Source organism: Aedes albopictus, chromosome 1 (assembly GCF_035046485.1).
Source record: "Aedes albopictus strain Foshan chromosome 1, AalbF5, whole genome shotgun sequence".
In the NCBI taxonomy this organism is placed as follows: domain Eukaryota; kingdom Metazoa; phylum Arthropoda; class Insecta; order Diptera; family Culicidae; genus Aedes; species Aedes albopictus.
This window is the reverse complement of record NC_085136.1, coordinates 173,699,070-173,987,427: the sequence shown is the minus strand read 5'-3', so window position 1 is coordinate 173,987,427 and position 288,358 is coordinate 173,699,070. Positions and strand designations below refer to the sequence as shown.

The 288,358-nt window shown below is 40.3% G+C and overlaps 2 protein-coding genes, 4 long non-coding RNA genes and 1 pseudogene across 7 annotated transcripts; 5 read left to right on the top strand and 2 right to left on the bottom strand.

The window, feature by feature from the left end:
• Positions 1–69,788: 69,788 nt before the first annotated feature.
• Positions 69,789–230,244, bottom strand: LOC109397226 (male determiner protein Nix). Of its 2 annotated transcripts, XM_062851411.1 has the most exons (3): positions 229,494–230,244; positions 152,049–152,114; positions 69,789–70,001 (listed from the first exon to the last, which is right to left on the bottom strand). In XM_062851411.1, the coding sequence occupies exons 1-3, from the start codon at positions 230,165–230,167 to the stop codon at positions 69,818–69,820; spliced, it is 924 nt and encodes a 307-aa protein (XP_062707395.1). In that variant the 5' UTR covers positions 230,168–230,244; the 3' UTR covers positions 69,789–69,817. The 2 variants fall into 2 exon arrangements, with proteins under 2 accessions (XP_062707395.1, XP_019525102.1); XM_019669557.3 differs by lacking the exons at positions 69,789–70,001; positions 152,049–152,114 and adding an exon at positions 228,601–229,386 and having other exon boundaries at positions 229,494–230,241.
• On the top strand, positions 130,216–212,212 carry LOC134288221 (uncharacterized). Its single transcript, XR_009997828.1, has 2 exons — positions 130,216–130,329; positions 202,226–212,212. It is a non-coding gene; the product is annotated as an uncharacterized LOC134288221 (long non-coding RNA).
• Positions 230,245–230,962: 718 nt separating the features above from the next.
• Positions 230,963–232,003, top strand: LOC109397219 (uncharacterized). Its single transcript, XR_002126992.3, has 3 exons — positions 230,963–231,530; positions 231,600–231,681; positions 231,754–232,003. It is a non-coding gene; the product is annotated as an uncharacterized LOC109397219 (long non-coding RNA).
• A 23,085-nt stretch (positions 232,004–255,088) lies between these two features.
• LOC134286145 (uncharacterized) lies at positions 255,089–256,255 on the top strand. Its single transcript, XR_009996851.1, has 3 exons — positions 255,089–255,898; positions 255,956–256,040; positions 256,104–256,255. It is a non-coding gene; the product is annotated as an uncharacterized LOC134286145 (long non-coding RNA).
• A 6,763-nt stretch (positions 256,256–263,018) lies between these two features.
• On the bottom strand, positions 263,019–265,222 carry LOC109405681 (uncharacterized). Its single transcript, XM_062856477.1, has 3 exons — positions 265,162–265,222; positions 264,981–265,105; positions 263,019–264,746 (listed from the first exon to the last, which is right to left on the bottom strand). The coding sequence occupies exons 1-3, from the start codon at positions 265,220–265,222 to the stop codon at positions 264,423–264,425; spliced, it is 510 nt and encodes a 169-aa protein (XP_062712461.1). The 3' UTR covers positions 263,019–264,422.
• Positions 265,223–276,948: 11,726 nt separating this feature from the next.
• Positions 276,949–277,726, top strand: LOC134286136 (uncharacterized). Its single transcript, XR_009996850.1, has 2 exons — positions 276,949–277,468; positions 277,535–277,726. It is a non-coding gene; the product is annotated as an uncharacterized LOC134286136 (long non-coding RNA).
• A 6,877-nt stretch (positions 277,727–284,603) lies between these two features.
• Positions 284,604–286,873, top strand: LOC109397209 (histone H2B-like; annotated as a pseudogene).
• Positions 286,874–288,358: the final 1,485 nt, after the last annotated feature.

The following is a 288,358-nucleotide window of genomic DNA, read 5'->3' as shown; positions in this document are numbered from 1 at the left end:
GTTCAGAGATTCATGTCGAGCGAACGTTACTTATTGGATTTTTCGCGTTTTCATCTCGCATGCTCCTATTGTACCCTAATGATGTGTTGCTCAACAATGGCCCTCTGTTAACTTCAATTTCTGTTCAATTTTTCTTATCGCTCGCTTGCGTATCTATCCACCGTATTCTTTCATTACTTTCCTTACTCCCTCTTACTTCGAGTAGTATTAATATCACCGAAAAAAGCCAATTAAAATTAATTATGATAAAGTCATGCGGTGATTAAACCTAGTAAATATAGAATCCAATTGGCAAAAACTAATAAAACTTCGGTTCGCATTAAAGATCATTAGGGTACAATAGGAGCATGCGAGATGAAAACGCGAAAAATCCAATAAGTAACGTTCGCTCGACATGAATCTCTGAACAAGTACCACCGATCGATAGAACCGAAAATACCGCCGAGCAACATTTAACAGATCACAACCACGATCTTTTTGCCAGTCTAGGGATAGTAGTATTCATCTAACTACTATTACCTAGCCGTTCAACTCGAGAACGCATGGCAAGAAGATCGTCGTTGTGATTGTGTTGCTCAACAATGGCCCTCTGTTAATTTCAATTTCTGTTCAATTTCTCTTATCGCTCGCTTGCGTATCTATCCACCATATTCTTTCATTACTTTCCTTACTCCCTCTTACTTCGAGTAGTATTAATATCACCGAAAAAAGCCAATTAAAATTAATTATGATATAACAATGATTTGTGTTCTACGTGTCTAGTTTTAACCCTTGGAGATCCAGGCTCTCACGTATGATCCCCAACACGCCGGCCGCCGTTGAAACGTTTGTTTGAAAGATCTCCGACAAACGACTTTGCTTCCTCTTGACGTGATGGACCGGTTGGCATTTAATGGAATGGAAAACAAAGGCTCTCCCACAAGGATGTGACCGGGAGTAAGGCTGGTCAGATCTTGCGGGTAGAGAGTGGCGACAGAGGGCGGGAGTTTAGCATACTTTCGATTTGGGCCACTCAACGTATCGTTTTGAATTCCGGGGTCTCCCAAAGACAATCCACCTCGATCGGCCTCAACGGGTTCCAAAGTTCACATCGGCTGACCGGAATTCCTCCTATAGCTCCTTTCGGCGAAGCATTCCCCGGTGGAACCTCTCCAAACTCACTCCGTTTTACGCGTAATACCGATTCACGTACCTCCTGTACGAATCCACCTGAGCCGACATCACTGCAAGCCTCTCCCATCATCGGTTGCTTTGGAATGGTCCCGGTTGACGGCCTCGACACCGCTGCTGCCTTCGGAGTTCCTTGTGGACAAGCAAGGGAACGTCTGTCATCGGAAAAACTGATCAACTCCACTTCCTCCGGCGAAAAGGAAACATTCGGCGGACAGAAAGTTTCTGCCTTGCCAAAATCATCCTCATGAACGTTAGCGCCAGTACTCGATGGCTTCGCTGGATTGACTCCACGAGCCGTAGCTCGTGATGCTTCTGGTCGATTTGCTGACAAACGCATCACAGGAACCTCATCTGCCGCCACTCGGAGGTCTATATTGTAGTACTTCCGAACCATCCGGTTGATCACATCCAGCAACTCCTGTTGATTCCGTCGTTGAGCATCGATCTCCGGCACATAACGTCGCACTCTTTTATGGTAATGCACAAGTCTCGAAAAGCACTTCAAATCATCTGTTTCTAACAGAGTTTCAATTTCTTTCAGCTTAATTGGAACAACCGTGAACTCCCCAGTCAACGAGTACTCAGTGTTCAAAACTGCGTGCCCGTCTTCGGGTTGACGTAAGGCCAGTCGTAAGGACCGGTAACGAGTTTCCATCGGCCCTTCTACAAGGTATCCCCGAATGGACAACTCGTACTCCACTTCATCATCCTCCAAATCTTTCGCATAGATGCGGTATGTTTCCATCGTAGTTATAAGAAACTTATTTAAGGAAAAAAATAGTATAATAGTAGACAGTAAAGTAGAAAAGTTCTAACGAATTCAAATAATTTCAAATTCCAATTATCGTGATTCTCGTACCAAACTTATTCGTATTTACAATTTATGGATGTAACCATTTTTACGACTCATCAATAGTTACAAATAGCCACTTTATGGGATCCAGAGCATCCGATAAAATGATCAAATTATTGAAATTGTGTTATTTTTTTAGCAGTCTCACGGATAGATGAGCAGCATTGATTTCATCCTTGAATTTTTAAAACGAATCAATTTGAAAAGAATCAGGACATTGTTATTTTTTATTGAACTACCCATGCTTACGGATATTCTGAATCTTGGTTTGGTCCTCAACAAGTACAGTGGTCACTGGTTTATGAGTCGAATCATCCGATAAGTACGAAGTGGTTTTTAAAATGTTTTGTGAATGTTCCACCTGCTGTTATATAAGCCACAGTGATCACTAATAAATCAGACGGATCATTGATTTCTTTCTTAGATTACTAAAACAAATGTGTTTGGAAAACATAGTGGACTCTGACACAATTTTCATCTATGAACTATTTTTACGGATGTTCCGGATAACCCGAAGATCCAACCAGTGGTCACTCTGATTCACGAAATTCTCACAAAAGCGATTTTATTCTTGGATTATGGAAACACAAAGTCGCGACGCTTTAGACCAATTTTCATGAATTGACTACTTCTACGGTTGTTTCAGATACAACAAGGGTCCAATGGTTACCTGCCTCACAAAGCAATCACAATAATAATGAAAGGACTTTCATTTAAAAAAAAACGTTACGGAGGGGAGAGGGGTCGAAAAGTGTTTTCAAAACCGTCAAAAACCGTGACACTCTAACACATTTTCTTATGAAATGACCACTTTTACGAATGTTCCGGATAAACCGAAGGTTTATTCAGTGGTCACTCCGATTTATAAATCAGTTGCAACATTGCTTTCAACTTTAAATTGCTGAAACAAATAAGTTCGATAAAAAAACGCGACGATTCAGCACAATTTTCATGAATCGCCCACTTTTCCGGATGTATCGGATACCCCAAAGGCCCATCCAGTACCCACTCTTAGATTGCTGGAACACATGAGTAAGGAAAAAAACTGCGACAATCTAGCACAATTTTTATGAGTTGACCACTTTTACGGATGTTCCAGATAACCCGAAGGTCCATTCATTGGCCACTCCTTATTTTGAAACAGTCATAATATTGTGCTGTTACGGTTTGGCTTCGCAGTCTTAAGGGGAATGGAAAATACTAGTTTTTGATTATTCCCGACGTTTCGGTCCGTTTGGGACCTTTTTCAAGGGTTCTAAAAGTTTAATACAAAGTTACAATAAGTTATAATACATTTAACATTTAACATTTAGAAGAGACATTTATCAATCTTTAAGGTTTTCTGGTCAAAAATAGTTTTGCTAAACTCGAAAAGTCATACGTTCGTTTTGGTCTGGATCGGGAGATTAAGGGTTAAAATTCATTGCGTTAAGTTCATCATTCCACATTTTACTCACTTAGTTTTGGCCCGATCGAGTATGGACCATCGTCATGTGGACAAACTGTTTTTTCTCCAGCGGTCTGGAATTCCGGTTCTATCTTCGCGATCTTCCACCATTACTGTTCGTATGCTCTTTCTTTTTCATGTGTTATACAATATTAATTTCGTCTTATTTTAGTGTGTGTGTGTGTGTGTGTGTGTGTGTGTGTGTGTGTGTGTGTGTGTGTGTGTGTGTGTGTGTGTGTGTGTGTGTGTGTGTGTGTGTGTGTTTTTTTTTTTTTTCCTCCCAACCTCCCGAGCAGAGAAAACCGATTGGAAAAACTCTGCTACACCTTGTCGCCTCGATCCCCCTGGTACCACTGATGCGACTGCTTCAGGGGGGGCAATGCGCTCATGCGCTCTTCTTCTTCTGTGCTCATGCACATTTTGTCGCTTCTAAATTTGTTATTCTAATCTTTTTAGTGTTCGTACCTAACCTATCGCCATTCAGCGACACAGTTGGTACAAACATACACCAAATTTGTTATTCTAATGCCGTCCGTGTGCCATTCAGCACTCCGGCTTTTCGCGCACGACTCGGATAGTCCCCGACGGTGGATCTACCCTATCCGACGAAGAGTTCCCCGACACTGGAACTTCTTCCGTTACCGATACTTCCCAGGCTGGTGCCAAGGTCGGTTCTGAGATTCCGGTTGGAGACTGGCTTCCGGTTCACAGGCGCCCTGACGACCAAGCACCGGTGCTTTTTCGCGGTCTACTCGGTCTAGTCCCCGGCGGTGGACGGACCTAGCCTACTCCGACAGAGAAAGACCCCGACGGTGGAAGTTCTCTCGACACCGATGTTTTCAACCCGACCAGTAAGGTGCCGAAGTCGGCCCGGCGATTCCGGTTGGTGGTAGACTTCCGGTTCACCGGCGCCCCGACGACCTATAACCGGTACTACGCAACGAACGACTCGGTCAAGTCCCCGGCGGTGGATCAAGCCTACTCCGATCGCGACCCAATACTCTTTGATCTTCGCGCCATCTCCGCTGGAGAGCTGACATGATCCGCGTGACCGCTCTGTTCACCGCATTCCATACGGTTTCGTCCTGACACATTCTCTCTACTACGTTGTTGGGACTCAGATTTCCAGCAGCGCTCGCTAGCATGTCACCACGTACTTCTTCAAATCGCGGACAGTCGAATATCACGTGCTCCGGTGTCTCCTCGTTGTTTGGGCATGTCGGACAGAATGGGGACTCTGCATGGCCGAATCGATACAAATACTGTCTGAAGCATCCATGACCTGACAAGAACTGTGTTAGGTAGAAGTTCACATCTCCGTGTTTTCTGGACATCCATACCGACACATCTGGGATAAGCCGGTAGGTCCATCTACCCTTCTCCGCGTCATTCCACTCTTGCTGCCACTTAGCCAACGAGTCCGCTCTGATTATCTTCCTCACGTTTGCAGTGCCTCTTCTCCGGTAACACTCTACATCCTCTGCCAGGGTGATGTGTATGGGAACCATCCCGGCGATAATGCAGACTGCTTCCGACGATATCGTCCTGTACGCGCTCGCCACACGAATAGCCATGAGCCGGAACGTGCTCGAAAGTTTTGTTCGATTCCGCTTCAGTTTCAGCGCTGTAGCCCAGGCCGGAACTCCGTATCTAAGTATCGAAGAGGATACTCCCGCCAGAAGACGTCTGCTGCTGCTGCTCGGTCCACCGATGTTCGGCATAATCCTGGATACAGCATTAACAACTTTCGCTGCCTTCTCACAGGCATAGTCGACGTGGCAATTGAAATTCAATCGGTCGTCCACCATCACGCCCAGGTGTTTTAACGCACGCTTTGACGGGATAACCTGTCCGCCGACGTTGATTTCGGCCCGTTGAACTGCTTTACAGCTGCTGACTAGCACTACCTCTGTCTTATGGTGAGCCAACCGCAGCTTTACTTCACTCATCCAGGCCTCGATGGAACCGATCGTCTCCGCCGTCAGCATCTCTACTTCTTCCAGGGTCTCACCGGTTATCGAAAGGACGACGTCATCCGCGAAACCGACGATCTCGACTCCTCCGGGTAGTTCAAGTCTTAACACTCCGTCATACATAATATTCCACAACGTTGGGCCGAGTATGGAGCCCTGTGGCACACCCGCCGTGACTCTAACCGATCTCTGACCCTGGTTTGTCTCGTAGACCAAGACTCGATTCTGGAAGTAGCTTTTCAGAACCTTGCACAGATAGTCAGGGACCTTCATGTTGTGTAGTGCAGTGGCGATGGCTTCCCAGCTGGCGCTATTGAATGCGTTCTTCACGTCTATAGCTACCACGGCGCAATAACGATTACCTCTCCTCTTCTGCTTTGAGGCTTTCTCCGCATTCGCAATGACTGTCCGGATTGCATCCACAGTCGACTTCCCTTTCCGAAACCCGAACTGCCTATTAGACAGTCCGCTCTCGCTTTCCGTACACTTTATCAGCCTGTTCAGGATGATTTTCTCCAGGAGTTTGCCAAGCGTATCCAGCAGGCATATCGGTCGATACGATGCTGGGTCTCCTGGCGGCTTGCCAGGCTTTGGCAGCAACACCAGCTTCTGGATCTTCCAAATGTCTGGGAAGTAGCTATCCACCAGACATTTCTGTATCGTTATCCTGAACATGTCCGGAAACGCTTCGATCGCCGCTTTCAATGCCATGTTGGGGATACCATCTGGACCAGGGGCTTTCTTCACTTTTAGTCCTTTGGCTATTGTAAGGAGTTCCTCGTTAGACACCCGGTTTGCGCCGGCAGCTACTTCCACCCCGTCGACGTACGGCGTAGGTGGCCATGTGGTTAAACCGTGATTCGGAAAGAGGCCGTTCACAATTACCTCCAGCTTTTCAGGGCACATTTCAGCTGGTGTAGCTGGGCCCTTGATCTTCGCCATCACGACGCGATAAGCTTGTCCCCAGGGATTGGCGTCTGCTTCTCTGCATAGCTCCTTGAAGCAATTGGCCTTGCTCAGAGCAATCTCCCGCTTGAAAGCGGTCCTGGCCTCGCGGAAAATCACCTTGCGTTCCTCTCTGCTCGCTTCGGATCTTGCTCTTTGAAATCGTCTTCTAGCTTTAAGGCAGGCAGCACGTAGGGTGCTGAGCGTTTCATTCCACCAGTAAGCTGGACGCCGGCGGTTATTCGGTTCGAGTTTCCTGGGCATAGTAATATCACATGCCCTCGCTACTGCTTCCGTTAGTTCCACAGCGGTCATAGCGGGAGTGTCGCTGTCTGTCCGAAGTGCCTCGACAAAAAGCTCCTTGTCGAACTGCTTCGTTTTCCACTTCCTTTCGCAGGTCCTCCGGGTGCTCGGTAGAGCGGAGATCCGCCGACCGACGCTGTAGTGGATGGACTGATGGTCACTGTGCGTGTATTCTTCGCTTACTCTCCAGTTCATGTTGTTCATCAGCGACGGGCTGCAGAACGTCACATCAATAGTGGATTCTCGTCCGTCCTTACGGAATGTACTCACAGAGCCTTCATTGCACACTTTAACATTCAGCTTCGCTAAGGCTTCCAGCAGACAGTAACCCCTTGCGTTGGTCAGCCTACTTCCCCACTCCACCGCCCAGGCGTTGAAGTCCCCGCCGATAACAACCGGCGCACGTCCTATCAACTTATCAGTTAGTAGATCCAACATCCGATTGTATTGCTCAGGGGTCCACCTTGGGGGCGCATAGCAGCTGCACACAAAGACACCGTTGATCTTGGCGATAACAAAACCTTCATGATCGTTATCCACTACTTCTTGAATGGGAAACCCGCCTGTAACTTGGATTGCCGCTATCCTTGCTTTATCCGCCACCCAGTTACCGTTATTGATAGGAACTCGGTACGGCTCTGCAATTATTGCGACGTCGCACTTGGTCTCCGTTGTCGACTGCCACAACAGTTGCTGTGCTGCATCGCAATGATTGAGATTCACTTGCGTTATCTCCATCATTGTCATTGTTGACCTGCCTTCGCCTTCTTGTACATCGGGCATTTGAAGTGTGTGTGTGTGTGTGTGTATGTGTGTGTGTGTGTGTGTGTGTGTGTGTGTGTGTGTGTGTGTGTGTGTGTGTGTGTGTGTGTGTGTGTGTGTGTGTGTGTGTGTGTGTGTGTGTGTGTGTGTGTGTGTGTTTCGTCTATCTGATTAAGTGTGGGTTTGACCGAAGTAAGTCTCTCTTATAATCTAGTTTGTTTTGATTATCTCATTCTATAAATGCTCTCATTTTTTAATAGGTGTAGTAGTCCTGCGTAAGCTACGTGGAGGTTGTCAGTGTCTGTGCGATTGTTTACAGTTTTGTCAGTGTTGTATATGTGGCAACTTTCCAAGATGGGAAGGTTGTTTGTTTTGAAAGTCCTATCTATTATTTTTGGATCGTCTAGTTTGAAGTTATGGTCCATAGTCGCCGCATGATTGACTAACGCAGTCTTTTCTTTTACCCAGCTGATCTCTGCATCTGTGTTTGTGTATCCCTTTTCTCTAAGTGTGTTTAGTTTTTTGATGTTTGATTTGTGTCCACCCGGATAAAAACTGACCATAGGGTGTTTGGTGAAAATCATTCCTGCACCATACAGTGTACCAGCTACAATAAAGTGTATTGTTATGAAATGGTTCGCTATACTATACATTTACTTTGGATTTTCATGTAACAATATATCATACTGTTTTTCTTACGTTTGAACCATTCACTTTTCCGAAACATTATTTTTCCGTGAATTTTGAATTATTTATTCAGTTTAAGATTTTCCCGTGCTTTGTTTTGTTGATGTTTGTTACGTTTTTGATGCAAAGGAAAGGAAAGAGAAAAAAGTGAATAAGTTGAAACATCAATTTAAAGTCAATAACAAGTTTAAATCAGTATGGTAAACCAGATGTCCTGAGAACTGCAGGTCCAAGCAGATGCAGGTCAGAATACCGTAAATCAGTGGATGAGTTCAACACTATTCTTTCGGTATTGGCATTTAGGGGAGTTTCCTCCTCTTCTCTCAAGTGAACTTGCGAGAACCACAAACGAATCAAATGCGATTGACAAACTTTAACTTTGACGTGGAGCCATCTTTAACATATGAACTGGACCAGTCTTGTAAACATTCGACACTACCTTCATTTCGATGCCGCAGTCGAGTGTCAGCTTGCTCTGTTACATTCATGCGCTACCGTTATCTCATACACACAACACGAGCGGTAGGACGAAGATCAATAAACATAGAAAAGGGCCAAATCAATGTCGTCTGACACGATGACATTTGTCTAATTCTAGCTTTTCGCATGGATTTCAGCCAATTCCGATTATGAATTACCATTCGTTTATTCTTGTTTGTTGAATTGAATACAACACACATATGGCCATCACAGCACTCATTGTGGAAGAAGACAGGAATAACAAAAGCCGAACCGTCTCCCGAAGACGCAATCGTGGTCAAGTGCATTCGTTTAACATTTTTTGTTTCGTACGGTAGTTTGATTGCTTGTGTTGCGAATGTCGGAGACAAAGGCAGCCGAATATCGACGAAAAGGTGTAAATGACTGTGATCTCTAATAAGACTGGACTGAACACTGAAATTACTTCTAATATAGGTTCGTCTGCGGGTTCGCTTTTTAACCTAACTTATATTTGAATCGAACTTGACAGTTTCCTCATGAGTTGTTATGTATTTCAAACTTTAGTCAAACTGGTGCCTCAATATTGCAATAACGGTTAAGCACGCTGTAATGATACTTATGTACCTCGTCACCCTCTTCATGCAACTACATTAGTGGTCTAATAACACTTAGCGCGCTCGGCATAGTTCCATCATGACGGTCAAAGTGTTGCCACAAATAATGCTTAGTTTGCAAAACCCAGTTATCTGGCTAGTGGGGCATGGGAGCCTAAGCTTCAACTGTAAATGCAATCAGAGACTACTTAGACGTGGGCGATCCTATATATGAAGGGTTATCGAAAACGCTCTGGAGAATTTCCAAAGCACATTCTAATAAATCTAGTAAGCCTAAGGTGCCATTAACAGGAGGAAAATGACAAGATAATATAACAATATATGGTTTATGTAATGTAAAAGAATACAACATTACAAAAGAGAACCATTCCAAAACCATTTGATTAAATGTATAACCAGTAGTGAAATTACAATTTAAAACAATTTATTTACGGTACATTTTATTGTTTTAAACCATTCATGTACCATACAATGTACGGTATATTTAAACCCACGTATCAGTATTTTGAACAATTCATTAACAATAAAATGTATGGTTTTGCAAAAAAATATATATGGAGAAAAATATTTTTTTATATTGTTACGATACTTAACAACCTGTATAATATATTGTAAAAATCTTATTTACAATTCACGGTATGGTGTCTACATTACATCTTATTGTTTCTGTATTTTTTTTATTTTTACAGTAGTGTCTATTGCAAAAATATGGTTCTAAATCAGTGATCCTCAGGCCCATTTTTTCAACTGCTCGTATTGCAACACCTGGATCGATTTGTGAATCATTCAATGCGTTATTCTTGATGATTTCGGGAGTAGAACCACTTCCATAAGAAACATTGCAAAGAATTCTACGGCAACATAGAGAACTAGACATCAAAAGCGGCCCGCGGGCCGCACTTTGGTGACTACGGTTCTAAATAGTAGTGTTACAATACAACGTTCGGTTTTTCTACTGTATTTTTATTCGGACAGATATTCGTAGTTTTAGCTTCATGCTCGTCATTCCGATATAACATGCCTCACAGTCGGCGCAATCAATTTTGTAAATAACATTGTTTTGTTCTGTGTTTGATGTTTTGACTTTGACTGGAGGTAATAGAAAGCCAATAGTTTTGTGTTGTTTGTAGGCTATTTTTATTCCCGGGTAGTCCCTCCTCAGTGTTTTCGTTATTTGTTGTGTTAGCCCTTCGATGTTGGTGAGAGAGTAGAATTTTGTGTGTGTTTATTGTGTTCTACTCACGTCCATAGCTATATCGTTCTCTATCGCTCGGTGTTTTGCGCGGTTGGTAATTTTGTTTATGAGGCATGTTGGATAGTCGTTCGCTTTCAGCTTTTGGTGTATGGTTGTTTTGATGCTCTGTATGTCTAAGTTGGTCGAGAAAAGCATTACCCTCCTTGCAAAATTTTCTGCTACGTTGATTTTTTGGTGCATAGGGTGTCCTGAATCGCGATGGGGAACTCCCTCTCTCCAATCATCGCAGATCTGGTTATACTGGACGAAGCCACATCAAAATCCAACCACACCATTCCATATATCAGAAAATACGTAGACGATCTGTTTCTAGTTCTTCGGCCCGAACAAGTACAGAGTGTGTTAAACACATTCAACGAGGTGAACCCGAACATCCAATTCACCACAGAAAAAGAAGAGGAAAGTCGTCTGCCGTTCCTCGACATGACACTCGTACGACAACAAGACCAAACAGTGAAGACTGAATGGTATAGCAAAAGCATCGCATCTGGACGCTTCCTGAACTACTATTCAGGACACCCTATGCACCAAAAAATCAACGTAGCAGAAAATTTTGCAAGGAGGGTAATGCTATTCTCGACCAACTTAGACATTCAGAGCATCAAAACAATGCTCTTATTACGTAGTGTAGAGGTCCACTGATTCTCTGTAAAATAATATATGAAAAACGCATTGAAAAGATCAATGTTGAACTTTTAAACTAGAATTTTTCAAAAAAAATTATAGCGAAAACTTTTTATCTCGACAAACTATTCCGAAAACGCATTGGAGCGCCCTTCCGACTATGCTCCTCCATCATTACCTCCATCAGCTGGCAGCACCGGCAGCATAAGTAGCGTGAAAGAAATGTCAGATTGGATCAAAACAAACCACACTAACCGAGAGAGAAAATCTCACGCATGAATATACGTGAACATCCTGCAGCTTCTCGTCAAAATTAAAGAAATGAATTCTTTTACAATATCGACGGTAGTCAAAACGTGTCTAAAATTGCGCACACAAGTCCATGTATGCGGATTTATGAACATATTGATTAACCACTTCTCGAGCTTCGATCTGCATCTTCTGACGGTAATCCACATGCATAAGATGCCCTTCAATACGAGCACTCAATCAAATGCACAACCACGTGCATAATGTCTGGATTTTTTTTTTCATTTACCGACGATACTTTAATCTCGTACGGATCTTCACACTCCGTTGTCACTGTTCGTGTGTGGCTTTTTCCATTTTTCCCCGGCGGAACTCCAATCGCTCCGGATCCTCACACAAGTCCATGTGTGCCTTTTTTCATTTTCCCCCGGCGGAGCTCCAATCGCGCCGGTTCCTCACACAAATCCATGTGTGACTTTTCCATTCTCCCCCGGCGGAACTCTAATCGCGCCGGATCCTCACACAAGTCCATGTGTGACTTTTCCATTCTCCCCCGGCGGAACTCTAATCGCGCCGGATCCTCACACAAGTCCATGTGTGGCTCTTTTCACTTCCCCCAGCGGAAGTCTAATCGCGCCAGATCATCACACAAGTCCATGTGTAACTTTTTCTATTTTCCCCCGGCGGAATTCCAATCGTGCCGAATCCTCACACAAGTCCTTGTGTGATTTTTTTCCTTTTTCTCCCGGCGGAACTCCAATCGCGCCGCATCCTAACACAAGTCCATGTGTGACTTTTCCATTCTCCCCCGGCGGAACTCTAATCGCGCCGGATCCTCACACAAGTCCATGTGTGGATTTTTCCATTTTCCCCCGGCGGAACTCCAATCGCGCCGGATTCTCACACAAGTCTATGTGTGACTTTTTCCATTTTCCCCCGGCGGAACTCCAATCGCACCGGATCCTCACACAAGTCCATGTGTGGCTTTTTTCATTTTCCCCCGGCGGAACTCTAATCGCGCCGGTTAAAATTCTCCTCCTCATCCCTTCACCCACCGTTCGGTGGCGCCAACCGATTACGATCCCAAAGAAACGTCAAAATTCGAAACGGTTATTTGTGCCCGCCGCCGCCATTACCGCTCACGGATAAGTGGATTGGTATATTTTAAAATATTTAATTTACTAACTAAACCGCGTCGTATTAGTGAAGTTGGACTTCCTGTATCATATAATGATCTAAATCTACTATTTCTATTAATGAACTCAAAGTCTATCAAACCATTACGTCCATCTGCTACATTTGCTAAGTCATTCTTCATAACAGCAGTCACTTTTCTTGAAGTTTGTGTTGCAGCATGGGTCTTCTTTTCGTGTTGACATGGTCCTACGCCTATCGAATCACGTTTCCTCCAGCAATTAACAGCAATATGTCCAAAACGATTACAGCAGTAACATTTCACTGTCCTTGACTCCGAGTGCAATCTAGGGTTGTTTCCAAACATACGAAAAGCGGCTACGATTTCTCCAACTGTTTTGAAATTCATTAAGGGGGCTTGATTTTTACAAATGGGATCTGGAATTCCTTCAACGATGTAGTCCACTAGCTCGGTTTCTGGCATCCTCAATTGGCTTCTTTAACGGTGTTGAGATAATTCGATATTCTGAATCTGCATGTCAAACTGTGCCGAAATCCAAATTTTCATGAATTTTGGAGCCCGGGAACCTATTTAAAAATCAATTTGAAGTTTGTATGGGAGCGATTTGTCGAATCACCCCTCGTCGGATTTTGTACTGGGCGGAGCTGTCAAATAGTTGCCCAGCTGTCAAAAGGTGATTTCAAAAAATTGCTTTGAAATTGATTTTAGGTACCAAAACAGGGTTCTAAAAATCTGAAAAAAATCATAATGGCTCAGAAAAAGGTGCTCTTTCGGTTAAAATAATAAAATCAATATATTTTTGAAAATTTAAAAACCCAATTTTCCTGCAAGAACTCTTTTGGCTTGACAGTACTCCGTAAAAGTTTCAAATTTTGCACACTAAATCTTTTTCTCCAAATTCTTTCGAATTTCAAAAGTATCTACAGGACACCCGAAAAATTCTGCCAGGCCTTTGATGATTCACAGTATTCTTGCAGCAGAAAATCCGCTTGAGAGTGTAACCAGGGTTTTGCTTTCCCTTTCAAGTTCCGAATCACCACCAGTTTCATGATAAAATTGTCGATTCTGAGAGCTTGTTTTGAATTTTCTAATACAGCTACAAAATGGTTAACATCTTCTTCAGTTTCTCCAGAGAACGTTGGCAACAACGATGAGATTTCTTCTGGTTCCAATTGGCGGTTTTGTTGTACAGCAGAACATATGTTGACGTCCAAGGATTCACGATTCGTCGACAAAACTTCTTGCTCCTCAGCAAACACCCCACAAATGAAGTTTCTCTGTCCGTATCCAATGCAATTCGACATCGATTCGGAAATTTGTTCTACAACAGAGACTGCAGCATTCATTGCGCTTGAAGCGACGATACCTGCAACACTCCAGGAAAAACTTTTCGACGACTTCTCCTCTTAATGATTGCGAAACGAAATTTCTCCTTTATGGCTTGGATTTTCAAACTGCAACAGTCCGAGGATTTGTTTGCTCGCAAAGTGGCTTGTAGGTATATCCCACTTCTGAACTGTAGTGGAACAACGTCTTTCTGGTTCAGTGGTTTATTATACAATCTGAGCATCCCTAATGTCAAACTACTCCTTGTCCTAAGTCAGCCTACTATGACCTACTACAGCAACCGAGCGAGGTCGGCCACAATAGGACCCCGCGACCTCTGGTCTACGATTTTGTCTGAGCCAACCGCCCAGTCAGCTTCCAGCACCACCGAGTTAAAACCTTCCAGCACCACCAAGCATGCCTCGCCGCACCACTGAATAAGGATACCACCACGCATTCCTGCAAGAATCATCAACCTCTCTCTCCTTCCAGCCTACACCACCATGAGCCCCACCAGCAGCAGATCGGCCGCAACGATACCCCTTCCCCCTCTTGAAACAATGTAAGTCTCAATAAATACATGATGATTTAGTGGCTACATCGGTCTCTTTCTACTCATACTATAAGGGAGTAGAGATCAAAGTGGATAATGAAATAATAGATATGATAGTATTCGCTAGGTAGCGAACGAGTGTAAAAATTTTATAGAAGGTGAAATTAGGCAAGTAGGCCATGTATTGAACGAATACATCGAATGCATGAAACTTCTGCCGTACGTCCTGTGCTTTTAAACAGATCGGCTTGGTTGGTAGTTAATACCACCTTACCAAGACTGGCAAAAGTTTCAGGCACCCGACTGCCTATGTATTATTCTGTTTTTCATTACAAATTCTATCGATCGGTAGCTTTTTTCGGAATTCGCACTCCATTCATAGGGGTATGCCTATATCGCGGCGTGTTCTTCATATTAGATTTTTCGATCTTATTGGATAGAACACTTTTTCTTTTTAAGCCAAACTTTTTATATCATATTCTGATTTATCGACCGTATTCTATTAGTAACTTGATGATTTAGTGGCTATATCGATCTCTTTCCGAAAGGGCCCATATAGCCGAGGCGGTAAACGCACGGGTATTCAGCATGACCATGCTGAGGGTGACGGGTTCGATTCCCGGTCGGTCCAGGATCTTTTCGTAAAGGAAATTACCTTGACTTCCTTGGGCATAGAGTATCATCGTGCCTGCCACACGATATACACATGTATAATGGTCATTGGCAGAGGAAGCTCTCAGTTAAAAACTGTGGAAGTGCTCATAGAACACTAAGCTGAGAAGCAGGCTTTGTCCCAGTGAGGACGTTACGCCTAGAAGAGAGAGATCGATCTCTTTCTACTCATAGTATAAGGGAGTAGAGATCAAAGTGGATAATGAAATGATAGATATGACATTTCGCACAAGTGTGCAAATTTTATAGAAGGTGAAATTAGGCAAGTAGGCCATGTATTGAACGAATACATCGAATGCGTGAAACTTCTGCCGTACGACCTGTGTTGGCGTACGCGGATTAGTCATTTCACACGCGAAGTAGGTGGATTAAACACCCGATCCATAGTTATCCAGCGTTACGTTGACCAGACAAATTGTATGAAGCGGATCACCACCAAGTATTGGATCACCCTACTCTGGTACGAGAACCTTATCCTGGGATCACGGCGCACATCTCGTGATTCACTACGGACCATCCAGCCATGCTTTCGACCGTCGATCCCGAACCCATCCCTTCACCCGAAGCGCCACCGTCTCGGCGCTCGCTCACGCTAGCATCGTTTTGACGCCGACCACGTGCTCCGGCAGGTATATCACGTCTCCTCTCCCTCTACCTCCCCACAATGGGCCCCAACGAAGAAGAAAAAAGTTATGTTTGTATTAACTAACCCACACACCCTAGATACCAATATATAAGAGTAAATCAACTTGGTTCCTTGATTCCCAAAAGCAGTTCATGTTCGTGGCAGCGTAGCATAAAAAGATCATAAACATAAAAAGAGACCAGGTAGCTCAAACAAATACGTCTATGTTGTTTGGAAATATACTCACCAGTATTGCAATTGAAGACAATTCATCAAGCTTAATGCGTCGGCTGCCTATCGAGCAATTGTCGTTGAACTCTTCCGCGAAAAGAGGTGGTGGTGTTGCTGTGGAACTCAAATTGCTCATAATAACCGTTGAATACAGCAGACATAAATAGAATGGGATCGTGTATTCCGTAATCGACCGACCGAGCCTCAAGGTGAAGGAAGTTTCTGGCACGAACGCTTTCTGGAGCGTAAAAGCCTAGTTGGCCAAGAATTTCAGGGCTGTCGATTTCGCCGGTCAATGTTTTTGCCACGAACATAGTCTGTGCAATAGTACGCCGTTATTCGGCATCCTGTGTTGGACACACCTGTCTGTCTATCTGTCTGTCTGTCTGTAAGGTGCCGGCCAGAGTGGACGCGTCACGCGGCGCGGCGCGGTGCGATGCGGCATTTGACAGGTCGCGCGTCGACGCGCGGCAGAACTCCGTTCATTAGAATACAGGTAAAACAATCACAACATGCCAGAGTGCGCGCGGAACGATGCGAAGCGGAAAGCGTTTAGCCGCGCGACGCACGACAAAACAGTGCATGCACTGTTTTTGATGCGGAAGTCACGCGGTTCGCGCGGAGAATTTTGTATTTTTGTGTGGATCTCGTCCGTTTTTACCAAATCATGGCGCTAATTTTACGAAAATGTTTTTCAAATGCATTCAAATGTGAATGCAAAAAATATTAACATGAATAATACCACATGTTTATTATCCGGTGACGTCTCGTAACCTCACTTTTCACCTATATTGCGAATCAAAATCAGTAATTCTTTCAAATTTATGACTTAAGACTTAACGGAAATAATCAAAATCTCTTTTACGTCATTCTACACCCATTACAAGCAGAGCTTTCACATTACCTCTACCTATGTTTCATGCACAAAAAGGGTTGGCATCCTCTCGTTTATTTTACTATCTCGAAGTATTCTACTAGGACTGTAAGCTTAAAAATAGTTTCAAAATAAAAATATATTAATTTTGAGTTAACAAACTTGTTGCATTGCCTTGCTGATTAAAAATAAACTAAGGGGTGCCATTTTTTTACGTATACAACCCTGTGGCAGCTCTGACTACAAGCTCACTTGTTCATAAAATTTCAAAATTTGTACCTGTAGGATGGGTAGATTAAAGGTTAGGGAACCACCATTGTCCCAAATGTATACCTCTTCTGAATCATCCGAAATAAATAAATAGCATTTGAAGGTGCATTTTGATAAATGGTTCACTTTAATTTTAGGTTGAGCACAATAATCACATATCTCTTGGACATTTTTCATCAGATAACTCTTAAAAACTGTTGAAATGTTATGGCTTTTAAACCGATAGAGAGGAGACAGCTCGCTTTGATTGTGTGCTACTTGTTGTCAAGACGAACCTATCACAAACTGTCTCTGCAACCCGAGTTGGGAATTATACATTGATGGTGTGAAGTGATCCAATACATATCCAAAAAATCTTATCAAAACTTCTCACCGTTTGCTGTAATTCGAAAGATAAAATAATTATGGTCAGTTTAATATATTAGTTAATAAAATAGTTATGGTCAGTATTCATGTGCAAAGGTGAGGGAAATTATGAAAACTTTTCAGTTTACTTTACGAACAGACGCGTTGCACCGCGTTCACTCTGGCTATCAAGCCGCGTTGGAAACCGCGTCAAAAACGCGCCGCACCGCGTCGCGCCGCGTGACGCGTCCACTCTGACCGCAGCCTAACTCGCGTTGGTGTGTGCCGCGCATTTCGGTAGCGCTACGGCAGCGAAGAAATTCCTTGGTTCAGACAAAAAGTGACAATCAGTCGCGATTTTTTTGCGTGCTTTTTTATTAACTTCGAACTACGCTTATCTTTTACACCACGATAGTTGAGGAAAAGACCTTGTTGAGTAATCTTGTATTTTAGGACGTCTTCAAATTAAAACAGAAACTGAAATTGGTTTATGTATGAAACATTGTTTATTTATTGCGATTCTTTTGGAAAGTATTTCTTTTATTAGGTTTATTATCACTCCAACGTAAGGCTTTGCCCTTTTAATGTTACATTAAAATATGATTATTTTAATATAAATCCTAAGTACTGCTTACATTAAAAATGTTATTATAAAAACGATTTAGGCTCATCTCGAGAATGTGTGATCGATTGAATTGCTTTGTAATTTAGAGGTTTGTTCACAACACTTTTTTACAAAAATAACTGTCTGTACATAGTATAAAAAGCTGTGATTAGAAGGAGTCCATGAAGAACCCACTCTTTCACTCCCCTATCGAAATTTGACAGGTGCTGATTCTGTTTTCTCCAATTTTCTTAGGGACCAAAAGAGAACGATTTTCGCCGTGAGGTGATCTATTGTAAATTTACAACAACTCCCTCCCCCGTTCATACGGGGAATTCCTGTATGTAATACATTACAGTAGACGTTCGCTCGGTGCAAACGGTTTAACTGCAATGCTTTTTAACTGCAAGTCCGCTAAGTGCAACAATTTTGCAGTTATCGCACAGCTATCTGTCAAAAACGAAACGTCAACAGAGTTGCGATGTTTTTCAGATACACTACAGCTGCATTGCAATGTTTTTGAGTGCATTTTGGCTTCGTCCAACAGCAATTGACAACTGTTTGACGGCTGTCATTCGTTGCAGTTAGCGAATTTCATTCGTTAACTGAAACGTAAACATGTTGCACTTATCGAACGTCTACTGTACTTGTCACTGTTAAACAACCTCCCTCTCCCGCTAAGCGTGACGTATTTTATGAATGGTTACAAATGTTTCAGTAAATTTTGTTATGAAAATTATGTGCTTGGAAAGTTTTAAGATTTAGCCTTCAAACGTCATCACCACAGCCCCAAAATCGCTAGCATATCGACGCGCCACCATTTTCTGCTTTGCTTTTTTAATCTTATCTTATCTAGGTATATATCCATACAGCCATTCCAAAGAAAAACGATATGGTGCAACTGCGATTGCCATGAAAATTGGTACACTCAGAAATAAAAGTATACACGGAATTACTATTATTTATGCATTTTGTATCCGCATCTCTCTCACTCTCTTTCTGTTTTCATGCTATCTGGTGCTTCGCCTGGGTTGATGAAACACTTCTCTTCAACCCAGGCTAAACGGCAGATAGCATGAAAACAGAAAGAGAGTGAGAGAGATGTGGATACAAAATGCATAAATAATAGTAATTCCGTGTATACTTTTATTTCTGAGTGTAGGTTTATAGTTCTTCGAAAATAATTAGACCCGATTTTTTTTAATTTGTCATTAGGGTGACTAACTTTTAGATAGGGTGGTCCTAAAAATAAAGGTTTTAAAAACCAACAATTTTCAAAAAATCTTAACTTTTGAACCAGTCAACCGATTTTAAGCTTCTTTTTTTGAAAGCTATTGAATCGTTGTTTTTTGAAAAAAATACGTTGAATGAGCCAAATTGTGTTTTTGTGCAAACAATATGCACAAATATTAGTTTTTTTTTTGCACGTTTTCATGGTGTTGGGACCATAAAGGTACCCTGGTTTAATATATTGATCAGAAAATTCAGGAAATTTGGCGTAAAATGTGAAAAAGTTAGAGATGTATAGTTTTTAGTTTTTAAGATAGTATTTTTTGAATATCAAGTGTCATATAGTTTCAATTAGGATTCAATTCAATAGCTTTCAAAAAAAAAGATTAAAATCGTTTGACTGGTTCAAAAGTTATGATCTTTTAAAAAATTTTGTTTATTTTTAAACCTTGATTTTTAGTATAGATAGTAGAGTAAACATAGGTCCGTGATGATGAATCCGTTGTATCCAAACAAACTGTCAAAATCTGTATCCAAATGAGCATGACGTCATGATTCCAACAACACCAATGGAGCGCATAACGTCATATTCAACCGTCGCACTCTTGAAAAATACTATTCACACGCTTGAAACAGTTCACTCAGCCGCGGCCGCGGATCTATGTTTACTCTACTATCTATAATTTTTAGGACCACCCACGGGTTTTGTTAAACTACATACCCGCCAAGTTTCACGATAATCGGAGATTTTCATTGCACGAGCTGGGAAAGAACCAAAATCATGGCCGTTGTATATCATATCATCATCATATTTGTGTCTAGGTTGTCCCAAAATTGCACATGGTCGAAAAGCTTGGGGGCTCACCCTGGAAATGATAGCTAAGGGTGTTAGAAACAAACTTTTGTATAACGGCAACTTTCAGAAATAACGTTTAGAGGTCGCCCAGGCGAGATTTTGAAAAATGGCCATTTTTCGTTATAATCGTAATTCGTAATAATCGGAATTCATACAAATATTTTTTACCGTACAAAAATTGGCAAAACACACTATTTTTATATTTTTTACAGCTTGATATGGATCCAAACTACTTGGGAAAAATAATCAATGACATGTTTTGCCGGTAACTTTTTGGTACACGGAGACAAATTTCGTTCGTTTGAAACAAAAATAAAATATTTAAAACTAAAATATTATTTTTAAAACAAACTCAATTACATATTGATTTCTACAATACCCATTGAAGAGCCCCCCGTTCCGCCGTCGAGAACATAAACAAAACTCTCAAGTTCCAGCTGCACCACCAAACAAGTTTTCCTCTTGCAAAAAAGGCAAGTTTCACCAAAAGTTTCCACGAAATCCCATTGATTTCTGGAGCGTATGTTATCTACATCACGCTAACTCACACCGACACAGCGGCTGTGTTGGTCGCTCTCAAATCGACCCTGTTTACATGCCGCACATTTAGTGTGTTGCATGGGTCGTACTCATTCATGTGTTCGGGTGCATGAAGCCTTCCCATGTGCGGTAAACACACATTTTTGGAACGGCTGGAATATGGAATCCGATTCCATGTTTGTTTTTATTTTGGGACAATTTAAAAATTCATGTCATTTTCATGATTTTCAGAGGTTTTTTCGATCGAGCAGCTGAAGCAGTTGGAAATGCGTCAAAAACATTTCCATTTCCATCTGCTTTCCAGCTCTTCGATGGAAAAAATTCCGAAAATCCACCTCATGTTTACATGTGCCAAACTGTTTGGCCGCGGCTCGGGAGACGTTTAACTGTTCCGTTTCAACCGAGCCGCACAAAAATGAGTATGAGGCCGGGAACACATGGAATGTGTGTGGCGCGCACACATTTTAAACACATTCGGTCATTTGTGCATGTGTTGCAGCGCTCTGTGCGTTGCCAGCACAGCCGATGAGCGAGAAAAAAATAGCGTGATGATGTTGGTATTGAAAGTGCCACGCGGGAAGTGGATTTTCCTAGGGAAGGGAATAATTTTGTAAATTTAATTGGAAAACAAATATTTCCGTAGGGGCGACCTGCCACAAAAAACAATTTTTTTTACATTTGTTTCTAACATAACCAGTCAGAAGATACATGTTTGTTTCAAAAATGGATTGAATTTGCTTCAAATGTCACGTTCGATTTGCTCCAAACAGTTTTATTTTTGTTGCCAGAACAAATTGACAATTTATTTGAGTTTACCTGAAATATTTTTGATTTTACCATGCTTTTTTCTGCGTGTACTGAAGTTTTGAATTTACTAAGATTTGTCATTTTTGGTATACTGTGCCTTTTACCCATCATAAAAAGTATCTGAACCAAATGCTAATTTAAAACAATTTCCATAAAAAGATCGGAAATTCTATGTGGAAAAACTTTGCCGAAGACAGCATTGCGTTTTTTCATCCGTTTTAAAGTTGTTCACGTTTACTATTTGGTGAAATTGGGATTTTCAGGCACAGTATGACACATAAAAAAATGCGACATTTCATTTTTTACGGTATTTGATGATTTTTAATGAAATAATCCGAATGAATTGAACTTTTTTGGATTAGGATACAATAATAAGGTCATTGTCATACAGGATCTCTAAAATTTTTGTCAAAATATCCATTGGTTACATATATGGGATACCTTATAATTGTTAACAATTAAAAGACAATTACACCCGCTTCGACCTTGCGGCCTCTACAGACTGAACATTACAAACATTCGACAACGGACAACACATATAACACCCAGTGGCCCAGTGGAGAATTTTCCGTTCGACGAAAAGTTTTCCCCGACTAGAGCGGGAATCGAACCCACACTCCGAGGCTCACAAGACACCTAAACGACTGACGCCGCTAGCCGCTCGGCTACGAAGCCCACAAATTTCTAAATTAAATCAAGGTTTCCTCTAATTTTCAGAGAAAAATGAATTAGGATAAAAACTTTAAAACACATGGAAACCATGAAGAAATATGCCCATGTTTGAAAAATATTTTAAAAATAATTTCAAATGTTTAGAAACAAAAATTAAAAAAGGTGCTACATATTAAAAACCGTATTTAAGATAAACTAATAAAAAACTTAACAATATTTGAACATTTTTCAAAACCATTTTTTGTCGATGAAGGCATATAAACCTTTATGATAGGTACAAATACTAAGTACTTAAAAACAATTTCATGTTTAAAACATAATAAAAATTATCTAAAAATTATCATTTGTCAAATAATCCAATTTTCAGAAAATGTCTCTTAATTTATAAGTTAATTTTTTTCCTTCTTATCCGACGAACGAACGAACTCCTGAAGACCTTTTCCAGCCATAAAACTACTATTTTGAAAATAAAATTTGATTGAATGTGTTTGAAAGCAAATGTAGGAAAATTATATCCTTAAAAAACGGCCTCTGGCGCGTGGACGATTTCGATATCCATATGTTCAACGTTATATTTCAAAAGGTATGTGCATGAAATCAGTCTATGTTCCTTTGCCATTATCAGATTAGTGGCTCTACTATACTATCCAATAGATACATGCAAGGGAAGTAGAGGAACGATTACTTTGAAAACTGTCGCATTTTGTCATACTGTATTTAAAAAATATAACAAAAGAACTGACCAAAAACACATACAAAGTAAAAAATCACGTTTGCTCAACAAGTTTTTGTTTTGATTGTGTTTAGGAATTGTGGCGGCATCATTTATTGAATTTTTGTTTCCTTTGACTAATCCATTTTCTTTGATACAAAAAGGTACCTACTAGCGACAAACTTTATCATTAGGTACCATTTTGAGATGCCTCAGTAGGCCATGGCAATTTTAACGGTTATGTACTGACAACGGTTTATTCGAGCATAATACACAATCAAACGCACGGCACATTTTGTATACCATCTAGAAGGTGATACATTCCGCAAAACATGCCGATTTTGTTTTTCAATGATGTTGTTCAAATCGTTGAAAGACATGAATAAAACGTTCTAGTAGTCCCTAACACTTTGATCAACATATAGGACGATAAAAATGACGTCACTTGTTTATATCCAAAACTGTTGTTTACCAATAATAGCCTACCTTGTCTTATTGTATGCAGTGTATGTGTTATGGTAATCCAATTGTTCTAACCTTGGATAACAATACGTTAACTCATTGGTTCATCTCATCACACCCGTTTCAATTTGCCTCGGTATATCTTATTTTCGGTGTTGATAAGATAGTTCAAGTCAGTAAATGTCAAAAAAGACATGCTCTGTTTTTTTAGAATGTCTTGAATTGGAATAAATATTGGTATTCTTACGTAAGATATTCGTAATCGCGATTTGAATTTGGTATGGATCAACGTATTCGCCTTTATTCACTTTGCCACTGTTTCCTGGGATGTTTCACGGGTCCAGTACTCATACGTCTTCGTGTAGAAAAATAATTGAAAATATCGATAGGAAAGTAAGATAAACGCAAAAATATAGCTCAACATTTTGTGGAGAATATCTTTAAAAAAATCAATAGGCAGTAGGAAGCTTGTCAAGAGAGCTAGCTTTTTTTTTAATCTTTGCTAGTTAATTTCTATAAGGGATAAAATAACAACAAATAAAAATCAATTAATGATGTTACCATAATTCCATAACACAATCAAGACAAAAACTTGTTGAGCATGCATGATTTTTTACTTTGTATGTGTTTTTGGGAAGTTCTTATGTGACATTTTTTAAGAAAAAAAATACCCAAAAATTCAAATTTCACCAAATAGTAAATTGTGAATAACTTTAAAACGGATAAAAAAAACGCCATGCTGTCTTCGGCAAAGTTTTCTTTCTATAGAATTTTCTGTCTTTTTATGGAAATTGTGTTAAATTAGCATTAGGTTCAGATACTTTTTATGATGGGTAAAATGCACAGTAGGGTAATGCGCCAATTGTTTAACGATAAGTACTGGCATTTTTGTTTTCGTTTATTTTTCAGTGCATAATTCCACTTCACTTGAAAAATATCCAGTGAACGTCTAGATCCACTCCTTCCTTATACTTCCCATTGAATTTAAATTCCCTTAAATTCCATTTTCTAAGAGAAAATAGAATATTTGTATGGGAAGTCTGTTACCCAAATGTTGAACGCTAGCTTAAGCTAGCTCATCCTAATGTTGGACGATTCTCGCTAATTGTTGAACGATTCAAGCTTTGTTCGTAATTGATGACGTATAACCCGACATCAACCTATCATTGACCTGTTTTTATGTTGGCTACCAAACCCAACATAGACCCTACAGTTATCCGATGTGGGTCCAACAGTGGTCCAACATTTGATAAAATTTGACCCGACTTTGACCCGACATCCGATAATTTTTCACACTGGCGAAATTTTTCCGGGTTTTTCGTGTTTTGTGGCCAGTAAGTCATTTGAGTGGAAATTTATTCAAATGACAGGGAATCGCTTCTCATTTGGAAAGAGCTCTAGTGGACTGAAATCGTTTTAAACATGACTAGATGTAAAAAATGACTAAAAAGATTTGACTAGAAGCGAAAACGATTGAAGAAAAGAACGCCTTTGAAAGCCTCTGAAACGCTCCTGGATACTCATGGGACCACTCAACCCCCTAGAATACCCCTGCAATGACTCTGAAATCCCTTGCAAACTCGTGGATCGCTCCTAAACCCCTCTGGAACGCCCTGAAATACATCTGAGACCACCTTAACACTCTGAATCCCTCTAAAACACCTCTGAAACGCCCTTGAAACCCATTGAAACCCCCTGGAACCATCCTGAAGCCCTCTGCAACACCCCTGGAATATCCCTGGAACGCCCTTGAAACCCCATGACATGCACAGATTAGGTAAAGTGCAAAAAAAATCTGACAGTCATGCTAACATCGTAGGTTATGTCAGTGTTCAACAATTGGATCGTAGATGCATAATGATAGTGTGATAAGAAAAATATTTTTACAAATGAAATTACAATGAGAATTTGATTTTAAACAATGTTAAACTGTTAAGGACATCCTTCCAGTTCTTGTAACTATGGTGTGACTTTGATATTTGTGGTCGATTTGCCCGCAAAGCTTATTTCGTAAGAGCAAATTCTTAAAATTAATCTTAAGAATTGTGCAGTTTTCGTGTCATCAGCAGTACAAAATTTGCAATCAATATTTTCGACGTAAAATATGTATAATTTTGTAACTTAATTGGATTAATATCGTGACACACGTGTATACGCATCTGCATCATACGTTTACGTTGAGCGAAAATTACTTAAGTTAGATTAATAATAAAATTTTCAGAAACTGTTCAACATTGGTGGTGGTGTTTAACAATTAGCGAATTACCCTGTATCAAAAATTGACAAATTTTAGTAAATTCAAAAATTCAGTATCAAAAAGTTACCTTCAAAACATGTTGTTAATTATTTTTCCCAAGAAGTTTGGATCCATATCAAGCTGTAAAAAATATAAAAATAGTGGGTATTGCCAATTTTTATACGGTAAAAAATATTTGTATGAAATTTATTACAAAAAATTACCATTTTTCAAAAATTTCGCCAGGGTTACTTCTCAACGTCATTTCTGAACGTTGCTGTCATACAAAAGTTTGTTTCTAACACCCTTAGCTATCATTTGTAGGGTGAGCCCCCAAGCTTTTTGACCATGTGCAATTTTGGGACAACCTAATTGTTTTTTTTGTGTATATAATAGCCCTGTTTGTCTGTCCGGTGACTAGCCAGCCAGACGCAGCACGCGGGGAAATTCACACAAAAGTAAAATATTTGACACTTCAATTCTTTTTTATTTACAAAAATCAGATGTTGAAAACAAAACCAGTGAAAACCTTAGACAACCAGACACAGCATTTGATGAAAAAAATCACAGACAACAGACGTTGCAAATTTTTATTATTGTTAATGCAGAAAAGAATCTGTCACTCTTAGACAACAGAATGCATCAGTTGCTGGAAATAACACAGACAGTGTATCAAACAATTGTCCGTACAGCCATTTTTTGTCAAATAATTTATCATTAAACATTTGACTTTTTTATGTGTCAATCAAAAACGCTGACAATTTGACCAACCATGAATCATATATTAAAACTCCATTGGTAAAATTTTGAGTGGGATAGAATAAGTTTTGTGAAAGTTATAGTTATAGAACTTTTAGTGAAACTTATAAGATTTTTGAACACATTTTTAAAACATTGTATCTCAATATGTACTCCATTAATTTTTTTTCAATTTTTTGGTGTTACATTTTGTACTTAAGGCTTTCATATGCAGCTATGTTGTGCATTAACTGAACAATAAATGCAAAGGACCTACTCTTCATATGTAGTTTAGTAGGTCCTGTACAAAAATATTACATTAAGCTTGTTTAAAAAAAGTAGAAAACACTTGGCACTTTTATTGATGAAAATATGGTAAATTTCCAAATGACACTCTGAACATATACATATTTTTCATATTTTTTGTAGTGGATATAAAACCTAAAACGAGGCTGCATATCAAAGCCTTAGGTATCACAAAAAAAATTGACAAAGTTTCATCAAGTACATATTGAGGTATAATGTTTCAAAAATGTGTTCAAAAATCTTATAAGTTTTACTAAAAGTTCTATAATTTTCAGAAAACTTATTTCACAGACAAACAGACGTCTCACTCTACTCACTTCCCATCGTTTCACTTTTTAACGGATTATTCAAATCTCCATCGCCATCTACTCAGTAGGTTTGCGTACCACAGCAAAATTAGCATTGGGCGATTATGTTTGCGTGACGATGATTTTTATCGCATTTTCTTCCAAGTGACACGTCTGTTTGTCTGTGCTTATTCGATCTCGCTCAAAATTTTACCGACTTCAGCGTTTTTGATTGACGTATAAAAAAGTTATAAACATTTAAATGAAAAGTTATGTTGACCAAAAAATTGGTGTACGGACAATTATTTGATACACTGTAGCCCTTTTTGTATGTCCGGTAACTAGCCAACCAGATGCAGCACGCGGGGAAATTCTTACAAAAAAAATTTTTTTGGCACTTCAATTCTTTTTCACTAGCATATGCAGAAAACTATAGATAGTAGAGTAAACATAGATCCGTGATGATGAATCCGTTGTATCCACACAAATTGTCAAAATCTGTATCCAAACGTGCAAGACGTCATGATTCCAACAACACCAATGGAGCGCATGACGTCATATTCAACCGTCGCACTCTTGAAAAATACTATTCACACGCTTGAAACAGTTCACTCAGCGATGTCCGCGGATCTATGTTTACTCTACTATCTATACAAAAAACTAAACCAGTGACAACCTTAGACAATCAGACACAGCATTTGATGAAAAAAAAAAACCAAACACCAAACGTTGAAAATTTTGATTTTTGGTAATGCAAAAAAAAATCTGTCACTCTTAGACAACCGAATGCAGCAGTTGCTGGAAATAACACAGATAGCCCTGTTTGTCTGTCCGGTGACTAGCCAATCAGACGCAGCACGTGGGGAAATTCTCACAAAAAAAATTTGACACTTCAATTCTTTAATACTATCAGGTGCAGAAAACTAAACCAGTGACAATCTTAGGCAAACACACACACAGCAATTGATGAAAAAAAAAATCACAGACAACAGACGTTCAAAATTTTGATTTTTGATCATGCAGAAAAGATTCTGTCACTCTTAGACAACCGAATGCAGCAGTTGCTGGAAATAACACAGCCCTGTTTTTTTTCCTGTTCGGGTGCGCCACTGCGACCGGTATTTAGATCTTTTGTGGCATTACCCGTATCCTTAGTATTTAGTGCATTTCGTACTACTCCATTGTCATTGAGAGGCAATGAAGCATCGATTTCTGTACTGTTCCTGTCCCAGGGGTGGAAGAAATCGATTGCGATAAAACGGTTCTGTTATCATAGAGATTTAAATCCGAGTGATAGAGCGCCCCTAATCAAACACAATCTATTTGAATTCTAAGAAATGCTAAACGGTGGTACACTAAAACCTCTTTTTATGCATGTTATTTTTATGCACATTTAATTTATGCACCTTTTTTTATGCCCTGCATAAAAAGAGGGAAAGCTACGCAGAACCAATATTGTGCATAAGAATATTTAATAATGATGGGAACTATTGCAACGGCGGCCAAGGGGCTGTAAACACCCAGGAGAGCAAAGGAAGGTTACAGCTTCGTTTTTGTGTGTTTCCGAAGGTCTCGTGTGCATTACATGCGGCCCTAGTGGATCTTAAGGGGGTTTCGGAGTCATTTCAGGAAGTCTCAGAGCATTTTAGGCTGGTTTCAGAGGCATTACGGATGCGTTTTTAGGGGTTTTGGTTTGGGAGGATTTTTTGTGGCATTTCAGGATGTTTCAGACCATTTTCAGCGTGATTGAGAGGCGTTACGGTAGCGTTACGGAGGAGTTTTCGGCGTGTTCGGAGCTTCTCAGATGCGTTACATAGGGTTCGAGGGAGTTTAAGGGGGATTTTGGACGCATTTCAAGACGTTTCAGAGCATTTTTGGCGGGATGCAGAGGCGTTACTTAAGCGTTACGAGGAGTTTTAGTAGGGTTCGGAGCCCCTCAGGTGCGTTACATGGGGTCCGAGGGGATTTAAGGGGGATTTTGAAGGCATTTCAGGACGTTTCAGAGCATTTTCTGCGGAATTAAGAAGCGTTTGGAGAAGGTTTCAGGGGGTTTGGAGCCTCTCAGGTGCGTTACAGGGTGTCCGAGGGGGTTTAAGGGGGATTTTGGAGGCATTTCAGGACGTTTCAGAGCTTTTCTGCAGAATTAAGAGGCGTTATGAAAGCGTTACGAAGAAGTTTTCGGGGTGTTCGGAGCATCTCAGGTGCATTACATGGGTCCGAGGAGGTTTAAGGGGGATTTTGGAGGCATTTCAAGACGTTTCAGAGCATTTTCGGCGGGATTCAGAGGCGTTACTTAAGCGTTATGAGGAGTTTTCGTGGGGTTCGGAGCCCCTCAGGTGCATTACCTGAGGTCCGAGGGGGTCTAAGGAGGATTTTGGAGGCATTTCAGGACGTTTAAGAGCCTTTTCGGTGGGATTCAGAGGCGTTACAGAAGCGTTACGGAGGAGTTCTCAGGGTTTTCGAAGCCTCTCAGGTGCGTTACATGGGGTCGCCGGCGGGGTTTAAGGGGGATATTTGAGGCATTTCAGGACGTTTCAGAGCAGACTCTGAAAAACCTTGAAACGCCCCTCAAACCTATTGCAACGCCCTTCAAAGGCTCCTGAGATCCCTTGAATTATCCCTAAAGCTCCATGGAACGCCTCTGAAACCCACTTAATACTATTGAAATACCCCAGAATTCCCCGTAATCCCATGAAAACACCAAAAATCTTGTCAGAACACCCTTAAAAGGCTCCTCAAATACCCCGAAACAACCCCTGAAAACGCCCCTGAAGCCCCTTGGAATCCCTTTTTTGGGCTCTCTGGGATCTTTCGGAACGCCCCTCAAACCTACTGCAACGCCCTTTAAAGGCTCCTGAGATCCCTTGAATTGTCCCTAAAGCCCCATGGAACGCCCCTGAAACCCACTTAATACTATTGAAATACCCCAGAATTCCCCGTAATCCCATGAAAACACCAAAAATCTTGTCAGAACACCCTTAAAAGGCTCCTCAAATACCCCGAAACAACTCCTGAAAACGCCCCTGAAGCCCCTTGGAATCCCTTTTTTGGGCTCTCTGGGATCTTTCTGGAAACCCCCTTAGCCCCACCTCAACTGCCCAGGAGCAAGAGACCTGTTCTCGCGAACTAGATTCTCTAATTGAAGCCCGAACTTAATTGGCTTCTTTAGTGGTGTTGAGATAATTCCATATTCTGAATCTGCATGCCAACCTGAGCCGAAATCCAAAATTTCATCAATTTTGGTGCCCGGGAACCTATTTAAAATTCAATTTGAAGTTTGTATGGGAGCGATTTGTCAAATCACCCCTCGTCACATTTTGTACTGAGCGGAGCTGTCAAGCAGTGGCCCAGCTTTCAAAAGGTGATTTCATAAAATCTGTTTGAAATTGATTTTTGGTACCAAAATAAAGTTCTACAAATCTGAAAAAAATCATAGCGGCTCAGAAAAAGGTGCTCTTTTGTTTAAAAACAAAAAATCATTGATTTTTTTTTAATTTAAGAACCCAATTTATGCATAAATTTCCCTCTTTTTATGCCTTTTTTAATTTATGCACATTTTTTAATTTTTGCAGTCCCAGCTATGTGCATAAAAAGAGGTTCCAGTACTGATATTTATCCATGCAACGGAACTCTAGCCCCATCCATGTCTTGCTTCTAGTTTAGTCCCAGGACAACATAGAAAACCCCAGGATTTTAGGCTAGTTGCAAAATTCTGTCAAATTAGAAAATGTGTTCTGCAAAAATAATGCACGTGAGTCCTTGAATTACCAGAACTTAACAGTCCTTGATAGGTTAGCGCACAATTAGATACGTAAAGCATGTTTGTTTTCCTAACATCAAATGTAGTCTCGGGTGGGCAAAGTCCGATTCTTTAACTATCGGCAAGGCAGAACAAATGCAATTTTAAAAACTATCACCAGGAAAATGGACAAGAATCCTTATTACTATAACATATTACCCCAACTTGACAACCCGGATGTCACTAGGGTTCGGTTTGGTAGATCTTTGACCGTAACGCAACACAAAAATGCGATCTACCTACGTTACGGGTTCCGTTAAAGATCAAGCATATTTTAAACCCCCTCAACCATTCATCCATCAGCACGGGTCGCCTGACACCTTGGATTGGGGTTCCCTGTTTAGTGGACTTTAATCCCCGGAACAGGTGCTTCGTAGTGTTATTGCTAATCCAGAGAAATCATCCAACTTGGCGGAGTAAAGAAGACAAAGAAGACCTGTTCCGCAAACGTTAAACCACTGCACACTTTAAAAATTATGCACACAACCTTGCAACTAAAATAAATTCGCGAAAATTAAAATTATGTTTAATGGCGTTTCAACTGCATTCAAAAGTGCAGAAACTACACCTAATGTAGTTTAAAAATAATTTACATATTGCAGAATTAATTGCAATAACATAAACCAAAAACTAAAAAAAGACATATTTTTTGAATTTTATAGCAACTACCTGAGTGAATGCTTCTTAGCGTGCATCGAGCATTTTGACATTTGTGGTAGGAATGCGGCGGTCGGAACCGCCGCAACCCCGTTGGATTTTTTTCTATTTTACAGCAATATTTTTAGCCAATTGAGACAACCGCTACCGTCCATACACAGCTATCTAGGCTGATCGGGAAAAGAAGTTATTATTCACCGCTAAAAAATATGAACATTAATCGTAATGTAAATCAAAATGTATTGTAATGTCCCGTCATGTAAACTCATTTTCAATTGAAATTTCTAGCGTATGCCACGTAATTGAGCAAATTTTAACCTCATACTCAACATTCAATTCAAATTGCATTGACATTACAGCATGAACTTACTAAAGCATCTTGTTTCGTGTGGAATTGCGACGAACAAGGATAGTTACATGATAAAACCTTCAACTTTACATCAGCAAGCTGCAATGTTGTTTGCTGTCAAATTCAACATGGCTGCGGTGTAAGCAATTGCTCGCCACGGAAGTTGAAGTAATTGCACTTTTCCAATCTATCCGGAATCAATCATGTAAGTTTTTCAATATTATTCTGTTGATAGTGATTAAAATTTTCGTTCTATAAATGCATCTTGCAGCATTACAACGGAATCGATATTGGCAGCAGCGGTGGCGGTGTTGTGACGATATCCGTCGAATTTCGAGAATTTCGGGACGCAGTTTACAATTCTCGGAGGAAATACGGAAGAGGTACCTGGCCTGCACCATTACTAAGAGTCTTGAATAACGAGCGCCCAGCAGATCTGATTCATTAGGCAAGTTATGACGTGATCTTGATGTTCATAAGTGCGGGTTTTTAGTGCTTGACATTTTTTTGGTTTCACTAAGTGTTCAAGTAATAAATTTGTAAATCCCAAATATGTGTATCAATAAACAGGCAAAATGATCATTGAACTTATGTGCATTATTGAAAATTATCAGAAATTGTACTCTGCAGAAACTGCCAGCTATATAAATTACACGACCATGAAATTTACATGATCAAAAAATGCACCCAAAATGATAAATAAAATGTCATGAAAAGATACATGATATGTCACGCTCCAATTATGTGCATGATTTATCATGTAAATGCAAGGAGAATACATTTTACTAAGGTGGCGCAGATAAACATTGCAAACCACTGGTTGTCTCTTCCATTCTTCTGGTGTTCTTATGGAACTGAAATAGTGACGTCACTATTTATGTGTGTACATTAATTTTTCGAACTGTGTTGATGATCAACTTCATACGGACCCGAACAGCCGACAAGCCCTGTTTGTTTGTCCGGTGATTTCACCGAAGTTTTTCAGATGTAAATATAAGCTGCATGGAATTCACCGAATGAAAAAAAAAACTCTGTTCAAAACGTAGAAAAATGTAATGCTTTTCTTATTTAAAATCTACAAGCGTGAATAACACATGAACCGTTTGGGAACTAGATACGAACAATAAAATGGAACATTACAAATGCACAAAACACAAACATGCAGCACATAACATCAATTGTGCCCAGTTATATAAATAGATAACGAGGTCCAATCCCTGGATGACGACGTTTCATTATTGTTCTTGGTCCATCAGTCAATCCTGTAATCGTTTTTCTTCTGGCGGATTGCCTTTAGTTTGCAGCGTTACTTGCTTACATAGCTTATGTTTGGTCTAGGAATTTCTAATCCTAAGGAGCATCCAGATTCGGGCAACAACACAAAACCGTCTACAATTTGATGTCCGTGTTAGGGGATGGTTTGCGTGTTTTGTACTGGATCGCTCCTGAAATGTTTGGAGCGCTACAAATGCACATTAAAAATCAGGGACAGATGTACAATCCTTAGTATAACATACAAAATAAACTGACAAAATGTTCACAACAATTCACAAACGTAACAAACTACTGGATGTATGTGGATATTTTTGGGGCCGGGGAAGGTTCTTAGCTTGCACACTAGGGCAGCGGCGCCATGGTCGCGATTTTTTCCGCAGTCAAGTTTGCAGATTGTGAACAATCCTAGGTACCCATTACGTAATTTATGTTAAGTCCTTTACTGTTAGATGGGTGTAACGCGCTAAACATAATTTACACAAAAGGCAATTTACACGGAAAAAATACATGGTAATAAATAATTATTGGGTACCGGACTGGGCACAGAAAATTAATTGGTTTTCTTTGGTAGGGAATTGTGGGTAAAATGAACAGGGGGGGTAAAATGAACAGGATGATGTTTTACAGCAATAAGCGTATTTCTGCATGTTTTAACGATTGGATACTGTGTGATAGCGTAAATTATTATACTACTGCAGATTTTGAACTTTAAAATTAAATAAAACACTTGATTATAACGAAAAATTCGGAACCCACGTGAAAAATGTGCTCTGATGTAAAATTGAACTTATCTGAATTAAGGTCTATTCGTATATTTTTCGCAGATTATGACATATGTAATGTCATATTCCAATAATGTACTCCCAAAAGACAATATTCAGTTGAAAAAAATAATTAGGTTATGCTTTCAATACAATTTTAGGAACAACTTTAAAACCAGCACGACTTGGGGGTAAAATGAACAGCTGATTCAAACTTTATCCATTTTTTACAAAATTTTGTGCAATCTCGGCATATTGAAATCTAGAATACATATTATGACACAACTAGAGCAAAAAGTTAAGAAAAAAATATTTTACGCTTATAAAATAAGATGTTTACCCTAAAAACCGCTTATTTTAGTGCATTTTTTACAAATAATGATTCCAGCACATTCCAAATTTTATATCAAAAGTTTTAAAAGTGGAGCATATAAAGTTTACATTGAATTTGTTAACCTACACTTGAATATATCGAAATTAAACATTTCAGCTAGTTTTTGAAGACATGTTCATTTTACCCCCATCGATTGTTCATTTTACCCACACTATTTTTTATGACTCTGTTTTCTTGCCTTTTTTGCAATCGAAAATAATGTAAGAAAATTGTATTTTTCATCAATATTTTCTTCCAGAACTCTTAGAATATATTACCATCTACGATGCAACAGGGTAATAAAGAAAGATTTTGTCATATTTCTATTGGAAAAGACGACAAACGCTTAGGGTGTTCATATTACCCCCAATTCCTATTGAGCTTTCCAAGGATTTCCCGACGATCGTGCAAATGTTCAATCTTTGACAGCACAATGTTCACACATCCAACAACAAAGGAAACAGCGCGTAAACAAACCAATTAGTCGAAACACCACCCCAAAATACGCATCCGCTACTGAAAAACTTTAGCGGCGACTTCAACCAATGTATGCTGAAACCGGTGTGCACATTTTGTGGTGGGACAATTTGATTTGCCTGTGCGTCGTATTTGGCGCAAGATCGTCAATACATCGAGGCTTTGAAGTCAGTCTATGCACTAGGGTGCCAATGAAAATCGACTTTTTTGAATTTCAAAAACGGGTAGTGCTCAAAAGTTTCGTCTCCTCAAAAAAAAGACCCCATACAAAATTTCAGCTCAAAAGGACTTCGCTAAGTGTTTGACCAAAGCGGTCAAAGTTTGGCTGTTTTGAAACACGAAAAATATTTCACACGAAAATTTTGAAATCAATTTTTTTTTTGATGCCAAATGCTGTAAAAGTGCATGAAACGTCGAGATCTGGTGTTATGTGATTTTTTTTTAATTACTTTTTGGACTTAAGTTGGGGAAGTGAAATGAATTTGAAATGGAGTATTTGAATTTAGTTGCTGAAATGTTCATGGCAATTGAGTTGTCCAAAAATTGTCTCACAAAACCTAATGCAAGCCTATCCATATACGGGAGAATAAAAGATGTTTACAAAGTTCTTACAAGTAGATTGACACGGAAAATCTGAACACAAACCACTACCACACAGGAATTTGTATTGGTCAATAGTACTGAAACATGTCTTACATCATCGTTGGCAACTGCTAGCATACTATATTTCATATTTCGTTAGGGTGGTTCACTTTTTTGCATTAAGGTGACCCTTTTTGAAGAAAAATTAAGTTTTGAGTGGTTTTGAGTTGGGGGTGAAATGAATTTGGAATGGAGGATTTGAATTTAGTTGCTGAAATATTCATGGCAATAGTACTGGTACATGTCTTATATCATCGTTAGAAACTGCTAGCATACAATCCACTTATCAGCGAGCGGTAATAGTGGCGGCGGGCACAAATAACCGATTTGAATTTTGACGTTTCTTGGGGATCGTAATTGGTTGTTGACAACAAACGGTGGGTAAAGGAGTGAGGAGGAGAATGAAACTATTTTCACTTTCACCCAAGAAACGTCAAAATACAAACCGGTTGGATATGCCCGCCGCCGCCATTACCGCTCGTCGATAAGTGGATATGTCATATTTCGGTAGGCTGGTTCACTTTTTTTGCAATAGGGTGATCCTTCTTGTAAAAAATTAAAAAAAAAATAAGATGGTATTAAAAATCCCATTTATTTTTAATTAGGGTGGTTCTTTGAGATGGAAATTAAGAACAAAAAAAATATTTACAGAAAATTTATCAGTCATATTTTTGTATAGTTTAAAACCATGATAGCATAGCATGATTACTTGCACAAATCTTGGATGGAGTTGCAAAGTTGAATTGAATATTCCATTGATATTGCTGATGTCGCTACTATCTATAATGTCAAAGACCCACTCAACTTCTCACACCTGGCCAAGTCTTTGCAAGCATTTTTATTTTATATCCATTCATCAACTTAGAAAGAGTCCAGAACTGAAGCAGCTTCCAATAGGTGAACGGATGTTGAAAATAGCAAATTTTCAATTTATATGTAGTTATGTACAAAGAATGTAAACAGAAAGATCTCACCCAATTCCATCGTAGCGTAGTCCACTGACTCTGGCGAGGCTGACGAGAGATGCCGGAAGTAGCGTATTCATTGCAGACACCACCTTTTCGCGATACCCGATGCATTTTTTTTCTCTAAATATCCGCAAAAATGGATGGATCGAGACGAAGAACAACGGACAAGAGTCCCGGACACTGCCACCACCCACACTATAACTGTGGCCAGTCACTGTCCAACACGAAGTCCAATCTTTCGACACCGACATACACTTGTTCCCCCGTACACAATGTTCCCGAAAGCCTCCCATAACACGTCTAGATTCTTCGCGGCAATGCCTTATTTTCACTCCTCTTTTCTTTAAGAAACCCCGATTGGAAAGTTGCACAAGGTTTCGTTTTCGTTATTTTGGTTTCTTCTTGTATGTTCCACGGGGAAATCACCGCATGCAGCACACAGGGAAAAATTTCTACTCAGTGGCTGTGTTGGTCTTACTCAGAAATCGAAAATCCTTTTTTTTCTTACTCAGTTTTCGTTAAATGTGATTGCCAATGGGTTGTCCCACTTTTAGCTGAAACTGAGTAAGAAAACAAAGGATTTTTGGATTTCTGAGTAAGGTTAACTCAATCATTGAGTAGAAATTTTTCTTGATGCATATAACTGTTTCTCAATTCCCATTTCCTCCATGGCGTACGACGGGTGGTCTCTCCAAAATATTTTCACAACCTCACAAATTATCACTTTTTTTGAACGCGCTCTCGCCGCGGCCGCACTTGGACCACTCCCGCTGAGGCCCAGTTTGGCACGCCGGGCCCGGAAGGGTAACACCAGCGGCGTCATGGTCGCATTTTTTTCCGCAGTCAAGTTCGCAGATTGTGAACAATCCTCGGTACTCACTTTACGTAATTTATGTTTAGTCCCTTACTGTCAGATCAGTGTAACACGCTAAATAAAATTTATACAAAAGGCAATTTACACGGAAAAAATACACGGTTATGAATATTTATTGGGTACCGGACTGGTCACCGAAAATTTGATCGTTTTCTTTGGTACATCGAGGTCTTGAAATTAGTCTATGGTAACACTGACGATACTTTGGTTATACTTTAGAATATTGTACGTGGATTTGCTAACTGAACACGACGAATCAGAACCGTCGTTTTTGGAATCGCCGTTGGAATCGTCGTTCGATTGCAGAGCGAGACAGCAACCAAACTGACACATCGCTTTGACATATTTAACGTAGGAGCAACACGTGCGTGAGATTCTCTCTCTCGGTTGTTGTGGTTTGTTTTGATTCAATCTTACATTTCTTTTATGCTGCTCATGCTGCCGATGCTGCCTGCTGATGGTGGCAAGGATGGAGCAGCATAGTTTTCGGAAGAATTCGTCGAGATAAAAAGCTTTCGTTATAAAAAATATGAACAAATATAGTTTCAAAGTTCAGCATTAAACTTTTCAATGCGTGTTTCATATATTATTTTACAGATAATCAGTCTAGAGGTCGTTTAACGTAATAAGAGCATTAACATAAAAGTCTATAATTTTACAAGAACGCATTAAATCGCCCCTTGAAATTCAACGGCGATTCCCAACCAGCTCAAGCGAATTCCCTTGGAATTCATCTTCGAAGTAAAATCACAATAGCAAAAGCGGGTTCACACCATTCGGTTTTGTGTCGTCTATTGCAGTACATTGTTATTTGCTCAGATAGTGTCGTCTTAATCAATCGTGTTATTAGTGAATCGTTCTTGTGTATTTTGCAGACTTTGTTATTGTTTTTGTCCCTAACCCCTCAATTGGCTTTTTCATTTGACGTCTTTTTCTTCTTCTTGGCGTAACGTCCTCACTGGGACAAAGCCTGCTTCTCAGCTTAGTGTTCTATGAGCACTTCCACAGTTTTTAACTGAGAGCTTCCTCTGCCAATGACCATTTTGCATGTGTATATCGTGTGGCAGGCACGAAGATACTCTATGCCCAAGGAAGTCAAGAAAATTTCCTTTACGAAAAGATCCTGGACCGACCGGGAATCGAACCCGTCACCCTCAGCATGGTCATGCTGAATACCCGTGCGTTTACCGCCTCGGCTATATGGGCCCTTTTGACGTCTTAAATCAGCTGATTTTGGGGGTCTTTGACAGTTCTCCTATGAAACTGACAATTCAGCGTTTGCGCCTTTGTTCGGTACTTGTAAACAGTGGCATACACGAACCTGTCATCTGAAAAGGCCTATCGTTGCTGAACATCGGAAGCGCCATCAACCAGTGAAGTCGAGAAGCATTGTCATCACCTGTAGTGCACAGTGCATATTTAAAGGCGTTCTAAACTTCCCATCTTCTACCGTAACATTGCGAAGCTTCGGTGCAGATTTATTTTTCGTTGTTCACATCACCATAAACCCATACCATGTTTGCAAGAGATCCTTGAGTTCGGAAGGAGCTATTACCTGTAGCGGAACGTGTGGATCCAGCTTTCATTTCTCCTGTGTCAGCTTGACCAAGTCATACTACACAGCATGGAGGGCTAAAGCAGGCTTTTTTTGGTTTTGCGATTCAAGTCGTTTAAATTTTGAGCCAGCTGTATATGACAGAGAGAGAATTATTTTGAAAGCTTTGCGTGAATTATTAATCCGAACTGATTCCATGGGCACCCGCCTTGGTAATTACGGCGAGAACCTCCGCAAACCCTCTACGGATATCAGTTACCGAAACCATCAAACAATTCAAATCACCAGACATCGTTCCACGAGAAAATCGATCAACTCACATTGGATGACTCATCGAAGAATACCTCATTTTTTGAAGTGTTGGACGAAGTAAACAGTTCTTTGACCAAGATGCCGGAGAAGTTTGTCGTCGGTAATAATAAGCGTGTGCAGATAGTAGATAATCCGTCAAAAATCACCTCCGATTTTGCCCATGTCCTAAGGAACGATGTTTCTACACCGAACTATCACTGGACGTGTGACGAATGTTCGAAACTAATGAAGGTGATACGATTCCGCAATGCCATGTCTTCAGTCGACAATACGATATGTGAACTGACAAAGAATCAGGAAGCTGCTAACGCAGAGCTGAAAAGTGAACTTGCTAAGCATACCGAACAAATGCGCAGCTTTCGAAAAGGATTAATTCAGTCACGCCAATAGAGATAAGTGACATTTCAACACACGAACACTAGCGCAAGTTTTTCCTCACACAAAAGTGCACGCCGATTGAAGGGCTATTCAGATTGCATATGTAAACATTACCCAATTCGAATTGGGTAAAACGGGTAAATAATGATAAAACTAACGTCCGGGGCAAGAGTGCAAATATTTTCCTCGCAGTTTCACAACTCCTCCTCTCCTCTTCTTGGCGTAACGTCCTCACTGGGACAAAGCCTGCTTCTCAGCTTAGTGTTCTATGAGCACTTCCACAGTTATTAACTGAGAGCTTCCTCTGCCAATGACCATTTTGCATGTGTATATCGTGTGGCAGGCACGAAGATACTCTATGCCCAAGGAAGTCAAGGAAATTTCCTTTACGAAAAGATCCTGGACCGACCGGGAATCGAACCCGTCACCCTCAGCATGGTCATGCTGAATACCCGTGCGTTAACCGCCTCGGCTATATGGGCCCTCCAGTTTCACAACTACATCTACAAAAAGGCACGCATGCATTTAAACGTGATTACCTCTATACTGCCAGTTACTGCTCCCTGGCGTACGATGAAACGTCGTCGGATTGATGATAATCATGAAGCCCACCCTGCTAAGCCTCTCATTGGGGAGACAAGATCAACCGATCATACCAGCACAGTTGCAACCATTCCTTTGCCTACTGTTATGTTTTGGATCTATCTCTCACGGTTACATCCTTGTGTAAAACCAAATGCTGTGGAAAAGTTAACCAGAGATTCCTTACAATGCGACACAGCGAAAGCTATTCCATTGATAAAACAGGGAACCAATGTGAATTCTCTGAACTTCATTTCATTCAAAGTAGGCATAGATCCCATATTCCGTAAAGCCGCACTTTATCCTTCGTCGTGGCCGAAGGGTATTCTTTTCCGTGTATTTGAAGATACTCGTGTATGGAAATATTGGATGCCCGATGCATGCACTCCTTCGATCACTGTTACACCGGACCCTGGCGAATCATCCCAGTTTGCCTCTGCTTCGATTGAACCTGTGGAATGCTGACCCCTAGATATTCATTCACCTGGAGGAGCTATGAAACCGCGACGCACCGTAGAAAGCATTTTGGGGTTCTCTTCTCCCACCTCCCGCCTTATGCTGTCATCGTTCTACTGTCCTACTGTCAAATCTGGTGAAGGGGTTCTCTGGCCTGCTGTTCCAGGCAAGTACCTACATTTTCACGAGCAAACACTTCCTGATCGCCTTCCCGCTTCCAGTCCCGTCACTGCCGCTTATGATGCTGAAAATGTATTATCATCTGACAATTGCTCGGCATCCGAGCCAACTCAGCCCACGTCGATTCGACATGTTTCCTGCTCACCACCGGGATGCATGCCTGCCAGTCCTATGGAAGCTCCTGAGCCCCTCGGTACAGTCGAGCCCTTCCTGCCAGCGACCTGCAGACATCCCGGTCCTGTGTCCGTGTGTGGTGACGGGGTCTTCCAACTCGCTGATGCAGGCAAGTACTGTTGCATTATGAACAATACTCTTCCGTCACTGTCGATTGCTTCTAGTCGTAAATCATCTGTTGAAACAAACGATGCGATCTGGATGTATTATCAAATGTATGGGGATCGACTGTGATTGTGGTTATGTTACGGGTATTTTCGGCTTTCAGTCTTCGCGTAATCATAAACGGATTTATGCTCTACACCTGACGTTTCGGCTACATGTATTGAGCCTTTTTCGAAGGATAGATAATCACTCCGTTCAATCGTGAGTTATAATGTGTTGAACATAGTCGCACGTCATCCATTCAGTGGTTGAGTTCGATCGTTGGCGCAATTTTTAAATCTACCGGTTCACTTATATTGGGTTTTGTTTTACCTCCTACACTTGTCGGTCACTTTCGCGCCAATTTCGGATTCTGTCTGTCCGAAATTGGCGCGAAAGTGACCGACAAGTGTAGGAGGTAAAACAAAACCCAATATAAGTGAACCGGTAGATTTAAAAATTGCGCCAACGATCGAACTCAACCACTGAATGGATGACGTGCGACTATGTTCAACACATTATAACTCACGATTGAACGGAGTGATTATCTATCCTTCGAAAAAGGCTCAATACATGTAGCCGAAACGTCAGGTGTAGAGCATAAATCCGTTTATGATTACGCGAAGACTGAAAGCCGAAAATACCCGTAACATGTATTATCAAAACGTCTGTGGTCTAAGGACGAAAATAGACGACCTGCTTCTTGTGACAACCGACTGCAATTTCGACGTAATCATCTTGACGGAGACTGGTTTGAATGATTGCATTACTTCGCAACAGCTCTTCGGCACAGCCTTCAACGTTTACCGCTGTGATCGGAGCCCTGACAACAGCGATAAAACTCGATTTGGAGGAGTTTTAATTGGCATTTCCCAGCAATATGTCAGTAGCGTAGTACATACGGCTAGTGGGCGAAGTTTGGAACAAATTTGCGTGTCGGCATCAATAAAAGGTAGGAAAATCTGTGAAGATTAATTGCAAGGGAATTTGCTTGAGCTGGTTGGGAATCGCCGTTGAATTTCAAGAGGCGATTCAATGCGTTCTTGTAAAATTATAGACATTTATGTTAATGCTCTTATTACGTTAAACGACCTCTAGACTGATTCTCTGTAAATTAATATATGAAACACGCATTGAAAAGTTTAATGCTGAACTTTGAAACTATATTTGTTCATATTTTTTATAACGAAAGCTTTTTATCTCGACGAATTCTTCCGAAAACTATGCTGCTCCATCCTTGCCACCATCAGCTGGCAGCATCGGCAGCATGAGCAGCATAAAGAAATGTCAGATTGAATCAAAACAAACCACACCAACCGAGAGAGAGAATCTCATGCACGTGTTGCTCCTACGTTAAATATGTCAAAGCGATGTGTCAGTTTGGTTGCTGTCTCGCTCTGCAATCGAACGACGATTCCAACGGCGATTCCAAAAACGACGGTTCTGATTCGTCGTGTTCAGTTAGCAAATCCACGTACAATATATGTGGTGGGTTTTTGGTTGGTTGTGTACTCGCTTCGTGACAGTTGAACTAGCTATGTCTTGAATCCTGTCCTTAGCCTGCTTAATGAGCACTAAACTACCACATCTCCTTTTAATTATAATTAAAAGCACCTTTTATATGTGAAATAAAATCTCAGAATGGTTTAGCTTAAGGGACTTTTCTTTGCCATGCCCTCACCGGACCAACCCGAGGTTGTCCGTGAGGGACTTTATTTTGTCATGCCGTCACCAACCAACGCGAGGTTGTCCGTGAGGGACTTTATTTGTCATGCCCTCACCGACCAACGCGAGGTTGTAGCAAAGTGCATAGGTACCAAATGAAAAGCCTACAATAATGCAGTCAAAGTGACAAAGCCTTCGGAACGTACTTGGCTCGCAAGTTTAACCAGCTGTCTCACGAGGGAATCCATCTGCAAAAGTCCACGCAAATGCATACCAAATGAAAAGCCTACAATAATACCAGACGCACTGCGGAAATTGACAATAATTGAAAATCAGGCCAAACATTTCAATAGGTCCTATCTGCATTTGAGAGGCTCTCTTTGTTCACTTTATCTTTCAATTATTGCGATGTTATGGTACACTTTCCAACTATTTTTGCAGTACAAATCAAAAGACGATTGATATGACCATCATTCAATGCAAGGAGACAATCATAATACAAATAAGCAGCTTAGATATTAACGAAAGAGAGGGAAACCAAAGAAAGCCTCTCTTCGGCAGATAGGACCTTTAGACATGTTTGACCTGAAATAACGTCACAAGTTTATGACCAATAGACACACGAGAGTATATCAAAAACTTTCTTTCGGACAATAACACGGACTTAGTCATTTTAAGTGAGATTTGGTTAAAACCCAATGAAATTTATAAATTTGACGGATATAATAGTTATTTATGTAACGAGTTGCAAAAAGTGGATTTTTTCAGCATGAGTCGTACATTTATCCAACGAGGCTTGCCGAGTTGGATAAATACAAAGAGTGCTGAAAAAATCGAGTTTTGCAACGAGTTCCATACAAAATTTTATGCAATGATTTTTTTTATAATGCAACCCATTTGAGTTGCATAATGTTCATAATGCAACTCAAATGAGTTGCATTATGAACCTTATACAACTATTTTTCATTATGCAACTCATTTCAGTTGCATAATGAGCCAGTTCGGAAAAATTGGCCATTATGATACCAAAATGAGTTATATAAAATGTAAATTATGATACTGAATTGCATAAAACTATTAAAAGCAGGTGTTTGGATCAGCTAGAGGGACCACCCTAATTTCACAATGATGAGAAAAAGGTCGAAAAATATGAAGAAACTTTCCCAAAGACATCATGTATCTAAAACTTAAGGTTTGGGCACAAACATTTTTGTCTTCGTAAATGCGCCGCGGCTATGGACCCATTGTGCAGTGCTTTTTAGTTGGGTTTTGCCCCAACCAGTAAACATTCAACTATCGAAACAGCCCATCCATCAAGCCACCAACGAACAAATCGGGACTATATTCGCATCGTGTGACTGGCGCTACTAACACAGCAATAAATACCTCACTGATCCTTTTCGGTATCACACGCGGATTTTTTTCATCGGCCGAATCGACTTACACACGAGGACGAGAAAAAACGTGACAGCGGATCAAAAACACCCAACCGCGCGCACAGCTTACTGCGATCCTTTCCTGTGAGATTAAACAGGCCAGCATAAATTCGTGCAGAGGACCTTGTCACCATGGACTAATTTCAAGACCTCGATGTACCAAAAAAAAAAAACGATCAAATTTCGTGTGTCCAGTCCGAAGTTGTGAAGGGATGGCAATTTATATGGCTGCCACTGTGGAAAGTTTCTGAACTTTCTTAAGCGATTTCTTTTGAACACGAAACTGGGATCTAGGGGCAAGACACTGTGCAAACGAGAGCACCTCTGAGAGATTCTGAGTTACTCTTTTTATCGATAATCGACGAAATATGTTGAAAGACATCCCCAAAACTGCAATTTTCATTCAGCACACGCAACACTTTGCAGTTTGACATTGGTGCCAGATCACACTTTGGCAAAAACGGCAGAAATTCTGAGGAGCTGTGAGGAATTCTGAACAACACCTCGAACACAGATTTGCTCTAGTTAGATCTTTCTTGCCCCTAGACTGGGATTTATTGAATAATTCATGATTTCAACTTTTTGCTTTTCAGGCCTATGAAATGTAGATCAATGAAGATTGTTGTTCGGCACGTTTAATATTGAATTCAAATGGACTGTATAAAGAACTTTGTGCGGAAACTAAATAGGGTATGTGTGCCATCAGTAATCTCATGCTCCCATTTTTATCTTATTCGAAAACAAGCAATTACGGCACCGATTGACTCCGTTCTTTTTATTTTCATGGGTGCTCACTTCTAACAAAAAACACAAAAATAAGAAACAAAACAAACAGCGCTTCAATCCTTTGTTTTTCGTGGGATGAAAACGGGAGCCACATGCTTAATAAGGGAACCAATACCCTATATTTCCACTGCGAGACAAATGTTTGAGGAAGATTTTTCCATGATGTCTGAACAAAAATGGAACATTAACAATGCCAGTAGTCGTCCATGCTTATTAAAAGGTTAAACGTGGTTAAACTCTTTGTTAAACCTTTTTGTTCTAAAATTATGGTAACAATAATTGTCAGTAAATTGTGCAACCCTCCTATCCCCTTACCACTACAGTTATCAATTTTAAACCTATCGGCACCTATTTGTAGAAGAAGCAATTAGTTGGGGTTGGAATACGAGGGTTGGGAAGTTTCTCTACAACTCTCGTCCAATAAATACAGGGAAGTGACTGTAAAGTGATCCAAGCAAAAGACCCTATCAAGCTCTCTAGCGTGCGCAGCTTTTTCTTTTTTCTCACTTACTCTGGTATACAAACACGCGAAAGAAACAGATAATAGAGGGGGCACCTTGCCCCCTCTTTTATCCCGCTCTTTTTTTGCGTTCAACAAAATGAACGAACGAAAAAAAAGAAAAGGCTGCGCACGCAAGTGATCAAGCTATTGAAGGATTTGCACAAAAGTGCACGCGGCCTATCGCTGCCGAAAGGTACAGCCGCGGTTTTCACTCCCTATTTACTTCATCCTTATGGGAAATAACATTGCGGCGTTTCCTACGGTGCGGCTGTTCCTTTCGAAAATAATAGACCGCGTGAACTTTTGTGCAAAGCTCCTTTTTGAAACATTTCAACGGCCGCGCGGTGTTTACGTTTCAAGAAATCTGACAATATAATCATAGTTAAATCTATGCTATAATAGTTTGTTAATCCACGACGTATACCATACCTGGACGTGGATAGAATTTAGCTTTAAGAAAACTTCTTCACGTATTTCTGCTTATCCGCGGGCAATAACATAGCGTAACAAAAATTAACTTTTGGTCTGTCTCTGACAGATTTTGGGCCGCTGAATCCGAATCCGGGGACAGATCTGCACCAACACGTCATAATTTTGAGCTATACCCAAATTCATAGGGCAAAACATGCAATTTTGGGCTTTTTTGACTGCCAGCCATTAAGCATGGAAATATTTTTTAAGCAATCAAAAGGTGAATTAGTAAATTAACCTCTAAATTAACGACTCATGCAAAACAATTTGTTTTACCAAATCAAATTTAATAGATTTAAGCATTTTATTCTTAAGGGTTTGGGACACCGTTGAGTTGTATATTTAGGGATTGTTGATTTTGTTCGGTGATTGCAACACACTAAAAAAAATTTACTGAAAAAACATTACCCAAAATGGTTTATCACCAAATTGTTGAAAAACAGGACCCATCAACACTACAACACCATACACAACATTACAACACCATACACAACTTCGATTTCGCAAACACGGAAATTCTGGAAAGGATCGACAACCAGGCAAGCAGAACCATTGCGGAGGCCTTCCACATTAAGCTACTCGGTGACGACAAAATTGTTAACATGCAGCGTGAGGGGCGGTACTGACCTGGTAGGTACAAGTAACGATTTTCTGTCGAAATTTCTTGAGCGGTACTCAGCTGAAACGGAAAAATCGAAATCCCCGAAGGAATTCCTGTAGGAAACCCCGAAGGAATTCCTGAAGCAATCCCCGAAGGAATTCCTGAAGCAATCCCCGAAGGAATTCCTGGAGGAATCCCCGAAGGAATTCCTGGAGGAATCCCCGAAGGAATTCCTGGAGGAATCCCAGAAGGAATTCTTGGAGGAATCCCCGAAGGAATCTAGGAGGAATCCCCGAAGGAATCTAGGAGGAATCCCCGAAGGAATTCCTGGAGGAATCCCCGAAGGAATTCCTGGAGGAATCCCCGAAGGAATTCCTGGAGGAATCCCCGAAGGAATTCCTGGAGGAATCCCCGAAGGAATTCCTGGAGGAATCCCCGAAGGAATTCCTGGAGGAATCCCCGAAGGAATTCCTGGAGGAATCCCCGAAGGAATTCCTGGAGGAATCCCCGAAGGAATTCCTGGAGGAATCCCCGAAGGAATTCCTGGAGGAATCCCCGAAGGAATTCCTGGAGGAATCCCCGAAGGAATTCCTGGAGGAATCCCCGAAGGAATTCCTGGAGGAATCCCCGAAGGAATTCCTGGAGGAATCCCCGAAGGAATTCATGGAGGAATCCCCGAAGGAATTCCTGGAGGAATCCCCGATGGAATTCCTGGAGGAATCCCCGAAGGAATTCCTGGAGGAATCCCCGAAGGAATTCCTGGAGGAATCCCCGAAGGAATTCCTGGAGGAATCCCCGAAGGAATTCCTGGAGGAATCCCCGAAGGAATTCCTGGAGGAATCCCCGAAGGAATTCTTGGAGGAATCCCGGAAGGAATTCTTGGAGGAATCCCCGAAGGAATTCTTGGAGGAATCCCCGAAGGAATTCTTGGAGGAATCCCCGAAGGAATTCCTGGAGAAATCGCCGAAGGAATTCCTGTAGGAATCCCCGAAGGAATTCCTAGAGGAATCCCCGAAGGAGTTCCTGGAGGAATCCCCGAAGGAATTCTTGGAGGAATCCCCGAAGGAATTCTTGGAGGAATCCCCGAAGGAATTCTTGGAGGAATCCCCGAAGGAATTCCTGGAGAAATCGCCGAAGGAATTCCTGTAGGAATCCCCGAAGGAATTCCTAGAGGAATCCCCGAAGGAGTTCCTGGAGGAATCGCAGAAGGAATTCCTGGAGGAATCCCCGAAGGAATTCCTGGAGGAATCCCCGAAGGAATTCCTGGAGGTTTCCCCGAAGGAATTCCTGGAGGAATCTCCGAAGAAATTCCTGGAGGAATTCCTGGAGGAATCCCCGGAGGAATTCCTGGAGGAATTCCTGGAGGAATCCCCGGAGGAATTCCTGGAGGAATCCCCGGAGGAATCCCCGGAGGAATTCCTGGAGGAATCCCCAAAGGAATTCCTGGAGGAATCCCCGAAGGAATTCTTGGAGGAATCCCCGAAGGAATTCTTGAAGGAATCCCCGAAGGAATTCCTGGAGGAATCCCCGAAGGAATTCCTGGAGGAATCCCCGAAGGAATTCCTGGAGGAATCCCCGAAGGAATTCCTGGAGGAATCCCCGAAGGAATTCCTGGAGGAATCCCCGAAGGAATTCCTGGAGGAATCCCCGAAGGAATTCCTGGAGGAATCCCCGAAGGAATTCCTGGAGGAATCCCCGAAGGAATTCCTGGAGGAATCCCCGAAGGAATTCCTGGAGGAATCCCCGAAGGAATTCCTGGAGGAATCCCCGAAGGAATTCCTGGAGGAATCCCCGAAGGAATTCCTGGAGGAATCCCCGAAGGAATTCCTGGAGGAATCCCCGAAGGAATTCCTGGAGGAATCCCCGAAGGAATTCCTGGAGGAATCCCCGAAGGAATTCCTGGAGGAATCCCCGAAGGAATTCCTGGAGGAATCCCCGAAGGAATTCCTGGAGGAATCCCCGAAGGAATTCTTGGAGGAATCCCCGAAGGAATTCTTGGAGGAATCTCCGAAGGAATTCTTGGAGGAATCCCCGAAGGAATTCCTGGAGGAATCCCCGGAGGAATTCCTGGAGGAATCCCCGGAGGAATTCCTGGAGGAATCCCCGGAGGAATTCCTGGAGGAATCCCCGGAGGAATTCCTGGAGGAATCCCCGGAGGAATTCCTGGAGGAATCCCCGGAGGAATTCCTGGAGGAATCCCCGGAGGAATTCCTGGAGGAATCCCCGGAGGAATTCCTGGAGGAATCCCCGGAGGAATTCCTGGAGGAATCCCCGGAGGAATTCCTGGAGGAATCCCCGGAGGAATTCCTGGAGAAATAGCCGGAGGAATCCCCGAAAGAATTCCTGAAGGAATCCCCAGAGGAATTCCTGAAGGAATCCCCGGAGGAATTCCTGGAGGAATCCCCGGAGGAATTCCTGGAGGAATCCCCGGAGGAATTCCTGGAGGAATCCCCGGAGGAATTCCTGGAGGAATCCCCGGAGGAATTCCTGGAGGAATCCCCGGAGGAATTCCTGGAGGAATCTCCGGAGGAATTCCTGGAGGAATACCCGTAGGAATTCCTGGAGGAATCACCGGAGGAATTCCTGGAGGAATCACCGGAGGAATTCCTGGAGGAATCACCGGAGGAATTCCTGGAGGAATCACAGGAGGAATTCCTGGAGGAATCCCCGGAGGAATTCCTGGAGGAATCCCCGGAGGAATTCCTGGAGGAATCCCCGGAGGTATTCCTGGAGGAATCCCCGGAGGTTTCCTGAAGGAATCCCCGGAGGTATTCCTGAAGGAATCCCCGGCGGAATTCCTGAAGGAATCTCCGGAGGAATTCCTGAAGGAAAACCCGGAGAAATTCCTGAAGGAATCCCCGGAGGAATTTCTGAAGGAATCCCCGGAGGAATTCCTGAAGGAATCCCCGAAGGAATTCCTGAAGGAATCCCCGAAGGAATTCCTGAAGGAATTCCCGAAGGAATTCTTGAAGGAATTCCCGAAGGAATCCCTGAAGGAATCCCCGAAGGAATTCCCGAAGGAATTCCTGGAGGAATCACCGGAGGAATTCCTGGAGGAATCACCGGAGGAATTCCTGGAGGAATCCCCGGAGGAATTCTTGAAGGAATCCCCGGAGGAATTCCTGAAGGAATCCCCGAAGGAATTCCTGAAGGAATCCCCGAAGGAATTCCTGAAGGAATCCCCGAAGGAATTCCTGAAGGAATCCCCGAAGGAATTCCTGAAGGAATCCCCGAAGGAATTCCTGGAGGAATCACCGGAGGAATCACCGGAGGAATTCCTGAAGGAATCCCCGACGGGATTCCTGAAGGAATCACCGGAGGAATTCCTGAAGGAAAACCCGGAGAAATTCCTGAAGGAATCCCCGGAGGAATTGGTGAAGGAATCCACGGAGGAATTTCTAACGGAATCCCCGAAGGAATTCCTGAAGGATTCCCCGAAGGAATTCCTGGAGGAATCCCCGAAGGAATTCCTGGAGGAATCCCCGAAGGAATTCCTGAAGGAATCCCCGAAGGAATTACTGGAGGAATCCCCGAAGGAATTCCTGGAGGAATCCCCGAAGGAATTCCTGGAGGAATCCCCGAAGAAATTCCTGGAGGAATCCCCGAAGAAATTCCTGGAGGAATCCCCGAAGGAATTCCTGGAGGAATCCCCGAAGGAATTCTTGCAGGAATCCCCGAAGGAATTCTTGGAGGAATCCCCGAAGGAATTCCTGGAGGAATCCTTGAAGGAATTCCTGGAGGAATCGCCGAAGGAATTCCTGGAGGAATCGCCGAAGGAATTCCTGGCGGAATCCTCGAAGGAATTCCTGGCGGAATCCCCGAAGGAATTCCTGGAGGTATCCTTGAAGGAATTCCTCTAGGAATCGCCGAAGGAATTCCTAGAGGAATCCCCGGAGGAATTCCTGAAGGAATTCCCGGAGGTATTCCTGAAGGAATCCCCGGCGGAATTCCTGAAGGAATCTCCGGAGGAATTCCTGAAGGAAAACCCGGAGAAATTCCTGAGGAATCCCCGGAGGAATTTCTGAAGGAATCTCTGGAGGAATTTCTGAAGGAATCCCCGAAGGAATTCCTGAAGGAATTCCCGAAGGAATTCCTGAAGGAATTCCCGAAGGAATTTCTGAAGGAATCCCCGAAGGAATTCCTGAAGGAATCCCCGAAGGAATTCCTGAAGGAATCCCCGAAGGAATTCCTGGAGGAATCCCCGAAGGAATTCCTGGAGGAATCCCCGAAGGAATTCCTGGAGGAATCCCCGAAGGAATTCCTGGAGGAATCCCCGAAGGAATTCCTGGAGGAATCCGCGAAGGAATTCCTGAAGGAATCCCCGAAGGAATTCCTGGAGGAATCCCCGAAGGAATTCCTGGAGGAATCCCCGAAGGAATTCCTGGAGGAATCCGCGAAGGAATTCCTGGAGGAATCCGCGAAGAAATTCCTGGAGGAATCCCCGAAGGAATTCCTGGAGGAATCCCCGAAGGAATTCCTGGAGGAATCCCCGAAGGAATTCTTGGAGGAATCCCCGAAGGAATTCCTGGAGGAATCCTTGACGGAATTCCTGGAGGAATCCCCGAAGGAATTCCTGGAGGAATCCTTGAAGGAATTCCTGGAGGAATCGCCGAAGGAATTGCTGGAGGAATCGCCGAAGGAATTCCTGGAGGAATCCCCGAAGGAATTCCTCTAGGAATCGCCGAAGGAATTCCTGGAGGAATCCTTGAAGGAATTCCTGGAGGAATCCTTGAAGGAATTCCTGGAGGAATCCTTGAAGGAATTCCTGGAGGAATCCTTGAAGGAATTCCTGGAGGAATCCTTGAAGGGATTCCTGGAGGAATCCTTGAAGGAATTCCTGGAGGAATCCTTGAAGGAATTCCTGGAGGAATCCCCGAAGGAATCCCTGGAGGAATCGCCGAAGGAGGTTCTGGAGGAATCGCCGAAGGAATTCCTGGAGGAATCCCCGAAGTAATTTCTGGAGGAATCCCCGAAGTAATTCCTGGAGGAATCCCCGAAGGAATTCTTGCCGACCCTGAGTCTTGAAGACGGGGGTTTCATCCTTGCTGGGATTAACACGGCCCTTGCTAAGTTACACCATTAAGCATGGACATATTAGCAATCGACAGGTAAATTGGTCAATTAACATCTAAATTAACGACTCATGCAAAATTCGATTTTACCAAATCGAATTTGATAGTTTTAAGCGATTTATGTTAGGTACGATATCTTCCATACAAGCCACGCTCCAAAAGTTGCATGCAAATTTACTTACTAACATAAAATGCTTAATATATTTAGGGATTGTTTTGTTGATTTTGTTCGGTGATTGCAACACACTAAAATACGATTTATAACGTTTCGGCCTACTGATGTTCAGCCATCATCAGATCTAAAATATATTTTCAAATAGTTACAATCTTAAAATTCATCTTACAATTTTCTTCATCAACTTGCATAAATTGATGTTCTCGCCGGCTTTACTACTAAACCCCCCCTTTCACACATCTATCCATCTTCGTGTTGGTTCGGTCGCGTCACTCGGTTTGGTCTGCTCGTATGTGTTGAGAGTGTTCGTATTTTACCCACTAGACCGTTGTACGCTGAGTCGATCCCTCCACATTCAAGCCTAGTACTCATCTCGCAAGAAATGAGCTCAAGGAAGAAAGGGTATTTTTACCAAAGAAATTTTGACAATCGAGCTTGAGATGAAAATAAGAAGTATAAGAAGAAAATAGTCGACGAAAGTCACGCACCAAAACAAACGTCGTGATGTTTACCAACAATCAACCTAGTGATCGCTTCTTGGCATCAGCTAGTGAAGCAACATCCCCGTAATCTGCTGGCAATTGATCGCGACCAGATGTTTCTTGTGTCCCAGAGGAGGATGTTCCCGGACAACAGTGGTTCCCGCAGGTGGTTTCCGGACAACAATGCACACGATCGGATAGTTTGCTACAAATTTCGGAAGCTAAACCAGAAATATTTTTCAATCCATTGTTGAATTAATCAAGGAGCAGTGTGAAATTTCTTTAAGAGTTCTTCTGGGAAATTCCCGGAATCCTTTCTAGAATTACCTCAACGATTCCACCAAGAGTCCCCTTCAGGATTAATCCTTAGTAAGTTATAATTATTTTGTTCTTTTTAAGAATTTGGCAAGAAATCATGCGATTGTACGTGGATTTCAACAAGAATTCTTTCGAGATGTCTCCAAGAATTCCGCCGGGATTACTCCATTAGAAATTGCTTGAGGATTTCCTTCAGGTATTTCTCCAGGAACTCCCTCCGGGTCGCGCATAACTATCCACATTTGGGCCACTCAATGTCGGAAAGTAGAACTCGGCTGTAGTCTTAGCCAGGCCCATCAGTGAGGCTTTATGCCCCTCGTTATGAGATGGGAAATATTGGGAAAAAGTGACGATTTTTTATCGTATCCCTAGGCTTTGCGAAGGACATCTTCCCAGAGGCTTCATATAGTTTCACAATTCTTATAATCATTCAAAAGAAATACGTTTTTAAGTATTATGCCCCTCAAGAAAAATCAATCCCGTAACGTGGGTAGATCACCTTGAAATGGTGCGTTACGGCGTAAGATCTACAACATCAAGTTTCAATTTTGCTATTTTCCTGCCTGTGGTAGTTTTGGAACTAATCAAGTAGGCTGAGGATGGCATTCAATCCATGACCAGTCCAAATGTCAAGAAGCAAGTACGCAACCCACCACCACAAATGGCTGACGAGGATTGGATCTCGGAGAAGTTGCTCGATTTCAATGAAGAAGAGAAAGAAGAAGAATAAATCGAAGATGCTTTAAACGAATACCCTCAGCCCAGCCCAATGTGGCAAAGTCGTCTGAACGTTTTCGGCTCGAAAGTTCAACAAGCTGGCCATCGAGGACCTACTGCAACAAGATTTACCAAGGGAACCCGTACTACCTTCGAATTGAAGACTTATTGTTGCTTTCGGAAGAGCACATTGGCTATTCCGAACCAATGAATCGGCTGGAAATGAAAGTGAAACGAAGCGATCAAATCTACAGTGCAACGCCTCCTCGAGACGCACGAGGAACAAATAAAGTCCTTCACGGACAACCGGATGGTTGGCCCGGTGAAGGCGCGACAAGTAAAGTCCTTCGCGAAATGAAAGTTAAACGAAGCGATCAAATCTACAGTGCCACTCCTCCTCAAGACGCACGAGGAACAAATAAAGTCCTTCACGGACAACCGGATGGTTGGTCCGGTGAAGGCACGACAATTAAAGTCCTTCACGGACAACCGGATGGTTGGTGCGGTGAAGGCGCGACATGTAAAGTCCTTCACGGACAACCGGATGGTTGGTCCGGTGAAGGCGCGACAAGTAAAGTCCTTCACGGACAACCGGATGGTTGGTCTGGTGGAGGCACGACAAATAAAGTCCTTCACGGACAACCGCTTGGTTGGTCCGGTGAAGGCGCGACAAGTAAACTCTTTCACGGACAACCGGATGGTTGGTCTGGTGGAGGTACGACAAATGAAGTCCTTCACGGACAACCGGATGGTTGGTCTGGTGGAGGTACGACAAATGAAGTCCTTCACGGACAACCGGATGGTTGGTCCGGTGAAGGCACGACAATTAAAGTCCTTCACGGACAACCGGATGGTTGGTGCGGTGAAGGCGCGACATGTAAAGTCCTTCACGGACAACCGGATGGTTGGTCCGGTGAAGGCGCGACAAGTAAAGTCCTTCATGGACAACCGGATGGTTGATCTGGTGGAGGCACGACAAATAAAGTCCTTCACGGACAACCGCTTGGTTGGTCCGGTGAAGGCGCGACAAGTAAAGTCCTTCACGGACAACCTGTTGGTTGGTTCGGTAAGGGCATGGCAGATGAAGTCCCTCAAGAACATTCATGAGCGCACGACAAAATCAAAGTCCATCACGGATTGAGCTAAAACATTTCGGCCATTTAATATGTAGAAAGCTTTTTCAAATATAAAAAAGGAGATGTGGTAGTTTTGGAACTAATCAAATAGGTGAGGATGGCATTCAATCCATGACCAGTCCAACTGTCAAGAAGCAAGTACGCAACCCACCACATTGCCTAAAGTGGGAACATGGGTTGAAACTTGATGTGTTTTGTGATGTTTCTGTTTTTTTAATGTTTTGACTTTTACTGCTAACGATTTCGGTTTTTATTTGTTTATTTACTTTTTCCTTTTCAATCTTGTGACAGACATTGATTGGCTGCCTCAATCTTTTGGCCCCTTCAATATCTTCAGTATTGATACGCAGATGTGTATGTTATTTATATTTTTATTTTTGTATACTAATATACTTTCTTTCAGGAATATCACGGTAAGTTCATTTAACAGATCTGTAAACCATCCATCAATAATGTCAACTGCGCTCTAGATTGTCGAATAGAGCTCCTCATGACAATCCCACTCTACTAACACATATTCCTTTTCCTTAACGTCTATGGAGATATAGTTTGGGTACCCATGTACATGTAAGTACATGTATCTTCAAGTAGACGGTAAACTCAGCCACTTGTCATCCGTACTACCGCACAGTAAAAAAGCGAGCCAACATCTCTGCCCCCATAGGCCTTTTCAGCTGAGAGGTCCGTGTATGCCACTGTTTACAACTGCCGCAGAGAAAATAGGAATACCTTGTCGAACCGTCAAATTGGTATCCTAATGAACAAAACCAATAAAACTTAACGATTGCCGCACCAATAAAACTTAACGATTGCCGCATAAGTTGCACACATTTCAAACACATTTTCACAAAACTTTCCAAATATTATGGATGACAGTGCAAACAACATTGATGCCTTGAATTAATGAAAATTGTTCCATTTTGGAACATCAGTTTGATAATTCCTAACAACAGTATAAAAAGTTTTCAAATGCGGTATTGGCGATAGGCACTACCTTCGATGGGTGGATTAATCTGCTTTGCGGCAGTTGCCAGCATCCGAGCAATGAAATCAAAACAGAAAAAGTGTTGCCGTTCAGGCAGCTGTTCACACTTCGCTTCTCTACCTATTTTCTCTGAACTACCGAACAATAAAGGCGCAAACGCAAAACTGTCATTTTCATAGGAGAACTGTCAAAGGCCCGAAAAATCAGCTGATTTAATGCCGTTTTTCTTTTTGATCCAGTTCTAATCTGGGTTGGAGATCTGGGATGAGATCACAGTTTCAACCCAAACCCGACTTCGGTTCCGCTTGTACTAAAGTTTGCTTGACGTTGTTTGTTTACTAGGTTGTTCCAAAATTGCACATGGTCGAAAAGCTTTGGGGCTCACCCTGCAAATGATAGCTAAGGGTGTTAGAAACAAACTTTTGTATAACGGCAACTTTCAGAAATGACGTTTAGAGGTCGCCCCGGCGAGATTTTTGAAAAATGGCCATTTTTCGTAATAAATTTCATACAAATATTTTTTACCGTACAAAAATTGGTAATACCCACTATTTTTATATTTTTACAGCTTGATATGGATCCAAACTACCTGGGAAAAATAATTAGCGACATGTTTTGCAGGTCACTTATTGATACTGAATTTTTGAATTTACTAAAATTTGTCATTTTTTGATATACTGTGCATTTTACCCATCATAAAAAGTATCTGAATCTAATGCTAATTTAAAATAATTTTCACAAAAAGATAGGAAATTTTATGAGGAAAAACTTTGCCGAAGACGGCGCATTTTTTCTATCCGTTTTAGAGTTATTAACAATTTTCTATTTGATGAAATTTTGGTTTTTAGGTATTTAAAAAAATCACAAAAGAACTGCTCAAAAACACATACAAAGTAAAAAATCACGTATAGTCAACAAGTTTTTGTCTCCATTGTGTTTGTGAATTATAGTGGCATCATTTATTGAATTTTTGTTTCCGTTGACAAATCCATTTTCTTTGATATAGAAAAGTACCTACTAGCGAGAAACTTTATCATTGGGTACCATTTTGAGGTGCCTCAGTAGGCCATGGCATTCTTAACGGTTATGTACTGACAATGGTTTATACGAGCATAATATACAATCAAACGCACTACACATTTTCCATATCATTTAGAAGGTGATACATTCCACAAAACATGCCGTTTTGATTTTCAATGATGTTGTTCAAATCGTCCAAAGACATGAATAAAACGTTCTAGTAGTCCCTATCATTTTGATCAACTTATAGAACGATAAAAATGGCGTCACTTGTTTACGTCCAAAACTGTTTTTTTTACCAATAATAGCCTACCTTGTCTTATTGTATGCCGTGTATGTGTTATGGTAATCAAATTGTTCTAACCTTGGATACATTACATTACGTTAACTCACTGGTTCATCTTATCCCACCCGTTTCAATTTGCCTCGGTGTATCTTATTTTCGGTGTTGATAAGATAGTTCAAGTCAGTAAATGTAAAAAAAGACATGCTCTACTTTTTAGATGTTTAGATGTTTAGAGCACGGGTTCCCAACCGGTGGTCCGCGGCCCCCTGGGAGGCCGTGAAGCCAGTCCAAGGGGGCCGCGATGTTACCAAAAAGATAATGTTAAATTTTCATTCTATTTTGTGCAAATTATACCAATTTTTAATTTTAAGCCACAATTTGAGGAACAAATTTTCAGTATAAAAGGCCTTTAGAAGGAAAAAGTTTTGGCTGCGCCTCTATTTTTCAGCTACGACTCAATTTGAATGTACATGATATCATTGTTTACGAAATCAGGCCAAACATGTCTAAAGGTCTAATCTACAGAAGAGAGGCTCTCTTTGGTTTCTCTCTCATTCGTTAATATCTCAGCTGTTTATTTGAATAATGATTGTCTCCTTGCATAGAACGATGGTCAAAACAATCGTCTTTCGTTTTGGTCTGCAAAAGTAGTTGAAAAGTGTATCATTACATTGTAATGATTGAAAGAGAAAGTGAACAAAGAGAGCCTCTCAAATGCAGATAGGACCTATTGAAATGTTTGGCCTGAAATGTATGTGTCGAATAAAAAAACGTATCATTGAAAATCGAAAATCCATCCCACAGTAAATTTCTGGCCACGTCACTGTACCCAAAAAAACTCGGTTTCGTTCATTTAATTCATATTTGTTTCTAAAAATTTTCATTGGGCCCCAGATGTTTTGAAATTTTTTAGAGGGGGTCGCCACCTCAAAAAGGTTTCGAGTTTAGATGTTCGTAATCGCGATTTGTATTTGGTATGGATCAACGTATTCGCCTTTATTCATTTTGCCACTGTGTCCTGGGCTGTTTCACTGGTCCAGGACTTATACGTCTTCGTGTAGAAAAATAATTGAGAATATCGACAGGAAAGTAAGATAAACGCGAAAATATGGCCCATTAAAAAATCAATAGACAGTACGAAGCTTGTCAAGAGAGCTAGCTTTTTAAGATATCTTTGCTAGTTAATTTCTATATGAAGGGGTTGAATAACAAAAAAAAATCAAATAATGATGTCATTATAATTCCATAACACAATCAAGACAAAAATTTGTTGAGCATACGTGATTTTTTACTTTTATGTGTTTTTGGGAAGTTCTTATGTGACATTTTTAGAAAAAATACACAAAAATTCAAATTTCACCAAATAGTAAATTGTGAATAACTATAAAACGGATAGAAAAAACGCCATGCTGTCTTAGGCAAAGTTTTTCCTCATAAAATTTCCTATCTATTTATGGAAATTGTTTTAAATTAACATTAGATTCAGATACTTTTTGTGATGGGTAAAATGCACAGTATATCAAAAAATGACAAATTTTAGTAAATTCAAAAATTCAGTATCAAGAAGAAACCTGCAAAACATGTCGTTAATTATTTTTCCCAGGTAGTTTGGTGTAAAAAATATAAAAATAGTGGGTATTGCTAATTTTTGTACAATAAAAAATATTTGTATGAAATTTATTACCAAAAATGGCCATTTTTCAAAAATCTCGCCGGGGCGACCTCTAAACGTCATTTCTGAAAGTTGCCGTCATACAAAAGTTTGTTTCTAACACCCTTAGCTATCATTTGCAGGGTGAGCCCCCAAGCTTTTTGGCCATGTGCAATTTTGGGACATGTTGACACAAGTTCAGCGAGCTTGTTTACAAGGTGTTAGAATTTTGAACGAGCGAGGAAAATTGAATTTACGTTTTCCGTCACTCAACCATTATGATACGGAAATATCGATTATATTCAAGTCTACTAACTCAAAACCAATCGTCTAATCCCATCGTCGTTTACTGAAATTGTTTCGAAAAACAGTTTTTCCGGATCTCCGCCAGAGACTAAAGCATTCAGTACACGCTTTGCCAATATGTGCAAATATTTGGCTATTTGACGTATCAGATGTTAGAAGACGTTTGCCGTTTGGCTATTATTTGTCAATGGCCAGTACATGTATGACAAACAATGGGCAAACTCCTATTTGCACATGTTTGCCACACGAGTACTGATCAGAGTTGCAAACATAACCAAATATTTGCTATTTTGACTTACTTGAAAATTGTTCAATTTGTATTGCTGACTGCACCCCAAATTGGACTGACACAATAGTGTGCACACACCTTCAAAGTGTGATTACAGCGCAGGGATACGTCGGATCGAATTGAGGTCTTCGGTGCACTTATTCCTTGTAAATGGAGGAATAAGTGCACCGAAGACGTCGAGACGATCCGAGGCAAATGTGCACTTTTATCACACTTTTTATGAGTACCATAAAAAGTGTGATAGTCCAATTTGAGATGTACTGAGATGCAATACTTGCACATTTGGCAAAGCGTGTACTGAAGGCTTAAGGCCATCAGATAAAATAGGTAGAGAAGCGAAGAGTGTGAAGCCAAAAATACCTTATCGAACCGTCAAACTGGTATCCTATCGAACAAAATCAACAAACCTTGACGATTGTCGCATAATAGTCTATTTTACGAAACGACAACAGTGTTGATATTGTTATTAATACTCACGGGCTTGGGCGCAACCTCCTGTCAAATTTTCATTCATGAAATGAGTGATCAGCTGATCCGAAACGTCTCGTAAAATGGCTCATTAGGGATAGAAATAATAAATAAATAAATAATTAAGGATAGGATTGCAATCATTTAAAACATTTTTTCACCAAAATGTTTAAATATCAAGAATATCACTGTAAATAACATTGACTCCTTAAATTGATGAAAATTGAGATGATTCCCTGTTAATATATAAACATCATAAATCATTTTCTAATGGTGTATACGAGAAAGACACCGCCCTCGATAGGTGGATTAATCTATTTTCCGGCAGTTGCCAACATCCGAGAAAAAAAAACAGAAAAAGTGTTGCCATTCAGTCGGCAGCTCAGTCTTCGCTTCTCTATTGCGAATTTTGTATAGTTTTTCTTTCGTTGCGCAATTTGCGCGCCGGTCAGTTACGCGCAGCTCCACTCCAGTTGCGCGCAGCCAATCAGGAGCAAGGAAGTAGACGACGTCGTTGCGCGCCAAAGCTACTCGCAGCACGTTTCTATTGTCTGCGACCAAAACAAACATCGACGCTCGCCCACCGGCTGATTGTTGTTGTTGATAACTTGCGTAGAAAGGTAAGTTAACTCATTATAGTCCCTTTCGAGATTGTTTTAATGAAATGGAAATAAAACAATATTTACTGGAATTGTTACTGATACGATTGGTTGTGCCATTATTTGTTGCGTTCAGTCTTGTACTGACCGAACGCGGTTGATACCGGTTGGGTATGTTTTAAGTAATGCAAATATGGATACTGCCCATGATAAGAGATTCACCCTTGCGTACAACTGACTGACAGATCGGTAAAAGTGTGAAACTAAAATTTTTCTTGCTAAGCGCAATACCTATTTTCTCTGAAGTCCACGTAAACAAGCTCGCTGAACTGTCCGTGCACGGCTTCGTGACGTCATCTTGCAGTATTCTTTAAGACGTCAAATGCAGTATCCTAAGAGGTCAAATGGAAAGATGCGTGTTTGTAAACAGTAAACTTGTGCATTGTACTATGCTACTTAAATTTAACAGAGGCGAGATGGACCGTTATCGGTCTTAGCCGTGTCTGACAACAGACCCCACAAAGAAAAGAAAATTAACAGCTTGCCAAATAGTAGCGTACATTGGTATCTGTAGTACCGACGAACGTTTGCAATGTTGTAAAAAAATAAACAAAATCTTTCCTGTAGATCCCGCATGAGCAACTGTGTGAACTTCAGTGAAAAATAATCTGAAAACTTGAATCGATAAAAGATTTGAAGTGCCTGAAGCGACTAGACACAATAAGCCATTTTACGAGACGTTTCAGAACAGCTGATCGCAGCAGCGGCGTCAACTGACAGAATTCCACGCACGTTTGTTTTGCTGGAATATCGTGTAATTTTTGAAAAGGTACTTGTTCGATAAATTTGAGATACGAGAAATTTGAGCCAAAATAGGCTCAAAAGCTGTCGTAGAAGCAATATAAAACTCGATAATTAATCAGGTATTTTTTTCGTTGCGATTGACTCGTTAACTTGCGAAAAAAAAATAAATGAAAAATTCTAATTATGGTTTTAGCCAATTTCAAAAACTACGCTTAACTTGCGTGCAGTCATTAACCATCATCAACCGGATGATGATTGAAAACGTAAACATCAGAGCGCGTACTTCTGTCGTTTGACTAGTCTCATAAAATAGACTATGGTAAGTTTTGAATGATTCTTCCATTTTGGTTTCTGTGTTGTATCTCATCATATACAAATTATTTTTCAGCACTCGTCAACTTGATCCCACATGACTGTGTGCGACTGCGAGGTGTTCCGGGAGGAGCGACGAACTCGACCTGTTGCGGGTGGAAATTGTGTGTCGTTTGCGAAGAAAAATCCGCTCCCACCGGGTCCAGGATACGACGTGTCGCAAGTCAGGGAATTTTAGAAGACATCACTGCCCATCCGATCGGAAAAAATATGACCCAAGATGCTCCTCCGTCAATGCAGGGTGCGCTGCTCAGCATGATGCTTGGAGATAAATCGATCGCTTGCGAATAAAAATCCGCTCCCACCGGGCCCAGAATGGGACGTGTCGCAAGTCAGGAACTTTTAACAGACATCACTGTCCATCCGATCGAAAAAAAATATGACCCAAGATGCTCCACCATCAATGCAGGGTGCGCTGCTCAGCATGATGCTTGGAGATAAATCGTGGGATCGTTGATAAATATTTGATGAATAAAAAAACTTCAGTGAATGCATAAACGCTTTTTTAATTTTTAAACGATTTAAATATAGATGACACATATCAAATCTTTAAATACCATGAAAGACCATACATCAATAATAAACCATACAGTGCTCATTTGTTTTGCAGTGAATTGCCTGAAAAAGTGGATAATATATTGACCATATCCTTTATTGTGTTGCGAAAAACTTGTTTGGGAAAATGAACGATTTTCATGTAACCTATCTTAACCGTCTATACCGTTCGTCAAACTGGTAAATCTGTACATGGAATGGTAAGCTGTCTATTGCTAATGGTTATCTACAGTATGAGAAACAATGCATTTACAGTATGCGATTATGCGGATTTTTTGTTTAAGAAAAATATTACTCGTAAACTACGCCTAAATCAAATGTTTGACCTGAAACAGATGCTGACTTCAAAAACATGGCCGAATCGCAGCCGGTTGGGTAAACTAACATTCCTACCCTTTCCTAGCGATTGTAAGGACGTGGCCAGGTATAAAATGTGATGCTTGTTTCTTATGGAGAATGGATAGTGTCCGACCCCTCGTAAGTAGATCTGAGAGCGGTGTCCGACCCCTCGCGAGTTACGTAAGAGATGTGCAACACCCTAGTTGTCAGATGTTGGCGCGATCGACACTGTTGTTGTTGTGTTTGAGAGGAAAAGCAGAGCAAATCATTGCGTGTAACCGGAAATAAAGTCATTATTATAGTTTTATTAGAAATCAAGTTTCTTCTTCTGCGAATGTGAAATTCCCGTAGATTTATGGCGGTTGTGTGTCCCACTGTGAAAGAAGATTCTAACAGGTTATGTGCCCAGCGTAAAGAAGAAGAACAAGTTTGGTATTTTTGAGTCGATTGTGTTTTTTGAACTAATGTAAAAGACAAGCGAAAATGGCGGAAGCCAAAGTTGTTGTGGAGTGACTGAATGACACTAACTGGGCCAGCTGGAAGTTCCGTGTAGAACTATTGTTAGTAAAAGATGGATTGTGGATGACGGTGAATAATCCCAAGCCGGCCGATGCTGATGCTTCATGGATTGCTAGGGATGCTTCTGCTCGTGCTGTTATTGGGCTGGCGCTCGATGATAGCCAGTTGGCTCATGTGTTTGGAGCAACAACAGCAAACGAAATGTGGGTCCAGTTGCAAGGGTATCATGAGCGTGGATCCCTGTGCAACAAAATACACGTTCTGAGGAAGTTGTGCTCGTTGCGGTTGGCGGAAGGAGGTGATATGTCGAAGCACTTGACGGCGATGACAGAATTAGGGCATAAGTTGCTTGGCACGGGTGAGAAGCTGGCGGAGTAGTTTATCGTGGCAATGTTGTTGTCGAGTTTGCCAGAATCTTACAATCCGCTGATAACGACGTTGGAAGGCCGATCTGAGAATGAATTGAAGCTGGATTATGTAAAAGGCAAACTGCTGGATGAATGGCGTCGACGGTGTGAGAGGAATGAAAATTGCGATGATCGGAACAACGAAGCGCTCTACGCGGGAATGCAGCGACAGGAAGGAAAGCGAGAATGTTATTACTGTCACGAGGATGGACATTTCAAGCGATATTGCCCGAAATTGGCTGCCCGACAAGCTGCTGAAGATAGGTGGAGAACGGAAAATGAAGAGGATGAATCCAGCTGCAGACGAGGTGATAGGCGTGGTCCGAGAGAAAACGGTTCACGCAACGTGTGTTTCACTTCGACGAAGGAAGAAATTAACGAACTGGACGGCTGGCTGATTGATAGCGGTAGTACGATGCATATGACTGGAGATATTCAACGATTGCGGAACACCAAGCAAGAGTGGTGTTTTCTTGGCTAACGGAAAAAGGATGTTTGCGAGGGCTACCGGAAGCTGCGAGTTTTCGGGATATGGAGCAAACGGCGAGAGAGTTGGCGTGAGCGTAAGGAATGTAGCATATGTACCTGAGATGACGGCAAATGTGATATCCGTAAGTAAGATGGTCGAAGAAGGGTTTACCGTTACGTTTGGTTTGGAGGACTGTATAATATGCCAGGATGACAGAGTAGTACTAGTTGGTGAAAAACGAGGAGCACTGTTTTATCTAAGAGAACCAGTAGAATAGGATTTTGGGGCAGGAGGAATTGCGTTAGATTCAGGAGGAGTAAGGCAGAGATTCAGGACGAGCAAGGAAGTTCAGGTAGCGAGGTGTTGACACTAAGGAGGAGTGATGGAGAATGGATAGTGTCCGACCCCTCGCAGGTAGATCTGAGAGCGGTGTCCGACCCCTCGCGAGTTACGTAAGAGATGTGCAACACCCTAGTTGTCAGATGTTGGCGCGATCGACACTGTTGTTGTTGTGTTTGAAAGGAAAAGCAGAGCAAATCATTGCGTGTAACCGGAAATAAAGTCATTGTTATAGTTTTATTAGAAATCAAGTGTGTCTTCTTCTGCGAATGTGAAATTCCCGTAGATTTATTTCGGTTGTGTGTCCCACTGTGAAAGAAGATTCCAACAGTTTCGACAAACTCTAACACGTGAAAAAAGGCGTTAATCCCAAACGTACTAGATTTTTCAAAGCATATGAAGCTGAGCATTGTATAGCCACCCACGATGTGTACAATCGCCTATGCTATGCTATTGCGCATTTCCCACCCCACTGGACCCCTTTCGCAGTTAGTATAAGTGCGGGATCGTGAATAAAACTGCGATTTTGCATCGAATCGTGTCGGTGTTTTCTGCGCACTTATGCATTACAAATTGCTGAATAAGTGCGCAGAAAACACCGAAACAATTCGATGCAAAATCGCAGTTTTATTCACGATCCCGCACTTATACTAACTGCGAAAGGGGTCCAGTTGGGTGGGAACTGCGGAATATGCCTCTCAAGAAAATCACAGTCATGCGACTTTATGCCTTGCGGGCGTACGACCACGGTCGCCACCGGACGCGACAATATTTAAAAATATAAAAATAAAATACGAATGATTCTAGTTCCAACACAATCGCTGTGAAAATTATTGACAGCTAAATCAACAACCTTACAATCAATACGATTGTAAACTATATCTGGAGCTCGATTTGAAAAGGTCGTATGTGCTTTTGTCGATTAAAAATTCGATCAGTTGGATTCGCTTATTATAGCAAAAACCGTTGAAATTGAACAAAATTGATACATACAGCAGAATCATCACAAAACAGGCTTTCCGTTCCATCATTAAAAGTCTCCAAAATACCTTCCAAATTGCTACAATAACTTAAATAAACTGATCGAATTTTATATCGAAAAATGTACATACGACCTATTCAAATCGAGCTTCAGATATGATCAAACTATAAAATATGGAAGTAAGAAACGTCAAAATCGAATCACCCATTGTAGTTTTATCTTCTTCTTCTTTATGGCTCTACGTCTCCACTGAGACTTGGCCTGCCTCTCTCCAACTTAGTGTTCTTTGAGCACTTCCACAGTTATTGATTGGAGGGCTTTCTTTGCCAGCCATTGCATGAATTAGTATATTGTGTGGCAAGCACGATGATATACTATGCCCAGGGAGTCGAGAAATTTTTCCTGATTGGGACGGGAATCGAACCCGCCGTCTCCGGATTGGCGATCCGTAGCCTTAACCACTAGGCTAACTGGAGACCCCCTGTAGTTTTATAGCCTGCGTAAAAAGCTGGTATCCTACAACCTGAATGAGGAATTAAGAAGCGCCGCACAGTGGGATCATTCTGAAAAAAGACGATCAAAACCTCTAAGAGCCGTTAGATGACATTTTAGCATATAGGTGTCTTTGGAAGATGTGTTCAGAAATGGCGTCTCTGTTTTTATGCATATTCACTGTATGGTAAAACTGTAGGGTGAACCCGAGCAAAAAAATATTTTTTCAAAAAAAATTTTTAGAGGGTAGATGTCTTCAGCAAAGTTGTAGAACAAGTAATTTCAAGTAACTTTGCTGAAGACACCATATAGTTTGGTGTTCATTTTTTGGGAAAAAATATGAAAGTTTAAAAAACAACCTTAAAATCAGTTTTTTGAACTTTTCCATGATTATATCGTAAAATTTCAACGTGGTATGTTCTACAAGTTTGTAGATATTACTGGAATACACTATCTTGCCGAAGACACCAACTCTGTAAAATTGTAAATTGCTCCAGTAAACCAGTTTTTATGAAAATTTTTCACTATTTTCACTATTGAATATTTTTTGAATAGGCACTTTTTGGCAGCCGTGCTATCAAAATTTCAATGCTTTATCATGTCCAGAATAGACCAAAAGTTACTTAATAATCGGGTCTGATTTCTGATGCTATTTTAATAGTCATTTTTCAAAGAAAATATTCACAAATTTCATACAAATTAATTAATACAAACTGAAAACTCACGAAAACTTTTCGACATTAATATTTGTTAATCCAAATAGTATTCTTGTTGAAATAGTCTACATTTCTAACACTGTGGTTGACTTTACATTGAATATACGACAAAAAATATCGCTTTTAAATTTTTAGATGAGTTTTTAATACCAATTAAAGACTGTGTTTTTTATCTATTTTTTTTTATTGTAATTCCCAATGCATTTGTTTATGTTAAAATACATACATTAATCAATCAACTAAAACAATGATAACATTTTTTTTTCATTTGCTTTGTTAACATTATAACTTCGGTTAAAATACTAAAAAGGCGCAAATATAACGAATGCCTCTACAAGTTTTGTGTTGAAAATAAAAAAATAAAATAAAACGAGTGAAACATTGTTACATCACATTGAAATAGCCAGTATCTGTTAGAGATATTCTAGGTAAATCTTACGTCATGATGAAAATTCTTCACATATATTTTATTGAAATTGGTTATGCTGTTTGATACTCTTAAAAATTTATTTTTTCCAGTTTTCAAGAAATGCGTCCGTTACGTCGATTCCTGTCCATGATTTTCAAAATTCCTTCGTCGTAGACATATTACCTTGACAAATCCGCATCAAGATCACGGCTCGATTATGGATACTCTTCCGGAGGAGCCTTTAGTTTTAAGTTTATATTATAACGATTTTTTGAAAAGATAAAAACGTTTTGTGCCTTTTTGAGATAGATTTCGTAGATGAGAAAATCACTCAAAAAGCCTTTTCCCTCTTTCAAAATTTGTAGTTCAAAATAAATGACACTAACAGTTGAAATAGTCTACATTTATTTAACTTGTTTTTTTTTTCAGAATTACTACTTGGATGAGCTAAAAATAATATCGAAAGGTTGTCTAAGATTTGTGAATATTTTCTTTGAAAATTACTAGTAAAATAGCTTCAGATATCAAAGTGCCTTATCAGACCCGATTGTTAAGTCAATTTTGGACTATTCTGGACATAATGAACCATAGAAATTTTGACAGCACGGCTGCCAAAAAGTGCCTACTCAAAAAATATTTAATAGTGAGTTTTTAACTCATCTAAACATTTGATAAGCGATATTTTTTGTCGGGTATTCAAGGTAAAGTCAACCACAGTGTTAGAAATGTTGACTATTTCAACAAGAATACTATTTTGATTAACAAATATTAATGCCGAAAAGTTTTCGTGAGTTTTCAGTTTGTATTAATTAATTTGTATGAAATTTGTGAATATTTTCTTTGAAAAATTACTATTAAAATAGCATCAGAAATCAAAGTGCCTTATCAGACCCGATTGTTAAGTCACTTTTGGTCTATTCTGGACATGATAAAGCATTGAAATTTTGATAGCACTGCTGCCAAAAAGTGCCTATTCAAAAAATATTCAATAGTGAAAATAGTGAAAAATTTTCAAAAAAAAATTGGTTTACTGGAGCAATTTTCAATTTTACAGAGTTGGTGTCTTCGGCAAGATAGTGTATTCCAGTAGTACCTACAAACTTGTAGAACATATCACGTTGAAATTTTACGATATAATCATGGAAAAGTTCAAAAAACTGATTTTAAGGTTGTTTGTTAAATTTTCTTATTTTCTCCCTAAAAATGAAGTCCAAGCTATATGGTGTCTTCAGCAAAGTTACTTGAAATTACTTGTTCTACAACTTTGCTGAAGACATCTACCCTCTAAAAAAATATTTTAAAAATATATTTTTTGCTCGGGTTCACCCTACAGTTTTACCATACAGTAAATATGCATAAAAATAGAGAAGATTTTTCTGAACATATCTTCCAAAGACACCTATATGCTAAAATGTCATCTAACGGCTCTTAGAGGTTTCGATCGTCTTTTTTTAGAATGATCCCACTGTGCGCCGGTCAAAGAAGAGCAAATTTTGATTCGTCTGGAATAAAACGCTTCACTTTTTAAGCGCTGCTCTGCCGGTGGAAGCATAATTGTCCCATGTGCATTTTTGGCAATATTGAGATTTTGCAGCCCATGACCATGTATCATGGGGTACTATCATATGGGGAAATAAAAATTGGTAGTTTGTTCCGAAAATTGTTGAAAAAATGCAAGGCCGATTTGTAACATTCTTAAAAGTGGACGCATAAGCGTCACGTTCCATTGGAAATCCTATGGAACTATAAAATCGCTCTAAAACAAAAATTAGTGCTCAAATTCAAAATTGGTTGATGTTAGAACACGATTCAGCACTTATACTTCATATTTGAGACCATTTACTTTTTTCGAACTTTGGACGCGATTTTCTCGATTGTCTGTTTTTGCACATGGGACATTTATGCGTCCACCGGCAGTGCTGCGCACCTCCGAGATTAATAGAAATTTCTCGATCGATTCATTGAAAGCAGATCGGTTTATTGATTGGTACAGAAAAGCAATCAAAATATGAAGAAGTCTCAAAACGAGGTTTTTGGCGTAATATTCTGCCTCTCGTAAGCAGACTTCATTGTCAACGAAGCTAGTGTAGCGTACAAATTCAGATGAAACTTATTTATTTTCGAATAGTATTACAAAATTGATTTTAATTATATAAACGGTGCTAAAATACCTAAATAATAACCGACTATTTTTCTATACAAATAGTGATTTTTCCATAAACGAATTATACCTCAAGCAGTCCTCAACACCAAACCAATAATTCGTTGAGATATTTTATCAATACCTACAAAATACAAAACCAAGTTATTTTCAATACCTAGGTAACAGATAATACCTTATCTTAGTATGATATTTACCTGACTATAGTATGCTGCAGTTATGTGTCAGTTATTCGTTCCTGCTCGGGAATCCCCATCTGCTCCAAAGTCTGCTATACAAAGTCGATTTTGCAGGCTTACACCCGTGTTTAAAACAAAATCGAAGCATCATAAGAATTCTTCTAGAATAAACATTGCTAAACAAAATTGAGTAAGTTCGGAAGATCGGATAGAAATGAACCGGATAGAAACCACCGGACCCAACAATTCGAAACTGTCGCTTCGGTTGCCTCCTTCTCAGGTAAGCATTCTTTCGCTCCCTTCGAAAGGCGAGCATCTCTTTATCAACTTCCACCGGATCCGACAGAGCGTATCTGTCGCTACGGCAGCCCCCTTTTGAGGCGAGCTTTTCCTTTTTGCTTGCACCGGCCAGATTTTCATCCCTGCCCCTGTGGAGCATCTTATTCCTCTTTTGTCTGACCCGTCTCTTTTCTGACAACCTGACACGGTGGATCGCATCCACCGCTAAGGCAAGTTCCCTTCGTGAGGTGAACTTTTTACTTTGGACAGCCTGACCCGGTGGATCGTATCCACCACTAAGGCCAATTCCCTTCATGAGGCGAACTTTTTACTTTTTACAACTACCGGACCCGACAGTTCGAAACTGCTGCTACGGTTGTAGCATACGACAGATCGTATCTATCGCTACGGCAGCTCCCTTCTGAGGTGAGCTTTTCCTTTTCGCCTGCACCGGTCAGATTTTCATCCGCCGGTGAGGCATCGTTTCCCTCTTTCGACTGACGGTCAGATACTATCCGCTGGGATCAGACAGTATATATATTCACCACTTTACCACGCTATTTCATATTCCGAGTCAAATTTCAATCAGCTTCGATTTTCTACGCTGGGTTCTTGTTTCTCGTCGCCAATGTGGTGTTTCTCTTTTGACAGTTCTATTACAAATGATCTTTCTAAACATACCGCCTACTCAGCGGTCACCACAGTATGACTACTGACAATGTCGTGCGCGAAATGTACCGTGAAGAAGTGAAATGGAACGATGTCGACCGAGCAGTAACGCGAATTGCTGAATAGCGGAATGGCGTGAAGACCAGAGGATCTCGGATCGCGATCGGAGTTGACTCACCGTCGGGGACAAGACCGTGACGTAGTTCTGTTTTTTTTTCATCGGAGTGATAGTGAACTGGAAGTCAACCTCCAACCGGCATCGCTGGGTCGACCTCGGCACCTGGATGGTCGAGATTGAATTCTCGGTTTCGGGAGAACTTCTTTCGCTGGGGATTTTTTCCATCAGAGTAGGCTAGGTCCACCGCCGGGAGAGTAGGCTAGATCGATAACGTCATGGAAAGCACGGTCGCTGGGGCGCCAGTGAACCGGAGACCAGTCTCCAACCGGAAAAAACAGAATCTAGCTCGACACCGACTCGGGAAGATCGGTTCGGAAGAGCTTCCATCGCCAGGGAAGTTTTTGGCGGAGTAGGATTGATCTACCACTGGGGATTTTCCAAAGCTGTAACATAAAAGAAGAAAATGGTTTATCAGATATAATGTTTTAAAAATGTGTTAAAATGTTTATTAAGTTTTACTAGAAGCTCTAACACGTTTAGCTGATCTACTCAAAATTTCAAACTCCTGAAGAATTCTAAACATTATGAGTTGAGATTCGACTGCCTAATGAAAAATAATTAGAATTAACTGATCCATGTGATTTTCAATTATTTGGCTGTTTTGTGAGCTGCTAAAGCAAGTGCCGGCAGTAGTGCAAATCAATATTACGATTGGTTCTAATAATGATTAGGATGGTTCAAATTAGTCGTAGCATTCATGTAGGGTAAGTGTACCAGTTATGGCTATAGTGATTCTCTATTTGGCCATAGTGAATATTTGGAAAGTTTTTAAGTTTTAAACTACAATGAGTGTTTTATTAGCAAGATTAGCAAGTACGATATTTTGACTGTGATAATTAGCCAATCCGAAGGGCAATGACCCTTGTTTGGCAATCACCAAGTACCCAATGTGAGCTTGAAAATTGATTGTATATTTATCTGAAACTGACTAAATTGGGATGTCCTTAGAAGGTTATTGGTAATACGTTTTGCCACATAATTGTATTTCGGAAATGAACTGAGTTATACCGTACCGAGGCCATTGAAGCAGGGATGGGTTTTGCTGCTACCTGGTGAAGAATATTGAAAGTACTTTTAATAACCTACAACTTCGTTTTAACAAAGTTCGAAAAGTCAAATATTATTTGGCCATTGTTTGATACGGTTTCGTGAATCATTCACACTGTGTATTGGTTTTGACGGAGCTAAGATTCTCATCTCTAAATCTTCTGTGAAAGATGTAAGTTATAGCCGCATACATTTAATACGTGAACGTAAGAAAAAACCTGAAGAGTAAGTTCCTGGTTGAGTGCCAAGAACCAGTGAGAAAGTCAAATTCTGGTGGCGCTTAAAGAAATCTAGCGACTTTAGGATTGCTGACATAGTAGAAGAGTTAGTTTGTCCACGCTGCATCATAGATCCCACCACTCCTCGAATCGAGCCGCTTGTCTGGTAGAGGTAGCTTCAGTAAACTGTTGGACAGGCGAATGAAAATTACTTTTGGACTCTTTGTAGTATGCAGTCTGTCCATGCTTGCTTTCTACAGAGGTTCGGAGTAGAGGCAGTGTTGTGGAGCTGATATCTTCTGGTGGCTGTCCAGAAAACTGATATGGGGTGCGGGTATTGGTCTTAGAGACCGGGGACTGGGCCAAGTATTTAATGATCGTCATAGCTTCCAATAGTGATTTTAACCTTAGGGGTGGTGGGGGCAAAGTGGACAGGTGGGGTAAAATGGACAGGGTACAGTTTCATGGCTTTTTTTCTTTTTTCAAATATTTCAACGATTGAAGCTTATGCCTAAGCATGAATCATTATACTTTTGCTGATCTTGAACATTAAAATCAAATAAACCTCTTCAAGATGACAAAAACTTCAAAAATAACGTAAAAAATCGGAAATGATGTAACTGCTTATAATTGCTAAGGTTTTCTCGTAAGTTATTTTCAAATTATTACAAGTTTTACAGCCTAAACCAATAAAGTCCTCGTAGAAGAATATATTTGACCGAAAAAAAAATTATGTTTTGTAAAAAAACATGTTTTGGAAATAATTTTAACAAAATCAGACCGTGGGGGTAAAATGGACAATCGGTTCAAATTCTACCAAAATTTCATATTTTGTTTTGCAAACTTCAGAATCATCAGCCGTTATACCTATCGTGAGATAACTGGAGTAAAAAGTTGTAAAAAAATATTGTATATCAACAAAACATAATTTTCACCCAAAACAGTGCTTGTTTTTTACACTATTTTTACAATAATTATTTAATTGTGTTTCTAAGTTTGTATTAAAAGTTTGAAAACAACAAAATAAAGATATCGTATGAAATTTGATAGTTTGTATTTAAAAACATAGAAACAATATGTTGTTATATAACTTTTAACGACTTGTTCATTTTACCCCATCGATTGTCCATTTTACCCCCACCAATTTTTTTCACGCTATTTTGATGCACGATTTGGTGAATAAAATAATCAAAGAAAACAATATTTTTTAAATGCAACCCCTTACAAGATTTCTAGAGTATATCATTACCTTCCATGTTACTCGGAAAAGCAGATTGATTTTGCCGCATTTCCGCGGGAAACGACCAAAATGCTTAGGTTGTCCACTTTACCCCCACCACCCCTACGCGTCGCGACAACGAGTTATTTTAACCATAATCGCGATCGAGCTCATGAAGAATGGTAACGATAGGATTCGGCGCTACGGTGCAGATGTTTTGTGGCTGATTGGTGGCCTTCAATTCGTAAAAGCTTTTATAAACGAGCGGTATTCTCTAACTTCATCAAACACCCTTAGGTAGCACGATTTTGCTTTCAGCTCAGTCAAGTCTAATCCATGAAGATGGCCAATGCTAGGATAGGACTGTTTGCATTGATTTTAGTGAACATCATTTACGAATCGTAGAAGGCAAAACTTGTTTTGTTTAAGCACCTAATGTGACCAGATTGGATTTGAGGAATTGTATTACGAAAACTCCCCCAACGTCAATAGAGAAAAAATATTCGTAGATATTTTTTTCCTCCTAGGAACCTGAAATGGTTACTTTTACGTTGGGCGCCAGTGAAACTTTTTTTGAGCCCGGGAGTCGATCGCGCCGGCCCAGAAGGAGCCGTGCCTAAGCCCCAAGCTGCTGGTCCAGCCAACGGCAGCTTCCGGGGTGGGCTCACAAGGCCTCTTTTGACTCACGGTTCCCAGGGCGTTTCGGATGGGGAAGTTTTCGGTGGGGTTTGACTTAAAAAGTGATTCGAATTACTTACAGATTTATTAACTTCTGAAAAAGACGTCGCGCAGTGGCTGGTGGAGTGACGGAACACGGATCTCGTCCATCGTGTCGCCGGCCGGTTTATGTTTACCGGAGTGCGCCATTCTTCTGCGCCGCCGGTGATGCGGATGTCCAGCTGATGCTAATAGGGCCGTCGTTACGGTCCCCGAAGGCGGCCAGGTGAACACCAAAGGTGGTGGGGGTGATGATGGCTTGATTTGAGTCTGAATCTCGTCCTAGGTTTCCCCGAAGGCGCGTTGGTGAAATCTTCGTGTGCCGGGCGGGACAGGCTTGAGGTGCCAGGCGGAGGTGATCGGACGATCGACCGGGGACCGGGGTCGATCCGGCGGTTTGGCGAGGTGATCAACGGTTGGCCGAGGAGCAGCGCGGCCGGCATTCTTCCCCACGAGGCTGCAATACTTGCCCAAATCGGAAGGTCAAACTGGGTAACTCCGATATACAAAAGCTGGCACTTCTTCCTCCAAGCACGAGTCGCGATTAACTGATCCCGAACACCTCTTGTCGCCACCTTGCGGACCCATCGCCAGATGTTCTCTCCAGCTTTCTCTCAACGCTCTGTCTTTCCGCCTCCATCGCCGCATGCTTCAGGCGGCTGCTGGAAACTCACCACCTCTTAATTGCGCGTTGGCGTAACGCGTCGCGCATTGAGTCGATACACACGACGCCCACTCTTCGAATCAACCGTTGGAGTAACTATACAATCGTTTCCCTACATTCCCCTACCATAAGCACTAAGTTACCGTTCGGTAACAAATTTTTTGTCATCTCATTAATAAATTGATTCCCCATATTTGATTATTTATGCTTGACCGACATCTGGTACTTAAACCAATGTAATCGTAAGGACAGTTAAAATGTATGATTTTTTCTAACTACTGCTTTTGGTGGGGAATTAAAGGCATAATAAGTATTAATCTAATATGTTTCAAACATGCCCAAAACTGATTAAATGAGGCATCTTAAATATATACATATCGGTGCTTTAAGACGCTTTCAAGACAAAATTGATTACCGTCGATGGGGGTGACAATGGGTCTGGGGGTGAGATTTGGTCAAATCGGAGAGATGTTTTTACACGTCAAGATGCAGAATAAAATGTTTGGCAATAATCATTTTTTGTTAAATTTGTGGCTAAACTTATACGATGAAACTACTAGTAAATCACTCTGAAAAAAAATCTCCTTCGTGATGTTCCACACAAGTACCTAACCATATATTTTGTTATATGTGGTTAACTGTAGGTATTACCTGGTTGATGCAATGAAAAGAGCGGGCTGCGTCATTGCATTTTTTTATTAAAAAATATTGTTTTCGACTTACTCGGTGTTTTCGGCTATTCAGTCTTATGGTTTCAAACGGTAGTTTGTTAACTGCCCGACGTTTCGGCTGTTTTTGGCAGCCTTCTTCTAGGGGAAACTGAAAAGGGGTCTTTTATTCAATTTTATGCTCGACATCTGATTAAAATTGTACATACTTAGATCTATCGTTTATGTTTGTGAACATATATCGTGTGTTGGCTTGTCGTACATTTTTAGCGTGATTCTGTGGGAGATAGAGTGGTGTGTTGGGAACGTCTGTTGGGTGTAGAATTATGTTGGCTTACAGTTGTGGGTGGTTTCAGTTTGCTACTAATTTTCTACGTTTTCACCACTGATCACGGACACTGTTTAACTGCCCGTTCAAAATGGTGATCTTTTGCTATGGCGCTTTTTTAGACCATTACAGGTCAACTTGCATCTGGCCGTTTGCTCAACTATTGGTCGTTCCATCCCATGAGCATGAAAATCAACGTCGCGGAAAACCTAATATTGAGAGTCAACCGCCTCACCAACAACCAAACACTTCAACAACAGAAGCAGATAATCTTCAAAATACTCCGAATGAACGATTATCCGGCAAAGCTCACCAACAGGCTGACCAATAAGCTGACAGACTCCCAACCGCATCAAAACGAAATCGCCACGGCCGAAAATCCGCCAGAAAACAGCCAAGCCGTGAACACAAACAACAACAATGATCATGGGGCGCCCACCGAAAACGTCCTGTACCGCTCGCTACCGTATGTTCCTGTCCTCTCATCCCAAATCAGCAGAATCCTGAAAAGTTAAATTCCGAACGTTGAAATTGCATCCAAAGCAATAAACACCACGGCGAAGATTATCGGCAACAACAAAGATCCAGTGGAACCGCCGCTTCAGTCAAACGTCGTATATCGAATACCCTGCAACGACTGTCCAATGCACAATGGTCCGAATTCACGTTTTAGCAGGAAAAAAATCCGTATCTCTGTTTTCGTTAGTTTTAGGCATTTGGTGTCTTCAGAGAAGTTGTTTGAATTTGTTTGCTGCATCTTTTCCAAAAAAAATTGATTAGGGTGGTCCTCGTCTTAGCTCAAATCTGAAATAGAACATTTTTATTTTAAGTCATACGCGATCGAGTTCTTCAGCAGAGTTGTAGGCAATGGTATTTCGAACAACTTTGCCGAATACGCCGTTTATCTAACTCTTAATTTGAACATAGTAGGTCAATTTTAAGTTTTGGCTTAGGGTGAGCCACCCAAAAACGGGTTTTTCGCAATAACTTTTTTATTTGATTTTTTTCGAAGATGTGAGCTTCGGAGCAATTGAAGAGCAAGTAATGCCGCATATTTATTCTGAACATTGCATGTTGCTAGGTCTTGTCATTCAAATGTTATGGGCAATTTTGACTTAAAAACAACGATGTCTTCAAATGCTTGTATCTCATAAAGCTGGTAAAATAAAAAAAGTTCTTTAAGCGGCATTTGGAAGGTCACATATAAAGCCAAATTTGGAGCAAATATTACAAGAACGTTATTTTTTAAATTGGAATAAATCGACTCCAAAAATCTCCTTAAAAATCGAAAAACGTCATATAACTCATACAATTTTAAAGATAGAGTCAAACTGTCTTCGAAAAAAATGTGGGTTTTTACCATACCTAAAAGTTTCCCATACACGACATTTTTGTAAGACGTGAAACAAAAGCTTGAAATTAATAATTTGTTTTTTAAGAATATAATCGTTCTGATTGCCTAGAAAAACAAAGCATGTACCCCTAAGAATCAAATTATCAATTTCAAGCTTTTGTTTCACGTTTTTCAAAAAACTCGTGGATGGAAAACTTGTAGGCATAGTAAAAACTTACATTTTTTCCGAAGACAGTTTGACTGTATCTTTGAAATTTTATGAGTTAGAGGTAGTTTTTTCAATTTTTAAGGGGATTTTTGGAGTCGATTTATTCCAATTTAAAAAATAACGTTCTTGTAATTTTTGCTCCAAATTTGGCTTTATATGTGACCTTCCAAATGCCGCTTATAGAACTTATTTAATTTTACCAGCTCCTAGAGATATAAACATTTTAAGACATCGTTGTTTTCAAGTCAAAATTGCCCATAACATTTGAATGACAAGACCTAGCAACATGCAATGTTCAGAACAAATATGCGTCATTACTTGCTCTTCAAATGCTCCGAAGCTCACATCTTCAAAAAAAATCAAATGAAAAAGTTATTGCGAAAAAACCGTTTCTGGGTGGCTCACCCTAAGTCAAAACTTAAAATTGACCTACTCTGTTCAAATCAAGAGCTAGATAAACGGCGTATTCGGCAAAGTTGCTCGAAATACCATTGCCTACAACTTTGCTGAAGAAATCGATCGCGTATGACTTAAAATTAAAAAGTTCTATTCCAGATTTGAGTTAAGACGCGGAACACCCTAATCAAAAATTTTTGGAAAAGATGCAGCAAACAAATTCAAACAACTTCTCTGAAAACACCAAATGCCTAAAATTAACGAAAACGGAGATACGGATTTTTTTTCCTGCTAAAACGTGGATTCGGACCATTGTGCAATGGTATACATCGTTATGACTAGGAACTACCTACGCCAACGAATGTACGGGCATCAAACGGATATCAACAAATACAACACCATGATAGCAAACGGCATCAACGATACACTGCAGCAGATGGATACAGTAGGTGGCACACAGCTCTAATAGAACACATAATCAAACACAAACACACATGTTTGACACAAATAGGGTTGTAATCATTGACAAAACACACAAAACTAGCAATCTCCCCATACTGGAAATGTGCCATATAAGCAATACGACCAATACAGTGAACCGGAGAACCAAAGTAGAAGGTCTCAGTATCATTTATGCAGGGATACTCCACACATACAAAACACGTCTAAAAACCAACTCGGCTAGAAATGACAACACAAACACTAATGTAACACAACAAGTTGACCTGTAATGGTCTACTTAAAAAAGCGCTATAGCGAAAGCTCACTATTTTGAACGGGCAGTTAAACAGTGTCCGTAATCAGTGGTAAAAACGTAGAAAATTAGTAGCAAACTAAAACCACCCACAACTGTAAGCCAACATAATTATACACCCAACAGACGTTCCCAACACACCACTCTATCTCCCACAGATTCACGCTAAAAATGTACGACAAGCCAACACACGATATATGTTCACAAACGTAAACAATAGATCTAAGTATGTACAATTTTGATCAGATGTCGAGCATAAAATTGAATAAAAGACCCCTTTTCAGTTTCCCCTAGAAGAAGGCTGCCAAGAACAGATAGTTACAGAATCTACCAGTCGAAAACCACTGTAAAATTATTTTCGACCTTATGTCTAAATATTAAGAATGGGGGTGAGATTGGGTAGCGAGGTTTTGTTATCCTCCAAGTTCCATCCTCCACGAATATTGTGCTATTTTTTAGTACGATTAGTTATCTTCCCAAGCCATCCTCCAGGAATATACTCAGATTGCATATATTCAGGAGTACCTATAAGCAGAAAACAGTGAATTACTTTTTAGTACGATTAGTTATCCTCCAAGCAATGTATCAGGTAGGTATACATTTAGGGGTATTACGTGGATTTTAACGATCCGGCAGATCAATCAATGCATTTTTTTTTTTTGCAATACCGCAATTTCAATGCAGATTACTTTGTGATAAAAACAGACATACTACATACAAAATTCAAACAATAAGCCTGTTTCCTGCAAGCAAAAACTCATACAACGGATCTGTAACTCTAAGCTTCCAACATAAAAAATCAACATTCTGTATTTAATTTTTTTTTCGTAATTTCGGGTCATATGGCTCCTTCGCAAAACAAATTCAGAACATGACCATCATACAGGATTCGTCCTTAGAGTCCTGCTGGTGAGTCCTGATGTCGGAAACTTATGCCACGGATCTGTAACTCTGAGCTTCCGGGATCAAAACTCGTTATTTTCTATAGAAATCATATTTGTCAATAGTTCGGCTCATATGGCTCCTTCACAAAACAAATTCAGGACATGACCATCATACAGGGTTCGTCCTTAGAATCCTGCTGGTGAGTTCTGATGTCGGAAACTTATGCCACGGATCTGTAACTCTGAGCTTCCGGGATCAAAACTCGTTATTTTCTATAGAAAACATATTTGTCAATAGTTCGGCTCATATGGCTCCTTCCCAAAACAAATTCAGGACATGACCATCATACAGGATTCGTCCTTAGAGTCCTGCTGGTGAGTCCTGATGTTGGAAACTTATGCCACGGATCTGTAACTCTGAGCTTCCGGGATCAAAACTCGTTATTTTTTATAGAAATCATATTTGTCGTAATTTCGGCTCATATGGCTCCTTCCCAAAACAATTTCGGGACATGCTCATCATACAGGATTCGTCCTTAGAGTCCTGCTGGTGAGTCCTGATGTCGGAAACTTATGCCACGGATCTGTAACTCTGAGCTTCCCGGATCATATGGCTTCTTCTTAAAACAAATTCAGGACATGATCATCATACAGAATTCGTCCTTAGAGTCCTGCTGGTGAGTCCTGATGTCGGAAACTTATGCCACGGATCTGTAACTCTGAGCTTCCAGGATCAAAAATTGACATTTTCTATAGAAATCGTATTTGTCGTACATTCGGCTCATATGGCTTCTTCTCAAAACAAATTCAGGACATGACCATCATACAGTTCGTCCTTAGAGTCCTGCTGGTGAATCCTGATGTCGGAAACTTATGCCACGGATCTGTAACTCTGAGCTTCCGGGATCAAAAATTGAAATTTTCTATAGAAATCGTATTTGTCGTACATTCGGCTCATATAGCTTCTTCTCAAAACAAATTCAGGACATGACCATCATACAGGATTCGTCCTTAGAGTCCTGCTGGTGAGTCCTGATGTCGGAAACTTATGCCACGGATCTGTAACTCTGAGCTTCCAGGATCAAAAACACTAGTTTACAGCATTTTTGAACTCGGTAAGCTGATGATCATTTTTGGTGTAGAATCATGCCCTGAGTTCGAAAACGCGAAAGAAAAAAAAATTACAGTAGAGCGGAATTTTTTTCGACTTTCCATACAAGGTTGATAATTTGAAATCGATTTTTGTTCCATTTTTAAGCAAAGTCGCTCGCTTCAAACATCTCATTCTTCGTAATCAATGCTCCGATTGAGCTGAAATTTTTACTGTAACTCGCCTACATATGATATGTCAAATAAACGTCGAGAAAGAATTTTTAAGTTGTTTTTTTCTTATTGTAAAAAATACATTTCTTCAAAGAATTTTGAGAATTCTGTTAAAATCGTCCCTAAATCTCGCTAAAATCTTGAATTTCATCAATCTGACGCAAAACCTGTATTCAGATGACCGAATGGTATTGTATTCAGCTTTTAATTTATGTTAAAAGATTTAAAATTGGTTGAACAAAACGCAATATATTTGAATTTTAGTAAATTACATATTTTGAAAAGTTGCAAAACTCGATATTGAGCTCAAACTCAAAAACTGTTCAACTTAAATTTTTTTGAGGTTCGGTTTCGAAATCAGCACTAAATTGTGCTTCAAAAATTTTGGTCTTTGACAGAAGTTCACGGCTTTCGTTTTATTTGGTAAACTTGTGAAATCGACATTTTCTATAGAAATCATATTTGTCAATAGTTCGGCTCATATGGCTCCTTCCCAAAACAAATTCAGGACATGACCATCATACAGGATTCGTCCTTAGAGTCCTGCTGGTGAGTACTGATGGCGGAAACTTATGCCACGGATCTGTAACTCTGAGCATCCGGGATCAAAAATCGACATTTTCTATAGATATCATATGTGTCAATAGTTCGGCTCATATGGCTCCTTCCCAAAACAAATTCAGGACATGATCATCATACAGGATTCGTCCTTAGAGTCCTGCTGGTGAGTCCTGATGTCGGAAACTTATGCCACGGATCTGTAACTCTGAGCTTCCAGGATCAAAAATCGACATTTTCTATAGAAATCATATTTGTCGTAATTTCGGCTCATATGGCTCCTTCCCAAAACAAATTCGGGACATGGCCATCATACAGGATTCGTCCTTAGAGTCCTGCTGGTGATTCCTGATGTCGGAAACTTATGCCACGGATCTGTAACTCTGAGCTTCCGGGATCAAAAATTGACATTTTCTATAGAAATCGTATTTGTCGTACATTCGGCTCATATGGCTTCTTCTTAAAACAAATTCAGGACATGACCATCATACAGGATTCGTCCTTAGAGTCCTGCTGGTGAGTCCTGATGTCGGAAGCTTATGCCACGGATCTGTAACTCTGAGCTTCCGGGATCAAAAATTGACATTTTCTATAGAAATCGTATTTGTCGTACATTCGGCTCATATGGCTTCTTCTTAAAACAAATTCAGGACATGACCATCATACAGGATTCGTCCTTAGAGTCTTGCTGGTGAGTCAGGCCGGAAACTTATGCCACGGATCTGTAACTCTGAGCATCCGGGATCAAAAATCGACTTTTTCTATCCACTTATCCGCGAGCGATCATGGCGGCGGCGAGCACAAATAACCGATTCGAGTTTTGACGTTTCTTGGGTATCGCAATCGGTTGGCGCCAAAAAACGGTGGAGGAAGGGGTGAGGAGGAGAATGAAACTGTTTTGACTTTCCCCCAAGAAACGTCAAAAACCGAACCGGTTGGATATGCCCGCCTCCGCCATTACCGCTCGCGGATAAGTGGATAGAAATCATATTTGTCAATAGTAACCCGTGACGTGGGTAGATCACCTTGGAATGGTGCGTTACGGCGTAAGATCTACCATATTATACTAAATTTTAATCTTGCTATTTTCCAGTCTGGTTAAGTTAAATGCAAGATCAAGATTTGGTGTACTTTTTTACTGTTTTTTTTTTGTTTATAAATTGTTTTTTATTCTATTTTTGTAATTTGTTTTTCACTGCTTATATATCGTTTGTTTCAGAGGGATGCAGGTAAATTTGTCCTATGTGTAAATAACAATATACAAAAAATATAACAGTTGTGAACGTATCACCATTTAATACTATTTTCTATTTCAGATTTACAAGCAGCAATCAAAACGGCGAAGCATCTCCTTTTTAGAAAGATTAAGATTACCGTACGATTCAGTGGCAGGTAGACCACGGTGCCCGCGTTGATTTCTTCGAGCCGAGTTTCGTAATTTCGCGTGTTCTGTTTCATCGAGTACAATTTCGTAATTTCACGGGTGTTGATGTGTGTTTTTTTGTTTCTTATTTTCGCGAACCTCGTTTTACGCGAACTATTTTTGATATAAAAAAAAATGAAATGGCTGGAAGCCATCCGGTAGTTAAAATACAGTGATCGGGGCGAGAGTATGGTATCCGGGCCGTACGACGCCAGCTAGCAGTAGATGCGATTTTACATTATTCCCTGACATATCGCGTATGTGAGGACGTTTTCAATTTTTCGCGAGTGCATCGTTCATAGCAAACCAAGAATCGGTCTGGTGATTGTAGCAATTTGTTTACCAAAACAATGCCCCTAGCAAATCATCCCTTCCCGTATCCAAACTCCTAGTGATTACTCGTAGTAACGCAGAGAATTCCTCGGTTATTGGCCTAAGCGAGAATCACGTCATCACTTCCTTCCCTATCCTCAATTGACCTGCATTCGGACGCGGCCGGCGCTGGTATTGCTTTTTAAAAAAAGTATTGGGATGCCATCATTTACACAATGATGAGAAGGCTAGTCCCAAGCATTATCTGTTGGTTTTTTGTGTAAATGCAGTTTTCCTTGCAATAACAGAGGAGCAACCGCGGGCGGTCAATCATGCTCATGCTCATGCTCAGAAATCATATTTGTCAATAGTTCGGCTCATATGGCTCCTTCCCAAAACAAAATCAGGACATGACCATCATACAGGATTCGTCCTTAGAGTCCTGCTGATGAGTCCTGATGTCAGAAACTTATGCCACGGATCTGTAACTCTGAGCATCCGGGATCAAAAATCGACATTTTCTATAGAAATCATTTTTGTCGTTAATTTAAGTCGTATGGCTCCTTCCCAAAACAAATTCAGGACATGACCATCATACAGGATTTGTCCTTAGAATCCTGCTGGTGAGTCAGGCCAGAAACTTATGCCACAGATCTGTAACTCTGAGCATCCGGGATCAAAAATCGACATTTTCTATAGAAAACATATTTGTCGTTGGCATCTTCAATATTTAGATTTTTGAAGTAATAGGGTGACGATGGGTATTATCGGCAGGTTTGTTCTCTTCGTCATGGAGAGTTTTTGTGGGCCGAATTGCCTGGAATTTGGGTACCGTAATCCGGGGTAACATTGATCAGAATTTTCGATCTTTCTTGAATAATTCTCTTGGTAAAGCGTACGTTACATGTTTTATATTTTAAAAACAAGTACTGGCCCTCTGAGTATGTGTTAACCTACTCGAAATAGTATTGTAAAACTATAAAACGTGTTTAAATAGGCTATTTAATTTAATTTTTGATTTTATTGATTTGGGGTAACATTGATCATGTCAGTGATTAATGTTCGTTTGTGTTGAAAATACCCTTACATACTAGCAATTTACATACTAGCAATTTGTTTACCAAAACAATGCCCCTAACAAATCATCCCTTCCCGTATCCAAACTCCTAATGATTACTCGTAGTAACGCAGAGAATTCCTCGGTTATTGGCCTAAGCGAGAATCACGTCATCACTTCCTTCCCTATCCTCAATTGACCTGCATTCGGACGTGGCCGGCGCTGGTATTGCTTTTTAAAAAAGTATTGGGATGCCATCATTTACACAATGATGAGAAGGCTAGTCCCAAGCATTATCTATTGGTTCTTTGTGTAAATGCAGTTTTTTTTGCAATAACAGAGGAGCAACCGCGGGCGGTCAATCATGCTCATGCTCATGCTCAGAAATCATATTTGTCAATAGTTCGGCTCATATGGCTCCTTCCCAAAACAAAATCAGGACATGACCATCATACAGGATTCGTCCTTAGAGTCCTGCTGGTGAGTCCTGATGTCAGAAACTTATGCCACGGATCTGTAACTCTGAGCATCCGGGATCAAAAATCGACATTTTCTATAGAAATCATTTTTGTCGTTAATTTAAGTCGTATGGCTCCTTCCCAAAACAAATTCAGGACATGACCATCATACAGGATTTGTCCTTAGAATCCTGCTGGTGAGTCAGGCCAGAAACTTATGCCACAGATCTGTAACTCTGAGCATCCGGGATCAAAAATCGACATTTTCTATAGAAAACATATTTGTCGTTGGCATCTTCAATATTTAGATTTTTGAAGTAATAGGGTGACGATGGGTATTATCGGCAGGTTTGTTCTCTTCGTCATGGAGAGTTTTTGTGGGCCGAATTGCCTGGAATTTGGGTACCGTAACCCGGGGTAACATTGATCAGAATTTTCGATCTTTCTTGAATAATTCTCTTGGTAAAGCGTACGTTACATGTTTTATATTTTAAAAACAAGTACTGGCCCTCTGAGTATGTGTTAACCTACTCGAAATAGTATTGTAAAACTTTAAAACGTGTTTAAATAGGCTATTTAATTTAATTTTTGATTTTATTGATTTGGGGTAACATTGATCATGTCAGTGATCAATGTTCGTTTGTGTTGAAAATACCCTTACATACTAAATTCGGGGTCGCTGATTTCGAATATGTTGTCCAAATTCTAACAAGTAATGAACTTTTTGAGTTTTTTTAGGATTAAAATCCTCCAAACCGCGAATAACGCCTAAAGGTAGGCAATGGCTTAAGGAATTGATAGCTTACTTTTATTAAATCGTTTATTTTATTGAAAAATAGCATTTCTATAAAAGTTTCGTGTATTAAATCCAACTCTAGGATATCATAATGAAGTAATACAGTGATTTTGAACCTCATATTGTATCTAGTATTCATGCCATGCAAGAATGTTTGACAATGTATCTCATTGCATTACGAAACACTGTTATGGAAAAAGCGGTTTATTTCAATGTTTATGAAATTCAATTTTCATGAATAACATGTCATTTATTAGCTAAGTAATAGCAGATAACGATATACCATTCAATAATAGAAGCTGATTCAATGTAAAATGCTTGTTTGGACACTTCATGAGGTCGGTCAAGTCGATCAATGTTACCCCGCTGATCAATGATACCCCGTTTTACGGTATATAACTCAGCTTAGTTGGGAAGGATTTGAGGCCAACTCTGAGAGCTACAGGGTTCAATTTCTTGTGGAGGATTTCCTGGAGAAATCTCCGGTGAATTTTGTGGAGGAATTTCCAGAGCAATCTCCGGAGAATATCTTGGACGAATCCCCATTCCTGGAAGAGTCCTCAAGGAATTACTTTAGAAATTTATGGAGAATTTCCTTGAGGAATCTCCGGAGAATTTCCTAGAGAAATATCCGGAGGAATTCGTGCAAGAATTTCCGGAGGTATCCTCGGAGGAATTCCTGAAAAAATCTCCGGAGGATTTTCTGGAAGAACCCGTCTTGGAATTCCCGAGGACGATTTATGGGAGGCAGCTACGAAGGCATTCCTGGAGGAACTCCCGAAAGTTCACCACTAACAATTCTCGTAAAAACTTCTTCAGGAAAACCCGATGGAGTTCCTCAAGGAATTCCTAAAGGAACTCCTGGAGGAATTCTCGAAAGTACTCCCAATGGAACTGTTAAAGGAATATTCAATGGAATTCCTGGAGCAATCCTTGAAGGACCTGAAGCAACTTCTTTCAAAAATCGTTAGTAATCCCTTTCTGGATTCTTTTCAAGATTCGCCCTGGAATTCATTCCGAGCTTCAAACAAGAAGTCATTCCGGGGATTCCTTTAAGATTCCTAAGATTTGTCCAGAAAGTACTGCTGGATATTACTCCAGAAATTCATTATAGGAATTTCTTTTTGTGATACTCCCAAAAACTCCTTCTGGGATTTAGCCAGACCTCTCAGCAATTCTTTCAGGGGATTCCTGAAAAAAAAATCTTTCAGGGATTTCTCCAAGAATCCTTTTTGGCGATTCTTGTAGAAATTATATATAGGATTCGTCTAGAAATTTCTTCCGAGAATTTCTCCCGGAATTTCTTCTGTATATTGCTCAAGAAATTTCTTCTCGCGATTTCTTCGGGAATCCCTCTCGGGATTTCTACAGAGTTCCTTCAGATGTTTTCTCCAGGAATTCCAAAGAGGAGTTCTTTCTGAGGCTTTCTGCGGAAATTCTTGCAGATAATTTCTCCAGGAATTATTTATTTGTTTATTTATTTTTAACTTGGCATTTGGAAGAGGGAAAACTCCTTTTGGAGTGTCCATAAATGACGTAGTTTTGGGGGGAGGGGGGAGTCTAAGATTGTGCGACGAGCCATGTATTAGGTATGGCAAAATATGCTTCGAGGGGGAAGAGGGAGTAAAAAACCGGCCTAAAAATGCTACGTAAATTATGGACGTTACCTTTGAGCGATTTCCATTTGAAATACTTCTCAAAAAAGCACAAAACCTCTTCATCTTTTCAAAAACCATTATAGTTATAAAACGAAAAAAAACCATAGCAGCGCCAGAGTCTTGATGCTTCAATTTCTCCAGGAATTACCTATGGATATAACTCCAGAAATTCATTGTGGGAATCCTACAGGATATACCTCTAGGAAATTATGCTAAATATTCCTTTTTCCTTTTTCTTCTGGGAGACATCCGGGAATTCCTTGTTGGGAATTCCTTATGAAAATTCCTCCAGAAACTTCTTCTGAGTTTTTTTTTCAGAATTCCCTTCAGGGATTTATCCAAGAATTTTCTTCAGAAATTCCTTGTTGGAATTCTATCTGGGGATAGCTCTAGAAATTACTTCCAGGATTCATGTAGAAAAGCCTTCATGGCATACCCCTAGAAATTTCTTCCGGAATTCGTTCAAGAACTCCTTCCGTAATTCGTCCAAAAATTCTTCTTGGAAGTCTGTCTGAATATTCTGAATTACTTCTGCGATTCTTCCTGGAATTATTACCCCCAGGAATTTCTCCTAAAGATTTCCAAAGAAACGCTTCCGAAGATTGCTCTGGAAATTCTTTCTAGATTTTTTATTTCTGAGTAATTTCTCCAGGAAATCTTCCTGGGAGTTTCCCCATAAATTCCTTTTGAGATAATCAAGAAAATCCTTCCAGGGATTCCTCTAAGAATTTCAGGATTCCTCTAAAAATTTCTTCAATGAGTCTTTCCAGAAATTCCTTCGCAAAGTTCTTTCTGGTGATATCTCCAGGACTTCCTTCCGAGATTCGTCTGGAAATCGCTTTCAAAAACCGCCCTGAAAATCTTTCCGAGGTTACCACCAGGAAATGTTCCTGAGATTTTCCCATAATTCCCTTCCACGATTTCTTCAGGATTTTTTCCGTGATTCGTCCAAGAATTCCTTCCGAGATTAATCCATAAATTGCATCTCGCTAATCCTTCTGGAATTCCTTCCTAGATTCCTCCGAGAATTCCTTTAGAAGATTCTTCAAGGAATTGCTACAAGCCCGTGCACAAGGGAGGAGTTTAACCCCTCCCATTGTCGAAGTTCTAGACACCAGCCACCCCTCTTCCTTTTGCCAAAAGTAGGAGAAACCCCTCCCATGTCTTCTTTCTTGTGCACGGGCCTGCTTCTAAGAGGCATCCTAGAATTCCTTCTTGGAAACCTTCTGGGACTTCCTCCAGAAATTTCTTCTGAGATTTCCTCCAGGAAGAAGGGTTTACTGCAGGATTCCCAAAAAGGAATTCCTGGATGTCTCCCAGAAAAAAATCCTAGAGCAACCTCCAGAATGCCTTCCTGAATGAATCCCAGAATGCCTACAATCACGGACGAAATTCCTGGTTCACCAGAATTTGAGGAATCCTCAAAAGTAAATCCCGGAGGAATCTAGGAAGAAATTCCTGGAGGATTGCTGAGAAGGAAATTCTGGATGATTCTTGGAAGGAATTCTTGGACGAATCACACAAAAATTCCTGGAGGAATCTCAGTAGGAAATTATGGGAAAGTCCCAGGAGCATTTTATGGAGATAACCCCGCAGGGATTGCCTGAACGGATTTTGAAAGGAATTTCTAGACGAATCCCGGAAGGAAGTCCTTGAGGTATCACCAAAAAGAACTTTGTGAAGGAATTTCTGGAGGAATCCCTCAAAGTAATTTTTAGAATCCTGAAATTCCTAGAGGAATCCACGGAAGGATGTTCTTGATTATTCTCAAAAGGAAATAATCCAGAAAAAAATCCTAGAAGGATTTCCCAGAGCATTTCTCAGAAAGCGTTTCTGGGGAAATCCCTAAAAATAATGCCAGGAAGAATCCCAAAAGGAATTCCGGAAGCAATCTTCAGACAAAATTCCAAGAAGGAGTTCCGGGCGATTTCCGGAAGTACTTCATTCCAAATAATCCGGGATGAATTTCAGAAGAAATTCTTGAACGAATCACGAAAAGAATGCTTGTACGAACTCCAGAAGAAATTCCTGGAGGTATTCCCTGAAGGATTTCCTAGATGAATCATGGAAGTAATTTCTAGAGCTATCCACAGATAGAATTCCAAGAAGAAATTTCTGGAGGTATCAAGGAATTCGTGGAGGAATCTTCAAATGCAATTTTTGGAGGCATTCTTGGATGAACTCATCAGGGAATTTCAAGATGACCATCAGTAGAAATTCCTGGATGAATCCCCAGAAGGCTTGCCAAGTGTCTTTTGGGTGGAATTTGTTGTTCTCTGAAAAAAAAATCTTGGATGAATTCCAGAGGGAAATTCTGGAAGAACCCCTAGAAGAGGTTTCTGGAGGAATTTTCATAAGGAATTCCCAACAAGGATCCCTGGAGGAAACATCTGAAGAACTCCTGTTGATATCCCCACAAGAAACTCTTCAGAAAAGTCTTGGAAGGAATTACTAAATGTTAGCCAAAAAGAAGATCGAGAAAAAAATTCTGGAGGATCCCCATGAAGGAATTCCTGGAAGTACCACGGAAAATTCCTAAAGGAATCCCAGAAATAGTTCTTGCGAAAATCTCCAGTAGGATTTTCTGTGAAACTCCGAAGATTTTCCTGCAGAAATCTCAAGAAGAAATTCCTGAAATAATCCCCCAAAAAAATCCAGAAGAAAATCCTGGATTAATCCTGAATAGAATTTATAGGATCTTGGAAAAAAATCCTGGTGGTAATCCAGAAAAGATTGCCTGGACGAAGTTTGGAAGGAATTCCTATAGATATCACCAGGAAGAAATACTGCCCCAGAAGCCCCAGACGTCAACTTAGCGAATATGGGCAGATAAGAAACTCCTCGTTGAAATCTCAGCAGTAATCCATGAAAGAATCATCTGAAGGCACTAGGAATTATTTTGACGGAATTCATGGAGGAATCCCAAAATGCAATTTCTGGTGGAATCGTTGAAGGAATTTGAAGAGGATTCCCATGACGGAATTCCTGGAGAATCACCTGATAGAATCCCTGAAAGGAATGCCTGGAATAATTCTGGAGGAATGTTTAAGATTTAGTTTCTGGGGCAAACCTAGCATTCCTGAAGGATAACCCAGAACGAATTTCTGTTTGAATCTCGGAAGGAATTCCAGGACTAATCTCGAAAGGAATTGTTGGACTAAACCCAGAATAAATTCCTGGTGTTATCCCCGAAAGGATTGCCTGAATGAATGACAGAAGTAATTATTGACGAGTTTTGGAAGTCTTTGATGGACGAATCCCAGAAGACATTACTGGATGTCACCAAAAAAAAAAGTTCGAGAAGAAATTTCTGCAGAAGTCCCCAGAAGAAATTCCTGGATTATTTCCTAGAAAGAGTGTCTGGAAGAATCCCTAGAGAATTTCTGAAGGAATCCTCAGAAAGAATTCCTTGAAAAAAGAAATTCTGAATGAATTCCGGGAAGAATTTCTGAAGAAACTCGTGAACGAACCACTGCACGAACTCCTAGATGAATGCCATAAGAAGTTCCTGGAGGTATCCCAGACAGATTTCCTGGAGTTTATTTTACAGAGAAAATCACGAGAATAATTTCTGGAAGAATCCCCAGATCGAATTCCCGGAATAATCCCGAATTGGAAATCCTGGAATGATGTCCAGAAATTATTCCTGGGTATTATCTAAACGAAATTACTAGAGGATTCGCTGGAAAGATTTACTGGATGATTTCTAGAAGAAATTTCTTGAAGAATCTTCAAAAGAACTTCTTCAATGAATCCTCGAAAAGAATTTCCAAAAGCAATGAATGAATCATGAAAGTAATTTCTGAACGAATTTCGGAATGAACGAATCACAGAAGGTATGCCTGGACGAATCCCGGAAAAAATTCCAGAAGGTGTCCCCTGAAGGATTTCCTGGAAGAAATTTCCGGAGGTATCCCAGAAGGAATTCCTGAAGGAATCTCTAGAAGTCATTCCTGGATGTCTTTTATACGACAGTTTTAGAGTAATTCTCAGAAATAAAAATCCTTGATGATAAGATTTCCGAATAAATCCTCAGAAGAAATCACCAGAAGGTATTTATTCCTGAAGGAATACCCAGAAGAAATTCCTTGTGGAATTCTCTGAAGGAATTTGTGGTGGCACCTCTGACGGAGTTCCTTGAGGAATCAAGAAAGAAATTTCTGGAGGATTCCTATGAACGATTTTCTGGATAAGTCCCGGAGGGATCTCTTGGATGAATATTTTATTGAGTTTCTGGAAGTATCCCTGAAGTAATTCCTGGACGAATCGAGGAAAAAATCCTGGAGGAATCCCAGAAACAATTCTTGTAGGAATCCCTAGAAGGACTTCCAGGTGGTAACCCCGAAAAGATTGCTTGGAAGAATTTTCAAAAAGATTCTGGACGAATTTTAGAAGGAATTCCTAGACGAATCCCGGGAGGAAATTCTGGAGGTTTCACCAGAAAGAATCCTTTTATCAAATTTCTAGAATAATTCTAGAATTCCTAGAGGCATATCTGGAAGGATTTACTTGATGAATCTCAAATGGGGAAATCTTCAGGATGAATTCCTGGAGGTATACCTAGAAAATCATAAAAAAAACACTAAAAGGAGTTGCTAGAGAAATCCTCACAAGAAAGGAGATTCTTAGGAGGAATTCCCAGGGAAATCCCTAGAAAAGTTTCCTGCAGGAATCCCGAAAAGGAATAACTGGAAGAGACTTCAAAAAGAATTTTAAGAACAAATTTCTTGGCGAATCCTGGAAGTAATTATTGGTCGAATTTCGGAAGGAATTCCTGAACGAATCACGGTAGGAATGCCTGAACGAATCTCGGAATAAATTCCTGGAGATATCTCCTCGAGGAATTCCTAGACAAATTCTGGATGTAATTTCTTGAGGTATTTTCAGATAGAATTCTAAGAAGTAATTTCGAAGGAATCTTCAGATGCAATAACTGAAAAAAAAACTTTGATGAACTCGTAATTTCAAGAAAAATTCTTAGAAGGAATTCCTGGACGAATCCCAAGAATTCTCGAGGAATTGTAAAAAAAGTCTTGGCTGAATCCCAGAGGGGAATGCTGGAAAATCCCCAGAATTGGAATTTTTTTTTTTTGTCTGTATTAACGAGATTTTTAACCCTCGGCTAGTTCATCTCGGGACCCACGCTTTACTTCCCTTCCGAAGGAAGAACCCACATTTTGTGAGTATGTCGGGAGTGGGATTCGATCCCAGGTCCTCGGCGTGATAGTCTTGTGTTCTAACCACCACACCAGGTCCGCTCCACAGAATAAAATTCTGGAGATATATTCAAAAGGAGTTTCTTCAGGATGCCCAAGATGAAGTTCCTTGATTTCTCCCGGATGAAATTCCTAGACAAATCTTTAGCAGTAATTGCTGGAAGTATATCTTGAAGGAATTCCTGGACGAATTAAGGAAAAAAATCCTGGAGGAATCCCAGACACAGTTCTTGAATGATTCTCAAGAACAAATTCCTACATGAATCCCAAAAGGAATTCCTGTAGAAATTTTTAAAATAAATTTTTGAGGTATAGCCAGAAGAAATTTCTGAAGTAATCCTTACAAGAAATTCTTGAAAATCGTCAGAAGGAATTTCAGCAGGAAGCCCCAGAAGGAGCTGCACGTTGATATCCCAGCAGGATTCTCTGGAAGAATCATCCGAAGAAGTTCCTGTAGAACCCCCAGAAGGAACTCATGGAGGAATCCCTGGAAAAAAACCTACAAGTATTTTCTGAAGGAGTACATGGAGAAATACCCAGATGGGATTTGTGGAAGGTTCTTTCTTTTTTCCAAAAATTCGTAGAAAAACCAAAAGAAATTCCCAGCTGAATCTCGGAAGGAATCTGCAGAAGGAGTTTCCCTGCCAACAAAAATTCATATGTGATGTACAGGGTCCGGCAATTGAACTGCTACATTACTTCAATTGTCATTATGACGTTGCCCACAGAACTGAATTGGACAGCCCCTCGTCATTTTGCCCACTTTGTGATTGCCTTGTTCCGAGCTGTCCGATTTACGTGTTTGCAGAAGTTTTGTGTCCGCACAGTTAACGACACCTCGAGACCGGAAGTACCAAAAAACGGTATGGTGGGGGACGTCGAGCTACTGTAGTGACACCTGCCATGGTGAAGATTGTCAAGAAGCGCCTTGAGAGAAATCCTCGACGCATTGCAACAAAATTGGCGGAGGATCTCAACAAATCGGATTGAAGTGTCCGTCGGATCCTGAAAGATAAACTTCAGGCCAAGCCCTACAAGATCCAGAAGATTCAAGACCTTTCAGTGAAGCAGAAACAGGAACGGGTAAAAAGAGAAAAGTCACTGCTGAAGAGGGCCGCGGGAGGAAAGTTGGAGAATATCTTATTTACTGACGAGAAACTCTTCACCGTGCAGCAGTTTGTGAATAAGCAGAACGATAGAGTATGGTTGCCTGAAAGATGACGAACCCGTGCCGACGTGCTGACGGTTACCAGGCGACAGAAACCAGCATCGGTGATGGTTTGGGCCGGAATCACCCGAGATGGCCGGACTCCGCTGGTTTTTTGTCCCTGAAGGAGTTAAGACCAACCAAAATACGTACCATAAAGCGGGGTCAAATTGATCAGCGGGTTGAAATTGATCACTCGGGTACTACATTGTAATTCCATACTAGGAACTCTAAAGCGTTGTACTGATCTTAAACTTTTTACGTCATCTGATTCGTAGATGTCTAGAGATGAGTGTAGACTTTTAATTTTTTAGAAAAAAGTTAGTTTTGCCTATTTTTTCAAGGAATTTCCAATGTATTTCTTATTTAGCTGAAATCATTGCTGCTAAACAATCAATTGCTAATAGGATTTCCCGTGAATTCTCTGTTATGTTATGCAGCTAATCAAAACATGAAATTGTTATAAAAAGTTTATTTTATGAAAAAAATAGTCATTTATTGTACTTATTTCAAATGAAATTGCCTACCTTTAGGCGTTTAAGGGGAAATTTCGAAATTTAATTTTGCATTTAAAGTATTAAATTCACTAGTTGCAAGATTTTAGACGCGTTATTCGGTTTTAGAAGAGCAAAATTAAGCGGAGAAGGAAATTTTCCTTTATAACCGATGCTTAATTGTATACTGGTCAATTTCGCCCCAAAGTGGCATTTCCAATATTTTGATATTTGAAGTTATTTAACTTAAAGCTTAAATTTGTTGAACAAAATTCTGTCACATGGTTCCATGGAGATCAACTGGGTACTGGTTTTACAGAAATTCTTTTGGCAATATTTGAATTGTCACTGATGTTATCCGCAAAAGTTGTTTTAAAGTGATCAATTTGACCCCGGATTACGGTACCTATCGGAAACTAGTTCTACAGAACGTCGTCGAACCGTGGTCACGTCGCCATTTTGGTTCTAGGGATTGGGGTTTCCAACAGGACTCGGCACCAGCTCACAAAGCGAAGAAAACATAGCTCTGGATTATGGAACATTTTCCAGGGTTCAACTCTAGCTCGGAGTGGCCGGCGAATTCGCCGGACCTAAACCCTATGGACTTCGCTGTCTGGAGTATGTTGGAGGTCCAAGTCTGCTATAAAAAACATGAAAGTGTGGAAGCCCTTAATCGACATCTGGCGGCAGCGTGGGATAAAATACCCCAAGAGCACCTGCGGGCCTCGTACGATGCATTCCTTGATCGTCTGCGGCGAGTGGTTAAACTCAATGGCGAACAAGTTGAATTCGACCAGCGAATTATTAAAAAAATATTTGTTTTCTAGTAAAATTTAATGAATTTCAAATGAAATGTTTTTGTTTTGATCAGTTTATCTGTTTGTTTCAATGTGTCACTTCAATTGCCGGACCCTGTAGAATACAATGCAAGAGTGGAAGCCATATGCAAACATGCTTCCATTTAAACGCAAGTAAAATGCACGGATATTGCCTTCACTTTAACAGCATATGCGATCGTGTGTTGACTGTGTCCTAGAGGGTTTTCCCAAAAAAATACTGCAGGAATACCCAGAACGAATACCGGGTTGAAATCGTAGCAGGAATTTCTGAAGGAATTCACAGTATGAACTCCTGGACGAATCTCAGAAGATATTCCTAGAGAAATCACCAGAAGCTATTCCTGGCTTAATCTTCTATAAGGGAATTATTGCACAAATCCTCAGAAGGAATTCTTGCAGGTATTTTCAGAAGGGATTCCTCAATAAATCAAGAAAAAACCTACAAGAATATACAGAAGAAACTCCAAGAGGAATTCTCGGGAGTAATTCCTGGAGATTCTCTTAAAGGAATTTCTGGAGGAATCCCTATAATGAATTTATGCAGAATCCCCAGATGGAGTTCTTCGATGAATTCCTAGGAAAAAAAAATTTGGTCGGATACCCTGATAAAATCCCTGAAAGGTATGTATGGATGAATCCCGAAAATAATTCGTGGAGGTATTTCCAGAGGCAATTTCTTTAGGAATCCCCAAAAGGAATTTTTGTTTCGATTTCAGAAGGAATTCCAGGTCGAATTTCAAATGATTCTTTAACCCCAGAAAGAATTTTGGAAGGTATGTTCGGACGAATCCTGGCAGTAATTCCTTGACTGAAAGAAAGTTTTAGAAAGAAATTCTGGAGGAGTCCCAAGAAAGAATTCCTGGGCGAATCACGGAAAAATTTCTGGAGAAATGCTGGTAACAGTTATTACCGAAATTTCCAGAAGAAACTTCTGGATGGAACCCGGATGATTTTGCAGCAAGTAAAATGGAGGCCCTGCAAGAATCCTCTGAAAGAATTTCCGGAAGGAATTTCCTGGTGGTAGCCCCGAATGGATTGCCTGGACGAAGTTTGAAAGGAATTCCTGTAGAAATTCCTAGAAGGAATTCCTCAATGAATCCGCTGCAGGAATTTTTGGAGGGATTAACGAGGAATTATTGGTAGAATCATAAAAAAAATCTGGCCGAATTCCGAGAAGAAGTTCTTGGATAAATTCATGGAGGAATTTCCGAAGCAACTCCTAAACTCCTGGAAGAAATTTCCGAAGCTACTCCTGGGAGAATTGAACATTGTCGAAGAAACTCTTGCATTTATTCCCGAAGGAACTCTCGGAAGAATCCCGGAAAAAACTCCAGGAAGAATCGTAGAAGGAATTCCTGGACACGCTTCCAGAAAAAAAAAACACTTCAGGACATATTTAGTGCAGTCGTACAAGAGATTTTTCGGGAAGAGCAGCAGAAGTTTCTTTGGAAATTTCTCAACCAGTATTCCTCCAGAAGTTCCTTTAAGATTTTCTCCAGGCGTTTTCTAAAAAAAAATCTCAAGAGTTCTTTTGGGAACCCTTCCTGGTGTTCCTTAGAACTTTCTTGGGAATTCCTTCCTGAGTGTTCCCCAGAAGAAATTCCTGTAAAAATCTTCAGCAGGTATTCATGAATGAATCGGCAGAAGCAATGCCTATAGAAGACCTCATAAGGGGTTCCTGTGGTTAACCCCAGAAAAAAAAATCCTGTAGGAATCACCAAAAGGAATTCCTGTAGGAATCCCGAAATTCAATTCCTGTAGGACTCTATTTTTTACAGGGCCCATATAGTCGAGGCGGTAAACGCACGGGTATTCAGCATGACCATGCTGAGGGTGACGGGTTCGATTCCCGGTCGGTCCAGGATCTTTTCGTAAAGGAAATTTCCTTGACTTCCTTGGGCATAGAGTATCTTCGTGCCTGCCACACGATATACGCATGCAAAATGGTCATTGGCAGAGGAAGCTCTCAGTTAATAAATGTGGAAGTGCTCATAGAACACTAAGCTGAGAAGCAGGCTTTGTCCCAATGAGGACGTTACGCCAAGAAGAGAGAGAGAGAGAGAGAGGACTCTATTTTTATCCAGCTGGGTGGATGGATGAATCTGCAGGAATAGTGTTAAATTAGTGAACGTTAAAATACACGTAAACATTGAAAAAAAAATGGAAGAGGAGCTTTTGGAGGGATCCTAACAAGAAGTTCCTTAAAAGATTTGCTGGAGATAGCATAGCATAGCGTAGCATGAATACTTGCGCAAATTTTGGATGGAGTTGCAAAGTTGAATATATCCATTGACATTGCTGATGTTGCTACTATCTACAATGCACTAAGGGCCAGAATCGCAATCTAGCGGAACTAAATTAATTACTCCGAAACGAAGCATTTCTGACATATGGTGTCTTCGACAAACTTGTTTGACATCAGCAGGGGCATCTATTGCTTAGAACGTAATAGTTCGCAACTCATCCGCATAGGAGGCGCCACCTTCTAACTTCTTTGTTTTATGGCCTAGAGACTTGGTGTCTTCGGCAAAGTTGTTTATTTTGGTAAATTAAACAACTCTTTCTCAGACGTCAAAATTCCACAGCCTACTGTTTTCGAGTTATTTTAAAAATTAAAACCAATCAATGAAAAAACAGTTTTTTAAGATTATTTTGACATTTTTACTAGAAACCATGTGAGTTTAATTTTTTTCCTAATACATGTGTGTCAAACCAAACACATTGTATGGGAATATGTTGAATATAATCATTAAAAACTCAAAATAAAAATACAAATTCTAAAAAATAGTGTAAATTTCAAGCCTTAATATCTCACAAAGCGCAAAAAATCGCAACTTCAAATTTTCAGCAAATACGAAGCGATACTAGGTGAACATACTGCCAAAAATTTGGAGAGGTATTTTTTGGTGTTTTTGAGATAATAGCTTTTTAGTAACAGTATTAATATAAGTAGTGCCAGCATGTAACTTTTTACTGTTACTCATAAGAGAGTTTATGTCTTTGAAAAAGTTGTTCATTTTGACTAAATAAACAACTCTTTCTTAGACGTCAAAATTCCACGGCCTACTGTTTTCGAATTATTGTATATAACCTAGATGTTATTGAAAAAAAAAAACTGATATTAAAACACATTTTGATGCAATACTATGAACTTTTTTTCATTGTTTTTACTTTTACGATACATAGTAGGTCAAGCAAATGTCAGTTTACTATTTCAGCATGGGTCAAGATATCTTTTGATTTTTGGCATGTCTTTTTCAAAATGTTTTATGCTTAACCAATTTTGTCAACCTTTTTAAATTTTAGAGCGCGAAATATCTTGTCGAAAGCTCGTGGATCTTTTCCTGGATTGAAAGAACGTTGGTCGAAGATTGTGAAACTGAAGCTCCACGAAACTGACATGTTCATGACCTACTATGTATCGTAAAAGTAAAAACAATAAAAATAGTTCACACTATTGCATCAAAATGTGTTTTATTGTCATTTTTTATCAATATAATCTAATTTATATGCAATAATTCGAAAACAGTAGGCCGTGGAATTTTGACGTCTGAGAAAGAGTTGTTTATTTGGTCAAAATGAACAACTTTTTCAAAGACATAAACTCTCTAATGTGTAACAGTAAAAAGTTACATGCTGACACTACTTATATTTATACTGTTACAAAAAAGTTATTATCTCAAAAACACCAAAAAATACCTCTCCAAATTTTTGGCAGTATGTTCACCTAGTATTGTTTCGTATTTGCTGAAAATTTGAAGTTGCGATTTTTTGCGCTTTGTGAGATATTAAGGCTTGAAATTTACACTATTTTTTTAGAATTTGTATTTTTATTTTGAGTTTTTAATGATAATATTCAACATATTCCCATACAATGTGTTTGGTTTGACACACATGTATTAGGAAAAAATTTAAACTCACATGGTATCTAGTAAAAATGTCAAAATAATCTTAAAAAACTGTTTTTTCATTGATTGGTTTTAATTTTTAAAATAACTCGAAAACAGTAGGCTGTGGAATTTTGACGTCTGAGAAAGAGTTGTTTATTTTGCCAAAATGAACAACTTTGCCGAAGACACCAAGTCTCTATGACGTAAAACAAAGAAGTTAGATAGTGGCGCCATCTATGCGGACGAGTTGCGAACTATACCGTTCTAAGAAATAGATGCCCCTGCTGACGGCAAACAACTTTGTCGAAGATACCATGTGTCGAGAATGCTTCATTTTGGAGTAATTAATTTAGTTCCGCTAGATTGCGATTCTGGCCCTTAGTGCAATGTCATAGATTCACTCAGCTCCACACACCAGACCAAGTCCTTGCAAGCATTTATAAATCCCTTCATCAGCTTAGAAAGAGCCCAGAACTAAAGCAGCTTCCAATAGATGAAAGGATGTTGAAAATAGCGAATTTTCAACTTATATGCAGTTATATAGCAAATATATACTGAAGTAGAATTATTTATAAATAAATAATATTGGAAAGATCTCACCAATTATTGTGTGGTTTTTGTGGTTCAATGCCAATCATCTAATTGTCTTAATTAATGTTCTTCTCTACTAAGAACAACACTATACTAAGCAAAGAACAACACAATACTGAAAACTAAGCACCCGCGTATCTATTGTTTTGATTTTCACGCGAGACAATAGCGAACGTGATCGATTATGCTGCCATACTCACCCCTTACAGGGGGGACTCCTCGCAAAATTCCACTCAGAAAAAGAAATCTGGAGGAGTCTTTATACAGAATTCGGAAGGAGCACTTAGAGGAGCTCCTGCAGAGATTTCCGATAGAAACTTTCGGAGGAATCCACCGCATGAATTCCTTGAGGAATATTTTAAAAAATCCAGGCGAAAACACCGGAAGGAAAATCCATGTAAAATTCATAATATGAAAAAAGCTAGAGGAATTCACTGAAGAAACTCTCGGAGGGTTCCCTGAAGAATCCTCGAAAGGAATTCCACAAGAAAATCATTTAAACAATTCCTGAAGGAGTCTCCGGAGGAACTCCTGGAGAAATCATCTGAAGAAATCCTTTAGCCAATGTCTGAAAAATTCTTCACATAGAATTCCTATGGAAAGCCTCAGTTCAAGGAAATCGTGAAGGAATAAAAATCTAGAGTCAAAGACAAATCCACTGCGGGAACTCCGTGAGAAGCCCTCGTAAGAAACTTTTATAGGGGCCTTCGGAAGGAATCCAATGTGAAATCTTCGGTTGAAATGTCAAAAGGTATCCACGGAAGAAACTCCTGGAGGAATCTACAAAAACGAGATTTCAGAAGGAATTTCTGTAGGTTGAAAATGTGACAATTTATGATTTTCTGGTAAGTTTCTGAAAAGCAACAGAAATTCTAATGGAGTTACAATAAAACTGGAAGGTGTTCGGTTGAAGTGTTGCTGGTGTTCAGAAAGAAATTCTGATGTGCCATCGGGTAGTCTACAGACAGAAAAAAGAATACTACGATTACTCCACGTTCTAGATGAATGTTAAGATATTGGCTGCCAAATGCTTCTTTATTAAACATGTTTTATTACAATAAGCCTTTCAAATTTCTTACAATTACACTAGTTTACAGCATTTTTGAACTCGGTAAGCTGATGATCGTTTTTGGTGTAGAATCATGCCCTGAGTTCGAAAACGCGAAGGAAAAAAATTACAGTAGAGCGGAAAATTTTTCGACTTTCCATACAAGGTTGATGATTTGAAATTGATTTTTGTTCTATTTTTGAGCAATGGTGCTTACTTCACACATCTCATTCTCCGTAATCAATGCTCCGATTGAGCTGAATTTTATACTGTAACTCGCCTACATATGATATGTCAAATAAACGTTTAGAAAGATTTTTTTAATTGTTTTTTTCTTATTAGAAAAAATACATTTCTTCATATATTTTTGGAAATTTAGTTAAAATTTAAGGAGATCGTCCCTAAAACTCGCCAATATCTTGAATTTCATCAATATTACGCAAAACCTGCATTTAGATGATCGAATGGTATTGTATTCAGCTTTTAATTTAAAGTTGTAAAACTCGATATTGAGCTAAAACTCAAAAACTGCTCTACTTAAAATTTTTTGAAGCACGGTTTCGAAATCAGTGCCAAATTGTGCTCAAAAAATTTTGGTCGTTGACAGAAGTTCACGACTTTTGTTTTATTTTGTAAACTAGTGTTATTAATTCAACGATTTTGAGGTGAATATTGTATTTGACTGTGAAGTGTATGTCGTCTTGCATATCTGTACATTTGAGCAATTTTAGTGAAACAATTTACATTTTCGATAATTTTGAAGTAAATTCTTAATTATAAAGCGTATTTTCAACGTAAGTCATCAGAATAGGGTCTGTTAGATCCAATAATCGATATTGAGAAGTATCCACTTTTATTAGCTATTCGGAACAAGACATACATCGCAGTGCATATCCAAGTTACATACATGTCCAAATTATATTTTTTACCCTATACAATGTATTCAAAGTAGGCCATCAAATCATTTAGCAATTGCCTACCTTTAGGTGTTATTCGCGGTTTAGAGGATTTTAATCCTAAGATAACTCGATAGAAAATGTCGATTTTTGATCCCGGAAGCTCAGAGTTACAGATCCGTGGTAGTTTCCAACATCAGGACTAACCAGCAGGACTCTAAGGACGAATCCTGTATGATGGTCATGTCCCGAAATTGTTTTCGGAATGAGCCATATGAGCCGAACTATTGACAAATATGATTTCTATAGAAAATGTCGATTTTTTATCCCGGAAGCTCAGAGTTACAGATCCGTGCCATCAGGACTAACCAGCAGGACTCTAAGGACGAATCCTGTATGATGGTCATGTCCCTAAATTTTTTTGGGAAGGAGCCATATGAGCCGAACTATTGACAAATATGATTTCTATAGAAAATGTCGATTTTTGATCCTGGAAGCTCAGAGTTACAGATCCGTGGCATAAGTTTCCAACATCAGGACTCACCAGCAGGACTCTAAGGATGAATGCTGTATGATGGTCATGTCCTGAATTTGTTTGTGAAGGAGCCATATGAGCCGAACTATTGACAAATATGATTTCTATAGAAAATGACGATTTTTGATCCCGGAAGCTCAGAGTTACAGATCCGTGGCATAAGTTTCCGACATCAGGACTCACCAGCAGGACTCTAAGGACGAATCCTGTATGATGGTCATGTCCTGAATTTTTTTTTGGGAAGGAGCCATATGAGCCGAACTATTGGCAAATATGATTTCTATAGAAAACTAGCTGTCCCCGGCAAACTTTGTCTTGCCTACTGCGTTTTTTGACGTTTCAAGTCCCTAGTCAAGCGTCTTAGTCCCCGTTCAAAATGTATGAAAACCCGATTTTGAAAAACTCTCAATTTGCCCATGTTTTAGGCCTCATAAACCTTCCTTGGGTGAAAACTAACAGAACAAAACTTAGACGACCCAAATTGGACCATCCGTTCGCAAGTTATGCGCGGTCCCACGTATGCCACTGCATTTTTATATATATAGATGACGATTTTTGATCCCGTAAGCTCAGAGTTACAGATCCGTGGCATAAGTTTCCGACATCAGGACTCACCAGCAGGACTCTAAGGATGAATCCTGTATGATGGTCATGTCCCGAAATTGTTTTGGGAAGGAGCCATATGAGCTGAAATTACGACAAATATGATTTCTATAGAAAACTAGCTGTCCCCGGCAAACTTTGTCTTGCCTACTGTGTTTTTGACGTTTCAAGTCGTTAGCCAAGCGCCCAAGTCCCCGTTCAAAATGTATGAAAACCCTATTTTCAAAAACTCGTAATTTTCCCATGTTTTTGGCCTCATAAACCTTCCTAGGGTGAAAACTAACAGAACAAAACTTAGACGACCCAAATCGGACCATCCGTTCGCAAGTTATGCGCGGTCCCACGTATGCCACTGCATTTTTATATATATAGATGTCGATTTTTGATCCTGGAAGCTCAGAGTTACAGATCCGTGGCATAAGTTTCCGACATCAGGACTCACCAGCAGGACTCTAAGGATGAATCCTGTATGATGGTCATGTCCTGAATTTGTTTTGGGAAGGAGCCATATGAGCCGAACTATTGACAGATATGATTTCTATAGAAAATGTCGATTTTTGTTCCTGGAAGCTCAGAGTTACAGATCCGTGGCATAAGTTTCCGACATCAGGACTCACCAGCAGGACTCTAAGGACGAATCCTGTATGATGGTCATGTCCTGAATTTGTTTTGGGAAGGAGCCATATGAGCCGAACTATTGACAAATATGATTTCTATAGAAAATGACGATTTTTGATCCCGTAAGCTAAGAGTTACAGATCCGTGGCATAAGTTTCCGACATCAGGACTCACCAGCAGGACTCTAAGGACGAATCTTGTATGATGGTCATGTCCTGAATTTGTTTTGGGAAGGAGCCATATGAGCTGAAATTACGACAAATATGATTTCTATAGAAAATGTCGATTTTTGATCCTGGAAGCTCAGAGTTACAGATCCGTGGCATAAGTTTCCGACATCAGGACTCAACAGCAGGACTCTAAGGATGAATCCTGTATGATGGTCATGTCCTGAATTTGTTTTGGGAAGGAGCCATATGAGCCGAACTATTGACAGATATGATTTCTATAGAAAATGTCGATTTTTGTTCCTGGAAGCTCAGAGTTACAGATCCGTGGCATAAGTTTCCGACATCAGGACTCACCAGCAGGACTCTAAGGACGAATCCCGTATGATGGTCATGTCCTGAATACTTCACTTTTGCAAAAGAAAATAAAAAATTAATAACTCTTTTAAAGAAAAACTGGAAAGGACGAGCAAATTCCTTTTAATTCTACTACTGTGCTTATCTTCGGACAGATAGGCCTATTTCGTCTGTGACTTACAGACTTCTTCTTGACTTGCTCGAAGTCGAGGTTATTAGGTGTTATTCGCGGTTTAGAGGATTTTAATCCTAAGATAACTCGATAGAAAATGTCGATTTTTGATCCCGGAAGCTCAGAGTTACAGATCCGTGGTAGTTTCCGACATCAGGACTAACCAGCAGGACTCTAAGGACGAATTCTGTATGATGGTCATGTCCCGAAATTGTTTTGGGAAGGAGCCATATGAGAAGAAATTACGACTAATATGATTTCTATAGAAAATGACGATTTTTGATCCTGGAAGCTCAGAGTTACAGATCCGTGGCATAAGTTTCCGACATCAGGACTCACCAGCAGGACTCTAAGGACGAATCCTGTATGATGGTCATGCCCCTAAATTATTTTGGGAAAGAGCCATATGAGCCGAACTATTGACAAATATGATTTCTATAGAAAATGTCGATTTTTGATCCCGGATGCTCAGATTTACAGATCCGTGGCATAAGTTTCCGACATCAGGACTCACCAGCAGGACTCTAAGGACGAATCCTGTATGATGGTCATGTCCCGAAATTGTTTTGGGAAGGAGCCATATGAGCCGAAATTACGACAAATATGATTTCTATAGAAAATGTCGAATTTTGATCCTGGAAGCTCAGAGTTACAGATCCGTGGCATAAGTTTCCGACATCAGGACTCACCAGCAGGACTCTAAGGACGAATCCTGTATGATGGTCATGTCCCGAAATTGTTTTGGGAAGGAGCCATATGAGCTGAAATTACGACAAATATGATTTCTATAGAAAATGTCGATTTTTGATCCTGGAAGCTCAGAGTTACAGATCCGTGGCATAAGTTTCCGACATCAGGACTCACCAGCAGGACTCTAAGGACGAATCCTGTATGATGGTCATGTCCTGAATTTGTTTTGGGAAGGAGCCATATGAGCCGAACTATTGACAAATATGAGAAAATGTCGATTTTTGATCCTGGAAGCTCAGAGTTACAGATCCGTGGCATAAGTTTCCGACATCAGGACTCACCAGCAGGACTCTAAGGACGAATCCTGTATGATGGTCATGTCCTGAATTTGTTTTGGGAAGGAGCCATATGAGCTGAAATTACGACAAATATGATTTCTATAGAAAATGTCGATTTTTATTCCTGGAAGCTCAGAGTTACAGATCCGTGGCATTAGTTTCCGACATCAGGACTCACCAGCAGGATTCTAAGGACGAATCATGTATGATGGTCATGTCCCGAAATTGTTTTGGGAAGGATCCATATGAGCCGAACTATTGACAAATATGATTTCTATAGAAAATGTCGATTTTTGATCCTGGAAGCTCAGAGTTACAGATCCGTGGCATAAGTTTCCGACATCAGGACTCACCAGCAGGACTCTAAGGATGAATCCTGTATGATGGTCATGTCCTGAATTTGTTTTGGGAAGGAGCCATATGAGCCGAGCTATTGACAAATATGATTTCTATAGAAAATGTCGATTTTTGTTCCTGGAAGCTCAGAGTTACAGATCCGTGGCATAAGTTTCCGACATCAGGACTCACCAGCAGGACTCTAAGGACGAATCCTGTATGATGGTCATGTCCTGAATTTGTTTTGGGAAGGAGCCATATGAGCCGAACTATTGGCAAATATGATTTCTATAGAAAACTAGCTGTCCCCGGCAAACTTTGTCTTGCCTACTGCGTTTTTTGACGTTTCAAGTCCCTAGTCAAGCGTCTAAGTCCCCGTTCAAAATGTATGAAAACCCGATTTTGAAAAACTCTCAATTTTCCCATGTTTTAGGCCTCATAAACCTTCCTTGGGTGAAAACTAACAGAACAAAACTTAGACGACCCAAATTGGACCATCCGTTCGCAAGTTATGCGCGGTCCCACGTATGCCACTGCATTTTTATATATATAGATGACGATTTTTGATCCCGTAAGCTCAGAGTTACAGATCCGTGGCATAAGTTTCCGACATCAGGACTCATTAGCAGGACTCTAAGGATGAATCCTGTATGATGGTCATGTCCCGAAATTGTTTTGGGAAGGAGCCATATGAGCTGAAATTACGACAAATATGATTTCTATAGAAAATGTCGATTTTTGATCCTGGAAGCTCAGAGTTACAGATCCGTGGCATAAGTTTCCGACATCAGGACTCACCAGCAGGACTCTAAGGATGAATCCTGTATGATGGTCATGTCCTGAATTTGTTTCGGGAAGGAGCCATATGAGCCGAACTATTGACAAATATGATTTCTATAGAAATTTGACGATTTTTGATCCCGTAAGCTAAGAGTTACAGATCCGTGGCATAAGTTTCCGACATCAGGACTCACCAGCAGGACTCTAAGGACGAATCTTGTATGATGGTCATGTCCTGAATTTGTTTTGGGAAGGAGCCATATGAGCTGAAATTACGACAAATATGATTTCTATAGAAAATGTCGATTTTTGATCCTGGAAGCTCAGAGTTACAGATCCGTGGCATAAGTTTCCGACATCAGGACTCACCAGCAGGACTCTAAGGACGAATCCTGTATGATGGTCATGTCCTGAATTTGTTTTGGGAAGGAGCCATATGAGCCGAACTATTGACAAATATGATTTCTATAGAAATTTGACGATTTTTGATCCCGTAAGCTAAGAGTTACAGATCCGTGGCATAAGTTTCCGACATCAGGACTCACCAGCAGGACTCTAAGGACGAATCTTGTATGATGGTCATGTCCTGAATTTGTTTTGGGAAGGAGCCATATGAGCTGAAATTACGACAAATATGATTTCTATAGAAAATGTCGATTTTTGATCCTGGAAGCTCAGAGTTACAGATCCGTGGCATAAGTTTCCGACATCAGGACTCACCAGCAGGACTCTAAGGACGAATCCTGTATGATGGTCATGTCCTGAATTTGTTTTGGGAAGGAGCCATGTGACTCGAATTAACGACAAATATGATTTCTTTAGAAAATGTCGATTTTTGAACGTGGAAGCTCAGAGTTACAGATCCGCGGCATAAGTTTCCAATATCAGGACTCACCAGCAGGACTCTAAGGACGAATCCTGTATGATGATCATGTCCTGAATTTGTTTTGGGAAGGAGCCATATGAGCCGAACTATTGACAAATATACGCAGAAAAAAGCATGGTAAAATCAAAAATATTTCAGGTAAACTCAAATAAATTGTCAATTTGTTCTGGCAACAAAAATAAAACTGTTTGGAGCAAATCGAACGTGACATTTGAAGCAAATTCAATCCATTTTTGAAGCAAACATGTATCTTCTGACTGGTTATGTTAGAAACAAATGTAAAAATTTTTGTTTTTTGTGGCAGGTCGGCCCTACGGAAATATTTGTTTTCCAATTAAATTAACAAAATTATTTCCTTCTCTAGGAAAATCCACTTCCCGCGTGGCACTTTCAATGCCAACATCATGTAGATAACATACGCTCCCGAAATCAATGGGATTTCGTGGAAACTTTTGGTGAAACTTGCCTTTTTTGCAAGAGGAAAACTTGTTTGGTGGTGCAGCTGGAACTTGAGAGTTTTGTTTATGTTCTCGACGGCGGAACGGGGGGCTCTTCAATGGGTATTGTAGAAATCAATATGTAATTGAGTTTGTTTTAATAATAATATTTAGGTTTTAAATATTTTATCAGTTTACCGAATAAACATGAATATTTTTGTTTCAAACGAACGAAATTTGTCTCCGTGTATGATTTCTATAGAAAATGTCGATTTTTGATCCTGGAAGCTCAGAGTTACAGATCCGTGGCATAAGTTTCCGACATCAGGACTCACCAGCAGGACTCTAAGGACGAATCCTGTATGATGGTCATGTCCCGAAATTGTTTTGGGAAGGATCCATATGAGCCGAACTATTGACAAATATGATTTCTATAGAAAATGTCGATTTTTGATCCTGGAAGCTCAGCGTTACAGATCCGTGGCATAAGTTTCCGACATCAGGACTCACCAGCTGGACTCTAAGGACGAATCCTGTATGATGGTCATGTCCTGAATTTGTTATGGGAAGGAGCCATATGACTCGAATTAACGACAAATATGATTTCTATAGAAAATGTCGATTTTTGAACCTGGAAGCTCAGAGTTACAGATCCGTGGCATAAGTTTCCGACATCAGGACTCACCAGCAGGACTCTAAGGACGAATCCTGTATGATGATCATGTCCTGAATTTGTTTTGGGAAGGAGCCATATGAGCCGAACTATTGACAAATACACGCAGAAAAAAGCATGGTAAAATCAAAAATATTTCAGGTAAACTCAAATAAATTGTCAATTTGTTCTGGCAACAAAAATAAAACTGTTTGGAGCAAATCGAACGTGACATTTGAAGCAAATTCAATCCATTTTTGAAAAAAAACATGTATCTTCTGACTGGTTATGTTAGAAACAAATGTAAAAATTTTTGTTTTTTGTGGCAGGTCGGCCCTACGGAAATATTTGTTTTCCAATTAAATTAACAAAATTATTTCCTTCTCTAGGAAAGTCCACTTCCCGCGTGGCACTTTCAATGCCAACATCATGTAGATAACATACGCTCCCGAAATCAATGGGATTTCGTGGAAACTTTTGGTGAAACTTGCCTTTTTTGCAAGAGGAAAACTTGTTTGGTGGTGCAGCTGGAACTTGAGAGTTTTGTTTATGTTCTCGACGGCGGAACGGGGGGCTCTTCAATGGGTATTGTAGAAATCAATATGTAATTGAGTTTGTTTTAAAAATAATATTTTAGTTTTAAATATTTTATCAGTTTACCGAATAAACATGAATATTTTTGTGCATGATTTCTATAGAAAATGTCGATTTTTGATCCTGGAAGCTCAGAGTTACAGATCCGTGGCATAAGTTTCCGACATCAGGACTCACCAGCAGGATTCTAAGGACGAATCCTGTATGATGGTCATATCCTGAATGTGTTTTGGGAAGGAGCCATATGTCTCGAATTAACGACAAATATGATTTCTTTAGAAAATGTCGATTTTTGTTCCTGGAAGCTCAGAGTTACAGATCCGTGGCATAAGTTTCCGACATCAGAACTTACCAGCAGGACTCTAAGGACGAATCCTGTATGATGGTCATGTCCCGAAATTATTTTTTGAAGGATTCATATGAGCCGAACTATTGACAAATATGATTTCTATAGAAAATGTCGATTTTTGATCCTGGAAGCTCAGAGTTACAGATCCGTGGCATAAGTTTCCGACATCAGGACTCACCAGCAGGACTCTAAGGACGTATCCTGTATGATGGTCATATCCTGAATTTGTTTTGTGAAGGAGCCATATGACTCGAATTAACGACAAATATGATTTCTTTAGAAAATGTGGATTTTTTATCCTGGAAGCTCAGAGTTACAGATCCGTGGCATAAGTTTCCGACATCAGGACTCACCAGCCTGACTCTAAGGACGAATCCTGTATGATGGTCATGTCCTGAAATTGTTTTGGGAAGGAGCCATATAAGCCGAACTATTGACAAATATGATTTCTATAGAAAATGACGATTTTTGATCCCGTAAGCTCAGAGTTACAGATCCGTGGCATAAGTTTCCGACATCAGGACTCACCAGCAGGACTCTAAGGACGAATCCTGTATGATGGTCATGTCCCTAAATTGTTTTGGGAAGGAGCCATATGAGCTGAAATTACGACAAATATGATTTCTATAGAAAATGTCGATTTTTGTTCCTGGAAGCTCAGAGTTACAGATCCGTGGCATAAGTTTCCGACATCAGAACTTACCAGCAGGACTCTAAGGACGAATCCTGTATGATGGTCATGTCCCGAAATTATTTTTTGAAGGATTCATATGAGCCGAACTATTGACAAATATGATTTCTATAGAAAATGTCGATTTTTGATCCTGGAAGCTCAGAGTTACAGATCCGTGGCATAAGTTTCCGACATCAGGACTCACCAGCAGGACTCTAAGGACGTATCCTGTATGATGGTCATATCCTGAATTCGTTTTGTGAAGGAGCCATATGACTCGAATTAACGACAAATATGATTTCTTTAGAAAATGTGGATTTTTTATCCTGGAAGCTCAGAGTTACAGATCCGTGGCATAAGTTTCCGACATCAGGACTCACCAGCCTGACTCTAAGGACGAATCCTGTATGATGGTCATGTCCTGAATTTGTTTTGGGAAGGAGCCATATAAGCCGAACTATTGACAAATATGATTTCTATAGAAAATGACGATTTTTGATCCCGTAAGCTCAGAGTTACAGATCCGTGGCATAAGTTTCCGACATCAGGACGCACCAGCAGGACTCTAAGGACGAATCCTGTATGATGGTCATGTCCCGAAATTGTTTTGGGAAGGAGCCATATGAGCTGAAATTACGACAAATATGATTTCTATAGAAAATGTGGATTTTTGATCCTGGAAGCTCAGAGTTACAGATCCGTGGCATAAGTTTCCGACATCAGGACTCACCAGCAGGGCTCTAAGGATGAATCCTGTATGATGGTCATGTCCTGAATTTGTTTTGGGAAGGAGCCATATGAGCCGAACTATTGACAAATATGATTTCTATAGAAAACTAGCTGTACCCGGCAAACTTTGTCTTGCCTACTGCTTTTTGACGTTTCAAGTCCCTAGCCAAGCGCCCAAGTCCCCGCTCAAAATGTATGAAAACCTGATTTTCAAAAACTCTCAATTTGCCCATGTTTTAGGCCTCATAAACCTTCCTTGGGTGAAAACTAAGAGAACAAAACTTAGACGACCCCAATCGGACCATCCGTTCGCAAGTTATGTGCGGTCCCACGTATGCCACTGCTTTTTTATATATATAGATGTCGATTTTTGTTCCTGGAAACTCAGAGTTACAGATACGTGGCATAAGTTTCCGACATCAGGACTCACCAGCAGGACTCTAAGGACGAATCCTGTATGATGGTCATGTCCTGAATTTGTTTTGGGAAGGAGCCATATGAGCCGAACTATTGACAAATATGATTTCTATAGAAAATGACGATTTTTGATCCCGGAAGCTCAGAGTTACAGATCCGTGGCATAAGTTTCCGACATCAGGACTCACCAGCAGGACTCTAAGGACGAATCCTGTATGATGGTCATGTCCCGAAATTGTTTTGGGAAGGAGCCATATGGGCCGAACTATTGACATATATGATTTCTAAAGAAAATGTCGATTTTTGTTCCTGGAAGCTCAGAGTTACAGATCCGTGGCATAAGTTTCCGACATCAGGACTCACCAGCAGGACTCTAAGGACGAATCCTGTATGATGGTCATGTCCCGAAATTGTTTCGGGAAGGAGCCATATGAGCCGAAATTACGACAAATATGATTTCTATAGAAAATGTCGATTTTTGATCCTGGAAGCTCAGAGTTACAGATCCGTGGCATAAGTTTCCGACATCAGGACTCACCAGCAGGACTCTAAGGACGAATCCTGTATGATGGTCATGTCCTGAATTTGTTTTGGGAAGGAGCCATATGAGCCGAACTATTGACAAATATGATTTCTATAGAAAATGTCGATTTTTGATCCTGGAAGCTCAGAGTTACAGATCCGTGGCATAAGTTTCCAAAGTAATCATTGGAATATTTTGTTTTTAATTTATTTTTGACAGTACAGGAGAAGAAAATGCTGCTCGGAGTGAATTTTGGCTTCAGAATTTATCTCGGATAGCAATACTTTACTCGTTTTGTATTTGTATTTATTAGATTTGACGTAAGCCTGGCAGTTATAAACTATTTTTCAGGTCAAGGAAAGTAAAAGTAAGTAAAGGTAACGTAATCAAACGGGCTACAACTGACAGCTCAGTTGGGCTGCACTTGACGTTGCTTTTTTTCCTCTTCGCGAGTCTCGTCTCAGACTAGCAGGACTCTATGGATGAATCTTGTATGATGGTCATGTCCTGAATTTGTTTTGGGATGGAGCCATATGACTCGAATTAACGACAAATATGATTTATATAGAAAATGCCGATTTTTGACCCTGGAAGCTCAGAGTTACAGATCCGTGGCATAAGTTTCCGACATCTGGACTCACCAGCAGGACTCTAAGGACGAATCCTGTATGATGGTCATGTCCCGAAATTGTTTTGGGAAGGAGCCATATGAGCCGAAATTACGACAAATATGATTTCTATAGAAAATGTCGATTTTTGATCCTGGAAGCTCAGAGTTACAGATCCGTGGCATAAGTTTCCGACATCAGGACTCACCAGCAGGACTCTAAGGACGAATCCTGTATGATGGTCATATCCCGAAATTGTTTTGGGAAAGAGCCATATGAGCCGAACTATTGACAAATATGATTTCTATAGAAAATGTCGATTTTTGATCCTGGAATCTCAGAGTTACAGATCCGTGGCATAAGTTTCCGACATCAGGACTCACCAGCAGGACTCTAAGGACGAATCCTGTATGATGGTCATGTCCTGAATTTGTTTTGGGAAGGAGCCATATGCCTCGAATTAACGACAAATATGATTTATATAGAAAATGTCGATTTTTGACCCTGCAAACTCAGAGTTACAGATCCGTGGCATAAGTTTCCGACATCAGGACTCACCAGCAGGACTCTAAGGACGAATCCTGTATGATGGTCATGTCCCGAAATTGTTTTGGGAAGTAGCCATGTGACCCGAAATTACGACAAAAATTTTTAAATACAGAATGTTGATTTTTAATGCTGGAAGCTCAGAGTTACAGATCCGTTGTATGAGTTTTTGCTTTCAGGAAACGGGCTTATTGTTTGAATTTTGTATTTAGTATGTCTGTATTTATCACAAAGTAATCTGCATTGAAATTGCAATATTGCAAAAAAATGCATTGATTGATCTGCCGGATCGTTAAAATCCACGTAATACCCCTAAATGTATACCTACCTGATACATTGCTTGGAGGATAACTAATCGTACTAAAAAGTAATTCACTGTTTTCTGCTTATACTCCTGAATATATGCAATCTGAGTATATTCCTGGAGGATGGCTTGGGAAGATAACTAATCGTACTAAAAAAATAGCACAATATTCGTGGAGGATGGAAAATGAAAAAATATTGACGGTTTTCATTATTTCTGCAAAATTTGTAAAGTTTTATTAGTTTGAACGTTTCTAAATGCTGTAAAACTATGTTTAGAACCAATTAAAAAAATGTTGTAATTGATTTTCAAATGGCGATATTTTCTGATTTATTGCACTTTTATCCAGTAAGATGCCTTTTAATAATAGGCTCCTAAAGTCCTATCGGGATTCTTGTTTTAAACCACAATATATGGTTCAAGAGTACATATTTACTAATTTTTTGACGTTTTTATTAACCATAGTTGAAAATATATAATTTTTATTTTTTTAAGCCTTTTGTCTCGTCCCTACCTTATAACACATACTTTTAATGATTTATTTTCACCGTGTATGTCAGATAGGAACATTTTTGAAATCCCAGTGCGAAAAATGTCGAGCTTAGTCACACAAGGTTGACCTCAAATGTAAAAGTAGAACTATTTACTATTTTACTTATTTCGAATTTTCTCATTATTCCTTTGTTTTTCAGGTTCGAGTAAAGTAAAATTCCGATTAGAATACCATGCTTGATCGTATTATTCAATATAAGCGAGATTTCGTCTTTAATTTTAAGACCCTATTGCCTCTATGATGTGAGAGCCTAATTTCTCATAAAAGTTTGCTAAATAGTGATGCGCCCATACAAATCTGCACAAATTTCATAACTATTTTTTGCTTTTTTTTTCCTTCTCTCACTAATACATGAATAATAGTTGGAGTATATTACCTTGGTATTTAGATACGTTGGTGCTTGATAAGTTGCGATGATTCAGAAATGCCGACTGTAAGTTGGCAGCGTGTTTTGTTATGAAAGCAACATACAGGAATAGCGATAAAAGTGTCTGTATGAGTATGAGCTCTTGAAAGCAGAATTAATTAAATATTTTCTTCTTCCTAAATGAACGAACATATGCCATCAATTTATCTATAATAAAAATAAATATTTATATTTTCTTTTTTTTCGATAGCAATACCGTTCAAACAACGCCTTGCTACAAACGGTAAATATGTTCATTTGGCTCACACTTTGACAGTTATCTCTGCTCGATAAGTATTGTGGAGAAGGATAGGACAAGAAATGGTCAAGAAATATTTCCGCTGTCAAAATTGCTTGAGCGGTCCGCAGCTGGAAAGAAACAAAAATTGAGTAACGTTCGTAACGCCTGCCGGCCAAATCAAATTGAGCTGTAACTTTTCCTTGAGGAAAAAAAATGTTCCGTTTAATAATTCTCTAAGTGACAGTTCTCTGCATAATAATTAGCTGTCAACATTATTTTGGTAATTAAAAGATTTTTTCTTGGTTGTTTTTCTTATCAGCTGAGTACTAGACTAAAAGCTAAATTTCCTGTTACCAAATAGAGCGCTCAAGCAAACTTGATCCAATGAGCCATTTTACGAGACGTTTCGGATCAGCTGATCGCTCATTTCATGAATGAAAATTTGGCAGGAGGCTGCGCCCAAGCCCGTGAGTGTTAATATCAATATCAACACTGTTGTCGTTTCGTAAAACAGACTATATGGGGAGTAACACCACATTTCCTTACGGAATATCACGGAGACAAATTTCGTTCGTTTGAAACAAAAAATATTCATGTTTATTCGGTAAACTGATAAAATATTTAAAACTAAAATATTAATTTAAAAAAAACTCAATTACATATTGATTTCTACAATACCCATTGAAGAGCCCCCCGTTTCGCCGTCGAGAACATAATCAAAACTCTCAAGTTCCAGCTGCACCACCAAACAAGTTTTCCTCTTGCAAAAAAGGCAAGTTTCACCAAAAGTTTCCACGAAATCCCATTGATTTCGAGAGCGTATGTTATCTACGGATCTATGACATTTCGTCGAAATACATTTGGTCGAATGACGTTTAGTCGAATGACATTTGGTCGAAAGTACGTTTGGTCGAAAGGACATTTGGTCGGATGGACATTTGGTCGAAACTCATTTTGTGGAGGATCTATGACATTTGGTCAAATGACGTTTAGTCGAATGACATTTCGTCGGAACATTTCTGGCTCGCGTTGAGTTCAATTGCAACACTGCGTCAAAGAACAGCCTATGTTTGGAAAAAAGGAAAAATCTCTGATGAAAAAGTCTGCAGTTATAACATCTGAATACCAAAAGGAGAAATTGCTTCTAAAACATTCAGCAGTTGGTACAGGAAAACGCAATGAAATCAATAAACATGAAAGAATAGCCTATGCTTCAAAGAAGGAAAAAAACATGATAAAAAGGCAACAGCTAAAACATTCAAACACAGTACAAATACGAAACTTGAAAGAATTGCCTATGTTCAAAAGAAGGAAAAATCATTGGTTAAAAAATCACAATCATAATGTCTTATCTAGCACAAATAACAAACTTGAAAGAACATCATATGTTGAAAAGAAGGAGAAATCTTTGATGGAAAAGCCAGTATGTTCTACACAAAAACCCAATGAAATGATGAAACTTGAAAGAAGAGGCGAGATTGAAAGTAAAAGAAATCTTTGATAAAAAATCAGCTTCCTCAAAAATGCCAACGAAAACTACTCAATACTACAATATTTACTTTTGATTGTTTGAAACTATTAAACACGATTAAATTGCTATACGTTTTAACGTTCATTCGATCATGCGTACTTTTAACCAAATAAGTTCAGTAACATATAAATTAGGATACCGAAATCTATAATATTATTTTCCACTCAAATCTCTTTTCATCAGTTAGTGCATTTCGACCATATGTCCATTCGACGAATTGTCTATTCGACGAAATGTCATATGCTTCTTCATCCACAAAATGAGTTTCGACCAAATGTCCATTCGACCAAATGTCCTTTCGACCAAACGTACTTTCGACCAAATGTCATTCGACCAAACGTCATTCGACCAAATGTCCTAGAGCCGTTATCTACATGGTGTTGGCATTGAAAGTGCCACGCGGGAAGTAGATTTTCCTAAAGAAGGAAATAATTTTGTAAATTTAATTAAAAAACAAATATTTCCGTAGGTAAAAATTTTTACATTAGTTTCTAACATAACCAGTCAGAAGATACATGTTTGTTTCAAAAATGGATTGAATTTGCTTCAAATGTGACGTTCGATTTGCTCCAAACAGTTTTATTTTTGTTGCAAGAACAAATTGACAATTTATTTGAGTTTACCTGAAACATTTTTGATTTTACCATGCTTTTTTCTGCGTGTAAAAGCACGGACCATTTTTCCACAGCTCTTTGCACGGGAGACGTTACGAATGTTACACTTTTTTCTTACTTGCCAACTGCAAACTGCTCAAGTATTTAATCGCAAATTTGTGTTTAATCCTTGGGTAATAACCACGCTCATTGTAGAAGCCACGAACATGATATTATGTACTGGCTGTTGTGAATGCAACTGCCGTGCGCCGCTCTATTCGTCAAAAGATCTCTATGTTGTCAAAAAAATGGCAGCACTGCTAACAGGCGGAAGCGACGACGACGACGCTTGCGCGAGGCGCCATTTTATATCAGAAGTGTGTGAGACGTTGTACTGTTAAGATCGTTGTGTTAATTAAATTCAGCTATTCTCGTTGTGATCAAAACTTGTCTTTCATTTCCGCTGCAAATCTCAAATCCAAGAGGTAATTGACTCTCTGGGAAGATCCAGTTATTGCGGTTCGGTAGTGGAAAAGTGAATTTTGCGAAATTAACGTCGGTTGTCGGTCGGTAGTAAACGCGATCGTGCTTGTTCGGAAACAAGATGGCGGAATCACACGTCTCGATCGAAAAGTTAAGTGATCAGAACTATACGATATGGAAATTCAAAATGCAGCTGCTGTTCGGTCCGATCGTGGCCCTTGAAAGTCGGCCGGGTGCGGATCTAACGGTTGACTTCGTCAAGCGAAAGCTGCTGGACGAAGGCCGGCGGCGCACGCAAGAAGGGGTGAAAGAAGAAAAGGCGTTGGTGTCTAGTGGACTCGGGGAAAAAAGTCGAAGCAAAAGTGTCAATAAAAGTGAGAAGAAGAAAGTAAAGCTACGCCACTACTGTAAGAAGGAGGGACATTTCCGGAAAGACTGCACGAAGTGGGCAGTGAACAAAAAGAACGAATTAAACAGTGAGAACGCAAACATTGTCGCGGAGGCGAAAGAAAGTGTGGATTTGTGCCTGTTCGTCGGGAAAGCGGATGAAGCTGAGTTGTGGTATTTTGATACCGGTGCCACCTCCCACATGACAAATGACGCGTCGATCCTGAAGCAGCTAGACAAATCGAAGCATTCGTCAATCTCGTTGGCTGATGGCCAGTGCATCAAGTCGGCCGATGTAGGAAGCAGCAGACTTGTGACCGTGAATGGGGACGGAGGTCGCATGAACGTTTCGCTGGACAACGTGTACCACGTACCATTGCTCGCCACAAATCTTCTATCGGTGAGTAAGATAACTGATTTGGGGTTTGAAGTTGCATTCGATAAGAATAGGTGCGGAGTCCTGAAAGGTGAAAAAGTGCTTTTAGTAGAGGAACGTAAAGGTAGGCTCTATCACCTGAAGCGATTTCCGGAGAAAGTGATGCTAGCGAACTCGAATCACGGAGTTTCCTTCCTACACCTGTGGCATCGTCGACTTGGGCATTGTGACACGGAAGCGGTACAAAAGATTCTTCGAAACTATCTGGGGAGCGGCTTGAAGGTGGATCAGTGCAACGTGAAGTCCGTTTGTGGCCCCTGTTGTGAGGGCAAGCTGAGCCGAGAATCATTCCCAAAAGTGTCAGGTTCGAGAGCATCTGCCGTGGGTGACTTGGTGCACACGGACTTGGGCGGTTCCATGGAGGAGCCAACGGCGCGCGGCAATCGATTCTTCATGACGATGGTGGATGACTACAGCCGTTACACGGTTATGTACCTGTTGCATGCGAAGTCTGAGGCCGAGGACCGAATACGAGAGTACTGCGCCATGATGAGGAACCAGTTTGGGCGATATCCGAAGGTCATACGATCGGATGGTGGCGGCGAAAATGGAAGTAAGTCGTTGCAGAAGTTTTTTGCAGATCACGGGATAGTTCATCAGCGGACGGCTCCGTACTCCTTGCAGCAGAATGGGGAGGCCGAACAAAAAAAAAATCGGTACCTCGTTGAAATGATGCGGTGTCTGCTGGCGGATTCGAAACTGGAGATGTTCTGGGGCAAGGCGATTTCGACTGCAAATTACCTGCAGAATCGCTTACCATTGCGAAGCCGGCGTATGATCATCTTCGAATCTTTGGGTCAGAAGCATGTGTCCACATCCCAAAGGAAAAGCGGCGAAAACTTGACAATAACTTGACAAAAGTGTTCGTCGATTACGCGGAGGGGCAGAAAGCCTATCGCTTCGTGAACATGAAAACGAAAGGAGTCATGATAAGCAGGAACGAAAGTTCGACGAGTAGTGTAGTGTTGAAGAGATGACCAAACAGGTGCCTTCCACATCAGGAGGAGTAGTGAGAGTCACTTGCTCCAACTCCCCCGCCCGAGGTAGTGAATGCGGATCTTGATTTCGATGCCGGTGGTGATGACCTCAGCGCTACACTGTATGATAGTGCTGATGACGATTTAGCGGATGAACCGTCGTTCCACGGTTTCCCTCTGGATGAGGGATCTGGACGTGTCAATAAAGGGAAACCACCCGTCCGGTTGATTGAAGAGGCTTACGTCGCGGGAACTAAACAGAAGCGGAAACAGTAGACGCGTTTCTTTCGGGAGAAAAAGCGCCGCCTGAAAGAAGCAGAGTGGGAAAATGGAACTGCTGTGCCGTTCCCAAGAAACACGGAAGTCCTATCAGAAGCTTAACGCATCCCACAACGGCTTCGTGCCGCGAGCCGAAATATGCAGGGATAAAGACGGAGGCCTCTTGACGGACGGACGTGAGGTGATCGAAAGGTGGAAGCAGCACTTCGATCAGCAACTGAACGGCGTGGAAAACGAAGGCACGGGAGCCCACGGCAACGGAGGAAACGACGACGCCAGTGCAGCGGAGGACGGATATGAACCAACTCCCACGCTATCTCAGCTGAACTCATCAAGATGGGCCCAGAACAGTTGGCCACCTGTTCATCGACTTCAAAGCAGCATACGACAATATCGACCACGCAGAGCTATGGAGAATCATGAACGAAAACGGCTTTCCTGGGAAGCGGGCGGACTGCGACAAGGTGATGGACTCTCATGCCTACTCTTCAATATCGCTCTGGAAGGTGTGATGCGACGAGCCGTGCTCAACAGCCGGGGAACGATTTTTACAAAATCCGGTCAATTTGTGTGCTTTGCGGACGACATGGACATTATTGCAACAACATTTGGAACGAGGCGCATCATCAGCGGAAGTCGGGCCTACTACGGGCTCCAGAAGAAACTGCGGTCGAAAAAGATTCACCCACGCACCACGTATTATCAAACGTGCATGAACCTAAACTCTTTATTTGGCATTTCACACCGTCTTCTGCCAGACGCTGAACAGACTGAATACCGCCATATAACCACTATATAACAGACAACACACAGAAGCTAGTTAGGAATTTTTCGTTTCACGAAAAGTTTATTTCCGAGTCTCACTCCATGACTTACTAAATATACACCTAAACGTTTACCACCACTAACCGCATGACCACGAAGCCCACAAAATAGAAAAAATGAACTAATTAACCACGGCAGACCCCCTTTGGCTGATCATATAACACAGATGCCGGACAAATGACAAGTGAATATAATGTTTATAAAACTAAGAAGAGACCATCGGGTCTGTGACAGGTCACACACGATGCCTTGTTGTTTGCAGTTCGGTATGATATACAAAATTATGCTCTGAATATACCTCATTTGATAGAAAATCTTCAAACTTGATTTATTTCAATTTTTACCGATAGAATATTTTGAACAAAGGCTTTTCTGAAAGGTTAGACCATAAGCTGAAACCCTATGGAAAAAGATTTTAGGTTCATGCAAGTTCGATAATATGTAGGTTCCTGGTATGCGTGGCAGCAGTGCTCTAGAGGGGCCACATAGAGCACACCTTCGTCCGACAACGCTGCCTCGAGATTCTGCGCTCTAGATCGTACCGGGGCGGCCACCGGTAATGTACGTTGTTAATAACGGAGAGTTTTGGGCGCAGTTTAACCATCACCAGGTAGTGATCAGAGTCGATATTAGCGCCACGATAGGTCCTGACGTCGATAATGTCGGAGAAGTGCCGTCCATCAATCATAACGTGGTCGATTTGCGATTCCGTTTGTTGTGGTGATCTCCAGGTGTAACGATACGGGAGGCTGTGCTGGAAGAAGGTGCTACGAATGGCCATGTTCTTGGAGGCGGCGAAATCGATGAGGCGTAGGCCATTTTCGTTCGTCAGCTGGAGGCGCTGAACTTTCCAATCGTCGGTCTGAATTCCTCCTCCTGGCCTACCTGAGCGTTCAAATCTCCTATGATGATCTTGACGTCATGGTTTGGGCAGCGGTCGTACTCGCGTTCGAGCTGCGCGTAAAATGCATCTTTGTCATCATCAGTGCTTCCGGAGTGAGGGATGTGCACGTTTATTATGCTAATGTTGAAGAATCGACCCTTGATCCTCAACCTGCACATTCTTTCGTCGATCGGCCACCAACCGGTCACGCGCCTCTGCATGTCGCCCATCACTATAAAAGCTGTTCCCAGCTCACGTGTGTTGCCGCAACTCTGGTAGATGGTATGATTACCTCTAAACGATGGCACCATAGATCCTGTCCAACACACCTCCTGCAGCGCTTCGATTCCGAACCCGCGGTCCTTCAGTATATCGGCGAGTATGCGGGTGCTCCCGATGAAGTTGAGAGATCTGCAGTTCCACGTACCGAGCTTCCAATCGCAAGTCCCTTTTCGTCGCTGTGGTCGTCGCCATTGGTATCGGTTCGCATTCTTCTCTTGTTGATTTTCCGGTGCTAGTCTTTTTTACGGCTGGCTCGCAGGGCCTGATACCAACCCACTAACCCAGGGAGCTGGGCTTACCTTCTCGGAAGCTACGGGTTCTGCATTGGCATTTCCTCCAACTACAGTGCTCAATAGCTAGGCTCGAGCGCCAGTCTTCGCCGGGGGTGGTGTTTTTAATGAGCGCCCAGGAGATAATATTTTACCTGAGCTTCCACCCCAAAATGCACCATGTACAAAACGCTAATAAGACCGGTGGTCCTCTACGGGCACGAGACGTGGACCTGCAAGCACTCAGAGTTTTCGAGCGACGCGTGCTAAAGACGATCTTCGGCGGTGTGCAAGTGAACGGTGTGTGGCGGAGAAGGATGAACCACGAGCTCGCTGCACTTTACGGCGAACCCAGCATCCAGAAGGTGGCCAAAGCCGGAAGGATACGGTGGGCAGGGCATGTTGCAAGAAAGCCGGACAACAACCCTGCAAAGCTGATGTTTGCAACTGATCCGGTTGGCACAAGAAAGCGTGGAGCGCAGAGAGCACGATGGGCGGACCAGATGGAGCGTGACCTGGCGAGCATTGGGCGCGACCGAGGATGGAGAACGGCAGCCACAAACCGAGTATTGTGGCGTACTATTGCTGATTATGTCTTGTCTTAAATGCGATGTTGAACAAACAAATGTATGTATGTACGTCGCGGGAACTGTATCGAAAGCAGTGGAACCGAGGAACCTGAAGGAAGCTGTATCCTGTGAAGCCCGCGCCGAATGGAGAGCAGCAATGGCGAGTGAGCTGAAGTCGCACGCCGAAAATGGTACGTGGGAGCTTGCTGAGTTGCCTGCTGGACGGAAGGTGGTTGATTTCTACTGGGTATTCAAGTTGAAACGGAACGCAGCTGGTGAGGTTATCAAACACAAGGCTCGTCTGGTGGCTTAGGGCTTTTCGCAGAAGTTCGGTGAGGATTACGATGAGGTCTTCGCTCCGGTCACGAGCCACACGAATCTTTGTATGCTGCTTGCTCTCACTTCGAAGAAGAAAATGACACTTAAGCATTTCGACATCAAGACGGCCTACTTATACGGCAAGCTCGACCAGGGGCCTGTAGCATAATGAAAATTTTACTAATAATATTAGTCTTGTAGCTTGTAACTTGTAATTTCCTGTTGCATAAAAATCCTACAAATACAAGTTACAAGTCGTATATTACAAGTCGGCTAGACTAATATTATTAGTAGAATATACAAGTACATGTTGCATAAACAAACTACAAGTATAAAACATTAGCTATGACCAGGACCGGATTTACAAATGTGGGGGCCCGGGGCCACAGTGTTGTGGGGGCATTTTTTTTTGCATTTGAGAGGCTCTCTTTGTTCACTTTCTCTTTCAATTATCGCAATGTAATGGTACACTTTTCAATTATTTTTGCAGTACAAATCAAAAGACGATTGTTTTGACATTGTTCAATGCAAGGAGACAATCATAATACAAATAAACAGCTGAAATATTAACGAAAGAGAGGGATACAAAAGAGAGACTCTCTTCTGCAGATAGGACCTTTAGACATGTTTGGCCTGATTTTCATTTTTCATTTCATTTATTTAGTTAACATCAAATTCATGATAATACTGAATCAACAATTTGCCGCCATAATACTCGATTTGCAGCTGCAGCTCTCCAACGTCGGTCACGCCCAACACTCGCCAGATCACGCTCCACCTGGTCCGCCCATCGTGCTCTCTGCGCTCCACGCCTTCTTGTACCAACCGGATGGTTAGCAAACACCAACTTTGCAGGGTTGTTGTCCGGCATTCTTGCAACATGCCCTGCCCACCGTATCCTTCCGGCTTTGGCTACCTTCTGGATGCTGGGTTCGCCATAAAGTGCAGAGAGCTCGTGGTTCATCCTTCTCCGCCACACACCGTTCTCCTGCACGCCGCCGAAGATCGTCCTTAGCACCCGTCGCTCGAAAACTCCGAGTGCTTGCATGTCCTCCTCGAGCATCGTCCACGTCTCGTGCCCGTAGAGAACCACCGGTCTTACTAACGTCTTGTACATGGTACATTTGGTGCGGGGGTGAATCTTTTTTGACCGCAGTTTCTTCTGGAGCCCATAATAGGCACGACTTCCACTGATGATGCGCCTTCGTATTTCACGGCTCACGTTATTGTCAGCCGTTAGCAAGGAACCGAGGTAGACGAATTCTTCTACCACCTCGAAAGTATCCCCGTCTATCGTAACATTGCTGCCAAGGCTTATCCTGTCTCGCTCAGTCCCACCTACCAGCATATACTTTGTCTTAGCCGCATTCATCACCAGTCCGACCTTTGCTGCTTCACGTTTCAGGCGGGTGTACTGTTCTGCCACCGTTCCAAATGTCCTAGCAATAATATCCATGTCATCCGCAAAACAGACAAATTGGCTGGATTTCGTGAAGATCGTACTCCGGCTGTTGAGCCCGGCTCGTCGCATAACACCTTCCAGGGCGATGTTGAATAGTAGGCAGGAGAGTCCATCACCTTGTCGTAGTCCCCGTCGAGATTCAAATGAACTGGATAGTTCACCCGAAATCCTTACGCTGTTCTGCACACCGTCCATCGTTGCTCTTATCAGTCTAGTCAGCTTCCCGGGAAAGCTGTTCTCGTCCATAATTTTCCATAGCTCTGTGCGGTCGATACTGTCGTATGCCGCTTTGAAGTCGATGAACAGGTGATGCGTTGGGACCTGGTATTCACGGCATTTCTGGAGGATTTGCCGTACGGTGAAGATCTGGTCCGTTGTCGACCGGCCGTCGATGAAACCGGCTTGGTAACTTCCCACGAACTCATTTACTTTAGGTGAAAGACGACGGAAGATGATCTGGGATAGCACTTTGTAGGCGGCATTCAAAATGGTGATCGCTCGAAAGTTCTCACACATTAACTTGTCGCCTTTCTTGTGGATGGGACAGATTATCCCTTCCTTCCACTCCTCCGGTAGCTGTTCAGTTTCCCAGATCTTGACAACTAACTGGTGCAGACAGGTGGCCAACTTTTCCGGGCCCATCTTGATGAGTTCCGCTGCGATACCGTCCTTACCAGCCGCTTTGTTGTTTTTGAGCTGGTGGATGGCATCCTTAACTTCCCTCAGCGTGGGAGTTGGTTCGTTCCCGTCCTCTGCTGCACCAACGTAGTCATTTCCTCCGCTGCCTTGGTCCTCCGTGCTTACATTCTCTTCGCCATTCAGGTGCTCGTCGAAGTGCTGCTTCCACCTTTCGATCACCTCACGTTTGTCCGTCAGGAGGCTCCCGTCCTTATCCCTGCAGATTTCGGCTTGCGGCGCGTAGCCTTTGCGGGATGCGTTGAGCTTCTGGTAGAACTTGCGTGTTTCCTGTGAACGGTACAGCAGTTCCATTTCCTCGCACTCCGCTTCTTCCAGGCGGCGCTTTTTCTCCCGGAAGAGACGGGTCTGCTGCTTCCGCTTCTGTCTGTATCGCTCCACATTCTGTCGGGTTCCATGCTGCAGCATTACCGCCCGCGCTGCATCCTTCTCCTCCAGAACCGCTCTGCACTCCTCGTCGAACCAATCGTTTCGTCGACTCCGTTCTACGTACCCGATAGTGCTCTCAGCTGCGTTGTTGATGACTGCTTTGATTGTACTCCAGCAGTCCTCTAGAGGGGCCACATCGAGCACACCCTCGTCCGGCAACGCTGCCTCGAGATTCTGCGCGTATGCGGTGGCGACATTCGGTTGCTTCAGTCGCTCTAGATCGTACCGGGGCGGCCGCCGGTAATGTACGTTGTTAATAACGGAGAGTTTTGGGCGCAGTTTAACCATCACCAGGTAGTGATCGGAGTCGATATTAGCGCCACGATAGGTCCTGACGTCGATAATGTCGGAGAAGTGCCGTCCATCAATCAGAATGTGGTCGATTTGCGATTCCGTTTGTTGTGGTGATCTCCAGGTGTAACGATAAGGGAGGCTGTGCTGGAAGAAGGTGCTACGAATGGCCATGTTCTTGGAGGCGGCGAAATCGATGAGGCGTAGGCCATTTTCGTTCGTCAGCTGGTGGGCGCTGAACTTTCCAATCGTCGGTCTGAATTCCTCCTCCTGGCCTACCTGAGCGTTTAGATCCCCTATGATGATCTTGACGTCGTGGTTTGGGCAGCGGTCGTACTCGCGTTCGAGCTGCGCGTAAAATGCGTCTTTGTCATCATCAGTGCTTCCGGAGTGAGGGCTGTGCACGTTTATTATGCTAATGTTGAAGAATCGGCCCTTGATCCTCAACCTGCACATTCTTTCGTCGATCGGCCACCAACCGATCACGCGCCTCTGCATGTCGCCCATCACTATAAAAGCTGTTCCCAGCTCACGTGTGTTGCCGCAACTCTGGTAGATGGTATGATTACCTCTAAACGTTCGCACCATAGATCCTGTCCAACACACCTCCTGCAGCGCTACGATTCCGAACCCGCGGTCCTTCAGTATATCGGCGAGTATGCGGGTGCTCCCGATGAAGTTGAGAGATCTGCAGTTCCACGTACCGAGCTTCCAATCGCAAGTCCCTTTTCGTCGCTGTGGTCGTCACCATTGGTATCGGTTCGCATTCTTCTCTTGTTGATTTTCCGGTGCTAGTCTTTTTTACGGCTGGCTCGCAGGGCCTGACACCAACCCACTAACCCAGGGAGCTGGGCTTACCTTCCCGGAAGCTACGGGTTCTGCATTGGCATTTCCTCCAACTACAGTGCTAAATAGCTAGGCTCGAGCGCCAGTCTTCGCCGGGGGTGGTGTTTTTAATGGGCGCCCAGGAGGTAATATTTTACCTGAGCTTCCACCCCCATGTTTGGCCTGATATAACATGGAAAAATCTAAAAAAAAATAATCCACTCTTTTCAAATGTGGCCACGAAGGAAAGTATTAACCCTTCGGGACGCGCGCTGTTGTAAAAAGTACAACACCAGCATAAATCCTCGTTCGTCGTATACAGCGCGAGCGTGGATGCCGCGGGTCCTGAAAGGTTAATGTCGTTAGGGAAGAATTTGAATCTAGAACAAAAGATAGAGCTAGGAATGATGTTGATATCCACTAAATTTATTCATAACAGATTTGAAATTCTAGCGCAGAAATTTATATGAAGTAGAAAATGCTTTCCAGAAATGTATTCGCGCCATTAGATTCCCGATTTAGATTCGCGCCATTAGATTCCCGATTTAGTGGAAATTCATACCAGAGTTCATAGAGAAACTGCAAGAAGCTTAAATTTCCAAGGCATTTCTAGCAAAATTTGTAGCACAATCGGTGTTGTCGTTTTTGCGAAATCTAAAGAGAATTTCTAGTGGATCCCTGCTGCAATCTCTGGTGAAGTTGCAGGTCGATCATCATGAAGAAATAACACTTAACAGCAACTTGTTCTAACGCGACTGCAAAGGATGGTTCACTCTATGTCTGAACCAGCAGATTATAAAAATTGAATGTACATCGGGTTTCTTTCCATAAAACATCAGTATTCAAGCTATATTTTCATTTGCAGAAGGTTTTAAAATATTCTATCGGTGAAAATTTTTCCATACATTTTGTATGGGAGAGAAATTAACCGAAAATGAGGATTTCAAGCAAACTTGTATGAAAAACGGTCAAAAAGATGGAAAAATCAAAATTTCCCCGATAGAATATTTTGAAACCTTCTGCAAATGAAAATATAGCTTGAATACTGATGTTTTATGAAAAGAAACCCGATGTAGGGAATCGCGCTACTTGGGCGGTGGCTTCTATATTCGTCTGTTTTTCACTATAACTCAGTCAAATTTGAACCAATTGACACAACTTTTGGAATGTGGTGAGATAGGTACAGTATCTACCCTTGTACAACATTTCAAGTCAATTGGTTCAAAATTGACTGAGTTATAGTGGAAAACAGACGAATATAGAAGCCACCGCCCAAGTGGCGCGATACCCTACATGCAATTTTCATAATCTGCTGGTTCAGACATAGCGTGTGGTTCTGGTGAACAAGAATTTTTCATCAAACTATGAAATCAAAGATAAGATTATAATAGAAAATGCTGAATAAATTTTAGAGGGAATCCATAATAAGTACCTGATGTAATTTTTTACCTAATTTCTAAGAAAATTTCCTGTTGAATTTCTTGAAAATAATTAGCGGAAAAGCCGGATAAATATTATCCAATTTCTCCATAAATTTATTCTGATAGTTTCTCTATAGAAATCTGTGGATTTTAACAGTTCATCATGAATTCATCCTTATTTCACCAAGCAAATCTCTTAACTCAAAAAAAAAAATGGACTGAAACTCTTCGAAATTATCTGCCTTAATTTCATGCTAGATTCCCTCTGGAAAATGTTGCAACAGTAGTAGTGTTCTCCAATTTGAGTAAGTCGTAAACTGTCCAAGTAAAACAAAAATCAAAAGCTAAATTTTGAAAAAAAAAAGAAAAATCCTTCAATTCTTTCAAGAACACTATACAAAATTCTTCAACATATTTTCAAAAACTTTAAATTTAACGAGAACTTTTTGACTCTGCAGTTCCGGAGTTCCTCTAGAATTCAACAGAAGATTTTCATCAGAATTTGATTCATAAGCAATTGCTTAAAAAATATAATGGTTATGAGTTTTGGAGGCAGAATTTAAATTAAATTAATAGCTGGACAAATATAGTTAAAGTAGTAATCCTACATTATAGAGATCTGCGGAGGCGGCCATTGTGAGCCAATCGTGCAGAGAGAACTGTCAAAGTGTGAGCCAAATGAACATGCTTATCGTTCGTAGGAAGGTGTCGTTTGAACGGTATTGCAATCGGAACTAAATAAATTAAAATTATTTATTTTTAATATCGAGATATTGGCGGCATATGTATGTTTAGTAAAAAGATAAAAATTTATTAATTCTGCTTTCAAAAGCTCATGCTTATGACACTTTTGTTGCTACACTTGTCGAAAAAACTTCCATTGCTGCTTCTTGCTTCACTTCTGCCGAAATGATTAGCGTAACACTTTTGCAATGAATTTCAGATTTCTTCGATTGCTCCTAGGAGCAAGACACTGTGCAAACGAGAGCGTTTATGAAACTTTCCTTCGAAGACCGCAAAACAATTGGATGCTTGTGGAAAAAGTTATTGATTTATTACCGATTAGTGATCCGACGAACGGCTTTTTGTTTTGTTTTATCAGCAGCACTGTAGCTGCTGCCTTGGCTGCTGCTGTTTCTGGAAGTGGTGATACTAGTAATCCTACATTATAGAGATCTGCGGAGGCGGCCATTGTGAGCCAATCGTGCAGAGAGAACTGTCAAAGTGTGAGCCAAATGAACATGCTTATCGTTCGTAGGAAGGCGTCGTTTGAACGGTATTGCAATCGGAACTAAATAAAGAAAAATTATTTATTTTTATCGAGAAATTGGCGGCATATGTATGTTTAGTAAAAAGATTAAAAAATATTAATTCTGCTTTCATAAGCTCATGTTTATGACGACACTTCTGTTGCTGAACCTGTCGAAAAAACTTCCATTGCTGCTTCTTGCTTCACTTCTGCCGATATGATTAGCGTAACACTTTTGCAATGAATTTCAGATTTCTTTGATTGCTCCGCTATTTCAACAAAATTTTGGGAAAAAAATTCTACCATAGTTAGAAAATGTAAACAAAACAACTTGAACCACAACGAAGTCACGCACAAAGTTTGAACATCTAGCTTTGTAGCAAGTGTTGGCAGCTGTTGTAAACAAAACAAACAGCGTTGCCGAATCGACGTATGTAACTTCCGCTCATCTCTATGTAGAGGATTTCTAGTTAAAGTCATTCTCAGAAGAATCACAACATATCACATACATCACATGCCAGTAGACAGTAATTTAAAGTTCTAATAACAAAAGCCAAATCAAGAGATGTTTATTGTAATACTTTTTTCCTGCTTCACATTTTTTTTTGTGAAGTGAAATTTTTAGCCCCCCCCCCCCCCTAAATCCGGCACTGGCTATGACTATAGTATATATAGATAGTAGAGTAAACAAAACTATGACTTTTGATTACAAGTCTCAAAGGTCTTGTAAAATAATTTACAAGTTTATTTAAATAATTGCAGAAGCCATATTTAGCTTTGAATATATCGATTTACCATTTTGATGAACTCAAAAGATATTATTTATCTAACATGTCAATTTTAATTTCAGTTTTCTACGATTAAATTTAGCCATATGTATTCGAAACTCATTGAAGCGATAATTGCGTTGATGTGCACGTCATTATGTATACAAAATACCATTTCTGCTGAGGATTCTCCAAAGTTTTTACAATACCCATGTTTGATTGGTGATTGTTGGTAAAGTTATGTATTATGGCCAATGCACCAAATCGAAAGCGCAGGTGAAGTTGAAGGTGGGAAATAAATTTGAATTTATTATTTGTATTGCGCATCATCAAGATGATTAAGCGATAAGAGCTACAAATAATATACACTAACCCAAATCAAGGTGTGACATAAAAATACATTAGAGTAGGTAAAAGCTCAATTTTGCATCCCAGATAACTTCTGATTTCAACCGTAGTGTGGCCAGCAAAAAAACACCCGTAGAAGGCCGGCAGGGTACCCGGGTACCCACGAAATGGAAATGATCATATTGCGCATTGCGCGGTTATAAGTGCGACGATGAAGTGCGGAATCTCAAATAAAAGTGCGATTTTGCGTCAGATCGTTCCGGTGTCTTCACCGCACTTATTCATTAGCTCGTGATGAATAAGTGCGGTGAAGACACCGGAACGATTTGATGCAATATCGCACCACAGACAAACAGACGTGTCACTTGGAAGAAAATGCGATAAAAATCATCGTCACGCAAACATAATCGCCCAATGCTAATTTTGCTGTGGTACGCAAACCTACTGAGTAGATGGCGGTAGTGAGCAAACGTCAAACAGGAGCAAAAACGATGCGAGCGCCATGAGCGAGCGATTTGCGAACTACGGAATATTTGAATAATCCGTTAAAAAGTGAAACGATGGGAAGTGAGTAGAGTGAGACGTCTGTTTGTCTGTGATCGCCCTTTTATTTGAGATTCCGCACTTTGTCGCAGTCCAGTTAGCAATGCAGTAAACTATATCTCAGCGATTTTTCCACCGATTTTAAAAGTTTCTGCCTCATTCAACTCAGAAACTCATTATCTATCGAGATCGTATTTGGTTGGACCGGTCCGATCATCATGGGTACCGGAAAATCCGGATTTACGGATCCATGTTTTTATACAATACAATATACGGGATTTTCGGTAGGTTAGTAGCAATTTCGGTACCAAGCATCGTAAAATTGCTTTAGCATATTGTATCTGACTGGCCTGGAATCATAAAACGTGTTGATTTTGAAACTGTGATTTCGGAACACGCTTCTCGTGGGGCCATGGTTGACCATAAACACTTTAAGATATCCTAGCCTTAACAATGTGGGTTTCAATATGGTATAAGGACATGCTCCCAAAAATATGGATTTTCCGAAAACCACGGTGATTAGATCTGTCTAACCAAATATTTTCCCGATAGATGATGAGTTTCTGAGTTGAATGAGCTAAAAATTTCCAAAATCTATGAAAAATTGACGGAGATATGATCATTTTAAATTCGTGGGTACCCGGGTACCCTGCCGGCCTTCCACGTAATAAAAAAATGCAGGAGCCCTTCCCCCTGCCCCTCCTCACTTTAAAATTCGGACAACCCCATTAATAGATGTATATTCACGAGTTCTAAGATCTAACAGAGTTCCAACATCCTAGTCTCAACCTGAGTCTCAGGTCTCAACCTAGTCTCAGGTCACAACAACCATTAAAATATCGAGATTTGAAATTGAAAAAGGTACCTGGGTACCCTGCCGGCCACATAAGTGTTAACAAGAAGCATAATACATGTTGCTAAATCTTTATCCATTGTTTTTCAACCAGTACTATTGAATCTTTGGGACATTTAACTAAAAATCTAGGTACTTGCAGCATATTCACTAATTAGTGTTTGTGTGTGTATATTTGTCATTTGCATAATAAACAATAACTTTTAAAATGTGTCACTTAATTTTGGTAATTGGAATTGTTCCATAGTTTTAAAAGTAATATTTCGTTAGAGCGGCAGAAAAAGGCAGAAAATGATCTAAACAGCACATGCCTTTCTTCATGTATCGTATAGAGATTGCAAAACTTCGGAATCAACGAAGTTATTTTTTAACGAAATTCTGTTAACTTTTTTTCATTTTTTCATGATGTTACTCGGAAAATGCAGAAAATAAACAAACAACAACTGCCATTTAAAATTAATAGTGAACTATCGGATGATTTTTGACAGGTAAATGAATTAAAACAACTTGTATTTTTATGGACACTAATATTACAAGTGCTAATAAGGCTGATACAAATTTCAATTTTCTCTAATGTCACCGCCCCCTCGGAAAATTTTTGTCGGAATTCAACATTTTGAGGGGGGATACAAATAAACTATTCAACAAATTAAAAAAAATTAAGTGAAATTAGAGTCGTCGAGAAAATTTCTTAACAAATCCGTTAAGTTTGAAGATTTTGCCTAATTGTTTGTGTAATTTTTCATCAAATACATTTATTATTTATCATTCCCCCCCTTGACGAGTGCATGACCAAAGTGACAAAAGAAGAAAATGAGATTTGTTCCGGCCTAATATTAGTGGAAAATTGAGCCTTTATGTAACACAAATTATTAGCACTTGTAATATTAGTACTTGTAGCTTGTGACTTCTAGCTAATATTAGGTGTCAGGCCATTCGGCCGAAGGTCATTACACAGTAAAACCGCTCAGCACTAAAATGTGTAAGCCCTACTCATAAGTGCATAATTTCCAGACCACACAAAAATGTGTTACAGTTACACATTTTCAAAAACAGCTCGTACACTCGTCTAGATGCGAAATGTCGATATTTTTTTTGTTTTCCAAGGTCACTAGTAAACCTAGCTAGATTGCTGTACAAAATTTTTTGCGAATTTAACGATTTTGCGGACACAGGAGCTGATTTTGTGAATGTGCAAGGGTTACACATTTTTGGTGTAGTCTGGAAATTATGCACTTTTGTGCTGAGCGGCGTTAGCGTGTAGGCCGAAGGCCATTCGGCCGAAGGTCATTAGGCCGAATGGTCATTAGGCCGAATGGTCATTAGGCCGAATGGTCATTAGGCCGAATGGTCATCAGGCCGAATGGTCATCAGGCCGAATGGTCATTGGGTCTTCTTCTTGCCGTTACGTCCCCACTGAGACAAAGCCTGCTTCTCAGCTTAACTTAGTTATTAACTGAGAGCTTCCTCTGCAAATGACCATTTTGCATGTGTGTATCGTGTGACAGGCACGAAGATACTTTATTGATGCTGAATCTACTGATATTTTACCCATGAATTTTTCCTTCTTTTAAATATAGGCTGTTCTTTCTAGTATCATTGCTAAAATAGTTTTTGGCGCTGAAACTGCTGATATTCAATTCATAATTTTTTTCTTCTTTAAAACATAGGCTATTCTTTCTAGTTTCATTGTTAAACTAGTTTTTTGGCAAAAATGGTTGGAAAAGGTAAAAACAATGGCTAACTTTCAATTCGTTCTGATGACCATTCGGCCTAATGACCATTCGGCCTAATGACCATTCGGCCTAATGGCCTTCGGCCTAATGGCCTTCGGCCTAATGACCCAGCATCTCGGGCTAAAAATATTAGCTACAAGTTACAAGCTACAAGTACTAATATTACAAGTGCTAATAATTTGAGTTGCATAAAGGCTCCTTTTTCCACTAATATTATTAGCACTTGTAATATTAGTGTCCATAAAAATACTATTTGTTTTGGTTCATTTACTTGTCAAAATTTTTAGTCAAATGCCCCAAAGATTCAATTAAAAACCAATAATGGATAAATATTTAGCAACATATTTCTTGTCAAAATCCGAAGTAATTTGGGTTGCGATAATTGGGTTTTTTAATTAAGAAAAATGTATCGATTTTTTGATTTTATACGAAAGTGCACCTTTTTCTGAGCCACTATGATTTTTTTCAGATTTTTTGAATTTTATTTTGGTACCTAGAATCAATTTCAAAGGGATTTTTTGAAATCACCTTTTGACAGCTGGGAAACTGTTTGACAGCTCCACCCAGTACAAAATGCGACGAGGGGAGATTCGACAAATCGCTCCCATACAAACTTCAAATTGATTTTTAAATAGGTTCCCGGGCACCAAAATTCATGAAAATTTGGATTTCGGCTCAGTTTCGCATGCAGATTCAGAATATGGAATTATCTCAACACCGCTAAAGAAGCCAATTGAGCTTTTGCTTACTTTTATATGTGGGTAACTCTCGCTGAGACCGTCCCACTATTTACACCATGTCTTCAAAAATGTTTAAGGTGGCGATTTTCTGAAAGTCCCCCCTAACAAAGTAAGAAAAATGCATTTGGTTTATCAATTGGATGGACCCCCCGTTAGTTAGAGCCACAACCATTTTTGCGGACCCCTCGATTTTGATCAATTGTCGGCTCATTTAAACCGTTATAACTCAAAAGTTTCTCCAAAAACCACCTCATAACAAAATGTTGTTGAAAAGAGAAAAGATAGAGCTACTATTTACGGTTATAAAAACATGGGTCGGCCATATTGATTTTAGCCGCCATCTTGGATTTTAATACCAAAACTGTTTTTTCACCATGTTGGCAACCACCGATTTTCAAAATCTTTGCGTCAATCGAAAGCGGGGACATTTTTACACAACATATTATGCCTCTCAAGAAAAATCAGAATATGGCGATTATCTGCCTCTGGCTTCTGATATTAGCGCGACAGTCACTAATCATAACAGCGTCACCAGATTTAGAAGTATATAATTCCACTATATGGGGTTTGACAGCAAGAACACTCATTCCACTGAGCTACTCTTGCCGTTCGTCACAAATACATTCAAAAACATCTGGCACTTCGCGAAACCCACGTGCTTTTGTTTTTGGCGGGAACACTTTTTCTTTTGTTTTGCCTTGCGACTGTCATGCGTCGGTATGCATTGCGAGCGTACGACCGCCGCAGGACTCTAATAAAAGATAAGCGCGACAATATCAAAAATTTAGAGATGTAGGGGATTCTGGGATAATACGCACCACTTAAGGAAGATGCGTCCAAATGCATATAAAAAGGCAATAATTTATTGGTTTAATGCATGCATTCATTGCATATACTTTCATTCTAAGAGAAACGAAATAAAATTTCAGCCTTAATACAGTTCAGCTCTTGAAAATAACGTTTTTTGTAAAGACTAACATTACGGCTTCGTATGTTTATGCGGGGCAGTATGCACCCTTGCTCGGGGTAAAATGCACTACAACAATGGGGCAGGATGCACTCAAACAAAGGGGCAAGACGCACCACAACATTGAGGCAAGATGCACCGTCGAGTTTAGAAATCTTTTTACTTCTTAGACAAAATGCATGTTTTATAACGTTTTAAGACAAACAATACCGTCGTTGGGGGTGAGAATGGGTCAAAAAAGGATACTCAAAGATTGTTTGTTAAATAACAAATGCAGTTGAAGTCGGAATAACTTTTTATTTGGTATGTATACTCTTCTATGTGGTAATGATAGTTTAGCAAGAGAGTATCACATTATATGAATTGCTTACTAAACTACAAATGATTGAAAATTGACCCAATCTCACCCCTTAGAGGGAGAGAGAATGGGTCAAAGTATTCTAAATCGCCTATCTGAGAATATAAGTTAATTTTATTGATCAGATCTAGTAAACCTACTTAAAATACAATGTAACCATGACGAATAAAAACTTAGATAATTTTAAAAGATGATTAATCCACCTAAAAGGGCTAATACAAACGAAAAAATGGTTGAAATTTGATGAAATAACGTTTGTATTCTTCAGTTTGTATGTTGTATCACTATTTTTAGATACCATAATCATCCTCGTTCCAAGTTTCAACTTCCATGAGGAGGGAGGGGCGCATTGAAAGATTGATAAAAAAAAACATGATATTTTTAGTATACTGCATAAGAAATGTTTATTCAAACCCTCCGTTATAAACTCTTATGTACATGATAATTGGCCCCTGTATTGCCAAAGCAAATCACTCCATCTCAAGATAGAGGGTCGTTCAAATGTTATGTTACACAGCATTTCACATTATTAGACCCTCTCCCGCAATAATATTTAAAGGATTTTTTTTATAAATTTTGTATGAGCCCTAGTGTAACGGTAGACTTATTTTTCGTTCTTTAGTATCTTTATGTATTTAATGAATGATCCTTATATGCCACTCTTAATTCATAAAGTTCAAGTTAAATACACAATAAGCAATCACGTATGTCGCATCTCGTTTGCTTTCCGACATTGAAGTGTAGAATTAGCATTACTTAAAATACACAGAAATAAAAACATAAAAGAAACTTTCTGACATTGTGCTATGTCACCGGTTTTATAGCCCCAGTATTTCCTGAATCCCACTATCGTCTGGTAGTTTCACGATATTTCCTTAAAATTTCAAAAATAAGTGGAGAAAAAGAACGCTATTCAGTCTATTTTGTAAGTTTACGATACTGCAGTACACTAAAGATTAGCTAATGATTAGAGGAGCCGTCCAAACGCATGGGTTTATTATTATAAATGATTTTAGGCACTAAACGTAGGAACACACTCGCTTGACACTTCTTCGTCATATTTTCGAAAAAAAAAAAGTGTTTTTATGGAGATACGATAAACAAGACACCACTCTAACGTCAAACGGGACTGTATAACAAGTTGAATTTATAGTTAAGGTTATACGTACTCAATAACTTGCTTGACCCAATCTCACCCCCATTCTTAATATTTTGACATAGGGTCGAAAATATTGAATTTTTAAATAAAAAGAGCAATGACAGCCCGCTTTTTTCGTTGCATCAACTAGGTAATACCTACAGCTAATCATTTATAAGAAAATTTATGATTAGGTACTTGTGCGAAACATTACGAAGGAGAATTTTTCTCAGAATGATTTACTAGTATTTTCATCATATAAGCACAGACAAACAGACGTGTCACTTGGAAGAAAATGCGATAAAAATCATCGTCACGCAAACATAATCGCCCAATGCTAATTTTGCTGTGGTACGCAAACCTACTGAGTAGATGGCGGTAGTGAGCAAACGTCAAACAGGAGCAAAAACGATGCGAGCGCCATGAGCGAGCGATTTGCGAACTACGGAATATTTGAATAATCCGTTAAAAAGTGAAACGATGGGAAGTGAGTAGAGTGAGACGTCTGTTTGTCTGTGATATAAGTTTAGCCACAAATTTAACAAAAAACGATTATTGCTAAACATCTTATTCTGCATCATGACGTGTAGAAACATCTCCTCTTTGAAATAAATAAAAGGTTTCTATATAAATTGACGATAGTTGATGAGCTATTTCAAATTTTATGTTTCTCCGTTTTGACCCAATCTCACCCCCCAGACCCATTGTCACCCCCATCGACGGTAGCTCAGTTTTGTTTGCGATTACTTACAGAGCACTCATAGATATGATTACAGCTTGTTTTCTATAGGTGCGTTTTGCCCCAACGAATGGAGTGCATATTGCCCCAATCAATAGCAAAAAATAAAATAGTTTAAAACATATAATTTACGTAGATTACTGTTTAACTTATTTTTCCTATGCTTAGCATTGCCCTCAATGATCTGAATACACACAACAGCATTAGATGTTTGGTCGATTTTCACCATCAAATCATTCGACAAACGATCGGGAAAATTACATCAGAATCGTGCTTTACAATTTTATTCATTTTTCTCACTAATTACGTAACGCAGATATGTAAAATTTTTCAGATGCTCATTTATTAAGACATTCTATTAGACTGATAAGGTTTCAAAGCTCTAAAACCAATAATCCCTGAAAAACAAAGGGGGTGCGTTTTGCCTCGACAGTGCGTATTACTCCAGATGCCCCTATCTTTTTCCAACCAAAAGTTATCTGCACTTTTGTTAATCATGACACGTTTTCTTCATACATTTCCTTGCGCACCGGCAACGACACCCAACAGCATCAAAGTTGGCGCCTGCTTGTATACACAACGGCACCTGCAGCCAAATTAGGGAAAATTGGAGGTTCGTTCCCGTTTTCGACTATTTCTCAATGATGCGGACATTGCTTTTTAAAGTTGTTTGGTGTTTTGAAAAGCTTAAACCTTCAGCTTTCCATTAGTGGGTTCAGATTTCAAATAATTGTTCGTAAACACTGCGAAATAACGCTGCATTTATGTAAACAACCGAAACCTGGCCCAGTGCGCTAAAGTGTCATGATTTACAAAAGTGCAGATAACTTTTGATAGGAAAAAGATACATCTCTAAATTTTTGATATGTTGTGTGAAAATGTCCCTGCTTTTGATTGACGCAATGATTTTGAAAATCGGCGGTTGCCAACATGGTGAAAAAACAGTTTTGGTATTAAAATCCAAGATGGCGGCAAAAATCAATATGGCCGACCCAACTTTTTATAACTGTAAATAGTAGCCCTTTCTTTCCTCTTTTCAACAACATTTTGTTATGAGGTGGTTTTTGGAGAAACTTTTGAGTTATAACGGTTTAAATTAGCCAACAATTGATCAAAATCGAGGGGTCCGCAAAAATGGTTGTGGCTCTAACTAAAGGGGGGTCCATCAAATTGATAAACCAAATGCATTTTTCTTACTTTTTTAGGGGGGACTTTCAGAAAATCGCCACCTTAAACATTTTTGAAGACATGGTGTAAATAGTGGGACGGTCTCAGCGAGAGTTACCCTGTATCAGTATCCACTCGACTCGGATCAGTGCAAATTGTAGCTCTTAATTAGCTCAATGATGCATGTGGTATTTTGAGATCCTCACTTCTTGACAGGTTGACTGATAATTATTAGTATTATAAATCACCACATCTCCTTTGCTTCCAAGTGAAGTGAGAGAAAGTTTCCAAAGATGTTCCCAAACAGAAGCGTCACACTTCAGAAGTCCTGTAATGTAGTCATAGCTACAGTTATCTATTCAAAATCAAAAATTCATACTCAAAAGCTGAATCCTAACTAAATCTTCGACAACATTCGCGTGAACATAAATATAGTATACTGTATATAGTATTTTTAAATAAAAAGAGCAATGACAGCCCGCTTTTTTCGTTGCATCAACTAGGTAATACCTACAGCTAATCATTTATAAGAAAATTTATGATTAGGTACTTGTGCGAAACATTACGAAGGAGAATTTTTCTCAGAATGATTTACTAGTATTTTCATCATATAAGCACAGACAAACAGACGTGTCACTTGGAAGAAAATGCGATAAAAATCATCGTCACGCAAACATAATCGCCCAATGCTAATTTTGCTGTGGTACGCAAACCTACTGAGTAGATGGCGGTAGTGAGCAAACGTCAAACAGGAGCAAAAACGATGCGAGCGCCATGAGCGAGCGATTTGCGAACTACGGAATATTTGAATAATCCGTTAAAAAGTGAAACGATGGGAAGTGAGTAGAGTGAGACGTCTGTTTGTCTGTGATATAAGTTTAGCCACAAATTTAACAAAAAACGATTATTGCTAAACATCTTATTCTGCATCATGACGTGTAGAAACATCTCCTCTTTGAAATAAATAAAAGGTTTCTATATAAATTGACGATAGTTGATGAGCTATTTCAAATTTTATGTTTCTCCGTTTTGACCCAATCTCACCCCCCAGACCCATTGTCACCCCCATCGACGGTAGCTCAGTTTTGTTTGCGATTACTTACAGAGCACTCATAGATATGATTACAGCTTGTTTTCTATAGGTGCGTTTTGCCCCAACGAATGGAGTGCATATTGCCCCAATCAATAGCAAAAAATAAAATAGTTTAAAACATATAATTTACGTAGATTACTGTTTAACTTATTTTTCCTATGCTTAGCATTGCCCTCAATGATCTGAATACACACAACAGCATTAGATGTTTGGTCGATTTTCACCATCAAATCATTCGACAAACGATCGGGAAAATTACATCAGAATCGTGCTTTACAATTTTATTCATTTTTCTCACTAATTACGTAACGCAGATATGTAAAATTTTTCAGATGCTCATTTATTAAGACATTCTATTAGACTGATAAGGTTTCAAAGCTCTAAAACCAATAATCCCTGAAAAACAAAGGGGGTGCGTTTTGCCTCGACAGTGCGTATTACTCCAGATGCCCCTATCTTTTTCCAACCAAAAGTTATCTGCACTTTTGTTAATCATGACACGTTTTCTTCATAGATTTCCTTGCGCACCGGCAACGACACCCAACAGCATCAAAGTTGGCGCCTGCTTGTATACACAACGGCACCTGCAGCCAAATTAGGGAAAATTGGAGGTTCGTTCCCGTTTTCGACTATTTCTCAATGATGCGGACATTGCTTTTTAAAGTTGTTTGGTGTTTTGAAAAGCTTAAACCTTCAGCTTTCCATTAGTGGGTTCAGATTTCAAATAATTGTTCGTAAACACTGCGAAATAACGCTGCATTTATGTAAACAACCGAAACCTGGCCCAGTGCGCTAAAGTGTCATGATTTACAAAAGTGCAGATAACTTTTGATAGGAAAAAGATACATCTCTAAATTTTTGATATGTTGTGTGAAAATGTCCCTGCTTTTGATTGACGCAATGATTTTGAAAATCGGCGGTTGCCAACATGGTGAAAAAACAGTTTTGGTATTAAAATCCAAGATGGCGGCAAAAATCAATATGGCCGACCCAACTTTTTATAACTGTAAATAGTAGCCCTTTCTTTCCTCTTTTCAACAACATTTTGTTATGAGGTGGTTTTTGGAGAAACTTTTGAGTTATAACGGTTTAAATTAGCCAACAATTGATCAAAATCGAGGGGTCCGCAAAAATGGTTGTGGCTCTAACTAAAGGGGGGTCCATCAAATTGATAAACCAAATGCATTTTTCTTACTTTTTTAGGGGGGACTTTCAGAAAATCGCCACCTTAAACATTTTTGAAGACATGGTGTAAATAGTGGGACGGTCTCAGCGAGAGTTACCCTGTATCAGTATCCACTCGACTCGGATCAGTGCAAATTGTAGCTCTTAATTAGCTCAATGATGCATGTGGTATTTTGAGATCCTCACTTCTTGACAGGTTGACTGATAATTATTAGTATTATAAATCACCACATCTCCTTTGCTTCCAAGTGAAGTGAGAGAAAGTTTCCAAAGATGTTCCCAAACAGAAGCGTCACACTTCAGAAGTCCTGTAATGTAGTCATAGCTACAGTTATCTATTCAAAATCAAAAATTCATACTCAAAAGCTGAATCCTAACTAAATCTTCGACAACATTCGCGTGAACATAAATATAGTATACTGTACAGTACACTACTTTTCCAAATACTCGTTGATGCCGTTGGTGTTCTCTTCAATAGTATGTTGAGCACATATCCTTGACGACTGCCTCACTCATCAGCAAATGATTCACTTCATCTAACTTCATTTACCTACACTCGATCTTCGAGGTTTTATCAAGTAACTGTAACACTCTGATCACTTTTTATAAGTTCCACAGCATTCTATTTCCACCGGACATGGTAGATGTCGATTAGGTGGCCGTCAATCGAGAATTAATCGGAAAACAGAGTTTCAAAGAAAACGATAACTTTATTTAAGCGAAACGATGTTAACACTTCGAACTTTAGTTCACGAATGAAAAAACTCAAAACTGTACTCGCGTCGCGTCGGCGGTGATGCGAGTTACTTCCTCTCTCGTTTTGTTATGTTGGCTGCGCTGCTTTGCTCCCGTTTCAGTTCATTGGATGCGGTCGACGAGGGGTGCTCACTGCTTGCACCAACACTCCTCCTCAGTGAGTAACACTCATACCGATCTTGCTGGCGAACTTTCGTTGCTTCACGACGCATAGTGGCTTCGTTAAGATATCCGCCGTCATTTCTTCTGTAGGACAATATACTAGCTGGAGTTCTTTCCGTTGGCACAAATCCTTGACAAAATGTTCACGGGTTTCAATGCGTTTCGATCTCTTGGTTGACCTTTCTGAACGAACAAATGCAATACAACTCTGATTGTCCTCGTTGATCAAAGTTGGCTTCTTCTGCGCGCATCCCATTTCGAGTAACAGCCTTCGTAGCCATATTACTTCTTGGCACGCTTCACTCAGTGCCATATACTCGGCCTCCATTGACGATAGAGTCACTGATGGTTGCCGACGACTAACCCAAGAAATAGCTGCTCCTGCCAATAGGAAACAATAGCCGGTAGTAGACTTCCGAGATTCCTGATCGCCTGCCCAATCAGCATCACAAAATCCAAGAAGGCCCTCTTCTGTTCCGGTGAATTCCAGTTTCCAATCTCTCGTTCCTAGCAGGTAGCGGACAATTCTTTTTGCTGCGGTCCAATCGGTATCTGATGGACAGCTTACTCTGCGTCCCAATATGGATGTACTTACGGAGATGTCAGGTCTTGCGTGTACAGCGATATACAGCAAAGCTCCTATCAAGCTACGGTACACCGTGGAGTCTTCTAACGGTTTTCCATAGTCAGTCAACTTCAAATAACCACTGTCCATAGGTGTCTTCGCCGGTTTCGAATCCTTCATCCCAAAACGATGTGCCACATGGTCAATATAGCCACTTAGACTGAGACTATACTTTCCATCTTTTCTGTCGATCTGCATCCCCAAGAAATAAGTGAGGTCTCCAAGGAATGCAATATCGAACGTTTTCTTCAGATACTCATACACTTTTATGGATTCAGACTCGTTCTTGCAGCCCACCACTATGTCGTCAACATAGATTAAGACGTACACCATGTTTCCGTCAACGATTTTAGTGTAGAGGCAGGGATCCGATTGACTCTGCTGGAATTTCATCCTAGTCAAGGCCTCATGCAGCTTGCGGTTCCAACACCTTGCCGACTGCTTGAGGCCGTATATGCTTTTTCTCAGTCGGCACACAAGATGTTCTCGTCCAGGTTCCTCGAATCCCGGCGGTTGCCGCATGTATACTTCTTCCTCAAGCTCACCATGGAGGTAAGCTGTTTTGACGTCCAGATGCTTCAAAGCGATTCCTTCCCAACTGGCTATAGCAAGAAGTGCACGAAACGTCGTTTTGTTTGTTACTGGAGCAAACACCTCATCGAAATCAATTCCATACTGCTGAGAGTAGCCCTGTGCTACAAGTCTCGCTTTATGTCTGATCACGTTCCCTGCTGCATCCTTCTTCAACTTAAAAACCCATCGACTTCCGACTGCCTTCCGGCCTACGGGCAATGGCACTAGCTCCCACGTTCCATTTTCAAAATGACTTTTCAGTTCCGATTTCATAGCGGCTTGCCAAGCTCCTGAGTTCTGCGACATTTTCACCTCTCTCAAATTCCTGGGTTCGGGTTCATCCTCTGCTCGAACAACCTTTGCTTGTTCGGCGAATCGTTTCGGCGGAACTCCTTTCGTCGTACGATTCGATCGTCGCCGACACTCTTCCTCCGGAAATCCTCTGAACAACGATTCACTGTTTGAATCACCCAGCATTTCAGAAGCACTATCATAATCACTTTCGTTCATTTCAGGTAACGCTGCATTTTCGTAATCATCATTCACATCAGGAAATTCATGTCCAACACCGCCCTGTTCCTGCTGCTCCTCAAGTTGACAGTCGACCTTCTTTGGAGCACTTTCGAGATTCACCACCACTCCACGTTGACCCGAAACATCGATGTCACGAACCGCCTCCTGCGTCTTCATTTCCGATTCCAGGAACACAGCATCTCGGCTCACGATGATTCGATTCGTTGATTCGTCGAGGAAACGATAGGCCTTCCGGTTCTCCTCGTATCCCACGAATATCAAACGAACAGCCTTCTTGTCCAGCTTCTGGCGCTTTTGGTCCGGCACATGGACGAAAGCATGTGAACCAAATACGCGCAAATGACCATACGAGGGCTTTGATCCATGCCACAGTTCAAAAGGAGTACGTTCAATGGAGGCAGATGGGAGACGGTTCAACAAGTAGTTCGCAGTCATGACTGCCTCCCCCCAGTATTTCCTGTCCATGCGGCCTTCGGAGAGCAGGCACCGCATCATCTCCATTAGAGAACGGTTCTTCCGCTCAGCAGTCCCGTTCTGCTGGGGACTATAGGGAGCCGTTTGTTGCAAGGTTATCCCGTTTTCCTTCAAGTACGTCAACAGATGCGTGCTACTGTACTCTCCCCCGCCATCGCATCGTAGTACTTTCGGCTTCCGTCCGAATTTATTCTGCACGTGGTGCACGTACTCGCGTATCTTCTCAAATGCCTCAGATTTGTGTTTAAGGAGATAGATAATGGTGTACTTACTGTGGTCATCGATCATGGTCATGACGTAACGGTTGCCTCGTGGTGTGCTCACCTCCAACGGTCCCGCCAGGTCCGTATGGATCAGGTCGAGCAGAGCAGACGACTTGGTGCTAGATGCTTTCGGAAACGGCTTTCTCGTCAGCTTTCCTTCACAGCACACGGTGCACACTGATCTCACTCCACAATCACGTAGTTTCAAACCTTCACCGAGATCCTCCGCCACAATCCGCTTTACACCTTCCGGATGCCGGTGTCCCAGCCTGCGGTGCCACAGATGCTGACAATTGTCCGAATGTGACACTGCCGACAACAACGACTGATATTGTGGCTGCTTCAGATGATACAACCCAGATTTTCTTTCTCCAACAAACACTGTGCAACCATTCTTCATTATTCGGCAGTCCGATCGAGAAAACACTACTTCAAAACCTTCGTCCGCAATTTTTCCGACCGATAACAAGTTGCTCGCAAGGTCCGGAACGTATAGCACTTTCTTCAGTGTAATGTTCTTCTTCTCACCACCACTGTTCATCACCACCAGTTTGCCGACACCACTTCCGCCGGCTGGCAACTTTTTCCCATCCGCCAAGCACACGGTACCACTGCGCGATTCTTCCAGATCGATTATGTGCTCCACATTATTTGTCATGTGAGCACTCGCACCCGAGTCTAGGTACCACAAATCGTCACTTGAATCAGCACCCACATTGAAGCAATATGCATCTTCTGTGCACACTTTTGCCTTCGACTGTGTTTCGTGCTTCGGTGTTTCTGCTTCTTCAATTGATCAGCCGCGAACTTGGGGCAGTCGCGACGGAAATGCCCTTCTTGTTTGCAATAGTGACACTGTTTCGGTTTCGGTCCACTTTTCGGTTTCACTCCCGTTTTTAGCACTTTTTCAGGGTGACCAGTGCCGTCATTACACCCGCACCTCCTCCGCCACTCATCTAACAACTGTCCCTTCACATATTCCAATTTGAGTTGATCTTCACCACGGCTCTCCAAAGCAGTAATCAACGCGTCATAGGAGTGCGGAAGGCTCGATAACATAATGGCGATTAGCAGATGTTCGGCCAAATTTTCACCCATGCCGGAAAGACGATTCACTAGCTGTGCGATTTCGCTGAGGTGCTCCGACATACTTCCGCCCTCCGCAAGGCGAAGTGAGTACAGTCGGCGCAAAACGTGGATTTTGTTGGTCAGCGAACTTCCATTGTGGTATTTCTTCAGTGACTTCCACATGTCGTGAGCGGTAGCACTATTTAAAACGTGGCACAATTGGTTATTATCCAAGGCAAGCCCGATCGTGGCACGTGCCTTAGCGTGTGTGTGTATTTAGTTTTGGAGAGGGACTTTAACCTAGTGGTCATTCGTCCCTTCAACGTGCCTTAGCATCCTTGGCCAACCACTGTGCGTCAGGCACCGCTGGCTTCGGGTCTTTCACTGTGTCCCAGAGCTCTTCTTTCAATAGCAGCAATTCCATTCGGAATTTCCAGCTGCTCCAATTGAAATCATTGAGCCGCTCCAGGGAAATTTTCGCCTCCGCCATTTTGTTCGCCGGCCGATTCGGTTGTTTCAGGAGCCACACAAAGTCCGCGGAAAAACACTTTCTTTTCTGATCCCGATTCTTTCACTCGCGCCGCGTTGCAGGGCTCATAACCTGTCGATTAGGTGGCCGTCAATCGAGAATTAATCGGAAAACAGATTTTCAAAGAAAACGATAACTTTATTTAAGCGAAACGATGTTAACACTTCGAACTTTAGTTCACGAATGAAAAAACTCAAAACTGTACTCGCGTCGCGTCGGCGGTGATGCGAGTTACTTCCTCTCTCGTTTTGTTATGTTGGCTGCGCTGCTTTGCTCCCGTTTCAGTTCATTGGATGCGGTCGACGAGGGGTGCTCACTGTTTGCACCAACAGTAGATGACATCTACCACTCTAACCGATTCCTTCTAGGATGAGCTTTTACTTCCTCCAACACAACGCTACGGAAACTCCCATTCGAGGCGAGCTTCTCTACCAAACTTCCATCGAATTCAATTGTTGTTACGGTAGCTCTTTTTTGGCCATGTAACCTTGGGACTAAGGTTGGGTAGTTCTTTCGATTGAATTGATATCCTCGTCTAAATACCTTACCTTTTTTTCCGCTGCCAAACCTGCCAGAATGTATTTATTTGTTTCTTTACGACCACCGGACCCGACAGATCGTATCTGCCGCTACGGTTGCTCTTTTATAAGATGAGCAGACGCGCCAACTTGGTCAAATTATTGGGGGGGCAAAGCCTGGTTTTTCTGATTTTTTGTATGGGAAAATCTAAAAATCGTCAAATATTGGGGGGGCAAAACCATGCTTGCCCCCCCTAAGTTGGCGCCTATGAAGGTGAGCATTCTTGGCGCTGGACTCAACGGATCGAACGGACAGTTCGAAGCTGCCGCTTCGGTTGCCTCCTTCTTAGGTAGGCATTCTATCGCTGGACCCGATGGATCGAATCCATCGCTTCAGCATCTAGCTCCCTTTTACGGCAAGCTTCTTTTTACCAATTTCCGCCGGACCCGACAGATTGAGGCGAGCTAAATATTTCTTTTCGCCTGCACCGGCCAGATTTTCATCCACCGGTGGTCGGGATCAGACAGTATATATTTACCATAGATAATTATTATTCCAAATTAAATTTCAATCTGCTTTGATTTTCCACGCTGGGTTCTTGTTGGTCGTCGCCAATGTTAATTACAATAATTACACATACAATGTTAATTTTATTCTAATTTTATAGGTAAACAGTATTGAAACTGTATGCTTAACAATGATCTGAGTAAAAAATGGATAGTATGATGACCTCTTGACAAACTGTATTCGAAAAATTTTGTTCGAGAAAATTGGCATATTCTTATTGTAACATAGCTTAACCGCATATTCCCCATATTGTTATTTGCTCGAGAACCGTCTATCAGACTATTAAAACCGTTTATGGCACTGTTGGTTTATTGTTACTCTGGGTGCTATACCATACTGTTGAGATACTGTAGTAAATAGTTGGGAACAGTATGGTATATAGTACGAATATGGTTCATGGTTATGCGGGTAGGAAAATCAAGAGTTCCCCGAAAAAGTTAAATAACATAATTGTACGCGCCGTACGCGTGCAGAGCAAGTGACGCCACGCCGTCGTCGACCGACTATTATATATCAGCGGGGCGTTTGCTGCCAGGTAGTCTCTAGCCTACTGCGCTCCAAATAGGCGGAGCTTATTGCGCAGTGAAGCGTGCGCTCGCCTACTCTTTTCATTAACATTCGGGCTATATAAGCGATGTCATTGTCATTTTCATCAATCAGTTATCAATAAACCGTCGTAGCGAACGGAACTGTGTAAGGTGTTTTTCTTCAGCGCAAACCGAACAGTAGTGGTGGCTAGCCCGATCAACGTGTGATCGCCTAGCATTTTCCTTCCCTTCCCTTCCACCCGACGGTGAGCCAGCGGTGGCAAGAGTGTGTGCCTCCGCTCTACCCGAGTCGGCGTTGGCGTGCAAGCGGAACCTGTTTCTACCTGTTCGGCGTCGCTTCTCTGCGGTCGTCACTCGCGCGATCGGTGTGCTGTGTTCCTGCTACGACGAGGTGAAGCTGCAATGGTGGAGCTGTTGACTGTCGTGCTTGCTGCGCATTGCGATACCCAGGAGTGTGCCTAGGAGTTATTCTGGTTAGTTTTCCAATATTAAATCGGTGGCACTCTTGGTGTATCGTCGTCGGCGAGCAAACGGCGGCGACACAGCAGTTCTTCGAGATCGGCATTTGCCGTGGTCCTTCGTTCGAGAAAGTGTTCCAGGCTGATGACCGTGACGTGCACGGTTGTTGGTATCCGAGCTGGCGACTGTAGTGTGCATGGTCGTCGGTAACGAGAGTGTCCCCATCGGTGGCTGCGACGTGCGCAGCTGTCGACAGCTTACGGTAGCCGTGGTGAGCACGGCTGTTGGTAGCTCGAGAAGGAGGTGAGTCGTCGTGCTGCATTGAAGGTAAGTGCAACGAACCTGCCTCCCATTTGAGAAGTGTGTACCCAACATTTGGTCCGGACCGAGCCGGATTGAACTAGTGATACAGTCCATTTGAGCGAGAACTGCTATCCTTGAGCTAGAGAGTGTATTATTCCCAAGAGCGAGAGTTTCGTAAACAAATTTCGTAAACTTTCAAGCCGTGTTAAAAGAGTTGTGTATGTCCGCGAATATTCGGATCATTCCAAACGAGACTTTCTGTCAAACGAGCTTCAGAAAAGTGAGTCGTAGTGCAGTGGTACCCAAAGAAAGTGGAAGTGATTGCCCTTCGTGAACTTTAGTGAGTGGTGAAGCGATAGTCTATTAGCGTGAACAACAGATAAGCGATAGCAAAGTGTACTGAAGTGATAGTGTGAGAAACATGGAGATTTTGAAACAGTTGATCCACCAGCGTGGACAGGTTCGGACACGAGTGGCGGCGATTGTACAGAAGCTGATCGATGCCACCGAGAGTCCCGAGATGATGAGCCTTTCCCAATTGAAGGTGTTTGAGAGACAACTGGAGGTGCATTACGCAGAGTATTTGGCGAAGCACGATTTGGTCAAGGATCAGTGTACGAGCGAAGATTTCGAGGATCAAGATAGGGAGTTTGACGAGTTCGATGAGCTGCATACTGGTGCGCTAGTGAAGCTGAACCAGCTAACTGATTCGAGTTGTGCCGAGAAACGAAGCAGCCCTCAAGTGATCGTAAGAAGATATTGCCCGGTGCTCGAAAGACGTGAGGTGAACGAGGTGCAGTCTACCAAATCTCCAACGATAACAACAGCCAGTTCGTCACCGAGAGTGTTCCACCCAGCAACAACCAGTCCAACAGAGAATGAGTGTGCGATCTGTGCCGGCTGGCACAGCAACTACAAGTGTCCTTCCTTCTTAAATATGAGTGTCGATCAGCGAGTGTCCAAGGTGAAGCAGTACGGGCTGTGTTTTGGCTGCCTCCAGAAGGGTCACCAAGTCAGAGCTTGTCCGTCGAAAGGGTCGTGCTGGAGGTGTTCCGGTAGGCATCACCCCACGCTGCATTTCGAGCAATTGTCCCAACCAGAACCGAAGCAGGAAGTTTCTAGTGTAACATCCGAGCAGTCAGAGGAGAAGGCAGCACTAGAGTCTGATGTACCTGAAGAAGTAGTCTTAGCCGCGTGTTTCGGTGTTCAATGTCTTTCCAACCATGTGCTTTTAATGCCGGCGTTAATGAGCGCGGGTTTCAACAGCGGAGGGGCCTACAAGTTGCGTGCCCTTCTCGATACCGGGTCACAGATCGGTCTGGTATCCGAGTCTACCGTAAAATTGTTTGAGCTTATGAGGTGCCCTGCTGATTTGCCAGTTGTTGGAGTGAGAGGAGTCAGATGTCGGATTCGGCAAAGTGTGAAAACCAAATTCAAGCGAGACAGTGTGGTGACAACGAGGATGACGAGAGGGAACCCATCCATACCGGTGACCGTTTGGGAGTGGATGATTCCGATTGGTATCGTGTTGGTCGATCCAAGATACAAAGAGCCGCGAAATGTAACCCTGCTGATTGATGGTGAACTTTTCCCCTCAATCCTGAGACGAGCTAAGTTGAGAATCTCCGAGAAACAACCCGCTGTGTATGGAACCCAGTTTGGAGGAGTTGTCGCCGGTATCCAGGAATCAGGAGAGGATATCATCCACGTGATGCGGTCCACCAGTGAGAGCCCGCTGCAGGAGATATTGCAGCGATTTTCCAAACGAAGACAGTTTCCAGAAACGAAGATGTTAATGAGTGAAGGCCAAGATATCGAAGCATACTTCTGCAGAACGTACAGACGAGAAGTGAATGAGCGAGTCGGGGTCATAGCACAGTTCCACGATTTTGTTGGCGAGATGGGAGACCCTAAGTCGTTGACGCTCCAAAGATTCGTGTCCAGCGAGGAAGATCAAGCAAACGAATCCAAGATGAGAGAGTCGTGCCAGGCCTTCGTGAAGGTGGTTGAGGATGTTAACAATGTGGTCCGTCGTCCGAACAATTTTCCAAGTCGTGTCGTAGTGGAGCCTGCAGGTGCCAGCTCAGACGTGGTTGACAGCGATTCGAAGGCAAGAGAGGAGCCCGTCAAGGAAATTCTGGTGATCGAGCTAAGAGGAGACTCCGACCGGAAACGAGAGAAAGTGGTTCAGAGGAGGGATTCTGGAGGAGAAGCAAGAGTGTCGGGTGTGTTGTGGAGTCCAGGGTGTGATCGAGTATTGTTCGAGAGGAGTACAAAAGTGAATCAGTCCTGCAGGAGAGTAATGAAGCCAAGCATCCAGCAGTTGATGAGGAACGAGTTGAGATGGAGTGAGAATGTTGAAATCGAGCTGCTTCAACAATCACTGGTGCAGCTTTGCAAGACCGAAACACGGCTGTGGACCAACAGTGAGGTTGAGCTTCTGTGGATGAGAAAGAGTTCGGATCCCCTTCTGGACAGAGGTTGTTGTCTTGCCGAGGCTGGTGCTGCTAATCTGGTGGCTGAGAAGTACTACAGAGGATTGTTGATTTGTTACGATGCGTGTTGGAGCGATCATTCGTGTTTTCAAGCTGTCAACTATGAGCTCCAGTGCGTTGCAGGATCGATGTTTGGTGATTTGGAGAAGTGTAACTATACCCGACGCACATTTGAGCAGAGTGCGTGGGACATGCGAGTACTATCAAAAGTGAACTATTTGTGTTTGTGGGCTAAGTGGACAATTGATTACTTTCCGTCGCTTCATTCAAGGGCATTTTGGACAATAAGGGCAAAAACGGGTACCATTGTGCTACAAATGAGAGACAGACTAATGGATAAGTTGAGGAGGTGGGTTCTCAATGTTGCACTTTACCTGAGAAGATGTTCTATCAGAACCGCCGACACTGAGGTCTTAGTGGTGATTCTGACATTCCCATCCCCGAAGATCGGGCAGCTACCATTTGATATCAACGAGATAGCTATTTCTGCTTTGGAATCATATTCCAACCGGCGGGAGTATGTACGCGCCGTACGCGTGCAGAGCAAGTGACGCCACGCCGTCGTCGACCGACTATTATATATCAGCGGGGCGTTTGCTGCCAGGTAGTCTCTAGCCTACTGCGCTCCAAATAGGCGGAGCTTATTGCGCAGTGAAGCGTGCGCTCGCCTACTCTTTTCATTAACATTCGGGCTATATAAGCGATGTCATTGTCATTTTCATCAATCAATTATCAATAAACCGTCGTAGCGAACGGAACTGTGTAAGGTGTTTTTCTTCAGCGCAAACCTAACAGTAGTGGTGGCTAGCCCGATCAACGTGTGATCGCCTAGCATTTTCCTTCCCTTCCCTTCCACACGACGGTGAGCCAGCGGTGGCAAGAGTGTGTGCCTCCGCTCTACCCGAGTCGGCGTTGGCGTGCAAGCGGAACCTGTTTCGACCTGTTCGGCGTCGCTTCTCTGCGGTCGTCACTCGCGCGATCGGTGTGATGTGTTCCTGCTGCGACGAGGTGAAGCTGCGATGGTGGAGCTGTTGACTGTCGTGCTTGCTGCGCATTGCGATACCCAGGAGTGTGCCTAGAAGTTATTCTGGTTAGTTTTCCAATATTAAATCGGTGGCACATTGGTGTATCGTCGTCGGCGAGCAAACGGCGGCGACACAGCAGTTCTTCGAGATCGGCATTTGCCGTGGTCCTTCGTTCGAGAAAGTGTTCCAGGCTGATGACCGTGACGTGCACGGTTGTTGGTATCCGAGCTGGCGACTGTAGTGTGCATGGTCGTCGGTAACGAGAGTGTCCCCATCGGTGGCTGCGACGTGCGCAGCTGTCGACAGCTTACGGTAGCCGTGGTGAGCACGGCTGTCGGTAGCTCGAGAAGGAGGTGAGTCGTCGTGCTGCATTGAAGGTAAGTGCAACGAACCTGCCTCCCATTTGAAAAGTGTGTACCCAACAATAATGAAATATAAGTGCACCAACTTTATACTTATTTTTCTAATATTCTCTCGGTGGTGTTTGAATTCAAAAATTACTTAACCGCGTCAAACATGGTGCCTCACATTGGAGTAAATCACATCTAAATCTGATCATAATGATGATGATGATGATGATTGTGTACCCACCATCAGCGCAAGGATTACCTATGGCTGCAGAGTCATACCGGAACGGAATGATCTACCTGATGGTTTGTTGTAGCAGGGTAAGCTAAATTCACTGGAGACCTTCGGAAAACAACATGATAATTGTTATCTCGTGACAAAGTCTGGCCACCCCACGAACATTTGCCCGGAAACCAGTTCATTTAAGTTCCTTAGGCTACCCCTCCGAAATTCCCATATATGTCATGTTCAAATATAAAAAGTAATAATAAGGAACGAACTCACCGGGTAATCCTGACCAGCTGGTTTTCTATGTTTGGCTTTGGTCTCAGCATTTCCGAACTCGGAATAACGACGGACACGAGCACCACGATGCGCGCAATGTGGTCTCTTGCCACCGAGCCATCGTCGATCGTTTACACAAAGTGTGAACAAAAAACACAAGGAAAAATACGAAAACGCGGGAACGACGAAATGCGGCAAGTTTCAGCCTCCGCGCCCTGCTTGTCACTGACGACCGACGACCTTTCACTCTTCCATCAGCGTTCCACTCAAGTGCGAACTAAAAACACAAAGAAAAATGCAAGAACGCGGTAAAGACGAAATGCGGCATGTTTCAGCCTTCGCGCCCTGCTTGTCACTGACGACCGACGACCGTTCACTCTTCCATCAGCGTTCCACTCAAGTACGAACGAAAACACAAAGAAAAATACGAAAACGCGGTAAAGACGAAATGCGGCATGTTTCAGCCTCCGCGCCCTGCTTGTCACTGACGACCGACGACCGTTCACTCTTCCATCAGCGTTCCACTCAAGTACGAACTAAAAACACAAAGAAAAATGCAAAAACGCGGTAAAAGACGAAATGCGGCATGTTTCAGCCTCCGCGCCCTGCTTGTCACTTTAGAAATCACATCTAAATCTGATCATAAGTGGAAAAACTCAAAATGAAGAAATTGGGGATTCCGTTGTGTTTTTGCTAAGTGTAGTTATCGTGTAATCGTTTGACAGCTAAGCAGTGTCCAAATGTTTTGTTTACGCTTATCAGAAGAGGTTAAGTGAAGCTGAAGTTTAGCTGTTTTCTTTGATATGACTCACAGCGCGTGCTAGTTTTGACCGTATAAAGTGAATGAAATTGATAGTCAATCAATTCAACGATGCAGTTTGTTAAAGAAGTTTAATGTTGTTATTCTGTTAATTAGAAACCCAAACAAATTGACGTTGAATTTACATATAAAATATGAAAATATTGAAAAAAATATTTGATGGAATCCTTTACCGTACATTCAAAATGAAATAAGTTGATTTTCCGGCTGTTTCCGGGAAATCTGCTTTTAGTGTATGATAAAACTATTGTTCCTCTTTCAAATGCAGAAAGAAAACCTTCCGGATATTTCCGATTTCAAAAGTTGCAACACTTTGAAAAAATCGTGATAATTTTATTATTATATGATATTATTTGCCTTAAAACACTGTTTGACCCTCTGAACGTATTTTTGCTGAAAACTAGAATTCAACAGCTTTCAAGCAAAAAAAGAAATTTAAAATCGGTCAACTGGTTCAAAAGTTGTGATTTTTTGAAAAATTTTAGTATCGAAAAATTTTGACTTTTTCAATCATAAAATTGGTCACCCTAATGATGAAATAAAAAAATACGAAAACTATGAAATACGTTTCATTACTAATTTGGGTTGCGAAATTGCGTCAAAATAATTTTGATCAGTTTTGATGTACTAGGTGCTCCACTGTGTGCCTTCACGGTATGGACTTATCCACCGATGAACCGAATTCATCGCGGTCCGAGAATTTTGACACTAGAGCGGGGTGCTTCCAATCAGAATTGAACGATTTCCAATCAGAATTGAAGAATTCTGATTGGGAATGGTCCCGCTCTAGTGTCAAAATTCTCGGACCGCGATGAATTCAGTTCATCGGTGGATAAGTCCATGGACTTATCCACCGATGAACCGAATTCATCGCGGCGCGAGAATTTTGACACTAGAGCGGGGTCTTTCCAAATAGAATTGATCGATTCTGATTGGGAATTGCCCCGCTTTAGTGTCAAAATTCTCGGGCCGCGATGAATTCGGTTCATCGGTGGATCAGTCCATACTATAGATAGTAGAGTAAACATAGATCCGCTAAGATGAATCCGTTGTATCCAAACGAACTGTCAAAATCTGTATCCAAACGAGCATGACGTCACGATTTGGACAACATCAATGGAACGCATGACGTCATATTCAATCGTCGCACTCTTGAAAATTACTACTTACACGCTTGAAACATTTTAGTCAGCGGTGTCCGCGGATCTATGTTTACTCTACTATCTATAGTCCATACTTTTATTTTTGAGTGTTCAAGTTCATCTTAAAGGCTGATACTCACCTGATAAGTATTGTGGAAAAGGTCAAGAAATGTTTCCGCTGCCAAAATTTCTTGAACGGTCCGCAGCTGAAAAGAAACGAAAATTGAGTAACGTTGCAGGCCAAATCAAATTAAGATGTAACTTTTCCTTGCGGAAAAATGTTCCATTCAATTATTCCCCAAGAGACAGCTATCAAAATTACTTTGGTAATTGAAGATTTTTTTTCTTGGCTACGATTCTTACCAGCTGAGCTAGACATTTAAATAAATAAATGAAATGAAATGAAATGAAACACTATTGACACTTTAGACTTGCGGAGACATAGCTGAGCAATAAGATTTGAGTGTTTTACCGTAAATCTAGAGTGTACCGAGCGAATATGACGTCAGGCAATCCATTGTCGCTATTGAAATCGTGACGACATGCTAGTTTGGCTACACGAACTGACAGTTCGTTTGTCTACAGTTGTCGACTTCGCCTCCGCGAATCTATGGTATCTATTGTGTCTGTGGTAGTTTGAGCATGAGCATAGATGACCGTACAATTCGTAGTTGCTACTCCGCGATTGACCAGAACAATCGAAATTGTACAAGGAACCAACAAACGGAGCTTGGGAGTAGCTACCGCTCTCAATGTGCATAGTTCGATAATTCCAAACTTTATTAGTCAATAACGGCGCCGGCCACGTCCTTACGGTCATCGAGGAAGGGAAGGAATGTTAGTGTGACGTACGTTGCCACAAGAGACCGAGATCACCTCATCTTCTCCACGACTGTCACGGGAAGGAGTTTTTGTTAGTGGGGAGGGGGAGAGTCACATGATTTGGATTCACTTTGGTAAGTAATGTGATTCATGCCACCTTTATTTGAGTCAAAACATTTATACATTTTGACTAAAATATTACAAATGTCGACACCGAAGATAACGAACCATTCAAAATTAAAGAAAAATATTTATTATCAACTAAATAAGCATTGGGAACTAGCACCGACACATGACGTGACGAACTTTTCAATATTTGTTAGATAAATACACAAAAACCAGAGCACAATTTTATACATCCTTTAGCATTAATTATTATGATAAAATGGAACGAGCTCACCAATAAACATCCTTCGAAGTGTTCAGTTCGTATGTGCTGCAGCATCTACCACTAACTGGCCTTTTCTCCGAAATCACATTGAATCGCTACAACTACACACGGGTACGACGATGTACATTTTCAAATTGACGACGACGACGACGACGCGGCCGATCCGAATGAAAGAAGCGGCACTTCCACCACCGACGAACCGACGTGACAGCTAGAACAAATAAATTCAAATTTGTTGTCCGCGACGCCATGATGAAAAATAGCCGAACACTATCGCCACCTCTATAATGGCTCGCGATGATTTGATAGCTCGACACTGAACCCCCGTGTGTTCATATAGGAAACGGTTCACGTCTGCGCTGATTTGACAGAAGCGATCGCTCGCTTCGGTGGTCGACCGTTAAATTTAGGTGGACACTTTTGAATCGCCACTGTCACGTCGGTTCGTCGGTGCTTCCACTTTACCTAAAAAAAACACTAAACCGCCCCGTACGAAGATGAGCACTGTGAACTAGACGACGACGACGACGCACAAGCGGCCGATCCGAATGAAAAAAGCGGCATTTCGACTTTGCCTCCAAAAACACACTCTATTGTCTGTGGTAGTTTGGTGTATAACTCAGTAAGTCATGACGTGGGTGAAAATCATTATCATTCGATCTCCCAAACTGGAGAGTACCACATTTATGGCGAGATATTATTGCCAGCCCCGCCCAGATTTTCATCTGCTGCTTTGGCGTCTCTCTTCTCTGAGGCGAGACATTATTGCCCGCTCCGACCGGATTTTCATCTGCCGCTTTGGCACCTCCTTTCTCTAAGGCGGAACATTATTGCTTTCCACGGATTTTCATCCGCCGCACATTGGAGTAATCATATCAATACCTGATCATAAGTGGAAAAACTCAAAATGAAGTAATTGGGTTTTCCGTTGTATTTTTGCCAAGTGTAGTTATCGTGTAATCGTTTGACAGCTAAGCAGTGTCCAAATACTTTGTTTACGCTTATCAGAAGAGATTTAGTAAAGCTGAATTTTAGCCGTTTAATATAGCAAACTACCACAGTAGGGCTGTGACGAGGTGGTATTTATCGATAATATCGGTACAGTAGACATTCGATAAGTGCAACATGTTTACGTTTCAGTTAACGAATGAAATTCGCTAACTGCAACGAATGACAGCCGTCAAACAGTTGTCAATTGCTGTTGGACGCTGCCAAAATGCACTCAAAAACATCGCAATGCAGCTGTAGTGCATCTGAAAACATCGCAACTCTGTTGACGTTTCGTTTTTGACAGGTAGCGGTGCGATAACTGCAAAATTGTTGCACTTAGCGGACTTGCAGTTAAAAAACATTGCAGTTAAACCGTTTGCACCGAGCGAACGTCTACTGTATCGGTTCGCGTGAATATTGATATTAATTCGATATCGGATTAAAATGCATTTTTACACTTCTTGGATTTATTTTGCATTTACAATACTCTGTCTATAAGGCTATTTGACGATTGGTCGCCTTTCTCTGTTTGGCTTCCGGGGAGGATTGGCTTGTTTTCATATGAAAATGTTTCCATATGAAATTTATCAACCCTCCTTGTGCACAGCGAGCTGCTATGAACGTGATGCATTAGAAACAAAACATAGCTATCTTCTGCGGGTGTTTGGGAGGGTGATGAACGCTAGATAGTTTTATGCCTATTATCGATATGTTGACATCATATACATTTTGGATTCAATTTCAAATTTAAAAATAAAATTTAGTATCTGAAACGCGCATCTGATTATTACAACAATATTTTTTTTTTTTGTAATTTGTAATTTGTTTATTTATTCTTAACGATAACCTGTTGGTGAGTACCTTATATCAGGTCAAGGAAGCACAGTATTTTGACAAACCTTCAAGAATCAATGTTCTACGACGGGATGATGACGCACGAGCCATACTTCAAAATAATGTCTGGGTTACTCTCGACGGCTTCTCGAAGAAATATAGTTCTTATAACTGTATATTCTCGTGAATCGAATATCCGTTCGATGTTTAATACGTAAAACTTACAACTTTTCTACTATAATTCAAATAAAGCTGATATATCGAGTGAATTATAATCGATATCGGAATTTCGCATATCGGATATCGTATCGATAGTTTCATGCCGATAATTATCGATAATATCGGATTTATCGATATCGTCCCTGTGCAACTTTGAACCGCTACTGAGAAATCACCCAATACGCCGATGCATTGCCGCGGGTGACAACACACGTCCGACAGCACGAACCTCTCCACTACGACTGACTCGTCGCTACTCATCGGACAGCAGTGATCGGGCCCGAGTACATAATATAGAGTGGCATACGCTGTTGCCGTATCACCCCACACATCCCCCTTCCTCTCTGGGAAAATGATAAAAGAAAAAAAAGACAAAATTATTTTTGAAGCTTAGTAAAACAAAACTGCTCTATGATAAACAGCGGTTGACTTCCTGAACCCTATATATTAAATAGGTCAGCCGATGCCCTTACCATATTAAAAATGGGAGTTCTCCTACATATTATGCACAATAAGTAACAGATGGAAAACCGAGGCCCCATTTATTGCTATTCTGTTTCATATTGATAGCACAGGTCAATTATGGAATAGCAACTGCAAGTTGTGTGGTCATCTATGCTTATGTTCTACTTTTCAAAAAAGATTTTCAACAAATCTTCTGTATCAAAAACAGCCGCTTTCCCAGCTGGTCAACAGTTTATTCAAATGGAAATTACAAGCCCATGTATGCACGAAATTATTAACAAATGCATATTCCAATCAGTCACAAGAAAAGGCCTATTCGTCGGCGGAAAACTCCTCAAGCGGTGTCAATCTGTTGAAACCGGAGCACAATAGTATATTGAAAAAATCTTTTAGGATAAACTACCAGAATTATCTTCTGTCGGCTATCACCTAAAACGAATCAGTGCATGGGAAGTTATCGAATAGGCTTCATCGATGACCAGCCAACAACGGACTAAATTTCCACCGTACGGCAAATCCTCCAAATGAATGCTGTGAATATTAGGTCTCAACGCATATCTATCCATCGACTTCAAGGTGGCATATCGACCTCCCAGAGCAATGCAAATCTTGGACGAGAACAAGAAGTTCCCCTTTCTTGGGAAACTGGCCAGACTGCTCATAGCAACGATGAAAGGTGTGCAAACTGCGTAAGATTATCGAGTGAGCAACATATCTACTTCACTCTGAACTTGCCGGAGCTTCATAAGTAACTGCGGTCAAAATAAATTCACCCCCGCACCAAAGGTGTTATGTACAAGTAGCTCCATAGAGAACCTGCAGGCAGTTTTTCGGCGGGGAGTGCTGAGGATGATCTTTTTGATGGGCTTGGTGACATAGTGTCAACCACTTTTGACTCGTATGCAGAAGGTCCTGGGTTTAAACCATGGCCCATCCATTTTCTCCCACTTATTTGTATCACTAATTTACATACAAGGTGTATTTGTAGCCATCGCTAGAACCAGAAACGAATGTAAAAAAACAGCCTGCCTTTCAACTTTTGGACACAGTGTCAATCTAACATTTAACGAATACACGTTTTGCAACCAAGCGTACTATGCCGCTTCATCTTCAGAGTAATGAACACATTAAACACTATAAATTTCCTTCATCCATGGATCGTATCACCAACCAAAGGTGGCTACGAGATCTCCCATTCTTCCTCTCTAACAAACATACTATCCGTGCTGGCTGTGAGGACGCAGAGTGCTCTCGGACTTTAGTAGCAGCAAAGCAGCAACTATCACACTCAAACATTTCTTTCCCTCCTTAAGTTGACTGTGAGGGCTTGGCCGACGCCGGGTGACCTTTCGTGGTGCGCAGAAGAACGGAAAAAATAAGTACATACATATACATTTATTTGTTCAACATCATTAAGACAAGACATGATCAACAATAGTACGCCACAATACTCGGTTTGTGGCTGCCGCTCTCCATCCTCGGTCGCGCCCAATGCTCGCCAAGTCACGCTCCACCTGGTCCGCCCATCGTGCTCTCTGCGCTACACACCTTCTTGTGCCAACCGGATCCGTTGCAAACACCAGCTTTGTAGGGTTGTTGTCCGGCATTCTTGCAACATGCCCTGCCCACCCTATCCTTCCGGCTTTGGCCACCTGCTGGATGCTGGGTTCGCCGTAAAGTGCAGCGAGCTCGTGGTTCATTCTTCTCCGCCACACACTGTTCTCCTGCACACCGCCGAAGATCGTCCTTAGCACGCGTCGCTCGAAAACTCCGAGTGCTTGAAGGTCCTCCTCGAGCATGGTCCATGTCTCGTGCCCGTAGTACATGCGTTTGTACATGGTGCATTTGGTGCGTGGGTGAATCTTTTTCGACCGCAGTTTCTTCTGGAGCCCGTAGTAGGCCCGACTTCCGCTGATGATGCGCCTCCGAATTTCACGGCTCACGTTGTTGTCAGCCGTCAGTAAGGATCCGAGGTAGACGAATTCCTCCACCACCTCGAAAGTATCCCCGTTTATCGTAACATTACTACCCAGAAGGATCCGGTCGTGTTCGGTTCCGCCTACCAGCATGTACTATGTTTTTGAGGCATTCACCACCAGTCCGACCTTTGCTGCTTCGCGTTTCAGACGGGTGTACAGTTCTGCCACCGTTCCAAATGTTCTAGCGATAATGTCCATGTCGTCCGCAAAGCACACAAATTGACCGGATTTTGTGAAAATCGTACCCCGGCTGTTGAGCCCGGCTCGTCGCATCACACCTTCCAGCGCGATGTTGAAGAGTAGACATGAGAGTCCGTCACCTTGTCGCAGTCCCCGGCGAGATACGAATGAACTGGATATTTCACCCGAAACCCTTACGCAGTTTTGCACACCGTTCATCGTTGCTTTAATCAGTCTAGTCAGCTTCCCAGGAAAGCCGATTTCGTCCATGATTTTCCATAGCTCTGCGCGGTCGATACTATCGTATGCCGCTTTGAAGTCGATGAACAGGAGGTGCGTTGGGACCTGGTATTCACGGCATTTCTGGAGGATTTGCCGTACGGTAAAGATCTGGTCCGTTGTCGACCGGCCGTCGATGAAGCCGGCTTGATAACTTCCCACGAACTAATTTGTTTTAGGTGACAGACGACGGAAGATGATCTGGGATAGCACTTTGTAGGCAGCATTCAAAATAGTGATCGCCCTGAAGTTCTCACATTCCAAATGGTCGCCTTTCTTGTGAATGGGGCAGATTACCCCTTCCTTCCACTCCTCCGGTAGCTGTTCGGTTTCCCAGATCCTGACTATCAGCCGATGCAGACAAATGGCCAACTTTTCTGGGCCCATCTTGATGAGTTCAGCTGCGATACCATCCTTACCAGCTGCTTTGTTGATTTTGAGCTGGTGAATGGCATCCTTAACACTTATGTGGCCGGCAGGGTACCCGGGTACCTTTTTCAATTTCAAATCTCGACATTTTAATGGTTGTTGAAACTAGGATGTTGGAACTCTGTTAGATCTTAGAACTCGTGAATATACATCTATTAATGGGGTTGACCGAATTTTAAAGTAAGGAGGGGCAGGGGGAGGGGCTCCTGCATTTTTTATTACGTGGAAGGCCGGCAGGGTACCCGGGTACCCACGAAATTGAAATGATCATATCTCCGTCAATTTTGCATAGATTTTGGAAATTTTTAGCTCATTCAACTCAGAAACTCATCATCTATCGGGAAAATATTTGGTTAGACCGATCTAATCACCGTGGTTTTCGAAAAATCCATATTTTTGGGAGCATGTCCTTATACCATATTGAAACCCACATTGTTAAGACTAGGATGTTTATGGTCAACCATGGCCCCACGAGAAGCGTGTTCCGAAATCACTGTTTCAAAGTCAACACGTTTTATGATTCCAGGCCAGTCAGATAGAATATGCCAAAGCAATTTTACGATGCTTGGTACCGAAATTGCTACTAACCTACCGAAAATCCCGTATATTGTATTGTATAAAAACATGGATCCGTAGATCCGGATTTTCCGGTACCCATGGTGATCGGACCGGTCCAACCAAATACGATCTCGATAGATAATGAGTTTCTGAGTTGAATGAGGCAAAAACTTTTAAAATCGGTGGAAAAATCGCTGAGATATGATCATTTCCATTTCGTGGGTACCCGGGTACCCTGCCGGCCTTCTACGGGTGTTTTTTTTTGCTGGCCACACTACGGTTAACTTCCCTCAGCGTGGGGGTTGGTTCATTTCCGTCCTCCGCTGCACTGGCGTCGTCGTTCCTTCCGTTGCCATGGGCTCCCGTGCCTACGTTCTCCACGCCGTTCAGGTGCTGATCGAAGTGCTGCTTCCACCTTTCGATCACCTCACGTCCGTCCGTCAAGAGGCCTCCGTCTTTATCCCTGCATATTTCGGCTCGCGGCACGAAGCCGTTGCGGGATGCGTTGAGCTTCTGATAGAACTTCCGTGTTTCTTGGGAACGACACAGCAGTTCCATTTCTTCACACTCCGCTTCTTCCAGGCAGCGCTTTTTCTCCCGAAAAAGGCGGGTCTGCTGTTTCCGCTTCTGTTTGTAACGTTCCACGTTCTGTCGAGTCCCTTGCTGCAGCATTACCGCCCTCGCTGCGTTCTTCTCCTCCAAAACCGTTCTGCACTCTTCGTCGAACCATTCGTTCCGTCGATTCCGTTCCACGTACCCGATGGTGCTCTCGGCTGCGTCGTTGATGGCTGCTTTCACTGTACTCCAGCCAGGGGCGTACAATTTCGTTTCAATGATACACTTTCATGCAACATTTGAATGAGTCACTTCAAGTGTTTCATACATTTTTCTAAATGACTCGGTCGTTAAAAAAAACTTTTCCACTCATCGTAGCACTCGGTAGTCTCCCACCCGGTCGCATTGCTTGTGCTTCACCCGTCAGAGCATTAGTGTCTCACTGGTGCGCGCTAGTCTCTCAATGGTTACAGGCGCCGGTTAATTGGATTTAAGTGGTCGAATTTGTTATCCTCTTACATAAAACATAATTATCATTCTATTGGCGTGCACCACTATTTAAAAATGTGGTTTAAATAGTGTTTTTAGCATGTTGAAGTATTTCAATGACTCATAAATGAAACGAAAATCCAAGTGTATCATCCCATGTTTCATACACACTTGTTTCTGTAGCAGCAACGAACGAGTGTGTTGCTGGGTGAGAGATGAAGCATCACAGCAGTCCGTTCGCATGGGAAACGATTTGCTACAGTCGTCGTACGTCATGTTTTCCTTTCGAAATTGCACGACCCTGACTCCAGCAGTCCTCTAGAGGGGCCTCATCGAGCTCGCCCTCGTCTGGCAACGCGGCTTCGAGATTCTGCGCGTATGCTGAGGCGACATCCGGTTCAGTCGCTCTAGGTTGTACCGTGGCGGTCGCCGGTACCGTACATTGTTGATGACGGAGAGTTTTGGGCGCAGTTTGACCATCACCAGATAGTGGTCGGAGTCTATGTTGGCGCCACGATAGGTCCTGACGTCGATAATGTCGGAGAAGTGCCGTCCGTCAATCAGAACGTGGTCGATTTGAGATTCAGTCTGCTGTGGTGATCTCCAGGTGTAACGATACGGGAGGCTGTGTTGGAAAAAGTTGCTACGTATGGCCATATTTTTGGAGGCGGCGAAATCAATGAGTCGTAGGCCGTTTTCGTTCGTTTGCTGGTGGGCGCTAAACTTACCAATCGTCGGTCTGAATTCCTCCTCCTGGCCTACCTGAGCGTTCAAATCTCCTATGATGATCTTGACGTCGTGGCTTGGGCAGCGGTCGTACTCGCGTTCGAGCTGCGCGTAAAATGCGTCCTTGTCATCATCAGTACTTCCGGAGTGTGGGCTGTGCACGTTTATTATGCTGAAGTTGAAGAATCGGCCCTTGATCCTCAACCTGCACATTCTTTCGTCGATCGGCCACCAACCGATCACGCGCCTCTGCATATCACCCATCACGATGAAAGCTGTTCCCAGCTCGCGTGTGTTGCCGCAGCTCTGGTAGATGGTATGATTACCTCTAAACGTTCGCACCATGGATCCTGTCCAACACACCTCCTGCAGCGCTACGATGCCGAACCCGCGGTCCTTCAGTAGATCGGCGAGTATGCGGGTGCTCCCAATGAAGTTGAGAGATCGGCAGTTCCACGTACCGAGTTTCCAAATCGCAAGTCCTTTTTGTTCGCTGGGGTCGTTGCCGTTGGTCTTGGTTCGTATTATTCTGTTGCTGATTTTTCGTTACAATGGTTTTTTACGGCTGGCTCGTAGGGCCTGACACCAACCCCCTACTTTCCGGAGGACCATAGTGCACAGTTGAGCTTAGAGTCCTTCCCTGGCACTCGGACGTAGATCAGCCGCCCCTAACATGGGGATCAGACGCTGTTGTGAGCCGCTCCTCCTGGAGAACAGACGCTCAGGTTTGCCGAAGCAAACCCCCCCTTCCCTGTCAGCCTACGACCAAAGTTCCCACCGGGGTTGGTTACCCGATCTTCCCTAAGGTTGCTCATAGTTTCCGGCCGATACCGCGTGGAGGTAGGGATAGGAGTTGCTGGGCAGAGGCTAGTGGATCACGATGGGATCTGAAAAAATAAGTGTAAAGTCCAAAACATCCTAAAGCTTCAAATACTCCCCGAGTGTAGAATTAGCAACTAGTTAAAATACAAAAAAATAAAAACAAAAAAAAATCCAATACTCCCCGACAAGGTACTGTCAGGGTCATATTACCATATTTGTTTACCGCTCATCGAGAACATCCGTTGCTCAACACTACTAACATGACATTAATTCTGAAGAGACTGTGCATGGAAATTAATGCAACACTATTCACCTTGATATCAATCTCAACATGCACAATTTTATTCAGCTAGAATAAAAATACAAGTTTCCTCTGGAAACATAACAAGAGCTCCTTTACACAATTGTATTCATCATTCGTAAACATCTATTGGATCTTCATAAAGCATACATATCGGTTACATAATAATGTCTAGTTTGATTCTCAATACTCAAAACTTAGAAAGTCTTCAAATATAATCAACAGTTTATATAGGTACGATTTATTTTGTTTCTTCTACAAAAACTCTCAGAATAAAATTCAGAAACGCTTACGTTAAAAAGAAATAGAGCACTGCATTACTTTATTTGCGTTTCAGAACGTAACGTTATCAGCGATTCACTCAACACGCCATTTTTGTCCTGTTTCTCGCGCCTCACTTTAGTCAGTTAAAAGTATGTAAATCCTTATGGTCCTTAGAACTTGCAATAATTACCGAAAATTTCCTCCAATTCACAATCGCGGTTTTAAAAATAAATCTTTGAATATATCGTCACATACTCATCTCGACTCGGTTCGTATTTATTTTCAACCGGTTTTCCAAATATGATTCGAATTAAACTTCAAGCGTTCTTTTTAACTTGCTTCAAGCGCTACTTTACTATTGTGGATTTGGAAGAAACCCGAAGAATGAGCATCGCTCAAACTTAAGTGCATTTCTAGAGAACTTAAGAGATGAGACGGACTCACCAAGAACCTAGATTTTTAGTAAAATGTCCCAAAGATTCAATAGTATCGGGGCCTGTAGCGTAATGAAAATTTTACTAATAATATTAGTCTTGTAGCTTGTAACTTGTAATTTCCTGTTGCATATAAATCCTACAAGTTACAAGTCCAGTATTACAAATTGGTTAGACTAATATTATTAGTAGAAATTACAAGTGTCTGTTGCATAAACAAACTACAAGTATGAAATATAAGCTATGACTAGTTATTTATGCAACAAGTTGCAAAATGATGATTTTTTCAGCACGAGTTGTCTATTTATCCAACAAGGCTTGCCGAGTTGGATAAATACAACGAGTGCTGAAAAAATCGAGTTTTGCAACGAGTTGCATACAAAGTTTTTTGTAATTAAGCGCAGTTTCGAGTTCAAAAGCAATCGCTCAAGAAATTTCTTGAGCGATTCCTGACAGAAACTTTCTACGGTGACTGCCATTTGAATTGTCATTTCTTCGCAACTGCGTACTGCGATGGAAGAAAAACGGTTTCTTGGGCGATTCAGGCAAGGAATTTCCTATGCATCAAGATAGGCCGAGAAATTCCTTCTGAACTGCAAACAGCCCTTTACGAAAAACACCCATCGATTACCACCTTCATTTGCTACACAAACACATTCTGGCAGGTGGGCTTCCACGTGTTTTAGCCTATTATCCAATCAAGTAGGCGTTTCAGTAGGTCGGTAGATCAGGACAGACCGAGATGACTGTTACAAATTTTCAAGCTCCTGCCCAGTTCAGTCTGGCACTTAGCCTTCAAATTCGGCAAGAAATAATACTGGAAATGAACTGCAGGACGTGCCTGAACATAAAAGATATACACTTCCGGCAAATATACTTAGTTTGTAGTGCAAAAGAGTGTAAAAGAATAATCAAATTGGCCATACAAACAACAGTGCCGAAAAGAACTACTTTTCGGCACACTTAAGAGTGCCGAAAAATAGTACTTTTGGGCATTGTTGTTCAAGTGTGGAAAAGTAGGCCTTTTCACGGCATTTTCTCTGATGGAAAAGTGAGACTTTTCACAATGTAATTACAAAATAGTTATTTATGCAACAAGTTGCAAAATGATGATTTTTTCAGCACGAGTTGTACGTTTATCCAACGAGGCTTGCCGAGCGTTGCATACAAAGTTTTTTGTAATTGCAAAAATACCCGTAGAGTATAATATCTCTAGCCACACAAACGTGTATCAGCAGCAACCACGTGCGAGCCTCCAAGCGCGACAGGACGTAGTGCATAGTATTTTCTTTGATCAGGTAGGCTATGGTAGGCTAGCTGTCGCAAGTTTTCAAGCTCCCGTCGTCGTCATGCAGCATCATAAGCAAAAGCAAAAGTAGATTCAGTTTCTGTTTCTACACCTGATTGGCAGTTCAAATCAGAATCTGAATCATCCTGATTCGGATTCGAACTGCTCAGTGCATGTAGATACTGCAACTGTACCTACGGAAGTAGCGATACTTAACAAAAAGTGTGTGCTGGTAAAAGTGCCGAAAAGTACTACTTTTCAACACTCTTGAAGAGTGCCGAAAAGTACTACTTTTCGGCACCTTTGCTTCAGTGAAGAAAAGTAGGCCGTTTTAACATTGTTTCCGCGAGTGAAAAGTAGGGAAATTCGCAACGCAATTACAAAAAAGTACTTTTTATTACAAGTCTCAAACGTCCTGTAAAATAATTTGCAAGTTAATTTAAATTCTTGCAGAAGTCATATTTAGTTCAAAATATATCGTTTTTTCATTTTCATGAACTCAAAAGATAAGATTTATCAGACAACTCAACTTTCCAGTTTTTGACGATTAGGTTTAGCAATATGTATCCATCGGTCTTGTATTAGAAACTTATTGAGAGATGATTGCGATGATCTACACGTCATTGTGTAGATCATTTCTGCTGAGTTTCCCAAGTCCTCCAAAGTTTCTACAATACCCATCTTAGACTGGTGATTCTTTGTAAATTTATATATTATGGTCACTGCACCAAATCGAAGTTAACTTTAAGCACACGTGAAGTTGCATATGTTAAATAAATTTGAATTGTTTATATTGCGCATCATTGCTAATTGAGAGCTACAATATGTACTAATCTGAATAGTTCTTCAACATATAAAAATAGGTAAAAAATATTTTTTTATATCCCAGATCACTTCGGATTTTAACTAAACAATAGTCCATTTTACGAGCCGATTTTATGAATGAATTTTGACAGGAGGTAGCGTCCAATAACCCGTGAAAATCAATATCATCATCAACATTGTTGTCACTTCGTAAGATGGCTCATACTCATGATAATACTAAATCACAGACAAACAGACGTAACTCTTACAGGAAATTTATCAAAAAAAATATCCGGGGTCTTTTACGTGAGCACACTGCCACCCAGGGTGCAAAATGTTCATATTCATTGACTGAAAACAGCACGAATTTGAATGATTATGCACTGAATACTCAAAACAAGCAAGTTCATTTTCGCTCTCCCTCTTCACACAGTCAGTCAATTCGTAGTCATTGAATATAAAGCCGATCGGGAAACATCTTCAAAATTACCTACGTTTATGGCTACGATTCCTTTCAAAAACACTCCACAACAATCAAATGGGAAAAGATCTGTGTAAAGCACCGTTAAATGTAATCGAAAAGTTAATATTTTATCAGCAATTTAACACTTTGTGAGATGTTTACAAATATTCATTGACTTTCATTCAGTTGACAAACGAGTATCGAGCGGCTGAATATGAAGTGAATGAAAATTGCCGCACGGTGAACTTCAGCTCGTCTGCTCGAAAATTTTGCGCCCTGTTGCAACCTATTGATAAACCGCGTAAGACACTGACGGTCATGATGAATTTCGATTTGACGTTTGTCTAACACGCACACTACTACACAAATCGCCTGTAATTTTCGTTTGCGTCATTCAGCAACGTGTACACTGGCAAACGTCAAAGCGATCGAACACTAGCACCTCTGGTGAAACGATCGCAGAAATCAAATGAAATTTGAATTGATCGTTAAATGCATGTATAGTAGACGTTCGATAAGTGCAACATGTTTACGTTTCAGTTAACGAATGAAATTCGCTAACTGCAACGAATGACAGCCGTCAAACAGTTGTCAATTGCTGTTGGACGCAGCCAAAATGCACTCAAAAACATCGCAATGCAGCTGTAGTGCATCTGAAAACATCGCAACTCTGTTGACGTTTCGTTTTTGACAGGTAGCGGTGCGATAACTGCAAAATTGTTGCACTTAGCGGACTTGCAGTTAAACAGCATTGCAGTTAAACCGTTTGCACCGAGCGAACGTCTACTGTACCAAGCCGTTTTGAAGAGTGTTACAGTGTCGGACCAAACAATAAGACCACCATCCATTTTTTTCATACAATTTTGACAGTCGCCATTGAGTTACGTGAATTTTGATTTGTATTTAATTGATTGCGTTCTGTTCATTACATCAAAAGTTACAGGTATACGAAACGACAAAATAATAGAACCATTTTCAGAAGACCGTTACCAAAGGATATATGAGAGTATCTGATACTTGATGATTGATAAACAAGTACTAAAATTAGGGATGCCATTTAAACTTCGGGACATTTTAATTGAGTTGGCCACAAATAATCATCACAAAAATTTGGTGTTGGAATTTTGTCGCACCGTATATCCGTAACTTTGGAAGTAGTGAACAGAGCTCAATCAATTTAGGACAAATAAAATTTCCCGTAGTTCCATGTCGGCAGTCAAAATTTCAGTCAAATCGGTTTACTAGAAACCAAGTACCATGGACTTATCCACCGATGAACCGAATTCATCGCGGTCCGAGAATTTTGACACTAGAGCGGGGCCATTCCCAATCAGAATCGTTCAATTCTAATTGGAGTGACCCCGCTCTAGTGTCAAAATTCCAGGGCCGCGATGAATTCGATTCATCGGTGGATAAGTCCATATCGTCAAACTTGGCAATTTTGTATGAAATAGGACCGGTGGTCTTATTGCCTTGTCCGACACTGTACGTCTGTTTGTCTGTGACTAAATACTGTTAAGGGGCCATTAGACTGTTTGTTGTTATGACAAATGTTTGCCATTGAAGCCCGACATTCATCCAAGGTTGCTATGATTCACGTTGTGTTGGTCATTTGTTGGGCTTGTTTGGTCAAATATTTGTCATGTCTAATGGGACCTTTACTAAAAGTGAAGGTATCAATTATTTTTAAACCAGTTCTACTGAATCTTTGAGACAATTTAATAAAAATCTAGGGACAAGGGAATTCACCAATGTTGATTCCTGTTTTGTGTGTGTATATTTGTCATTTGTATGTTTATTGTCTTCGACGCTTCGGTCGTCTATTTGTCTATGAAATTGTCACAATAAAACCAATCATAAAAACAATAAAAGCAAAATGTAAAAAATGTGTTATTTTATTTTGGTAATTGGAATACCATCTCTTTAGTAAATTTATTTCGCTAGAGCGGCCCGAAATTATCCGAATAGCACATGCTTTTCTTCATGTATCGTATCGAGAATGCAAAACTTCTATGAAGTTATTTCTTTACGAACATTCAGTTAACTTTTTTGCATATTTCCTTGGCTGAATACTCGAAAAATACAAAAAAAAAAAAACAAAACAAACAACTGCCATTTCAAATTAATAGTGAACCATCGGATGAACTTTGACAGGTAAATTATCCAAAACAACTTGTATAGTGGTAATTAGTAATCCTACATTATAGAGATCTGCGGAGGCGGCCATTGTAAGCCAATCGTGCAGAAAGAACTGTCAAAGTGTGAGCCAAATGAACAGGCTGATCGTTCGTAAGAAGGTGTCGATTGAACGGTATTGCAATCCGAACTAAATAAATTAAAATTATTGATTTTTAATATCGAGAAATTGACGGTATATGTAAGTTTAGTAAAAAGATAGAATTTAATTAATTCTGCTTTCAAAAGCTCAAGCTTATGACGAAACTTTTGTTGCTGCACTTCTCGAAAAAACTTTAATTGCTGCTTCTTGCTTTAGTTCTGCCGATATGTTTAGCTTAACACTTTGCAATAAATTTCAGATTTCATCGATTGCTCCGCTATTTTTTTCAAAATTTTGAAAAAAAAATTCTATCATAATTAGAAAATGTAAACAAAACAACTTGAACCACTACGACGTCACGCACAAAGTTTGAACATCTAGCTCTGCAGCAAGTGTTGGCAGCTGATGCAAACAAAATGAACAGCGTTGCCGAATCGACATATGTAACTTCCGCTTGTCTCTATGTAGAGGATTTCTAGTGGTAATCACGTTCAAATGTATGCGTGCCTTTTTTGTAGATATAGTTGTGAAACTGCGAGGGAAACATTCACACTCCTACCCCGGATGTTATTGTGGATTTGGAAGAAAACCGAAGAATGAGCATCGCTGAAACTTCACTGCATTACTAGCGAACTTAAGGTGAGATGAGACGAACTCACCATGGTACTCAGAAACATTTTTCCGTTGTGAAAACAAAAACCAATTTCTCACAAAATTCCGGACTTGCTAACTTATTGTACCCGTGCGCTTACTGTTTTTAGTAAATGAATACTTTTCAGTTTGCGTTTTCGCAAAAAAAAGAGCAGATCGACAAAACCAAAACAATTTGTCTTATTCACAGTGGCAAGCGTACCGATTCACCTTAATCACCAACACCACATGCTCACTAAAGATACTATAAGCATATAGTGTCTTTAATGCTCACTCACGCAAAATTTGGCGCGCTCGCACTGACAGACGCCAAGGTAGGATAAAGTCGTGATTGTCGACACGGCGTCGGGATGAAAACGAAAAATACAAAATAAGAAACAAAACAAACAGCGCTTCAATCCTTTGTTTTTCGTAGGATGAAAATGGGTGCCACATGCTTAAGAAGGAAACCAATACCCTATGTGGAATAGGCGGTTAAGTTATGTTACAATAAAAAATCAGCAATTTTCTCGAACAAAATTTCCGCAATACCTTATGACATACTATGGACATACAGTTCATTTTTCGCAAAATTAACAATCTATCAAATTGTTGCAAATTAGTTGAACCATTAAATTAATTGAAAATGACAACCTTATGTGAAATTATTCATTTATTGTGAGCTATATTGAAATAAATAGTTTAAATATTGTTCAAATATGTTTGTACAATAAGAATGTAAAAGTTATGCGTAGATGTTTTCGGAAAACTGCCACCGCAGGCTAACAATTTTCATATTAACTTACAACAAAAAAGCTAAAGCCGTTGCAAGCTGTAATAAAAATATTAACCTGCGGAAGCAGTTACGAGAAAATACCAATTTAGAATAATATTGTCTATCCGGTTGGAATCAAGACCGACATTTAATCAAAAATTGCCATTTTCTTAGTCTACAAGTGTCGCAACTGTTTCGCATCTAGTGCGCTGTGTTGCTGACAACAACGGGAAGGATGCGCCCTATTTTTGACATGATTAAAAAACGTCGCGAGTTGGGTCGCGTCGCGACTTGATTGTGCGAAGTCCGGTTTGGTGGCGGCCCGACAATATTTTAGCATTGATATATTTTTATTATTGTTCCTACAGAGAACATATGTTATGACTGCATTAGCTATCAATTATACAACACAAATCATAGCCTGCGCATGTTCCCCCAATCTTCCTGAATATCGAAACGTTTAATGGGCGCTTCTTCGAAATGATCTTGAGCCGTAGAAAGCTCTTTTTATCCGCAGCATTATTCTTTTTTTTTCTGGCGAACTAACACCGTTCGGCGCCAGTTGTATTTTACGTCGGCTGGGTCTAGGAGCTAAGCCTTAAATTCCGACGCCCCAGGGAGACAGCCACCACACCTGAGGACCCTACATATCGAACCCATCAACACATGGGCCGGGACCTACGGCTTTACTTCCTATCCGAGGGAAGGCGTGATCACGGATTTTATGTCTCAGAAAATCCCATCGGCGTCGACGGGAATTGAACCCCGACCAACTGGGTGAGAGGCAACCACGCTTACCACTACACCACCGACGCCGACATCCGCAGCATTTGATCCTTAAACAATAATCCGACGGCGAGGGAGTAGTTTCAATTAAACACACCGAATACCCGTCGGAATCTGCTCCGTAGGTAGATCTGCTTTGGGAGGTTGGTTTCAGGGATAGGGTGCGACTCAAAACTCTGCGTGCCGCACACGCTGCTACGAGACCGCACAACAAACTAGAAGGAGACGAGTACGCGCAATCGGTTGTGTGTTGCTCGCTTACTTTGCCGCGCGCTGGAGCTCTACTGTCTCTCACGCTCTGTATGCACTCTCTCGGTGCTTGTCTCCGTGCTTTACACTTGGCTTGATACTACGCATGATTGGATAAATTTGGAATCAAACGACCCATCACTTGTCAACCCTTGACAAGCTTAACAACTTTTCCGAAAACACAAACTCTTCAATTAATTTATTAGGTGATTTTTCCTGTTTGATGACAAGCACAGTACTAAGCACCGAGCAATACTCCCTGCGCCGTAGAGCTAGTGCTGCGATTGTCTCTCACACAATTACGAAAGCTCTCACTCATACGTCTCTGTCTCACGGTAAAACGGGAGACAAGCACTTGAGATTGTGTGAAGCACATGCTTTTTTCGCACCGCACGGTGCATGCCGCCAATCCCTGGTTGATTTGCAAGCTCGTCCAAGTACCCGGATGACTCCACTCCACTGGAACCAAAGCTCCGGTATCACGCCCACCGGGCCTTCAATTGTAGTTGCGGTAAAATTTCAGTTACCATCTGTTCCGGCACCTCCTTGGAAGCCACCTTCTCTTCATTAGCCATCTCCTCGGTCCTCTTCCGATCGCTGTCTTCGCCTTCACAATTCGGGCTCAGAACGATGGGCAATAGGTTGTCCCGAAATTGCACATGGTCGAAAAGCTTGGGGGCTCGCCCTGCATATGATAGCTAAGGGTGTTAGAAACAAACTTTTGTATGACGGCAACTTTTAGAAATGACGTTTAGAGGTCGCCCCGGCGAGACTTTTGAAAAATGGCCATTTTTCGTAATAAATTTCATACAAATATTTTTTACCGTACAAAAATTGGCACCCACTACCCACTATTTTTATTTTTTTCACAGCTTGATATGGATCTATACTTCTTGGGAAAAATAATTAACGACATGTTTTGCAGGTAACTTTTTGATACTGAATTTTTGAATTTGCTAAAATTTGTCATTTTTTATATAAAAAGTATCTGAACCTTATGCTAATTTTAAACAATTTCCATAAAAAGATAGGAAATTTTATGAGGAAAAACTTTGCCAAAGACAGCATTGTGTTTTTTCTATCCGTTTTAGAGCTATTCACGATTTACTATTTGGTGAAATTTGAATTTTTAGGTATTTTTTTTTAAATGTCACATAAGAACTTCTTTAAAACACATACAAAGTAAAAAATCACGTATCACGTAACATGTTTTTGTCTTGATTATGTTATGGATTTATGGTGACATCATTAATTGATTTTTATTATTTTTATTCAATCCATTCATATAGAAATTAACTAGCAAAGATTTCTTGACAAGCTTCGTACTGCCTAAGGACTGTTCAATTTATATATAAAACGGACAACTTGATTGTGCGATATCTTTTTGATTTTTCAATAAAATCATTATCAGTTTTTTGCATAACTTTCTATAGCTATTCTAATGTAGGAAAAATATAACATTAAGCAAAATGTTCTTTATTGTGTAACTGAAGCGGTTTTCCTAAAACATCAATAAAAACCCATTTCTCAAAATTCGACATAACTTTCCACATACTTAATATGCACATTTTCATGATGTTTTCAATGCATTGGATCTTATACTATTCTACAAAAGGTAAAGCTTAATAGTTGATCAGTAATAATGCACCAAGAAGTCTCCGGCTTGATATAGTGAGTTGCCTTATTTTCATAGAAATTATTAAAAAATGTTCATTTACGTCATGTGCTACAATAGCATCACGGATTCGGCTAAAAATTTGTCCAGAGTGGTAGAATATTGCTCTCTGTATGATACACAAGAAAAATTTACTTATAATTGCATTTTTCATCAAAAATTTAATCCATAAAGATGGTCATATTAAAAAAAAATCATACGTTTTGCTTCATTGATGCAGATTTTCGACTCTAGCGAATCTTGTTATTATTTTTTTTCAACAAAGTTGGTTCTATGCTATTGTACACCTTATTTAATAATAATCGGATGCAAAGTTTTTATTTCCAACTTCATTGTTATGCAAACAGCCCAGGAAACAGTGGCAAAGTGAAAAAAGACGAATCGTGTAGAATAATAAATTCAAATCGCGATTACGAACATCTTACGTAAGAATACCACTTTTAGATACTAAGTTCCAATTCAAGACATTCTAAAAAGCAGAGCATGTCTTTTTTACATTTACTGACTTGAACTATCTTATCAACACCGAAAATAAGATACACCGAGGCAAATTGAAACGGGTGGGATGAGATGAACCAGTGAGTTAACGTAGAAATCCTCTACATAGAGATGAGCGGAAGTTACATACGTCGATTCGGCAACGCTGTTTGTTTTGTTTACAACAGCTGCCAACACTTGCTACAAAGCTAGATGTTCAAACTTTGTGCGTGACTTCGTTGTGGTTCAAGTTGTTTTGTTTACATTTTCTAACTATGGTAGAATTTTTTTCCCAAAATTTTGTTGAAATAGCGGAGCAATCAAAGAAATCTGGAATTCATTGCAAAAGTGTTACGCTAATCATATCTGCAGAAGTGAAGTAAGAAGCAACAATGGAAGTTTTTTCGACAAGTTCTGCAACAAAAGTGTCGTCATAAGCATGAGCTTTTGAAAGCAGAATTAATAAATTTTTATCTTTTTACTAAACATACATATCTCGCGCTCAGTATCATACGGGCGTATCTACAATGATCGATTTCTCTTCATCGATTTTCTCTTCGGCTAATAACTTGGCCTGCAATTCATTTTTGGTTGTTTTTGTTGTTTTAAATGCTAGTTCTAGTCGTCCTTCACCAAAATACACCGAGAGATCATCCGAATATTGATCGTATTTTCCGGAATAATCCGAAGAGAAATCGATCATTGTAGATACGCCTGTATGATACTAAACGCGAGATATGCCGCCAATTTCTCGATATTAAAAATAAATATTTTTTCTTCATTTAGTTCCGATTGCAATACCGTTCACACGACGCCTTCCTACGAACGATAAGCATGTTCATTTGGCTCACACTTTGACAGCTCTCTCTGCATGATTGGCTCACAATGGCCGCCTCCGCAGATCTCTATAATGTAGGATTACTAAGTTAACGTAATGTTATTCAAGATTAAAACAATTTGATTACCGTAACACATACACGGCATACAATAAGACAAGGTAGGCTATTATTGGTAAACAACAGTTTTGGACGTAAACAATTAACGTCATTTTCATCGTCCTATATGTTGATCAAAATGATAGGGATTACTAGAACGTTTTATTCATGTCTTTGAACGATTTGAACCACTTCATTGAAAAACAAAATCGGCATGTTTGCGGAATGTATCACCTTCTAAATGATATAGAAAATGTTCCGTGCGTTTGATTGTGTATTATGCTCGTATAAACCATTGTCAGTACATCACCGTCAAAAATGCCATGGCCTACTGGGGCATCTCAAAATGGTACCTAATGATAAAGTTTCTCGCTAGTAGGTACCTTTCTATATCAAAGAAAATGGATTTGTCAACGGAAACAAAAATTCAATAAATGATGCCACCATAATTCCTAAACACAATCAAGACAAAAACTTGCTGAGCATACGTAATTTTTTACTTTGTATGTGTTTTTGGGCAGTTCTTTTGTGTTTTTTTCAAATACCTAAGAATTCAAATTTCACCAAATAGTAAATTGTGAATACTCTAAAACGGATAGAAAAAAACGGAACGCTGTCTTCGGCAAAGTGGTTTCATAAAATTTTCTATCTTTTTATGGAAATTGTTTAAAATTAGCATTAGGTTCAGATACTTTTTATGATGGGTAAAATACACAGTAGGTATATCATAAATTAACAAATTTTAGTAAATTCAAAAATTCAGTATTAAAAAATTACCTGCAAAACATGTCGTTAATTATTTTTCCCAAGAAGTATGGATCCATATCAAGCTGTAAAAAATATAAAAATAGTTTGTTTTGCCATTTTTTGTACGATAAAAAATATTTGCATGAAATTTATTACGAAAAATGGCCATTTTTCAAAAATCTCGCCGGGGCGACCTCTAAATGTCATTTCTGAAAGTTGCCGTCATGCAAAAGTTTGTTTCTAACACCCTTAGCTATCATTTGCAGGGTGAGCCCCCAAGCTTTTCGACCATGCGCAATTTTGGGACAACCTAATGGGCAATCGCTACAAACATGCTATAATTGTAACAAATAATATGCAGAATTGTGAAAAATGTACCTACTGTTCGTGAACTTTTTAAAACAAAACTTGAAACACGAACGTTTTGAACCGATTTGTGTTTTTTTTATTCACTTTGACAGCGCAGCACAGGGTGAAGGCTGATGAATATTGTTCACCAAATATAAATGAGTTCAACTGTTTGACAAACTGTTAAGCAGTTGTATTTTATGTTGGAATGCATATGTGTTCGTGTGTTGCGCCAATGAGCCATTTTACGAGACGTTTCGGATCTGCTGATCGCTCATTTCATGAATGAAAATTTGACAGGATGTTGCGCCCAAGCCCATGAGTGTTAATATCAATATCAACACTGTTGTCGTTTCGTAAAATAGACTATAGAAGTACATACCATTTGACATAAAATGAGTACATGTTACTACTATATCTTACTAGTTTCCAACTTCATATTGTTTGACTATGGAATGACGCTATTACATACTGTTACTGATTGGCATGCATTTCTCAAAATGTTCTTCATGGCATTGGGTTTCATATCGTTTAACATGAAAACAACAATCTGTGATAATTTAACACTATCGAATAGGAGAATTTTACTGTTTGGAATGTATGACAAATAGCATTTTTCTATGCGGGAAGTGCTAAAAATATTAGCTGAAAATCGAGCCTTTATGCAACACAAATTATTAGCACTTGTAATATTAGTACTTGTAACTTATGCCGATTATGCTACAGGCCCCTGGTTGAAAAACAATAGATAAATATTTAGCACCAGATCACAGACAAACAGACGTAACACTTCGAACATTTTTCGATTCAAATCATAGTCACGGAAACATATTCGCCCAATGCTAAAAGGCCTATGTTTGGCCGACCACCAACTAGGTGGCGGTAGTGAGCAAACGTCAAACTCGAACAAAAACGATCCGAGCGCCACGGTTGGGCAGTTGGCCAACTATCAAATTTTGAAAAAGACCGTTAAATCGGTGTACGATGTGAATTATCAGAGTGTTACGTCTGTTTGTCTGTGACCAGATATTATGCTTCCTGTTAAAATTCGAAGTAACCTGGGATGTGCAAATAAAGCTTTTACCTACTTTAGGGGCTGTCCATAAACCACGTGGTCATTTTTTTGGGACTTTTCAAAACCCCCCCCCCCCCCGCGTGGCCATTAGTCCATACAATTTTTTTTATTTGTCCATACAAAATGGTCATTGGCCGAAACCCCCCCTCATGACCACGTGGTTTATGGACAGCCCCTTATGTTACTCTCGAATATAAATTCGTCTGTGTTGATTCTGTTTTTTTTTTTTGTTTTCATATGTGCTCACTTCTACCTAAAATACAATAAGTAAGAAACAATACAAACAGCGCTTCAATTCTTCCTTTTATGAAATCGGGTTAAACAAGGAAACCGATACCCCACATAAGCCCCTTACCTACTCGATTTGGTTCAGTGTGTCGTAAACTCAGCCGTTTTAAACTTCCGAAATGAAAATTCGGATAAACTTTTTAACGCGTCCTTTCTAAATTGATAATTTCGCCCACATTTCTTCCGAACCCTTTCAAAAGCTATCGCCATTTTGCTCTCACATACACATCTCCTCAAGGTATTTACATATTCTAAGATAGTCTTAGATGTCAAAACTGGCTGAGCGGCCATTATTTTTTCACCGTGAGAAATTCTGAAAACAAACACCCCCCCCCCCCTCAGCAAATTCCTTTGAAATTTGGCTTCCTCTGCTTTTCCCCACAAACTAAACGACCTGCTTAATCTTCCATTATATAAAACCTTGCATCTCCTATCCTAAATAATGCCCGTACGTCCATTCTGTGTTGTCTTACTCACTCTCTCTCACTGTCCATTCAAAAGTTTCACGCACACTTCTCCCATCATTCTGCTTGACGCTTGAACGTGGCCATCAGCCATCTCCTTTTCACCCCTTTCATTCATCTACTGAAAGATTGAAAAGTCAACTTTCTGCACAAAAGCAAGCGCATGTATGCGACAATCGAGGCGACAATAGAGTTAAAAAACTATAGAGGACGAATGTCGCTGTTGTTCCCTTTGTTCCCTTTCGCAAACATCCCGGGTATCTACCTGTCAAACTGCATACTTTTTCGCTTTGACATTTATATCCCTGCCTATCCCCGCCAGCAAAAGATGCTCCAGCAGCGACGCCAGCGACATTCTTCCTCTATAGTTTAGGTATTACCTCTATTTATGCGACATCTAATCATCATGATCATCAATGCCTGTCAACGCTAATCTAGTACTTCTCGAAAGCACGCTCAACAAATTTCAATCAATCACTTAGCAAATTCACTACACAGTGCATATTATAGTCCTTAATTAGCCTAACGATGTGCAATACACATAATCAATAAATTTATTTCGCATTTGCAACCTCACGTGTACTTAAAGTCGCGCCTTTGATTTAGTGCAGTGACCATGACCATGACAGGATTTAAGTGCTTTTGTTTTGTTTCTTATTTTTGTATTTTTTGTTAGAAGTGAGCACCCATGAGAACAAAAAGAACGGAATCAATCGTTGCCGTAATCGAATGTTTCCGAATAGAATATGGGAGCGTGAGATAACTGATGGTACACATACCCTATTTGTAAGTAAATATGACTTCTGCAACAATTTAATTTAACTTGTAAATCATTTTACAAGACCTTTGAGACTTGTAATCAAAAGTACAAGTAATAGCTAATATTTCATAGTTGTAGTTTGTTTACGCAACAGACAGTTGTAAATTCTACTAATAATATAAGTCCAACCGACTTGTAATATTAGACTTGTAGCTTGTACTTGTAGGATTTTTATACAACAGGAAATTACAGGTTACAAGCTACAAGACTAATATTATTAGTAAAATTTTCATTATGCTACAGGCCCCAGGGCAAACAGTGAGAGAAATATTCAACTGGTATAAAACAGTAAACCCGCAAAAGATTAAAATTTGACAAAACTGGATGAACACCATGAATCATTGATACAGCGGCCGTTCGCTCGTTGCAAAATGTTTCCTTTGCAACGAGCGAATGCCATTCGCTAATTGCACCTTCACTTTAAGGACAAGGTATTTGGAATGTACAGCTCAAATTTTCTCGAACACAAATCTAGACAACCGTCAAACGGATCTGGCTGAAAATGTAGCTTAAAGCGAAGACGGCTAATAACAAGACAGACAGCTCCCACCCTGTCGCAGGCGACATGGTTGGAACGCCCTCAACGATTCACAGGAACATTAAAACATGATTGTGTGCGTGTATATGCTAATACGTACACGTAAATTGTAGAATCGCACGCACACTTATTCATGATGTTGTTCCCTGAAGTCGTTCGCGGCGCTACTGTGCTTGTAGCTCCCAAAGTATATGGAGCAAGAGGGTAGATGTCTGTCTTGTTATTAACCGTCTTCGCTTAAAGTGACCAGACGTCCCGCGTTTCGCGGGACAGTCCCGCATTTTGACCAAATGTCCCGCTACAAATTATGTCCCGCGAAATGTCCCGCGTTCGTCTCAAATCGTAAAAATGTCCCGCGTTTGAAAAAAAAACTAGCATCCAAAATATTGTTCTAACTTCAAAGCCAAAATAGTCAAACCGGTTTTGTACACTGAAAAAATAAATCACATATCACATGGAAAATTTCCATTAGTTTGGCTATATAACTGTTATTGGATTTTCCGATGAAAATTTCTTTGGATATTTCACATGAAATCGATACGGTCTATGGAAAACATTAGGAAATCACATAACTTCTATTGGAAAATCACATAACTTCGCAAAATCTATGTGATATTCCCATAAAATTCAATGGATACGCGTATGGAAACAGTCCATGTGAAAATCAGATGAAAACAATGTGAAAACTTTTTTCAGTGTACAAAGCACAAATCACATCAAACATATTAACCCTCTTCGGGGCAATTTCTTCACCCTGGCTTAAGCGTTAAGCCAGGTTTAACTGTATGGGTAAGCCTGGCTTACCGGTTAAGCCGAGGTGAAGAAATCGGCCCTTCGTGTGTTAGGGTCATTATGACCCCTAAGCGTGCACTAGGTCTATGAGGTGCGCGCAAGCTAATGCACGAAGAAGGTTAACGGAACTTTCAACATACGAGTTCAAAAACTGAAAGATTTTGGCGAGAAAGTACATGCAGATTGTGGGTTACAGTAAAGTTTGATCTATGAGCCATTTTACGAAGTGACAACAATGTTGATGATGATATTGATTTTCACGGGTTATTGGACACTACCTTCTGTCAAAATTCATTCATAAAATTGGCTCGTAAAATGGACTATTGAAAGCTTTTTTTATCGAACGATAAAAAAGTCCCAGCTTTTTTTATTTTAAAAGAAAAAAATTCAAATATTTGGTTGATTTTTATGCACAGTTAGACAGCATCATTTTACAGGCTGATCGTAGTAAACTGCGCGCGCGGTGTATTTTTAATGCGCTGTCACGGTTTTCGTCGTCTATGCCAGTGCTTCCCAAACTGTGCACCGCGGCGCCCTGGTGCGCCGCGAATCTTTCCCAGGTGCGCCGCAGGCTTTTGTGTTTGTGACGAAACAAAAAGAACAAATTCTTTATTTGTTTTGCGCAACACCTTTAATTTGTTTTTTTTTTATTTGTTTAGTAACATTATAGTCGCTTCACACTTTTTTTAAATCTTTCCCTGAGTCTTCGATTGTTCCATAGGATTTCCGGTACCTATCCTTTTTAAACATAACAAGTGAAAAAAAAATTCAAATTTTTAAGTTTTTTGACCTCTTAAGCTGTAGCTTAGCTTTTGATTGATTTGTCTTTATTAAAGAGACTTTCAGCCCTTGGCTGGTTCGTCTCTATTCTTAGTTTTTGATTTTACTATAAATTGTCCAAAGTTTTTATTTCAAGAACCTTATTTACTTTCAGAATAATTACAAGGTCTTCGGAACAGCTTAGCGGCATGAAGGTTTGCCGTTCTGAAAGTTTAAAGACCTAGCTTTAACCTTTTTGAACCAGACTGTTTCATCAATACTGCCGCATCCTCGCTGAACTGGAACAAGTTTGTTATGCTCGGTTTCATCACCGGGGTTATATATGGCCACTCTAGCTCCAAAGGGTGAAGTTGAAATTTATGAAAATAAAAAGTTCAATCAAAGCCCACCTGGTTCTTTACAATGACTCAGTTTGCCGAAACTTTGTTCTAAAGTGTTGCTTTGCAATTTCCGCGAAAAAATGAAACATTGGTCAAGCTCTGTGGAGTCATTTTAAATCAATTAGAACTCTTTAATTATTGCAAACGCTTTAGAATGTTTGGCTGAATTATTAAAAATCAGCAGCTTGTTTTACCTGTACACCTGAGCTTATTTTTATTTTATTTTTTTTATCTGTATTAACGAGATTTTTAGCTCTACGCTAGTTAATCTCGGGACCCACGTTCTACTTCCCTTCCGAAGGAAGAACTCACATTTTTTGCGAGTTTGTTGGGAGAGGGATTCAATCCCAGGTCCTCGGCGTGATAGTCAAGTGTTCTGACCATCACACCAGGTCCGCTCCACATCTGAGTTTTTTCTTATTTATAAAGCTTCTATGATGAAACCAACATGAATTTTGAAATTTCACAAATAATCAAATTATATTTGAGAAATTTATTAAACAAAAAAATTGCTTGTTTTCCAATTTTTATCTAATCTCTAAGAAAATATTATATAAGAAGTGTTTCACGATTTTGTCTTTGGCATTTTAAAGTAAAAGTTGTTTGAAATTAAAAAAATAACTTTGTTTAAATCTTTGGTGCGCCGTGTCATTTTTGGAAATTTCAAAGGGCGCCGTGATAGCAAAAAGTTTGGGAACCTCTGGTCTATGCAATTCAGTTTGAAAGGGTCTATATAGCCGAGGCGGTAAACGCACGGGTATTCAGCATGACCATGCTGAGGGTGACGGGTTCGATTCCCGGTCGGTCCAGGATCTTTTCGTAAAGGAAACTTCCTTGACTTCCTTGGGCATAGAGTATCTTCGTGCCTGCCACACACGATATACGCATGCAAAATGGTCATTGGCAGAGGAAGCTCTCAGTTAATAACTGTGAAAGTGCTCATAGAACACTAAGCTGAGAAGCAGGCTTTGTCCCAATGAGGACGTTACGCCAAGAAGAGAGAGAGAGAGCAATTCAGTTTGGCCGATGAAATTGCAAATGAATCCGCGAGTGAAACTGAAGGAAATTAGTTATGTGTTATTTTATTCGGAAGACGGTTTCGATATAGCAGACTTCTAAAACCGGGTACAATTCGCTTTGTGGTGGCTGTGTGATTGTTCTATTGAAATGTTTTTCGTGTTTTCCTTTTTTATATACTCCGTGATAAATGTAAAAGATGGCGGCATTGTGGCACGCAAAAATAACTTATTTAAAGAGGACTCAATAGTTGGCGGAAAATTGAGGGAATCCCAGATCTTGACTACTAACTGGTGCAGACAGGTGGCCAACTTTTCCGGGCCCATCTCGATGAGTTCTGCTGCGATACCGTCCTTACCAGCCGCTTTGTTGTTTTTGAGCTGGTGAATGGCATCCTTAACTTCCCTCAGCGTGGGAGTTGGTTCGTTCCCGTCCTCTGCTGCACCAACATAGTCATTTTCTCCGCTGCCTTGGTCCTCCGTGTCTACATTCTCTTCGCCATTCAGGTGCTCGTCGAAGTGCTGCTTCCACCTTTCGATCACCTCACGTTTGTCCGTCAGGAGGCTCCCATCCTTTTCCCTGCAGATTTCGGCTTGCGGCACGTAGCCTTTGCGGGATGCGTTGAGCTTCTGGTAGAACTTGCGTGTTTCCTGTGAACGGCACAGCAGTTCAATTTCCTCGCACTCCGCTTCTTCCAGGCGGCGCTTTTTCTCCCGGAAGAGACGGGTCTGCTGCTTCCGCTTCTGTCTGTATCGCTCCACATTCTGTCGGGTTCAATGCTGCAGCATTACCGCCCGCGCTGCATCCTTTTCCTCCAGAACCGCTCTGCACTCCTCGTCGAACCAATCGTTTCGTCGACTCCGTTCTACGTACCTGATAGTGCTCTCGGCTGCGTTGTTGATGGCTGCTTTCACTGTACTCCAGCAGTCCTCTAGAGGGGCCACATCGAGCACACCCTCGTCCGGCAACGCTGCCTCGAGATTCTGCGCGTATGCGGTGGCGACATCCGGTTGTTTCAGTCGCTCTAGATCGTACCGGGGCGGCCGCCGGTAATTTACGTTATTAATAACGGAGAGTTTTGGGCGCAGTTTAACCATCACCAGGTAGTGATCAGAGTCGATATTAGCGCCACGATAGGTCCTGACGTCGATAATGTCGGAGAAGTGCCGTCCATCAATCAGAACGTGGTCGATTTGCGATTCCGTTTGTTGTGGTGATCTCCAGGTGTAACGATACGGGAGGCTGTGCTGGAAGAAGGTGCTACGAATGGCCATGTTCTTGGAGGCGGCGAAATCGATGAGGCGTAGGCCATTTTCGTTCGTCAGCTGGTGGGCGCTGAACTTTCCAATCGTCGGTCTGAATTCCTTCTCCTGGCCTACCTGAGCGTTTAGATCCCCTATGATGATCTTGACGTCGTGGTTTGGGCAGCGGTCGTACTCGCGTTCGAGCTGCGCGTAAAATGCGTCTTTGTCATCATCAGTGCTTCCGGAGTGAGGGCTGTGCACGCTTATTATGCTAATGTTGAAGAATCGGCCCTTGATCCTCAACCTGCACATTCTTTCGTCGATCGGCCACCAACCGATCACGCGCCTCTGCATGTCGCCCACCACTATAAAAGCTGTTCCCAGCTCACGTGTGTTGCCGCAACTCTGGTAGATGGTATGATTACCTCTAAACGTTCGCACCATAGATCCTGTCCAACACACCTCCTGCAGCGCTACGATTCCGAACCCGCGGTCCTTCAGTATATCGGCGAGTATGCGGGTGCTCCCGATGAAGTTGAGAGATCTGCAGTTCCACGTACCGAGCTTCCAATCGCAAGTCCCTTTTCGTCGCTGTGGTCGTTGCCATTGGTATCGGTTCGCATTCTTCTCTTGTTGATTTTCCGGTGCTAGTCTTTTTTACGGCTGGCTCGCAGGGCCTGACACCAACCCACTAACCCAGGGAGCTGGGCTTACCTTCCCGGAAGCTACGGGTTCTGCATTGGCATTTCCTCCAACTACAGTGCTAAATAATTAGGCTCGAGCGCCAGTCTTCGCCGGGGGTGGTGTTTTAAATGGGCGTCCAGGAGATAATATTTTACCTGAGCTTCCACCCCCAATGGCTATGTATGTGTAGACTAGACTAGACTAGACTAGTCAGACAGCTTCATTTTACAGTTCGGTGAAGAAAATAGAGAGTTACAAGAGTACAATAGGCTCCTAAAGTGCTATCAGGATTCTTGTTTTAAACCACAATATATGGTACAAGAGTACATATTTACTCATTTTTTGACGTTTTTATTAACCGTAGTTGAAAATATATAATTTTTATTCCTTTAGTCTTTTGTCTCGTCCCTGGCTTATAACACATAGTTAGGGTGATTTTTTTTTCACCGTGTATGTCCGATAGAAAAATTTTGGAATTCCCAGTGCGAAAAATGTCGAGCTCCGTCACACAAGGTTGACCTCAAGTGTCAAAGTAGAACTATTTACCATTTTACTTATTTCGAATTTTCTCATTATTCCTTTGTTTTTCAAGTTCGAGTAAAGTACAATTCCGATTAGAATACCATGCTTGATCGTTTTATGCAATAAGCGAGATTTCGTCTTTAATTTTAGGACCCTATTACGAAAGTAGTAGACGAAACTGTCTCAAGTTCAAACTTCAGGGCAGAAAACTATGTAAGTGCGCACTGCGCACAGTCAGATGAAAAATCTGGAGGGAATTCGTTGCCCGAAGTTAAAATCTTTCCAAGCCCAGTGTAGTAAATTTTTATTGGAAACTAGCTGTCCTGGTTCTGCCTGCCTTCTGTGTTTTTTGACGTCCCCGGCGAAGTCGTCTGTATGGGAGCCCCCCGTTCCAGAGACCGAAGAGGTCCCGCACCAAGCTAAGAACCTTTCCCGGCCCCAAAAATATCCACTTACAAAATTTCACAGCTACTTAAGGAAATAGTAGGCAAATGACAAAATTGGACAAACAGAAGCTAGATTGGTTAACATTTTCAGGCAATTTCAGGGTAATAATAACCTCAAAATTGTAGAGTTCACGCCATGCTTATCAGCCAAAAATGCTGTAATAAACGATTTTTGTTTCAGTTATGTACGAAGCACCTTAATTTTAATTTTGAAAGCAATTGAGAGTTGAAATATTTAAACCATTTTTGACAGCTAGATTTAATTATCAGGTTGCTTTTGAAGACTGTAGAAAACATGTTTATGAGTTAGTCCCACTTCTGCGAAGCTCACAACGCAGAAAGATATGCTTGGTAGAAGAAATGAGTGCTTCGTATTCTAAGAACAAAAAAAAATCGTTACGTATTCGTCAAAAAAAAAAAGATCATGATTTCACGTTAATATGCACGCAGAAAAATAAATTGTAAACACAATTAAATTCTAGTTCAAATCAACCGATTTTTCAGTTTACTATAGCGACAAACTGATTTCTAGTTCGAACTGATGGAACAGTTCAGTTTGATAATACAAATATTTTCATTTGTCGAAATTTTTGACAGTTTGTTAAAACAAACAGAGATATGGTATTTTCAACATGAAAAAATGGATCAATGCAAACGACTGCACTTTTGCCACAAACAAACCCGGAATGTGATTGTGTTGGTGACGGCCCCAACTGCGGCAGCTCGGAAATCTATTTTTAGACCGTCGGTAAGCGGATGGGGAGGAGAACGACTGAAAAAAAGACAAAAAAGGCGAAACTGATCAACTTTTTGTGGATGCTGTCGTGAGTACCTGCGCGTTATCCATCACGGCCAAAGCTGCACTTTGAAGTTGGCGTGATGGATTTGCTACACCTTCTTCGTTGTGGCGATGTTGGGGTAAGTATTTTATAGCTGTGTGAGTGCTTTCGGACCATGTTTATGGTTTTTATTTTGTTGAAACAAATGAAATTTTTGACATTATATGAAATGATGGTAATCGGTTGTTTTTATCGATAAACTCTAAATGAAAACAATTAAATAGGGTATGTGTGCCATCAGTAATCTCACGCTCCCATATTCATCCTATTCGAAAACAAGCGATTACGGCACCGATTGATTCCGTTCTTTGTGTTTACATGGGTGCTCACTTCTAACAAAAAATACAAAAATAAGAAATAAAACAATCAGCGCTTCAATCCCTTGTTTTTCGTAGGATGAAAATGGGAGCCACATGCTTAATAAGGGAACCAATACCCTATAACTTTGGAATAAGTAAATTCTCAGTTTGAAAAACCAACCATGCGTTTTATTGTTTTAAACAAGCGCTATTTTTCTGCGTGTGCATCTTTCCAAATTAATGTCCCGCGTTCTAGCTCTGATCATCTGGTCACTTTGTACCCTGATAAAAAAGACCATAAGATAAAACAGAATGTATTGTTACAACACGCAGAAATGAATAACATTTACCATTATTTCAATTGTTTAAAACGATAGAGTAACAACAGACCTTATGGTTTTCCACCATAGCATGAATTGTAAATGTCATTATTACAATAAAAATGGGGGTTGTTATGTATCTTTACCATAAAAAAATCCAAATTTTCTGGAGTAAATTCTAGTCAACTATTATTCAATTTATGGTGTTTTCATTATTGGAATCTCTAATGTCATTGATTTTATTGTGCACGTATCCAATACAGCATTTTCAGCAGGAAAATACGAACACAATATAATTTGTTGTTGAACAACCAATATTATCATTATTCAGTGGTAGTTTATGGCGAGTGTATTGGAATTTTTTATTAGGGTAGCTCAATGTTTACTGTACGGAAGCAAGAATCAAGTTAGATTTTCAGCCAGATACGTTTGACGGTTCTCTAGATTTGTGCTCGAGAAAATTGGAGATATGTACTCCAAATACATTGTCCTTAACATTAAAGTGCATCGAAATGCACTGACAGCACGAATTTGACACTTGATTGCTTTTTAGTTGCAAAAACTTGACAAATTTTGCAATTGGGTTGTTTAGTGAACAAAATATTGCTATTGTCTATATTCTAAAAGAAAGAGCTCATTTTTCTGAGCATAACGTGTTTTTATTGCGTTCCAATACCTTTGTTTTGACGGTTAAATAAACAAAACAGTTTTTATTTTTGTGGATAGAATGACAGTTCAATTGATAAAATGACAGTTCATTCCGAACAAAAAAATTTCCCTATACAAACTTTAAATGCATTTTAAAAATAGCTCCCGGGCACCAAAAATGATGAAATTTTGGATTTCGGCTAATTTTTGGACGGAGATTCCGATTATGAAATAATCTGGATACCCCTAAAGAACCCAATTATTTATCAGACTTGCAACTATAAGGCGTTGCAACGAAAGAGTTTACAACGAGCGAACGGCCGCTGTACTGTGGTAAATCAAAGTTATTTTATTTTTATAAATGAATATTTTATATGACACCATGGAAAAACGATCCAGTGAGCGGTGAATGGATCCATTATGAGCGGTGAATGGATGCATGAGCGGTAATAGGAGCCAAGAGATAACACATTTTAATTTTCATTTTTTCGGTTGCAAACATTCTTTATGATTGTTTATTTTTTTCTATAATAAGGCATTTTATGGGACGTTTCAAATCAGCTGTTTTTTGAATGTTTACCAGTTTTGAAGTCCAACCGGTGGGCCCATTTATTTACATTTTCGCTAGAGACTGTATATATAGAGACATGCAAAATCGACTTCTTTTGATTGTTGTTCTTCTTCTTCGCCAGACTTTGTTTTCATAATTTTGCTGGCGTGCTCGATAGGTAGCCGATTTGACAGTTTGATAGGTAGATTTGGTTTCACTCTTTGCGGGACTGTGTTATAAACAGACTGCAATTTTCGCTAGCATAACATTGGATACGGGCCCATTTAATAAACGGGGTCCATTTATCTGCAAAAATGCGTCAATCCGCCCATTATAATTAATATCGGTAGACCGTGGGGGGATGTTTTTTCATCGGCTAGTGACATCATACAGCTCGGAGGATTGATACATGTCGCATTAGAAACCGAAACATCTCTGCCAGCAAAAATCTGATCAGCGCTTACCACATGTTATGCCACTTTTCGCGAAAACAAAAACATCAAATGTAAACAATAACAATGAGCGTATGCTCGCCGACGAACCGACGTGACAGTGGTGTTTCAAAACTGTTCCCCCTCAATTTAACGGTCGACCAGCAAAGCGAGCGAACGCTTCTGTCAAATCAGCGCAGACGCGAACCTTTTCCTATTTGAACACACGGGGATTTGGGATCCAGCTATCAAACTGTGTGGGTGAGATGGCAACAGCGTGTGCCACTCTATATTATATACTCAGCTCGGGCCCGATCATTGCTGTCCGATCAGGAGCGGCGAGTCAGTCGTAGTGGCGACGTCCATACGGTAGGACGTGCGTTGTCATCCGAGCCGCAGTGGGTGATTTCTCGGTGGCAGTTTAAGGTTGCACATTGGCGTCCGTGACAGGTTTTGTCGTGGTTGTCATTTTCCACCATGGCAATAAAATCGAATATCTGTGAGAAATCACCCATTGCGTCGATGAAAATCTATTATGACCAAAAAGAAGAAAAGTGCAAAAAGACAAGAGTTTGAGCGGCGGCAAGGAAAAAAGTGCGAGTTAAACGAGAGGACCGCCAGTTGGAGGGGGTGTACCGGGTGAGTGAAACGACTAGTTTCAATTATGTAATCTGCAAGCGACAGCCGACAGGGTAAGTAGGTGTTGCCGATTCGGATGGCCCGCGATTTTGCATTGTGCTGTTTCGGTCGGCCCGCTTGGTCGATAGTTTGTTCGTGTTTTGACGCGCTTACTCCACTCTCTCTGGTTTCAGTCGTCGGCGAGATCGTCAGAGTGTTATCGTAAGAGCCAGAAGAGCATGGTGCACGCTAAAAAAAAGTTTCAGACAATTTGGTTGCCAAATGTTTTATTTTTAAAGTTTTTTTTTCATTTTCAATGTTGTTGGCAAACGCTATTATTTACAATGTGTAATGTTTTTGAACTGTATTCATCGCGGCATTCGAACATTAGGAACAACGAAGCGTCATCAAACAGGTTTATGCATGGTTTTAGATAATATTATTTTGCATCACCACTCTGTGCATAAAGCACGCAGTAATTTTACTTTTTCGGCCTTTCTTCACCTTTTTATTTCACTAGCTCAGATGATCAATCTGGATCAGCAACAAAAAGCGTGTTTTGAGGACCGTTGACCATATTTATAGCGTGTTTTGAGGACCGCTTAAGGGACAACAAGCGAGTTGAGAGGACCGCTTTATGATACATAAGAAACGCGTTTTGAGGACCGTTTTGTAAAAAAAAAACGAAAAAGCGAGTTGAGAGGACCGCTTGTAGGTAAATGAGACGCGTGTTTTGAGGACCTCCTAATAAAAAAACAAGCGAGTTTTGAGGACCGCTTGATTCAAAGCGTGTTTTGAGGACCGCTGGCCATATTCGAAGCGTGTTTTGAGGACCGCTTAATGGAAAACAAGCGAGTTGAGAGGACCGCTTGATGATAAATGAGAAACGCGTTTTGAGGACCGTTTTGTTGAAAACTAAAAGTGAGTTGAGAGCATTCCCAAGTAACCACTAAGCCGTAAAAATTGGCACCAAGTTGGTTCTATATTCACATGAAGAGCAATGTTAACAGAGCTTACCAGAACTACATCCTATAATAGATCTGCTTAAAAGCCAATTTTGGCGAAATATTCGGCTGATATACGGCCAGCTTCAATCTGCGTACCAAGTCTCTGGTGGAAGAGTTGTCAAATGAGAGTCAGAAAAAAAAACAAAAAAAAGAAAGTTATTTACCTTCTTTTTTTTTTGTTCTGGATGTTTTTTCCATTGAAGTTTTTTTTTCGATTTTTACGGCCTGACCCAGATTCGATCTGATATCCTCGGGATTGTTATTTCTAAGTGGATTTCGTCACATTTCCCATCTGCTCCATCGATGAACCAACAGATCGGTTGGCTCAGCACCGTATTTAAAGAAAAGCAGACAAGTTGGTACAGCGTTGATGTTCCGGACGATCCGATGTTCAGATCGGAAATCGGGCACAAAGTGTCCGCATTCGATGTATAAAATGGTTTTATGGATGGCTGAGAGAGATTTGTAGGAGATGCAGCTAGGGAAGTTTGGGAGGTTGACGAGGTTCAATAACAGGATAATCAAAATGGGGCTCATCGCTCATCGATTAGTTTTGGTGTTCGTCTGTGGATGTGGATAAAACGATTGATACTCCACAGATTAACATCCGATGCATTAATAATATAATCGAGAAAGTAGTTATACATTTTCTGTATCAATTCAATGCTTAAAGTGTCTGATAACAAGCTTCAAACACCCTATTGATCGGAAGAAATTTCCGAGGATATTTGATCGTTTTGCTCCGGATCAGTCGGTGGTTTATTTTTGTTTTGCTTGAAATCAGCTTTGATTGATATAAACGTCATGCAGGCCAAGCCTTTTAACAGCACTGTGAGGCTTCTTATTCGGCTCATAGACACTGGGTTTACAAGCACTATAGCATAGCGTCATATACTAATATACGGCTTATTTCAGTGCTTACTATTTATAATGCCTGAGAACATTTGAAAATTTTCTATAGAGCCTATTGACACGGAAAAGCTTTTTTATGACCTTTAGACAGCTTACGACAGGGCTTAGTAGTTACTTGGGTTGTTTGATAAGAAATGAGAACCGCTTTACTACAGATTCGAAGCTTAACTGCTTAGCCTTCCGTAACTCGTGCGGTTGGACACCTCCGTCAAGCCTGGGGCACATAGCGTCCGTTCCGTCGAGTTTTGCGTTTTTTTGACAGTTTTCCCATGGGAAATGTGTCAAACTATTGTCACGCACACGCAAACGTATACATTGTGTGGGGCACTTCAGAACCACGCTAATGCTGAGTACAAAAGGTGGGATTTTTTCAACGTGTTGTACAAAATTCAACAGCGCGATTTCTCGAGGGTTAATGGAAAACAAAAAGCAAGTTTTGAGAACCGATTGGTGAATCGTTGTTTAAGGAAAGCTTAGTAATAAGCGAAAAGCGAGTTTTGAGAACGGCTGGATGTTAGACGAAAAAAAAACGATTTGAAAGGGCTTCTTGGCCGTAAATTGAAAGTGTTGTGAACCGTTATGAGATCATTATTAAAAGTTTTTGAGGGTGTCTATGAGTGAATAAAAGGCTAATTAAGGAGACGAAGTTTCTTCAGGAGCACATAGTAGGCACGATTTCAGCTGAAGATGCATCTTTGTATTCCAAGACTCATGCTTTCCATTAGCGCGGTAAACTCACAATTTTCAGCATATATTTTCCATGTGTTATTGTGCCTGTATTAGCGGGTTTTTGTTGCGTATACCTAGGATGTGGTTTGGCACATAAGTATTTGTCAATAAGATGTGCGGATTTTCCTGAGTGTAGTTCCTCGATGGTGTTCGCGCCTATCGTGGCATTACTTCCTTACCGAATCTCGTCGTGCTTGGTTCCGTCTAATAGCATACGCATTGTTTTTGACTATTCACCAGCGATATTTGCTGCGTCGCTGATTGATTGATTGATTGATTTGTCTTTATTAAAGAGACTTTCAGCCCTTGGCTGGTTCGTCTCAGGCCTGCTGCGTCGCGTTTCAGTTTGGTGTACGTCTCAGTAGGTAGGTAAGATACATTCTTATCTATTTGGAAGAATGTAGAACAGTACAAGGACAACAGAATGTCCAGAAGATTCAGGTTTTCTGAAGTCAGTTTCACTTAATAAGTACATACTCGGAAACGCAGTTGCAAAAAAACGATAGTTACTTTAGAAATGATATGAATTTCCATAATCGGATTCACGGCCGCACACAAATGAGTTAGCTTGCTGAATATTCGCCATTTGATAGATGAGTCCGCAGAAGCCAGTCAATGCATTGCCCAACTTGCTGCAATCCTGCTTAAACGAATTTGATAGATACTTCACCACCCTTGGTGATGGCTCAGTACAATGCCATTTTGTTTGACGACATGACTCCAAACTAATCCAATATTGTTTGTGCTTAGTGCCACCCTAGATATCGATCTAAAGCATTACCCAATATTTCGATATCGGAATAGCTGCCTCAGGTCCAATGAAGTCAGGTGACTCATAAGTCAATTCACATCCAGGGATGGAAGAATGGCCAGGTACCCATACAAGGTGAACAGCGTTTATTAAACAAAGCTCCTCGATTTGAGTTCGACAAGCGATAACTACCTTTGACCTAGAGTTGGCACGTCTGACTGTACTCTAGCAGTCTTCCAGATGGGTCATCCATTTGATTTAGTCACCTTGGAAATTACCTTAGAAATTGAAATAATAACACGCTTTGACTTGGATGTGTATTGTGATTTTTGAGCTATTTTCGTCCAGTGGAAATCAGCGAGTATTTGTTGAAAAGTATTTACAAACATGAGTGTAGATCTTCAACCGTTGTTAGGGAAACTTAAACTCGCTGTGTTCCCATGGTTATTTTGGAGATATTCCAACAAACATTTTTGCTGTATAAAAGTGGAACAAATTACTGTTTACTGATTTCGCAAGGCTGATTTATTATCCAGTTTTGAATGAATATTTTCCACTAACTGGGCTAAAAGCTTAGTGCAACGTACGAAAGTTGACTGTACAAACAGCGTCAGTCCATATAATGACGTTCGATAACTTATCTCTGTTTAAGGGCATGCGACACGTCATGATGTTATCAGAATCATCAAGCACTAACCTTGAATATTAAAGATGCGAATCCTTGGTTCTACCGTATTAATTGGGCTGGAACCATCGATCTTCTTCGTTCTGTCGCCACCTTGACAGTGATTCATTGCAGTATTGGTCTATGTTGTATTTTTGCCTTGTTGTAGTGTGCTTCATGCCGAAAAATATGACGTGTTCAGAGTGGTCTACAGTGTCGCAAACGCAATTATAGCAGATGCCGTCGTTATCTATTTTCATTTTACTCATCAAATGGTTGGAGTAGTCATTTCCGGAGAGTAAACGGTTTAGTGTGCAAACTTCAAAGCTTTTTTCAGCCGTAGATTGTGGTGCCAGGGCTTTTTAGGGAACGTGCTGTTTATCTGGAAGAACTTTATCCCTTTACCAAGTTCTGCAGTAACCATCGATTGAGTTTGCCACGCCAGAACCAGGCATTGTTGTCTACAGCTAAAACAAGCCCTAATGGGGTTATGAAATGACGCAGCCAAAATATCCTATCTACGTTAAATCTACTCCATTGATATAGGCGTACACTCAAAAAAATAAGAATTTACATGTGACGTAAACATTTTATGACTGAATGGTAAATTTTACTCTATTTTACATCCATATAAATTCGAGTTGGTTGCACAAGATGTCAACAAAGCTATTTGACCAGATAGGTAGAAAGAGTTTTACATTTATCGTTTGTCTCACAACTCGGTTATATGTACAGCCGAGAAGTATAGCACGTGCCTTTCAATCAGCGGACCAGAGTTTGAATCCAGTTCATTGTTTTACTTACATATGTTTTGTCTCTCGCTTCGGCTCAAGCGATTACTAGCTCGACTTTATTTGTGATAGAAGCCGTAAATTTGTGTCAAACTGGTCGCTCCTTTTATGTGCATCGAAGTGAACTTAAATTTACATGATTTTTTTCTAAGACTGTACCCGAGACTGTTCCTTAAGTTTGGACTTTAGAGTTAGATCAGTCAATAGGAATTTTAGATTTACATCACCCGTACATAATTTTGTTTTTTTCATCATTTTTCCAGAAAGGAAGGGGGATGTGTGGGTGAGATGGCAACAGCGTGTGCCACTCTATATTATATACTCAGCTCGGGCCCGATCATTGCTGTCCGATCAGGAGCGGCGAGTCAGTCGTAGTGGCGACGTCCATACGGTAGGACGTGCGTTGTCATCCGAGCCGCAGTGGGTGATTTCTCGGTGGCAGTTTAAGGTTGCACACAAACCATCGCGAACCGGTACAGGGGTGGCGGTAGTGTTCGGCTATTTTTCGTCATGGCGGCGGCTGTCACGTCGATTCGGCGGTGGTACAGTCCCGATTCGTTCGTTGGCGGCTCGTTAGATGGGCTGTCTCGATGGTTGGATGTTCGCTAGCTGGGGCAAAACCCAACTAAAAAGCACTGTCAATGTCAAAATCGATGTCAAAGCGAGTTTGACGTCTGACCGTCGTCGCATCGCAGCTCCTGTATACAGACCGTTTGCGCAAGTATGTGGGTGTTTCGTGACGTATTTCTCGTCACTTGCGTGTGTCTAGAGCATTTTGATCAGTTGTTAGTTTCCCCAACGAACGAACACGATTCGCTAATCGGGGCGCAGTCGTGACCCAACGAGCGAATCCTCACTGTATGCTGTCGGTAAGTACTTTGAAAATTTAATTGACAGTAGCCACTGCCGTGCCGCCGTGTTGGATGATTCCCATGCTCCAGCAAAACTTACTCCTTTGCTAAAGGTTGACTGGGCAGGAACCTTGTGAAATTATGTTGATCTTATTTTATTTGCTGAATGGAGGTTTCTCAACAAAGATCCAGTTTATAAATAAATGTTGGATAAACCTTAGCTCTGATGCACCTTTGGGAACTACCAAAAGGTATAGGATAGTACAGTAGACGTTCGCTCGGTGCAAACGGTTTAACTGCAATGCTTTTTAACTGCAAGTCCGCTAAGTGCAACAATTTTGCAGTTATCGCACCGCTACCTGTCAAAAACGAAACGTCAACAGAGTTGCGATGTTTTTCAGATGCACTACAGCTGCATTGCGATGTTTTTGAGTGCATTTTGGCTGCGTCCAACAGCAATTGACAACTGTTTGACGGCTGTCATTCGTTGCAGTTAGCGAATTTCATTCGTTAACTGAAACGTAAACATGTTGCACTTATCGAACGTCTACTGTATTGGGTTTCTCATTAATGTTTAGACTACTTTGATAATTTGAGAATCCATTGAATCATCATTTCCCAGCGAAATTTTACACTAATCAAACTTATTTTGTTTACCTTTTGTGCATCCGACGCCCCTGTCATGAACTCAACCGAACTTGTGTATGCCTGCCGCTGCGAAGTCGTGTGCGAAATTCGACTGTGATGATAATGAATTTCGGTCGAGTCTAAATGGATGCAAATGTCACAATAATTTGTTCGATGTTGAATATTCATATTTAAAGGCATATGCCTTTGACCAGCCATAATCTTCGTAATAGTCGTGTGACTCAGTATGTTAGCATCTTTTTTTTTCTGGCCAACTAGCGCCGTTCAGCGCCAGTTGTGTTTTACGTCGGCTGGGTCTAGGAGCTAAGCCTTAAATTCCGACGCCCCAGGGAGACAGCCACCACACCTGAGGACCCTACATATCGAACCCATCAACACATGGGCCGGGACCTACGGCTTTACTTCCTATCCGAGGGAAGACGTGATCACGGATTTTATGTCTCAGAAAATCCCATCGGCGTCGACGGGAATTGAACCCCGACCGACTGGGGTGAGAGGCAGCCACGCTTACCACTACACCACCGACGCCGACATGTTAGCATCAACATATTGTGCCGTTGTTTATCGCGAAAAGATTGTGCCTCGTTTGATTTGAATACGGCGGCTGACTATCCATGACAGCTCCCACCCGGCGGCTGCAAAAACAGTTTTAGCCAAGGTGCACACCGTGTGTAAATCATACGAGCGCTGTCTGGCGCGATCTGAGGCTGCGCGTTTCGAACGCAGCTTGTTGAGAATCTATGATAAGCGCGACAATAATACCATACAGTAGACGTTCGCTCGGTGCAAACGGTTTAACTGCAATGCTTTTTAACTGCAAGTCCGCTAAGTGCAACAATTTTGCAGTTATCGCACCGCTACCTGTCAAAAACGAAACGTCAACAGAGTTGCGATGTTTTCAGATGCACTACAGCTGCATTGCGATGTTTTTGAGTGCATTTTGGCTGCGTCCAACAGCAATTGACAACTGTTTGACGGCTGTCATTCGTTGCAGTTAGCGAATTTCATTCGTTAACTGAAACGTAAACATGTTGCACTTATCGAACGTCTACTGTACCTTCAAGTTTCTATGAATATAAGTTCAATTCCCAATTTAGGAAATGATTACAAAAAAGAATTCATACTGGCCTGCTCACTCTCACACGAAATCTTACGTTTGAGCGGTGTTGGTATCTCTCAAACGTCAAATTTTCTGCGAGAGTAAAGAGGCTAGCATAAATTCGTGCAGTAGACCATACATATACATGAACAGGAAGGATGGTGTGGCAGTGAGGTGGTTATTTTTAGTTTTTTTATGACTTTGTCAGGTAGATAAAACAGAACACACTATTTTCAATATCGATTTATCTTTTAAAAATATTTATTGTCGTGCTTATCTTAGATTCTCGACAAGCTGCGTTCGAAACGCGCAGCATCAGATCACGCCAGACCGCGCCCGTATGATTTACACACGGTGCGCCCCTTGCAAGCCCCTTGGCTAAAACTGTTTTTGCAGAAGCCGGGTGGGAGCTGTCATGGATAGTCAGCCACCGTATACAAATCAAACGAGGCGCAGTCTTTGCGCGATAAACAACGGCTGGTTGAGATCATCAACATCTGAGTGATTAAACTGGGATGTACAATATTAATCGATAACGATGTGACTACTTTTATTTAAATTTCTTTAAGAAACGTGTCACCATAGCACTATGGTGTCATGTTATCCATTAATCTAAGTGATCTGTCAAATGGTTCTGTTTGTTGTTTTATTTTTTGCGATCCGCGTTTTTATAATGATATTGTACGTGGATTTGCTATAACTGAACACGACGAATCAGAACCGTCGTTTTTGGAATCGCCGTTGGAATCGTCGTTCGATTGCAGAGCGAGACAGCAACCAAACTGACACATCGTCCTCTCCTCTCCTCTTCTTGGCGTAACGTCCTCACTGGGACAAAGCCTGCTTCTCAGCTTAGTGTTCTATGAGCACTTCCACAGTTATTAACTGAGAGCTTCCTCTGCCAATGACCATTTTGCATGTGTATATCGTGTGGCAGGCACGAAGATACTCTATGCCCAAGGAAGTCAAGGAAATTTCCTTTACGAAAAGATCCTGGACCGACCGGGAATCGAACCCGTCACCCTCAGCATGGGGGTCTCCAGTTAGCCTAGTGGTTAAGGCTATGGATCGCCAATCCGGAGACGGCGGGTTCGATTCCCGTTCCGGTCGAGAAACTTTTCTCGACTCCCTGGGCATAGTGTATCATTGTACTTGCCTCACAATATTCTAATTCATGCAATGGCAGGCAAAGAAAGCCCTTCAGTTAATAACTGTGGAAGTGCTCAAAGAACACTACGTTGAAGCGAGGCATGCCAAGTCCCAGTGGGGACGTCGAGCCACAAAGAAGAAGAACCCTCAGCATGGTCATGCTGAATACCCGTGCGTTTACCGCCTCGGCTATATGGGCCCTGACACATCGCTTTGACATATTTAACGTAGGAGCAACACGTGCGTGAGATTCTCTCTCGGCTGGTGTGGTTTGTTTTGATTCAATCTGACATTTCTTTTATGCTGCTCATGCTGCCGATGCTGCCAGCTGATGGTGGCGAGGATGGAGGAGCATAGTCGGAGGGGTGCTCCAATGCGTTTTCGGAAGAATTCGTCGAGATATAAAGTTTTTGTTATAAAAAATATGGAAAATTCTAGTTTAAAAGTTCAGCAATAAACTTTTCAATGCATGTTTCATATATTATTTTGCAAAGGATAGTCTATAATTTTACAAGAACGCATTGAAACGCCCCTTGAAATTAAACGGCGATTCCCAACTAGAAATCCTCTATATAGAGATGAGCGGAAGTTTTATATGACGAATCGGCAACGCTGTTTGTTTTGTTTACAACTGCTTCCAACACTTGCCACAAAGCTAGATGTTCAAACTTTGTGCGTGAATTTCTGTGGTGCAAGTTGTTTTGTTTACGATTGCTAATTAATGGTCGAGCTTTATTTTACAAAATTTTGGAAAAAATAGCAGCGCAATCGAAAATATATGAAATGCATTGCAAAAAGCAGCGCAAATCATATCAGTAGAAGTGAATTTTGCAGCAGCAATGGAAGGTTTTACGAGAAGAGAAGATACAAAAGTTTCTACATGAACATGAGTACTTGAAAGCATAACCCAGGTAACTACTAAGCACTGTTGTAAGCGCTGAAATAAGGACTGTATCGTTAATTATGAGTACACCTTTGAGGCTCTGTATTAAAAAGACTATGCCTTATTTTGTTAACTGCTTTGTGTCTATGTGTTGCTAACGTTGTAAACAAACAATAACCTTCATTAAAAGTTAAAGTTTTTCCTCAAGTGGAACAATGCGAGGGTTTACGGAGGAGAAGCGAAAATCGATTATAACCAGGCACTGCAAGGAAAAATGATCATCGCTAAGAAAATTAGCAAAAATTGAATGTGTTAGGGTTTTTGTTGTCCAAAATGCATAACACACTGAAAGACTTACCCGGACGCGGCAAAAAACAGGTGCGTCCAAGTCAAATTTGTACAGCAAAACTTGCAAAATCGTTGAAGGAAAATAGGAGGTATCCATTAGAGATTACGCAAAAAAGTGTGAAACGACTGTTGGTATGGTTCAACGCGCCAAGGAGCGTAATTCCCAGAAGACCTACCCAAAACAGAAATGTCCAAAACGCAGTCAAATTCTGGCGGATTATGTGAAAACTCAGGCTTGGAAGCTGTACGACGATGTTTTGAGCAAAAAATGCATGTGCATATTCATGGATGATGAAACGTATGTCAAATTGGACTACAAGGTACTTCCAGGGGCACAGATTTTCACTGTTAAGCACGGATGTTACGAATTAGGAGAAATCGATTTTTTGCGAAAAAAAAGGGAAAATGTGTTGGTTAGGCAAGCAATTTGTCAATGTGGTATGAAATCGTCACCTTTCTTCACCGTCCCAGGTATGAACGTCGAAATATACCGGAAGGAATGTCTCCAGAAACATATTCTGCCACTCATCTGAAAGCACAAAAGTCCTACATTACTTTGGCCGGATTTGGCATCCTGCCACTATGCGCGTGACACCTTTGACAGGTATGAAGTAAACAATATTCAATTTGTGGAAAAGGCAATGAATCCTCTAAATTGCCCGTAAATAAGGCCCATTGAGAAATAGTTAACTTTGATGAAAGGGAAACTACGGAAAAAGGATAGAGGAGCAGAGGACGTCACAAAATTCAAGAAAAACTGGGTCAACGTATGCAAAACCATCGTCGGAACGGTTGTCCAAAACCTTATGAAGCACGCCAAGAAGAAAGTGCGAGAGGTGGCAAGATCCACGAAAAATTAAATATACAATCATGTCATGGGCTTTTCTGATGGTCAATGAACAATGTAATGAAATTTAATTTACAAAATAAATAAAACATTTTGAAATACAGCAATTTTAAGGTGTACTCAAATTAACGATACAGCTTTTAATTGCCAATAAGCTCTATGCTAGTTTTTCAAATGCTTCTAAACACTTTACACCGAAAGTCTTAAAATAGGCCGTATATAGGTACATAAGGCTATGTTGTAGTGCCTGTAAACTTTGTGCCTATAGGCCGAATATGAGGGCTGTCAATGCCGTTTGAATGCTTGTCGTACATGACGTTTGTATCCATAGTCAAACAACCAAAACAAGAACCGATGAACGACGAAAAAACAGCAAGAATTGGCCTTGGATTATGGAAGACCCGATATATTTCCCGGTGAACAAAAAATGTTTAGAATTTTTGTAGTTATCTCCTTTCTGTAAGTTTTTCGTATAAACGAATCTTAGCATAGCTTCATTCTATTTTGAAACGGTACGGAACAGCATTGTGAGGTCACATACCTCCGGACCTTTCCTGCTTGTTTCTTTTACAATTTTATCTCAGTTTCTGAGTTTTTCTCTCGGTTTTTCTCACCTGCATTTTGACCCCCCAACATCGTAAATTCGTCCTAGTCCATTGTTTTAGAACCTTAGTTGAATCTTAATTTCTGATGATACACTTCTGCTCACAGAAAAAAATGATGCTGCTTCACGTTATCGATTTAAATATGGGTTTGATCATATTGAATTTATGATGCACAGATGGAGTAGGCGGGAGCATGACGGACATCTGCTTGAGAAGAGAAAACCGAGGGACTTCAGCTGAAATCTGGATCAGGCAGCAAAAAAAATCAACGCTGATGGAAGTCAAAGAAGCGAGGGAAGAATTCGCCCCCAAACGTCACCACCCCGGGCCCATATAGCCGAGGCGGTAAACGCACGGGTATTCAGCATGACCATGCTTGAGGATGACGGGTTCGATTCCCGGTCGGTCCAGGATCTTTTCGTAAAAGGAAATTTCCTTGACTTCCTTGGGCATAGAGTATCTTCGTGCCTGCCACACGATATACACATGCAAAATGGTCATTGGCAGAGGAAGCTCTCAGTTAAAAACTGTGGAAGTGCTCATTGAACACTAAGCTGAGAAGCAGGCTTTGTCCCAGTGAGGACGTTACGCCAAGAATAGGAGGACGTCACCACCCCACCGCAAAATCGCTGCCGTAGAACGATCGACGCGCCACCATTTTTCGAATGTTGGAGAGCACCGGTACCTTTTTCGCGGTGATGCTTCACCGTAAACAACACCGCGAAGAAGGTACCTACACCCTCCACTATTCGAAAGAAGGTGGCGCACCGATCGTTGCAGTTTATCGTTTGACAGTCAATAGAAGAGATAAACAAATCTTTTTTTATATTTTTCCTTCGTTCCACTTTTGACAATTCTATCACCAGAGATTCGGTACGAACGGTTGGAATTAGCCGCTTATCAGCCGAATATTTCGCCAAAAGTGGCTTTTCAGCAGCCCTATTAAAATATGTAGTTCCTAATAGCTCTGTTAACCATGTTCTTTATACGCATATAGAGCCGACTTGGTGCCATTTTTTACTGCCTAGCGGTTACTTGGGAACTAATTAATTATTATCTTTTTTACTACAATTTATTATGTTTCCAGTTCAAAACCGAATTAGCGACATTTTTTCTTTGACTTCCGCTGCTTTTGCCTTACGTTAAACACAATGTCGGAAGTGGGGCGCTGTATAGAGTACCAGGTGTACAATACAGCGCGCCACTTCCGACATTGTGTTTAACGCAAGGCAAAGCAGCGGAAGTCAAAGAAAAAATGTCGCTAATTCGGTTTTGAACTGGAAACATAATAATATGCCATCAATTCATCGATATCAAAAGTAAATAATTATAATTTGTTTAGTTCTGATTCCAATACCGTTCGAGCGACGCATTCCTACAAACAATAAACATGTTCGTTTGGCTCACACTTTGACATTGCTCTCTGCACGATTGGCTCACAATGGCCGCTTCCGCAGATCTCTATAATGTAGGATTACTACACTAGACTAACTGGAGACCCCAGCAACAACACAGTAGCCGGAAATTTCAGTTCATTGCTCCCGATGTGTTAAAAAATTTCAAAATGGACTTTTTCGGCAAGTAGTAAATAACATTTGCTATGATTTAAAATTTATTTCTTTTTAGATTGTGATTGCGATAGTTGCCCGCCATCTTAAACTGTACACACCGAGGAACTGTAATTAACCTTTGTTACACTTGTTCATTCCCAAGGATTCCCAGCCCACTCAGATTTGGCTCTTTTTTGCCAAGGTTTTACCAGAATAGAGAAATCAATGGATTGCTATTGACGGTTTTTTTAGTTACGAGATTCCAATCATTCCTACGGTCCTAACTATGTCTCACTATAACGCGCTTGTGGGTAACTCGTGTGTGGTGTCAATGTGGAGCCGTGCTGACGCCCGATTGACCTTCGTTTTGCCCTTGTGGAGTGGCCTAATCTCCCGGAGTTTCACTCTGCGGACTCGGACCACTTTCACTTCGTCCTCGTGGACTTGGTGTGGCTTCACTTCACACACCGCGGATTTCTCGGTAATTCAGTCGAGTACGTTATGTCCGCCACGATCACTTTGCGAATTCGTAACACCTTCGCTTCCCATTTGATCAGGGTCCCTTCCGAAACCTGGACGTTCTTTCAGTTTCCGTTTGAAGCTACGGATACACAACGTCATCGGGTTGTGAGTCGTGTATGTGTCCGTAGAATTACTTTAGAAATTCCCACCGAGAGATGCTCCAGGTATTCCCACCGGGGGATTCCGGTTGGAAGTCCTGGGATATTCCCGGTGAGAATTCCAGGAGGAATCTCTGGAGGCAATTAATGGTGGGAATTCTTGCAGAAATCTCCGGAGGGAATTCTTGGAGGAATCACCAATGGCAATTCCTGGAAATATCCTCGGTGGGAGTTCTTGAAGGAGTCTCCGGGGAAAAAACCTGGAGGAATCTCCAGTGGGAATTTCTGTAGACATCTCCAATGCGTACTCCTGAGGAAATCTAAAATTGTCACTGCACAAATTTAACATTTCCTTCCTAGAAACCTCCAGCACTTTCCAGGGACTCTAAAATAGGTCCTTCCGAGAATCCTCTGGAAATTTTTCCCACTTACCATGAACCAAGGAATCTTCCTACATTTCAGCATCTAGGTACTTTCAATAACTCATAGAGCTCCCGAAAGAACCTCCATGAAAAGAAGTTTAAACGTCCTGCAGTTATTTTTTCGGGGACTTCTCCACCACTTCCATCCGAGAATCCTACTTTCCCCAAAAAACCCCTTCCGGGAATCTTCAAGCAATTCCTTCAATCATGCAACCATTTTTACGAACGCTACTTTGTTTTTGCTGTGTGGTAACAATGGTAACATCAGCTAAAAATATTTGACAAATCTGAAGCAGTGAACTGAAATTTTCAGCAACTGTGTTGCTGCGAGGGATGTCGGCAAGATCCGTCAAAAATGAATCACCCCTCACTACAGCGTAAAAAGCTGGATTGTCGTTTCTGGAACAACATTTAAAAAGGGCCCAAGAGGTCTTGTGTCTTTTTTCTAAAACGCTCCGTAGGGCATAACAGCAGCCCGCCCACGCAAATGAACACCATTATCCGAAAGATCGATGTTTGCTCTATCTGATAACGGTCTTAGTTTTTGTGAATAAGCTGAGGGGGGCTCAGGAGCGACGTGTGAAGTCATTGTTTACCAATGCTTGTATGCCCTTTTCAAATGTTGCTCCAGGTTTTCGTTTTTACGGCGGTGCTACACCCCACCGCTTTGTGCTAAATATGTACACTTTTTGCTGAATAAACAAGCATTTTCGGTGCAGTTGCATTGGTGTAAGTGTAGGGTTACCAGACGTACTCTTTTTAGAGTACATGTACTCTATTTCAGCAAAAAATTGGGCGTACTATTCTTTTTGGTAAAATGGGCCCAATTGTACTCTTTTTTGCAAAATAACATTTTTCTGATATAATATACATATTAGTCAAAATAACCTTACAAGTAGTAAAAAAATCAGCATGCTACAAATTAGAATCACTTTTAACGAGAGGTCTTATCTGCAGAAGAAAGGCCATCTTAATTTTCCCTTTCTTCCATCGAAATCACTCTAATTCATTCAGATTATGATTCGCTCCTTGCTGAAAAATGTTTTTGAAACTGTCGTTTATTAATTTGTTTTGCAAAAATGGTTTAACTTTGACGTGCAATAATCGGAAGGGCAAATAATAATGAAAGTATTTCGTTTCTGTAATATGCTAGCTTTTGAAAGCAGGCTCAATTTTTTAAACTGTTTTGATCGAAGCAGTGATTGATCAATAGTTGGCATGAATACTGAAAAAATGTGAAATTAGAAACTGCTGTAATAACTATCCAGTGATGTCTTAAGTAGACACAACTTTAGTTTTTTCATCTCGTTAGAAAATTTACCTACCTTTAGGTGTCAAGTATGGTTCACAGAATTTAAATATAAAAAACTTCACGAGTGTCAAACAGTATTTAATCGATTCCTGTACTCTTTTGTACTCTTTTATCAAAATTCTTGAATGTACTCTTTTCATGTGTGAACAATATGGTAACCCTATGTAAGTGTATAAACCAAGGTATAAACACCAAAATATTGACAACTTTGCAAACGCTGATTGGTGGACACGGTGTGCACCAGCTACACTCCCGTGCGATGTCAATTATTCACAGGTCCGGGTGAACGTATATGTTTGCCTGTATTTGTCGATAAAAATATGTAAACAAACCGATCAGCTGATCGCGACGTCACGTTCGCCAGAAAATTTGTTCGCAGCTTCTGGAACGTGACGTCACCTTCGGCAACTTCGTGCGATTTCGGCTTGCCGAAGTTGACATGACACGACTACTACTTCAAAATTATCATATCACAAACACCCCTTTGCCCGATGGGCCTAACCTGGTGAAATTTAGAACATTGACTCCCGTGCTTATAGCACGAAAATCAAATACGAACATTTTCGGTGCAAAAGTGCTACAGCGGCCGTTCGCTCGTTGCAAAATGTTTACTTTGAAACGAGCGAATGCCATTCGCTTATTGCAACGTCACTTTGACGTTAAAGTGCATCGAAATGTACTGACAGCACGAATTTGACACTTGATTGCTTTTTATGTCGTTTTCGTTAGTAATCCTACATTATAGAGATCTGCGGAAGCGGCCATTGTGAGCCAATAGTGCAGAGAGAAATGTCAAAGTGTGAGCCAAACGAACATGTTTATTGTTTGTAGGAATGCGTCGTTCGAACGGTATTGGAATCAGAACTAAACAAATTATAATTATTTACTTTTGATATCGATGGATTGAAGGCATATTAAATTGTAGTAAAAAAGATAATAATAAATTAATTATGCTTTCAAGTACTCATGTTCATGTAGAAACTTTTGTATCTTCTCTTCTCGTAAAACCTTCCATTGCTGCTGCAAAATTCACTTCTACTGTTATGATTTGCGCTGCTTTTTGCAATGCATTTCATATTTTTTTCGATTGCGCTGCTATTTTTTTCCAAAATTTTGTAAAATAAAGCTCGACCATTAATTAGCAATCGTAAACAAAACAATTTGCACCACACAAAGTCACGCACAAAATTTGAACATCTAGCTTTGTGGCAAGTGTTGGAAGCAGTTGTAAACAAAACAAACAGCGTTGCCGATTCGTCATATAAAACTTCCGCTCATCTCTATATAGAGGATTTCTAGTAAAAACTAGTGCGATAGTCCAGTCCAGTGGTGAACTAAATGCGCTATATTTTGTCATGCATATGTACAAGTGAATTTCTATCTTACATACTATGAAATTTAACAGGAAATTGTAGCACTTAATCTACCCGTAAACCTAAATTGTTAGTGAAAACGTACATACTAATATTTATCGTGCACAAAACTAAATCTAGACTAACTGTAGTACGGATAGTAAAACGGGTTGATAGTACGGATTGCATGTTTTGCACCCACATAAATGCAGCAGCGGTAGACAGACAGGCAGATTGGACTCGAAGGACTAGTAAGGAAACTAAACGTAAATTAATACCCAACCCTGCCTCTAGGCGGGGTATGTATAGTTTGAGCATTTTTTTTCTTTCCCGGTCAATCAAAGCATTTATATTTTTGGCTGATATTTAGGACTGTTCTGAACATGTATCTCTAAATGGTTTTTGGTGTCTTTCGAAGTGTATTTACATTATTTAAAAATCATTAAAAAAAATTGACGTTTTGGTCACTTTCCATATGTAATCGTGTTTTTCCATTGTTTTTAAATATTTCAAGAATAATCATTAAATCTCAAAATGTTTTATCTTCAAAAATCGGTATCCCAAATAGGCTACTAGGAAAAATATAACAATTTAGGGATATTCAAAAATAAAAATTAGAAAAATCAAAAACCAAAATCACGAATTAAAAAAAATCACCTTCCATAAGATATTTAAATCGATTTTAGATGAGGAAATATGATATTTAGATCAAAATCAAAAATTTGGGTATTAGAGGGTTAAACGAATAGACTACTTAATCCCTATCTAGAGACTATGGGTTGTTGCAACCATAAAATGTATACTATTATACATTCCAGGAAATAAACCCTCGAGCACCTGCAACGGCACTACGTTTACACTGAGTATCACAAGCGTGCATTTTTCAAGGTGCGTGTACTCAGTACACGACGCGACCGCTCCCGGGTTATAATCCCCCTTCCTGTAATCTTGAAACGCTATTTTTTACTTTGGGATTTGCCCCGAGAACTGCCCCCTGTCCTAACAGGATTATTATTTCGGGAATTTTCCGTTGGCGTTTCCAACACTTACTAAAATATACCTTCAGTGTACCAGCAGACGCTCTAGTTTTAATAGCCGCTCACGAGCGTAGAAGCACAGTTTATCTGCAACAATACAATATTTTTATCACGGATATTCAAAACATGCTTGCCGAATTATATTCGTGCGGACAGGATTGCACATATATATGCCGTTAAACATATGTTTCAAAGCGGCGAACGCCTATTGGAGCACAAGCGGCTACTGGTACACTAACGGTAATATACTCAGTCCTGCTCTTTTTCTGTAACAAAACGAACTGCAATTTTACGTTCTGTGTAATAACTGCGGTCCATTTCCTGTTTTTCCGCTCGAGTAAATAATTAATTTCATAATAAACAAAACCATATTGTTTACTTAGAGTTTCCGGTTGAGTCGTACACTAGTCTACTTTTTTCAATACTGCCATACCTGAAAACATATAAAAATATAATGTCTAATTTTGACCTTTAAGGTCAACAGGTTATTAACATTATCACACATTACACATTATCACACAAGCCTTCAAAATTCATCATGCAGTTTTGATTCTGTAAAATCTGATGGTAGTCCGAATATTTCAATTGAGCAAACTATTAAGCATACGTAAATGTTTCGTGAAACGTAATTGTTTGTACATTTTATTGTGCAGTTAGTTCACCACTGGACTGCGCACTCAGTCTTCATAAGTGCGAAAACGTTAATAAAAGTGCGCGATTGCATCAAATACTTTTATTTACGTTTTCGCCCTTTTGAAAACTCGTGCGATAGTCCAGTGGTGAACTAAATGCGCTATATGTATCTGTAGGGTTAGTATCCAGAATTACCCTTGCAGCTCTTTCTGATACAAAACTAATGTAAACCGTAACATTTGTAACATGAATATCTCCTAAATTTACTGATTATTTTATATGAAAATCTAACATGCCCAACTTGTGGTAAGTGTATTTATACCACAACACAAGTGTTGTAACAAAGATAGTAGGGTAGCGAACCACTTGGGCAGCGGCCGGTATTTTGGGCACTCTTCGCTATAACTCAGTCAATTCCAAACCAATTGACTTGAAATTATGTACACGGCTAGATAATATACGTATCTAATCGCGTTCCAAAAATTGTATCAATTGGTTCAGAAGTGGCTGAGTTATAGCAGAAACGTTCCCAAAATAGGACCCTTGCCGAGATGATTCCACTTCTCTAATTATTGTAGGAAGAATCTAGTCAGGGGCCATCCATATACCACGTGGACAACTTGGAGGGGGAGGGGGTCCGATAAAAGTCCACGCTTGTCCACGGAGAGGGGGGTGCGGGATGTCCACGTGAACAACATTGATATAAGAAATAAGATACAAAGATTCATCAACGAAACAAATTATGTCGTATTATTCAAGTGATGCCCTCTTTGAAAATTTACTCGCCTTTTTTAATTATCATAATTTTGATTATCAAGGGTGCTTTCACTCACCAGGCCATCGTTTAACTCATTTATCTATAACTCTGTTCAGAAGCTTGTTACTACAATGTGGTGTTCGCGAAGCTTGTAGGCTCCTGTTTTTCATACAATTATCACCAAGGGTGTCATATTCCAACTCTTATATGTACGGCGTTAAAGTATTAGTCTCACCTACTGCTACTAAAGGATTGAATTTTTTATCATTTAGTATGAGTAGGTATTACTAGCGTTCTCTCGGTATAAATATCAGAGTTAGAACATGGTATCCTTGGTGACAATTGTAGGAAAAACACTACCCTACAAGTTTTCCGAACAGCTTCTGTACTGAGTTATAGATAAAGCATCCTTGCTGATTGTCTGGTGTATTCATCAGAAAAGAATTATGGAGTTTTAAAATGGAGCTTAGGCCAAAAAAATGTTGGTGTTTCTGTCAGAATTTTCGTTCAAGTTCTCGAAGTTGCATATCATTTTTCTAGAATACTTCGAAGTTTCAAAATATATGAAAAGATTTTGCCCTACTCTCACAGGTTTACCTTCAAATTTTGTCATGTATTTTTCTCCAAAATTACAGATGTGTTTATAGGATATTGAATCGTAGCACTAAGTTTGTAGTTGCACTATGCAGTTTTTTAAATGATCATGTAATTATTGCATTTGTTAAAATCTAAGAAATAGAACCATTGAAAATTATCAAAATACATCCACATAAAAATATTCTTAACCAAAAAAAGGACAATCATGGATTTAAAAACATTCAGTTCAATTAAAATCAATGCTGAAAACTTTGTCCATTTGTGTACCTCTTTGAAAAAGACCTTGAAAGGAAGTCACTCAAAGGGGTTTGCCTCTTGCAATTGTTTTGTTTAAAAATAAATCAACCTTAACTTGAACCTATATAGTTAGCTATACAATATGAAATTCATAACTTATGAACTATATTTAAAACATAAAGTTATGAACTACTTCGAAGAAAAACAGCAATCCCTAAAAAAACTTATCAAATTACTGTTTTCAATTTATTAAAAAGTCCAAATATTGGAAAAAAAAGTTTTTTCTTTGTGATGTCCACGTTGACATTAGGGGAGGGGGAATAGGGTTCAATGAAAAGTCCACGAAGAGGGGGGAGGGGATTAAAAACCATGATTTTTCTATCCACGTGGTATATGGACGGCCCTTAGTTGCAGCACTATCAAAATCGATTGAATGTCTTGACTATTGTGTAAACTTGAAGATTATTTTAAATATTTTATCAATCTGTAACGACCAACTGACGATTTCACATCACAAAACTGAATAAATGACTTCATATATACGTTAGATATTTCACAAAACACGGAATATTCTACCAATATAATGAAAACCAAAAAACGTATGCAGGCGCGCCAACTTGGTCAAATTATTGGGAGGGCAAAGCCTGTTTTTGAGATTTTTTGGTTTCAAGTACACAGGGCCAAATACTCAAATATTTGACAATGAATGAACTAAAGATCAAACATCTGTTAGATACGAATGAAAATATGATCGAGTCAAACAAGATGTTTGAGCATAGCTTACTTTTTTTTTATAAATATTTGACCCAGTGTACTAGGTTAATTAACCTTTCGTAACGCGCGCGTTGGCCACCACCGCTAGCACCACACTAATGTTTTTGTATTCAACATTTTTTCAACGTGTCGTACAACGTCAACTCGATCGCTCGAGGGTAATCAATTACGCAAACCTGTTACATTGAATGTTTAGGAGAGGTCAAGGTAACAAACATTGTTGAAGTAGGTAGGGGAGGCGGGGCAGTATAGACACCCTAAGATTTTTGCCAACTTCACCTGGCAATATGTCATAAAAGTTTCGTTTTTTGATACATGTATTCTTCTAGTCTATTTAGCAGCCATTGTATACGAGTGCAAACGAAAAAAAAATTGTCCACTTCAATTGAAAAATGTTGATACATATTTCATGACCGTCTTCAAGCATACGAGGCAGAATGGACACCCTCATGGGGCAGTATGGGCACCAAGAGACTTTTATGAATTTCGTAATTATAACCTATGATGTTATTTTGTTTTTACAAAATAATCAAGGATGGAAATCTAGATCATGATCGGATCTCGAATGTGTAGCGATTGAAAGGCATCGTGCTATCATAACAACAACAATAACATCACAGACAAACAGACATACTACTCAAATCGGAATCATCGCACGATTTAACGGTTATTTTGAAAATATAGTGTGGTTCAGACTGTGCTCGCATGTGTCATGGTGGCGCTGCTGTGCCTCAATTTTGCAGAAAAATGAACGCGACGCCGATCAATGTTTACATAAAATGACTCAATCATGAACTTTCATTCATGTTTTATGAATGGATGACGCCACGGGGGAGTCGTCACCTGCTAAATTGTTACATCGAGCCGAGGGAAACAACACCTGGAAATGAATGCTTCGGATTGAGCATTATAGATAGAGGGTGCTACGGTGCTACTGAGATGCCAAACGATGTTTTTGAAGCAATTTTCTTCCAAGTAATATGTCTGTTTGTCTGTGATAACATTTTGTCGTCAATAACAAACAACGGTCTGAGAAGAATGATTCGCTCGGCATGTGTGGGTGCGATGCGATCGCTATCATGAAGTCGAAATGATAAATTCGCGATTTCATTCACTTTTCAAGCATTCTTACTTGTTCAACCTCCAGGAATGCTTATGAATGCATTATTTCTAATACATAATGAATGCGGTTTACGGGTGCATTAGAGCATGGTTTCCCAAACTGTGGGTCGCGACCCCCCAGGGGGGTCGCCGGCCTTCATCCAGGGGGTCGCGAGGGATAGTTGAATAATTTACTAACAGACAACAAATGAGGGAATTTCTATGGTGGGTCGCCGAAAGCAAGTCCACTGGTAAAAGGTGGTCGCGCACACAAAAAGTTTGGGAACCTATGCATTAGAGGCTTAAAATCTAATGAAAAAAAAATATTACGACTTGTAACCTGGGACGGGACCCTTCAGGTGCTAATGCAAATACGAAACCATTTGCCTGTCAAAAAAGACCACTTCTGATTGGTTGATTTGACAAAAGCAGCGTTGCGCCGCGTTACGTTCGTTTACAAGAGGGCACTCTGTTGTTGAGTTAGCCGTGTTGCTAGTAGTCACGGGTTTTTTAAACCTCGTATGATTGATAATTGATAACTAACAACATTAATCGTTTTTCTCACTTTCTGTGCCGTTTTTATCCGGAACTTGACATGGTGAAATGAATTGCAAAACGCAGTGATGTGTATCATTCTGGGCTTCATTTTTACTAATTTTCGAATAATCCAAAGGTTTGCCGGCAAGGGATGGAAGTCTGTGTGTGAGATCCAAACGAGGAAGATCAGATTGTTTTCAAACTCATTCTTCGAAGTAGAATGCTAAATAAAACTAGTCAACAAGTTTTGATTGATTTGCATATGAAAAGTGTTGGCAACACTAGAGCAACCCCCGTATGAACAGTAACAAAAAGAATAAGAGGGCTTGTACCAATGAGCTGTCACGTCCCGTCCCAGCTTGTAACATGATCCGATAACGGGTCATAACGCGATAAAGCGTGCATCGGGTGCTTCGAGTCTCTGTGACACGAGCACAGTGGAAGGCGTCGGCATCATGCTAACTGCCCAAGTAACCATTAAGCCGTAAAAATGGCATTAAGTCGGCTCTATAGTCGAATGTAGAACCTGGCTAACAGAGCTAATTGGTTCTATATCCTCGTATAGAGCTGCTCAAAAGCCACTTTTGGCGAATTATTCGGCTGATATACGGCCAACTTTAAAATATCGTGCCAAGTCTCTGGAGCGAACGTTGTCAAAAGTGAGACAAAGAAAAAAGAAAAAAAAATATTTTGTTTATCTCCTGTTCTTTTCTAACTTCCTTCGCTTCCATTGAAGTTGCTTTTTTGCTACTTCATCCAGATTCTAGCTGTTGTCCTCCGAGTTCCTGATCAAGTTCAAGTCCGTTGCCTTTTTCATCTGCTCCACCAATGCATCATGGGAATGGTGTGATCAAACTAGTATTTAAACCATGAAAAACAAAATAGTTTGGGCATTTCGAGGGTTGAAAATGATATGGGATGAGGATGATTCAGTGGTAAGGTTGGTGGTGATGAACGCAGGAATTGATGCAGGAGAAGCAATGTTTATATAAATGATCGGAAAACGTTTCACAAGAAGAGAGAAACGAGCTGGAGTTTGTCTTGATTGAAAAAAAAATGGAATAATCAAGATAATCAAATTCCATTATCTATTTAACAACACCATTCCGATAAACATGCCAACAACAAAAATAATCCCGTTTCGTCAATCCCGTCCGACATGGATGTTTAAAATGTATTGATCATGACCGACTCGAGTCTGTTTTGGTCGAAATCTATTTTGATTGATATAAACGTCATGTGCTCCAAGCCCTGTGACAGCACTGACAAACTTCTTTACAGCTTGTAGGCTTTATATAGGCTTACAGGGCTTAATTTAGTTCTTACTGGTTATAGTGCCTATAAGCATCAGGAATGCTTATATAGAGCTACTTAGCACTGAAAAGCTGTTTGATGGCCGTTATAATGCTCAGAACAGTGCTTAGTGGTTACCTGGGTGGTGATTTGATGTTGCATGAATAAGTAGAAGAAGAGCGATGATGTTTTGAAACATCCCTATCCCTATAACACAGGGGAAGATTTTTAAATGCCTCTATAAAATCTATATCAAAATCTAATTGAAAACGGTTTAATGTACGGTGTTAGCCTTTGGACTACAAATTAAGTACCGTCGATGGGGGTGACAATGGGTCTGGGGGGTGAGATTGGGTCAAACCGGAGAAACATAAAATTTGAAATAACTCGTCAAGTATCGCTAATTTATATTGAAAACTTTATATTATTTCAAACGTCATGATGCAGAATAAGATGTTTAGCAATAATCGTTTATTGTTATATTTGTGGCTAAGCTTATGTGATGAAACTACTAGTAAATCACTCTGAAAAAATTTCTCCTTCGCAATGTTCCACACAAGCACCTAACCATAAGCTGTAGGTATTACCTGGTTGATGCAACGGAAAAAGTGGGCTGTCTATGCAATTTTTATTTAAAAATTCAATATTTTCGACCCCATGTCTAAATATTAAGAATGGGGGTGAGATTGGGTCAAGCAAGTTATCGACTGCACATAACCTTAACTAAAAATTCAACTTGTTATCCAGTCCCCATTTGACTTTAAAGTGGTGCCATGTTTACCGTATCTTCATAAAAGCACGCTTTTTACAAAAATATGTCGAATAAGCGTCAAGCGAGTGTGTTCATACGTTTAGTGCCTAAAATCATTTATAAAAATACACCCATGCGTTTGGATAGCTTCTCTAATCATCATCTAGCCTTTAGTGTACTGCATATTCGTTGAAATGTTATTGCGAGAGAGGATCTAATAATGTGAAAAGTTGTATAACATAATAGTTGAACGACCCTCTATCTTGAGAGGCCAATGATCATGTACATAAGAGTTTATAACGGAGGGCTTGGTTAAACATTTCTTATGCAGTACATATCATTTTTTTTTTCAATCAATCTTTCAATGCGTCCCTCCCTCATTGTAATCTGCCTCCCTCCTCTCTTGGATTTTGAAATGAGGATGATTATGGTGGCTAAAAATGGCGATACAACATACAAACGTTATTTTATCAAATTTCAACCATTTTTTCGGTTGTATTAGCTCTTTTAGGTGGATTTATCATCTTTTAAAATTACCTAAATTTTTATTCGTTATGGTTACATTGTATTTTAAATAGATTTACTAGATATGATCGATAAAATTAACTTATATTCTTAGATAGGTGACTTTGAATACTTTGACCCATTCTCACCCCCTCTAAGGGGTGAGATTGGGGCAATTATCAATCATTTGTAGTTTAGTAAGTAATTCATATAATGTGATACTTTCTTGCTAAACTTTCATTATCATATAGAAGAGTATACATACCAAATAAAAAGTTATTCCGACTTCAATTGCATTTGTTATTTAACAAACAATCTTTGAGTATCCTTTTTTGACCCATTCTCACCCCCAACGACGGTACCTTATCAAGAAAAAAATGTTAAATTTAAATTTATACGTTCAATATGTAGTCCGTCCAAAGTCTAACACCGTACATCAAACCGTTTTTAATTAGATTTTGATTAAGATTTTATAGAGACAGTGTTTAGTTCTTCTTCTTCTTCTTCTTCTTCATGCAACATCAAATCACCAATGAACTTGTCCACGGTGACGTCATACGCCAACGAACGGCAAGATGTAAAACGGTAACTGCGAGCCTTGTTGACAAAAATCACTGCTCGCATCTTGCATCCGGCAAGCTCCGGTGAACATCCAGTGAACTTTCGGTCACTGGATATTCATGATTGTATCATTAAATGATTTTTTATGTAAACAGTGCCCGCATTTGCAGAAGAAAAGAATCAACTCGGGAAAAAAGAAAACCGTGGATAAGTCCATGGACTTATCCACGGTTTTCTTTTTACCCGAGATGATTCTTCTTTTCTTCTGCAAATGCGGGCACTGTTTACAAAAAATGACATATTCATGAACATCCAGCGACTGAAAGTTCACTGGATGTTCACCGGATCTCGACGGATGCAAGATGTGAGCAGTGATTTTAGTAAACACGACCCGCAGTTACCGTTTTATAGCATGCTGTCAGTTGGCGTGTGACGTCATCTTGGACAAGTTCATGGACTTATCCACCGATGAACCGAAATCATCGCGGTCCGAGAATTTTAACACTAGAGCGGGGCCGTTTCCAATCAGAATTGGACGATTCTGATTGACTTATCCACCGATGAACCAAATTCATCGCGGTCCGAGAATTTTGACACTAGAGCGGGGTCTGTTCCAATCAGAATCGTCCAATTCTGATTGGAACGGCCCCGCTCTAGTGCCAAAATTCTCGGACCGCGATGAATTCGGTTCATCGGTGGATAAGTCCATTGAAACAGACCCCGCTCTAGTGTCAAAATTCTCGAACCGCGATTAATTCGGTTCATCGGTGGATAGACGAGTGCACCGATGAACTGAATTCATCGCGGTCCGAGAATTTTGACACTACAGCGGGGTCGCTTCCAATCAGAAGTGAAAGATTTCCAATCAGAATTGAACAACTCTGATTGGGAACGACCCCGCTGTAGTGTCAAAATTCTCGGACCGCGATGAATTCAGTTTATCGATGCACTCGTCTATAAGTCCATAGACGAGTGCACCGATGAACATTGAGTTCACTGAGCCTGAATTTTTTTGACAGCACAGCGGGGTCGACTTTCAACAACTTCTACTCAGAGATGCATCACCAAAATGCGCTGATAATATTTTTCTTTGAATCAAAAAGTCAAAATTCGCGTGAGTGGAAAAGGAAGGGACGAACGAGAATGACCCGAACTTTCATTCGTCACCTTGCAAAATTCAATGCAAGAGCAAGGCTATGGACTTATCCACCGATGAACCGAATTCATCGCGGTCCTAGAATTTTGACACTAGAGCGGCGCAGTTTTCAATGAGAATTGAACGATTTCCAATGAGAATTGAACAATTCTGATTGGGAAACTCATCAATCAGAACTGTTCAATTCTCATTGGAAATCGTTCAATTCTCATTGAAAACGCGCCCTAGTGTCAAAATTCTCGCACCGCGATGAATAGTCTATTTTACGAGCCAATTTTTTGAATTAATTTTGACAGGAGGTAGCGTCCAATAACCCGTGAAAATCAATATCATCTTCAACATTGTTGTCACCAAAGTGCATATAGTGTCTTTATTATCCACCTTATCCACCGATGAATCGAATGAGCAATTTTACCAATAAAATTGCTCATTCGATTCATCGGTGGATAAGGTGGATAATAAAGACACTATATGCATGCACTATAGCATACAGTGTCTTTAGTGGATAAGTCCATCTTGGATTATTCGTATCCTGCATCATTTATCGCTTGAAGTCATTTTCTTCCATCCTTGAAAATAGGATGAATAATACACCATAGACTAGTTAATTTTTGTTAAGTTAATTTAAATTTAAGCTGTTTTGGATAAAGCTGATTTTTTGTCGGCATGCACAGCTGTGTCTAGAACTACTATTTTAAGCCGTTGTCATTTTTCGACCAGTCTGTGTCACCCTATGTCTGCTATAAGGAACTTTTAACAGAAAATATATTGAAATCGAAGAATGTGATTTGTTTCTGATTTAGGTTATGTTTTTTCCTTGCTGTTTCTCTCAGATAGATGAGTGTCCATTCTGCCCCGGTAGGAGAAGATATTTTCAAACTAGATTTTTTTTATATAAAAAAGAACAAAATATTAGCATGTAAAACATATAAATACAGCAAAACTAGATGCATGTGTTCTAAAAATATCGGTTTTCATTCGACCTGCAATTAATTACTTACTAAATTTCATTTTAGAGGGTGTGGAAATTATAATTGCAATGCACATAAAACGGAGGACGCAACTTTTTCATGTAAAGTCTAGCATAATTTTAAATCCGAATGTTTCTTTCCAGAAACTACGTTGTAAAAAAGTCCGCATATTAGAAAATAATGAGGGTGTCAATGAGGCCGTCCCTATTTTTCCAAAAGCTATAGAAATGTTAAAATTCAATATTGCAAAACGATCGTTTCACCTAAAAAACATTCATGCGAAAATTTGGAGTCCGTAACTCGAGGTTAAATGGTCCCCCACGGGGATCAAAATTCTAAAAAATTGAACGGGGCCACAAAAAACACGAAATTTTTTCAACGAAAAATATTGTGATTTTACTTCGAAAATGAATTCCAAGGAAATTTGCTTGAGCTGTTTGGGAATCGCCGTTAAATTCGAGGGGCGTTTCCATGCGTTATTGTAAAAATATAGACTTATAAGTTAATGCTCTTATTACGTTAAATGACCTCTACACTGATTCTCTGTAAAATAATACCCGATTCGTTCGTTGGCGGCTCGTTCGATGGGCTGTCTCGATGGCTGGATGTTCGCTGGTTAGGGCAAAACCCAACTAAAAAGCACTGTCAATGTCAAAACGAGTTTGACGTCTGACCGTCGTCGCATCACAGCTCCTGTACCTGTATACAGACCGTTTGCGCAACTATGTGAGTTTTTCGTGACGTATTTCTCGTCACTTGCGTGTGTCTAGAGCATTTTGATCAGTTGTCAGTTGCCCCAATGAACGAACACGATTCGCTAATCGGAACGCAGTCGTGACCCAACGAGCGAATCCTCACTGTATATGAAAAACGCATTGAAAAGATTAAAGCTAAGTTTCGTGTTGCCAAGTAGAGCGCTCAAGTAAAATTCCCTCTTTTTCCGCAAGTAATTTTGACAACAGGACGCAATCAGTGAAGTACTAGATTGAAAGTAGTGAGCTGGATTTTTGTATGGTGAGATGATCAGTTCTCCATTTCTACAATGAAATTATGCAAACAACGTGGGTTATATGGTTTCTTGCCTAATTTGATGTTGTTTGAGCAAAAGTTTGGGTAACTGTGTTGTTGTATTATTTATTTCTTGCAACTTCAACAACACAGTTACCCAAACTTTTGCTCAAACAGCATCAAATTAGGCAAGAAACCATATAACCCACGTTGTTTGCACCATTTCATTGCAGAAATGGAGAACTGATCATCTCACCATACAAAAATCCAGCTCACTACTTTCAATCTAGTACTTCAATGATTGCTTCCTACTGATCCAGTATGGGGAGAAACGTTACTTTTCCTTACGGAATAATAGCGCGGACAATGTTTCCGCAAGGAAAAGTGACAGCTCCATTTGATTCGCACGGGAGGCGTTATGAGTGTACACTTTTATCCTTACTTGCCATTTGCGAACCGCTCAAGTAATTTTGAAGCGGAATCATTACTTGTCCTATCTTTTTGCACAGTACGTACGAAGTGGAAACTAGCCATAATGTTGAACTTTTAAACTAGAATTTTTCAAAAAAATTATAACGAAAACTTTTTTTATTTGTGGTGTCTTGATGACAGACGGCTAAGGGCCGAATTCTTCACCTCGGCTTAACTGGTAAGCCAGGCTTACCCATACAGTTAAACCAGGCTTAACGCTTAAGCCAGGGTGAAGAAATCGCCCCTAAGACCGTTCACGGTCCATCTCGCCTACCGAAAACTTTTTATCTCGACAAACTATTCCGAAAACGCATTGGGGCGCTCCTCCGACTATGCTCCTCCATCCTTACACGGTAAAAATTCTGCACACTCGATTCAAGGTAAAAATCCCTCAACTATTCAACATCCCAATCAACATGATCGGAAATGCTTTTTCCTTTGAATTCGCAAAGCTGTCAGTGTTGACTTGAGAATCAAAACAAACCTACCGGAGAAATCAATAGTCTATTTTACGAAACGACAACAGTGTTGATATTGATATTAACACTCACGGGCTTGGGCGCAACCTCCTGTCAAATTTTAATTCATGAAATGAGCGATCAGCTGATCCGAAACGTCTCGTAAAATGGCTTTCTTCACTCTGGCTTAAGCGTTAAGCCAGGTGTAACTGTATGGGTAAGCCTGGCTTACCGGTTACGCCGAGGTGAAGAAATCGGCCCTAAAAATAACTTCGATTTGCACCACTGTAAAAAGCAGTACGATCCAAAGTGAAAAGCTGTTGATTTGATGAGTGCTTTGGCCATGAAATTAAATATAGATGACAGGTGGTAGAAAGTGTTTTGCTTTGATTGGCACCTCTCTAACTGATATGAAGTAGTTTAGTGGTATAACAGATGATCATGATTACTACACTCAGCCAAATAACCTTAAGATTTCCATAAGGCCCAACTTATGAAACGGCCTTTAAATAATTCATAATGATTCGGATGAATTTCATAAGGTCACTCTATGACGTAAAATCGTCTCACAGCTTGGCTTTTATTCATGTTTAGCAACTTAGTATTCTAAAGTGTCGCGTCGGTAGCCGTGTGGATAAAACACAGGCTCGGTGATCCCGACGTTCATGGATCGAATCCAGTCTGCATCATTTTAAGATTTTTTTGTTCTTTTCATAAGTCTATCTTATGAAATTTATCATAGTAAGCACGATCAAAGGGGTCTCCAGTTAGTCACAGTGCGGACGTAGAGCCATTAAGAAGAAGAAGAAGAAGCACGATCAATTTCCATAAGGTATTCTTATGCCATCCATAAGAATTAGTTATAGCAAATTTTCATAAGGTATTTCGATGAATTTCGCTAGTTTTTTTTCGCTGAGTGTAAGGTCCTGGTATCGAATCTGGGTGCGGGGGGCATGCTTTTTTTAAATATTAGATTTGAAATCAAAACATTCTCCACAACAAATTGAAGTGAAGTTCTATTAATATTGAAGAGGCATTTATTTTCGATTGATATTTATTTATCGAATGTATTGAACAGTAGTGCGAAAGCAAGTGCCAATCAGTTTATATCAGCGTGCAGAATTTTTACCGTGTACCTCCATCAGCTGGCAGCATAAGCAGCGTAAAAGAAATGTCAGATTGGATCAAAACAAACCACACTAACCGAGAGAAAAAATCTCACGCACAACGCCTAAAGAACCAAAATGTGGTCAAAACTGCGATATCTCTTTTCGTTTTCGAGTTATTGACGAAAACCTACCGAAAAATCAACATTTTGACCATTTTTTGAGATTCCAAAGGAAACCTACCATATTTTGCTCGATAACTCAAAAACGAAAACAGATATCGTGATTCTGAGCAAACTTTTGGTCAATTTTAGTAGAATAAGGGTACTTTTCTTGTCGAAAAAATTTCATATTTTTGTGACCTCATACAGTTTTTGAGAACTTTAGGCCCCATAAGGGTCCACTCAGCCTTGAAAACAAACTCCAAATTTTGGCCTTTGTGTTTTTTAGGTGAAACAATCGTTTTGCAATATTGAACTTTCAACATTTCCAACTTTTACAAAAACATGGACGGCCTAGTCCATTCTGCCCCGGATATCCATACTGCCCCGCCTACTCCTACTAGTGGAACAATATACTTAAATAATAACCAATTAGTTGCTTTTGCATGGGAAACATTAGATCTCGTCAAATAATTGGCGAAGCAAAACCATGCATGTCCCATCTAAGTCTTCACCAAAGAGTGTAGGTACACTGTGGTGCAAAATTGATTGGACAAACGCCGATTTTCATACAAAATGGCCGACCTTGAGATGGTGTAACTATGGATCAGCCGATGCCGTTGCCGATTAATCGGTCGATTGTTGCACCGACGCTTATGGGATCTTAACATAGGCACCGGTCGATTAAACATCAGATTTGATAGATATAAGAAGATCGATTGATTTCGTCCGATTAAATTGACGAATTAATCGATATTTGATGTCGGTCCGAAATTATTGATTGAGCAGCTATCAACCATACCTTTCAAAAGCAATAATATTTTTTTGTTGAATCAAATCCACGATGTGCATTGATTCACTTATTAATTTTTGGTACCAAAATAAAGTTCTAAAAATCTAAAAAAAAAATCATAGTGGCACAGAAAATGTGCTCTTTCGTATGAAATCAAAAATCAGTATATTTCTCAAAATTTAAAAAAACCAACTGAAGCGTCGCCGACACAGTCAATTCTTAGGCACCCTACACACTACTCAAACGGTTTGACCAACATTGACTCCGCCCCCAGGTTGGTGGTTGAGTTGGTGCTGTGTTTGACCGTGTGTGATGCTGTTTGACGAACCGATTTGGCAGTTCGTCAAACCGATTTGACGGTTGACGGTTTGGTCGGCAAAAATCAAACCAGTTTGATTTTACTCAAACCAACGGTGGGCGGAGCCAATGTTTGACGAACCGATCGTACCGTGTGTAGTGTTGTTGCACAAACATAGTGCGATTTCATATGGGGAATTATGTTGGTGCAACCAAAGTGACATGTTGGTGCAACACGATTTGGCAGTTCGTCATACGGTTGCAGAAACATTCGCTGGTTCGACCAACCTGGGGGCGGAGTCAATGTTGGTCAAACCGTTTGACTAGTGTGTAGAGTGCCTACATGCGTCGGCGAACCCCAAATTAGAATACCGACGCCGAGCTTCGCCGAAGTTTCGACTGCCGAAGTTCCAACTTTCTCTCGCATGCTCAATAGACCACCTCAAGGCGAAGTTCTATCTCTTTTGCTCCTTCAGAGAGTTTAAGAACAACAGGACCAGTACCTGTCAAATTTGACAGGTGTTGGTCTTGTTGTTTCCTAATTTTCCGTAGGAGAGAAAGAGAGCGATTTCTTGATGACGTCACCGTGCAATGGGCAATACTTGTTTCAATGGATCATCACGCTAACCTGAAACTACCCATCGATTGGGTCAATTGTACCCGGATTTTCATGTTGTTAGCAGTTGTCAAAATCCGGGTAACCCGAAAACCCAGATTGGTTGAATCAGGGTGAAAATCTGGGTAATCGGCACTTTGTCACTTTCCGGCTGGTAGCGGTCAGAAGAAGTTTGTGAACTATGAAATATGCTGTAAAATAATGTGAAAACAGAGAAATTCCTCCGGGGATCTGTTTTCCTGCCTCAGGTAGGTGGGCAAAATATGGAAATTGGGAGTTTTTTGATCAACATTTAAAAAGAAAATAAATTAACAAAAACAAGGCCCAGGAGAAGCTGGGTATCATTTACCCAGATTTGGCCACCAACATCGGTAACCCAGATTTGAGTAAAGGTGCCTTTACTCAGATTAGAGTAACTGCAGTTTTGCTCAATCTGGATCACTTTGACACCAATCCGGGTAGCTAGGGGTAGGCATGATTGAAGCCGACTTTTCCGCTACTCACCGTATCAAAACAAAAGCTCCAGCGTATATGGAGTGGACGGTAAAACAGTGACAACAGTAGTCGAGTTACGTCAAATACACAATGCTATACACCCGATTCTTTTTTGCACGGGACTGGTTGTTGCTATAACTCAGTCAATTTTCAACCGATTCTCATGAAAATTTGTACACATGTAGGCATGATTGGTTTTATCCGTGTACAAAATTTCATGAGAATCGGTTGAAAATTGACTAAGTTTTAGCACAAACCAGACCCGTGCAAAAAAGAATCGGGTGTACACGCAGAAAAATCTACGGTAAAAATAACCATATTTGACGTAAAGTCAAAAGGAATTTGACATTGTTTTGGCCGCAATGATAATGTATGATTGCTTTTACATTCCTTTATGATTGTTTTTACAATCCTGTATTATTGTTCCTCAATCGGAAATCTGATTGAAATAACAAAATTTTCAGGCTTTTCACATGGGTTGTAAGGTTTGGCATCTAAAATATTAAAAAAGACACTACCCCGTCTTCAGCCAGAGGCTGCATAGACTAAACATTACATACACAAGACAACGGACAACACACATAACACCCAGTGGCCCAATGGAGAATTTTCCGTTCGACGAAAAGTTTTCCCCGACTGCAGCGGGAATCGAACCCGCACTCCGAGGCTTACGAAACGCCTAGACGACTGACGCCGCTAACCGCACGGCCACGAAACCCACTTTAACTATTATGGCCCGTTTACATATGTGATAATAATGCGTGACAATAATCTGTCGGACAATTTATTCCACGCTAGTGCTAAATCTGGGACAATAAATTGTCCGACTGTGTTGGTACCAAACTATCGTAATGTAAACACTTCCCTCTGCCAATAAAATGTGCATGATGGCATAATTAGCTGACAATTCTTCTAGCAGACCGTTTACATGATGCTAATTGTGTCGGACAAACTAATATCCTCATTATTGTCCACTAGTTTTAGCACCGAATTCAGAAGCTTCTGATTTTGTCATACTAATTTTATTGTCTGCTAAAAAGTGTTTACATTGCGCTAAATTCACGCCAATACTGCTCGAAAATGAACAGTCGCGTAGAATTAGCAAATATGTAAACGGGCCATTAACGACGCGTTTGATCGTCTTCCAGGTAGCAATGAGCCACTTTACGAAGTGAAAACAATGTTGATGATGATATTGATTTTCACGGGTTATTGGACGCTACCTCCTGTCAAAATTCATTCATAAAATCGGCTCGTAAAATGGACGATTGTTCTTCCTCTATACAGTCGTTGGGGAAGCGATGCCTGTATGATAGGCAAACAGATTCAAACAATAAATAAATCGCTTTCACTCTTCGTACATATGTACATATAACAGAGATGGTTTTATTTGCGGTTTAGGGGAAGATGATATAGATCGATGATATTTGAATTACCTTATGATAACTAAGTTGCCGTGGCTCGGTAGTTTAGTTGGTAAAGCACTTGTCTAGCAAATAAGGGTCGTGAGTTCAAATCTCAACTGAGCTGTGGATTTTTTCTTAATTTAATCAATAATTTACCCATCTGTACATATGGACGTTGAGTTATTTGAAAAAAAAAAACAATATTATGGTAGTTTCAAACACAGTTTTTTTCTACTTTCAAAAATATTTATATTCATTGGAAAACAAAAAGCTTGTTTTTCTCTGGGTCGTTATAATAAATTTTTAAAAAATTAAAATAGAAGTTTTTACAGAAAAATCAGAAAACCTTCTGATTTATCAAATTTACAACTTTTCAAAAAGGTCTGTCACAATAGATCTATCAACTGGTCGCAGTGACTTAGATACCCAACAAGGAATAAAAAAAAAAAAAATCAAAGGTTATTTTCTATTATGCTTTTTATTTACACCAGCTTTGCATAACTTGAAAACTAACACTTTTCCAGCATTAGCAAAGTAGTAAATGCTTTGCAAAACAAAACATTCTGCTTTGTTTGACCGGGCGATTCATCACTAAAACATTTGCATCAAAATACTCTTTTTGATTTCATGTTAAATATTGTAGTTTTTACAATCCTATTCGACGCCGAGCGAATAGTCAGTTAAACTGACTTAGAAACAAAGTACCGTAATCCGGGGTAACATTGATCAGAATTTTCGATCTTTCTTGAATAATTCTCTTGTTAAAGCAAACGTTACATGTTTTATATTTTCAAAACAAGTACTGGCCCTCAGAGTATGTGTTAAGCTACTCGGAAAAGTATTGTAAAACTTTAAAACATGTTTAAATAGGTTTTTAATCTAATTTTTGATTTTGTTGATTTGGGGTAACATTGATCATGTCAGTGAACAATGTTCATTTGTGTTGAAAATACACCTACTTACTAAATTCGGGATCGCTGATTTCGAATGTGTTGTCCAAATTCTTACAAATTATGTACTTTTTAAGTTATTTTAGGATTAAAATTCTCTAAACCACGAATAACGCCTAAAAATAGGCAATAGCTTTAGAAATTGATAGCCGACTTTTAATAAATCGTATATTTTACTGAAAATGAGCATTTTCATAAAAGTTTCGTTTATTGAATCCAACTCTAGGATATCATACACTGCAAAAACTGCAAATATTCATTTTATGTTTCGTACACATATATTTTTGCAATTTGTCTGGACAAATGATATTTATGTATGATACACATACCCAATTATTTTTGGTATTCATCGTTTTGATGTGTGATTACACATAAAAACAATACCGAATGACAAATAAAATCAATACATGTGCTTAAATGTTTTTTTTTGGAAAATAAAAGTTTTACAAATGATGAAACTTCCATAAAGCAGTTAAAACTATTTATTAACAAGTCAAGAGCTCATGTAGAACGAGCCAAACATCGTATTACACTGGAGAGTTGGTCGTTTGTTAACCAACAGTGAGTGACCAATCGGTCAACTTTGCAGCTCCGAATGATGATCAAAACTGCGCTTTTTCGCCCGAGTTTCTAAATGTTTGTCGATATGAAGCAATTGATGATGACTATTTCGTACTACTAGGAGGAATATAGCTGCGATCGAGACTGCGATGATTTAGGTGAAATAACTGAACAATTCCTGGAGTACATGATTTTGTAAACACGTCTCAGTCGCCATTTTTTCACTTTGCGCATCTCCGGCGGCTGACACAGACGCTAAGCATTGGTATTATGTGTGCACTCACATATTTTTTTGCTATGGGTGTTTACACATACCATGTCTTTGTGAAACTAATCTAGAGCATAAGCAACAAATATCTTGGTTATATTTTAGGTAATAAAACTGATGTGTGGAAAGACCAATTGGATCGATGTTTATTTTCACATAAAATAAATGTTTGCAGTTTTTGCAGTGTATTGAAGTAATACAGTGATTTCGAAACTCATATTGCATCTAGTATTCACGCCAAGCATGAATGTTTGACAATGTATCTCATTGCGTTACGAAACACAGTTATGTAAAAATCGATTTATTTCAATGTTTATGAAATTCAATGTTCATGAATTGCATGTCATTTAATAGCTAAATGATAGCAGATTCTGATATACCATTCGATAGCAGAAACTGATTCAACGTAAAATGCTTGTTTGAACATTTCTTGGGATGGGTCAAGCCGATCAATGTTACCCCGCTGATCAATGATACCCCGGATTACGGTACAAATATGTTTATTTCCACTAGAGTCACCACAGAACACTAGATTACTAAATCAAACAAAAAAGCGTTCACGTTGAAACTAAAATAATGTTTGTTGAATTTACACATTGAAATTCTTTTGAAAATATGTGAATTCTTATAGTTTCAAACAGATTTGCTAATTTAAAATCCATGTGAAATTCTGTTTGATTTCACAATCCAGTATTCTATGGTGACTCTTGTGCAAATGAACATATTTCTACATTGTTTCTACACGCTAAGATCAGTTTACCTATTTTTCTAAAATATGGGTAAATTTTATTCAAATATGCGTAAACTTTACGCAAATATGGGTAAATAAAACTCATATTTTGCACAACCTCATTTATAGGTAATATTAACCCATATTTGGGTTACAATTACTCATATTTGTGTCCACTTTACCCATATTTGAGTTTTGTTTACCTATATTTGAGTATCATTTACGCATATTTGCGGTTGTGCACTTTTTGGAAAAAAGGTAAACTGATCTAAGCGTGTAAGTCAATTTAACAGACCATTCCCTCGGCGTCGAATAGGATTGTAAAAACCACAATATTTGACATGAAATCAAACAGAGTATTTTGATGCAAATGTTTTAGTGATGAATCCCCCGGTCACATCTGTCAAACAAAGCAGAATGACAGGTTACATCGCCTGATTTGCTTCTGAAATTATCACTGTGGTCTAGATTATAAAAAATTGTTGAAATGAAACTGAAATTTCAGCAGTAAGTCTAAGATATATAGTGTTGAAAGTAAGTTGGGGTCATTTTTACCGGATGTGACCCAGTAACCCACCGGAATAACTCCGGATATCCGGAACATTCGAAAATGACCAAAAGGTTTCCTAAAACTAGGCATCAAAACAAAGCAATGGTCTAAAAATGAAAGAAATCGGTTGAAAATTGCCGAAATGGCAGCCATTTGATTTTTTTTTTCTTTCTGTTGGGCGGATATGGGTTAAGCTCATATCGAGTCTGAAATAAAATTTGGAGTAACCTGAGCTTCAAAGAAGCTTAAGTGACATCATATAATGAACGACAGAATTAAGCTCAGATCGAGTCTGAAATAGGCTGACCATCCGTCCTGTATTTAACGGGACAACAAAATTTTCAAACACTCGTCACTGAAGCATAGTTGACGTTTTTGACTCATTTATTTGTTCTTTCCAGCTCAAATAGCATTATTAACTTCAAGAACTTCTGTTTTTGAACATTTATTTCCTTTTAGTCAAATTTCCAAAATGTGTCCCGTATTTGAACGGGACAAATCTGGTCTACCTAGTCTGAAATAAAATTTTCAGTACACTTGAGCTTCAAAGAAGCTTAGGTGACATCATATAATGAACGACAATATTGAGCTCAGATCGATTCTGAAATAAAATTTGGAGGACATCTGAGCTTCAAAGAAGCCTAGACATCATATAATGAACGACAGAATTAAGCTCAGATCAAGTCTGAAATAAAATTTGTAGTACACCTGAGCAAAGAAGCTTGGGTGACATCATATAATAAATCACAATATTAAGCTCAGATCGAGTCTGAAATAAAATTTGGAATACACCTGAGCTTCAAAGAAGCTTAGGTGACATCATATAATGAACGACAATATTGAGCTCAGATCAAGTCTTAAATAAAATTTAGAGTAGACCTGTGCTTCAAAGAAGCCTAGCTGACATCATCTAATAAAAGGCAACATTAAGCTCAGATCGAGTCTGAAATAAAATTTAGAGTACACCTGAGCTTCAAAGAAGCTTAGGTAACATCACACATATATCATTGTTTAGCAAAGCATTTACTATTTTGCAAATGCTGGAAAAGTGATAGTTTTCAAGTTAAGCAAAGCTGTTGTAAATAAAAAGCATAATTTAAAATAACCTTTGATTAGTGCGACATGCGGAATACAAGGTAAAGACCTTTTAGAAAAGTTGTAAATTTGATAAATCAGGAGGTTCTCTGATTTTTCTGTAAGAAAGTTTTTTTGTATTTTTTTTAATATGGGTTAAACAACCCAGAGAAAAAACAAGCATTTTGTTTTCCAATGAATATATTTTTGAAAGTAAAGGAAAACTATGTTTTAAATTACCATAATATTGTAGATGTCAAACCTGACAACCCATGTCAAAGGCCTGAAAATCTTGTTATTTCAATCAGATTAGAAATCCTCTATAATATAATATAATATAATATAATATAATATAATATAATATAATATAATATAATATAATAGAATATAATATAGCGCATTTAGTTCACCACTGGACTATCGCACTCACTAGTATTCACGAGTGCGAAAACGCTAATAAAAGTGCGCGATTGCATCAAATCAACTCGGTGTCTTCAGAGCACTTGTTCACCATAGATTGAAGAAATAGTGCGCAGAAGACATCAACCTGATTTGATGCAATCGCGCACTTTTATTTACGTTTTCGCACTTATGAAGCCGCAGTTCGCAGTCCAGTGGCGAACTAAATGCGGTATATAATATAATATAATATAATATAATATAATATAATATAATATAATATAATATAATATAATATAATATAATATAATATAATATAATATAATATAATATAATATAATATAATATAATATAATATAATATAATATAATATAATATAATATAATATAATATAACATAATATATCATATAATATAATAGGGGTACTCACTAAACAGATTAAATTGCTGCGTAAGCCATGATTTTCTGCTTATTTGAAATGTTTCATGATTTTGCGAATGAAATAATCAAATATTGCTTTGGTAATCGCGACGTTTAATCAGAATAAACTTCAATAAGCAGCTAACGCTGTTAAGTGAATACCAATCAGGGAATGAAATTATCAGCAAATTGAGACGAAAAACGGCGTTTTTCGAGCAACCGATTTTTTTTCTGTTTTTACTTGTTCTGTGAGAAATGTTTATCGGTCGTTGCTGTTTGTCCCCGATCAAAGATAGCCGAAAACTGGAAATCTCTCTTTTCATTTTCGCTATCCAACTTTATCGCCTGCAAAGTTATCGCGATAATTATCAGAAGGCAAACAACAAAAATTTGCCGCTAACGGGATTCGAATCTAGACCCTCCACAAAAATGTGTATGAGCGCGCACCATAACCACTCGACCGCACAAGCTGCTCGAGAGAGGACAGAAATTTTATACATAAAAGCTACAGCCGGTGACGACGTGACTACGGAAAGGCGAACAAAGAGCAGAAAGCAAACCAGTCAACTTTTCATTGGAGATGATAATCGATTTTCGGCGCTGCGGAACGAGCGAAAACACATTCTCGGGAGAAACCCGGGTCTGAATTTATCGCACGTCTTTTTTCGCCGATAATGCGTGTGGGAAAGTTTCCTACTATCGCGATCGTGATCGATAATTTCATTCCCTGCCCCTAATATATAATATAATATAATGTAGGACTACTAAATCAGATTTCCGATTGAGGAACAAAAATACAGGATTGTAAAAACAATCATACAGGATTGTAAAAGCAATCATACATTAGCATTGCGACCAAAACAAAGTCAAATTTCCTTTGACTTTACGTTGGAAATGATTATTTTTACCGTAGATTTTTCTGCGTACCTGTTAAAAGCTCGATACTTTTGTTATTTAAATCAGATTTCCAATTGGGGAACAATAATACAGGATTGTAAAAGCAATTATACATTATCATTGCGGCCAAATAATGTCAAATTCCCTTTGACTTTACGTCAAATATAATTATTTTTACCGTAGATTTTTCTGCGTGAATAATCCTATAAAAATTACCAATATGTCAAATGAAAGGTTTCATTCTATATTTTGAAGGAAAAATGCAGAGTTCAATCTAATAATTGATTTTTGCATTAAAAGTTGTACTGGCCAAAATAGAAGCACTGCATCAGTTTTGGCCAAAAGTGTTTACTATCTATACTCAATACGACATAGGTTCCCAAACTTTCAGGTCGCGCGACCCCCTTTTGCCAGCAGACGTAGTTTTCGCGACCCCCCATAGAAATTCTCTCATTTGTTGACTGTTACAGTAAAGTATTTTGCTGTCCCTCGCGACTCCCTGGATGAAGGCCGGCGACCCCCCTGGGGGGTCGCGACCCACAGTTTGGGAAACCATGCAATACGACTTTATAAAATGTAATATTTTCTCACGGCGAATAAGTTATACCGGGTTGAAATTTTTACCCATTATAGAGGAAAATAAGTCAAATTTACAATATGTACCACACAAAAATTACTAAATGTGTGCTTCCTTTAATCTAAACCGGCTCTAATATATCTGATTAGAGATAATTTGAGAATAGAAGTGGACTATCTTTGGATACCAACACTAAAATTTATTGACATTAATGTAAAAAATACACATATAATACAGATATGTCAGCTAAAAAATAAGTTGTCTAAAAAATAGTGTTTTACCAGAACGATTCTTACTTTGCGAAAGATAATCAATCGAACTCAAATTTGTACCAATGATGCACATATAATAGGTTGACAAACAGTCAAAATTTGAGATTTTTTGATGCACCTTGAAAACTTAAAGCATGTTGAACTTTTTCGTGAGAGAAAAAAAGTTGCCTATCCCAAAAATTTTGGCCACCCCCTGCCTGGCAAAAACTGATGCTTCTACCCTATTTACAGTTTTTCTGTGATTACAGTATCTCAGTGTCGGTCATTTTTTATGAAAATCGGCGTTTGTCCGATCAATTACGCACCACAGTATACTTTCTGAAATTGGTTTAAAAAAGATGACGAGAACTATGACATTTAAATTATGAAAACTAATTTCGTTTCAGTTTGCTGCAAGCAAAGACTGTAATGAATTGCCATTACTATTATATGCATATTTTTGCAGCAGATTTTTGTTTATATAGGGTTGTGAACATTACTTTGTGTATAATCTATTCTCAACGATTTCGACCACTACATTTGAGATGAGAGATATGTCCTAATTGATTATTACAGCGAAATATAACATATGATATCAGGCTTGTTCGCATTGAATGTATGAATTATCATAAATTAGAAATCTTTTCATCTTATTCATCAGATATCAGGAATATGCTGAATGACATTTTGAGAACCGATAAAAAAGGTACCGCAGCGCCACACGGGCCGTTCAATGTGAAATCACCCAGGGTGAAAATCGCTTTATGCGCTCCGTGTGATACTACGGTGTGGTTTTTTGACACTTCGAAATGTCATTCAGCATATTCCAACATCTTTCTATCTGATAAGATGAAAAGATATCTAATTATTGATGATTTCGATGGTGTGAATCCTAAGAGCAGAATTTTCATGCTTTCAGTCTGTTATGATGATGATGGTGATGATGAAGGTTCACCATCCATTGTAGCACGGTAACTAAGCCCGACAGCAAAATATAACATAAAGTTCAAACATGGTTTTTCACCAGAAGCAACAAATTTAGTTATTTAAAACCGATCCTAACATGGTTATATTAATAGTAGTACTAATCATTGATTGCTAAATTGAGCCTTGGGCTTATGAAATCACGCAAAAGTTACTTGTTTCACGCAAGGCTACTTTACATATAGCTAGCTTTAATTTGGTTGGAAAATTTTGATTATGATTATTACATCAGATCAAACCCAACGTTGTGCAGGCACTAAAATTCTTATTGATAAACCTGCGATAAAATAGATTGCGAGTAAGTAGATAGACTTGTCAGTCATTTTAATTGTGTATGACACAAATGGTAAGTAGCTCTCGAAATATTCGAGAACCCTACGCCATTTTTAGTACGGTGCTAGTTGCTTTGTTCTGTCACTAGATTTAATATCTGCCCTACTCTTTTTCTGGAACAAACCGAACTGCAATTTTACGTCCTGTATGATCACTGCGGTCCATTTCCTGTTTGGCCGCTTGAGCAGACAAGTGCTTTTCATAATAAACAAAACCGTATTGTTTAGAGTGTCCGGTTGAGTCGTACACTAGTCTATTTTTTTCAATTCTGCCATACCTGAAAACATATAAAAATATAATGTCTAATTTCGACCTTCAAGGTCTTTTCATCTGAGTAGCTTTTATATTTATCTGTCTCATTTGGATTCACATTGCCACACAAACCTTGAAAATTCATCGTGCAGTTTTGCTTCTGTGAAATTAGATGGTAGTCCGAATATTCCAATTGAGCGATTATATAAAAGTGTTAATTTTATCGCCGTATTTGATGTACATTCCTTTTCAAAATCTATTAAGCATACGTTAATATTTCGTGTAACATGATTAATTGTTTGTACATTTATATGTATATCTGTAGGCTTAGTATCCAGAATGGTCCTTGCAGCTCTTTCTGATACAAAGCTAATGTAAACCATGACATTTGTAGCTTTCTTCATCGCATGTATATCTCCTAATTTACTGAATTTTTGATAAAAATCTACCATGCCAAATTTGTTATAAGTGTATACCACAACACAAGTGTTGTAAGGAAGAAAGTAATTATTGTAGGAAGAATCTAGTGGCAGAACTATTAAAACCGATTGAATATATCGACTATTGTGTAAACTTGAAGATTCCTTTACACTTTTCATCAGTCTGTAACGAACAACTGCCGGTTTCACATCACAAAACTGAATGAATGACTTCATGTATAAGTTAGATATTTCACCAAATACGGAAAATTTTGCAATTAAATCTGTTTTCGATACTTCGGCGGGAATGTTTCCAATGTATATGCAATATTTTTTAATGTATTCAAATTGATTGTTAATGAGATTAAGTTCACTTTTACTGTACATTACTTAAAAAAAGAATTTGATTAAAAAAAATTAAAACTATTAACATGGGTTTAACAATTGACATATTGACATAACCAAACCAAAAAGCATACACGCTTAACATTCAAAGTACAAAAATGTGTTTTCATATTTTTGCTACACTCAGAAAACAAGTATGTCATAAAACTAATATTTTTATTCACTTTGATTAAATCAACACTCAAAAAAATTTACACGTCGGAGTGATGTGTTTTACATATAGGGCACTGCACTGTTTTGATTTTGTATGGGATTTTGACATTTCCTGGCCTTGTTGTTTACAAAATCTCAATGAGAGCGAAAGAGAGGGAGAGAACTTCGTGCAGAGCCCTATAGATTTGCGAAAATTGGGTTTTTAAATTTTGAAAAAAGTGTTCATTTTTTGATTTTATACGAAAGAGCACCTTTTTCTGAGCCACTATGATTTTTTTCAGATTTTTAGAACTTTATTTTGATACCTAAAATCAATTTCAAAGAGATTATTCGAAATCACCTTTTGACAGCTAGGCAACTGTTTGACAGCTCCGCCCAGTACAAAATGCAACGAGGGGTGATTCGACAAATCGCTCCCATACAAACTTCAAATTGATATTTAAATAGGTTCCCGTGCACCAAAATTGATGAAAATTTGGATTTCGGCCCAGTTTGGCATGCAGATTCATAATATGGAATTATCCCAACACTGCTAAAGAAGCCAATTGTAAAACCAGTGAATGTCACGTGTGAAACATACACGCTAAGATCAGTTTACCCATAGATCAGTAGTTGATTTACCCATATTTGGGTTTCATATGCATTACCCATAATATGGGTAAAATATACCTTTGAAAAACGGTCAAATTTGCCCATATTATAGGTAAAATCGCTATACCCAAACATGGGTAAATGAACTTACCCATATTTGGATGAAAATTTTCAAGTTAGCAACTTTTCTCGGAATGCATTAGTGCGCCATCATAACCAGGGAGGGTGCAGGCACGTCAAACTCGAACAAACTACGCCTACCTAACATGCATCGAGCGGGCCTTCCCAAACAACACAATGCGATTTCGCGGGCCACCCCCATCGACAAAACAAACCGATTTCCAAGCAGGATTCGACTAGACTTCTGGTCGCGTTGCCAGTCACACTAACACACTCGCAAAAGATGAGCAGTAGGCCTACCTTGCCGCATGCGGATCCCCTGATCATAACACTATCGGGAAATTTTAGATATTTTGATTTTCACGGCACCGCTATAGCCAGTCGAGGCCCTTCAGCATCGGGTTCAATGACCGATACCGCGTCCATCGGATTCCCACGCGGATTAGAGTCGAGGTTCCCAAATACATTGATATTTTAATCGGTAAGTACTTCCTGGATAAATTGATACCGTTCAATTTTCATTTACGATGGATTATTTCCGTTTCACAAGGTTTGGTACTCGAAGATAATACAGGAGCAACAAATCATCATGTGGAGCTACAAGAAAGGCTACAAAAGCATGGAATTTGCAGGTAAGTTCCATAGTGACAGCATCATTTTCATTAACGACCGTGAAATAAAAATATATCAGTCTTATTCCACAGTTCCGACTGCACCAAGGCTTCAAGCGCCGGAAGAACGAGGAACGGAAGAACAGGAACAACTGCGCGATGAACAACAGCCGGAGGGGAAAATTTCATACATGGATCATTATGAAAACTTCAAAGAGCTACGTCTCGGAAGGTCTGTTTTCCAGGAGGAAAATGATTAAGAGTATTTGAAACATGTAAAAATTCATTAATAATTTTCGTAGATTGCAATAAACTACAAAATAAACGCAAAATTTTGTATGAATTAAATGATAAATACAAAATAGTTAACAGTTCAAAAATATAACAAAAGACGAAAAGTAAACACGGTGAAATTATAATTTATGAGTAAATCGATTTACTCATTTTTTACAAAAAGCACTTTACCCATATATGAGTAATGGGCCTTTACTCATAAAATGCGAATGTGCACTTTTCAGCAGGGAGGGTGCAGGCACGTCAAACTCGAACAAACTACGCCTACCTAACATGCATCGAGCGGGCCTTCCCAAACAACACAATGCGATTTCGCGGGCCACCCCCATCGACAAAACAAACCGATTTCCAAGCAGGATTCGACTAGACTTCTGGTCGCGTTGCCAGTCACACTAACACACTCGCAAAAGATGAGCAGTAGGCCTACCTTGCCGCATGCGGATCCCCTGCTTTTCAGCGATTATGGGTAAAGTTTACCCATATTTGAGTAAACTGACCTTAGCGTGTATGGAATCACTAAGGGTGTGAACCATTTCGCTTATTCGTTTAACTTTTAGTTAAAATTTGACACTTGGATAGTTATTTGCCATCGGAAAGTTAAAAAATAACCACGACGGCGGTCCATTTGAAATTTGACAGACGAGTAGTTATTTGGAACAAAATACAGTACGCAGCCAAACCATTGCGAACAAAAAATTACTATCGAACTGTCAAGACTAACCCTGCTCGGGAGTAGGGTTATTTTCAAAATAACTATCGAAGTGTCAAATTTTAACTAAAAGTTAGAGAATAAGCGAAATGGTTCACACCCTAACATTATTTTTTCTCCGATCTTCAAACAATCCACACGACTCAAACACGACTCTTATGTGTACCTCACATGGAATTCAAATTGAATACATTTGAATAGGGTCCTAAAATTAAAGACGAAATCTCGCTTATATTGAATAATACGATCAAGCATGGTATTCTAATCGGAATTTTACTTTACTCGAACCTGAAAAACAAAGGAATAATGAGAAAATTCGAAATAAGTAAAATGGTAAATAGTTCTACTTTGACATTTGAGGTCAACCTTGTGTGACTGAGCTCGAAATTTTTCGCACTGGGATTTCAAAAATGTTCCTATAGACGAGTGCACCGATGAACTGAATTCATCGCGGTCCAAGAATTTTGACACTAGAGCGGGGCCATTTCCAATCAAATTGTTCAATTCTGATTGGAAATCGTTCACTTCTGATTGGAAGCGGCCCCGCTCTAGTGTCAAAATTCTCGGACCGCGATGAATTCAGTTCATCGACGCACTCGTCTATCTGACATACACGGTGAAAATAAATCATTAAAAGTATGTGTTATAAGCTACACTAAAAATAATTCGCATCTAGTTTGTAAATGCCGCGCACATAGATTTTTGCAATCAAGCTTTGCATATAAATTGCACTGCCATTGCACATAGAACCAGATTTCTAGCTCATCTTAGTTTCTATATGCAATGCACATCAATAATAAAGGTTCGTACTTTTTAATTTGGAAGGTAAGCCTATTGAATTTTATATGTCATCACAAATAAATCCTATATGTGATTTTTTAGAAAATAAATAATTCAGACTAATTAATTTATGATGAAAAATGTATTTTGAACTAGATATAAAACTATGGCGATTGCGAGGTTTATTGCATGGATGTGTCGAAATGCGATGTTTAGGTGATAGAGCTTTCCAGTGCAATCCAGCAGGGTTTGTCCGGTCCAAACGAAAATTTCTGCCAAATCTTCCGGAAGTTCGTCTGTGGTCAGGATCTGATGGTATATTTTGATTACATTACGTTAAAGAAAATGATTAAAATACGTTACCTTAAAAAAACTGCAAAAATTCGACCGGGAGACTTGAAATAGCGACCGTAAACTCGGCCAGCAACAAAAGTCTTGCTCCACCATTTTTCCGTTAATGAAATGTTTTGAACGTTTTGAAATATCAATCGATACACTCAAAATTTATATTCAGTTAACATAGGTTGTAAATGTATCATTTTTAGACCCAAGTAACCACTAAGCCGTAAAAATTGGCACCAAGTTGGTTCTATATTCACATGAAGAGCAATGTTAACAGAGCTTACCAGAACTACATCCTATAATAGATCTGCTTAAAAGCCAATTTTGGCGAAATATTCGGCTGATATACGGCCAGTTTCAATCTGCGTACCAAGTCTCTGGTGGAAGAGTTGTCAAATGAGAGTCAGAAAAAAAACAAAAAAAAATAAAGTTATTTACCTTCTTTTTTTTTTGTTCTGGATGTTTTTTCCATTGAAGTTTTTTTTTCGATTTTTACGGCCTGACCCAGATTCGATCTGATATCCTCGGGATTGTTATTTCTAAGTGGATTTCGTCACATTTCCCATCTGCTCCATCGATGAACCAACAGATCGGTTGGCTCAGCACCGTATTTAAAGAAAAGCAGACAAGTTGGTACAGCGTTGATGTTCCGGACGATCCGATGTTCAGATCGGAAATCGGGCACAAAGTGTCCGCATTCGATGTATAAAATGGTTTTATGGATGGCTGAGAGAGATTTGTAGGAGATGCAGCTAGGGAAGTTTGGGAGGTTGACGAGGTTCAATAACAGGATAATCAAAATGGGGCTCATCGCTCATCGATTAGTTTTGGTGTTCGTCTGTGGATGTGGATAAAACGATTGATACTCCACAGATTAACATCCGATGCATTAATAATATAATCGAGAAAGTAGTTATACATTTTCTGTATCAATTCAATGCTTAAAGTGTCTGATAACAAGCTTCAAACACCCTATTGATCGGAAGAAATTTCCGAGGATATTTGATCGTTTTGCTCCGGATCAGTCGGTGGTTTATTTTTGTTTTGCTTGAAATCAGCTTTGATTGATATAAACGTCATGCAGGCCAAGCCTTTTAACAGCACTGTGAGGCTTCTTATTCGGCTCATAGACACTGGGTTTACAAGCACTATAGCATAGCGTCATATACTAATATACGGCTTATTTCAGTGCTTACTATTTATAATGCCTGAGAACATTTGAAAATTTTCTATAGAGCCTATTGACACGGAAAAGCTTTTTTATGACCTTTAGACAGCTTACGACAGGGCTTAGTGGTTACTTGGGGAATTTATAGCTGTGCATATGAGAAATATGTGCAACTCAATTATATTTAATGCAAACACTTTAAAATCTAAATGCCGCACATAAAATGAGGATTTGAGCCACCGATTCGCTTTTATCTGCTTTGCGCACATAAAAACTAATGGAGTTTTCATTTCAGTGTAGGGACGAGACAAAAGGCTTAAAAAAAAAAATTATATATTTTCAACTATGGTTAATAAAAACGTCAAAAAATGAGTAAATATGTACTCTTGAACCATATATTGTGGTGTAAAACAAGAATCCCGATAGGACTTTAGGAGCCTATTCTGATGGACTTGCCAATGAATGTATATTTTCCGAGATATTTTCAATGTACACTGACAAAATTGTAATATTTATTTATATGTTCACCGACACATATTTTTTAAAAATTGCTGAAACGTCTAAATCATAAAGCTGAAATATATCATGAAAAGTTATTACCAATTTGATTCATGTGTGAAAACCACATAGTAAAAAACTATGTGCCTTTATACCATGGACAGACATGTGATACGAGTGTGATTCCTGTACAACGGTACGCAGTGTCAAGAAAATTCTAACAAGACTGACTTGAACGGAGAGAATTATCAGTGTGGCACTCATTTCAAGCGCAAATTTACAGTGATTCCTGTATCACATGTGTGTCATAAGTATTACACATATTGCATATAGCGCTTTTCAAATGCTTCAAATCAATTGTATCTAGCAATTTTTAGATACGATTTTTACCTTGTATTTGTTCATAATTCAAATTATCTATCAAACTTAGATCTTGGTTTGAATCTAAATTCTCCGGCGTATATTGATTCCCGGCCTCTACATTCTTATTGTAACATCCATTATTATAATATTCTTCATCAAAATGTTGATTTATGCATTCCTCGTCTTCATAATACTTCTCATAAAGGCACATATTGCATGAATAATCTTTTTTCGGTACGATTGGCTGTGTAACTATTTCATCATGTATGACTTCATCAATATCAAAATTTACTTGACAGCTTTTGTCATTGTTATCAAATTGTATACAATTACTATTATCTTGTAAATCAGTCTGACAAGATTTATCTGATACCATTACGTACTTTGTTGTTGTAATATTGGTAATATTATATTCTACACTATCTGGCTTGCGTAGGGCTATGTAATCAAAGTTCTGGCTAATATATAATGTATGCTGTTTCAAAAATTCTGCTCCTATGATACCATGTACATTTAAGTGGTGAACTAAATAAAATTTTATCTTATACTTATAACACTAGAAACGCGGATCAAATACGAACACCCCACTTTTTGCATGGTGCTTCACAAAATTCCTTGTACTATAAAGGTATAAATGTTTTCAATGGACTACCCGCTTTGCGCGCAGCCACAGTTGATCAGCAGGAGTAAATCAATTAATTTTGTATGGCGAAATGCATCTAAACTTGAATTACTTGAAATAGAAAGCTTTTTCCGAAAAAATATTTGGTAGGCTTAAAAGTGGTCACCATTGTGCACAACCACTACCAAATATTTTTTCGAATAATGTGTTCCACTTTGAAGAATTTGCCTTTAGATGGTATTCGCCATACAATATTTTTGCGATTTACTTTTAGCGATTTTTCGTGCATAGAAGTGAAACTAATGTTCTGCCCGACAACAACTCAGCAGCGCGAGACTCGGACGTAGTCACAGGGTCGGCGCGCTACCGGGCAACCGGAGGGGCTTCGCGGATCTATTAGGGCGCTCAAAGATTCAAATAAACTACACTAAAGCGGTTCGAGATTACGGTGTATTCAGTTGTCTGTTGTTCTGTAGTTTGTCACTGGTTCACGGCACGTACCTTGGCTGACTGCAAACCTGCGAGCGCTCGCGGCGGGACCTCTGTTCCAACGATGGCTGACTGGACTCGATGCCGTCCTGTGGCAAGATGGCGGAACAGCTGCCGACGATCTGCGACGTCTGGATCGTACAATGGCACTTGGAGAATGACTGGAATGGCGGTGTGTGGAGATGGTTCCGGACTACAGGCGCTTCCTTCAAGCTTAGTCGGTCGACGACGGCAAGGCCGCCCTTTGTCGGACCGAGAAGGGAATCTCTCCTTGGGATTTAGGGCTTTTGCCCGAGAGCTTTGTCCTCCTTGGTGGTTATGGCCCGAAGCCAGAGGAACAATGGTAATCCTTTACTTTTAGATTTGGGCACCTTACAGAAACCCAAACCGTTGCGTGCACTGGCGTTACTCGGACACACCAATCGGAAGGCTGGTTTTTAAAGAAACCGAAAAAAAGGTCCTATTGAAGGACATTCCAGGGTCAGTTAAGATCCATCAGGATTTTCGAGGGCTTAGTTACCTGAATGCTGGTTAACTCTGGCACACCTCACTTCTGGCACAATCAACTGTCTCGAACACTCCACAATTACTTTAGTTAGCACATCCGATCTACACGCTCGCCTGTTTCAAAGTGGGCGATGGCCGCCCACTGAAAGTCCTTTGAACCCTTCAGCCATCTCCTAAGTTCCGTGACGTCATCATCTATGACTTGGGTCACGCCATGTTTAGCTGTAGATTTAGGTTGCAGCCCAGTGGTTTTCTAATCGCTGAAGTTTGGTAACGTATCTGAACCTTCGACTAACATGGCGCAAATTTAAAAAACAGATATGAACCTTGTAACAACGGTTACACTATCCCCCCGCCGAGGTTAAATAATTACACTGCCTTATACTGGGTAATTATTTAATCCCACACATAAATTCAAATATCATCATCAAAGCTAAAAGGGGGTTACCAAACATCTTACAAACATACACAAATCGCTACGCGAAGTAGTTAAAATTCAATTAAAATCATCTGGACATCAAAACACATTAAAATCTTCGGCGAACTAAAAGCATGAATTTCCTTAAGAAACTTGCTATAATTGAGCACGTGAGATTATTTTGTAGTGGGTAAGCATGTCAATGAACACCTACGGTGAATTCGTTCTACTACTTCCTTCTCTCAGTGTCTATCTACGAATCAGCCTACACGCAGTAGGAGATCGAGATGACCAATCAGTCTCCTCTCACACGCGATCACGATTATACCTCTAGTTGACCGGACAGCTACAAACGTTCTTTATTAAAAAATGGACAAAAGACTACGGATTAAAATGTGCTACAAAACAAAACGGACAGGAAGGATGCTAACGAGTGGTGATGCTATGGACGGAATCATTACGATAAGTATTTTATTCTGTATCTAATATGCGTTAAGCTGGACGAATATGTTTATTTTCAGGTTGATTCGACCAGATGGCCTTTCTGGTCGTAACAGGTATTATCTACGAAGTAGACCCTAATTTGCTGCTGTTCAAGCTTTCGGCGCGCATTGAAAGCATACTTTAAACGGTTTTCCCTGCGGAACGAACCTGAAAACGAGCAAATTTCATCGAATTGTTAACATCCTATAATTTGAAATCCTGAACATGTAACGGGTAAGTTTTCCAACAGTTCAACGACACCATTTCTTCTATCCTAAGTTTTCTTATCTTCCTACCTTAAGCCTATCCCAAATCTATAAATACCTATTATCTACTCTATTATCCTATAATTTCCCCTCATCTATCATCACCTCTTTTGTAATCGGCTTCACCGACAAAAGGGTTAAATTTGGTTCCTACTTTCCTACTCTTTCTCGCTGCGCAGCTTTTTAATTGATGATCATTAATTTTCGATTTACAGGTTGGACACTCATGGCACTCATCCTCTCAATCTTGAGCAAGAGAGTTTTCACTCTCTGCTCTATTGGACGGACGGCTCCTGCACTACGTTGGACGACGGGACTATAATGAACCATACATTCTCACGACCTGACTACCTGATGAGCGCACTACCGCGCGATGGTATATACGACCGAGGAACTATGATGACCCTACCCGAAGCCTCCTAGTAATGCTATGCAAGTGCACTAGTGCACCTCCTGCTTTATGGTGAATATTCATTAATTATTTGTGATTGCTGAAATGATTTTAACACTCCGTTTTTCTTTTAGGCGCACGTAACTCTACTAACGCGAATTGGAATCGTCGGGTCGTAGATCGGCGGCTGAGAAGACACCGAGATTTTTACCTTCTTCGTCGGCCACCTCGTAAGCATTCGTCCCTCGTTTCGCGACGATGACGCATGGAGTATAAACTGGCCCATATTTGGCATTATACTTCTCCACGGCCGACGACTGCTTGAAATTTCTTTTAAAAACTCGCTGTCCTATGTGGTAAGTCGGTGCAAATTTCTTGTGGCGCAGATTGTAGTTCTTCAAGTTTTTTACATAGCTTTTTCTAAGATTCTCTTCTACAATTTTAAACACTTTTTCGTTAATCTGTGCACGAATCTGCTCCCTTTCTCCTTCTGAAATCTCCTTTTCCTCTCTTTCGAGCCGGTGGTGATCACCTTTCGCGACTTTTTCGTGACCATACAGGATCCGGTAAGGCGAAAATCCCGTGGAGGCATGCACAGTTGTATTAATCATTTCCTCCACTTCAGAGATCTTCGCGTCCCAGTTGCGTTGATCCTCCCGCATGTAGGTCCTCAAACACGCGTTAATCGTCCGGTTCACCCTTTCAACCGGGTTTGCCTGGCTGTGGTGCCTAGCGTTCGGCCAATGCTGAACTCCTCGACGTTGAAGCAGTCCCTGAAACTCCTTTCCCACAAATGTCGTCGCATTATCCGTTATAATCACCTCCGGTGTTCCAAACCTCCTCATCCAATGATCCTCCACAATCCTACACACGTCCTTCGCTTCAATTTTCCTCAATGGAGCAAGCAGAATCCATTTTGAAAACAGGTCCATCATGACCAATAAATGGCATTTACCCTGCTTGCTTCTCGGTAGACTTTGAATGAAGTCCAATGCAAGAATTTGGAACGGCTTATTGGTGAACCTTTGGTTACCCATTTGCGGTACAGTGGCAACAGTTGAAGGCTTACATTCCTTGCAAGTTCTGCAGTTCTTGATGTGATTCTTGCAGTCTACTGCCATCCGTGGCCAGTAGTACGTACATTTCAAACGCTGGATGTTTTTCTCGTAGCCTGGATGCATCGCTCCATCATGTTCCTCTTCAAGGACTGACCTCCGCAGATTTTCCGGAACGCACAATTTCCACTCAAAAGTGTAATCCAGTGATTCAGTTGGAGAAGACACAAATTTGTACAATTTGGAGTTCTCCACCTTAAAATCCGCGTAATCTTCGGGACAATCGGCAACTTTACGAACCAGGCCTGCATACCATCCATCCTGCTCGACAATCTCTAAAGCCTCCATCGACCTGGACAAGGCGTCAGGAACCACGTTTTCCTTCCCCTTTCGGTGGCGCACTACCATGTCGTATTGTTGCAGCTGCATGCTCCACCGACTCAGCTTGGATGACGACTTCCATTTAGTGTTCATTATGAACGACAAAGCCGAGGAATCGGTGATCAGCGTAAACCTCGTACCTTCAATATACGGCCTGAATTTCTCGATCGCTTCCATGGCAGCCAAGCCCTCCTTTTCAGCTGCTTTCCAGGCCCTCTGTGGCGTGGTTAACTTCCTCGAGAAATAGGCGATCACCTGTTCCACTCCTGAAATCTCTTGGGTCAACACTCCTGCGATCGCACTGTCACTGGCGTCTGTCTGCACCGTAAACGGAAACTCGAAGTTAGGGTTCGTCAGAATTGGTGCCGAGATTAATCTCTCTTTCAGGTTGATGAATGCTGCCTCTGCTTGCTCATTCCATCTAACCACCTTTGGTTTTCCCTTCAACAGGTCGGTTAATGGCGTTGTTATTTCACTGTATCCCTCAATAAACCGCCTATAATAATTAATCATGCCCAAAAACCGCCTGAGAGACCGAACGGAAGTTGGGCGTTCAAAGTTCACTATCGCCTCAACTTTGTCCGGATTCGGCCTTACGCCATTTCGAGACAAGATAAACCCTAAGTATGGCAGTTCAGGAACACAGAATCTTGACTTTTCCACGTTTATGGACAGGTTCGCCTCCTTCCACCTTCGAGCAACTTCCTTCAAGCTGCGGATGTGGTCCTCAAAAGTGTCGTTCGCGATGACAATATCATCCAAATACACGAACACTTTTGGTTCCAATTCACCGTATCCAAGCACTTGGTCCATCAGCCTTGACAAAGTGGCTGGGCTATTCACCAAGCCAAATGGAAGCCTAGTGAATTGGAATAGACCCCTACCAAACACCCGAAACGCCGTATATTTACGGGATTCAGGGTCCAAGGGAATCTGCCAAAATGCTTTGGACAGATCTATCGTTGTTAGGAATCGCGCAGACCCCAATCGTCCAAGGATTCGATCCTGATGCGGCAGTGGGTAGGCATCTCTACGCGTTCGGTCGTTGAGTTTTCGGGCGTCCAAGCACATGCGAACTTTCAAGCTGGTTTCTCCCTCGGTTGTCTCGCCTTTTTTCATCACAGGTACTATCAGCAGAGCCCAATCACTCGTCGATCGTTCTACAACTCCGGCCTCGATCCATTTGTCCAGTTCTATGTCGACCTGCTTCTGGACCTCTGGAGACCAAGGGTATGGGTTTAGTCGGACCGGTGGTGCTGCCTGAAAGTCCTCGGTGAATTCAATTTTATGAGTTATTAGCGGAGTTGTTTCCAAAATCTGACCATCTTCAAACGCTTTAAACTCCTTTTTGACAGCTTCTAACTGTTCCTGCTGTTCTGGTGTCAACTGTATCTCCTCATCTTGCTCAACCTCGACTTCCTCAACAAACGCCTCCGACGACTCTTTGATGGTGGGTTCTATGCCAAAAAGACGCCAAAAATTCATCCCCAGGATAAACCTTCTTTTCAGTGAGGGAGCAATTAGGGTCGTTACAAGTCTCGTTCTGCCATTGAACGTAATTGGTAAATGCACCGCTCCACGAACTTCTAAAACCTCTCCTCCAGCTGCGAACAACTTTGTTTTCGTCTGGGACTTTTTCATGTTCAGCTTTCTCAACAGTTTCTCGCCTCCAATTCCTAAAATTGACACCTGGGCACCACTGTCTAAAAGCCCTACCATTTGCATCCCCATTACCTCAAATTTGACAAACGGACGATTATCACCTTCTACCTGTACAGTTAACTCCTCTACTTCTGGGTTTGACGGCACGAAGACAGTTAGAGGTTTTTGGTTCCGCACTCGACGACCTCCTACGTCGATTTGCGTCCGTTTTTTTGACAAAATAGGCAATTTTCCGTTGTAAAGTCATGCAAACCACATTTTGTACAAAACTTCTCACGCTTCTGTAGACAGGATTTGTAATGGTGGTTTTTACCTCTACAGTTAAAACACACCTCACTGTCTGGCATACGGTACATTTCAGCCTGCCTAGCTAGAGTGCCTGCTGAACTACCTTCCTGCGGCGACGGCTCTCTCCGTGGTTCTCTCCTAGGTGTGGGTGGTTTCTGATTCTCGGCTGGTCTTCTTGGGAATTTTTGATCCTGATGTTTCTGCTCTGGAACCCTGTTGCCAAAGGACTTCGGCTTCCAATCCTTCCCAGTAGTGCCCATTGGTTTCTGGAATGGTTTCCTCGAAACTTCATGCACTTGGGCGGACTTCTGGCCTGCTTCATTGTCCTTGTTCCGGTATAAATACCAGTTTGCCGAATCCAGTTTTCTTCCCCAAACCTTTAACGCTTTAAGAGTCCGAATATTTTTCACCACCAAGGCGTTTTTATAATCGGACCTTAAATTTCGAAACACGATGTAAAACTTCCTGTCTTCAGTGGGTGGTACTGACATATATCCAAAAATCTCCTTGATCGCGTTGTAGTACTCCGAAAATTTTTCAGATCTCCTCTGTCTTCTCTGCGTAGCCTGCTGTTCGTAGTGGAAATCCAGGTCCGGCGATTGGTACTCCAACTTCAGTTCGGTGACTAATTCGCTCCAGTTCCTGAAGTCCTTGTTCCGCTTTCCGTCCATGTACCACGTACGAACCTCTCCTGCGAACAAGTGGATTGCCTCTTTAAACAACGTCTTCTTGCTGATGTTTTCAGCTTCCGCCATAAACTCGACCTCCGCAATGAACTTATTCAGCAGCTTTCCGTCGTCCTTCCCATCGTACTTGAGCTTCCAATCTGCTACTGGTCGCGGTCTACGAGACGATCCCTTCCTCTTACGACGGCGGGCTCCATCCGAGCTGCTAGATTCCTCCTCGTCACTCGAACTTGTGGAACCGTCCGAATCGTCCTCACTGCTTTCGTCACAAACCTCTGCTCTACGCGTTTCCTCTCTTCTCTTCGCGGCACGGTCGTCTACCTGCGTTTTACGAGTCGGTTTGCTGTTCTTCTGGACCTGGATTCTTCCTACCGCTCCGCTTCCCTCAGCTTGCGGTTGTTCTTCCTCGCTCACCGATTCTACGACCTCGACGCTATTCCCTGGCCCTCTAGACTGACTACTACTCATTTCATTCCCTCTACTCAGATTCAAACTGCTCAACTTCTGCTCAAGGTACTTATCTATTCTGCTCATCATCATCTTCATCATTTTGTCGGGGCTTTTCATCTTCCTCCTTCTAATTATCCTAGGCGTATTTGTAGGCCGCCTTTTCTTACCCTTTCTACGCGCTACAACAACGTCTTCCTCCGACAACGATTCTGTTTCTTCGTCCTCCCCATTCTCTTTCCCTCCTTGAACACTAAGCCTACTCAAATCGTTCCGTAATCTCTCCTGCGTTTCTAACACTGCATCTGGGTCAGTCGAGAGAAACGAGAAGTAGTTGTTCAGCATTTGAACCGCCGCGTTCTCGAGACCTTGCGTATCGAACTTCTTTCCTTCTTTCAACCTACGCAACCGGAAAAGCAAATGAACTAACCGCGTTTTCAACGGTGGCATATCGACCTTCTTCACTAATCTGTTTTCTAACGCCTCGCGAATCTTGGCCAACTTTTCGTCAATTTCTTGAAACTCTGCCTCAATCTGCTCGTCTTTCAACAAACAGATAGTAAAATCGTTCTTATCCCTTTGCAGCTTCATCACTCCTCGCAATTTGCGTCTCTTCACGTCCCTCGAATCACCACTAGAAAACTTCTCCCGACGGATGACGAGTTCATGTTCGACCTCATCATCTAGTAAGTGCGCAACGTTCATCGATTGATAAATCATCACGTGTTCGTCATTCATTGTGACGTTAATTCAGTAGTAATTCAGTAAGGAAAATTCAATAATAGGTTATTCAAAACTAAGCAATTCAATAAAATATTAAGGAAATTCAACAAACAGTAGCACAATATATACAAATAAAAATTCAATCAACTTACGCTAGGAAACTTTAAAACTAAAAATCAAAATAAGGAAATACGAATTCAATAAATGGTGTTAATTTGTGTGTTTTAGTGTATAGTGTTAGTGCTCATTCAGGACCTTTTTTTTTTTTTCTTTCAGTCGCTTAACGATTCAATTGATTATCAGTCAGTAATCCAATTCAATTCTAACGACTGTAGTGTGCTCTAAACTTCAAATTTTTCAGCACTTCCGAAACCGATTCCAATGGCCACCACCTTTAAACTTCTCCAAATCAATCTAAAAATCTGTGTTGGCAAAGAGTAATGCGCGGATCCTGCACAATCAGTGAAAAACTGAATGTGTATTCTCCTCCCGCTCGTGTTAAAAATTTCAAACAATTTTTTATACTACTCGATCCTCCGTTTGCCTTTCGCGATTTTGGCTGGGAGCCAATTGAAACTAATGTTCTGCCCGACAACAACTCAGCAGCGCGAGACTCGGACGTAGTCACAGGGTCGGCGCGCTACCGGGCAACCGGAGGGGCTTCGCGGATCTATTAGGGCGCTCAAAGATTCAAATAAACTACACTAAAGCGGTTCGAGATTACGGTGTATTCAGTTGTCTGTTGTTCTGTAGTTTGTCACTGGTTCACGGCACGTACCTTGGCTGACTGCAAACCTGCGAGCGCTCGCGGCGGGACCTCTGTTCCAACGATGGCTGACTGGACTCGATGCCGTCCTGTGGCAAGATGGCGGAACAGCTGCCGACGATCTGCGACGTCTGGATCGTACAATGGCACTTGGAGAATGACTGGAATGGCGGTGTGTGGAGATGGTTCCGGACTACAGGCGCTTCCTTCAAGCTTAGTCGGTCGACGACGGCAAGGCCGCCCTTTGTCGGACCGAGAAGGGAATCTCTCCTTGGGATTTAGGGCTTTTGCCCGAGAGCTTTGTCCTCCTTGGTGGTTATGGCCCGAAGCCAGAGGAACAATGGTAATCCTTTACTTTTAGATTTGGGCACCTTACAGAAACCCAAACCGTTGCGTGCACTGGCGTTACTCGGACACACCAATCGGAAGGCTGGTTTTTAAAGAAACCGAAAAAAAGGTCCTATTGAAGGACATTCCAGGGTCAGTTAAGATCCATCAGGATTTTCGAGGGCTTAGTTACCTGAATGCTGGTTAACTCTGGCACACCTCACTTCTGGCACAATCAACTGTCTCGAACACTCCACAATTACTTTAGTTAGCACATCCGATCTACACGCTCGCCTGTTTCAAAGTGGGCGATGGCCGCCCACTGAAAGTCCTTTGAACCCTTCAGCCATCTCCTAAGTTCCGTGACGTCATCATCTATGACTTGGGTCACGCCATGTTTAGCTGTAGATTTAGGTTGCAGCCCAGTGGTTTTCTAATCGCTGAAGTTTGGTAACGTATCTGAACCTTCGACTAACATGGCGCAAATTTAAAAAACAGATATGAACCTTGTAACAACGGTTACAGAAGCTAGCGCCACATTGGTCGATGCGGTGAGTAGGAAAACAGCCGATAGTGGTTTCTGCTTTTAGTGGTGTTGCGTGTACGTACACGTTGCATTACACGAACACTACCTGAGTTACTGGTTGAAAATAGTAAACAAAAATCAGCTGTGCCCGGCAAAATCAAATGGGCATATTTTCAACCAGTAGATTTGCATTAGTGTCCGTGACGCCGCGCTGCGAAACCACTATGTAGTTAAAAGGGTCCTAAAATGAAAAATATTTTCCCGGTTTTGCTGCATAACACGAAGGAGCATGCTTTTCTGATCTCAATGGTAATTTTTCCAAACTTAAAAAATGACAGAATAGTTAATAAACTCGAAAATAAAATAATGATGATCAGGTCTTGTTTGACATTCCAGGTCAACCTTGACGTAACGAAAGTGAAACGGCGGGTTGCAAAAGACATCACATTGGCTCACTTTTGACAGCAAATATTCCTGTTTGACATACACGGTAAACAAAATTTACCCAAAATTGAGTGCTAAACAAGGAGTGTTGCAAAAGTTATTAAAAATTTTGAAAATATGTTTTATGGACTTTACCTAATAGGAAAACTTAAAAAATGAGTAAACATGTCGTTTTAATCAATGCTTGATCGAATTATGCAGAAATTGAGATAGGCCTTTAGGAGCCTATTCATTCGATGCCTGACCACATCACGAATGCAGCAACTCTATCACAGTTTAAGAGACTATGTATTTCACACGTAAAAGCTGCTTTTTGAACAGCTACTCTGTTGACTTTTCATTCTTGACGAAGTTTAACAACGGATATTTTTGTGGACAATTTATATTTTGTAATAGGAGGCACGAACAAACTATAATGGTCGCCCCGATGATGATGATGGATTTTATATTTGTTGACGTAGTATTATTAACTGAACTTATTTTGTGTAGTCTACAAAAGTTTGAGTCTCGCGCGCGGTGACAGGTATAAATGACATTTTTGTATTTATTTATCATATGGAGTATTTGTACTGTTGAAGGATTCTGTAGATTAGTAGTGAGTTGTCTAGTTGAATGTCGGGAATTTCTTGAGAATGAGAATATTGCCGACTGTTTTGACATCGCGCGAACGTTATCAATCCTCGCAATATTTTTGATTTTCTGATCTTTCATGATCACTAGTAACACTTGCAAACATCTGTAGTTGAGAGCAGCAGTATTTTGAAATTTATGCTTTTGCTGTATAGTATGACAAATTATAATGTTGTTTATATCTGTAATAAGAATCAGACCGTATTTAGTTTGCAAATCTGATTTCATTGATCATTATTAATAATTATCTTAAAGATATATCGTCTAGCTCAAACCTTTGTAGGGGTATGTGGCGGGACCATCATCATCATCATCATCAAACTGCCGACGATGTTAGAAGATTCGTCGCATTTTGTAATTATTATAGACGATTTATCCCATATTTCTCAGACAAAGCAGCTCCATTAACCGCATTACTCAAAAAGAAATCCATTTTCAATTGGTCAACTGAATGCCAAAACTCATTCGAAACTCTTAAAAATGAACTCCTACGCCCAAGAATTCTTCAATTCCCAGATTTCAAGAAACCATTTATTTTAAGCACAGACGCATCAAAATTAGCATGTGGTGCGGTGCTCGAACAAGAACATGATGGCATAAGATTACCTATAGCATATGCCAGTAAAAAATTCACAAAAGGTGAAAGTAATAAATCAACAATCGAACAAGAGCTCACTGCAATCCATTGGGCAATTTCTTATTTCAGACCATACCTTTACGGTCGAAAATTTACAGTCAAAACAGACCATAACCCACTAGTACATCTATTTTCAATGAAAGATCCATCGTCTAAATTAACAAGAATGAGACTTGATTTAGAGGAATTCAATTTTGATATCGAATACGTTAAAGGAAGAGAAAACGTACACTGCAAAAACTGCAAATATTGATTTCATGGTTTGTACACATATATTTTTGCAATTTGTCTAGACAATACTGTTTATGTGTGACACACATAACGAACTTTTTTTGGTATTTATCGTTCTGATGTGTGATTACACATAAAAACAATACCGAATAACAAATATAATCAATAGATGTGTTCAAATGGTTTTTATAGGTAAGAATAGAAGTTTTTCCGGGGATAAATGTTACAATTTTGATGCATAAAACTGTAGAATTGATTTTGAAACAAAGCCAAGAGCTCATTTAAAAAATCCAATAATCGTACACTGAAATGAAAACTCCATTAGTTTTTATGTGCACAAAGCAGATAAAAGCGAATCGGTGGCCCAAATCCTCATTTTATATGCGGCATTTAGATTTTATAGTGTTTACATTAAATATAATTGAGTTGCACATATTTTTTATATGCACAGCTATAAGTTCTAAAAATGATACATTTACAACCTATGTTAACTGAATATAAATTTTGAGTGTACCGATTTATATTTCAAAACGTTCAAAAATTTTCTTTAACGGAAAAATGGTGGAGCAAGCTTGGGAGCAAGAAGAAAGGCTTTTGTTGCTAGCCGAGTTTACGGTCGATATCTAGGTCGATATTTTATGTCTCCTGGTCGTAAGTATTTATTAGTTTTTGAGTGATAAAATTGCATTTGATATGAATCAACGTTTTTTTTTATATAGCTATGCTCAAGTGGAGGTGCTGGTCGTTAAGCAAAAACGCGTCACCGTGGTCTGCCAGGTAGAAAACTCCGGCATGAAGTACAGTAGACGTTCGGTCGGTGCAAACGGTTTAACTGCAATGCTTTCTAACTGCAAGTCCGGTAAGTGCAACAAATTTGCAGTTATCGCACCGCCAAATGTCAAAATGATGCGCCATCCCTGATAAAAAGTATCATAAAAATACGATAAATTTTATTGTTACAACACCATTTTTCGAAAAATATTCACCATTAAACATATTGTAATTTACACGGCACACTTACCATCACCCCAATTGTTCTATACCATTCGGCGAATGGTAAATGGCACTTTTACAATAAAAAATGGTGGTCGTTATGTATCTTAACCATAAAATTTTGAGAAAATTTTCATACACTTTTTCGCGAAAAACAATAGAATGTATTGTGTTTTTATGAGACATTTTTAGGGCAATTTTCAAAAGATAACAATATATCTTAATGTTTTCCCGCATAATCACCAACTGTAAATGCAACGTTTCTCATACTGTAGATGACTATTAGTAATTGCCATTTACCCATTCACCAAACTGTCCGAGATAACAGTAAGATAACCATTCCATGTACAGATTTGCCAGTTTGACAAATGGTAATCCGCCAAATTACAGTATGTGGAATAGGCGGTTAAGATAGGTTACCATAAAAAATCGCTCATTTTCTCGAACAAATTTTTCGCAAAACAGTAAAGGATACGGTCAATTTATTATCCACTTTTTCAAAAAATGCACTGCATAACAAACGGTTAAAGAGCAGTTAAACAATAAAACAGGAATAAAAATGATCAATGTATGTGGTATTATTGATTTATTGTCGTCTATGGTATTTAAAATGTATGGCATATGGTTATATTGTATTGAAACCGTTAAAATAAAAAGCTAATTATTTCCGGTGATTTTTTTTATTCAATCATTCATATTTATCCTCGATCTCATCCTCAAGACCCCGTCCAAAACGCATCACTTTTGTCCGAATGTCCTCAACGTATAAATCCGAGTTCATGAAACCACCTCCTCGAGCACTTCGGGTGATTCCGATCGGATGGGCAATGATGATGTCCAAGGTGATGTCTGCTGGAGCGGGAACTAGGTACCCGACTTTATGCGGAACCCCGCAAAGTACGCGAACTCTGTGAAATAATTAATTCAATGAGTTATACATACCAACAAAAACAAAATAAAATAATCACGCAAAACCTACCTCTGTATAATGTAGACCGCCTAGCAGGCACTTCAAGCCGTTAACCGCAGCGAATTCCAAATTATTTTTCACTCAATTGGCAAGCGACAGCGCGAAAGATTTTGTTTTTTTTTTTCTATAAAATAAAGATCTGCAAACTGCAAAGTCCGGGCGTTACAAATACCAATATATGCAACTATTTGACAAACTGTCGAATTTAAGTGACATACAGTGAAATACACAGGTGTAAGTGTGTTGCGCAAATATAATCACAAACCGTTTGAGAAAAGGTCATTCTATATTGCCACCATGCCTCCCGAGTTTTCATCCTTATATTATTTGACCATTTCTGCACAATATTATATGTTGTAACAGCTTGGAATGGGCTACATAAACCGTTCTTTGTGATCGAATGCTTCGAGTTTCATGATTTCAACAGAAAAGCAACTGTTCGTGGTACAGTAATAGTAACAGATAAAGGAGACATACTGTGTGGACTGTGATACAAATTGTATTTCACTATGCGGGTTTTCATTGTTCTGACAATACAAATACAATTAATTGAATGGCGTCAAATGAATCGTTGTTACAATTAAAATACAATAATATTTGTTGTTATTTGTAAGCAGTTTTCGCTTTTGAAAATCCATAGAATTTATATTTCCCGCTAACATTTATATCCAGCATTTACGAGCACTAACGTCCGCCAGAATGACATGCACATTTTATGATAAGAATCAAACACTCTGATGTCTGTCTGGTATGTATTGCTTGGCAACTGTTGATAAGATCTATCTTCAATCTTTTCAAATAACTGCCAAACATCACAAGTCAGACCTCAGGTCGTATGATCCATAACATAAATCGTTCACAATTCATGTGGTCATTGGTATCTGTAAATGCTGGAGAAAAATGTTACCGAGAAATATAAATTCTTTAGAGGCGAAATCTGTTTACATAACAACAAATATTATTCTGCTATTCTGCTATTCTGCTATTCTGCTATTATCAACGCATGCCCTGGCTTTTGCCCATCTGCGTTGTCTTTTCACTAGGCAATACGTCTACTAATTGATGTTTATGGGCTTGCCGGACCAAGTCATGTAGCTAAGCCAAACACCCCACCTACAACTGTTGGGTAGGCACCATTGTCCCGCCCACTGGTCTTTTACAGCTAGTTGTAGGTGCATGTGTGCGTGTAAGTATTGGTGTATGTGTGTTAGTGTTGGTGTATTGTAGGCGCCAACTCGTTCTAATCCACTCTGATTGCTATCGCCCTATTGAACCATTACCCTTAAATCTGGTAATCTATGAAATAGAATGAGTTAAGCGCCTGTACATAATAGTCAATTAATCAAACAAGGAATATTAGTATTAAAGTGAAGATACAATGAAGCAACGCCCCGGACCTCGAGAGCACAAACCCCAAGAACCAAATGACAGGCTGCGCGAACAGTCGATCGACTAGCCATCACCAGTGAATAACCAATCGAGCAAACCCTCCAGCACAAACCACCACCAGTTCTTCCGACCTGCGTCCAACAGATCCGAGGCACAGCCCAGCCATAGCTTCACCTTAAAACCAAAATGTAGATTGCAGAGCAAATACTTCCCAAGTAACCACGCAGCTCGGGCCGCAAATCACGCACAACACGTCACACATAAGACAAACACTACCCCGCCCGCACAACCGAAACCGATCTGGGGTAGAGAAGGGTCTCTTTCCACTCCAACCCGGACTCAACTGCATCCACAGGGTAGCGCACCCCACACACACTGCACTCATGCATCCATCACGACCCGAGCCGCACGGTCACCTGGGTTGCTTCTATCTGCATGACCTCACCCAACCCGTTACGCAGAGTTTAAAACCCTCTCTTGCATTACAAAGCAGTCCCTCTTCCCAAAGTTTGTGCGTGGTATAAATGAGATTATAAAGCTGAAGAAATCGTCACCAACACAACCGCCAACAATGACCACTCAATGGTGTCGGCAGAGTCAATGACGACCCCCTCAGTCCCAAACCCAATTATCCTACACTACCCAAGTAACCACAATGCTGAAGCCGTTCGCACTGCACGTACGAAGTACATACAGACCTACCCGCACCGCCTAAACAAACCACCTAGGCCGAACACAAGCGAAAAGCGGCGCCACCACTGTTGAACCACGACTATACCAGTAGGTATAATCGCAATTCAGCAATCGTAGATCCATTCCCCGCTCCTACTCAGCCCTGACGATCCATAGCAATGCTTGTCAATATATGCACCCCACACACGCAACCCCCACAACCCAACAGTATGGTCACTTGAGTATCCCTGGGATTTTGATTACATGATGGTCAGGGATCACAGCCATCAAAACGTTCCACACTTTGCCAGGGCTTGCGACCTGTAACCATGATGATTTCCGCTATGGGAAACCATGATGGCTAGCGGTGTTGTTTACATAACAACAAATATTATTGCATGTTTATTTTAACATCGGTTCAATTGACCCCATTAAACTAATTGTATTTGTATTGTTATCAATGGTAGTTTACTATTTACTAGATTCCTTTAATTTATTGGAAAACATTAGAAAAATCATTGTTCTTCTTTTTCTTGTCGTAACATCCTCACTTGGCTAAACCTGCTTTTCAGCTAGTTTCCTATAAGTACTTCCTCAGTTATTCATTGAGAGCTTCCTCTGCCAACACGGCTTGACGTCTGTCAGCCGTGTTTTAGCGAATAACATTCGATAACCGAAACATCTACTGTACTTAAATTTAAAACGAAAACTATAAAAAATTATGTCAAGTGATTTTGTATTTGATTATACAAACATGATCCAAGCAACAATAATATTTATTGTTATTTATTTGTTACGAATTGCTTTTAAGTGTAATTGAGAAATAAACTCTTTAAAAAAAAGTCCATGAGAACTTTGCAGGCACTTTTGCAACTATTTAAAAACAACTTAAATTACCCAAGTAACCATTAAGCCGTAAAAATGGCATTAAATCGGCTCTATAGTCGAATGTAGAACCTGGCTAACAGAGCTAATTGGTTCTATATCCTCTTATAGAGCTGCTCAAAAGCCACTTTTGGCGAATTATTCGGCTGATATACGGCCAACTTTGAAATATCGTACCAAGTCTCTGGAGCGAAAGTTGTCAAAAGTGAGACAAAGAAAAAAGAAAAAAAATATTTTGTTTATCTCCTGTTCTTTTCTAACTTCCTTCGCTTCCATTGAAGTTGCTTTTTTGCTACTTCATCCAGATTCTAGCTGTTGTCCTCCGGGTTCCTGATCAAGTCCAAGTCTGTTCCCTTTCTCATCTGCTCCACCAATGCACCATGGGAATGGTGTGATCAAACTAGTATTTGCATGTTACCTAGCTTTGTGTTGCTGTTTGCGTAACTCTTCAGGAGCCGAACAGCCTGTGGTCCATATCGTTCGCTGATTTCTGTGTAGAATGATGTGCGTGTATTCGTCGCCATTGCAGATTTGGGAAAATATTCGACTGGGATTTTTGATAGCTACGGAGTTTTTTCGGCTTTCAGTCACGGGAAAAAGCGTTGATAATTTTATATCATTGCCAACGTTTCGATCCTTGGGTTGGATCTTCCTCAGGGCCTGTATTTATTGAAGCATATCTGTTAGTTGTGTTTAGAATTGTTAGTTTTGTCCTCTACTCACTCGATCTTAATCAACTTGTAAAGATCGTACTTTGCACACGATCGTTTGTCTGGTTTTTATTCCATAAAACACTGCACCTTTTCCGCTGTAGATTTTAATAAAATGCTTAATGGTTCTAACGGGATTGATGTTATGAACTTACTTCATCACCAGCACCCCAGTAGGATGTTGGGTGGGTGGTACGAATCGGGAGAAATTCGAAAACTAGAAATCAGCGGAACACAAGAATGCGGCTGTTATCAATCGCCGTTCGGGTTTAACTGTGGGGTGTGTATCTTTTGGTGTTATTTGGGTGGTAGGGTTTGTTAGTGTAGGTTAGGGTGTTGGATCAGCTGTTTCTCGTCGGTTATTTTGGATTGTTGACGACGCACTCCTCTCTGCTCTTTGGTTTTTGATTTGAGCGAGGAGGTGCTGATGAATGAGTATGTCTTGTTCTTCTCTACTCCGAGTGGTGCTCAACCTACGGACCCTGTCGATGAAATTGTTGACCACCGCCAGTTTTTGATCGCTCGGATGGAAGGAGAAATAGTTAAGAATCCTGCCGGATGATATTGGTTTGGCATACCAGTCGGTTTTAACGCTACCGTCCTCTTGCCGTATCACTAGCAAATCGAGAAATGGTAGTCGTCCATTTTCTTCAACTTCGCATATGAACAATATCCTCGGGTTTTGTGAGTTGAAGGTTGCCAACACCGCATTCACCTGGTCTTTATGTAAAACCAGGAATAAATCGTCAACGTATTTTCGGATAAGCTCCGGGAGAATATTGGCCGCTGTTGTAGCTCTTCTCAACAAATTCTCCATCACTATGTCGGCAAGAATGGGGGAGAGTGGGCTCCCCATAGCTGTGCCTGATATTTGGACATAGAATTTTTGCCGGAAACAGAAGCAACTGGCTCCTATGCAGAAATCAACAATTTCGAGGAACAAATCCAAATTTATGTTGGTGTTCCCTCGTATTTCATCCCACATGGAGATTATGTCATGGATGACCACCTCTTTCGTTACGTTTGTAAACAATGACACCGCATCGAATGACACTAGCACGTGATCCGGTGGTATCGTTAGTTGATTGGCATATTCGCAAAACGTTTTTGAGTCGACCGCGTTGTACTGGCTTTTGAAGGATCTCTGGAGTATATCGGCAATGTATTTGCAAAGATGGTACGTGGGGGACGTTATGTTGGGGACCACTGGCCTGAGCGGTAAATCAGGCTTGTGTGCTTTGGGTTGTCCATATATTCGGGGGCATACAGCGTTGTAGCTAGTGAGTGTGTATTTTGTTCGGGTGTCTATCAGTTTGAGTGCGTGTAGTCTGTGTACGATGTTGTTGTTTTTCCGTTCGTATCCACCCGTCGGATCTGAGCTCACCTGCTTGTACGTGTTGGTGTCGCCTATCAGCTGAGCGAGTTTACTGTCGTATTCTGCTAGGCTCATTATGACGGTGCGGTTGCCCTTGTCTGCTTCGGTGATCAAGACATCTGGGTTTGTTTTGATAAACTTCTTGGTGATGTTGACGGCAGATTTACAGAATTTGGACAGTGGATCGCTGAACGGTGTGTTCCACTCGGAGTAGAGAAGAACAAGACATACTCATTCATCAGCACCTCAGCAAAAACGATTACCCTCGCACTCTTATCAACCGATTCCTTCATCAACCACCTCGTACAGACAACCCGGAGAAACCAGCAACCTACCGTTCAATTCCATATGTTCATGGTCTCAGCTCAAGCATCAAGAGAATACTCCACAAGAGCAACACAGCAATAGGGATCTCTCACAGTTACAGAAACACAGTAGGACATCTGTATAAAAATGCAAAAGATCCGGTATCCGATCTCAGCAAATGTAACGTCGTATACCGGATCGACTGTAAAGACTGCCCAAGTACATACATTGGAATGACAACGAACAAGCTGAGGAACCGAATGTACGGACATCAAACACACGTAAACACACTAGAGCGAAGATTATCGGAAGGCCACCAATACACGGATCCAGAAATACTGCAGCTCCAGGAAAAATCTGCGCTAATCCAGCACTGCATTGAGCAACAACACCGATTCAATATCAGCAACCCCTCCATCGTCGATACAACACATAAGAAACAGGCTCTGCAAGTGTTGGAGATGTGTCACATCACGACCACCTCCAACACGGTCAACCATCGGACTGATACCGACAACTTAAGCTGTGCGTACGCACACCTCCTCGCTCAAATCAAAAACCAAAGAGCAGAGAGGAGTGCGTCGTCAACAATCCAAAATAACCGACGAGAAACAGCTGATCCAACACCCTAACCTACACTAACAAACCCTACCACCCAAATAACACCAAAAGATACACACCCCACAGTTAAACCCGAACGGCGATTGATAACAGCCGCATTCTTGTGTTCCGCTGATTTCTAGTTTTCGAATTTCTCCCGATTCGTACCACCCACCCAACATCCTACTGGGGTGCTGGTGATGAAGTAAGTTCATAACATCAATCCCGTTAGAACCATTAAGCATTTTATTAAAATCTACAGCGGAAAAGGTGCAGTGTTTTATGGAATAAAAACCAGACAAACGATCGTGTGCAAAGTACGATCTTTACAAGTTGATTAAGATCGAGTGAGTAGAGGACAAAACTAACAATTCTAAACACAACTAACAGATATGCTTCAATAAATACAGGCCCTGAGGAAGATCCAACCCAAGGATCGAAACGTTGGCAATGATATAAAATTATCAACGCTTTTTCCCGTGACTGAAAGCCGAAAAAACTCCGTAGCTATCAAAAATCCCAGTCGAATATTTTCCCAAATCTGCAATGGCGACGAATACACGCACATCATTCTACACAGAAATCAGCGAACGATATGGACCACAGGCTGTTCGGCTCCTGAAGAGTTACGCAAACTAGTATTTAAACCATGAAAAACAAAACAGTTTGGGCATTTCGAGGGTTGAAAATGATATGGGATGAGGATGATTCAGTGGTAAGCTTCCCAAGTAACCACTAAGCCCTGTCGTAAGCTGTCTAAAGGTCATAAAAAAGCTTTTCCGTGTCAATAGGCTCTATAGAAAATTTTCAAATGTTCTCAGGCATTATAAATAGTAAGCACTGAAATAAGCCGTATATTAGTATATGACGCTATGCTATAGTGCTTGTAAACCCAGTGTCTATGAGCCGAATAAGAAGCCTCACAGTGCTGTTAAAAGGCTTGGCCTGCATGACGTTTATATCAATCAAAGCTGATTTCAAGCAAAACAAAAATAAACCACCGACTGATCCGGAGCAAAACGATCAAATATCCTCGGAAATTTCTTCCGATCAATAGGGTGTTTGAAGCTTGTTATCAGACACTTTAAGCATTGAATTGATACAGAAAATGTATAACTACTTTCTCGATTATATTATTAATGCATCGGATGTTAATCTGTGGAGTATCAATCGTTTTATCCACATCCACAGACGAACACCAAAACTAATCGATGAGCGATGAGCCCCATTTTGATTATCCTGTTATTGAACCTCGTCAACCTCCCAAACTTCCCTAGCTGCATCTCCTACAAATCTCTCTCAGCCATCCATAAAACCATTTTATACATCGAATGCGGACACTTTGTGCCCGATTTCCGATCTGAACATCGGATCGTCCGGAACATCAACGCTGTACCAACTTGTCTGCTTTTCTTTAAATACGGTGCTGAGCCAACCGATCTGTTGGTTCATCGATGGAGCAGATGGGAAATGTGACGAAATCCACTTAGAAATAACAATCCCGAGGATATCAGATCGAATCTGGGTCAGGCCGTAAAAATCGAAAAAAAAACTTCAATGGAAAAAACATCCAGAACAAAAAAAAAGAAGGTAAATAACTTTCTTTTTTTTGTTTTTTTTTTCTGACTCTCATTTGACAACTCTTCCACCAGAGACTTGGTACGCAGATTGAAGCTGGCCGTATATCAGCCGAATATTTCGCCAAAATTGGCTTTTAAGCAGATCTATTATAGGATGTAGTTCTGGTAAGCTCTGTTAACATTGCTCTTCATGTGAATATAGAACCAACTTGGTGCCAATTTTTACGGCTTAGTGGTTACTTGGGTTGGTGGTGACGAACGCAGGAAATGAAGCAGGAGATGCAATGTTTATATAAATTTTCGGGAAACGTTTCAGAAGAATAGGGAAACGAGCTGGAGTTTGTCTTGATTGAAAAAAAAATGGAATAATTAACATAACCAGATTCCATTATCTATTTAACAACACCATTCCGATAAACATTCCCACATGGATGTTTAAAATGTATTGATCATGACCGACTCGAGTCTGTTTTGGTCGAAATCTATTTTGATTGATATAAACGTCATGTGCTCCAAGCCCTGTGACAGCACTGACAAACTTCTTTACAGCTTGTAGGCTTTATATAGGCTTACAGGGCTTAATTTAGTTCTTACTGGTTATAGTGCCCATAAGCATTAGGAATGCTTATATAGAGCTATTTAGCACTGAAAAGCTGTTATATGGCTGTTATAATGCTCAGAACAGTGCTTAGTGGTTACCTGGGTAATTTTTACTGATAGTAACTTTAAATTATTATAGAACTATTGAAAAACAATCGAATCAATTAGTCACTAATAAAGCTAATGTTGACTTATTGTACGAACTATATGGGCTTGATTTCTATTGTAAAAAGTAACAATATATCTACTATGTGTTTTATTGCCAACAATAAAACCAATCATTTGTTAATAATATTTACCATGTAATGAATGGTAATTTTTTATCCGGGATGTTAGCCCAAATGAACAGTCGGATGAAGTTTACGTTCATTCAACGTCAGTTGATGGTTTGTTGACACTGTCAGACATTGCAGTTATCGGATTTTCGTTCGCTAAGTGAAACGTAAACATGTTGCAGTTATCGAACGTCTACTGTACCAGAAAAGGTGCTTCCGCAACTGCACGCCAATCACGGAAACACCAGATGGACAATTCGACAAATAACACCAGAGGCGAGTCCCCACCTTGGTCCCCACCAAATCAGAATCAAAAAGAGTCTTCTCGTGTTTTCACCCACATCGAGTAGCTTTTTCGTTTGGCCGGACTGCTGAAAAGGTCTAACGCCGAAAATTCGCTTTTGGAAAGATCCAAATAAACACCATAGTGTTTGCAAATCTATTGTTACAAATACATTTTTTTCATCATAATTACCCAAGTAACCACTAAGCCCTGTCGTAAGCTGTCTAAAGGTCATAAAAAAGCTTTTCCGTGTCAATAGGCTCTATAGAAAATTTTCAAATGTTCTCAGGCATTATAAATAGTAAGCACTGAAATAAGCCGTATATTAGTATATGACGCTATGCTATAGTGCTTGTAAACCCAGTGTCTATGAGCCGAATAAGAAGCCTCACAGTGCTGTTAAAAGGCTTGGCCTGCATGACGTTTATATCAATCAAAGCTGATTTCAAGCAAAACAAAAATAAACCACCGACTGATCCGGAGCAAAACGATCAAATATCCTCGGAAATTTCTTCCGATCAATAGGGTGTTTGAAGCTTGTTATCAGACACTTTAAGCATTGAATTGATACAGAAAATGTATAACTACTTTCTCGATTATATTATTAATGCATCGGATGTTAATCTGTGGAGTATCAATCGTTTTATCCACATCCACAGACGAACACCAAAACTAATCGATGAGCGATGAGCCCCATTTTGATTATCCTGTTATTGAACCTCGTCAACCTCCCAAACTTCCCTAGCTGCATCTCCTACAAATCTCTCTCAGCCATCCATAAAACCATTTTATACATCGAATGCGGACACTTTGTGCCCGATTTCCGATCTGAACATCGGATCGTCCGGAACATCAACGCTGTACCAACTTGTCTGCTTTTCTTTAAATACGGTGCTGAGCCAACCGATCTGTTGGTTCATCGATGGAGCAGATGGGAAATGTGACGAAATCCACTTAGAAATAACAATCCCGAGGATATCAGATCGAATCTGGGTCAGGCCGTAAAAATCGAAAAAAAAACTTCAATGGAAAAAACATCCAGAACAAAAAAAAAGAAGGTAAATAACTTTCTTTTTTTTGTTTTTTTTTTTTCTGACTCTCATTTGACAACTCTTCCACCAGAGACTTGGTACGCAGATTGAAGCTGGCCGTATATCAGCCGAATATTTCGCCAAAATTGGCTTTTAAGCAGATCTATTATAGGATGTAGTTCTGGTAAGCTCTGTTAACATTGCTCTTCATGTGAATATAGAACCAACTTGGTGCCAATTTTTACGGCTTAGTGGTTACTTGGGATCGTCTTAATTATTTTATTTCTAGAAAACTACATATCGTATTTATGTGTGATGGCATATAAAATGTAATAGGTTAACATATAAAATAAAAACGTACAGACCTTTATTATTTATGTGCATTGCATGTAGAAACTAAGGTGAGTTAGAAATCTGGTTCTATGTGCAAGGCCAGTGAAATTTATGTGCAAAGCTTGATTGCAAAAATCTATGTGCGCGGCATAACAAACTAGATGCGTATTATTTTTAGTGTAATGCACGGAAATGTTGGTTGATTGTTAACCACCAGTGAGTGACCAATCGGTCAACTTTGCAGCTCCGAGTGATGTTTCAAACTGTGAAAACTCTTGAAATTCCCGAATTTTCAATGATGTTTCGTCTTCAAGTGATTGAGAACGACTTTTTCATGATCCAGTGCACATAGTCGCTATGATTTTGGTAAAATAACTTCACTGGGAGCTGCAACTCTTGCAGCAATTTTATGCAAACACGTTTCAGTCGCCATTTTTTCACTTTGCACATCGCGGACGGCTGACACAGACGCCATGCATTGTTATTATGTGTGTACACACATATTTTTTTGCTATGAGTGTTAGGGGCTGTCCATAAACCACGTGGTCATGAGGGGGGGGGGGGTTCGTCCAATGACCATTTTGTTTGAAAAGTCCCAAAAAATGACCACGTGGTTTATGGACAGCCCCTTAACACATACCAACTATTTGTGAAATTAATCTAAAGCATAGACAACAAATATACTGTTCATATTTTAGGTTATAAAATGTATGTGTGGGAAAGTCAATAGAATCGATGTGAATTTTCACATTGATTGAATATTTGCAGTTTTTGCAGTGTAGGGCCCGACGCTCTTTCACGTATAGATATTGATTCTGAAGTTCTTAAAAATATGTTAGTTCTACCAATGCAGACCAGATCTTAAACCAGAAGGACGACACAAGATGAAATTACGAAATCAATAGCTGACAAGACTGATCACCTTCAAGCTTATGATTCAATTGACAACACTGATGCTTTTAATTTACCTAAGCTAACTTTCCAAGCCTCCAAAGAACATTTGTATATAAGTATTAAAACAAAAAACCTGAAAGGAATTATTACTCAAGGGCAAATATTCCAACAAAAGGGAATGATTTGTTTATATGAATGCATGAAATTATTAAATGAAATGGCCAAATATGCATTCATAAAAAGAATTTCGATCAGTGTAATGGATCCAATCTTCAATAATGTTTCCCGGGAACAATTTAAACAAATATGCAATGGAAAATTAAGTGACGTCACAGTAATATTATATACACCAGCAAAGGTGATAACGAAAAACGATGAAATCAATCAACTTATACAGTTATGACCCGCTGGTTGGGGGCTTAATAGTTGGGTGACTTTTTAGTTGGGGCTCCGTTAGTTGAGCTGTCAGCCAACTAAAAAGCACCTGGATGTCATAATTCAATGTCAACCAATCTGTAATTCCGAGGGGCGAGCTAATGAGTTTTGGTTTCTTAAACTTTACTGATAATCGAGAAGAATTTCTATTTCATATTTCTTAAAAAAAAAAACAATATGTACAATTACTTCGAAACAAATGCAAAACATCGGCAATCTTTATTTTGTCGATCAATGAAAGAGTTTTGTGCTTGCATTTTGGTCCGGGTATTTTCATAAACATCCAAGGGGTTGGTCACTCGGCACAATGTGCCCAGGCACACTTCGGCACACATCGGCACACTCGCCGGCACGTTTCGGCACACTTGTCGGCACACTCTACACATTATCAGTGCATGAGTTAAATGAAATGGGAGCACTGTCGCTTTCTGTCACTGCAGGTGCTGTAGCTAGGGTAGATGAAAATAAACAAAGCGTTGGCCTGAATTCAAGAATTTAAAATTCTCTTGAAATCTTACTTAGTGCTTGAAATATTATTAATTATTATTGAAGTGCAATATAGTACCTTCACCCAAGCCTCGAGCAGTATATGAGAATTGATAAATGCTACTATTTACCTCAAGATTTACCTGCTGCCCAACTAACAATTGCAAGTCACAAACAAGCAAGCTTGCTGAATTGTTGCTTAATAATGGTAATGATAGCTGAACTAAAATTATGCTCTACACATTACTGTTTAAATGATTTTTCAAACGAGAAAATAGTCAATGTTCGACTTTCCACATCGGTATCAACAATAATGAATTAAAACACTTTTCAAAAGTTTAACAAAAAAATTATTCGACAAGCATTGATTCCTTAACAAAAGAGTTTAACAAAACATTTGTCTGCATCTTATTAAGCTGATGTATCGATAAGCATATGCTCCTGAACAATGTGCTTTTCACTTGTCAAATAAACGCCTTCAGCCCGTTATAGTTTGACTCGGAACTTTGTTCGGATTATGGGATAAATCATGGCTAAAACTGTTTAGACAACCAAGTTATTAAAGAACCAAAATTTTAAACGAATCACATAAAATAAAACAGAATAGAATTTTGTAGTTTAACATTGAGTGCCAAGAGACGTAATCAACGTAAAATGGAGCATTTATTTATTAGTCTGTAACAAGATATCTTGTACATACCTTAATTATTATATTTTTTATCTTACGCAGCAGTTCGATTGTACGAGACGCTTGGATCGACGCATTTGACATTTCAGTGCTGTCGTGTTTACTGAATATTGTTCCCACAGTCACCTATATAATCAAACAGCATTCAGAAATCGACACATATCAAGTATCCCTAAACATCCTTATGCACTTTTTATTGAACATAATATCAAGATTCCATGACAAAATCATAAATAAAAAAAAATGCTTAGCGGATTTTCGACTGAGCTTGAGTAGATTACCTGAACAGATGATGTGAATGCAGTGTCCAAGACCATACCGCACCACATATTGTCATACATTTTTAAGGATCTATATACACACTAAGATCAGCTCGGTATTTTTTCAATGTTTTACTGAGTTCTCAACAGCAGATTTAACTCGGTACGCTCGGTTGTTTCTTTTGCAGATATTCTGTAAATGTGTTACCGAGCTCAGCTAACAAACTGTCAAAAGTTGCTGATGCACGGTAAATATCGTTACTGGTGAACGGTAAATACGATTACCGAGTGTACCGAGATAAATCTGCTGTTGAAAACTCAGTAAAAAGATGGAAAAAATACTGAACTCAGTGAAAAAATTACTGAGCTGGAACATCTGAATCTTAGTGTGTATATATACATTTTTAAGGATCTATATATATATATATATATATATATATATATATTTAATAATAAAAATAAAAACATTCATATCGCAATAAGTTCGTCTGGAAACAATATCTTCAATAATGACCAACACTTTTTGGCCGCATTCGATACAAGTTTTCTCACCGTGCGATAAAAATACTGACAGCGAAATCAGAATGGAAAACACGTGTTTTGGGCTGAACAGCTGTTGAAGTATAAGGCGTTGTTCAGTTGATTACCACGTGCTGTGCTAATTCACCACTGCTGAACACAAGTTCAGGAGTGATCATTATTGAGTCATGGGAAGATTATGTTTTGCTTTGGTCGCTGCATCTCACCATCTCTAGGATGGCGCAGATAGGAAGGCAAGCGGCTGGCAATCGACAGGTCTCGAGTTCTAATCCGGATTTAGCTAATTTTATATGCAATTCTTATTTCATAATAAGTGTTCTCATAATAATAATAATAATAACTCTCGTGAGAGTTCAAAATTTTTGCATTTCATTTATTTTCAGTCATTTTTGCCAATGCTGAATAACAACTTTCTTGTACATTTGTAAAACGTTTTGAAGAACAAAAAATTAAGTTGGTGCACAACATGATGCTTTATAACTTCTCCAAATTTGTGTGAACAAAACCCGAACATAGGTTGTACGTGAAGATAATTCAAATGTTATTCAACATTATGTTGAATTAATTCGTCATAATGGTGTTTGTTAAATGAGTGATTGTTAGTTGGGTGTTTACTGGGCACCTTCAACAGATCATTTGCTACAAGTGAGATTTGTAAACTGCTTTAGAAAATCAAACAGACATCCAGCTTTGAACGTGAATAATTTAGGAACAAATCTATACGTGCCATATCCAAGAGTTGCAGTTCTAGCAGTTAAAACTCTTCGCATCGCACAGAATAATTCTGATGAAGATTCCCAAAATTTGTAATGAAATATGTTTTATCCACAAGAAAATCGAGAACAAATCCATGTAGAGCGAAGGTGATATTTATTTCTTTTGGAAAACATATACTATATCTCCGTTTGCAAGCCCAAGACTTAACAATAACAAACACCAAAAATCGAATATTGACCACTCCATTGCATACGTCAAAGAATCTTACCTGCAACCATATACCTAAATTGGTTGAAAACTAATTCAAATAAAACAAAACAAAAGGAACTCAGTTCAAAAACTAAAACAAAACGATTTATTTTATAGTGCGTAGTTTTACTTTACACATTTCCAAGACTTATCTGACATTCGTTCATTCGATATTATATGAAGCTCAAACCTAGATTATTCAAAAAATAGTATACGGTGACAACACCTAATTTTAATCACTTTTTTACGGTTCCTAATTTCGTTCACACCAAGCAAAACGTATAAGGTAAATGGAATTAGTAACCGAGAAAAGATGTTGGAACTTGGGGTGGAATTAGATGATGTCACGGTACATTATCTAATTTATTAATCGATTCCTTTTCCTTCGACAAAACAAGACCGGCTTTACTAACTGAGCAATATTTGGGTTAAGTTCGTCAGCGGCTCTATGACCGCTCTCTGATGGTGTTGTCAAAATGATCCAGAACATAGGCAGTGGGACTTTCGAGATCAGCAGAGCCAGTCCGGTGTTCTGCAACGTAGCTTCCACTCTACTATGGCTGCCGGTTCGATGGCCTCCGCGCCCGGTATTGTGAGTCAGTTCCGGCAGTATGTGAAACGTAGTCGCGTCCAGAAACGTTCCTGCAGAAAATAGCGTCGCGATGCCGGTGGAATTCAGGGACTACCAGGTTCCCTTCTACTAATTCCGAAGAATAACAGCAAGCGAGATGGAGTGAGAAGAGGAGCACGTGCTATCGTATTCGTCATGCAGTAGAAATCCAACTATTCCAAAAGCTACCGGAGCTGTTTTACATTTATCTCGACGTCGATGGCTGGTGGAAGCTGCTTCCTCGAGGCCCACTTCGCCAATCCCGACTCGAACGTGCCAGTCTGATTGCACGTAGAAACCCTCTCATACTGGTAAAAAAATCTGATCCACCAACATCATCATAATGAGTCCTAGCACCAGCAGGCCAATTGTAGACGAGTGCTCATCCGCACTGTGCTGTTGATCCGGATTATATCCATGGTCTTCGTCTCCTGTTTACTCTCATGGAGCAAGATCGTTTTCCTTCTAGAGTGATGACCGTGGTTACCTGTGGTGGTGCTTCGAAGAACGACAAATGTTTCATTTTCTCCTAGAACGGAATAATTCATTCATTTAAACACTTCCAACGAATCATACGGTAATATTCATGATAAGTTTGAGGGCTTTTCCGTAATAATATAATTAATTCAAAATACCTTTTTCGCACCGGTCGCAACTGATGTTTATTTTGTTTACGAAAAGATCGCCACGAAACACCTAAATTTGGCATGGTTGCCAGATACATCAACACAATTATGTTTTGACAATCCCTGCACGCTAAATGTGTACGGCACAGAAACGGGCACTATTGGGCACAGCGCCGGCACAATCGGCACAGTTCGGCACAGTACTGGCACATTGAAGGAAAAGTAGATGTGCTGAGCGACCAACCCCTTGTAAACATCTATATTTTCACTTCACCGGCTAAAAATGGGTGAAAATAATTATTTACGTATCAGTTTTGCTCTAAATGTAAAAAAATTTATTTACTTTACACTTCCAAACTAAACATGATTTAAAAAAAAAATAATGCGCACGCCCCTTGTGCTGATGTCACTTCACCCAACTAGCGAATCGAATTCGTTGGTTGGGTGGAGGTTGTGGCTCAACGAGCGAGTTCCGACTGTAAAGGAAAACCACGATACCCCTTCGGGAGGACACGTAGGTATTAACAAATTATTACAAAAACTAGGAGTGGGTAATGTCTGAGACATAACCGCAATGTTGACGTAGGACAAAGGCTGGAACGAGATTCCGACTTTTATAATTCCATAATACAATGTTTGTTGTTAGGATAACACAAAATGGTGGACTGATGTGTTGAGTAAAGTTGTTGTGTGATCGCTTTCGCTGAACGCATTCACAACCCAACACACATTTTTGCTGTATAAGAGTAAAACAAATCACTCTTAAGCTAACTTTAGCTCAAGAAGCTGTTATTCAGCTGGTTCTGTTATTTGGGAAGATGTTGACTAGTTCATGAGTTATTTCGTTTTGAAGAGAAATGGTTAAATTACTGTTCTACGAGAGAATTTTCATCGAGCGGATAAAATTATTAGATAATTGAACGGCGTTAAATAGATCTTTTCAACGAAAGTTTAACGTGAAACTCTTTCGACAATACGTTGTTTTCATCCAGGAAGAACATTAGTAGCCACTTCACTATTGCTGAACTACCAAGCTTTCAATCTGTCGCTTTTAATTACACAGCGTAACAAAAATTAAGTTTTGGTCTGTCTCAAGTGCAAACTTATGTGTCTTTGACAGATTTTGGGCCGCTGAATCCGAATCCGGGCTCAGATTTGCTCCAGCACGTCACAATTTTGAGCTATACCTCAATTTATAGGGCAAAATATGCGATTTTGGTCTTTTTTGACTGCCTGCCATTAAGCATGGAAATATTTTTTTTAATCAATCAAAGGATAAATTGGTCATTTAACATCTAAATTAACGACTCATGCAAAATATTTTGTTTTACCAAATCGAATTTGATAGTTTTGAGCGATTTATGTTAGGTACGATATTTCCCATACAAGTCACCCTCCAAAAGTTGCATGCAAGTTTTCATACTAACATAAAATGCTTAAATCTATCAAATTTGATTAGGTAAAACGAAATATTTTGCTTGAGTCGTTAATTTAGATGTTAATTGACCAATTTACCTTTTGATTGCTTAAAAAAATATTTCCATGCTTAATGGCTTGCAGTCAAAAAAGCCCAAAATCGCATATTTTGCCCTATAAATTGAGGTATAGTTCAAAATTGTGACGTGTTGGAGCAAATCTGAGCCCGGATTCGGATTTAGCGGCCCAAAATCCTTCGGAGACACATAAGTTTGCTCTTGAGACAAAAAAAATGTTGCGCTGTGCACAGCGTAACAAAAATTAAGTTTTGGTCTGTCTCAAGTGCAAACTTATGTGTCTTTGACAGATTTTGGGCCGCTGAATCCGAATCCGGGCTCAGATTTGCTCCAGCACGTCACAATTTTGAGCTATACCTCAATTTATAGGGCAAAATATGCGATTTTGGTCTTTTTTGACTGCCTGCCATTAAGCATGGAAATATTTTTTTTAATCAATCAAAGGATAAATTGGTCATTTAACATCTAAATTAACGACTCATGCAAAATATTTTGTTTTACCAAATCGAATTTGATAGTTTTGAGCGATTTATGTTAGGTACGATATTTCCCATACAAGTCACCCTCCAAAAGTTGCATGCAAGTTTTCATACTAACATAAAATGCTTAAATCTATCAAATTTGATTAGGTAAAACGAAATATTTTGCTTGAGTCGTTAATTTAGATGTTAATTGACCAATTTACCTTTTGATTGCTTAAAAAAATATTTCCATGCTTAATGGCTTGCAGTCAAAAAAGCCCAAAATCGCATATTTTGCCCTATAAATTGAGGTATAGTTCAAAATTGTGACGTGTTGGAGCAAATCTGAGCCCGGATTCGGATTTAGCGGCCCAAAATCCTTCGGAGACACATAAGTTTGCTCTTGAGACAAAAAAAATGTTGCGCTGTGTTATCCGAATCATAACTCTTGAGGAATCATTTTCGCTGATCCTGGAAAAGACCGTTTATAAAACGGAAGATTTTGGCAAGACAATTGCATGAATTCATCACGCAATGCGATTTTACCCATACTGAATGCGGCCGTTTGCTGTCGTGGATGAGATTCCTAATGCTGCCACCACGATAGCCGAGAGTCATCGCTGAGTTTGTGTGCTGCTGCCTAGCTGGGAGGTGGCATCTCCACTCTCCTTGACTGATCCATGGAAAATGACGAAAGTTGTCTGAGGAAACAGCTTTTATGCCCCTAGATTAGCAGATGAAGCTCCTCCCATTCGGCGGGCTTCCCAGTTTATTCCGTTTGCATGACCCGCCCACATTGTGTCAGACGCTTCAAACTACTGCAACCGTTCTTTGAGACAATTTCGAATCGAACGGATAAACTAATCAAAGTATTGAATAATTAAGATCATTTTAATTCGATAAATATTAGAATGAAACAATGTTTCAGGTACAATTCTCCGAATAAGATAACGCGTTGCTAAATTTCGGGTAGAAAGATTAGTGATCGATTTTGCTGTTTCTGGGCCACCAAGCATTCAACCATTCACTTTTCGAATGCACTGCACTTTTACCGATCGTTGAAATATATTCGAAAATTATCCGATTCATAACTCTTAAGGAATACCCAAAAGCCGTAAAAATGGCATTAAGTTGGCTCTATAGTCGAATGTAGAACCTGGCTAACAGAGCTAATTGGTTCTATATCCTCTTATAGAGCTGCTCAAAAGCCACTTTTGGCGAATTATTCGGCTGATATACGGCCAACTTTAAAATATCGTACCAAGTCTCTGGAACGAACGTTGTCAAAAGTGAGACAAAGAAAAAAGAAAAAAAATATTTTGTTTATCTCCTGTTCTTTTCTAACTTCCTTCGCTTCCATTGAAGTTGCTTTTTTGCTACTTCATCCAGATTCTAGCTGTTGTCCTCCGGGTTCCTGATCAAGTCCAGGTCTGTTCCCTTTCTCATCTGCTCCACCAGTGCACCATGGGAATGGTGTGATCAAACTAGTATTTAAACCATGAAAAACAAAACAGTTTGGGCAGGGTTGAAAATGATATGGGATGAGGATGATTCAGTGGTAAGCTTGGTGGTGACGAACGCAGGAAATGAAGCAGGAGAAGCAATGTTTATATAAATTTTCGGGAAACGTTTCAGAAGAATAGGAAAACGAGCTGGTGTTTGTCTTGATTGAAAAAAATGGAATAATTAACATAACCAGATTCCATTATCTATTTAACAACACCATTCCGATAAACATTCCAACAACAAAAATAATCCCGTTCCGCCAATCCCGTCCGACATGGATGTTTAAAATGTATTGATCATGACCGACTCGAGTCTGTTTTGGTCGAAATCTATTTTGATTGATATAAACGTCATGTGCTCCAAGCCCTGTGACAGCACTGACAAACTTCTTTACAGCTCGTAGGCTTTATATAGGCTTACAGGGCTTAATTTAGTTCTTACTGGTTATAGTGCCCATAAGCATTAGGAATGCTTATATAGAGCTATTTAGCACTGAAAAGCTGTTTAATGGCTGTTATAATGCTCAGAACAGTGCTTAGTGGTTACCTGGGTAATTTTCTCTGGTCCTGAAAAGGTCCGTTCAAATAACGGTTGATTTTAGAAAGACAATTGAAAATTATCCACACTGAATGCGGGAAGTCATCGAAAACTGCCGCCGCCTGCTGCCGTGAATGAGATTCCTGGTTCTATCAGATAGATAGCCGAGAGCCGTCGCTGGGTTAGTGCGCAGCTACCCAGCTGCGGAGGTAACTTCCATTGCCGGGCCCACCGCAGCCGTGATCAGTGGATGAGATTCCTGGTGCTATCACTCGTCGCAGTTGACGTGCTGCTGCGCAGCCGTGGACGTGATATCCACCTCCACCCTCCCTGACTGATCCAATGAAAATGACGAAAGAAATCGGAGGAAACAGCTTTTATGCCCCTAGATTAGCAGATGAAGCTCCTCCCATTCGGCTGGCTTTCCAGTTTGTTTCGATTGCATGACCCGCCAGCATGCTTCGGACGCTTCAAACGATTTTCAACCAAGAAATGAGAGAAAATTTCATTTAACAAAATAAAGTAACCAAAATATAAAAAGATTTAGATCATTTTAATTCGAAAAATGCTAGAATTAAACAAGGGATCGTCCTTAAATTGAGGCACACAAAAATTAGTCATTTTCAACCCCTCCTCATCCCTATGTCACACTTTTTGTATGGGACCTCAGAAATTTTTGTATGGGTTGTCACACTTTGCTGACCCCCCCTTTAAACGTGACGTAATTTCTGGACGCTCCCCAGTGTTTCACCAAAAATGGTTCTGATAGGACAATGCGTTGCTAAATTCTGGGTGGAACGATTAGTGGCCGGAATTCAATTTTTCATTTTTCGATTGAATTACATTTTTCTCGATTGATGGAATGAAATTACCTGATTTACAACTCTTGAGGAAATATTTTCGGTGGTCCTGAAAAGGACCGTTTGATCATGTCACGCAATGCGTGTTGGTTTTCTCCTTAATGCTAAATACAGGATGCCACCGAAAACTGGTACGCCGCTTTCTGCCATGGATGAGATTCCTGGTGCTATCCGCACGATAGCCGAGAGTTGCGGCTGGGTTGATGTGCCACTGCTCAGCTGTGGAGGTGACATCCACCCTGCTTGACTGATCCAACGAAAATGACGAAAGAAATCAGGGGGAACAGCTTTTATGTCCCTAGATTAGCAGATGAAGCTCCTCCCATTTGACTGGATTCCAGTTTATTTCGATTACATGCCCCGCCCCGCCCGAATAAAAAATACAGTAGAAAAACCGTACGTTGTATTGTAACAGTACTATTCAAAACCATATTTTGACAATAGACACTACTGTAAAAATAAAAATACTAAAACAATAAAATGTAATGTAAACACCATACAGTAAATTGTAAATAAGATTTTTACAATATCCTATACGGGTGGTTAAGTATCGTAACAATATATAAAAATATTTTTCTCCATAACCATACATTATATTGTAAATGAATTGTTATAAATACTTATACGTGGGTTTTAATTAACTGTACATTGTATGGTACACATATGGTTTCAAACAATAAAATGTACCGTAAATATATTGTTTTTAATTGTAGTTTCACTACTGGTTATACATTTAATTAAATGGTTTTGGAATGGTTCTTTTTTGTTATGTTGTATTGGTTTACCTTACATAAACCATATAATGTTATATTATCTTGTCATTTTCCTCCTGTTAATGGCATCTCAGGCTTACTAGCATTATGAGATACGCTTTAAGAATTCTCAAGAGCGTTTTGGATAATCATTCATTTCATATATTGGATCGCCCACGTCCAAGTCTGAGTCGAGGTCTGAGTAGTCTCTGATTGCATTAAAAGTTGAAGCTTAGGCTCCCATGCCCCACCAGCCAGATAACCGGGTTTCGCAAACTAAGCATTATTTGTGGCAACACTTTGAGCGGCATGATGGAACTATGCCGAGCGCGCTAAGTATTATTAGACCACTAATGTAGTTGCATGAAGTGGGTGACGAGGTACATAAGTATCACAGCGTGCTTAACCGTTATTGCAATATTGAGGCTCCAGTTTGACTAAAGTTTGAAATACACGGGGAAATACATAACAACTCATGAGAAAACTGTCAAGTTCGATTCAAGTATAAGTTAGGTTAAAAAAGCGAACCCGCAGACGAACCTATATTAAAAGTCATTTCAGTGTTCAGTCCAGTCCATGTGTTAAAGATGGCTCTACGTCAAAGATAAAGTTTGTCAATCGCATTTCATTCGATTGTGGTCGAAGGCAAGTTCAAATGAGAGAAGAGGAGATAACTCCCCTAAATGCAAATACAGAAATAATAGTGTTGAACTCATCCACTGATTTACGGTAATCTGATCTGCATCATTCCGGGTTGGCCTACATTCGTATTTCTCTCATCGCACTCTACGCACCTAGCCCACCATATCTCTTGGACCCCTGCTTGGACCTCGGCTTGGACCTGCAGTTCTTAGGATAGGACATCTGGTTTACCCTCGGGTTTACCACTGATTTAAACAAGTTATTGATTTTCAATTTTCTCTTTCCTATGAAAGTTTTCCTTTGCATCAAAAAAGTCACAAACATCAACAAAACAAAGCACGAAAAAAATGTTAAACTGAATAAATCTGGTGTTTGATTTGAATAGGTCGAATCTGCATATGAATCACAGCAAATATGCGACCTATTCAAATCGAACACCAGAAATAATTAAAAATTCACGGAAAAATAATGTTTCGGAAAAGTGAATGGTTCAAACGTAAGAAAAACAGTATAATATATTGTTACATAAAAATCCAATGTAAATGTATAGTATAGCGAACCATTTCATCACAACACACTTTATTGTAGCTGGTACAATGTATGGTGCAGAAATGGTTTTCACCATACACCCTATGGTTAGTTTTTATCCGGGCGCATGCACCAGACGCTTGAAACGGTTAATCAACCGAGAAATGGGAAAATTTTCATTTAACGAATAAAGTAACCAAAATATTGGAAGATTTGGATAATTTAAATTCGAAAAATGGTTAAATCAAACAATGTTTCACGAAAAATGGTCTGGGTATGATAAAACGTTGCTAAATTCCTGGTGGAATCATTAGTGGCCGGCATCATTGTAACCACTAAGCACTGTTATGAGCATTATAACAGCCATTGAACAGCTTTTCAGTGCTAAATAGCTCTATATAAGCATTCCTAATGCTTATGGGCACTATAACCAGTAAGAACTAAATTAAGCCCTGTAAGCCTATATAAAGCCTACGAGCTGTAAAGAAGTTTGTCAGTGCTGTCACAGGGCTTGGAGCACATGACGTTTATATCAATCAAAATAGATTTCGACCAAAACAGACTCGAGTCGGTCATGATCAATACATTTTAAACATCCATGTCGGACGGGATTGGCGGAACGGGATTATTTTTGTTGTTGGAATGTTTATCGGAATGGTGTTGTTAAATAGATAATGGAATCTGGTTATGTTAATTATTCCATTTTTTTTCAATCAAGACAACCCAAGTAACCACTAAGCCCTGTCGTAAGCTGTCTAAAGGTCATAAAAAAGCTTTTCCGTGTCAATAGGCTCTATAGAAAATTTTCAAATGTTCTCAGGCATTATAAATAGTAAGCACTGAAATAAGCCGTATATTAGTATATGACGCTATGCTATAGTGCTTGTAAACCCAGTGTCTATGAGCCGAATAAGAAGCCTCACAGTGCTGTTAAAAGGCTTGGCCTGCATGACGTTTATATCAATCAAAGCTGATTTCAAGCAAAACAAAAATAAACCACCGACTGATCCGGAGCAAGACGATCAAATATCCTCAGAAATTTCTTCCGATCAATAGGGTGTTTGAAGCTTCTTATCAGACACTTTAAGCATTGAATTAATACAGAAAATGTATAACTACTTTCTCGATTATATTATTAATGCATCGGATGTTAATCTGTGGAGTATCAATCGTTTTATCCACATCCACAGACGAACACCAAAACTAATCGATGAGCGATGAGCCCCATTTTGATTATCCTGTTATTGAACCTCGTCAACCTCCCAAACTTCCCTAGCTGCATCTCCTACAAATCTCTCTCAGCCATCCATAAAACCATTTTATACATCGAATGCGGACACTTTGTGCCCGATTTCCGATCTGAACATCGGATCGTCCGGAACATCAACGCTGTACCAACTTGTCTGCTTTTCTTTAAATGCGGTGCTGAGCCAACCGATCTGTTGGTTTATCGATGGAGCAGATGGGAAATGTGACGAAATCCACTTAGAAATAACAATCCCGAGGATATCAGATCGAATCTGGGTCAGGCCGTAAAAATCGAAAAAAAACTTCAATGGAAAAAACATCCAGAACAAAAAAAAAGAAGGTAAATAACTTTCTTTTTTTTTGCTTTTTTTCTGACTCTCATTTGACAACTCTTCCACCAGAGACTTGGTACGCAGATTGAAGCTGGCCGTATATCAGCCGAATATTTCGCCAAAATTGGCTTTTAAGCAGATCTATTAGGATGTAGTTCTGGTAAGCTCTGTTAACATTGCTCTTCATGTGAATATAGAACCAACTTGGTGCCAATTTTTACGGCTTAGTGGTTACTTGGGAAACACCAGCTCGTTTCCCTATTCTTCTGAAACGTTTCCCGAAAATTTATATAAACATTGCTTCTCCTGCTTCATTTCCTGCGTTCGTCACCACCAAGCTTACCACTGAATCATCCTCATCCCATATCATTTTCAACCCTCGAAATGCCCAAACTGTTTTGTTTTTCATGGTTTAAATACTAGTTTGATCACACCATTCCCATGGTGCACTGGTGGAGCAGATGAGAAAGGGAACAGACCTGGACTTGATCAGGAACCCGGAGGACAACAGCTAGAATCTGGATGAAGTAGCAAAAAAGCAACTTCAATGGAAGCGAAGGAAGTTAGAAAAGAACAGGAGATAAACAAAATATTTTTTTTCTTTTTTCTTTGTCTCACTTTTGACAACGTTCGCTCCAGAGACTTGGTACGATATTTTAAAGTTGGCCGTATATCAGCCGAATAATTCGCCAAAAGTGGCTTTTGAGCAGCTCTATAAGAGGATATAGAACCAATTAGCTCTGTTAGCCAGGTTCTACATTCGACTATAGAGCCGACTTAATGCCATTTTTACGGCTTTATGGTTACTTGGGAAGATGCAAGTATGGTTAAATTTTTCGGTCATAAATCGCTAGGTTGCGATGCAATCTAGCGTCTTAGCACAGACAAACAGACGTAACACTCTGACATTTCCCATCGTACACCGAATTAACGGTCTATTTAAAGATTTGATAGTTGGCCAACTGCCCACCCGTGGCGCTCGCATCGTTTTTGTTCGAGTTTGACGTTTGCCCACTACCGCCACCTAGTTCATGGTCGGCCTAACTCAGTCCTTTTAGCATTGGGCGAACATGTTTTCGGGACTATGATTTGAATCGAAAAATGTTCGTAGTGTTACGTCTGTTTGTCTGTGGTCTTAGAGCCGATGCACACGGGCGGCGCGTCCACGCAGCGTGCACGCAAGTGCGTCCTGAGTTACACACAATCAAATGGGGTGATGCACACGAGAACGCAACGCTACCGCACCGCAACCGCGCCGCACCGTGTGCGGCACGCAATGTCAACGCATGCCCCACAGGAACGCTGCGGCGACGCAGCGTGAATTCACGCGGCGTCAATTAACGCTCGTGTGCATCGGCTCTTAGTGTAAAAAAGTTCGATTGAATTTGCATCTTGTCACTTTAATTTGAAGAAGAGCGAGTCGATGAAGAAAACTCTCTCATGTTACTTTCGCCCTTATTTAAACTCAATCTAGATTTATTTTGATTAATAGGGTGTGAACCATTTCGCTTGTTCTTCCAACTTTTAGTTAAAATTTGACACTTCGATAGTTATTTGCCATCGAAAAGTTAAAAAAATAACCACGACGGTAGCCCATTTGAAATTTGACAGAGGAGTAGTTATTTGGAACAAAATACAGTACGCAGCCAAATCATTGCGAACAAAAAATAACTATCGAACTGTCAAGACCAACCCTCCCTGATAAAAAATATCATAAAAATATGATAAATTTTATTGTTACAACGCCATTATTTCGAAAAATATTCACCATTAAACGTATTGTAATTTACACAGCACACTCACCATCACCCCTATTGTTCTATACCATTCGGCGAATGGTAAATGGCACTTTTACAATAAAAAATGGTGGTCGTTATGTATCTTAACCATAAAATTTTGAGAAAATTTTCATACACTTTTTCGCGAAAAACAATAGAATGTATTGTGTTTTTATAAGACATTTTTAGGGTAATTTTCGAAAGAAAACAATAAATCTTAATGTTTTTTCATTGTTCTTACAATACAAATACAATAAATTAAATGGCGTCAAATGAATCGTTGTTACAATAAAAATACAATAATATTTGTTGTTATTAATAAGCAGTTTTCGCTTTTGAAAATCCATAGAATTTATGTTTCTCGCTAACACTTATATCCAGCATTTAAGAGCACTAACGGCCGCCAGAATGATATGCACATTTTATGATAAGAATCAAACACTCTGATGTCTGTCTGGTAAGTATTGCTTGGCAGCTGTTGATAAGATCTATCTTCAATCTTTTCAAATAACTGCCAAATATCACAAGTCAGACCTCAGGTCGTATGATCCATACCATAAATCGTTCAAAATTCATGTGGCCATTAATATCTGTAAATGCTGGAGAAAATTGTTACCGAGAAATATGAATTCTTTGGTTTTTCAAAGGCGAAATCTGTTTACATAACAACAAATATTATTGCATGTTTATTTTAACATCGGTTCAATTGACCCCATTAAACTAATTGTATTTGTATTGTTATCAATGGTAGTTTACTATTTACTAGATTCCTTTAATTTTTGGAAAACATTAGAAAAATCATTGTTCATCTTTTTCTTGTCGTAACATGCTCACTTGGCTAAACCTGCTCCAGCTAGTTTTCTATAAGTACTTCCTCAGTTGTTCATTGAGAGCTTCCTCTGCGAACACGGCTTGACGTCTGTCAGTCGTTGAAGTTTTAGCGAATAACATTCGATAACCGAAACATCTACTGTACTCAAATTTAAAACGAAAATTATAAAAAAAATATGTCAAGTGATTTTGTATTTGATTATACAAACATGATCCAAGCAACAATAATATTTATTGTTATTTATTTGTCACGAACTGTTTTTAAGTGTAATTGAGAAATAAACTCTTTTTTTTTAATAAAAAGTCCATTAGAACTTTGCAACTATTTAAAAACAACTTAAATGAATTTTTACTGATAGTAACTTTAAATTATTATAGAACTATTGAAAAACAATCGAATCAATTAGCCACTAATAAAGCTAATGTTCACTCATTGTACGAACTATATGGGCTTGATTTCTATTGTAAAAAGTAACAATATATCTACTATGTGTTTTATTGTGAACAATAAAACCAGTCATATGTTAATAATATTTACCATGTAAGGAATGGTAATTTTTTATCCGGGCTGCTCGCGAGTAGGGTCATTTTCAAAATAACTATCGAAGTGTCAAATTTTAACTAAAAGTTAAACGAACAAGCGAAATGGTTCACACCCTAAGGCTGTGAACCGTTCACGCTCGTTGAAAACTACTCTCAGGAGAGTAGAACTTTACTCACTTTTAGATTTCATGGAAAATAGAAAAAAGAGAGTGACAGCATTCTTCTAAACTGAGTGATTTTTCACTCACACGTTTGAATTTTGGACAATACTCATTTTTGAGTAACTTGGCATTTTTTCCAAAGTGAGCTGTTTTTCACTCACCCGCTCAAATTTTACTGCAGAATTCTGTTTTTGAGTAACATCATTCAAATTTCATGCCGGTAACCGCCATTTGTACAAAGTTCTGACTTCTTGCCAATAAAATTATATTATACATAACAATTTCTGTGAAATGTTTTTAAATTATGGAAAACCTAGGGGAAAACCCCATCTGTTGTTCAGCAGGTAAGTTTGCTCTTATTATCCAACTAGACTGTGGAAATAACTTTAAAACAAATTCTTACAGATATTCATCAAGACGGATGGTAAGGCAGGCAGCCTTCTCTGATCCCAAACATGTAGAAATATACGCTATTCTTCTAAATGCAACCAATCATGTAAGTAAGTTAAATAATTTCTCTGTATGTACATAAAACTAAAAATATTTTTTTAATTGCTTCTAGTTAAAAAAGAGGACAAGACTATGCATGCGTCGGAGATTCCGGTGGACCGCGGTTACAGCGTAAGACCACCTGAGGGATCACCGCAGCCACCGGGAGCCACGAAGGATAGTTTTTAATACATAATTTACATCCAACTTTGTATACATAGACATAAATAATTGAATAAATGTTCATTTTCGTTGCTTTCTGGAATTTTGTATTCGATTTATTTCATGGTTGAAAAAGAAATAAAGAAAAAAAAATGTTTTTGACATCTACTCACTTTTTAAATTTGTGATTTTACTAGTTACTCACTTTATACTCACTTTTGATAAAATCCCAAGTTTACTCTAAAGTGAGTAAAGGCAGATTACTCTATTTTGAGCTGATGCACTTTGTTCCGAAGTGAGTATACTCTAAAGTTCTATAGAATTCTACTCACTTTAGAGTAGTTTTCAACGAGCGTGTTTCGCTTGTTCGTTTAACTTTTAGTTAAAATTTGACACTTCGATAGTTATTTTGAAAATAACCCCACACGCTAACCCTCAGTTACCCAGATTGGTGTCAAAGCGACCCAGACTGAGCAAAACTGCAGTTACTCTAAACTGAGTAAAGGCACCTTTACTCAAATCTGGGTTACCGATGTTGGTGGCAAAATCTGGGTAAACGATACCCAGCTCCTCCGGGGCCTTGATTTTGTTAATTTATTTTCAATTTAGATTTTAAATAAAAAGCTCTTAATTTCCATGTGCTGTTCACTTACCTGATGCTGGAAAACAGTTCCCCGGAATAATTCCACTGTTTTCCCGTCATTTATCGGCATATTTTTCGCGAAAACATTCATAGTTTTCAGCGTTCTCCTGACCGCTGCCATATTCTCAAGCTGAAAAGTGACAAAGTGCCGATTACCCGCAGATCTTTACCCAAATTCAACGAATCTGGGTTTTCGGGTTACCCGGATTATGACAACTGCTAACAACATGAAAATCCGGGTCGAATCGACCCAGTCGATGGGTAGTTTCAGGTTAGCGTGACTCCCGAGCAGGGTTAGCCTTGACAGTTCGATAGTTATTTTTTCTTCGCAATGATTTGGCTGCGTACTGTATTTTGTTCCAAATAACTACCCAAGTTACCATTAAGCCGTAAAAATGGCATTAAGTCGGCTCTATAGTCGAATGTAGAACCTGGCTAACAGAGCTAATTGGTTCTATATCCTCTTATAGAGCTGCTCAAAAGCCACTTTTGGCGAATTATTCGGCTGATATACGGCCAACTTTGAAATATCGTACCAAGTCTCTGGAGCGAAAGTTGTCAAAAGTGAGACAAAGAAAAAAGAAAAAAAATATTTTGTTTATCTCCTGTTCTTTTCTAACTTCCTTCGCTTCCATTGAAGTTGCTTTTTTGCTACTTCATCCAGATTCTAGCTGTTGTCCTCCGGGTTCCTGATCAAGTCCAAGTCTGTTCCCTTTCTCATCTGCTCCACCAATGCACCATGGGAATGGTGTGATCAAACTAGTATTTAAACCATGAAAAACAAAACAGTTTGGGCATTTCGAGGGTTGAAAATGATATGGGATGAGGATGATTCAGTGGTAAGCTTGGTGGTGACGAACGCAGGAAATGAAGTAGGAGATGCAATGTTTATATAAATTTTCGGGAAACGTTTCAGAAGAATAGGGAAACGAGCTGGAGTTTGTCTTGATTGAAAAAAAATGGAATAATTAACATAACCAGATTCCATTATCTATTTAACAACACCATTCCGATAAACATTCCAACATGGATGTTTAAAATGTATTGATCATGACCGACTCGAGTCTGTTTTGGTCGAAATCTATTTTGATTGATATAAACGTCATGTGCTCCAAGCCCTGTGACAGCACTGACAAACTTCTTTACAGCTTGTAGGCTTTATATAGGCTTACAGGGCTTAATTTAGTTCTTACTGGTTGTGGTAGTCTCGTGTACCACCTAGTAGGCCTTGCCATTGATGAAAATTATTATTACTTGATCTGTCAAGCTGGAGAGTACCACAGTGGCGACGAGGAAGAACCCATTTAATATTTAGCAAAAGCAGATTGTGGCCGAGTGAAATCTACCACGACTCATTTTGTAACGTAATGGACGGATACGAGAAGGAAAAGGATCAGCGGAAATTCGATGGCATTCTTTTCAATTGGACATTTCGAGAACGAGGACAAACAAAGGAAGGACAACGAAAGTAGTTTTAACGCTGAATGAAACTGGGATAGCCGGAACTTGAGGTAATTATAGTCTGTTTTCCGATGGATAGTATCTGATCGGATCAGACATGAGGGAAGTCGGAAAATCTCGCCTCGAAAGAGGGAGATGCCGAAACGGCGGATGAAAATCCGGTCGTAGACGGCAATAATATCTCGCCTCAGAGAAGGGGGACGCCAAAGCGGCAGATGAAAATCTGGCCGGTGCTGGCAATAATGTCTCGCCTTAGAGAAGGGAGACGCCAAAGCGGCGGATGAAATTCCGGCCGGGGCTGGCAATAATGTCTCGCCTCAAAGAAGGGGGACGCCAAAGCGGCGGATGAAAATCTGGCCGGTGCTGGCAATAATGTCTCGCCTCAGAGAAGGGGGACGCCAAAGCGGCAGATGAAAATCTGGCCGGTGCTGGCAATAATGTCTCGCCTTAGCGAAGGGAGACGCCAAAGCGGCGGGCTGATAACAAACTACCCAAGTAACCACTAAGCCCTGTCGTAAGCTGTCTAAAGGTCATAAAAAAGCTTTTCCGTGTCAATAGGCTCTATAGAAAATTTTCAAATGTTCTCAGGCATTATAAATAGTAAGCACTGAAATAAGCCGTATATTAGTATATGACGCTATGCTATAGTGCTTGTAAACCCAGTGTCTATGAGCCGAATAAGAAGCCTCACAGTGCTGTTAAAAGGCTTGGCCTGCATGACGTTTATATCAATCAAAGCTGATTTCAAGCAAAACAAAAATAAACCACCGACTGATCCGGAGCAAAACGATCAAATATCCTCGGAAATTTCTTCCGATCAATAGGGTGTTTGAAGCTTGTTATCAGACACTTTAAGCATTGAATTGATACAGAAAATGTATAACTACTTTCTCGATTATATTATTAATGCATCGGATGTTAATCTGTGGAGTATCAATCGTTTTATCCACATCCACAGACGAACACCAAAACTAATCGATGAGCGATGAGCCCCATTTTGATTATCCTGTTATTGAACCTCGTCAACCTCCCAAACTTCCCTAGCTGCATCTCCTACAAATCTCTCTCAGCCATCCATAAAACCATTTTATACATCGAATGCGGACACTTTGTGCCCGATTTCCGATCTGAACATCGGATCGTCCGGAACATCAACGCTGTACCAACTTGTCTGCTTTTCTTTAAATACGGTGCTGAGCCAACCGATCTGTTGGTTCATCGATGGAGCAGATGGGAAATGTGACGAAATCCACTTAGAAATAACAATCCCGAGGATATCAGATCGAATCTGGGTCAGGCCGTAAAAATCGAAAAAAAAACTTCAATGGAAAAAACATCCAGAACAAAAAAAAAGAAGGTAAATAACTTTCTTTTTTTTTGTTTTTTTTCTGACTCTCATTTGACAACTCTTCCACCAGAGACTTGGTACGCAGATTGAAACTGGCCGTATATCAGCCGAATATTTCGCCAAAATTGGCTTTTAAGCAGATCTATTATAGGATGTAGTTCTGGTAAGCTCTGTTAACATTGCTCTTCATGTGAATATAGAACCAACTTGGTGCCAATTTTTACGGCTTAGTGGTTACTTGGGTAGCCAATACGGACCTGAAAATATACTCAAAAAGAGGGATCCAGTTTGCAAATAAGATTCGATTCAAAAGAAGAGATGCAATGACACAGAACGGTCCAATGTTCACATGTATGATTTAACAAAATTCATGCTTCCAAATTTTTAAAAAAGAAATGAACTGTTTGTTCCTGTAAATAAAATTAATTCGCGCAGTACCACTAAAAATAATTTTGAAGGTATGTTTGTAATTATTTCTACTAGAGATAACACAAAATTCTATTTAAGACTTTATTGATTCCAATACAAATGCAAAATTAATTATTTAATATTTTACTAATTTGAAGTAGAAAAAAAATGCAATTTTCCTTGAACAAAAGGAGATGTGGTAGTCTCGTGTACCACCTAGTAGGCCTTGCCATTGATGAAAATTATTATTACTTGATCTGTCAAGCTGGAGAGTACCACACTGGTTATAGTGCCCATAAGCATTAGGAATGCATATATAGAGCTATTTAGCACTGAAAAGCTGTTAAATGGCTGTTATTATGCTCAGAACAGTGCTTAGTGGTTACCTCGTCTGTCACATTTCAAATGGGCCACCCTCGTAGTTATTTTTTAACCATCCGATGGAAAATAACTACCAAAGTGTCAAATTTTAACTAAAAGTTAAACGAATAAGCGAAATGGTTCACACCCTAAATAAAATATACACGCTAACCTCAAACTACCCATCGCCCGGGTCGATTCTACCCGGATTTTCATGTTGTTAGCAGTTGTCAAAATCCGGGTAACCCGAAAACCCAGATTTCTTGAATCTGGGTAAAGATCTGGGTAATCGGCACTTTGTCATTTTCCGGCTTGAGAATATGGCAGCGGTTAGGAGAACGCTGGAAATTAAGAATGTTTCCGCGGAAAATATGCGAATAAATGACGGGAAAACAGAAATTCTTCCGGGCAACTGTTTTCCTGCATCAGGTAAGTGAACAGAACATGGAAATTAGGAGCTTTTTATCAAAAATCTCAATTGGAAATAAATTAACAAAATCAAGGCCCTGGAGGAGCTGGGTACCGGTTACCCAGATTTTGCCACCAACATCGGTAACCCAGATTTGAGTAAAGGTGCCTTTACTCAGATTAGAGTAACTGCAGTTTTGCTCAATCTGGGTCGCTTTGACACCAATCTGGGTAACTGAGGGTTAGCGTGTACGCTAACCTGAAACTACCCATCGACTGGGTCGATTCGACCCGGATGTTCATGTTGTTAGCAGTTGTCATAATCCGGGTAACCCGAAAACCCAGATTCGTTGAATTTGGGTAAAGATCTGGGTAATCGGCACTTTGTCACTTTTCAGCTTGAGAATATGGCAGCGGTCAGGAGAACGCTGAAAACTATGAATGTTTTCGCGAAAAATATGCCGATAAATGACGGAAAAACAGTGGAATTATTCCGGGGAACTGTTTTCCAGCATCAGGTAAGTGAACAGCACATGGAAATCTCGATGGAAATTAAGAGCTTTTTAATTAAAATCTAAATTGAAAATAAATTAACAAAATCAAGGCCCCGGAGGAGCTGGGTATCGTTTACCCAGATTTTGCCACCAACATCGGTAACCCAGATTTGAGTAAAGGTGCCTTTACTCAGTTTAGAGTAACTGCAGTTTTGCTCAGTCTGGGTCGCTTTGACATCAATCTGGGTAACTGAGGGTTAGCGTGTAGGGAAACTGAACTTAGCAGGCCCATGACACGGCCTATATCAATGCATTGGAATCATGGTAGACAGGATGTCCTGGGCGCTAATAAATAGCGCCCACTGTCAAATGCGAAAACATCAACAATTTTTTGTTTAACGTTTATTTTGGTTTGTTGATCAGTTTTTGGAATCATTTTTTCCACCGCTTATGATCACAAAACACTTCAAACTCGCTTTAATATTAATGTACGGTAAGAGGAGCATGAGATTAGTTGAATAAAGCAACCCAACAAACACGCATTTGTCGTATTCAAACATAGCCACTTTAAAACGGACACACATTATTTACGATTTCCCGACCGACTTGAAGATCGAACACGATGTCGACCGTTCATCACAACAGTAGTCACAAAACCGAAGCATGATTTCCAACTCAATGACATTTAGCCGTTCCATTTTCTATTCTGTTCCTCGAAAAGTCACAGCCCTAGCTGTCATGTGTACACTGTAATTCAAATTTACTCAAAGTCTGCACTACCCAACTCTATTCACTACATTCGCCTTCTTCTCCACTCTTAGCGTCGTGCAAAATTTCACATAAAAGACAATTAACATCATCATCATCATCATCATCATCATCATCATCATCATCATCATCATCATCATCATCATCATCATCATCATCATCATCATCATCAAACGGATACTCTCTGGTAACCAAACTCTCTCCCAGAAAACGGAAGCTCTCTCTCCGGTCCGGCCGAATCATCATCCGCTGGGAAATCACACTCTCCCAACGGATACTCTCTGGTAAACAATAAAATCCTGCAGGGATCTCTCTCTCTTCGTCCGGCCGAATCACTATCCGCTGGGAAATCACACTCTCCCAACGGTCCACTTATCTTGCGGGAAATCACTCTCTCCCGTCTGGCCGAATCATCATCCGCTGGGAAATCACACTCTCCCAATGGATACTCTCTGGTAACCCAACTCTTGTAGGGAAATCTTTCTCTCCCAGAGAACGGAAGTTCTTTCCCCCGTCCGGCCGAATCATCCGCTGGGAAATCACACGCCCCCAACAGTCCACTGATCTTGCGGGAAATCACTCTCTCCCGTCTGTCCGAATCATCATCCGCTGGGAAATCACACTCTCCCAACGGATACTCTCTGGTAAACAAAAAAATCCTGCAGGGATCTCTCTCCCTTCGTCCGGCCGAATCATCCGCTGGGAAATCACACTCCCCCAACGGTCCACTGATCTTGCGGGAAATCACTCTCTCCCGTCTGGCCGAATCATCATCCGCTGGGAAATCACACTCTCCCAACGGATACTCTCTGGTAACCCAACTCTTGTAGGGAAATCTCTCTCTCCCAGAGAACGGAAGTTCTTTCTCCCGTCCGGCCGAATCATCCGCTGGGAAATCACACTCCACCAACGGTCCACTGATCTTGCGGGAAATCACTCTCTCCCGTCTGGCCGAATCATCATCCGCTGGGAAATTACACTCTCCCAACGGATACTCTCTGGTGACCAAACTCCTGCAGGGAAATCTCCCCTTCCAACGAATAGAATCACTTGCCGCTTTCTCGCGCTCTCCGTCGAAATATAACCGAAAATTTCACCACCGGCTGCGCCATGTCGTATTCAAACATAGCCACTTTAAAACGGACACACATTATTTACGATTTCCCGACCGACTTGAAGATCGAACACGATGTCGACTGTTCATCACAACAGTAGTCACAAAACTGAAGCATGATTTCCAACTCAATGACATTTAGCCGTTCCATTTTCTATTCTGTTCCTCGAAAAGTCACAGCCCTAGCTGTCATGTGTACACTGTAATTCAAATTTACTCAAAGTCTGCACAACCCAACTCTATTCACTACAGCATTCCCGCATAGAAAAATACAATTTGTATTACACTCCACACAGTATGTCCCCTTCATCTATTACTGTTACTGTACCACGAACAGGTGCTTTTCTGTTGAAACTATGAAACTCGAAACATTCAATCATAAAGAACGGTCTATGTAACCCATACCAAGTTGTAACAATATGTCATATTGTGCAGAAATTGTCAAATAATATAGGGATGACAACTCAGGAGATATGGTGGCAATATAGAAAGACCTTTTCTCAAACGGTTTGCGATTATATTTTCGCAACACACTTACACTAGTGTATTTCACTATATGCCACCTAAATCCAACAGTTTGCCAAATAGTTGCGCACATTGGTGTATGTACTGATCGAACTTTTGCGGTTTGCAGAAAAAAAAAACTTGAAAACTTGTCTCGGTAAATAAACGGTCCAAAGCAACTAGAGGGAGAAAAAGGGTAAGTTTTGCATGATTTTTCTATTTTGTTTTTTTGGTGCCCAGTTTCCCCCGTGTTCCAGTAGGAGCAGGAGAGTGACCGACAACCACCGCGAAAAGCTCGGCATCACCGTACCGAAAGTAAGCGGAAAGCAAGGCGGAAAGGCCATCAAGAAATGGTTCGCCGGCAAGGCTCAGAAGAACATCGTGAAGGACGAAAAGAAGAAGAAGAAGCCACGCCGGAAGGAAAGCTACGCATCTACCTCTACAAGGTGCTGAAACAAGTCCATCCGGACACCGGTGTCTCGTCGAAGGCTATGAGCGTCATGAACAGCTTCGTCAACGACATCTTCGAACGCATCGCCGCCGAAGCCCCCCTTCTGGCGCACTACAACAAGCGGTCGACGGTCACCTCCCGGGAAATTCAAACCGCCGTCCGGTTGCTGCTCCCCGGAGAGTTGCCCAAGCATGCTGTTTCCGAAGACACCAGCCCGTCACTAAGTACACAAAGGTCGAAGTAAACGAAGCAGACGCACCCCGAAAAATCGCATGTGCCTCTTGCGACTACAAATCCGCTCCCACCGGATCAAGGACGACAGTAAGTTTTCATCGCCGTAGGTGCCACCGGGGCCACAATGGGACGCGTCACGAATTGGGGAATTTCAGCAGTCATCACTGCCCATCCTATCAGAAAGACCCGAGGTGCTCCCCCTTCAATGAAGGATGCGCTGCACGCAATGATGCGTGGAGGTCTTTGGACAATTGTAAATCCTCTTGTGAGTGGAGGTGATGATTATTATTTAATGAATAAAAAGATCTTGAACGCATAACCGCAATTTTGTTTTTAAATGGTTCAAATATGAGGCATGTCGGACTTCGGATACAGAGATATATCTTCACAACGCGACTACTCGGTGTGGAGTTACGAATAGGAATGAATTTTATTTTACTTGACACTTAAGAACTAAGTTTTGAGTACAGCAGAAAATAGGAAGTAGGTAGGTTAAACAAGAATGGCAGAACGACGCGCTAGAGTTGTTTGGTAAACTACTCGAGTCTTGCATATGCGTGTAATTTATTGCGCGCATATGGAAGCACTTTAAGAAGGTTATGGAAACAAGGAAAAGGTTTCGTTACTGACTGCATGTTTTGGTAGGCAAAGAATTTGGATGGAGGTTTCGGGTTTTTTGTGTCACGCTGAGAAAGTGTTTAATTTATGACGGAAAGTTATATTGTTTTATGATAAAGTCCGAGAAATGTTGAAACGAGATTTGTGGGAGAACTGTGCCACGACACCTCCCTCCTTAGGAAGAATGGTGTAACCATTCTAAATTTTGAGACAAATTATAGGCTTTATGCGGTCGTTTTAGCATTCTGTTATTCTTGATTTTTCAGGATTTTTGCTTAATTAATCTTGTTCGATGGACTTTCAAAATATTAGCAGTTGTTTGATGTTTTATAGTAGCATTTGATTCGTCTAGATCTATTATTATATAGGGACCATCTTGTACAATATCTAATTTTCTTCTATTTTCCAATTTTAAATACACTTTATCTCCAATGCTCAATTTTGTTGGTGTTACATCTTTATTTGCTTCTTCTGTTCTTGATAGTTTGACATTCTCGATTTTTCTTAGGATTTCATTGTGTATAAACTGTAGTTTATATCTTATTTCATTTACGTATGAGTCGTGGTTATAAATAGGAGTGATTTGGTCTAGATTTATCTGATCAAATGTATTTACGGGCTTTCCAAATACTATTTCAAAAGGGCTGTAATTGTGTTCCGAGTTGGGAGTAGTATTATAACTAAAGCAGTAAAAAGATAACCATTCATCCCAATTATCTTTAAGATCGTTGACAAAGATTCTCAGATATTCGTTTAAACATCTGTGATTCCTTTCCAACGCTCCCAAAGTTTGTGGGTGATATGCTGTTGCTAGAATGCGATCGATATTGAGCAGTTTACAAACTGATTCAAAGATACCTTTGTACTCTGTACCTTGATCTGTTCGAATTGCTTTCATTGGTCCGTATATCAAAATACATCCTTCCACTACTGCTCTGGCAATCGTGTCAGCTGATTTATCCGGAACAGGTATAGCTATGACGTATTTACTCAGATCGCATTGTATAGTAACTGCGTATCTGTTTCCTTTGCTACTCATTGTGAATGGTCCAATCGTATCTATTGCAACTATGTCGAATGATTTGCATGGAGTTGAAGTTTTTATCATTTTACTTTGAACCGACGAAAAATGTTTGTTCCTTTTACAAATTTCGCAGGATTTGACATATTTAGTAACTAAATATTTCATATTTGACCAAATATATAAATTTTTCAATTTTTTGTACAATCGGTTAATACCAACATGACCTCCGATTGGTGTACTATGGTAATGTTGTAAAATAGCTTGAATTTCGTTTGGGTTGTTTATTTTTCTAGGAGGATGATAAATGATAATTTTAATATTTTTCAAAACTTGATTTCCTATTGTTTTGAAATCATTGATACTTATATAATTAAATATGGTATCGCTAGTCGAAATAGCAATACACTCATTTTCGATTTTATTTTGTTTCATTAATTGTAGGGTACCCTTTTCAATCAGCTTAAATATTTCTGGCAAGTTAACATTGTTAATTGTGAGACCTAACGCTAGAGTTAGACTCGTTTTGAAATTTTTTTCGAGAAGAATTGCCATAGTTGATTTATTTTTATTTTGATGTAATGAAAATTGCAATTTTTTTTGTTTATGTATTTGTTCATTGCTAACTGCTTCATACACGTGGAGTTGATCAGGCTCCGGTACTCTGCTTTGTATGTTATTGTTGACTAAACAAGGTTTGCGTAGCATTGACCTGGTCTGTACTTGTAAAATGTTAATTGACTTTAATTTATCTGATGTAATATTAATTCTAGACAATGCGTCAGCCACAACGTTACTTTTACCTGGGACGAACTCTACTTCAAAGTCGAATTCTTCGAGATCAATCCTCATTCGCGTCAACTTTGAAGAAGGGTTCTTCATTCCAAAGAGGTAAACTAACGG

What these genes read in the sequence shown, in the direction of transcription:
- LOC109397226 (XM_062851411.1), bottom strand. Translation starts at nt 230,167, where the DNA reads ATGTACAGTAAAAGTGAACTTAATCTCATTAACAATCAATTTGAATAC. An exon ending in CTGCACGATGAATTTTCAAG is followed by an intron (nt 152,115 to 229,493) that starts GTTTGTGTGGCA and finishes GTTTCTTTTCAG; the next exon opens with CTGCGGACCGTTCAAGAAAT. An exon ending in TTTTCCACAATACTTATCAG is followed by an intron (nt 70,002 to 152,048) that starts GTGAGTATCAGC and finishes TTTATGTTACAG; the next exon opens with CTTTGGAAAATCCCCAGTGG.
- LOC109405681 (XM_062856477.1), bottom strand. Translation starts at nt 265,222, where the DNA reads ATGAATTATTCCGTTCTAGGAGAAAATGAAACATTTGTCGTTCTTCGA. An exon ending in TCTTCGAAGCACCACCACAG is followed by an intron (nt 265,106 to 265,161) that starts GTAACCACGGTC and finishes GAGAGTAAACAG; the next exon opens with GAGACGAAGACCATGGATAT. An exon ending in ATCAGATTTTTTTACCAGTA is followed by an intron (nt 264,747 to 264,980) that starts TGAGAGGGTTTC and finishes GGAACCTGGTAG; the next exon opens with TCCCTGAATTCCACCGGCAT.